This window comes from Athene noctua, chromosome 4, assembly GCF_965140245.1.
Source record: "Athene noctua chromosome 4, bAthNoc1.hap1.1, whole genome shotgun sequence".
Lineage (NCBI taxonomy): Eukaryota > Metazoa > Chordata > Aves > Strigiformes > Strigidae > Athene > Athene noctua.
In genome coordinates this window covers 67,941,298-68,229,655 of record NC_134040.1, presented here as the reverse complement: position 1 = coordinate 68,229,655, position 288,358 = coordinate 67,941,298, and the positions used below count along the sequence as shown (strand labels likewise).

Sequence of the window (288,358 nt, the reverse complement as noted above, 5' to 3'; positions counted from 1 at the left end):
CTCCTGTTAATACATGTGAAGAGATTTTAATTTTATGAAAGTATTTGTGGTTCTGACATGGAGTCACTACAAGAAAAAAGCAAACCATTATGTATTTCTGCAATGTACTGTGCTTCTGTCCTGCACCGCTGCCTGGAGAGATATGTTACTTTGTTAGATTACCACAAACAAGAGATGACAGGTAAAATTAAGCTTCTAATTTTCCTGATAGGAAGCCTTAGTCTGCTACTTCAGAACTTCATTTTCACCTCTCCACACCCTTCATCTCAATACATATTATTCCTAATAACAATGTGTGCATACTGATTTGTGCTGAGACTGATCAGTGTTAACATTAGTCAAAAAGAATACTCAAAGTCAAAATGAAGCAAACTCTATCCAGGCCAGGCCAAATCTATCCCAAATAATATACTAAAAATATATGACTATTGATTCTAATGTGTCTAGTACTTAAAAATAGCTATAGGAATACATTTGCCATTTTGCCTCCATAGTGCTTCCAATACTTGTACAACTAAAGTTCATGAAAGTTTGTCAGACACACTGGTATTATGGGGAAAAAAAAAAAAAAAAAAAAATCATAAGAGCTGTCTTTTTCTTCCATCATAAGATCCTAATAGAGTACAAAGAAAGAACATTCATTCTTTTAATCAGGATGTCATAAAGTATGTATTCTCTGTACCTCCCTCTTGATTTCTGGAAGCCCCATGGTTGTTAAAAGCCAAGCTGCTCTCAGATGTCCTGGTCAATGCACTTCCCATAAACAATCAGTGACAGGACAGGGTCTAAAGGTACATCAGTTAACTAAAGTGATTAAGACTTTCAAATCTGTAGACACAAACATTTTGTAAATATAAAGCTGATCTCATCCTGACACTTCCAATTAAAAACAATAACTCAACAAATAGAAAAAAAAACAGATTCAGCATCACCTCTTGCTCCCTGGTTTTCAAGTACCCAATTAGCTAGTATTTCATGGAGTTGCTACTTTTTTTAGGATTTACAGATGAGACTCACAGAATCAGCATCAAGATCTAGTTTACACTTGCATACCACACAGTCTTATAAAATTACAATAACCAAATCATTAAAATAGGGTGGATGTATTTGAAGTTGCTCACAAAACTACCACACGATCAAATTCACCTTCCCTAATGCCTTTGCACAAGTAGTCTTGAAGTTCTCTGAGGCTAAACCTCAGGGAACAGAGACTGGAAATTAATAGTTATAGTTGAGAAAAGAAGAAAAATGATACTTTTCATAAATGACCCCAGGGGAAAAGAAAGGAGACTGAATAGTAAGATGCTGAAGTTACCAAGAATATTAAGTTGAGTAGAACAGTGTGAAAAATTGCAGAAAAGCCTTACAGGATGAAGTGACTAGACAGCTAAACTCAATGCTGGTAAATGTATATTGGATACACTTTATGTAAAACTGTCCTAATCCCACATATAAAATAATGGGATCTAAATTGAACATTGCCCCTAAGGAAATTCAATATTAATGTTAAAATTGACTGTTCTCTGAAAATTTCAGCTTACTGTTCAATAGCAATCAAAAAAGCAAGCTGAAAATACAAATTATGGTTAGGAATAGAGAAATAAAATGTGACTACAATTATACAATTCATGGTTTGCACCAGTTTAAATAGGCTGCACACGTCTAGACTATATTATCTTAAAAAAACTGGAAAAGGACAATAATGTATAGAGCTGCTTTAACAACTAAAGAGGTTTAGATCAAAAACCACATGACTATAGTCATGATAGAATCATGAGTAACATGCAGAGAGTGGACTGGATCTGATTTTTCATTAACTCTCCAAATACAAAACTAAAACGCATCAAACAAAACCAGTTGGTGTAAGATACAGGGCTGACAAAAAAAAAAAAAAGTCGTTCATCACACAGTGCTTAGTTAAATGGAAGGCTAACTGGGAACAATTTTCTATGTTACATAATACAGATGTGAAGGAGCTACTAGCTTTAGGTAATTTCCATTAGTACTGGTTCATATGCCATGCACTTCTGTATCACATGATGTACCCTTCTATCCCTGTCTCCACTTTTCTCCCCAATTTAGATGGCATCCTCCCTCTACAATGCTAGTAAATGTCAGATCAAGCTTTTAAGACTGAACTTACACAAGCTTGCTATAGACTAGTTCTCTGTACTCTGGATACCAGTCACAAGCACTTTTCTGTGTATTGATCGTATCATATTCTCAGAGAACATTTCCATGGCACGTTGCCTATGAACGGTTTGGACCATTGATTTTTGCTTACAGGAACATCCATAGTCCAATGAATATGGATATGATGAAAATCATATTCCATCTGCTTTCTCATCAAAACAAAACATAACAAGGGGGAGGGGGAAGTGAGCACACAGCTTGTTGACCACCCTTTGCTGCCATCCGTGTGTTGAGAGGATGTACTAAGCCAGCTCTGCAGAATGAAGAAAAGGTATTTCTGAATAACACTGTGATCAGTTAGCTAAGTACCATATACTCGGAAAATCAAAACTCACTTCTAAAGTCTGTAGAGTAAGATCTTCTGACTGATATATATTATGGGAAGATTGGTTCCTTGGGAAAAATGTTTCCACTTACAAAAATGGGAATATAGGTAATTTTGTACTATATTATTGTGCAACTCTGTTTTTACAATTTTACTTCAAAGCTGTCAGGCAAGGAAAACAAGTGAAGCACTCATTACTTCTGCTTAGGAAGATAGGAAGAAAAAAAAAAAAAAAAAAATCTATTCCCTAATATCAGCCCAAACAATTGAACATTGTAGAAGCCTGTGGAGACAAAAAGCTGTCATCTCTTCCCTACTCCAATGGAGAGAAAAGTAGTGCAGCTTCTTCCATAAAATGTAAACACTTCTATAAAGATTTACTGGAATATGATGAGGATATCCCTGAAGAAGCAAAAATTTAGCCTGCCCTTGAACCTCTCCCCAGCCAAATTTCAGCACATTTCAAACAGAAAAAGTGCCCAGAGCCAGGCTACATGCAGTGGTTGTTCACAGCACTGAATAGCTTCTTCAAATGTCATTTCTACACAGTGGAACCTGAGTAAGGAGTTAAAAAATGAGTTTTTTTCTTTATCTGCCCATTAAAGCGTATCACCAATATAAGCAGTTAAAGATTGTTTCTTATCCAATGGGTTCCTTCCCTTTCTTTGCTTCCATGATTGGTTCTAAACATTTTTATGTTTTTGGCTAAGTAACCAAGGACTGTAAGAATTTTCATGCAACAAACAACAAATCTCACAATGCACATTCACACTTGATATGCCTCGCTGTCAGAGCCAAAAAAATGAGAAATGAGGGGGGGAAATGACACTGTGCTGTATGATCTATCCACTACACTTATTCCAGCAGCAGATTTTTCAAATCCACACCTTACAGACAGTTTCACTTCACAATTCTGAGCGGTCAAAGAGCAGAAAGAGCAAGAGCCTTTCTCGAGGACTAAAACAAACACAGATGGCATGTCTTGATAGTATTATAATCATGTTGAAGACGAAGTACACTAGAGGTACATAATGCTTCATTCACTTTCAGACAGTCTGAAAGTTCTGTGTAAATGTTGCTGAGTTGCTCCTTTTAAACACAGTTGTGAAAGAACTCAGTTCTACCATGCATTTACCACGAGTGTTTCAGCATCATGAATTGTCTCAAATACTAGCTTCCTAAAATTAAAGTGCAAGCAAACTGCTAAGGATTTGGGTCCTTTGGTTTTTAGATAATAAATCTAGGCTGCCTCAAGGTTTCTACCTTTTTTTTTTTTATTATTATTATTATTTTTTATTTTTTCAACGTATCATTTCAAGCAATTATCCAAAATCAGAGACTGTACCATCTGGAAGGCAGTTTGCCTAATTGGTGCTCTCTTGCCTGTGGCATTCATGTATCATGTGTTTTGTGATAAGTGTTCACAACTGGGTTTTATGAGCATAGTACCTAGGAGAATTGTTTTACACTTGTATTATTTAAGTTTGTAACGTCTATTGGAATGAAGGCCAGCCTAATGAATTATAAATTGCTTGCACAACAGTTTAGTCTTAATGTCCCAAATTCTGTAAAGAAATGCATGTTGGAAAGGTTTCTTCTTCTTCTAAATTTCCATGTTGAAATTTAATGGTCATTTTATAAAATATGCAGAATAGGTAGGTAGATTTACTATAGTTTTTAGTATTCTCACTTAGATCAAGGAAGTTCCCACAATGCTACAGATATAACTATACCTCTAACTATATCTAACAGATCTAAACAGGTACCTAGGCTTATATCTAGCATGTATACATTCATAAAACAGATAAACCTGTATCTATGGGCTCTAGTTATCGGTATTAGTTCACCCAAATATTTTAAGCCTCAGTATCTAGGGGGCTGGAATGAACTCATCCCAAGCAAGGTGGCACCACCTGAGGACAGTTATTTTGAAGAAAAAGAATACACTTCCTCCTATGCTTTAGTTTTATGCTTGACAAAATTTGCAGGAAAAACAAAACAGAACAAACCACAACAACAAAACTAAAGAAAATAAAATTACAGTGATCGTCTGCAGAGAGTTCAGACAATCAGCCTTGGCTCTAATGTATAAACTGTTGGTCATTTATCTTTCTCAAGCTCTTGTCACCAAAACAGTTATTAAGTAACACAACATTATTAGAAGTATAATTCTGGTATTTAGAGTCAGTTGAAAAATGTGGAGGTATGTTTTTGCTGGTGTTTTCCAGTCCAATATTTTAAGGAGACAGCTTGATCCTGGTGAGGTTCCTTGGAAAAAAGTCAGCAGAATCCTGCCTTGCTATTTTTAGCTTGCTTGCTTGCTGGGTTCCTCAGCAGCTGCATTCCTACAGTCTGCAGCTCCATGCCAAAGGCTGTCACAGCGTTGGGCTTCCAGCATTCAACGCTGCACAGGCAGCCTGCTAGACCACACTGGGGTTTCAGTCCCTCTTATGTTCCAACATATTTAGCTTTTATTACCAACACATGCCTCAGTGAACATTCAAGCTTAAGACACAATTGTGACTCTTTGAACGTTTTCAGAGTGGGTAAAAGAAAGTGTGATCTAGTCACATGGCTGTCCAGCACGCAGAAATATTCCATGATGACAAAAACTGAGAGTTTAAAAAACATTGACTGTTGTCCTACCTCATGATTTGGTCATAATTTCTTCCAGGCATAGGGAAACATTGTATGGAGTCCTCCTGGAGCAATGGAGAGCCATGTATCATACTGCTGCTTTCTGAGATGGTCAGACCCCAAATAAGCTCCAGAGACATCTCAGCTGTGCCCTAACCTTTAAATCTTGAGGGGGGGGGGAAACAACACAACAAAAAAACTGGGGTGGGAGGGAGGAAGAACCCAAACTACACTGACAAGAAAAACTAACAATACTTCAAATGGCCAACAATCCAAATTAAAACTTCAATTTCATATAACTCAGCCTCCCCTGTTAATCTTTTCTTTACTGCTATGTTGTCTGTTTCTCCTTTACATCCCTGATATTGCATTACCACATTTTCTTGCTTTCTTCTATGCCTTCCCTTGTGCACAGATCATTTCTCCAAGAACATCACAGTTGCTTCATAGTTGCTTCTTTGCTGTTCTTTTGCCCCAGTTCTGCAATCTGGCAAATCTCTTGTTCTCAACCCTCTAGTTACAGCTCTCAAACAAAGAGTAACTTTTCCTAGATGCTTAGTTAGAAACATTTCCAACACTTTGGTACTGTGCTGTTAAATGCTGGAAGGCACACAGGATCCACTAGGCAGCCTTTGCATGCTCACACAAGATTTCAGCACTAGCACAGAAAAGCTCCTTTATATGAAAATTTAGGATGCCTAAGCATGTTAAAACATTCTAGCACATTCTATTTAGGTCCCTGAAAATCACCACACTAAGGTGTTCTCTCTGTTTTCCTTTTTCTTAGACATCCAATCCCAACTGTTCAGAACATAAAAGTTGTCCCTTATAATCTCTAGGAAACTGCTACCAATGCTTTGCCAGTGATTCTTGCTCTTTCCTGCAAATGTGCATGAGCACATAACCCACAAATAATGCTTGAGTAACAATGGATTTTTCATGACTGGTACTTCTATCTTCTCCATTCCACATATTTATCTATTGATCTCACCCAAAGTCTCTTTAATAAAATAGTTTATCTGCTGATTTCTCTACCATGTATGCTTTACAATTTTGGGTACTGAAGTAATGAAATAAACGTACTTCATACTACAGAGCTTGGACTTCAGACTACTTGTAAACCTTTCTTCAATTTACCTACTTATAATGCAGCAAAAGTTAAATTAAAAATCAGTCGTAACCCTTGATTTTTCAGTATTTCTGTTCTGTTCCCATCAGTGCTTGATGTTCCCATAAAATGCATTAGTCCTTTAAGTACTGTACTCTACAATTAGACAACAACAAAACCAATGTACTTCACAGGTCTTTCTCATTATGTCTTTACTCAACATTCCCATCCTTTCATATAACTTTTTATAAACTTCAAGCATCTACGAAGGACCTAATAAAACTATTTCAACTTGAAAGAGCAAAGGTCAACACAGTTTCAAAAAGACATGGTGTTTAATCCTTTCAGTGTGATGAGTGGAGTTTGACTAGAAACTGGAACTTAAGCACTAAGGCTTTTTTGTGCCCTTTTGTGCAAGAACTCTTTTTTTTTTTTTTTTTTTTTTTAAACCTGTAATTCTCCCAGCTATGATGGCTTAATGACTTTTTCAATGTGTTTTTGTCTTTTTCTATTTAAGGAGACTCAGACTAACAGGTACCTGGACCTGCAATCCACTTTCATGAAATCAGGTAACCCTGGTCTTCAGACACAACTATGACTAGTTGATAACAGTACAATTCTTTTCCCTGTGCACAGCCTATCATTGTAATTCGTAGAACTGACAACATGGAAACTCAGATTTTTCAACTCCAGAAAAAAGAATTCACTATTCTGGTACAAGTGGATCAGTATTAACAATATGGGTCTCATGAAACCCAGAAAATTTGTCTCCAGCATAACATGTATTATTCATATCAACACCATCTAGTTCATTATTATTTTACAAAACTCTTAGAACACTTGAGTCCCAGACTCTACAGATAAGGAGTATCTTACTGTGATATGTTGAAATGTACCCACTGCTCAAAAAACAGTCTCTAACATGATAAAAATAGCACAGCTATATCTGTAAGGTCTGTCTTACTGTTTCCGCAATCTTAAAGGGCCATTCACTGCATTTTTCCTTCCTCCTACAGTAATTGCCATAACTCAGGCTACTAATCCAGTGCACTGAGAAAACACCTGGTCAACTGACTGTCTAGGCATATAGAAATAACAAATAAATCTGAAGAAGGAGGAATACGCCTTTGACTCATGCCTTTGGCTCAAGAAGGTATTCTATTGGAAAGTTATTAAAATGTTGCAGGCAATAGATGTATTAACATAATATACCAGATAACAAATATAAGCATTAACTATAATAAACTTGAGATTTTTTAACACCCTGAAGCTACAAGCAAGGGAGTATCAGTATACAGGAGACTATGTGGAAAATTACTAAAGTATATTAATGAAAAATACTTTATAGCCTGTGCCAACTTTGATATGCTATGAAAGGACAACGTGCTGTAATTTATTTGCTGTACTTATTGCTAAAAAAACAAAAAATAGGCTTAGGATGTTTTAGCAAGTGCAATTTAAAAAAGGTTTAGAATCTGAAAATTCAAGGAGGTAAAGTTAGGAAAAAAGACACAATGAAAGTGAGTTAGGGAGGTTATGGCTTGCACAATATGCTTTTTCTTCAGTTACTTTCTTTCAAAATAATTTTTAAAATGAAAAATATTTTAAATTATGCTATTACTCTTAAGCTTATATGCTCATGGCTTTTTAGATTTTGTTTGTTTCTTTTTTGCAAAACATTTTCACATACCTGTCAAAGTAAAGAGCTGGTCTTGTGCTTTTAAAGAGGTTTTGGTTTATTTTAAAGTCCTGAATTTTCATTTAAATGGGGAAGGTTTACAGCAATTGACCCAGAAATATTTCCACTTAAAAGCTAGAATCCTATGTATGGGATAGAAATAAGACAATAACCTTAAAATACTACAGTTTTAACCAAATGAAAACTAAAGAAAGGATCTTAAACTTCAGCAGGTTAAATTTCAAACTGTAGTTAGGAAGGGCAGAAAAAAAGTTTGAGGAGCAACTAGATACAGGGATCAAAACTAGTTCTAAACTCTTTTCAAACACCTCAAAGAGTCTGCTCAAGTTCTGTAAGGCCTATTGGTATTCATGGTACAGAGACAGTAGTGAGAAAGACCAAGATTATTGCAAAGTAGCTAAGTGAATTCTTTGAATTAGTTCTCTGAGGAAGAAACTGCAGAGGTCCTAACCTGGAAACCCTTCTTATAGAAGAGACTACACACAGACCTGCTAAAGGGTAGCACACCACCAGAGCCAGATAACACTCACTGGAGAGCTTTAACAGAGCTCAATGGTGAAATATCAAAACTATCTATGTACCATGTGCTACATACACATGTAAACCTATCAGTATAGAAAGGCAGACAAGAATAGTGATGGAGAGGTTGCTTTCCCCTCTAAGCTCATAATTGACCTCAATTTTGGATAAATGGAGTTCAGTGTCCTTCTCATTTTGGGGGAACCTCACTGGCAACCTTCTTTAGGCTCTTCACACAGCTGGAGTAGCATATCTCAGGTTTTCTTTCCAGCCAGCTCACATGGACTGCCCCAGTCTTGCCCCCTGTTTACTCAGCTCTGCACAACTTCAGTCTCCTGGAAAAGTAGCAGAATGGTGCCAGAGCTTCTGACTCCTTGTTCCCTGACTCTTACTCCTCATCACATTGCATACTCTAAACCACTAGCTGCATCCACACACACAAACATGGTACAAGGCTCTTCTGCACCAAACATTAATAATGCAGAAAACGGTAATCTCTTATCCTTTTTATTCCAGTCTTGATATTCTTCCAAAGCTCTGCTAAAAGGCATTTTGTTGTTAGAATTCCCTTATCTCTGTTTTCTTTCAGCTGTCCTCTGCATATACTATTTTCCTGCCAACATTTAAACAATTAACTAAGCACTAATTGCTGTATTTCTTCTTAAATGAGCAGCAGAACATAGCCCCACTAAAACTATAGGAATAACATATGAATTACGAGCACACTTCTCAGCATGGATGGTCATAGTTACTAGATTATATATTGGAAAAGAATATATGCATACATAGCACAAAATGTAGAAAGCATCAGTGCAAACCCATCTTTTTAATAATGTATGTGTTTTTTAGGAATAAATTTTCAGAAACCTTTCTGGTGTTTATAGGCTTCTAAGTGTTAAGCATTTTAAGAATTTTTTATTAAGAATAATATAATCCTAATAGTGAGTATTTTTCATTAGGAGCAAATAAAAACAGTTTTCTTGCTACTTCAGCAGTTACAAAAAATTACCCTCACACGGTAGAGGAAAGAAAAAAAAAAAACATATCCTGGAATATAAGTGGCCTTTCAAATAATTATAGCATCTACATAGTTGGTACTTTGAGATTTGACAGCAAGGAGATACTCAAGGACAGAACACACATACCAGCAAAGTTAAGGTCCTCAAATAGAACAAAGCATCCTGAAATTGCAGAATTATAAATATGAAAAAAAAAAATAAAACAAACAGGACAAGGTAAATGCAAATTTTGCACACACACAAATTATTAGCCTCTTCTGTCCCACACTGCAAATACTGCAGAACACTGTAATACATTATCCTTCAGATTCCAGCCTTAGTATTCTTCCAAAGGTCTGATAAAAATTTTGTTACTTCATAATTTCTTCAGTGTTCTTTGCTTTCAGTTATTCTCTGCTTAAGCTATATTGCCAGCCACCAGTTAAATCAATGACAATTTTCTTGCATGTCTCTTAGGTGAATTATAAAGTTTTAAAGAAAAAACAAAAAACCACAAAAATCCCGAACTATCTGCATTTCACTTCACGCTTATAGGTGCATGGAAGCACAGCTGATCAGTACACTTGTCTGGATGTGCCCTGCACCTCATCAGCTCAGTCTGTCTTGCCTCCTCATTAAACTCCATGACAATACCGAACTGAGTGGGGAAGTGGACACTTGAGAAGGGAGAGCCACCCTGCAGGATGACCTGGATAGGCTGGAAGAGTGGGCTAACAAGAACCTCAGTAAGTTCAACAAGGACAAGTGTAAGGTCTTGCACCTGGGAAAACATCATCCAGGAGAGCAGCACAGGCTGGGATCTACCTGGCTGGGGAGCAGCTCTGTGGAAAGGGACCTGGGGGTCCTGGTGGACAACAAGCTCAACATGAGTGACCAGTGAGCTGCAGCAAAGAAAGCCAACGGGATGCTGTGTTGCATCAACAAGGGCATCACCAGCAGAGATAAAGAAGTCATCATCCCACTCTACTCAGCGCTTGTCAGGTCACACAATGGAATACCGTGTTCAGTTTTGGTCCCCACTATACAAAAAAGATGTGGACAGGCTGGAGAGGGTCCAGAGGAGGGCCACAAAGGTGATCAAGGGACTGGGAAACCTGCCATGTGAGGAAAGACTGACAGAATTGGGTTTGTTCAGCCTTGAGAAGAGAAGGCTTAGGGGAGACCTTATCACCATGTTCCTGTGTTTAAAGGGTGGCTACAAAGAAGATGGAGACTCCATTTTTACAAGGAGTTACATGGAGAAGACAAGGGCTAATGGGTACAAGTTACTCCTGGGGAGATTCTGATTGTAAAAAATTTTCCTCTTGTGTCCAATGAGAACAATCGGCCACTGGAATAATCTCCAGAGGAAGTGCTGGATTCCCCAGCATTGAACACTTTTAAGGTTCAGGTGGACAGAGTGCTGGGCCATCTTGTCTAGACCGTGCTTTTGCCAAGAAAGGTTGGACCAGATGATCTTTGAGGTCCCTTCCAACCTGCTGTTCTATGATTCTAACTTTTCATGTGTGAGGGACTGTCTGTTCTGTGGGTTTGTGTGTATGTGGCATGTTTGTGTCTACGACTATCAGGAATACATGCACAGCTCTGCTGTTGGCACAACCTGGTGACACATTGCCACGGAAGCCTTGCCTCTGTCAAGCTATGAGGTTCTGCAACCCCTAAGAGAATCCTTTTTCAGGCCATGAAACTCCCATTAACGGTCCCACTATCTATACTTTTTAGTACAAAAAGGTTAATGTTTGTGTATCTATTTTTACTGACAGACAACAGTCACAGTTCTTGGAAAAGGCTATATTTCAGTCATTAATTGAATTTTTGCTATGTAATATGAAAAACTTTAAGGATCGTTCATTAAGAAGGCATCATACATCTTTAAATTGTGTAATATCTACTTTGAATTACGTATAGATGCTGAGGGAAGTGTTATACTGGAAGAAATATATGCAATTTCTGGTTGCAGTAGAATTTGGATTTAATTGGGGGCAGGGTGAGGAAAGTATTTCAACAAGGAGAAAGGACTTACACCATTCATTAAATATACCAAATACATGTATTGTTATACTTTGTTTTTTTTTTTCAAGTCAGGTCTGTATCAGAAGTACATTTTAAATAAAATTTAATTAATATCCTTTACTATTTTACACATGCACTACTCAGCTTAAAATGTTGCCTGCACTGATAGCTGTTTTGCAAGCAGCTGGAGTCCACACAGGAGTCCATGAAAAGCAGAAAACTATACTTCCTAATTTATTCTTTAGCTTCACTGAAAGATCGTAAGACAAATTAGATTTTCCAATTACCCTCAGGGAAAGTAGTGACATTTTCTGTTATCCTTTAAGCACCTAGAGTATATGAAGAACAGAGAAGTCAATAATCAGTAGTAGCTATGCCATCCAATATCTAATTACCAGTGCAGTGCTTAGAAGTACTATGCTACTCTCTTTTCTAAATTTTCCATGTAATGGCAGATTTTATAGGCTTTTATATTTTAAGGGGTTGCCATTAAGAAAAGAAGATCATTTCCTAAAATTAAATATAATTTTCTGTATTTTAAATTAATTTCTGAAACACAGTTCCAGAACACTGAATGTCGCTAAGAATTGGATGAGACCACCTGAACCAGCTACCTTCCTGTTTTCTACGGAGTTTTCTAATTCTTTTTAGAACATGGTAGAAAACTCTCCCCAAAAATTCTTTTTTGTCTTTCTCCTTGGAGTGAATTAAGGAAAAAAAAAAAAAAAAAAAAAAAAAAACCTCAAATGCAAACAACAAACATACAGAAAATCTAACCCTAACCACTGTTTGGAAACACTGGAAAAGAGGGACTGTGTGACATGCCCATTGGGACAACTCCTCAAGCAGTAGCAACATAGAATTACACAGGCTCAACAGTTTCATACAGAAGAGGGAACGTATGTTAATGTTACCCATCCCTTCCTCCTGTCCCAAAACGCCAGGTAAATGGAAGTTAAACTCGAAAACTCATGAGCAAAACCAGAATCACATATCAATTTAAATTTGTCTCTCTTGACTGCTTGCAATATCTTAAAATATAAACAAGTCTAGAAAGAAGCAATGGTCATATTTTCCTAATACTCTAAAAGTTTTTTGATTTTTGGCTAGGATATACTAAATAACTTGTTTAAATTTCAATTTATAGATTTAATGTGTTTTCTTTCTTAGACTTGAGACATTATTATTGGTAGTAATAGTATGAAAAGTATCTAGCAGAAGGTAAATCAGAGCACTTACAGTGGAAGAGGCTGAGACAAACATTACAAATGCTTCAGGATAATTTTGAAATGTACTGATATTACAGTGATATATTGGAGTTATAGTATAATATTCAGTACTGGAAGCATCAACTTGGCTGTGATTTCTCTGTAATTAGGAAGCTTATTAACTAGGGAAATAGTCACTCCAGTATTAAAAATTTTCCTAAACAATCATTTACTGGGCCACCAAGTGACAAAGTTGCAAAGCAAGATTTATTATTTACAGTATATTTTATATTTATATATAGTATCCACAACAATTTAATAAAAAATAAGTATAAGTCTTCCTGACTTCTCAGTAGATACCTGTAAAAGGAGAAACAATAAGCACCTTTAATTTTCAGATAGCACCTTGCAACACCTTACAAGCAGTGATTTATTATTCTTCTGAACACTGTAAAGAAATTTACATTCTCAGTAACAAGTGGAAATGTTTTTCACATTCTGAAGTGTAAATAGAACTGTCTCTGGGTTAGGATAAGTTTTGGCATTCATCTCAGAGTTGAGCATAGCTGTAAGAACTCAAAAATCACCTCTCTGATCAAATTGATAATCTTCCTCCCTTCCATGACAATGTGTTTTTTTCTTAGCTTGTACTCAATGTGGTGTTTGAAGTATGGAAACATGTTTAAATTAAAGCAGAATTTCCAGAGGGACCAAAAAAACCTATAGCATCTTGCATCAGCAAAGAATATCACATTCAACAGATAACAATCAGCTGGAATAAGTATTTTGACCTCTCAACAATAACAACCAATATTTAAGTGTGGTTTTAAGAAAGCAAATATATGATTACCACTTGTTAAATGCTTGTCACAGATAAACTCTATCAACTTATTCTACAGAAGGTGATGAAACTATTGGTCCCCACTAGACCACCTGCCTGACATCTTACCACAGTAGGAAACAATTGCTCAGAAGAATCTGCTGCAGGAAGGCAGGCTGCTCATAGCTATGGCAGAAAATCCAGAGGTCCAACATCTCCCATTTCCTTCCTTTCTCTTACTACACAGCTGTCTAAGGTAAGGAGGAATGTGCCCAAGGAAAAAAAGTTAATGAAATATTTCTGTTTCTAATCAGTTCAAGATCTAAAGGGACTATGAAATTCTTTTTCCAACCCTGGTGAAACCACAGACACATCCAGAAAATGAGCCCCTCATAGCCTCAGGGACTACCCATGGTCAAAAGTATTAATGTGAAGGAGCAATAATTCTTTCTGAGATCACATAGTACCATTTACAGTGATGTTTAATGAGAAATGTGCTTTAACCCAATTCAATTTGAATATTCATTAGGGGGTGTATTTACATTGTTCATACTTTGAATATTTTTTTCCATTTCTACTTTGCAATGATCATATCATAAACTCTGGTTAGATGCCTCACAAAGGGCATGACATAGCTGGCAAAGGCAAACCTGTTTTCATCTCTTTGCAGCACATATTAGAACACAGAAGGGGAGATCAATTTAGTTTAAGCAATCTGTATGCAGTGCACATCAGCAGCAAGATCATGGTGCCACAACCAGTTTGTTGGCTAAGGATTATCAGACTGTATATCCTGTATCAGGAAACATATCAAATAAATCCTCATGCTGATTAAAGAAATAGGCCATCAGACCCAGATTTCCTCTTTCTAGCTGCTGACTCTTCCACAGAGACAATCTTAAAGATCTATGTAACAGCTTTTTTAATCTGCCTAAGCTTGTTTGCATCTCAGAATGGTTAATTCATGTGAGCATGGAAAGCAGAGGGCCATTATTTGACAACTATCTTAGAGCATTTAGCTCTTCCTCTAAGTCACACTGCAAACTGCTTAGCCTAAATGCACAAAGAATTATAATAAAAGTATGAGAAAATAAAAAGAACAGTATTCCACAAATGGATGCTTTGTATTTTCACTCTTTAGTTGGTATTATTGTAGCTTTGTAAATAATTACCTATTCAAAAATATGCTGGGACTATGTGATTTTGGTATCTCTGCAGAAGTCATTAATTGAACCACGAGGATTAAAAAAAGAGATGCTTTATTGCATTCAATTAATGGCCTGCCACCTATAGGCTATCACACTCCCGGCATTCTCAAGCATGCTAGATCTGTTATCAAGTTCTACAGCAGCCTGAGTCCAAAGAGAGACCTGGACTGGATGAGATCTTGGTCCTTCTAGGCATTGGACAATACATATTTATAGCAGATGAGTAGTTTTTTGCTTAAAATGCAGAGGGTTGATCCAAATAAACTTCCCTAATACCAAGATAAATCATCATCATCATGGACCATGCCCTTACCCTTCATTGCCTGGGAAATCAATACCCATGTAGAATAATAGCTGCTTCTCATAAAAGAAATTTTTTTAAAATAGAATTTTGTTCCTATTCATGTGCAGAATCCAGATTTAAGAAATACAGTCTGACTGAGCCTGAGGTCTGACACTCTGAAAATGGGGTCATTAGAATCAAAAGCATGAGTTTCTTCATCTTTGTCAGCTGAAAGCTATACTGTTTCACTATGTGCCTTTAATTGGCACTTTGTTGTTGCTGCTGATGGTTATACTGCAGACTACGGTTCCAGAACAAAACCAAATATATTTATGTTCTATATTTTTAAATTTCCTCATCAGAATCAAGACATTCTGGCACAAAACATCTGACATTCAGTTACCACATGCCTACTGTTTACCCTGGACTTCGTCCAAAGAACATTGAAGGGGATGGGGGCACATGACAGGGGGGCAGTGTTCCTACACCTTTCGTTTTCTTGTTGTACAATTATTTTTCTACTCTCATGATCAAAAAACTTAACAATATAGGATGACATAGATTTCAGAGTCCTTTCCTTACCCTGCCTAAACAGCAATGCTTATAGGAATTTATTATTATTAGTTACTAATAACAGCAATAGCAATATCCATTACAGCACAGAGATAGAAACAGAATGCAACCGAAGGCACCTGTAAACTTTAAAGATTGCAAATTATATGAATAATTTACAAGTTGAAGTGAGCCGATGGAGCAGATATTAAGAGATTTAAGTTACCTTGTTCTAAAAATACTAAAAAAGAATGCTTTCCTGACAATACTATATGCAGGTTTCTATAACTAGGCACTTTACAACTTTCTTCATGTAATATATTTTATTTCTTTTATTGTGATTTCATATTAACCCCAAGTCATTAGCATCTCTTAAGTCCCTCAAACAAAAGACAAATCAAAACTTCAATTCCAAATAGTTATACATTTGAAAAGTGAGACACAAGAAAATGCATTAAAACCATTGGGGTCTTTGCCACTATATCAATTTTTCATGGAAGGTTTTCTGATACAGAGATGATCAGCAGCACTGTTTAAGGGCATAGGACAGACAAATGAGCGGGCAAAACTGAAGTCCTCCCTGTCATGGAGAAATGCTTGTCTCTAATGATGAAGAGACATTCAGAATGATAAAAGAACTCTCTCCTTATTGTATTGTATCATGTGTACTTGTGATGTGATATGATATATACACTCAAAACCTGTTTTATATCTTATTCTCATGTTCTGGGCTTTATAGGTATAAATGACCTTCTGTTTGAAGTTACAGAGCTCTGGTAAAAATATTCATCAGCTTTACATTTAATTAATTGCATTTTCTCTGAAAGTGGCCTGAAAGTCACCACCTTAAAGCATCTGAAAACATTTCTAAGTAATTATAGATTGTGTCAACAATAAAAGCAGCACCAATGAGATTTTGCTTAGTTCAGAAATTAAGTTCTATTCCTCACGAGAACAAGAAGCGAAAATGCAGTTGCTAGCCAAGTGGTTAAGGTAAGAGAAGAAACTGTCTCAATTAACAAGCTATATTCTCTGGTCGTTCAGAGAGAGAGACTGAATTTTCAATAATAACAAACTTAATTATATCATTTTAAGTTGCACAAAGTCAATCCCTTCCTTATCCATCAAATTTCACTCTGCTATGGAGCAGTACTGAAAAAGGAGTTTGGTATGATAATGAAAACAGCATTTTTTCCATAGCACTAACACTTTCTATTATAAAGTCTGTTAGAAAGACAAATAGCAAAAACTTCTCTGTCCCACTGGCCTCAGATTCAGGGTCCATGAGAGAACCTAATATAACTCTGATTCTCCAGGCTGGCTCCTTTCCTGATAAAACCTAGAACAGCTGCTTTGACGCCTTTGCATTGGCCTTTATATTCTTAGATGGCTATGAATCAGCTTAATTAAGGAGAACTACATTTACAGCACTACAGAAATATTACACATTTTTATGTGGTAATCCTTAACAAAAATACAGCTGTCATTCCTCTATCCCAACTACTTTCTAATACAGCACTCAACATTTACTTTTAAACTGATAAAAATTGCTAATTAACAAATGTTCATATTTGGCTAAGATGTTACTAGTTCTTAAAGATCTGACTTTTTATTTTTTATGCATTCCTATTTTCAGTTCTCTCAGCACATCCTCATCAGGTCCATCCAGAAACAACAATCCTACCAACACAAGAGACCTAAGATGGTATTAAATGTGGAGCAAGAAGTTTTCTCTTTCCACACCATGTTGTCAATATTCTATTTAGACAGCAAATTTTCTGTCTAGTGTATGACTTTTTTCTTTCTAGACATTTTTCACCTACTCAATACTACTTGATTTTCCATGACAAGTATATCTATCCATGGCAGCGATATCAGCCCTTTTAATATAATGATATGCTTTGAAATTAAAAGATGATGACACCTGATAAAGGCAAAAAAATGCATCCAACCTTCTGCTGGGGATCAACAAAATAGTAAACCAAGAATGAGTTTCAGGAAGGAAATTTAAAAAATAAAATTGACAAAGGTAGTAAAGGAAGTTTAATGGGGTCCATTTCTCTTCTCCCTGCACCCTACATAGATATGTTAGTGTCCTGGTTCAGCTAGGATAGGGTTAAGTTTCCCCAGCAGAGAGAGAGGGGGAAGGGATCTCCAGCTGGGTTATTCATACCATGCTGGCGTCAGGTCAGGGCGGGAAATTTTATCCTGGGTGGCTTTTGGTGGCAGGAGCACACGTCAGGGTCGGGTTTGTTCCGTGACCATTGCGGTATTTCTCTGTATATCTTTTGTCTTGTTCACTGTTATCACTGTTTATTGTTGTTATCATTACCACTGTTGTTGTTCAGATTGTTTATCACACTGTTATATTAAATTTCTTCTTATTTTACCCCGGGGTTTGTGCCTCACTTCCAGCCTGACCGGCTGAGGTGGGGGGAGAGGCAACGGCAACATCGTCTCTGGCAGGGCCTAAACCACCACAGTTAGATATGCTGGATATGTTAGAGACCTATATACAGCTACTACAAAAATGCATATTATGAAGAATCACATCAGTATAGGAGACTGGCTTTCTAGAGACAGACTGTAGAATAATCCTGGATATAAAAGGTAACAGATTTATTTATGAAATAGACATTGAGAGAGCAAGATAAGAGTTGAGAAAAGAGATATGAAAGTTATCCATAAGCACATTCAGAGCAGGAATAGTTATTATAGAGGACAACACTGGAGCAAGAAAGAGTGGATGCAAATTGCCTATTGTAAGATTTCCAACCATCAAAAAAATCAGGCTTTGGGACAGGCTTCCACACCCTGTATTAGGGGCTGGTGGGAAGGGAGGCAAACATCTACTATTTTAATTGAAAGCTGTTGTGAAAGGATGCAATTGTGGTCTGAAACCCGTGGTGTCCAGCAGCTGTAACATCACTTCTGTGTAGTCAGATAATATTGAATTGGACGACTGAAGTTTTCTACTCTTCTCTGAAACACTCGCTGACTTAGCAATCATTTAATAATAGAAACAAAACATTTTCCCCATTTTGTAGTTGCCCTCTATCCAAAAAAAATATTACTGCATTCCCAATTTAATCTTTTTATGTATCATTACCCACCTAATAGTATTCTAACAGGCTAACTTGATGAAACAGAAATGGTTAGAGCGGGCATTTTAATTTCTAAAAGCTATTGCTGGAAATCAAAACAGATAAAGGTTAGGCAGTGAATGGTATGAGGAATACAAGGAAATACAGTAGTGTCCTACTGATTTCTTTTTGTTCGTATACATTCTTCATTAGAATATCAGCATTAATATTTACTTCCTAGCACAATTTTTCTTTTCTTTCTACAGCACTCTTTTCTTTGTCTTTTGGTAAAAACAGTTAAGTTTCAAAAAGGAAGGAGTTTCAGTAATATAGTTGAAAAGATAAGATTTTGTCAGCAAAATTACTCACATGCTGTTTCCCTCATTTGAATATGATAGGTGTCTAACAGAAAACAAGTATTGTGCTTCCTTCATATTCCACTGTTACTGTGTGTCAACCAGACATGGGGAAACCAGCTGTAGTAAGAGAATACTATACTAATGTAAAAAGAAGAAAACCAGAATACTAAAACCAGACTTGGGAACATATTTTGACAAACATTTAAAGAATGCCTGCAAATAACTGTTCTTATTAATTTCTGTAGGAGAAACCTTTGCCACTAAGATCAAAATCTTTCCTATCCTTTGAATTGATGGAGTCACTGCTCAGTCTTCAATGGAAAACCAATATCATCTGCCTTACTAATACTTTCCCTTCACATTGATATAACATCTGTAGAACTGGAACAAAGTCACAAGCAATACCTGAAGGATCTGGAGGAATTCATTACACCTAGTTTCATATGTGTTTGGACCTGTGTACTCTTCAGCTCTCCCATTAAGATACTCTCAGTCACTTCCTTTGCTCTTTTCCACCAGTATTCCATAAGAGATACAGAGTGGGAAGCCCTGGTGTTAAACCAACAGTTGCGATCAAGCTAATGTCCTTGAATTCTAGGACATACCTATGCTACTGTGTCTTCAGGAAAGATGGCATGCCATTTTCAATGAGACCTGGCTGGTGTCCCCAGCCCAGAGTCTTGCCTCATTTGACATCAACTATATTATCAGGAGCATGCACAGACATGGTTAGCCACCCACACTATTTTAAACATAATTATGTTGAAAAAGATTCGACATACATGCATGAAGCTGTATGCTCTAGAAGAAGTGTTTCAGTAGCCTCAACACTAAATTTACGCACTCACTGCTGGTACTATATATGTGAACTCACAAAATAAAAACCCATTGAAAATACCATTTGAGAAGGCCCTGTCATGTTCAGAATTTCTGTGAATAACCACTGGTTCTATCTTGTTACCACATAGAACAGAATGGAGTATTTGTTTAAATAAAATAAAATACCAATACTATTAAATGGATTGATGGAAAGAGGTAATAATAGAGTGTTGGAAAGAGGTAATTATAGAGTGTTGTGATATTTTTTCCATATTAAAACCATTTTAGGCTTATCAGTAAGCCTATAGTTAAAGTGTAGGTATCTAGTTTAGATTAGTGAAGAATGATAAAGAACTTTCATGCATATACAACAGTACAGCTATTAAGTTTCCATGAAAGTCCTTAAGGCCTACAAAAATAATTCTCAATGCAATAGATTTGAGGGGAAAAGTAAGTGCATTCTTTTCCCCTTTTACCTATTTTTTTAAGACAGCATGCCATGGTAGAAACAGTGAGATTCCCTGGGCGTAAAATGCTTCTTTAGTTTCTTACATATCACAGAAGCAATTTCACAACAGAAACAACTGTGTGGCAACACAGTTGGTCTTGGTTTTAAGGGAAATGAAGAAATATATCTTAAGGGAACTTGGCCCTCTAATTTTTTTTTTTTCTTTGAAGCACACTTGACAGCATATGAATATAAAAGGAAACCTAAAGTTATCCATACTGAGCCATATTTCCTCTAAAGCAAAACAAGTATGAACATAAAAAAAAAAAAAAAGGCAAAAAAACTGAGACTGCTCTCTTTTTCCAAGTACTTGCTATGAGATATTATTTTATTCTTACTAAGAATAAAATGTGGAACAGGAATAGAATTTTCTTACATAAATCCTTCTTGTGCAATCTATATTTTCTCATTAAAATAGTCCATTTCACACTTCTGACAAATTTTAAATGCTATTGGAAAAGTTAAAAAAACCACCACACTTAAGCATCCCTTAGCAGTAGCAAGATCTTTCAGATCTGAACCTAACATACTCTATTTTATAGAGCTTTATAGTTTAAGAACAATACAAATTAGATGGGGCTTTGTGGGAATGACTTCATTTTAAATGTGAAATTAATCTTTAAGTATGAAATAACTTGTTTCAGTTAGAAATTTTAGTCCTTAATGTTATATAGCACAAATATAAATAGTGATTGCTTTTTTCTTCAAAAATTCCAGGATTAAATATTCTTAAATGAGTTTAGAGACTGCTATTTCAGCTACCAGTATTATAAAACAGATGCACATTTTCATATTCTAGAATTCTTAGTATTCTGTAATTTCCAGGAGTAAAATTACTGGCAAAACTTCTATATTGTGAAGCATCCTTGCAGTGCCCTAAAATACAGTGTGTATTTATCAATACGCTTGCAAATCAACACAAATGTCTCATTATGACCAGCTGCTGGATCCCCCTTTTACCCTCCCCCAGTTCATCTCACTTTAAAATAGTTTTAAGTATTTAGGATAAAAGAAAAAAAAAAACAAAAAACAAAAAACTGCTGTACAAACATAGAACTAGCTTAGAAAAGTAAAAGCTGACACTTGGTATGCAACCTACCAAAATAATTACAAAGTGGATTGACAAACACCTCTTTATCAGTCTGCTTATTCTCTCTGATCATCAGAGTAAAAATAAATGTTTTTTGAGATTTCAGTAGTGCAAATATTATTGGAAAGTTAAAAAGGGTGAGATATTTTAAATTAATGCACTAGAGTTAGCAGGTGTTCCTTTCCATCCTCCTTCAGTCACTTATTTGGATTTATTATTCTGTTATACAATTCGATATTACACTTATTCTCCTCATTGAAAGATAAACAGTAGTATTCAAGGGTTCTCTTGATCAGTTTTTCTGAGAAAACTGATTCTGGCACCAAGGCAGGAATTGTAAGACAATGTATCAGTTGTTTCAAAGACGGCTACATAGATATGAATCACAGCGAGAAGGAGGAAAAAACTATTTTTGCTTGATGATGCCAAGTGCAGAACCAACATCTCAAACTAAGTGTCAAAGTAATTTAAAGGGTATTCATTAAGGTGTTTTAGGCTTTTTAATTATGGGGGTTTTTTTCCCTCTTCCTCACTAGTCACTCTCTCCCAGAAGGGCAATTAAATGTCATGTGCTCACCTGTAACAGAGCAAACTACAAAAACTGTTATTTTCCAAGCTCTTTCCATTCTGAGACAAGATGATTGACAATTTAGATTTTGGACAACCTGCACAACACTTTGTTCACTCTCATCAGTATGGATTCAGGAGCAAAACTTAAAGTTCCCAACAAAAATTCTTTAGATCTGGCCCAAAGCCAAGAATCAAGACAAGCTCTCCCTAACCACAGCAAAAATCTCCTGTTGCACATAATGAGATAGTACCTAATTGTAACACTGATATTCTGAAAATTTTAAGAGCAAAAGGCTTTGTAGTACTCAGTGTAAATAATGCATCCTCCAGCAGCTACATGTCAGATTCTACTCTAATTGAGGTCAATGGGGACCTTCTTAAACTGAGAAAGATTGCATCCCAATAGTCAGATTTGATTCAGTAGCTGCTTTCAGAAACCCATTCTTCAGGTATTGTGTAGTATGAGAAGCAAAAGCTTTGAAGTTGAGCTTTTTCAGACTTTTCTTCAGAATCTCCCTTCTACACAGCACTTGAAGAGCAGTGGAATTGTTGCAGCCCCAAAGCCTGCCTGTGAACTCTGGGGGCTAAGGATCCATGGCCTGCCAAAATATTAGTAAGTTATATTTAATTAATTTCATTATTTAATAAATTAATTTGCACAGAGAGACAACAAAGAAGCATTTGCAAAGCAGCATTTATTCTGTTACATACTGTTATACAGCGGTATCTGAAAATACTGCTACTGTATTTTATTATTTTGTAACATGGGAATGAGAAGTAACTGCTAGTAGTTGTGGGTTTAGCCAAAAGACTAAGAGAAAATGTATTTTCTTTGAAGACATTTGCTATAATGATGACTGATTAAATACTATGTGCTAATGGAAGAAGTATTCTAACCTAAATTCAAGACAAAATGGAAACACTGAACCACTAGTAATGGAATTAGATACAGCTGAAAAGGTGTATCATTCTGCCCTATGGAAAATGGCAATTTTTCAAATATTAGAACAAAATATTAGATAAATATTAGAATAAAAACTGTTTCAGATAACATAGTCCCTTAACAAAAACTGTTTGGCTTTGTCATCCATGTTAAAATGCTGCAAAAAACCTCTGATATTATGGGATCTCTGCAGAGTATCATGGGAAACAACCTAAAATGAGAACTCAGCCTTTAGGGACAAGAGTGTGGGACATGAGGTACCTGAACTAATTCACATGACATACTTGGTGGTATATCTAAGTTTCCTTTCAGCTGCTGGGGGTGGGAGAAGGAAAGGGAGAGAAGCACCAGAAAAAAAAATTCCATAGCTGTTTTTTTCCCTGAGAAGTCAGAAATTTTCAAATGGGAAATAGTCACTTTAAAAAACTATTTAGTTCAGTTAAAAGACCAACTTTCTATTGCAAAGTATTCTAACAAAATAATAGCCAGCCATTTCTGAATGTGTTTGAAACTGCTTTCTATTTAGTACTTGATATTTACTTCATTATAGTAAATTGTTATATTAAACTGTAATCTTACATTACATTAAAATCACTACTCAAGTAGCTGATTTTATGATGTAATTCTGAAGATGCATAAATGAAAAAATAAAATAATGTCGTGGAAAAAGAACAAGGTACTATCAGGTTACTCTTGTACTCAAAGTGATAACCAGCTCTCCTGAAATAAACACAATTTTTATCTCTGGCACCAAGGGACAGTTGGACTATACCCAGAGCCATATATCAAATATATCATTTTGGTATAGCCAAAAGTATATTCAATATCTCACAGACACTACAGAAAAAAATAAAATAAAAATTAAAATAAAAATACAAAATATTAAACTTTTATTTCTCTCCGAGAGAAAGCGAGTACTGTTTTCAGACTCATGTTTACCAAGTCCAAAAGACACACATCAGGACTACCAGGTGCAGATGTCAAAAAAGTAGAAATTCTGTTTCCACTATGCCATTAGCACCACCTTCAAGAACCGGTCCTCACCTAGCAGACAAATAAAAGTTGACCAAAAGTATTTTCAGCAGTGTTCCTTTATCTGCATTTTGAAGCATCTATATTAAGGTTTCTGTATTCAATCACAAATACCTTTATGGTTTAAAAAATGTTATTAACAACAAAGCATTGATAGCTAATGACTTAGAAACTTTTTTTCCACTGTTTAGACCACTGTATGAAAGCTGACTCTGGCTGTAGTCTTTAAAAAATACACTAATCCAAAAAGAACTAGGAACGTATGTCTTCCCATCTGATGTAAATATATTTTGTGTTAAGTCTCCTAGAGCTTGCATGACAAATAGAATCAGGTAAAACAGCAAGTATGGGAGGGTCTGCTAAAAAGATTAAACCAAACCAGAAAAAAAAAAAAAATAAAAAAGGCCAATTGTGAAATACTTTGACATATTATCAAGATACACTGTTTACTTAACTAGACCAAACACAAATTGATATGAGCAAATTGGTAGAGATAAATAAGCAAACTGATGTGAGTTTCCTTCAGGTTTAGAAATTCAGTAAACTCTTCAGTAACAGTGCCAAACTGATGGCACTAAACCCCTGGGCTTCCCACAGAGCAGGGAGCAATAAGGGCAGCCCAGCCTCTCACTGTGCTGTGAGCACACCTCAGCTGTTTGAGAAGAGCTGCCAGTGAGATGAGGAGGACAGATTACTTTTTTGAAGTCCAACATTTCTTTACCTCCTCAATACAATTGCCAGCAAAAGGTGACAAATTACAGGACTGGATCACCAGTCTAACTAGAAGCCACACCAGACCACCCACAGTCCTGCAAGAGTCAACCCAGCAACTGTGTCCATGTCACAGGGCTGGATCACACCCACTGTGAGCAGGTGCCAGGCAGTAAACTGATTGAAACAAGGCAAATTTATTGAGAGGCTACAGCAGGGAACTGTCTTACTTTACAACACTTTGGCTAAGAGTAATCAGTGTCCAACTGGCATTTTATGGGCCACATTTTCAGTTTGGTTTTAATAGGACTCCCTGCTCCTTGTTTTTATTCCCAGGTATGTAATTGAAGTCTTGCAATTATGACAAAGTAGATGGGCAGTCACAGCCAGGTCCAAAGCAGCAGTGAAACACCTTGGAATTTCAAGGTCTTGCATGCATGTATAAGGACATGCATTGGAGACTGCTGAAATCTCTTTACTCATTTAAAAATCTACATTTGCATCAATACCTGGTACAATGCCTCTTTAGTGGATTTGGCAGCTACTCTTTTCTGCCCAAACCCATTTGGTAACCAGAAAGTTGGCAATCCTTACCTACACTTCCTGAAGGGCCTAATTTTCTAGCCATGGTCTGAGCTTACCTAGCATATAAAGTTCAAACCAAAGCATGCTGGAAAATTACATAGTGACCACCTTCTAATAAATTGGCCAAAAATTCTAGACTTCTGCAACATGTGAAGATAAATCAACTTTTCAAATAATCCCAAAGAATGACCCAACTATGAAACTATGGGTTGTTTCCTTCAGTTGAAACTGGTCAGCCACATATCCAGCAGTATCAAACTCAGGAGACCAGAAGGGCAGGTAAGAGGAATCCTCATACCACTGGCTGGTAGTCAGGAGAGAGAAGCCCACATTCCCAGGCTGGTTTGAATATTTTACATTGCACAGTAGATAGAAATAGAAGTGTATATATATAGATGGAAACAGAAACAATCTACAGAACATTAACTCAAGCCCACATGACTCTGCCTGTTTTGTCAAGCAGGGATCAAAGAAATATACCCTAGTTTGGAAAGCCGCAGACATGAGCTAGCTACATGGGCGAGAAAAAGTAATTCCAGGGAACAGTGATGAAAGGGACAGTAACTGCCTATGCAACTGGGCAGCAGGTGAGCAAAGTGGATTTAGCACCTTAAGCCAGGCTGTTAATTTTCTTCTGGCTTTAGCTTTTATTACTGTCTTTCCATGAAAAACAAAGACATGAACAGACTTTGAACATTTTTGTTCTTAATTCAGAATACAAATACGTCCGTAGCAGTATGAATGCCTAAAAATAGTTATTTTTACTGTTTTACTGAACCAAAACATTCACATTATTTTCTTTTCTTTTAATAAGAGAATAAAAAGATACATATAAATATTTTTTATGTACTAGAAATTTGCTATATGGTCTGCTGGAAAACAGTGGTCATGCTTAAGATTTAAGGACATAACTCATTAAACTCATCAAAAGCTCAGAACTGGCTATTTTGGTAAAAAAAATAATAAACACTATTTTTATTAAGTCCTGTCAAACTCAGAGCAAGATCTTAACAGTTTGAATTATGAAGTCCAGCTGCACAAACTAAGAGAGAAAATGCTTCCAGACAAGATCCAAAGTGCAGCACCACATCCCAAACCACCGATACTTCTTGACCTTTGACAGTGAAGCGTGGGATGCTTCAATTCCTTAGATTAAGGCATAAAATCCTAGATCTCCTATACTGCCAATTTATTACCAAATTCACAGTATATGAGGTCCTGGAAGCATCATTTTCAGGATACATTAATATTTACTAGTCCATTGACAATGTTACTTTGTAGCTAGATGCTTTAAGACCGCCTTTCCACAGCTACTGCTAACACGAGCGGCAACCCCCAGAAACATCAACCTTGGCAAGTAAGTTTGTTCTGAGAATATCATATTTGTTGTACTAGCAGATATAAAGACACTTTCCTTGTGATTCTTATTAGAACTTAAGCTTCAGGCAACAACTGTCAAAACTGATTTTGCCTATGCCCACCAGAAAAAAACAAACCAAAAGTCCCACATAAGAAATCCTAAAGTCACCCACCACGCTTTGACTTTGAGGAAAGTGTATGTCGTAGGACATCCCCCAGCCTTGGTCACCTAATTCCCAGGGAGTCAACCTGCCTAGGACATGTCAATTCCTCACATCCTTCATGTGGTATGAGGATTTGGAGGGGAGGCTGTAAGAGAGAGAATAATCCACATTTAAGACCCTCCCTTACATGGAAGAGAAATGCAATGTGGCATGCACCTGTGTCAGGGAAATGCTTCCAGGAACTGCTGTTGAGAGACAGCCAGAGTAGCCAGAAATGTAAGTAACTTCACCTTAAAGAAGATGGCAGTAATCAGGATCACCTTTGTAAATTCCTGCCACTGAAAGCTAGACTTAGAAGCTGAGCTACTCCTTAGTATATTTGCCTTGTAAATACACAATCTCCACAGTGTTAAACAAATTCAAAAAAAAAAATCCCAATCAAATGCAAGCTATTTCTTCTGAGAAGGACTAGGCCCATTACAGATGAGTCACATTTCTTCCTATAATATTTGAAGAGGTGATTGTATGAAATGTTTTTATTTTCCTCCCTCTCCCTTAAACCTTGATCTGCATGTTTCTGAGTAATCATTTAAAAGATGTATTTTTATATGCAGATTTTAAGTACCCACATAGAAAAGATTACTTTCCAAAAAGCCCCTATGAAAATAAAAAACATGAGTTCTTACAGTTTCCATTCAACTCTACCATCTCAGCAATGAAATCAAACTTATAAGTAGATAAAGCAAAACTATTTGAGTGCCATGAAAGGATGACTATAAGCTACATCTAGAATACATTTAATTATTACAGTTTAAGTTCTGACAGAGTTTCTAAACTGAAAAAGAAAAATCTCATCCTGTCATGATAATGATGGTTCCATTTCTGTATGCAGATTGGATGTTGAATATTTCCAACAAAAAATACAGATGACTTCTAAAGCTATTTCATCCACAGCATTTATATAAATTACAAGTTAAGTAATCCTCAATTCTTTTATTCCCGCTCTAAGTTTTTGCTATATAACAATTATTTTGAGTGATTACTACTGAAAATCCACAGTTCTGTTTTATCCCCACATAGGGCAGACATATCTTTCCCAGCAGAGTTTAAACTCTAATATCAAATACTACAAATGTGTATCCAAACCTCAAATCTTAATATATATTCAATTAATATTCTTTGCTTCCTCCTTCTACCACCACAGGAAAGTAACAGAAGTGCTGAAAGACAGAATTTGCAAATATGTATTACCTTAAATGCCCAGATAATTCCCAGTATTGGTGAAACACGTGTATTACTTCCCCTCCCTGCCTGAGCCAATCCCAACCAGCAACTTGGAAGCAAAGGTAGGAAAAAGGAAGTGTTATCTCAAAGGGTTTAATTCACTGAAGTACCAGATTCTTGTTCCTGAATATTGTACAAGATCTTCTAATCAACAGAGGCCAAGCAGATGATATGGAGAGCAGTGACTAGTAGTGTTCCTCAGGGGTCAGTGTTAGGACCAGCACTGTTTAACATGTTTGTCAGTGACAAACAGACAGTATCACTGAGTGCACCCTCAGCAAGTTTGCCAACGACACCAAGCTGCGTGGTGAGATCAACACTCTGGAGGGAAGGGATGTGCCATCCAGAAGGACCTGGACAGGCTGGAGATGTGGGGCCATGCAAACCTCATGAAGTTCAACAAGGCCAAGTGCAAGGTCCTGCACATGGGTCGGGGCAATCCCAAGCACAAGTACAGGCTGGGCGATGAGTCAATTGAGAGCAGCCCTGAGGAGAAGAACTTGGGGGTATCAGTGGATGGAAAACTGACTGTGAGCCAGCACTGTGCACTCACAGCCCAGAAAGCCAACTGCATCCTCGGCTGCATCCAGAGAAGTGTGGCCAGCAGGTCGAGGGAGGGGATTCTCCCCCTCTACTCCACTCTCCTGAGACCCCACCTGCAGTGCTGTGTCCAGCTCTGGGACACCCAACATAAGAAGGACACGGACCTGCTCGAGCGGGTCCAGAGGAGGCCACAAAGATGATCAGGGGGCTGGAGCACCTCCCCTGTGAGGACAGGCTGAGAGAGTTGGGGTTGTTCAGCCTGGAGAAGAGAAGGCTCCAGGGAGACCTTATAGCGGCCTTCCAGTACTTAAAGGGGGCTGCAGGAAAGGTGGAGAAGGACTTTTTACAAGGGCATGTAGTGATAGCACCAAGGGGTAATGGTTTTAAATCGAAAGAGGGTAGATTTACATTTAAGGAGAAAAAAATTCTTTACTGTGAGGGTGGTGAGACACTGGCACAGGTTGCCCAGAGCAGCTGTGGCTGCCCCCTCCCTGGCAGTGTTCAAGGCCAGGTTGGACGGGGCTTTGAGCAACCTGGGCTAGTGGAAGGGGTCCCTGCCCATGGCAGGGGGGTTGGGACTAGATGATCTTTATCGTCCCTTCCAACCCCAAACCGTTCTATGATTTAGAATTTAAGTTAAACTTTTACATGAGACAAAATGCAAATACAATGTTCTGAGGGTATGCGAGCAAAGTATCACACACAACTTTTAAAGAATATGCAGCCTTGCAGGAAATGCCTATTTAATTAACGATTCTGAAGAAAAAAAAAATTATACTTGAACTAAAGTGTGTGCTACACAGATTCAGAACAGTAGGAGTCTTAACCTTGGATCATTTCACTTTCTATCTACCCTTTTGTTTCATTGCCTTAGACATCAATCCACCAACTGATACTTCTGCCTTTGCGTTATATGAATTTTGCATCTCTGAATATAACAAAATCTAAAGAACATTAACAGAAAACCTCAAGATAATCTGTAACTCTACTATCACTTGTGTTTTCATGCCCTGTCTCTTCTATTTCCAGTGATATACGATCACATTCAATCAGATCTGAAGTGAAGAAACAGCAGATGATTTTTTTAGTGGCCTGAATGGTGAAAATTTAAGGTACATAAGAAAAGAATTTTAAAATAAAAACTATGTCGGACTGGATTCTGAATCTGGAAAAAAAAACCATCCTACTAAGATAAATATTAATTGGTAGTTAATTTTAATGTGAACTTTTATGTTATGGGTTCTGAATTTGTCTGTAGTAGAGAATTGCATAGAAAACTTGTATTTGCTGTTTCAAAAAGAAATAATTAATTCAAAGCAAAATTCATTTCATAGTAATTCAGAACAGCCTGAGCAAGTTGCTGGTTTTACTAGTGCCTTTCTTTTCCTCTGTTGATTTTCTTAAGACTAAGCTAAAACTGTATTTACAAGAGATGCCAGTGCAATGCAGCCCTGAGTTTGGATTAACCGGGTACAACCCCACCAACATCAGGAAAGCTTAGCGAGTATCCATGCATGACTATATAATTTATGATACTGGGAGTGACACTAATGTGACTATTGTAGAAAAATAATTATTAGACTGCTCCTGATAAAAAGTACAAAAAACCCCCCAACCACCTAATATAGATCACCATATCTAATAATATTACAGTGAAAAAGCTTCAGTTCAGAGTTTGAAATAATTGAATTCTGGGGGAAAAAAAAAGGCCACCATCATGTAATATAAGGTAGCAATTAAAAAGTTCATAAATTTTTGCTTGATGCATTTTTGTCTGGTTTGTGATTAAAAAAAAGTTACTTTGTTTCTGACAAGACTGGTAGTTTGCATCTGCACTTTACAGATTCTTAAATTTGTTCATTAATACTGTGTGCATCCTGTCCTAAAGTGAGTCATCAAAAATCGTTGCTCTCATACACTAGGATATTCTTTAGAGAAAAATTAAAATAGACTTAAAATACCGATTCCATCAAAATACATTTAAAGTGTTAAGCAAGACTCCAAAGGAAGGTCCTCTTCTGAGTGGAGATTTAGAATTAAACACAGCAAATATTTAAGCAATGTAGTCATTAAATGACTATGGACAGCTGTTCAACTGCTTTAGGCAAAGTGAGAAAGTAAGACAGTGAAATGACACAATCCAGAAAGAAATATTTCACTGTGTGAACAGCACAGACCTTAAGGTTGTTTTAAAAAAAATTAAACTTAGAATGCTAAGCACAGAACAGCTTTGTACAACAGGTTACAGCAAATTTGCAATGTCTTGAAAATCTTTAAAAAAAAATTACAAATCAATCAAAACCAAATGAAATTAGTAAAAATGGGAAAATCACCAAAAAGCACAGAGAAAAGCCTAAGTTTCATACATATAGATCAGTAATGTTAGGAAATCAATTGTGATCAATAGCAAAGAAGTCACTTATTCTAAATCATCTATTGTTCTATCTGAAGATGCATGGGCAAGTCTAAACAGAAATATTCTGGTTCTGAAAAACAACTATACAAATACACAAGTCCTTTTAAGTCATGATCCAAGATGTTTTGTAATTAGGTCCAACCTGACTAACAGAAATGTAAAAGAAAACAGATTAACCATTTAATCCTCTTGTGAATACTGTGCAAGAATATACTGACTTTTCAAACTATATTTTAATGAAAACGCTGAAGATTGGCATGAAATCATGAGGCTATTTGGTACAATCTGGTTATAATGTTAGCATTTTCTACTCTGCAAGTTAAACAAATACACAGACGTATGTAACTACACAACTACAGTTTAAGTTTTTCTGACATAAAATGGGAACCAAGAGGTGGTAGTTCGTGAGAAGAGTATGACACGTATTGGCATTATGCTAGAAACTGTTACAATTTTCTGTTTATGTCAGATTAGAAAAACACCATAAAGGAGTGCACTAAAAAGAAGATTCCACCACCCCACCCCTTATCATCCTCAGTGTATTGTAAAAGTAAGGTTACTTTTCTAGAAGCTGTCACTAAGAGGTCCAGAAAAAAAATAGGCTTATTGCTTTATCACAGAAACGATAGCATTTCTTAACACAAACCGAAAGCCATGACATGTTTCTTAATTCAAGGAGTTAAACTTCATAAACTAAATACAATTCCCTGCGTTTTATTATCAGAGGTTTATGTTGAGCTCCCATAAAAACTTTCAAACAAGAAAAAAAAAGGGACAGGAATTAATTTCAGAACCTGCAGTAATTTACAGAATTTACTCAATCTACCCTTAACAGAGTCCTCTCAGCATAAAGATAAATAGTCCTGAAATGTTATCCACTTTCACCTTAATATATTGTGTTATATCTCAAAAATTATTCATTATTAAGAGACTCAGACAAGTTCCATTAACGTTTTCAGATTCTGCAGGCTTTAATGTTATTCTCAGACAGGACATTCCAGAATAATGCTGTTCATAACTATTTTTTCAAGCACTGCACTCACAGAACTCTTGCTTTGACACTGTCCGTGGCAGCATACATGACTAAAACCATACAAGAAACACCTGGGCAAAAATGTTCTGATTTTCATACTCCCCTCCACACCACAACTGTATTTTGTTTATACACGAAATACAAATGTCTCTGAACCCCCACTAATGCATTTGTCAGCTAGCTCCCTTGTCTGCGGATCTATAAAAGCTCACTAAATCACAAAATGAAATAGGAGAAGTCAAAGGCAGTGGATACAGCCACCACGTCTAGGCCTCCCCTTCTGACTGTGCATTACCTTCAGTACTGCTGCTGGCTTCTTGCCAACTTCTCAGAAGGTTTACCTGTCAAACAAATTCCTCCTGGAAAATTGGGCTGCCAGCAGAGCTTTTTCTTTAAAGGTATTACTGCTGAATACATTAGTTCTGATACATAAAAAGCTGGGGGCAGTACTGTTTTTACAACCTGAGATTACACTATGACAAGAAAATGTGGGTTTTTAAAGGAAATCCAAAACTTTGGAATACAAAGGCTGTTGTCAAACCCCTTCAAATCCTAAATGATACTCCATTTCACCTGACTTCTCTTCTACTGCTAGTAAATCCAGTTCTACGTCTGTTTACGTCTTCCACAATGACTGTATTTAATGCCCTGGTCCATCACATAAGCCTTGTACAGCAAAACTTTTTGAATGGAAATACTTTAAAATCCAAAAGCCAGCAGCAACAAAACCCAAATAACAAACAAAAATCCCCCAAATACCACTCTAACAGCATTTAAGAAAAGTATCATCATTAGTTTATCCTCTGACAATATTTTTATGCCAACTGAAAAATACTTGGTTTTTTCATTGCAGAGATGGAATGACATTATGCAGTCTTGCCAAAACAAAAAGTTAATCCCACATCATAACATGTAATTAAAACCACATGGTTCCCATAGGAACAGATCAGGCAAACAAATAATTTGGTGATGGGCACAGCAAAAGAGCATGAACAGAACCAGGTAACTCAATGTTCAAGAAATGGTATCTTGGTTATAAGGGTAAGTTTCCAGAATTTATAAATAGTGTGAAGATATTGTGAGAGCAGACTGACTGATAGAAAAAAAACCCCACCTTATTTTAATCTTTTTTTTTCAGAATTTCCTTTAAAAAAACCCTCATGATATCTGTGATACACAAATAAGCAATTACAGATGTACTAAAACACTTTTATCAGATAATTCATTTTACATGGGCTTTTTTGCATAGATTCTCCTTCCTTCAGACCATATTGCAAAGACACTTATTCTGGAAAATCAGTTCACATAACAGTATTCAGTATAGGATCTCTTCTTCTATACAGGTGGTATCTGTTCAGCATGTGTTACATTAACTCTGTACCCACTGTATGGGCACAAAGTCCAGTAGTTTCAGACATTGTGATGACATTACAATTACATCATACTTTCTGCAAGCATCATACTTACTTCATCCAGCACAGATTCATCTAAACAAATACAATTGATATTTGTAGATTGTCACAAGATGCCGAATCCCAGGGAAATGTACCAAGTTCATTCTGTCTGAAAATTACTTGGAAGAGGCTGGGGATTGGGACCACAGAATTGAAAGAGAAGAAAGATAGGATAAATACAGGAAAACTTGGCTGCCATTTCTATTTTAATTCTCTTATAAAGTCAGTCTCTTAACATTATTAAATTATTCTCTTTGAGATTTCTTTAGACCACCATACAACAGTGCTGGAAACCAGTGCTGCTCTAATAAACTAAAGTGTGACACACAAAGATTAAAAAAAAATGGGGGTATGTTTTGAACATTCTATTCATTAGTTTATCTGTACTTATAAAATATCAGTAAAGGCTAAAAAATGCAAGCGAGTCTGCAGTTCATAAATTTTCGGGATTCTTTCCTGATGACATATCTCTGCCTGACAGAAGAGGAGCAGTATCTTTGTGAAAATGGGTTATCCACCTACATAGTTCTGGCAGAAAGACTGAACAGTACAGCAAGTCCTTCTCAGGAAATGTGAGCATTAGTATGCTTTTCAGATATTCAAACCCTGCTGGATTTATGAACTTACCCATATTAGCCTGTTAGAAGCTTATTCAGCTCATCTTCTTCCTTCTGCCATGTTTTCTGATCACTTCTGCTGAGAGGATAACAAAAGTTGCTTCTGACAACACCAGCCACTCCAATCTGAGCTGAGGATGCCAGCTGGAACAGGTGTAGTGTGGACTGAAACTGGCAGTTTGATTTTTAAATGCTGCTATCTGCAGTATTTATGAAAAGCTACGCAGAAAGACAGAAAGTACAGTTCTACAGCACAAACTGAAAAGAAAGATGAGACAGATATAGAGGTTTGTTTTGTACCCATTTTAGTTCTTCTGAATTCAAGCCCTGAAATTTAGAAGCTTTACTTACAATACAAAGAGGAAGCATCCATGCAGGCATCCTAAATGGTCCTGCAAAAAAGCTCCATGCTCCCCAGTCCTGACAATTGGCAAGTCTGTGTTCAGTCACTTCTTAGTCTGATAGCGAGCCCAAGTTCATTCTCATCAATTTAGGATATACTGACAAAAGAGCACTCTGAGTTTCAGCTAGCCTCCAATCAGTTTCAGGGAATTTTGCATACTGCTACAAGGAATCTTTCTCAGAACAGACCTGAACCATCGATAGCATGCAAGACCAGAACTGAAAGTACTCCTCAAAAACTGGACTCTGAGCACCTAAAAGTCATAGAAAACTCAGGGGTAGACAGGGCCACAGCTGCAGTACTGGCTGCACAGCCAAAGAATAGAAAACACCTGGGACTTCAATTAGCAGGAAATTTCAACATCTTTTTTCATCAAGGATATTAAACATGCCCCTAAATACTCTGAAAAACACTAGGTAAGACAACTAACACTCTAAGGTAAACAGACTAATTCCACAACCCAAAGTTTTAACTCCTCCTTTGAGAAAGCTCAATGGAAAAAAAAAAAAAAAGGAATAAGTAAAAAGCTCAAACTATCATAATTTTCAGTCCTTCCCATTCAGATTTCAGGCCCAGGCATGATTCTTGTTACATCAGTCTACAACCGTTTTTATTAAGCAATAACATAGGATTATGAAATTCACCTCGCCATTCAAGAAGCTGGACACCATGAACAAGTTTTACATCAAAGCCATAACAATAAGCATAAACTTTTCAGTACAAAGCAGTTTTAATTTAAGATTTTCTTCACCTTCTTTATAGATAAGCCTATAAAACTCTATCATGCAATCAAATTATTTCTTCTAAATGCTGAGAAAGCAGAAGTTAGAGATCATTTTCATGACATTTATAGTTTGGTTTTTGATAACTGAATACAAAACTCCCACTATTTATTTTCTTTATGAGGAAAAAAATCTTCTAAATAAGCTAAGTATTGAGTATGTTTAATGAGTACTGAGACAGCCTAGGAGCAATCTGGGAAGAAGGAGAAAGTTTCTATGAATAAACAGAATAATTTATTTTTTTTTTCCAAAAATTATGTCACGCCTTTCCAGGTTTTTCAAATAAAGTAAAACATAATATAGGCATAGGGAAAGATGAGTGGTTTCATCCACCTTGGACACACTTTCATTTCAGTTATTTTTAATATGAGAAATTAGACTTAGAATTAAAGTGCAATTATCATTTACATACCTGAGATATGAATCAATGCTCCTGGTGGTTTTGACCAATATATTCCAGTGGCTAAGAGTACCTACCTGAAGTGAATTTTCTCCTTGCCTGAGAATCAATACATATATTGGAAGCACCTCCTACAAGAAAGTTCTAAGTAACAGGTAAAAGAGTAAAATAATTTGGAAGCAATGGGATTATAGGGACCAGGCCTCTCTAGTCTATTTTTAAAATGTAATTAAAACGTCCATTGAACCCAAGACTTGCACTTCAAAAGCGAGTTTGTCTTCAGTTTTGTACATGATCTCTAAGTCCCCCTGCCTCCACTATAGCCCCAAATGATCAAAATGTTGTTTTCAAACACGGAAATGCTTCACCATTCAAGAATGTTTCCTTTTCTATTCTTGTGCCAGCGAAAGCTAATTTGACCCAATTTTACTAATACTGCTAGCAATTAGAAGCTGCATTTTTAGGTGAATAAATGTCTTGCCAAAACAGATGTCATCAATTCCCTATAGAATACTGGCTTAAAAATGTAAACCCTCTTCAATAGTACACAGGGCGCCAGTGTGCTACTAAGCACTCAGCCCATCACACAGTCCCCCAGCCTTCCTCCCAATTCAGATTTTACACACTGTTCAGGGCCTAATTTAATTTCTTTTCACTTCTGGTAAATGTCATCCCTAGCTGAAATTGAGACCACCTGGATTTTTATTTTTTCTTTTTTTACCCCAAATTAACTACAAACAGGTCATTTGTTACACCTGTTAAGAGGGAGGCTCGGTCAGATCCATCTCTCATACAGTTCGGAGCGAGTAGCTTTTGAAATGTGTGATACAGTTAACTCTTCAAGTGACCAGAAAAAAGGTAGTCTAAATCAAAGGGAAAAACCAAACAAATCCAGATACTATAGACCTTCACAGAATTTAAACTGAGAGGTGAAAGATGGCTAGAATAAGTAAGTACTTGTAGGTTTCCATAAATTTCCTTAAATTTGCCACATTTACTTCAAAGTATTCCTGTTTGACTACACAATAAACTGACTTTGTTCATCTATGAGATGCACGCATTTCTTCGTGCTGAAATGACCTCATGTCACCATTGTGTATTTAGTGATAAGAGGTCTCATTCCAGCAATAAAGCCATGTGGAACACATTATTCAAAGGCCAATTAAGTATAAGACATACAGCATTTACTTACCATATTGAGAAAACAGAGTCCTTAAAAGGTTATTTAGACTATAGCATGGAGACTAAAATATACCCAGCATTCCACTGATTTGACAGCCTGCCATAACTGTCTCATATACTCTTAATTAGAACACAATACACACACACACACATATGCTCTTCTGGGAAAACATTCCCAATTACAAAAAGCCACAACAAGAATAGCACTGCTTTTGACAGCCAGTATGCACATACTGTCATAATCCTGCTGGATACCTACTCTAAGCAAAAGGTATGCATCTTCCTGAATCTCTGAAAGGTAACGTCAGATTGAATAAAAATCAGTGCTGTAGGCCCATCCACCTGTCTGACACATTGCTGACTCCAGCTTTTGCTGAAGGGAAAGAAGATTTCTTGCCATTTTTCTTTACCAACATATCCCATGCATCTATTCAAATCAGAAACAGGATTTGGGGGAAGAAAAGAAAATGCTGTTCAGGTCTTCATCTCCATTGCAAATATAACAGCTCCACCTTGAGGCAGAACCCAGTGAATGTTAGTAGAAGGTGCAGTCAAGTTGATGTATTACAGCATACGGTCATCCACAACCATCTAAAGCATATATTGATATCTCCCAATGTCCCTTTCTGCTTATCTTCTTAGCATAAAAGAAGGCATGTGTGTACATGTGTGCATCTGTTTGGACAAATTTGCTGCCAAAAATTAAATATGTACCAAATAAACTCCAGTGTTAAAGAGCAGCTCCCAAGGATGATAAAAGTCAAGCATATCAAGGCCTGACAGAAGTCATCCTTCAGGAGAAGGAAGTATTCATCTTTCTCCCATAGTAGTGCACACAATCAAATTTCAGACCATTAATTTCTTAATTATTGTATTCTTCCTTAATAAGCAATAAAATGATGAATACATTTCAATGTTTCATTTGAATCAATACTAAAATATTTTGAGATAATCAACAATTTCAATATGTTGCTAAGCATTGCCAGTAAGTAATCTGCTCTTCAAGTTTAATGAAATTAATTATTTTAAAATGCGTTATTTAAAAAAGTGCAAAATATCCACCACTTGCATAATCTTCAGGCTACTCCAGGAGTTTTATTTTTAAAGGAAAATGTAACAGCATTTAGAACTTTTCTAATTAATCCAAGTTATATCAGTTATAGATCAGCAAATCAAGACAGAAATAACAAAATCTCTATCACACTTAAATGGATGGAGATTAGGGTATTGAGACAGATTTGTTAAGGCACTTGTAATAGATTTGAAGACTACATTAAGCGGAAACAGTAATTGCAGCAGGAAAGCAGAAGGAGCTATACCTGTAGAAGAAAATGATGATATAAACATTTTTTAAAAATAATCATCATAGTAGTTCACAGCTATAAACTAAAGGGGGCACATAGCAGTCAACTTGAGTAAAACAGAAAGAAAAATTACTGGGGACTGACAGGAGGAAAACTTAGAAAACACATTAAGGAAGTTACTCTGCAGGTAAGAAACAAAAGAGGTGAAAAGAGGCTGAAATTCTGTTTTACTTAATTCTCATTGTTCTACCATTAAGATTTCAAGAAATAATCTCACCCTTGGGGATACATAAATAACTCATCCTCTTTATTCTCAAGTGTACAGAAACTCTTGTCATGACTTTACCAGCATTGATAAGAGCTCTCTAAGACTGTAAGTATGCTAAAACAACTGACCCAATTTATAAATTAATAGCATTTAATAACCATTGAAGCCAATAAGGGAGCTTCATTAAAAAGCCATTTGGCTAGTTCCAAGGTGACAGGAATATGAAAGAAACTTTCAACTTGGATACATAGGAGATTGCTCACTGATGGTTTTTTAAGTGAAGATTAATATACAAAATGTATTCCAAATCTCATAATCATTGATAGCCCAAACTGTGACTCTTCACAAAAGCTACAGGGTAAGTCTATTAACTTGCTTTGCCGAATTACTTAATTTCTAACTTTATTAAGGAAAACACAACGTTATTATGATGTGAAAACACAGTTCAAAAATAAGCATTTAGTTCGATTTTAAAATTCAGTCAGTATCTATAATTTGCAGTGCAGTCCCTCTTATGGTTTATTAAAATAAGTGTTAGTGAAACATAATTTTAATTCTATACAGCTGAACAGCCTCATATAAATTTATGAGTGCAACAGATGTTTCTACTGGCTCATTTAGACTGCTTCTCCTTAAATTCCCCTCAGCTGATGAGGTGCCCTTCTATGTTACAAGGAATTCCTTTAACATCACAGTGGTACAGCTGGTTAAAAACACCATCTGCACTCATAAATGCCTGTATTGTATTTAGCCACACTATACAGAACTTTAAAATACCTACCAAAAGCTGGAGACGAAGTTTTACATTATACTAGATGGTATTTGCATGCATCCAATGCATGAATCCAATGCATGCAATTAAATCCCTAAATACTGTTTATGCTGTCAAAATAAGACAAAGTAGGATTTTACTAGCATTTGTTTTCAGGTGGCCATTTGGACCAACACACATTCAACATGTGATTTAACCATTTTTTTCCTAATCCATATAGCTTGCGTTTCCTAAAGGGTACATCACTGTCTTACTCAAACAAAAGCAAGAAGTCTACCCTCTTAAAATTCAAATTTTGAATATTTTTAAAAGTTACATTGATAAATCCCCTCAGTAAGAGTGTAGTAATTCAATATAAACTCTATAATGTTATTGCTATTGCCACAGTGCAGCAAAGTTCTAACCCACCCCCTGGGTTCCCACTGCCTGGCAAACAGAATTCACAATTCTGTTTCTAGAAATAGGTATTAGGAGATCCGATCCTCACAAGGCTCAATTAACTCTACTGTTAAACATGCAACTATTCCAGTAGCCAGTTAGCCAAAACATATTAAAGTCTATTTCAATTTACCTCTACACCCACAGTAGTCATTTCTATTAACTACTTTGGCTCCTCTAACTGAAACAGATCAAATGATACATTTCTACTCTTGACTGCATGAGTCCAAGCACTTGCTTTCTCATAACTGTTCAGCCTTTTTTTTTCTTTCCTCAAAACTAATTTACTTTGGCAAACATTATAGCAAATAAATTGATTCTGTATCATTTAAATTAGGAAAAACAGGTTTATAGAAGTAGTTGCACTATAAAAAATTATTCTTTTACATTTTGTAATTGATGTAATATTGATTTGTTATTGATCAAGAGACAGAAGTTGAATCTTTAAACTAATCTGTAGCTTGAAAGTTGCTTTACTTATATTTTAAGGAAGAACCAATTCATCTAAGAAAATCTGATATATATATATTTTTACCCTTACTTCTGCAAACAAGTTGTTTGAGCCTGTTCTCATGTGCCATTTTAGGTATCAAAAATCTGCCACAATAAAAGCAGATAAAGCGAGATGCTAAGAAGTTTGCTGCAGAACATACTGTTCTTTGACAACTAATAAAGATCATTCACGTCACAAAACATTACTATGTTTTGAAGCATTAGTATGTTGTTTACCTTTCTGTAAATATTGCATCTCTTTTGCAGCTTCTGCAGACAGAAAAAAGCTAAACCTTAAAAATCATAATAAAAAAAAAAATGGTTCTTCTATTCAAATGTAATACTGAATTATTTCAGAGATGTAATCTGGACTCACAGGTCTATATTTCACAGTTTTAATTCACTAGAGTTGTGAGTAAGTACCTTCCTTTACCTTTATAAACAAAAAAACATTTAAAAACATGACATATGGATGATGAGATGATTCCCCTTTGCAATAATAGTCAGTTTTAAAGGAAACATATGGCTGAAACTTATCTAGGAGCCCTATTACACCTTTGGTAGATAATATAATTATTTTAGAGAAATACAATTTTAGGAGGATCTATATACTCACCATTTTATTGGTTTGAGGTTTGGTTTTTTGATTGGTTGTTTTTTTAACAATTAAATGTATTGAAGTTAGAATATTCAAGGCTAGAGCACTGTTTCATACTGAAGTCAGTTTTACACTACTGAAATAACCAGGAATACTAGTTTGTCAGTTTAAAAGGACTGTTTTCCATCCTGCTCCACTAATAGGAGACTTAATTAATCAGAAGCATGATATGTAGAAGCAGAGGGAATAAATATATATCAATAGGAATTTTTCTTTCTATTGTTCAGAAATGACTAGCAGCTATAGTAACATACTTTTTGCTTGCCTTTGTTTAATAGCAGACTTTAATTTGGAAATCACAGAATCATTTAGGTTGGAAAAGACCTTGAAGATCATCCAGTCCAACCATCAACCCAACATTAACAGTTCCCAACTACACCATATCCCTAAGTGCTAAGTCAACTCTACTCTTAAACACCTCCAGGGATGGGGACTCCACCACTGCCCTGGGCAGCCCATTCCAAAACCTAACAACCCATTCTGTAAATAAATGCTTCCTAATATTCAGTCTAAACCTTCCCTGGCACAGCTTGAGGCCATTCCCTCTTGTCCTGTTGCTTGTTACTTGGTTAAAGAGACTCATCCCCAGCTCTCTGCACCCTCCTTTCAGGTAGCTGTAGAGGGTGATGAGGTCTCCCCTCAGCCTCCTCTTCTCCAGACTAAACACCCCCAGTTCCCTCAGCCGCTCCTCCCACGACCTGTGCTCCAGACCCTGCAACATCTTTGTTGCCCTTCTCTGGACACGCTCGAGTCATTCAATGTCCTTTTTGCAGTGAGGGGCCCAAAACTGAACATGGTAATGGAGGTGCAGCCTCACTAGTGGAGAAAAATTTATTGCAATAATTAAACATTAAAAAATATTTTTTTAAAAGCTTCTCCAGAAGTCTTGTAGAAGTTTATTTGTTACCAGCTGATGCACTTCATGAAAATTCTAAGTTGACCCAGAATCTTAGAGCTATGCTCCAATCACTGCTGGTTACTTGCTTGAGCTACATGATTTAGTGTCAAGTCATAAAGGGAGAAGAAAACAACTATGTTTTCTGTTGGGAGTTACACACCTGAAATGCTGGGGTTTCAACCCCAAGCCCCAAATTAAGGTTGACATACGGGTGATTCCCACAGCCCTTCACAAAGAGGGGGTGAGTTCACCTTTAGGCTTCCCTCCAGGGTGGTGCCGGCCCTGCAGACAGAGCCATTGGGTGAATGAGCCCCAGGTGTCCCACATTCAGTAACCCAAGGTCAGGTGTCCCACTGAGGGATAAAAGCTGGGACCACTTGCAGGCAGGGGCAGTGTCTGTCTGTGAGGTGGATGTACTTTACAGAGTTCCCTGTTGGGGAAGGACCTCCTGTCTCCCTGGGACTGGGCTCCAGTCAGGTCTGGCCTTTCTAAGTGTGGGCTGTGTAGAGATTCAGTATGTGGCTTCCTTGGTCTTACATATTTGGTTTGTTGACTCGGTTGTCTCTTGTCCCTTCTATGGGAGACAGCATTTCACCATTTATTCCACCCATTGTTGGTTGTGTGGTGTCATTGTTGGGGTCAGTGGGATTGGTGTTGATTATGTATAATCTGACTGACTTGTTTGTACCCCTAGTGCTCACCCATGTACTGACCCTTTTGGTATCAAATTTGATTATTGGTTCATCTTTATGCTAGGCCTCAGTCAAATGTGTCCTTGGACAGGGAATTACAGTAGTTTTGTTAATTTGAGGAGTCTGATCTACTTAAATAAGTACTATTGGTGAGTAAGTGTCTGACAAGGCTATCAAAACAAAGCAGAACTAACATTAACATTTACAGTAGTGTCAAGATGTTGAGTCTACCTGTCAGATGGTAGTCTTGGCTAAGATGGATACTTAAAACAAATCTACTCATTCCCCAACCCCTTTTTTGGGGATGAAATAATCTACTTCTGAGCCAAGAACAGCCTATCCCATACAACAGTGAAATAAAATGCAAGGTATGACAGTAACCGAGAGAAAGCAGACTATACTTTTGTTATAAAGCAGTTTCACTGTCAGCTTTGAAAGATTTGTTTCCAGCACAAATCCTCCTTTTCAGAAATCATACGTTCAGCAAAAACCTACAGAAAATAAATACAAGATGTCCAGCAAAGCTTTCAGGGTGTCATCATTGTCAGTACACAGAATAATTCCACTGAAAACATGGATTTGATTCTTGGGCGGAAGAGCTTTGACCCTGTCTTGTCCATCTCTTCATAAATATGACAGATGGTTTTATTTAGCAATGCTACTCAAGTACTGCCAAGCTTATTTGTTATGTTATTTTGGGAACACTGATATTATTCATAATAACAACAGAATTGGGAAGAAAGATTCCTTTTCCTTTAATAAATGCTATTACACCTATAGAACTAAATTAAGAGATTATGAGAGGAAGACTGCGCAATTCTGAGGTATTTTAACAGCTAGAATTCAGGCTACAGATATATCCTGTGCTTACAGGCTTGTGTGGTCTACTTCATACACAGGTGAGATGTTTAAAACATATTCAGACTGTCCCAAATTTAGGATTTTCTTCAATAAAACTAACAAAATTCACATTCTGATTATGTTTATGTAAAAAAATAACAAACTGGTCTAAATGATGCAACAGATTTTCTTCCTGGGTCTGAAAACCTAGATTGATTGAGTAAAGCTCTGAATCTTATTCCCACATTAAATCTCAAACCCAATTATGACACACTGAAGACTTAAATTCTAATCCCTGAAAATTTTACTCTAAATGTGTAAAATTAAAGTTGGCACAATACAGAAGAACACAGGATACAGAACAGGGTGGATCTCCTAAACTGGAGTATTTAATTATACAGGTGGAATTCAGAACAACAGCAACTTAAAAAAAACCCCTGTGGTCAAGAAAATTATTTTGTCACATTTCAGGAGAACCTTCCTACGCATCCTCAAAGTCCATAAAATCTAACACCTCTTTGCTAAGCGTATTTTAAAACGCACTAAGTGTAAAACATTAATGTTAATAAAACAGCACTACAGGAAGAATAATTACTGAAAAAATATTGCATAATATTTCAATAATTATCATGTACCTTAGGATTTTAGTTAAAGCCTCTGTAAGAGAAAGACAAGTCTGAAGAAGAAAACGTACATCCTTACTGAGTTACTGGAGCCCCAGCAAATTACCATGGATATCCAGGCAACCATTCACCTACTGCTATCAAACTAAAAAAGAACAGTTACCTTGGCAACTGCTGTATCGCATATTACACTGTGTTACTTCCAGGACAAAAACATGGTCTTAGGAGAGACTTGCAGAGGCCATGTGGATTTTACATTTTCATTGGCAGTGTCCTAAGGGACATCACAGCAGATTTATAAAGCTACCCTAATTCTCAACTAGATAGAAAATAAATGCATTTTCATTATATGAAATTAAATGACATCTAGATATAGTCTCTACCTTAGTTAACATATGGACCGTAAAATTTGTAGGGAGGTTTTTATTACCTCGTTATTAAAAATATACAACCAAACTATGTACTCTATAGCAATAACAATCCATAGAAAGAAGGGAAGGACTTCAGTGATTTTAGAACATGTGCCTTTACCACTCTGCAGCGTCCCAAGGACTGAAGATGTTCTTGGCACTACTTACATAGACCTTTTACATAGATAGAATATACCTGCTTCCTTGGCCTGCCCTGTAGATACAGAAATTTCCAACATGTTTTCCAGGTTGCAAACTGAACTTTAACCAGCTCTGCCCTTCCTGCAGCCAGCACCTTCCCGAAATGCTCCAGGGTGTCCACAGGGAACCCTGGCCAGCTTGACGACCTTCTACCCCCTGCTCCTTCCTCTGCCTGAATCCCACTTACCTACAGCAACCACCAAAATTTCCAAACACATTAGGCATGCTAGCCATTTTCACAACAAATGTTTGGCAACAGGGTAATATACCTCTTATCAAAGACGTTTGTAGGCACTACATGAAAAGTTCAACTTTCAACTATAGGCACTGTTTTTGAGACATCACTTCAGTGCATGCACTTAAAATACAGTATTGAAGTACTGGTGCTTCTAAAATGAGGAAATAAACCAGGCTGATCTGAACTCAGACTTCATGGCTTATTAATAACTTATTTTTTTGCTGATGTATTTACAGATCCTCCTCAATCACTACCCACATGCCTGAATGTGAACTGTGAAACATCATCCCAACTACAGTTAGCTCACATCGCCTAAGCTTCTTTTTCTCGATTACAGCAGAATAATGTCTCTCAAATTTAATTAACATAGGGAAAATCTGGAGATGGTGACATCACTGACTGCATCACACATGCACATCAAGTATGCACTAGGACTGCTGAGATTTTAAGTTTTACAAAACATTTTTTTATTACTAAATTACGCAGGACATTTCCCAAAGGAGAACAATACACTTTTATGTAGAGTCTGACATGAAATTAAGAAAGTATGAAGTTCATTTTTTAATGGCCTAAAAAGGTCACAGTTATTATTAAAAAACAGTAACATTTTTGGCATGGGAAGCCTCTATACTTCCATGTATACTATATATCACATTACAACCCTGGCATCTAGAAGCATAATTAAAATTTCCATTCCAATTTTGAAGGCAAGGATTTGACATTTTGACAGACTTTAAAAAACCGATTTAAATAACAGTTCCTAAAAGTTATGGAGAACAGTGGCTGCTTCTATTTCTACACAAATAAACGTGCTTATATATCAATCTTTTTCAAAACAAAAAGAAGGGAAAAAAACTACTTTAGCAGGTATAGGGTATTTAAAGCAGAATCATCAAGACAATGAGGATATGGTATATCAAGAATTAAACTACAGGATACAAAATCATCTAGTCAAATTCTTGGGTAACCATTCCTCCACTGAATGACCAACAAATTGCCATTTGTTTATGACACAGAAAAGAGTATTTGTACCTGGAACCTATCAATGCTGCCAACTGAGTCTTTATCAGATGGACGTGATTTGAAACACTTTCTGTTTAATGTCTGAAGATACACTTTGCATGTGAAATCATTTCAGTAATTGTGGCTGTGGATCTATTCACTTGACAGGTTACACTGGTGCTATTCAAGTTATTTCATCCTAATGTTTTCCTAGTTAATGAGAATCTCAGCCTGAAACTATTTATACTCATTTTAAGGAACAAACAAAAAATAAAAACCCCTCACCTCCCTCATTCCTTTCACCATATGAATGTAGCAAAAGCTAGATTCAATACATCAATCTGAATGTTTTTGTTTCATTTTAGATGTCATCTTGCATATATACACATTTTAGATAGAGACCGCTAGATCTAGAGACCTTAACTACTATTTTCCATTTATATAGTGTAACATAATAAACTAAGCCTCTCTGAAATCATATGTAATGTGATCTGAAGTGAGGCTTCTCTTCCTAATTGACCATTGCACATTCTCATTATCTGACTACCACACACAAAGTTAAAAAAAAGAGTCAGAAACAATTTTTTCCAGGAAAACTTTACAAGTCAGTGTATCATCATCTTTCAGGATCTTGCATAGACATCAGAAGTTCTGGGTTTTTGATTCCCACTGATTTGAAATAGGGATACACTGCTCCCACATCCCAAGTTACAGACCTACCTTTTGGATATTTGTAAGGAAACCTTTGTTCCTTCCATGTCTATACTTGTTCTACTTTATATAAATATCATAGTTCAAAATACTGTGCTTTTATTCAGAAAAAATATTCTTATTTTATTATGTTCGTTATGGGTAATTGTTAGTGTTGTTTCTCTGGTTTTCTTTTACTTTATGGATAAATTACCAAAGAAACTTATGATTCATGCAATTTCCTGAATAGGGAGGTCATTTCAGTGTTATTACATATTACTTCGTCTATTACTCTTACACTGGCTTTATTCTTCTGTTTATACTAGACAAGCCATTGAAAATAGCAGCTACTCTCTGTTTTACAGTACTGCCACCCAGTAATGTAGTTGAAGAGAGAAGAATGTCCCCTGCCCAAGCTGGTGAGACATGAAACAGAAAATCAAAGATTTTATAGCTTGTGAACAGAAATAATTTCCAGTTTCTCTTTACAGTATTATTTTTCTTCCTATAGCCTTGAGTTTTGCTGTGGTTAGAGTATTTACTATTTCTTTCACTGTCCTGTCAATCTTTGCTGGCAGCTACTGCAGGAGGTCAAGCCATTGTAAAATGAGGTCAAAAGCAGATGTTTCTGAACTGTTCTTTCCAACAAAGACTTATTGCATGCTAAAATTTTGAGTAGATATTATTCACGTGACAAACTAGGAGAATCAAGAAGTAACTGCAGAATTTGTAACAGCAGAGCTGCATTTGAGAGTATCATTAACAGATTAATTTCATATTACTATTACTTACTAGGAGCATATTAAAGCATAAAAGCATATGATTGTTTTTACTCAGAACTGGATATTATCAGTATTGCACTAATTTCTAGTTGTGCAAACCTCCTAACTCCATAAACACACTCCTAGTGTACAGACAGAACTTCAGCAAAAGGGAATCAGCTTCATAAAGGGCTAAAAATTAGGGACGTAAGTTAACATTTGTATATTTTGTCTTTCTCTACATTTAATGACAGAAATCTGTTTATTTCCATACTTAATTTAGCTTACTGATCTGACTCGTTTCATAAGTTTCTTCAAGTCCATTACCTTTTCTTTATGCTACATGCTTTGGCTTTCTTTGAAAGAACACACCTACTTCTTGGTTTTGAAATAATCAAGAACCTCATAAACATTAAAAACTGTGTATCAGTAATTTAGATTATTCAAAATACTGTAGCTGTCTAACAGTCAGACTGGGATTTCCCAAACTGAAGACTGAAGACAGATAATACAAGAACCATGCCTTTAATAGTAACTTTTCTCCTACAGTGGTCTAAAAGTCTAATGCATGCCCTTTACACCCATTAGCATAGTTATGCGTATTTTAAAGGCAGGCTAGCTACAGCACACAGGGATGAAGCACCTGTCTCAGCACTGCTCTGTCATTAGACTAAGAGTAAAGAGAACCTAAATACCCTATATTCCAATCTGATCTTTACTAAGTCACATTTACTCTGTAATATTATTAGATGCTCCGTTTCACACAACCATAGATGCCAGAGGATTCAAAATCAAATCTAAAGTCATTATATATGAATGATACCACAAAACTCATTTTTAACTTCGTTATAGCAAGAAAATAGCTCACAACTGGAGCTATCCAGTCTGATGTGTCTCGATCTCAGAAAATACAGGAAATAATCAGAAATCCAGCTTTAGGACTGCTGCTACAGTAACGTGGTCAATGAAGAATACAGCTATCTCTGGTACTGACAAGAGCTAAGTACACTGAAATGCAAGACTGCAGAACTATAAAGTAAACAATAGGTCACAAAATTAACTAAAATACAAGTGTTGAAGGCTGAAAGAACACGATTAAGAGTACATGGAATGACAAGCAGCATTTAATAGAGAAAAATGAAGTCCTTTGTTACCACAGCATAGAGCAAGGAAAGCAGCATATCACTAGTGCAATAAATTCCTGAATACTTTCAAGAAGTTCTGAAATAATTTTAGCAACCAATGAAACAAAGTACCTCTATACAGTAAGTTAAGACCAACTGATAAACTATAAACAGTTATTTTTCTTTTTTAACAAGAATCTAGTAACCACTAATTTTGGAAAATATGTTTTAGTTAATTGCAAGTCACTCAACTTTCTCTTAGTTATTTCATGCTGCATGTTTCCTGGTTTTCTCTGGTCTTGCTATTACACTAATATCAAGCTTGTATTTTTATCAATGTATATATTTTATAAAACTGATCAACCCCATTTCATAGTCTGCATATTCTTAAATATATGATCAACCTCTGCTGTGGCATGTATTTCTATTTCCATATTCTTTAACTTTGACCATTTGAAACTCCCACCTAAATGTCTCAAGTCAATGGCTTTAGAATGTGACTCACCAAAATACTGCTGCTTATTACACATAAAGTGCTCATTAAACACAAAGTTTTACCATATTCAGGTGTTCTTACCTTCCTTTCCCATGCCTTTCCCATGCCTTTCCCATGCCTGATCTCCTAAACTAACCATATTCCTTACAACTTCAGATAAACTACATTTGCTATTGGTCATCTCCAGTAAAAAGTCAAATGTATGCCCTTTCTTTGTGTATTTCCTTTGATAGCTTTTTTTGTGTGCTCTTTAAATAGCACTGGCCTATCAAGACAGTAGCCCAGCCTTGGTGGCAACAGCACTTCAAAATCATCAACAGAAAAAAGCTTTCTCTCCTTATAAAATAAAATAGTGGGTTTGGATAAACCTACTAATTAAAACAGCTTTGAACTTCAGTCATTATTACAGAATTCTCCAATTTCCCTTACATAGATATCTGTGTGACCACTCTCCAATGTCACAATTCAATTAAAAATATACTTCTAAACTGAAGAAAAGCATACCTTTAAACCTGAAGCAAGGTTATGAGTATTTTTGATTGGTTTAAAGTAAGTTCATTATCTTCAGGCTATTTGCAGCTTTAAAAAGACCCCAACTGATCAAACTCCGTATTAATCTAATTTATGCTGACACTTATGATATGTGATGCAGGATGTTTTCTTTTCAAACACTTTTCAATCCCCTGTCCCACAAGCTCTTCCAAGTATCTATACTTGCACAGTATATATTCTGCATAAAATCATGTGACACGCTTTAAGGGCATCTCTTCGCAAGAATGAAGGGCTTACTCTAACAGTTTTCAAAAACATGGAGAACGTTACTTTAGGGAGAAGATAGTTATTCTCCCTTGCTGAGATTGGTCAGAAAATGAGAACCTTTCCTGCTCAAGCGTTAACTAGTTTCTTCTCTTACTCAACACTTACAGTCTGTTTGGGACACTGTAATCATTTCCACAATAGCCAATTATGATATCACAAAGGTGTAGCTTTTCAGTGAGTAATAAAGTCATCTATTTGAGCTTCTGCAGTTCTGTGCTCATTCTAATATTTCTGGTAATTACAAAAGATAAATAGTCAGAAAGCCAGTTCCTACATCATAGGGCAGTTTCCAGGTTTCTGACAGAGACACTCTTAGTTGAGTTGGCACTTGGCCTCATTGCAGAGCAACTGAGAGTTATTTTACCTGTGATTACAAAACGCATGTTCAGCACAGTTCTGGGATACAGCGGAATGCTGGCAGGAGTTCTGATTCATGATGACTGTGCACTGGTCTGCTGGGATTCTCACTCAGGTTTAAAATAAAACAAAATCTTGATGCCACTGAGTAAAGAACAAAATATAATAGCCATAAATCTTGTTTAGTTAATATTTTAATTTTTAAGCAAGTCAAATATATATATACACACCACAAAAAATTCAAAGCTGACATATCTTGTTAAAAAATAAAACTTTCAACCAGCATCTAGCTCTTTTCCTTCAATATACAAGCCTTGTGCAGCGTAAGGGTCATTTGACCAATGTAAGAAATCTGAAGCGTTGCTTGGTTTCCATTACCACTTTCACTTATGCATCCAGGATGCTTATCAGATGGAGCACGATTCTCACAGGTGAATACTTATATGGAATTTTATCAAAATCTGACCAGATTTCATCCTAAATTGTGCTGGAATAGTCAATGTTCTAAATGAAAACAGCAGTAGTGTAATTACCTTGTAGCAATTATTTCGTCCAACACTAAACTTAAACTCAAGCTGTTCATTATTCCCTGGAAAAAATGTCTGAGCTATTACACCAGATTCTATAGGTCATTATCACAGCCCTGCATCTTGGAAATACTAACAGGAGTAGGAAAAAGATGGCAAGCAATATTAAAATCTGCCATTTTGAGAATAATGTTTCAAAATAGATTGTTGGGCTTGGATTATGCCCGATAGTTCTAACAGCTTCCAGTAACTGATTCATAGTGGCACCAACATTTTTACTGCACAGGAACTGAAATGGACAGGTTGTCCTGTTCTCCATTTTGGCTCATTGAGGAATTTTTTGCTAATTAGAAAATTGAACCCAGTTAATTTTTTTAATTGCTGTAACGCTAGTAAAAGAAGCACCCCTACTAAAATATTCCTCCTTGACTCATATATTTCAGCTGTGCACCTGTAACACTTGAATTCCAACCTGTTCCCTCATATCATAGTCTGGCTGAAGCAAAAATATGTAAATTATTTTCTGCATATTTTTCACAACACATGGGTTTTCAGGCCACAGTTGAAACAAAGGGGTCTCAAAAGCACAAAACACAGTGCTTTTTCTCCACTTAACTGTCTCCTTAAATCTTTCTGCATTGTCTTAAATTAAGGTGTGATATAGAAAGGATGCCAAGACATTGACATCTGGACAAGGCATACCATTGTGTACCCAGGCAGCACTTGGAAGAATATTGTATGAGTATACTGAACCCAAAGAATCCAGTGTCAGTGAATCACAAACTGTCAAAAAATCCAAGTGCCAATTACCACACTGCTTCTGTAATGTTTTGTGAGGACTTTCACTGTCTCTTTTTCACTACTCACATGTTTATGTGAAAAATTTAAGCCTATACTATAGTTAAGCCTTGGATCTGTAGCAGTAAGCTGTATACACCACATAACACAAAAGTTCCCCAGCATCATGAAGGAACAGCACAAACAGATTCTGAAACAAAACTTATTGCAACAACTTACTGAAAATCTTTTGAGCCCACACAGGCAAACCATTAATGCCAGTGTTGTTATGTATTACTTACTGCACAATAGAAGACTTTACTGAACCATTCAATTAAAACTGTCAGTCAAGCATGACCACTTCAGCTTATTAAGGTTGTTACCAGAGCTCACAGGTTTTGGGGAGAATTTTTCTTTCCCCCTTCAAAAAAAAAGAGTAAACCAGCTACACTGGCCTAGGTTTAAACCACCTAGTCTCTCAGTTTCCCTTTCCAATGACTACTTTTAACCAAAATCTATTTTTCATGTTAACAGAAGTGAAGTCTGCACAGAGCATGAAATTGTCACCGTTCCAAAGAAGAGCCAGAGGTATATCCATCACATGCAAAAATGAAGAGCCCAGCCCATCTGTGGATGCTGCGCTGGATGCCAAAACATCTATGCACCAAAAGAGCCAAACTCTATAAATGCTGTTTTTTTCTCTCACTTTAACTCTGTGTGAAGTTCAAGAGAGAATTCAGTGAAACTTAAGAACTTAAATATATCACGAATACACAAAAACCAGTGATGACAAATAAATGGAATCTAGTACATTTGATTTCAAACAAAGCAGAAAAAGTTTCACAAAGAAATACACAACTTTGAGAAGTGCCTTACTTTAGTACTCTATAAGCCTATTTTTATTATAATTGATTCTTCTTGAAAAGAATGCTCAGGGTTAAAAAGCATATTTGCAATCTTTTCTACAATATGGCTCTATTTGTTAAGTGCCATAGGTAGAATCCATCTGCAGGCTTAGTATTTAACTATAAGTAGATGATATTTATTCAGCTAGTACATTTTTTCTGACATTTATATTACCTCAAAGGACAACACTGCCTTTGGAAATTCTATTTCAGATTGAGCTAATTGAACTTTTGAAGGCTTGGTAATCTTGTCATGAATCAGCAGCACTGGTTATGACTTTGAAGGGGCAACGTATCATAGAAATTGATTTTTTTTTTTTCCCAGCCTCAGTGAAAAGGAATCAAGTTGCATAAGAAAATAAATTAACTTTAAGTGAATCAGACCCCTAGAGGTATAACCTCTAATGCCCCACTCCCACAACATGTGCACATACACACATTTTGAAGACGGCTTGTCTTTATGAATGAGACTAAACCTATTTTAAACTTTATTCTGAACTGAGAATAATAGAGAAAATAAACTTTATTATAAAGTTTACTGCTTTTATTGAATAACTCAGGCTAACAGTATTTGAAGAACTAGAACAATATAATACAATGTATACATTACATACTCAAGGTAAATCATTTAGTCTGGAGTAATCAGCTCTGGAGATTCTCTGGTGAAAAGAACTGTGGAATTTAAGCCTAATTACTTGTAATTGATAAAGTTTCTTATTTAGAGGTCATAATCTAAATGCAGGTCATGTGAAGTAGCAAACAAGCACTAAATACAGTTTTCCATCTGAAAAGAACTGGTATTTTCAGACAAGGAACCATGGAGATGCAACAAATCTGCTGCTTCTGTAAACAATACCATCCATCCCCCTAACCGCCTCTAAAAGATTCCACAGTACATAAAGAAAAGGAAGTTCTTATATGCTGTACAACATAATTCATGTGAATTTCCTAAAGAGGTCCACACACTCAGTTCATGTGAATTTTCTAAAGATGTCCACACACTAAAGTTGAAAATAATTGATCTAAAATAAAAACTGTCTATTGGATATTTTGTCAGGTAGGAAGAACATTAGTCACTTTAGCAGCCCAAAATCTTCCAACCATGTGGGAGGGAATGTGAGCAGGGGGAAGAGTTGCAGGAAGATGGTAAAGAAAATTTAAAAGGAAAAGGACTCCTGAAGATTTGTTTTATGCTTTCTATAAAACATCTGTCTATTCTAAATGGACTTTGTCTTGAAGTATGGGTCTTTGTCTTGAAGTCTGAGTTGAAGACTCAATGAGTTGAAGAACTGAAGGCCTCTTCAGAATTCACATATCCCTTTAGTTTTTCCTCACTTTTTCCTGCTCCAACAATTATTTGGTTTTTCATGGCAGAGTGGAACAGTTTCAGTAAAAGGATGGAAAATGCCTCTAAACAAATTAGGCAAAGCCTCCAGCTCTAACATTCACCTACAGAGAAAACGTAGGGGAAACGCCCTCACACTCAGAAAGACAGTAGATTTTAGACTACCATATCTTAACAAAATGGAGCTACATTACTGAACACAAAGCGTTCGAGCACACACCCATGCTATGTCAAAGAACAGCCTTATTGAATGTAGCTTCTCTCAGTAAACTGTTGGCAGACCCTTTATCCGAGGATCTGAAGTAGCACAAAAGAGCTGCTGACTCATTTAACTGTGATACAATGGAGGCAAACTTTCTGTATGTGCTTAGGTGCCTAGAAAACTTTAACTGAAGGCACGTTAGGCACCGCCATGTCAGGGAGTAATTACAGTTGGGCACTCTACCACATAACTGGGACCCAAGTCCTTTGAGGCTCTGGATCTCAGAAAGTATGCTAATTTCACTGTTTACTAACTTCATATAAAAAAATTAAGCTTTCCATGGCATGCAACAGCCATATATTAAATCATGTGTTCTACCTGTTCGACAGCAAAAGATTACTTAAAAGCTATTTGGGATCAAATACAAATGTCTACTGGGGCCAAGTAGAGATTCCTAGTATTTCAGGGAGAACTGGCCAAAGCCCAAATAATTCTAAATTTAAATTCCCATTTTATAGCTTAATCTGGTCTATGAATTTATTTTTACATTTGCTAAAAAGGTAAGTATTATTAGAAGTAAATGACATATTTTCATTCAAAGGTGGACATTTTGTGTAAAAAGAATCTCAAACATCATCAGGGACAACTGACTGGAAAATCAATGGACAATCTGAAAGCAGTGTCTATATAAACAATGAAAGAACCTTAAAAACATACCACAGTTTGAGATATAATATAAATTTGTCTTCTGTTTACTAGGATGGAAAGCAATGCTCTATTATTTCTAACAATTCACAATTAAATAACAAGTATGACCTTTTCTGAAAAAAAATATTTAAGCCTAAAAAAAAATGAAAAATCAATATGGTCTCACTACACAGGGTCCTCACTCAGCAATTAGCATGCTTCTAGAAGATATACTTTCAAATCTCAATACAGGCTATTTCCTTAAAAGTGTATTGAAGCATAAGCTGAGAAAATAATACTATCCAAGATCTCTGTCCACATGTCTTACCATCTAAATTAATCTCTCCCCACACTAATAGTTAACTCTCCTTATGAAAGTGAATATTACTGAAGGAAAAATATTGACAAATAGTTTAGGTACTTGGCTCAAAGCTTAATGAAATACACATTTTCTAAATGAATCACCAGTGTCAGCTTCTGTTACACTGACACCCCATCATACCTAAGCAAAATTCTGCTTGCTCTATCAGCAGGGCACAGCAATGGTGAATACAAGACAATTCTATGCACTTTGTATGATGGCAAGATGTCATCATCTACAGCTTGTTAACAGTTATTCCTAGAAACAAAGGTTACCTGAATGAAGCAAAACAATAACTGATGCCAAACAGAGATAAACAGTCAACCAAAAAACTATCAGCTTATGACGAGCACTTAATAGGAAGAGATATGTGAGATAATAATGACATTGGCCATTAAAGTGTTTCATGACAGCTCTGAGCAAAAGTGCCTGTAAGCTCTTAAGAACATAAAAAATAGTCGATTGTGTCATCCTATGCTCCATCCAGCAAAAGTCTGTCTCAGACTCTGGTACTCCACAACTTTCTGGAATAAGAAATTCCAGAATTTCTACCTGCTGCATCAAAAAATACTTTAAAAAATCTGTTTTAAACTGACTTCCTAGTGGTTTCAGGAACTGCCTCTTAGTTCCAAAACTGTGCGATCTGGTGAGTAACAGTTCTGCTTGTGATCACCTTCCTCCTAAGCTACCACCTTTATGATTTTGTAGTCCTTGATCATATACACTTTTAGCCGCCTTCTACCTGAAGTTACCCTCATAAGAGTTAGTATTCCATCTCTCCTGCAGATTTCCAGGTAAAATAGCCTGATCATACATTTTTTTTATCACCAAGACTTGAAAACATGAATTTCTGAAACACCACCATGTTACATTTTAAACAATAAAACTAAGAGATAGTTAAACTCTTGCACACTTTGATAATGTTGGGAGTTTTATCATTCCAGCCAGTAAAACAGACACACCATGTGAAATTATGTTCTGCATTTGCTAAATGAGCAAACACGCTCTCATAAAATATCATCAAGTCTTGTAATTAGTCTTCAGGTTAGGGTCTGGAAACAAAGAAAGCCTAAAGCTGCTACAGAAGGCTGAGAAGGGGCTGCCAAAGCAAGAGGTGGGCTGCAGAAAATTCTCCTTATAGCTCTTGGTCTTGGGTTAAGGCTCAGATGAGGGCCTAGAGTTAGGGTTAAGAAGAAAGGCAGCTAGATCCTAGAGCTGCAGCACAAATAGGGCTAAAAGGCCTACCAAACAAAGGGGAAGGCTGCCAAAAGAAATTCCCCCTGAAAACCTCTCTCTCTGGGTCATGGCTGTTGGTCTGATCCTCAGCTCTAACTAAGAATCAAGGGTTAGGATCCCCAAGAGGTTGGCAGAGAGATCCCAGAGCTACAGCATGTATAGGGCCAGAAAGGGATGGCAAAATAAGGGGAGGTGACCAAAGGAAATCTCCCCTGACAACTTCTCCCTACTGGCAATGCCTGTTGGTCTCAGGGTCAACTAATCCACAAATAATATTTATGCCACTACTTCAGTTCAAATTTTGTTGTCCATTTTCTAGGAAGCTGTACACTCATAGATGCTTCTGAGAAAGAGTGATCTTACCATCATAATGTGGTTCTATAAATTCTTGTACTAATCTCAATTCTGGCAGAATTCCCTGGATTTTTCTGTTGTGCCCTTGATTCTTCAGTGACATCTCTGTTTTGTTAAAAGACCCTTCCACATAAAAACAAACAAGCACATACACAATTACATACCTGAGGGAGGAGTAACCTTGGCCTATCTCCCCTTATATACTTGCACTGTTCCCAAAACCTGCAGATTTTTTTTTCCTAGACATTCTTACTTGGGTGTGACCTAAGATCAGAAGGAAAAAAAAGCCTCTGTAGACCAGGAATCATTCCCAGAGAATGTGGAACCCAAATCAGACTGAAAACAAAAGAAGGTATTATTATATCCACATCAAGGCTAAAATACAGAGAATAAATGAGATCAGGAAAGAAATGTCCTGCCAGCTGGCATTTTACCAAACCTGTACAGAGGGTAACAACCTCCTACTTGTTCATTCTTGTACCTTTTACAAGCAATTAGATTTCAAAAAAGGACACATAATTAGACTTCTAATCAACATAAATTTCTTCTACATGGATTTTGATGGATCAGAGCAGACCAATGAAGCCAGGTAAGTCTCTTTTTCTATTTTCTTTAACATCAGGGTTGTCAACACATGAAAAAGCTTAGGGAGTTCACAGTTCTCATTTTTCTAACAGACCTTCTGTTAATTATCAAAAACACCTCTAACATCTAGAAATGCTTAAGGAAATGCTGCTTCTGGTGGTGCAGAATATTATCCTAGATTTGACACTAAAGTAAATGGTATAAGGGAAGTCTAACGTAAGATCACTTATTAAAATATGCCTAGAAAACTTAAACAATTAAAAGTATTTTAAGATATATTAATGTATTTATATGAACTAGTCTCTATTCTCAACTACAGCTACATTGTCTTAGAATTGGTGTCATCACCTTGTGGCCAGCACGTGATATATATATATGTACACATATATATTAGAAACAGTGACCATATATATATATATAAAAAACATACAAAAAGATAACACCATTCAGGATAATAGGAAAGACATAAAAAGTTAAGTAAGAAAATTATATACAATGGGTATTTCCTCTTGGTAAGTTTCCAATTTCTAAAGAATTTCAGTATTTCCTGGCTTTTTTTAATTATTTATTTTTATTTCTTTACTTTCTGAAATGCAATGCTCTAAACATATTTATTACACATAAAAACTGAATTTTCAGCAATGTACATCATTATAGATTAAGCTAAAATTTCTAAATGTTTTAACACTACTAGACTGCCTCATTTTTTCTCAGTCAGCTGTAATTAGTTTATTTTCTTTAATAAAATTTATAACTTTTAGCTCTGAAAACACTGAAGCCATCTGCCATTTTAAACATTTTCTGACCTTCATACAGTCATTGTTTTACATTCAGTTTTCTAGCATGCATTCAGCATACTAAAATACTTCAAATTCTTGTGCAAGTTATAGAAGCTAGGAATATTGTGAAGATGAATCAGTAAAAGCAGCACAAAACATACATGTTAAAGTGCTGCTCCGACACTTATGCTGTACTTAACTGGGAGTCTGGACTTTTAAGGTAGGGTTCTTGAAATGTATGACTATCTGATAAGATCATTAATTCTCTTACACCTGACTGCTTGGATACACAGGCTTTAGCTTTAGAGCTTAATGTGGAGTTCTACAAGGCCAGATTTAGGATCCACACAAAACAGATGAGAACTGGGTTGTCCATCAACCTCTCCACACTAATTCTCAATAAATTATAATAACATTATAACAATAAATATCATGTTTAATCTATCCTAGTTTGAGAGTTTATCAGCCCTTTAAACATTTGCTATCAACAGACATTTCTACCTTCTCCTGGCAGAAGGCTTTTTCATTTTCATTAAAAGGTCTTTCAGCAGCTCAGGAAGGATAAAATAACCTGTATTCCTGTACTCAGGTTTAATGGCAACCGTCAAGATTCTGTGTTAGAGTGCTACTGAAAGATCACAGCAAATAATCTTTAAGAAAATAACTTTGTTCATGTTGTGATCTATTGTGTATTGTCCTTTCTTCTATGATAAAAATCACACCAAAAGATTCAACCGAATCATGACCCAGAGTAAGGTCACATTTTCACAATAAATTGGGGAGGGGGGGAGGAGCACACAACAAAATACCACCTCAAAAGACTTTTGATACAAAAGGAAAAATCCCTTTAAAAGAACAGCACCCACTGACTATCAGTGACAAAGCTGTTAAGAATAATATTTTTAAAAACTTTGATTCTTCCAAGTGAATGACAGCATCGTTTCAACTCCACAACAGGAAAAAAAAAAATCTGTATTCTTGATCTAGCTGAACTTTCTTACTAAACAGAATAAATTTTTATTATTGTATTTTTATTGTAATGACTCCTGCTTATATTTCTGCAGTCTGTCAGAGTTTCTATTATAAGTACTTATTCACAGGAGTTTAATTTTGTCTTTTAGCAAAAAACTGTCTGATTTTGCACAAAAGGCTTGGATTTGGAACGTTTTAACCATATCTGGATTAAATTGCTTCAATGCAGATATGTAATTGTACAGCATGTCTCATGTATTTCAAAGTCAGTTATTTTTAGGTTGACCAACTTATCCATTCTTCTTGACAGATAATCTTCCTTTTCACATTTATCCCTATTCCTATGACTCCCGCTGCTGAAGCCTGCCAGTTTTCTACCGTTGAAAAAGCTTTGCTATGGGCTCTGTAAAGTTGTTTCTATTGTAGGAAGGGACAGTTACTATTAAAAAAGTAGTGATCCTGCATACCTTGGGGCTGTACATCTCTACCAAAGATCTGCACTGACAGAATAGCTATTCAGCTGCACCAATAAAAGAACTTGTATACACTTTATGGTTGTCAAGGTAATAGGTACTCTAGACCCATCTTAACATCTCTCTCAAAGAAGAGCAGCAAAACCAAATCAGACGGTAGCCTTTTTAATTTCTTTCTCCCTATTTCCCTAGAAGAAGAGTCATAATGAGAGCAACAGTACCTTGAAAAAAGACAGTGGCAGCATATCAGAGGGAAAAGAACTAAGGAAGTGACAGTGGTAACATCAGTTAAGCATTGGGGAGTTTTTATTTGTTTTTAAAACATAGTGGTTTCTTCTTTCATAAGGAAAAATAAAAGTTGGTATATGTATTTGTAGTCTTCAAGACTGACTGTAAGTACAGTCTTGCTATGGATGATTTCTGTTCCCTAACCCAATGCACAAATAAGTAAGGAATTCCAGATTCCTGGTATCTTTTGCTAATAACTGACAGATAAGACATTTTCTCCTACTGTTAAAACAATATATTTGTAACCTTGGAAGTGGGTCACAATTTCACAAGAAACTGAATGCAGGAACAACAACAACAAAAAAATTCACTATTTCATGAACTGAATGAACTAGAACATTCATAATTAGGACTAGAGTCAACTAGCACTATTCTTTCTGGTTCATTTCAGGTACCTTTGAAACAGAAAAAGAGTAATATAATACACAAATCAGGTATTAAAAAGGCCAGAATAAAATTATTATATTGATCTGAGAACAATTTTATATAAGACTTGAATTAGGTTTCTATAATTTACTTTACAGTTTATTTTCATCACAATTTAAAATCAAACCCTGAAGGCTGCTCAAATGTTTATTAATAATGATGGATCATTAGACATAACCTTCCAAAGCAAGTTATAACTTAAATCCTAAAGAAGTTAAGGAGCTTCAAATACTACCTTGCATTGTAGCAACACTGTGATGAAGGATTATGCAAATCATAATTATTTTTTTCCTTGTTCACATTCATACAGAGGAAATTTCTTAAAGGCTCTCAATTTTTTCAACATCTACCTCCAATTGTGGTGATTTTACTCTAAAACAAAATAATTCCAAACACCATATAGTGCAAGTCACTCATGTTCTCATTCTGCAATTTTTTGCAGAGTGGACCAAATAAAAAAAAAAAAAAAAAAAAAGGATGGCATGATGAGCCTCTAACTAGACATGTCCATTACTATTAAATATTCCTCTATGTCCAAACCACCATTGTCTTTGTAATTTACCTAGCTTTGTTTCTGTTCACTAGCATCACCTTCATGCTCACTTTTTTTTCTGTATTAGCTGTAGAAGTTATTGCACTTCTGAAATGAAAATATGAAATTAAAAACCTACTACAGATTTTAAAGCTCAGATTAGGAAGACACACATAAGAAAGTGAAGTGCAATTTCAGTTGTGAAAATGTGTTCTAAGGAATAACCCCCACAGGCAGCAGTTCAGTGTCTTGTAAGGTATATTAGACACAGTAATAGCACTGTCACCAGCCTGTAACTCCTGTGTTCTTCAGTTATTTCATTTTACTGCACAATAAGCAACAGAGTAACTCACTAACCCAGAACGTGCCTGCAAGACTCTGCTAACTGCTCTGCCCAAAAAGAGAGGGAGCGAATCATTCTTTATCAAAATTTAAATGTTGCTCATTAAGCATCTACAACATATGGTTCATATGCTATATTTCATATAAAATATAAATTGTTTCTTAAACTAGTAATATTTTTATTGCTGTAATTAAACTTAGCTCTTTACTTCCATGTTAATGAATGAAGATTGACTCCAGAAACCTCTTGTTTATCACAGTTCAGGTACTGCACTAGTTTACATATCCTTAAAACTATTTATATTTCTTGGTTAGCTGCTTCTTAATGCATTCAACAAACATACTTGAGAGTTAGACTGAAAAAGAAACACTTAAAGAAAAGACTGCTATATGTAGAATTGATTTTAGTAGCTACAATTGGTCTACTACATTTAAATCCTCTATGCCACACTTTTTCTCAGATGTTATTTTGCTTAATTTACCATTTATAGAAAATTTATTTCAAATGGAAAAAAAACAAACATATCCAGGACCCTGTTCCTAATCCTTTCGCAATCTATATGCCTTCAAGTGATTGCCTCAACATTTCCCATGGACTACTCCTTTATCTTCTCATTTCTGTCTATAGCTAACAGAATCCAGTGCCAAACCGGTTTTAAAAGGTGATTGCATTAATTCTTTCCTCAGACATATTAAAAAAATATTAGATGTACCTATGGGCCATATATCACTGACAGCCAGTCTTTAAAGTCCATCTATATTCAACATTCCGGTTTCTGTCCCAGTTGAGACATGAGGCTTAAACATTCTGACTAGAAAACAGAATATGTCATTCCCTTGAAGCTTGAGTCTAGTCATGTCATATCGGTCTAAACCATAAAACTGAAAGGAATAGGAAGGAATGTGACATTAAAAATAAGACAGGGCAGGCATTGTGCTATTAAGCCATTCTAATATTTCTTCCAATAAAACCTCAGTGAAAGCTAGTTAAACTGAGATATTCTCATTGGAGACTAAATATACGTAGGCATTAAAAGAGAAATAATCATGCAGTTCTTGCAGTGCTTGCTCTAGGGATTTCATACAAGCAGGCCTCATGAAGCACTAGTATGATCTGAGTAAATTAATCCACCTCAGGATAATTAATATGTAATAATCCACTAGAGTGCAATTTTTTCCAGTTGAATTATTAGTACATAATTTCCCTCACTCACAATCCCTTCTGATAGTGTGTGGTTAATAATTTATATTATCACCTTGACTTCGGTTACATCATACTGCAAAATCCAGTTCAAGTACTAGCATTTAGAACACTGCCAAAAGGGTAGTGAAAAGGGATGTTTCACATACAAACACCATAGCAGAACACACAAGCTGATTAGTTAAATAAGTTAAACTTAACATGAAAGCTACAAAGATTTAAATTTTAGAAGTATTGCTGCTTTTATAGGCAACTGCTTCAGCAAAGATTCATTTCTTTAGATAGGCTTATTAGTTGCATGAACACGACTTTCCTAAAATAGCCATTATTTTTACTGCAGTGCCAAGTAAAAGATTCTCAGTGGCTCAGAGACATTTCCGAATGACAAGACACTGACAGAAATCTTTAATTTAACTACAAATATCAGTATTCAAGTTCTGAAGTAAAAAACATCTATAGCAAATTTCCCATTTTCCCTTGTGCCTAGGACCTTACACCAGGAACAGAAATTAAATGCAAAGACACGGAGAAACTATGAATCTGAGATAAAGGGTACCAGGTCAACAGTACCCTCCAGACCTTCAAAATGCTTGCATTCGTGTTTCCAACATACAGCACAGTTCCTCTGAAATTACTCACTAGTATAACATCTGGACAAAACTGTCACATTTCATCCACTTGAGAAGTTATTCAGCCTTCATACTGATTAATATGTGCCAAGCTTGGTGACTGAGAACAGTCAGCATCAATTTACCAACGGTAAATCATGCCTGACCAACCTGATTGCTTTTTATGATAAAATGACTGGATTTGTAGAAGTGGGGAGAGCAGTGGATGTTCTTTATTGCAACAAGGCTTTCAGCACTGTCTCCCTCAATGTTCTCTCCTGGGACCTGTCATGTTTACCATCTTCGTTAGTGGCCTGAAAAAGTCAGGGTCCTTGCTCATCCAAGTTTTCAGTTGACAAAAAATTGAGTGGGCACCCCCAGTTGACACACATGAGAGCAGCTGTCCTGCAAGGAGAAGCTGAGGGTACAGTACTTGTTCAACCAGGAGAAGGGATGACTTTGGGGATACCCAACAACAGCATCCCAGTGCCCATGGCAAGGTTACCAAGAAGATGTAGCTAAAACAGTCCATGGCAGGAGGGCAAAAGATAACAGGCAAACGGAAGACAATCCACCAGTTACAAGGAAAGATACCTTTTCACTATTAGGACAGTCAGCCAGTCAAAGAGGCTGTGCAGTCTCCAGCCTTGGAGGCTTTCAGGATCCAGCGGATCAAGCCCTGAGCAGCCAAGGCTGGCCTCAGGACTGACCCTTCTTTGAACAGCAGGTTGAACTAACCTCCCGAGATCCCTTCCAAATTGAATTATTCTATGACTCTATTAAATCAATATCCAGTGGATCACTTGTACACATCTTCCACTACAGGTGACAGCTTACAAAAAGCCCTACAGATGAATATGAATCAATTATAGAATGAATATGTCAGGTATCAATATACTACAAGGAATAATATAGACAAAACAGATCCCAGAGCATCTTAGATTCCTTAGAATCTATTAGAAAGAACGAGAGAAGCTAGAAAAGAGACTGCCAAAGGGGGAGATTTTTGAACTCCAATCTTTCTGTTCCCATTCATTTTTAATGAGTCACCATGAAAAATTAAAAAAGGTGCTTAAATTTTATATCCCATGTTCTACTTTCTACTGTTTAATGAAATGATTTTTCCCCTTTTTAAACAGAAAATAAAGTTTGATAGCTGCTATAAAAATTTAAGTTTTGTCATCTAACCATAACTATAATACACTAAATGCCTGCTGGGAAGTTAAAGACTTTCCAACAGAATGAAACAATTACAAGTCAGCTTTGCCCTCCCTCCCCTCCCCCTTCCCCACCAAATCATTCTCCATACATCACTGAAGAGTTCTCTAAGAGATTAATTACACTTTTTTTCTTAAATAAAGGGTATCAGGGGCAGTAGCAAGTCCTGGAAGGTCTCATGTTTTGGGTTTATTTGCAAAATGATTGACATAAGGGCTCAATGTCATACTTCAGATGTGGATGTCTTGCATTCCCTAGGAGCCTTCCTTTAGGAGAAGCCCATAAGTCCAGGCTGTTTGACAATCAGATGAATTTTTTTTTTTTTTTCAGAAATAGCAATATAGCCCAGTATATCCCACAACAGTAAAAAAAGATTCCTACAAATCTCATCATCATTATGACCATTTTTACTAAGTCGATATGTAACCAGATGCAAAATGTGGGTGTAACAACTGCATTCTACACTTCTATAACTATGTCATACATGGATTATGCTATATAACCAAGGTTTCTTCTCATATTACTAAAACGGATTGTTTGCATTTGAAAGCTCTTGCCATGATGGAAGTTCCAGATTCCAAATGTTGGTGAATATACTCTGTACAATGTGGATAAGGTAAGGAGTTAAGTTCCTACTGGTTAGTTCTTGTCCTACTGAACCACACCATTATGATAAAAATGCTTACAGAACACTTACGCGCTCTAATTGACAGGTCAGCATGGTTCTGTGCACAAAAAACCTGAAACATGGTTGTATTTCATAGAGCTTGAAGAGAAACTGCTTTTATGACCCATGATGTATTTTAAAATGTAAGCAATGACTACACTATTCCATTTGAGATTTTCATGCAGCAAACAAAATACAACAGCCAGACAGAAAGGACCCCTTAGTCAGTCTATCTGCTCATTTTAATCTCATTCATACCTAGCTAGACGGGCAACAGGGCAACTATTTTGACTTTCAGATACTTCTTACTGGTCATTTATGTGAGAAATCAGCCTTGAATAGGTCAACATATGATGGAATAGTGTTTTCAGATAAACTTTTACAGACTTTGGTACTTCCGTCCAAGTTCCTTGCATTTTCCAGTGGAAAAAAAAAACAATCACCAATGTCTAAAAAACCTCCTTAGCAGCTCAAATAAGTTATTATCACAAAAACACTATTTGATGCACAGAAAAGGCAAGTGGTGCTTAAAGAGTGAAAATCTAAGTCCCCTGCTTTATTTTCTGCAAGGATTGAGAATGCAATGGACTGCATTCTCTGAAAATGCAAAAGAAAAAGTAAAGGATGACTAAATGGAAATGGTCTTTGAATACTGACTTAGAAAACTGTATTTTATCCTTAATACAAAGTTCTTACATGATGCTTTACAAATCATTTAAATATCCTTTCTGTGCTGCACCACCATCTGTGAAGCACAATACCACACAAATCATAACAATTGTAAGTTTTACACTTTGCATACCACTCAACTACTTTTCTGAAATTTTAGAACAAAACAGTACAAAAATAACCAGTTTGAGTCAAAAGAGGATTGTATTACATATAGCAAATAATGAAATAAATCCTCTTCCAAGGAGGTATTTAAGAAAAATACTGAACAACATTTTAGTGAGCAAAATTCATCTCATCTGGACAATCATATGGAATTTCCCCTGTGGTCCATGTGCAATCTCTAACCTGGACAGAACATATACACAACAAAAGCAGCCATGTCCTCAGTAACTCACATAAGGCATTCCCAAATATCTGTGGATGCGCTTTTGCAAACCTGTGCAAAATTACGGTAATGAATGATACGTTCCCACATGTCAGCAGAAATGTCAAAATCACCAATATTTGAGTGCTGCATTTCCGTTAAGACTAATATAAAAAATCGACTGAAATTTTCCCATTAGTCTCAGTGGTATCGACTCAGACCTTAAACTTTTTATTTGTCTTTGCTCACTGGCACTGTGTGCTCATCATAAATTTGAATAAATTATTGCATGCTCAATATTCCACACCACATTTACAGGGTGAACTTCTACCAAGCACCAGTGATAGCAGGAATCCCTGCATAGTATTTTCTCCTGCAAGTAATTAGTCCATCAAAAATTTTCATTTTCAAAAATGAGAACAAAGCCAAAAAAATCTTATTAACTGATAGAATCAGGCTAACAGCAAGATTTTAAAAAAAAATTTATTAAAACATTAAATAGCTCACCCTTAGCAAAATGTTACCAAGTGAGATAAAGTTATTGATGTTGTTGACACTACTGGAACTAAAACAAGACTAAAAAGATGAATTAGTGAATCAGTCTCAGTGGAATCATGGAGCAAAACATGATATATGCCTATATGTTTTTGAAGATACTTACCACGACCAAAACAACCCCCACATCTAAGACAGCATTTAGTGCAAAAAAGTAAACCACTAGAAAACAGTACTACATTATAATTATATGATAACCTCAACAAATGTGGAAACAGAGAAGAAATCTGTGTGTCCAAGGAGGTTGTGGAGTCTCCCTCCTTGGTGATATGCAAAAGCCATCTGGACATGGCCCTGGGCAACCTGCTTTAGAGGTTGGGGATTGGACTGGATAACCTCCAGAGGTCCCTTCCAACCTTTGCCACTCTGTGATTCTGTATCAAGTCATTAGCACAGAACAATGACAAAAATAATCCTTATTTACATTTCTATGACAGCCACTTCACATTATTTGAATATTGTGAAGAATACATTTGTAAAATTCAGTGCTTTGCTTTTTCCTGTGCCTTCATTCCACTGAGAGAACAATGTAAAAGGTATTTCACTGGACATGAACAACAAGATGGTGTAGTCCAAAAACACAACTACATTTTATTTCTCAGAGGAGAATATTTCTTTTCCTCAGCTAACAAAACAAGAAAAATCTCTAGAAAAGGAAATGAATCAAAGATTTCATACAGACATATTCAGCAGCATTTACTTCAATAATAGTGTAGTCATCATTTTGACCACAAGTCAGCTCCCAGCTCTATTGACATTATATTAGTTAAAAATTATCATTATTCATATAAAGTTAGTAAAAACTATAGGGAGAACCTGTAGCTCTCCCTAGGAGAACATGACATACTTATCTGTTCCACTATACAGACATTTCTCTAAAAACATCAGAACACATATACATCTTTTAGAGAAATGTTAAAAAAAAAAGAAAAAAAAGAGAGGAAGAGTGTCATTATCCTGTAGAAATCCATCTTCTCCTATTGACATGCAAAGGAATCTATAATTAGTAAAGACAATTTTAAAAAAGAAAAAGAAAAAAAAAAAGTAACTTCTTTATACTTGATGCCACATGGCAACTAAAAGCTGCTAAAATGAGGCAGCACTCATGACCTGAAAACTGGGAATGGTAGTCTCAGAATGACATTAGAAATTAAGGCAATGAATGCTGCATAACTTAAACACCAGTATTCCAAGTGACATCATAATGAAATAAGTTTTAAAAAAAAAAAATCCAATCACAGAAGCCTTTATGGGAACAGACATGGAATTACTGTATTTCCTCAGCAAAGCCTGTTGAAATATCAATAGTTGTTGTCCTTTCAAAGCCTTTTTATCACTTCTTGTTGTGTAGTATCGCTTTAAAGTTATAACCAAAACCAGTTATCTTTTGTCACTAAATTAATTCACAGGATATTTAGGAGAGGCACTGTATCTTTAATAGTTAACAGCATCTCAATGCATGTTGCTTATGGTATTACTACTGAAACATTTTGTTTTAATAAAGGCTCTTGTGACTGGAACTAGATGCATATGTTCTCACTTACTTTATGTCTGGTGGAGCTATCAGCTCATTACCATTCACTACCTCCCTTAAATCATTCCCTTAGGTATAAAACCCATCCGACTTATTTCCATTCAAAATTACAGATAATATAAGGCAATGTTTTAGAAACCTGTGAGAGGGGAGGGGGAACTTGCCTTTAATCTGTAATTATCATGAGGAACATGAATATGGACTATGGAACACTTTGAGGGAATGCTCTTTTATAGATATCAATCCTTAATTTTGCTAGCTACAGAAAACAACAGTTTAACGTTGCAGCAAAGGAGTAGGAGAGGCACGGGGAGTTAAATATACAAGAGTTCCTCCTCTCTGGCTCTCTGGACAAGAATAGCATTTGTTGTTTATTTACAACAAGTAAGTTACATTACCTTCAATCCTTACATATACAAAATGGGACTTCATATTAAGGTAAAGTGAAGACATCACAAAACACACTTTAAAAATGTATCTCACATGAAGTCTGCCAGTGCTTAAACACTGTAATGAAACAGCTACCCTTATTGGCACAAATCAAGGAAAATACTTTGCTTTTTGACAGCTTTATCATTGATTGCTAGAAACATTAAAGGGTGCTCAATCCATTTAAGTATTCAGTCATTTACTTTAAGTATGTTTAAAGTCTAATTGAAAGTGCTCAAATTATTCATATGTAGGAAATTAATCACGTCTTCACTGTATAGAGCTTGGAAGTTCTTATGAAAAAAATATTTTATTTATGCTGGGAATCTAACTGTACTTGCTCATACAAGATAGTATGCCTCTCATATGTCCAAACAGCCCTGAACATTTTTCTAAGCAATCAGTAAATCATTCAGTCTACATACTCCTATTAAAAGGACTACAGACACAGGTCACGCTTAAAAGTCATCATTTGCTGTGGCCTTTGTCAGTGGAGTCAGAGCACTGGAAATCCGTCAAGTCCTGAGAACGCAAAGACACTACTAGGACTGACTGGAGTGGCAGGTAAGGTGAACATGGGAGATACATGTCGGTCTACACACATACTGCAAAGAAAAAACAGCACTAGTAACAGACATGAGATTTGTCAGGAGACTTAAGAGTCACATACTCATGACAGCATTTTAAAAGGCAAAGGTGGTATTTTATAACGATTTTACAGACTTATTCTAAGATTTGTACAGCCACTTTATACAATCTTTGCACTTGAAATGGGCACCAGCATCTCCACTAGATTTTCCAGCAAGATGAAAAAGATGAATGAGTAAAGAAAATGCATTACAGAAAGGCATTAGGCTAGCACGTTCTTGGGGAATCTGAGGATAGCTGAAGCTGCTGTAACCTCTGCTTTCATTTTTAAGGTAAGATACAAAAAACACATGTACTGTGTAAACAAGTCTTTATTTTGATCCGCATTAATACTTACCAGATGCTAGAAGATCAAGGAAACACTCTCTGAGGCTACTGTTGTGGCCAAGTCCAATCATCCAAGAGACTGCCTGAGAAATCAAATACTTATGTTCATAAAATAAATGAGCTTGTGTGAACCTGTTCCTAGTAGCTGCAGAATTTAACTGTTGTGCTACTCTTCACCACTTATACTACAAAAAACCTGAATACAGTTCCACTTTTAATTTTCACCCTTAAAATAATATCTAAATTTTGCTATGGCTATCCAAGTCAAAATAACACAGTTTAGCATATTTCTGATGCATTACCATATTTGTTATGGATAATAGAGTGAATAGTGTTTTCTGAATGCTTATTTCACCTATTTCAGAAGTCAAACAGGCTTCTTTTTGCAGTGAGCTAAAAAACCAAGAAAACAACAAAATCCCCACCATCCTCTAATATTCAACCCTCTACTAATTTCCACACCAGTTCCATAAACCAGCATTGACTCACAGACTTAGCCATTTACCACAGTCACATGCTCAAGCTTGGCACAGGGCGAACAAAGAATGAAGTGTCAGTATCTGCACTGAAACGTGCCCCATCCAAACATAAGATAAGAGATAACCAATGTTCTTGAGCCTCTGTAAATCTGAAACCATGGAAACAAGGAGATCAATGCATTAGCAGCCTGACACCTGTCATGTTATAACATGAACTAAAGGGAGCAGTTCTTCACCCTGCAATTCAATCCACATTTTAATTTATTTCTTAGCTACACTGCTGTGGTTGTCATATCCAAATACATTTGAACTGTTCTATTTCAGTGCAGAATTATTTTACACCTAATATTCTTCACTAGATAATAAAGTAGAATTCTTAACTTCCATCAAAAAGAGAAAATGATATATGGACAAATTAAGCAGCTCTGGAAAATACCTGTACTGGAACGTAAAGAACCATCTCTAGGTTAGCCCCCATTTATAGGGGACAATATAAAAGGACTCAGATAACCAATCACAGAAAAAGAAAAGCTCAAAGCTTGTGTGATCCTGAGGGCATGATCCCAACACAGAACATGGAAGACAGCAAAGTCTTGTACAACAGCAATCTTTGAGCAAATAATAGAACATTTTTATTTTAGCATTTTTACTTGATAATTGCTTAATGGCCCACTTTATTTTACTTTCTATGTAAAGAATGATATCTGAATAATAAGAGGCAACTTTAAAAATGGAATACTACATATTCATTTAATTGTTCCACAGGTTAAAACAGTTTTAATAAAAACTGAAAAGAGAAGTGCCCAGTTCTGGTTTCAAAAAATGGGCAGTGATCTGATCTTGAAATACATACAGAATAATACACTAGAAAATAAGTAGAAATTCACTAAATTCCTTCACCACATTTTTTTTTTCCACATAGGAGTAAGGATTTCAGAAATCTGACTTACTAGCATCAATGTATACAGCCATTATAGTTCTTTCTCAGCAGTGAGCCAATATTCAACTTAGCTTTAGCAGACACCCACCAGCTTGAGTGACAGCATTCAAGATACCTTCTCAACCAGAGCTTGTATGATAGTTTGCTTTACAGTACATTTCCTTTCCTCTCCCCACACACATACAAAACATACCATGGGGATAAATGGGGAACAGCAGCTATAAGGCAGTTGGAAATAAAACATTTGCAGGTTAAGTCTTACCTGAACTTCCCACTTTCATTCTACTTGTGCTCATTTTCAAATAAATGCTTTCTGAAAACAATTGTAATGGTTTCTGAAGTTAAAAACAACAGATAATTGAGTTGCTGTTTATTGTAAAACAGTTTCAGATCATCCATTGATTCACTGTGTTTTCAAGAGGAATGAAAGGATTTTCCTAATAAGGAAAACATAGTTTTGAATAAATATAGAGAATCACACACAAGATAAGTAATGCTTTAAAGTTGGTTTTATGAAATCAGATATCCTGAGTAGTCTTTCAATAAGAGTCCATTTGTTCTCAAGAAGTTCAGCATCTGTAGTCTTCAATCAATAATCAATTCCTCACTGACTTACTGTTATCATGAGCCTGCTCTGATCATTCCTCCATCAGTTCCACCTTCAATCCAGACATTGCTCCTACTGCAATATCAGCACTAATATATTAGTAGTGGGCATTTTCAGCTGGCATGTGGTTGTGTGATTATGCAACATAATTTCATGCAATCTGACTGACATCTTGCACTAGAATGATTATCCAAGACTCTCACTGAAAAAGACTAGCCACTGAATAGAAAACCAGCACTTTCCTACTGTAGCCCTCTGGCTTCTCAGCATGCCTGTTTATTATAGCAATTGGCAGCCAGAGTTTTTTTTCTCTGCAGGCTTGATGTAAGAAAATTCATTTTAGGTTTGTACCAGTAGATAAAATTCAGCAGGTGTGGATTTATGGGTGAAAATAGTAATAGCATAGCTAGATGTACAATTAACTGAGGAATTTTGTGCCCATTGCACACACAGAATATTTTCCTAGAGAGTACAGAATGATGATTAATAGATTATTTATATACTAACATCTTGAACAACCATTAAAAGGGAGAAAACAATGGCCTAAGTGTAAAAATAGACAGGACTCTCACTTTTCCTACACCATGTGGCTCTAGTAATGAATACACACACGTTTAGATCAAGGGAAATTTTTCACCTGAAAGAATAAATAACGAAAATTAATTGTTTAATTTTGAATTGCATGTTTTGCCATAAAAAAATATTTTTTCTTCTCACCATAACAGGAGAAGGATGAAAATATACTAATCCACAGACAGATCAGAATTAAATCATGCTGTACCATCGAAACAGAGATGTTTTCCACAACTTCAAAAATGTCAGAGACTAAGTTTCACAAAGAAAAGGTAAGCAAAGAAAAAACATTCACTCTGAAAGGTACAAACATTTCTGCATGGACAGCTAGGTAAGAGAGTTTTTAAAGGAACATAAATACAGAGATCCTAAACAGTCCCATAATCTCACAATTTCAGAGTAGATTTGGGAAATTCTGTAATAAATACAGATATGACCTTTAAATGATATGTTAAACCTACCCAATTTGCAGATTATATAAATGAATTAGGATGTTTGACCTATAATCCAAACACCATTACAAATGCAAATATCCCCTGCAATCACATCCACTGTCAAGAATACTGAAGGAAATCAGGCACCATGGATGATTTTTAGAATAATAGTCAGTATGGTAACATTAGTCTGTGTAAGACACTGCACAGCATATTAATGAACCATTCCTATTCTACAATATTTACTGCAAGAAGAAGGATGCATACACTAGAAGCAATTTAATAAGGTATGAAAGAGTATCATAAGTTAAACCTTTTTCTCTTTAACCTTGTTTCCCAAGAAATAGTAATATATCCCACATTTCAGCATAAATTTCTTAGACTTTCTAGTCAGAGGAGATATTTGGATTTATTTAGAAAAAGGTGCCAGGCAATCAACAACAAATATAGTTTTGATAGAACTGCAAAAGTATCTGAGACTGCAGCAAGACTGCCACAGCAGTCTTTATCAGAATGATACTCTCCCCACAGGTCCTTCAGAAGACCATCTCTTTCCTGTACAAATCAAACCTAGACATTGGAAACTTCGCAGGCATCTTATAGGGCATTTCTTGCTCTTATACCTATATTTTTAGAAAAGCAGTTGTTGCCTTCCATTCTTCAGTTCTGGCCTAGGAACTTATCTTCATGGATCAAAAAACATTGATCCAGCTTGCTAGCTTTTCATCCCACTGTTGATCCCTTCCTTACCTGTTATTCTGCAAAGAACTATTAACAGCAGTAGCTCTAAAACAATCCCCCACCGCTTCCTCCCCAAAGCAAAAATTTTATTTAGAGGTGCTGAGACGGTGGTGGCACCAAGTGCTCTAACGCTTCAGATGTCTCTCCAGAACCTTGATCCTGCAACACTACTTCTCATCCTTTATCCACCCTCTCCAACTTAGCTCAGATCAAAAACTGAGGACCTAAATACCTTATCACTTCTCCCAACATGTCTCCCTGTCCTACTCCAGGCTTCTTTTCTTTCTTCCCAAAGAACAAGCATGCCTACTAGTATCTGTTGCTTTCCTCCCTGATTTTATTACCCTTTTTCCTCCAAACACATTTATAGATTTGAGATACCCACTGCAACACTTTAAAAAGCTGCCACCGCTTCTGCCAACTTTGCTATCTTGCCTGAAACCCGAGACACAGCTATCATTTTTCTAAAGGTCACTCTTACAAGAAACACACAATGCATCATAATCATATCTAGCTTATGTAGGAAAGTACAAAAATATTGCTTATAACTATTTTACAGGAAAGTATAAAGATACTGTTACAGAAAGAATTGTTTCCACATCACAAAATAGCTGTAGGCAGAAATAATTCCCAGTGAGTGTATAGAAGTGACCACAGAAAAATAGCTCATATAAAAGAAGTACTTCTAGACCGTTTTTTTCCTGCAATTTTAAAATCCTGGCTGTAGAATTTTTTTTTTTTTCTTTTCAAACAGCTGAATTGTTTCAGCACAGCAATAACAAACCAATCATTTATAAAAAGTGAATTAGGCTGCACACTGCATCAGCATGAAGCTCTGAGCCAGAGTAAGGCAAGTTTAGGTGGTTTAGGATTTGGGAGGGATTAGAAGCAAGTTAGGTCTCTGGAACACAATCTCTGCACTCCATCAATGCTGCCATCTTTGACGATGTGCTGTAAACTGAAATCCAAGGCTAAGTTAATAGGGCAAGTTTCTGGCTGAAGAGCAAACACACTGCCGTGAGGGCACCAGTTGGGGCATTGGCAGTTGATAAACAATGCATTGCCACAAGTATGAATTCTGAGGAATTATCACTGTGTGCCCTGACACATCTAATTGTGAGCTTCCTCCCCCCCTAGTTAAGAGACTCTGTGGCCTCAGCACCCTTCCTTATGGTAGCCCTCTGCCATGACCAACCTGTTCCATTTCCCTTCTGTGCTTCCACAGGAGTTCTTAAATTCACAGATACATCACACAGCTTCCATCTCCAACAAAAGTATCCGAACAAGACTTTAGCACTTTAGCTTCTATTTCACTCTCCACACAAGATACTCAAGCAACAGCAAGGATCATTACCTGACATGAAAGCTTCACCTAATGGTGAAGAGTTTGAAAAAAATCTCACCTAACAAAAGGAATCCAATTCTAAGCTTTGACTGTAACACTATGCAATATCAACTAAAGCAGAATAACATAATAATAGGCAAAAACATTACTTAATCACCAAGTCCAGTCCTAATTATCAGTCTGTACACAAGCCAAAGCTTCAACTACAGCCAAGGTGTACAATTGCCCCAGTTGAGAGTATGGCTCCGACAAGGAGCCCAGAGCAACCACCACAACATCCCTAGGGCAGTTGAGCTGTAGCTCTCCTAGAGGTTTGCTGTCACTCTGAAAGTTATTTGAATAAATATTACCATCCAATTGTAGTAGTATCACCTTTATCACAAAACAGGTTAGTTTTAAAAAGTATTAAATTAGCTTAGAAAATGCTGACCATTTGACTTGAAACCATATTTTTACTACTTCTTGGATCTCATTAGGTGGGCACATAAAAACATGTAATTTAGCCTAGCATACACCTGCTGAATTAAAACAGACATGTGGAACATATGTCACTGCCAGATCTATCAGTGCAACTTAATAAAATTGAAACAACACATACTGGGGACAAGCAGAGAAAAAGAAAACAACCTACAGCTATAAATTCCTGCACAGAGTATCTGCGGTCACATTGTTAATTGGTCTCTGTATTCATAAAGGAGAGAAGATGGAGTGTCAACACCTGCAAGATCTTGACTTATAACACACCAGTGTTCATAGTTTTGCACAAAGAAGCTGTTTTCTCTTTCAGACAAATTTCTGTTCTATATCCTCCTTTGGTCTGTAGTGTTGGAGTGTCGCATTTTTTTTATCAGAAGCTTTTACAAAGTGATGTTAGCAACCCTGTCTGTAAACACCATTTAATTGCACAAGGGCTGTCTGTTTTAAATTTACACTGAATTGCAGCAACTTACTCCTGTCCATGTACAGCCCTTTTCTAACCTGACCTCGAGGTAAAATTTCAAAGCTGGAGAAGGAAAGGAGTAACAAAAAACCCTTTCACAATTTACATCTATGAAGTGTTAGTTTACATTTAGATTTTAAAATGTTGAGCTTAAGACTCTTGCACAAGAATTCCATTTAAGAGTTATGCTTCTGGAATACAATTAGAGTCTGAAAAGCTTCTACAAAGATTTTTTTTTTTTCTTTTTAGCTGATAACTGCTTAAGAGATAAAATATTTTATACTTCTGGGCTGCTCAGCTGTGGAAAAATAAGATATGTTTACAGTCATGTGAAAATCTTCTTACTTACCCAGGAGTGTCTTTGTGAGATTTCATATGGGAACTATTTGTTATAATTTGAGCCTTTAATTTTTAGGGAAAGAAGCCAATTTTTCTAAAAATCCATTGAAGCACAAGCTTCAGTTCTGAAGTGTGTCTGTGGAAGTGGGGATAGGGGAAGGGAGCTAACCTGGCAACTTCTGGTTTGTACCTGTCCTCAGAATTAAGAGGGTGATATTATTACACTTTTTATTTTATTCAAGCAAAGAGAAAAATAGGATTGTTTGCTAGCAAGTGAGAAAGAAAAAGAGCAAACACAAGAAGTCATATGCTTTCGCATATAAACAGAAACCCTGATCCTGAAAATGTAAAGAGTACCCTAGCATCAATTAAAGAAGGCCAAGAGAAGGACAGTGTAGAATTAGTGACCATCATAGCGCATTGCAGGATGCTCACATCAAGCTTCTGCGTGCTGTAGTTGTGACTCACTGCACTTCTTCCCCAATTTCCTACCTGCTTGAACTGGAATGACAAAAAGGATTTCAAAGAGCAGGGTATAAAAATGCATGCTGATACCAGTACCCCCGTCTATTTCTTAATCATCTAACAGACAATTTTCTGTAACTTTTTATTTCTAGATTTCATTTTCTACAGTGTCGCCACCACTTTTAAGTTTCATGTCTCTGAACTTCAAGCCTCCTACTCCACAACCTGTGGAAAAGCAGGTCCTTGCACTGCTGAGCTGTGCTGCCACGCAGCAGAAGGTTCACATGCAGCAGGTGCTTCCCCTCACCCGAAACACAACACGGAGTCTAAACTGTGGGCAGATTCAGTGCCCCCACAGGCGGGGCGGCGTACATGTGTCCTCACCCAGGCGGTGCATAATATGGTCACCACAGCAAAGCTAGTGGGGGCAGCAAAGGCCTTTGAAGAGCACCAGAGGCCTGGAGCTCTGAGCACCCACTGATGCCTCTGTTTGAAGACGCAGAAGTGAGTATTTTAAATTAATTTGACTAGTCCCATAGTACTTTAGTTTAATATTTTCTTTTTTGGTAACTGATCTATCCCAGAGCTTGAAAAGTTAGGTTCGATAATTAAAATGGAGCACAGACAGTAAAGAGCAAAGGATATACAAGATACCAGCAATATTATTTTTTTAATAACAAATATCTTTATCAACCTCTTTTATCATAGCCTCTCTCCTAGATAAAATTTAGACAAAGGAAAGCAAATCAAAGACTATTCTTAATCAGTGCTGTAACTACATGATTAATGACTTACTTAAAGTCTATTCTGATGAAAGAAAATCTCATTCTTTTGAAAAGCTGCTTTATTCTACTTGATTGCTCCGTTTAATGGGAAGGTAAATTAATTAATAGACCATATAAAATGCATTTATCTTACAATTTTTACATGAAAACCAATCGTGTTATAGGTTGCTGCTGAGTAAACTTCAAATAATGAAACTGCTACCCAGTAGTTTCAGCTAAAAATCATTAGCAGCATGTTTTGCAACATAAAGGATAACAAAAATATAGTTTGAATATCAAATGAGCCTTTACAGTACACAAGTATTGAAATGCTGGCCAGGATTACAAGGCCAGATTACAACCTCACTGGTTATGAGATATGCCAGTAGATTCACCCAATGCAGAGACCATTTCATTTTATCACTGCAGCATATCTAATGAATACCCTAACACAACAAGCAACGTCACTGTTTTCCCTTGAACAGCAGCTTTTCACATATACAAATATGCTTGTAGGAAGGCTTTTGCAATGTAGCTAATATTTCAGAGGGAAAGGAAATTGCATCCTTAATGATGTTACTATCTCAGAAATTTCAGTGAAGCACAAAGCAGGCTGGGGAGTCAATTGAAGGTCAAGCCAGTTAGAGGTCAAGTTTCTTGAAAGAACAGGGTTCTGAAGTTTAATTATTTTCAGGGGGAACTCTGCTGATAGGTCAATAGCGTGAATTTTATAGCTGACAACACCCATGGAAAGAAATCACTTACAAGGTTGAAGTGGCTATGGACTGCTGAACAAGATGGAAAAAAAGTAACTCCAGAAGTCAAGACATATCTTTAGGCTCACCCTTTAGAAACTTTTAAAAAAATGCTACTTGCATGAGTGATAAGTAGTCTAATGCATTTCAGTCTCAAAAGTTGTTGAAATACACAACAAAAATACAATGTTTTACAAGAGAATATTGAAATGTTTGAAGAAATACTGACAGTAATGGTAATCTAAAAGTTGAAGTTCCTTCCACTGGCAGAATGACTAGAGCTTCCTCTGCCCCTTCAAATCAGTATTGCAATGGGCTGAATGACATATCTAGATTATAATATACCCATTGATTCACGCTTTTCTCACACAAACTGCTGGTAGGCCTCATCTGCATTGTACCTAAATCCCCCTCCTTACTGTCTCCAAGGCCTGTAATCCTTTACAGTGTTCCAAAAAATGCCTATCTGGACTAAAGAAACATAGATTTTCCCCAAATAAAGAAATGTGTTACAGTGCATAAAAACATAGAGCTTGGCCTTTCTTCCACTGTAAAAGTTAACAGACTTCATATGGCTCTAAAGCTTGCTCTTGAGATCATATAAAAATTGTTTAGATGTTTTTATAGATATTCCTGACTGCAATTCAGGCCTCAAAGAATTTTAGTTCAAACATTTTAATCAGAAAAATAAACTGGACTCTCCAGTTCTGGCAAGCAAAGGAACTAAACCTGAAATCAAGGTGTCACTAATAATTTACATTACAAAGAATCAGTATATTTTCCAAGAATCTCATTATTTTGAACCTGTATACGTTACACAGTGGTACAGCTGATCTTCATACTCAAATCTGGAAATACAAAGAGCTTTTAGCATACCAAGTATTTAAAAGGTTGAACATGTATAACAATGTACAGCATAATGGAGTACTCTTTGGAAAAAGTGGCATGCTCTTCACTTGCAATTTAGCAGTTCTCCTATTAACACAGAACTAAAAATGAGAAAGACAGGAAAACAGCAACTGGAAACACAAGTTTTGTCTAAAGATGGAGTTCAGACTCATCCATATAAATTGTATTGTTTAACTGCTAACAAAACTTATGGAAGCAAGAATCAATTGCAGTGTTATAACCTCAGTGATCTTCTATGGAATACAGAAGATCATGTGGTCATCTTCACACAGAATGCACACAAACTTTTCCTTACCACAGGGAAGGTGAAAGATGAAAAAGGGAAAATGCACTTTGAAAGTACTCTGAGAGTACTGAAAGCACTTATTCCATTCACTTGCTCCTCAGTAAGTGATAAGACCTGTATCGCTCTTGTAGATAAAGTTTAGAAAGAAAATTGGGATACAGAGCTGGAGTCGGTCCACAGCAAATTTTTACTTTCTCACCAAAATATCTTCCACATATGAATAAATTAGCAAGTCCTTTCAAAGTACTAATGGAAAAAACCTCACTTCCTTCACTTACAAAATCACAGGATATATATTAATAATTTTTAATTCTAGAGTTCCCGATCTGCAGCTTCACAGCCCTTGCTTGCATTCACAAGGTACTATTTGTGTATTCAGATCAAAATCTGATTGCCATCTATCTGTATGCACTGTTTAGTTAGTGATCAAATAAGGTGCAAAATATATTCAAGTATGCAAATCAACTCTTTGCCCAAATACTGAAGGTTCAATTAAGCATGCCCACCTGAAATTTGTCCTTTATGTTCTACAATTTGGATGGCTTTGGCATTAGTTTTCACCATCTCAGGGAATCATCATTTAAGCTACTATTAGAAAGTTATTGCACTGATCTGGACAAACACTACACTACTTTTGATGCACAGTAACAAGGACTGTTATTAGCAAAATGAGACATTTTAGCTGGTTTAGGATTCTTGTATTCGGTGGTTTGCATGCAGCAATCTGGAGAGGGACAGAATGAATTAGTCTTGAATTACAACTTACTCACAGAGAGAGAAAACTGCAGCAGACAAATTCAGCAAATAAGAAAAACCAGGAAAGATACAAACACTGAATTCAATGATACTGGGCCACATGAACCCTTCACTTCTAGAACTCTTGTAAAGTTAAAGTTATAGATGAATAAAATAATTGGTTCCCTGTACATTCATGCCATAAACAGCAGGCAAAACTCATTGCTGAAACCACATGATGGTTTAGTGATGTGGGAAAGCGTGTTTGGGTGTTCTGAGAGGAGCTAAAAACAAGCTAAGAGTCTATTCTCTGCATTATGGCCTTTACATCACCAAGATGACAATTTGTTCCAACAATTTCTAAAAACACCTGACTTAGCCCTCTTTTTGGGAACACAAAAAAATCTGCAGGAATGCAGAGTGACTGCATTATCAACAGAAGTCAGGCATGGCAACCTCCTGCCAGGACTTAAGAACAGCTAGCAGAGAAAGCATCCAAAGTCAGAGCCATACACATCCTTGAACTTTCCTACTCCTTCAAACAAAGCAAAACTTCATTCTAACATAAACCAGATATTCAGGTAAAGACAAAACTTTATGCACAGAAGCACAGCATTTGATCCATTATTTTCTCCCTTTTCCTCCTTTGACACTACTACTAACATGAAGCCAAAAATTCCCCAGTGGGTTAGTTTTAGGAAAATATTTATTAATGAACGATTTTTTAAATTTTTTCTTAACCTTCATCTGTCATTTTGATAAATTCTAGACAAAGTGATACATTACACATAATCACAAACTAAATTAACAGAAAGCCAACACAACGTAAACTGCATGTTTACAAGCACGCTAATTAAACACTGACAACTAATATTGATCTTAATGTAAAAGAAGTAAACAGCAGCAAGGCTGGAAACAGTCTAAGTTCCTTAATAGTGGCACAGCCACAAAGCTCAAGACAATCCATCAATTTTTATTTTTAAAATAAATGAATACATGTTTCTACAGTTCCCTCCTTTTAGTCTAACACATTTTTAGCAATGAGGAAATATAGTTTTAAGCAGATGTCATATTTATAACCTACAGATCTTAATATTTTTTGTTGTTAATAGCTTTACTGCAGGGAGAAAGCAAACTATTCCTCTAAATGAATGCCGCCTAACCTGGTGTACTGAGACTAGCTGGGATGGAGTTAATCCTGTACAGCCTGTATGGTGCAGTATTTTGGACTTGTGATTAAACCAGTGTTGTTAACACGTGTTTCAGCTTGCACAGCATCATGGTTTCCTTTTTGCCACTCTGCCCACCTCAGTGAATAGGTACGTGCCAAAAGTTGGGAGGCAACATGGTTGGGACAGTAGACTCAACCTGACTAAAGGGACATTCCCTAACATATGACATTGTGCTCAGCAATAAAAGCTCAGGGAAAGGAGGAGGAACAGGTTTGTGGTTATGGCTTTCATCTTCCCAAGTAACCATTATGTGTGCTGAGGCCCTGTTTTCCAGAAAGCATCTGGACATCTGCCTGCTAATGACAGATAGTGAATAAATGCCTTATTTTGCTCTGCTTGCATCAGAGCTTTGCTGCTTCATCTGGAGCCAGTTCTCAGGTTTTGCTTTTCTGATTCTCTCCCCCATCCCACTGTGGTAGGAGTAAGCTAGTGGCTGGGTGGGTGCTTAGCTGCTGGCTAGGGTCAACCCATTACACCTGGGCACACTCAAATACACCGCTTTCACAATTACACTCCCTGTGTCACTTTTTCCATATGGGAATTTTGAATAAAGATGACAGATTGTGACATTTCTATTCCTTTTTATTTAACATACTCATTGCAGCTTAAAGGGCATGGATGAAGATACAATTTAGAATATGAAAAAAAAATTTCTCAAGAACCATGAAACATTCCTACCACCTACTCTCAGCTACTTAAGAAACAGTCAACACTGTGAAGTCATCATACCCAACAGCCAATTAAGATAGCTGATGAAAATTGTCTAATGCAGATAGTATGAATACTATATACACTATAAAACCTTCAGAATTTAACAGAATTATTAATAAACAACTCACAGCAAATAAAAGTAGATATGTTAAAAGTTATAAAACTAGGCCTAAGACTCTGAAGCTGTGATCTAAAGCTTCCCTCTTGTGTTTGATTAATATTGTATAAAATACTAAAAGTAATGACTAATATGTGATCTATACTTACAGAAAATTACTTAATTTCTTTATTCTCCTTTCACATGTTATTCTTTAAAACCAAATTTTTCTCTAGTATATATGTATTTGCCCAAATTGTAGCACAACGACATAAACTTGTTTCATACGATTCTAAAACATTATGAAATAAATATAGGCATACTTTGAACAATTTTACATTTTCAAATATATCAATATAGCCAGGGGCATAATCTGACAAAAAGGGCCCTTTTTTGATAATTTTCTTTGCAACAAGAGAGACATAAGGTCTGGGAGAAAATATTTTATAATATGCAAGTGAATGAAAATGTTACATATTTCACAGAATAACAGAATTGTCTAGGTTGGAAAAGACCTTGAAGATCATCCAGTTCAACTGTTAACCTATATCTCTCAGTGCTATGTCGACCCAACTCTTAAACACCTCCAGGGATGGGGACTCCACCACCGCCCTGGGCAGCCCATTCCAACGCCTAACAACCCCTTCTGTAAATAAATGCTTCCTAATATCCAGTCTAAACCTTCCCTGGTGCAACATGAGGCCATTCCCTCTTGTCCTATCACTTGTTACTTGGTTAAAGAGGCTCATCCCCAGCTCTCTGCAACCTCCTTTCAGGTAGCTGTAGAGGGCGATGAGGTCTCCCCTCAGCCTCCTCTTCTCCAGACTAAACCCCCCCAGTTCCCTCAGACGCTCCTCGTACGACCTGTGCTCCAGACCCTGCACCAGCTTCGTTGCCCTTCTCTGGACACGCTCGAGTCATTCAATGTCCTTTTTGTAGTGAGGGGCCCAAAACTGAACACAGGAATCGAGGTGCAGCCTCCCCAGTGCCGAGTACAGGGGTCAGATCCCTTCCCTGTCCCTGCTGGCCACGCTATTTCTGATGGTTTAGAAATAAGGACACTGAGAATTTTAAGAGTATTTCAGTCCAAGATACGAACTGTTTTCCTTCCCTTGTTAAAGCAGGAGTTATCAGTTAGCTACACAGATACATAATCAGGCACAGAGGCAGCAACCTGTACCATGTACAAAATAGGCTATTAGTGAAAACACGCAAGGAAGCAAATAGAACGGGGCAGGAGAAATCACCAGATGGACACACGCTTCATGTATAACAGTTCTACTGCTCTCTGAGCAGCTCAAGTTGAAAAGTTCCTCCTTAACTACAATGGCTTTTCTTTTCCTGTCAACGCAAACAAGAACAAAAGGAATATAGTACTAGTATTCATCCTGGTTACAAGACAAATTGTTCGTTACATCAGATGACACTGTGATAACCTGTTAACTTACACAGGTTTAATTACTTTGCTATGGTAAGTTAATGAATTTTGTCCCTTTTCTTATTTAGTTCTCCCCATCTTTATTAGATCTCCCATCACAAGTACAAATGATGTGGACATAACTGCCATCTCTATGATGAATACCACTATCTTTAACTCTCTTCAGAAAATTATGTGAGAAAATAAATAAGGGGGGGAGGGGGGGTGTTGGGGAAAGAAACAATTGTCTTTTAGCTATTCCCAGCCCTGATTTTAACTGTTATGAAAAACCAGTAACTGAACAGCTGTGCATATGAATGGTGAATAAACAATTCAAAGGATTTAACTTCTGTAGCTGTAAACAATTTTAATAATCCTGCTATTGTCAAAATGTACTATTATTATTCAGATGAGTATTAGAAGGTATTAAGTTGACTTTGTATGCAAGACATTTATCACTTCATAACATAGGAATCTATTAACTTTTTCCACTGAGACTGGAGTCTCCACCAAGAAAGGTACCAGCACAGTTCTCTTCTCCTGTGAGAAGAGACAAAGAACACAGGGGGAAAAGCTTCTGATGGGCTGAAGCACAGTAGCAAGTTACATGACAGTTCACCATCAGCCTACATATGTTATGTATTTCTCAATCCACTGTTGAATAAATTACAAGTGTCTTTTACTTAAGTCCCTACCAGTCTGAAAAGGATAAATAACCCATGTATTCTAATTCAAAGCTCACATTTTAAAGCACAAAATAGAGAAAGGTTTAAAGAAATCCATGAATTACCTAAGTATACCTTACTACCTAAAAAAACCCTGCTAACAGGACATTTTGTTTGACAGAAGTGACTATTGCAAATTTTAATGAAAAACATAGTAATAACCTCCGACTGGTCTGTTGTGCTACCAGAAAATAGGACTTGAACAGTACAAATACATGGTCCCAGTTTGGGGGCAAAAAAACTTTAGTTTCTTCTGCAGCTACATGTTATACAGTTCTGGGGAGTCACTGCTAGTGAGAACATGTTATCCAATTCATAGCCAGGGGCTGACAACAGAGAACAGATCTTCCCTTATTTCAAAGGGCAAGACTTCCAGTGTGCATGCTACACTAACATGAAAATCACATTTTTGTGTGTGCCAGAACACATAATGTTTTAATTGGAGGTCACATACATGAAATACAGGACTCATACCACATATGTGAAATGTCACTGCACACATAACCTGAATGCTATAAAAGTAGACAATAGAGAAACGCCTCAAAAATATAAGTGTACTCTTTCCAGTTCATCTGGAAACTGCATATATATTTGTCATCTCAAAGGCAGTATCAGAAGGTCAAGTGAACTCACTTTCTGGTGAAAGCTGAAGAAGTTTGAAGGGACGCACTGAGGTATGCAGCAGCCTTCCTGAATATAGCCAATGTTAGAAAGCAATTTTGACTCTTAGAGCTTTCTGGAGAGAAACTGAGCTGTTGGCTGGAACAACACTGACTGAACATTTTTTCATTCTAGCATGCTCTGGCAAATAAAGGCTACCTGCAACTGAGGTAGGAATAAGCTTCCGCAATGAGTACCTCAGGTCACTTTGAGATGTCCTTTCAAGACACACCTCTTGCAAAACAGCATCTGAGCGTCATGGTTTGAGCCCGGAGGGCAACTGAGCACCATGCAGCTGCTCACTCACCCCTTCCCCCTCAAGAATGGGAAGGAGAAAATAAAGAAAAAAGGGTCAGGAATCGAGATAAGGATAGGGAGGGATGACTAACCCATTATTGTCACGGGCAAAAGACAGACTTGTTAGGGGAAGAAAAAGCACATCAATTTAATTCAAACAGTAACAACAACACTACTTAACAGAGTAGGACAGTGAGAAGTATTATCGCAATTTAAAAACATCTTTCCCCCACCCCTGCCTTCTTCCCAGACTCAGCTTTGCTCCAGATCTCTCCACCTCTTCTCTTCCCAGAGCAGCATGGGGTGGGTAGGGGATGGGAGGGGTGCAGTCAGTCCCTCACACTCCAACGTTCCTTCCTCCTCAGGGAAAGGACTCCTCACATTCTTCCCCTGTGTAGGGTCCCTCTCATGGGAGACAGTCTTCCATGAACTTTCTCCATGAGTCCTTCCCATGGGCCACTGCGTGTCCCATGCTGCTCCAGCATGCGTCCCTTCTGTGTGTTGCAGTCCTCCCAGCAACAAACTACAACAGTGGGGACTTCTTCCCACAGAGTCCTGGCCTTCTTCAGGTGCAGCCACCTGCTCTGGCATGGGGTCATCCACAAGCTGCAGGGGATGCATCTGCTCCACCATGGACCTCCATGGGTGGTGGGGGGACAGCCTGTCATCTCTACATGGGCTGCAGGGGAGTCTCTGCTCTGGCACACCTCCCTCCCTTCCTTCTCATTTCTTCCACTAACCTTGGTGCTTGCCTCAGGATCTCCTTCACAACTTCTCACAAATCCCACTCCTCCTCCCAGATTCCCCTTCTTAAATATGTTATCACAGAGGTGTAGCCACCATCGCTAATTGGCTCAGCCTTGGTGCAGAGGCAGGTTTGACTTGGAGTCAGAGGAGCTTCAAGAAGACTCTTAAAGCGAGCCACCGCTGTAGCCCCCTCTCCCACTACCAAAAACCCTACCACACACACAAACCAAACACACTGAGTAAAATTTTCTACTACTTCTGGCAGACTACAAAATTAGAATCATAGATTAATACAGATTGAAAAGCTCTTAGATCATTGAGTTTAAGCCATGTATGATTAGCTGAGGTTCTCTGTTCAAGTTCTGAATATCTTCAAAGATGGAGATAACAGTCTCTCTGGGTAACCAGTTCTAATGTCTGACCACACTCAATGCAAAATAGTTTTCCTACCATTTAATTGGATTTACCTCATTGCAACTTCTCTCTGATGCCTCTTGTTCTATCACTGTCCACCTACCAGAAGAGTCTGGCTTCATCTTCTCTGTAAATACCCATCAGACAGTTTAGGACAGCAATATCATCTTCCCTTGGCCTTCTTCAGGCTATATAAATCCAGCTCTCAGCCTCTCTTTGTATATAATATATTCTAGCATCCTAATGGCCCTTCTCTGGAATCACCTGTACTGGGAAGCTCAAAACCAAACACAGTATTTCAGATGCAGTCTCACAAGTGCCAAACAGAGGGAATTAATCACTTCCCTCAACCTGCTCTCTATGTCCTTGCTATTACAGCCTAGTATATATGTGGCCTTCTTTACTGAGAGGCGACACCACTTTCACATGCCCAGCTTGTCTCTGGGGACACCCAGATCATTTTCTGTAAAGTTTCAGGTCTCCAGACTGCCCTGTTTATAGTTTGATTCTTGCAGATAAAAACATATGCAATGAAGATGAGTTTGTTAAGAGTATCTGGGCTACAACGATATCTCATACTTGAGCACTTCACATTGTCATACCTCTTCACAGCAAACTAGGCTAGTTCTGTTTATTGCTCTACTCTAGCGTAAAATGGAAGCACAAAAGGCCAACTGAACCTTTTAATTAGCCAAGGAAGAACCTGGATTTTCAGCCAAGGCCAAGAGTGCTGGCAGAAAGCAAGGTTACTGTGTAACACCCCTCATAAATCCTGGATTCTGGATTTTAGGAAGTTAGGAAGCTAGGAGAAGACTGCTATGTGTCAACTCCTAAATGCTGAAAGGTTACACCAACCTGAGAAACCTTGTACCACCACCTTACAGACATAAAATAAGCATTTGTGGCTTTTTTTGAACATAGTATCCTGTACCTCCTCTTTTCATTCTTCTGTCCCTTTGATACAAGATGTACGGAAAGTAATATTTCTTACTCCTCATTTGGCTCAGAAAAATAATTCATTTCATGCTATTAAGTGTCTGACCACTAAATTAAGTCACGTTGTTTTGTGCAGGGAAAGGTTAGAAGTAGTACTTCATTATGATCAGACACCAAATCTCTGTTTCATTTGCTTTGTACTGTTTACCTCAATATAAACATCATTGTATCTGTAGGCAGAAGTTGAAAGATATATAATATACCAGAAATTTTGTTTTAGAAAATAAATATAAGCTGCAAAGTATGTGATACTGTAATTTCCTGATGTAGCTAAACTGGAATAGAATGATCGTACCAGCTGGTATCAAAACTGAATGCCTCATTCTCTACTCCTTTGCAGCCTGTGTGTTCCCATATATCTGTAAACAACGGGAGTGAAACACTACCATTTTAGTAGCATATATTTCCTACTCTTAGCAAAGACAGAAATCTGCCAAATGTCCCAAGGAGAGTTTCCTGAGATCTTAATCTGTATTAATTGCAGACATTAGACTTGAAACTGATTTTTAGTGCTAAAAAACAACTTTCTGTGACCACAATTGAGCTTCCATGAAGATGTAGTAAAATGATCCTTAAGACAGCAATAGGGAATTATCACAAAAATAAGCTATGGGCACACCAGCTACTGAAAGACAGCAGAATGGTCACATGGTGCTGACTCCTACTTACCTGTTCTTCTACTAATGGATTTAAAAAGGAAAAACACATCACTGTTTCTTAATTGCCATTTTATATGTAAGTGTATAAGGTAATATAAATTCTGCATTAACTATGATATGTTACAGAATCACAGATAGGACAGCAGAAAACCCCTGCATTGAATACTCTGAAATGTATTACAGACTGCTGATATACACACAAGGATTTGAGAAGAGAGTTCCAGAAGAAAATTCAACAGTATGCACATACAGAATCATAGACTATCCTGAGTTAAAGGGACCCAACAAGGATCATCGAGTCCAACTCCTGAAACCACACAGGGCAACCCAAAAGTTAAACCATATATCTAAAAGCATTGTCCAAACTTCTCCAACACCAACAGGCCTGGGGATCTTGTTCCAGTGCTTGACCACCCTCTCAATGAGGAGCTTTTTCCTAAAAGCCAATGTGAACTTGCCCTGATCCAGCTTTAAGCCATTTTCTCACCTATCATTTGTATGAACTGATACGCTACATCTATTTTATGTATTATAAAGCATCTACTTAATGCCAGTTGTTTCTGTTTCAATATCTGCTTTAACTAACAGGGCTCTAGAGATAATCACACTTCATGGAAATTAAATACTAATAGTATCTATGGCTTTCTTGTTACTTTCACCTTCTGTTAACTTGCTTATCTATTTCAGAACACTGTAAATACATATTTCTATTCCAATGGCAAGAAAAGTTAATGAGATTACAGCAGTGGTTAAGGCACTCATTTCTATGGTGTTGATTTAATAAAAATAATCCATTTTAAGAACTGCACCACTGAAAAGATAATGCAAAACATTTATTTGTGCAGACACTACAGTACTGCCAGACTGACTCAGACAATTGCCCTTATGGAGAGAGGTATAGACTTAGGAACCCTATTCACAGCTTCACTAGAATAACAGCAGAACAAGACCAAGTCAAACAGAGGAATATAGAAAGTGATAACAGGGCAGCATCTGAGATGTGATACTCCAGACTGTTGAGTCAGGAGAGTCCTCTGAGTCCCTAACCCACACGGAATTCTGTGGGTCAGTCAGCAGGCGGCACGGGGAATAACAAAGGTAGAAATCACAGCTGACAGCTCTTGGGACATTGCACGTTGAGATAAATCTTAACACAGATAAATCTTTCCAGTAATCATACTTACCTGTAAGACTGAGGATGTGCAACTGGAAATAGCTCCTTCTGTCAGCTCTTAGTCTGTACATATTTGAAGGTGCATCAGTCTCTTTGAAACCTATTCCCACTTCACAAGGAGGAAACTGAAGATGAAAGTTTGAGGTGCCACTCTAAACTTAAAACTTTTCTTCTTGAAATAGTTACAATATAGATCTAGGATAGGAAAGAACAACTCTATTTTAGTTAAATCTGAAATTCAGATATTAAACTTGACACATTATAAGAAACACTATCACAAAACTTGCTGATCACAGAAACGGTAAAATCAACTTTTGTAGGATTTAAGGAGAGGAGAGGGAGAACCCCACAAGATCAGAATCAAAAATAAAAAGCCATGAAGCTTTAGTTTGGTTGTTGGGCTGTGGGTTGGTTTGTTTGGGGTTTTTTCCCTGGTTGATCAAGCAAGGCTTTTAAAACAGAGAAATTTGCAAAACCAGTAAATTTCTGCTCCATAGACATAGAGTGCTGAAAAGTAATCAAACCAAATTTGCTGTCAGTACAAGCATTTTTTAATCTTTTCTGTAGTACAAGCCGTATCAGCTGGAAAGGGTTAACAATTTGATTCTCAGTCCTGCTTAAACAGCCAGAGTACAAGTCCTCCACAAAAGAGGCGTCTTCACTATTCAGTTATTGCTAGCCTGAAAATGCATTCTAGTTTGAACATGAAGGTGGAGTTAAATGTGGAAAAAGTATTATGTAACACACAAGCACCCTGCCATTTTAGCTCTCCAGTTGGGTAACTGCTTTCAGGAAAGCTTCCACAACCACCTGTGGGAACCTCCCTCTAAATTTCTTCATTCTCACATGGTGCAACAGATTACAATTGAAGAAAAAGTACTGGAAAATAAGATTAAGATACCATTATTGCCTGATATTGTTATATTCGAATGCAATTGATTCACTGGCAGAACAGTTACACAGAAATCTATTTAATGAGAACCTCTATCCTACATACGGTATTCTGCAACACTAGAATACCACTTTTATTCCTGCCACTACATGAGTGGGGCATATGCATCATACTAGAGTTTAAGAATGTAATATGGTATAAAATTAAGGTTTAAATTAACCCTTGAAAATTTGAGGACAAATACATTGCACTGTTGTGCAGTGTATTCGGCTCAATGCCTTCTACTGATGTATTTTGTGTCCGATCTCCTGTTGTATACAAAGAGCCTGCTTGGCTCTTGCTGTGAGATATACTTAAATAAAGTTTCCAGACAAGCAGATCTTAAAAGTTCAGATCACCTCTACACCCATTAATTTTCGTGAAGTTAACTGTAATTCCATATTCTGCTACAGATTTTTACAGTAAAAATTTTGCTTACATTTAGCATATTGCTCGACTGTGCTGCACTGAGAGATTTCTAAGCATTTACTATCCTCACCACAGACCTACAGGGTTTGACATGTTAAAATATGATGCAGGAAAGAGCCACACACCCTCATAAATACTTTTACACTGAGTGGTTCTTCTGGTATTAAAATAGTGCGTACTGAGGAAAGACGCAGTATATGCCCCTTTATCTTGGTAACTGCAACCTGGAAAATGGAGGTATCCTGGGCTGCACAACCGCACCCTGGGCTGCATCCAGAGAAGTGTGGCCAGCAAGAAGAGGGAGGGGATTCTCCTCTTCTACTCTGCTCTGGTGAGACCCCACCTGCAGTGCTGTGTCCAGCTCTGGAGCCCCCAACATAAGAAGGACATGGACCTGCTCGAGCGGGTCCAGAGGAGGCCACAAAGATGATCAGGGGGCTGGAGCACCTCCCCTGTGAGGACAGGCTGAGAGAGTTGGGGTTGTTCAGCCTGGAGAAGAGAAGGCTCCGGGGAGACCTTATAGCGGCCTTCCAGTACTTAAAGGGGGCCTGCAGGAAAGATGGGGAGGGACTCTCTATCAGGAAGTGTAGGGATAGGATGAGGGGTTAACAGTTCTAAACTGAAAGTGGGTAGATTTAGATTAGATATAAGGAAGAAATCCGTCACTGTGAGGATGGTGAGACACTGGCACAGGTTGCCCAGAGCAGCTGTGGCTGCCCCCTCCCTGGCAGAGTTCAAGGCCAGGTTGGACGGGGCTTTGAGCAACCTGGGCTAGTGGAAGGTGTCCCTGCCCATGGCAGGGGGGTTAGAGCTAGATGATCTTTAAGGTCCCTTCCTACCCAAACCATTCCATGATTCTATGATTCTCCCTAATCACAACCACCCAAAATCTCTTAGGAAAAAAATTAAACCTGTCAAAATGTACTCTGAGTAAATTTTAACTGAAATATTTTCTCTCACAAATAACTGGGAAGCAATTTGTAAAATATTGCTTAAAAACATTTTAATTGCTGCATTTCAATCCTATAAAATGCCTTTTTATAATTAATATGCATTTCAGATTATGTTACTGTAATTCAAGCTTAGAACTTTAGGCAATTACAGTAATGTATATTAAGTAGGTATATATTCTATAACCAAAAATTATCATTTGTGTTTAAGGCTGTACCGTGTTAATTACATACACATATGCCACTCCTGTATCTTCAAGCTTTTTTCACTCAAAACATGCACTTCTTCTACGACTATAAAATAGTAAAATAATTAATAAAATAGCAAGTCCTCTATCATTAGTTTATTTTTTAGATTGGTAAAGGAATGTCATGGGGTCAGTATGAGCTGGCATGGATCTGACAGAAGACTATCCCTGAGGAATGACAGCACCTCTGCACTGCCCTCTCCTGTGCTGCCAGTTTTCCTGGAGGACTCCTCTTCTTGCTCACAGCAGGAATACACCTGAATATCTCCATAACACCCAAGATACTATGCTATTAGCTGGGACACCTCAGTCCTCCTTTAGCTACTGATTAATGAGAATTAGCTGACAGCTCATGAAATTATATACTGTTCAAGTCCTCTTGTAAGAACCTTACTTTTGATCTTTCTTGGTTGATAGTTCTATTAATCTACAGTAAATTAATTCCATAGTAAAACATTTGTGTTTAGAAAAGATGAAAAAGTCCTCAGGACTAGAAATTGGTGATAAGAGAGAGAGGTTTTCCACAGGCTTTAAATCATGTTTTCCAAAAGTGCCAGCCAAACAGCTACATATAGACTCTTTAAGGTCAAATTTTGTTATTCAGTCCCTGCTCTAATGTCCTACTCAAACGATCCTCCATGAACAAGATTTTGTGTATTTCTCCTGTAAATTAACTCTTCAACACAATGCAGCTATTATAATACTTTATATCCTTCCATGGGATTTCAGCACACCATATGACTAATGCTATTCCTAACCACTTAAAACTGCTCACACTACTTTCAAAGGTTGTAACTGAAATATTATAAATAGTTCATTAAAGAGCTTTTAATCAGATTAAAACTATTCAAAAGAATGTCTTTTGTCCATAACTCACTGACTCATATATATTAATTGTTCTCCTTCCTAAAATAATATCAGGTAAAAGTTGTACTTAATTCTTGGACAAAACCCTGAAAGAGTGAGGTGAAGATAAATCACTTAGAAACATCATTAATAAAACCACTCCCAGTGAGGCTTCTTTGTTTATTGAAGGGTTGTTAGAAAATGTATTACTAACTTTAATTTGATAGACTGTACTTACCCCAAATAAATCTAAGCCATTTCTGGACCACCACAATTCATCAAGTTAAATTACTACATGGGAAGAACTTCTTAATTGCCACCACAGTAATTTATTTAACATGAAAGTGTAAAGAAATCACAAATTCATCATCTTCTTTAATTATTTCTTTTCCAACTTAGTCAAACTGCTTATCTTCAAGGTTTTGTTCCTACTAGTACATCATAAGACTGCTCAGTGAAGTCCACTAAGCATCCAATTTAGTCCCACGTTTTGGTTAGTGATACAGCTGCTGCCCTGACATTTTCCGTCTTCAGAATGTTTACAAGAATCAAATTGAACTGGCAAGGACTAAGTTGTGAAGTCAGAATTTGAGTCATCTCTGATGACTAATCAGTATTCAAGTGCTAAGCTTGTATTCAAACCACTTTATCTTTCTTCTTTGCAATTACTGATAACTACTTCAACAATCTGTAGTTTGATGCTTCAGTGAACCAAATGCATTTGTAGGGATATTTCACTTGGCAAGCAATGGAGACATTTTTAGATTTTTATCATCTTGTTAAACTCTCTTCCTAGTCCACAGAGGTGGTAATTCAATAACAGCAGGATTAATCCAGAAAAAAAAGCAGTCAGAGGCTAGGACCCACTTGAGAGCTTTTTAATGAATTTAACAAGGGCTAACCAGGCAAGCCAGAGGGGTGTGCAACTTATCAATGACTTATCAAGTTTTCATGGTGCAGTAGTTCTTTTTATTCTAGTTAGGCACTATATCCACACTGTAGGAAAGAGCTACTCTTGGATTTATAGCAAACAGACCAGATGCTGGTCTTTGTCTTCATATTTTGATATGCAACAGAAGTTGGAAAAAACCTAACCTACCCTTTTCAAGATGATTAGAAAGAAAGGTGATCAAGACGCTATAGACTGATGGGATATTCTTCAAATTAGTAAGGAAAACAGTGTGCTGCATACTTGGCTTTCAAGTGAGATGGCACTAAGCTTAAGCAAAATTAACACAAGTCTATACAGATTCAAAATCAAGGATCCTTGAATAAAGTTCTCCCACAGCTATAAGACCAACCTTGAAGAAACGTGCACTCCCAGCCTTTGCTTTACTGAAAAGCATACTATTTCTGCTTCACAGCCTGCCTACCACATGGCAAAGAGGAGTTCAAAGGTTGTAGCTAGGGCACTGTGGTTGCAGGCTCCAACCTAATATACCCCTCTTTATAAAGGAAAAGTCCTCTGGTAATTCAAGCTCAGCACTGAACCGTACCCCACACTCTTTAAGGCAGACTGCCTGTGTAATTAGGAAGGGCGAAGTGTAATGTGGCAGGCCTGCTGGGGAAAATGAGTTCCTGAATGCTCTTGAAGCTGAGCTTAGGTAAGCACCTCTTGCCACAGCAGTTAGTTTCCCATTTTAATTGCACATATTTCACCATAACATTGCTTCCAAATTACAATAAATTGTTAAGGCAAGTAACATTCCAGCTATTTAATTGCTAGGGCCAGCCAGTCTGTGCTTTAAATATGGACCACGTTTCAGGTAATGCTTATTCTTCCCAATACTGGACCACAAAGGTACATAACAAACTCCTAAGCACTCATTACTGCTCATTTCCTTCTGCAGTCTACAAACATGAAATCTAATTCAGTAGCATTTTATACTCTCTTTGCATTCTTTTTGGCTGGGAATAAATGGTAGTGTTAACTGAAAAAATCCTCTCATCATCAAAATGAAGTACATCGGCTTAAGAAACACACTCCAAACACATCCGCAGTTCTCATCAGCTGAAATTATACATCATTTAATTTCACTAAGTTTTCAGTCATCTCAAAATACTTAAGCATGAATAACTCAATGAGACAAACTGTGTTCTGAGCACAGAAAATATTAAAAGTGTTGTTGTATGTTCATGGTGAACCAAAAGAAGCAGCATGTCTGGTGTTGGCTCTAGCCTGGTAGTAAGGTTACTACAACTTCTTTAACCACCCCAAAGAGAGGTTCTGTTCAAGTTAAAAGGAAAGATAAACATCTCAATCTCAAAATCAAAATGCTATATATCTGCACATAATAACCTGTCAATAAACAGCAGTGCTCTACTCCAGAGCAAATGGCAGCACAGCATCAACAACTAGCAGAACTAGATGCTTCTCTTAGTCAGAGAAGCCAGAGCATGTACCAATCTCAGCCACACATTCACCTCTGTCCATGAATATCATGCATATATTCCCCAGAAATAACCACAGAAAGACAAAAAACGTAAAGATGATACATTTCACCAGCAGTATTATAACCCAATGACACACTGGTAACTTAACACGGGCATCTAGATGAGGCTGAGAGGCTCAAAGTATAAAAAGCTATGATATAGCTTTCACACAGTTTTAGCTTGAACATCTCAACATAGATATTTTTTTCCTTCAGACAATATTTAACAAAAAATTGTTTAAAAAATATTACAGTAATGTTAATTTTAACTGAGACTTAACTGTAGATGTTAAATTAGTTGTTAAATCCTTTACATCTAATATTAAGTAAGGATTACTTTCCCTCAAATTCTACTACATTGTTTTCACACTCTTTGGATACCCAGCTGTGGCAACAAATGCACTATAGATGCTGTGTACATGGCTAGCCTGGTAATTAAAATGCATTAAAAAAAAAAAAAAAAAAAAGAGAAAAATTAAAATGTCAAATGCTTTTTGAACAAGCAGAATGTACTTCTTGAATGCTTTTTAAAGCATGACCTTTTCAGTCATCTCTAAGATGAAAGGCTTCAAATTGAATAAACTCTTAACCTCCAAGAAAAAGCTGAGATACAACCAAGTTCTCCTCTTTAGAAGGTAACACGTAACACTTGCCATGATCAGGATTTTCGAAAGAAATTGCCTCTCCAGTTCTCCTTTGTGCTCAGATACATATGAGAATCTACGAGGTATAGAATGAGGAATGCTAAGCACATCATTAAGAAACTGCTTTATAAAAATATGACCTATATAAAGTTTCTACTTCCTGGGAAAATTAGAAAAGCAGTACAGCATCCTCATGAACCAAAACAAGCCAGACTTTAAGTCCCAAAAACTTCACAGTATCCTTTTAAAACTAGGATTAAGTTTTGCTAACAGAGAAGGGGGGTGAAGTAAGCTGTCGTTATATTTAAAATTGCCAATACAATAAATATTTGAGTAATTTATGGAACTTTGGGTTTTTGTGCAGCAGTTCCTGACATCATCTAAATTTTTCAAAACAATGTAATTTAATCATCTGGGAAACTCTACTTGCACTGCCATGTACAGTCTTACATAGGAGGTTGACAGTACTGGTTTGTAAGAAAACTGAAGTCTGTAATAGGATTTCTTCCTTCCCCCTGACAAGCCGTAGACACAAGTTCAAGGTCCATAACTAAGATAAATATACAAGGCTCAGCTGTGCTCACCATGGCATTAATTTTGCAACAGTATAATTCGACATTCACTTAAACAGAGTTCCTCCTGGTTTACACCATCGAAAACCACCACTAGGACCACAGAATAATAGCAGAACTATACTTTTGTTTACAGTCTTAAAAAAAAAAAAATCAGCTTAATCACAGTCAACATTTGAAATTATGTTAAAATAACATACCAAATCCAAAAATCACATGAAGTATAAACAACTATAAGCTTAGCATTGACTTGGTTGATGCTTGATTTACATATGCATAATTTATTTTCCTGTGACCCTTTAACTTCCAAACATGTTCAGATTCTGATTCATAAAATGATTACATTATTTTCAGTGAAAGGAAACCTATACGAACCCTGAAGCATTTTGCCTTTCTGCATAATAAAAGCATTTTTGCCTTTTCCTTGGCTCCAGATTTTTAATCAGCATAATATCTGTATATGATGAATTCCTATTCCACATTTTTCTTTCAAAGTAGCAAAATCAGTTCTTACAACTGACCAGCAAATACCCCAGAATAAGGAAGAGATCCCAGTGGAAAAACAACCATTGAGTCACAGAAATAAAAGCGGAAGGTCCTTATCCATCATCCAGTTAATTTCCTTGCCCTTCAGCAAATGAATTTTTTCCAACATATCATTTATAAATATCTAGTGGGTATCTTCTTTGTTAGCAGCCCCATGCTTTTAAGTGCATTCTATTTTAACTTAAAATATTTGTAAGGTCTTCAATATTGAATAATATTTACTGTCTGATCTGAACATGTTCATATATACAAATACACATACTAACCGAAGCCGTAGAAGGCTTCATAATCAAGAAAAAAGCCAACAAGCAAAAAGATATTAGAATACACAGTAAAGGTTAAAATGAACAAAAGTAAAATGGATCAAAAAAGTAATAACTCAAGCATTGCTCTTCTAGTTAAACACCGCATACATAGGCAAACTGGAATGCAGACAAAGATGGAAATTCCCTAGAAGGAAACCAAGGGCACAATCCTATTTCGCACTTTTTCTCTAAATCTGTTTTCCTGCCTACTAATCCTCCCATTCACAACAGACAGCTGGGTCCTACCCTCCTAGTTTTTAAGAGCTGCAAGACTTCAGAAAAGCTCCACACCTTTAACAGCACGCATGGAAATGGTGACAAGGCGGGGGTGAATTTCACACAAGTAGCAGTAAGGAAGACAGGACCATCACTCCTCTTACATAAAAGCCTGTTGTTAGAACAAAGCCTAAAGCAACAAAAAGTTAACTTTCCACCACAACTTTAAACAATAAAAATAGTATGTCTTCTTGCAAGACTTTTACTTTATGCCAGGCCTTAACAGTATGTGGCATATAAACAACAAAACTTGAGCAAGATTAAAGTCAGCCACTGATGCAAAACAGACGCCCTGCTTCTGTGCACATGTTAGTCATGGTCACAGACCTCATGCTTGAGGTGCAAATTTGACATTGGTTTTGACATTGCTGACCTTCCCACAGAGAGCACTGGAAATCTATGCATATAAAGCACTATAGGGACAAGGTATAATTTCAACAGTATTATAATCATAGCAGTAATAGTCAGAACTGATTCACATCAATGTGACTGGAAAATCAGTCCTTTTAAGATCCACACTAAAACAAAAGTGGAAGGCATCATATAGGGAATAGAAAGAATATGGGGTTTTGATGATTCAACAACATTTTTGAGTTATAATCAGCAATGAAGAAACTCAGCAACCAGATCCTCCAACAATGAGGGCAAAAATCTGTGTAAAATAGAAATATCTGGATGCCTGAATGGTATTTTTTCCTTTAATTTTGTTTCTCCTTTTATTTGAATTTGGCAGGTCCTCCCACTCTCTTGCTAGATTCCTCTACCAGCAAAGTCACTCATGAATCCATGAAGGATGTAAAAACAAATTAACTGGAGGATTTACAGAAATTTGCAAAGTAGATTCTGCAAAACAGCATTACTTCTACTTACAAGCACTTTCTCCACTTTCCATTATCAAACAGTTTGCTGGACGAAATAAGAACAATTGAAGTGAAATGTTTATCGATGCTTGTGCCCTTAAACCAGGCTGCACGCAATATAGCCCAAATTTCTTATTGAAAAGCTGACCACTTACCTGCTTTCTGGGATTAATTAAATATTAAAAAGAAAAAAAAAAAGCCAACAGGAAAATAAGATTTAAAAGACCTGGATCTGAGATGTTTTCTCAGCTGAGAATAGTTACTGTCAAGCTATTATACACACTGGCAATAGCAAGGGAGAAAAATCAGAAATGGCACAGTCACCATCTTAAAAGGCAATTCTCTGCTCTCTAACACTGTCAAGATTTCTTACTTCAGTCTCACTCAGAATAGGTGTTGATCCTAACCACATCTTTCTGCATTTTCAAATTTTGATTCACCATTTGATTTGAATTATTAGCTCTGCTGCCAGCCTTCATTCATAATTCACACCCTACTGACAAGACTGAAAAAAAAATTAAAAAGAGCTAGAGACTTACTGGTGTTTAGGATATTCAGCTGAGATACAGAAGAGTCAGGTTTGAGAAGCAGGTTCTACAGTTACTACATTATTTGCAAAGGAAGATAGCTCTACCAGGAGAGACTTTATGGTCAACACAGATATTTATCACAATCTAGCTAAGGCAACTCCTTGCACAGCTTGGTTTTTCCTGCAAACGCAACAACTACCATGTGTAATTTTCTCTGCTTCTCACAAACTTCAAAGTCTACCTTGGGGCTTAGGAAAGAAAACTTCTGAATGTTAGCTACAGCAAAGCTGCTTATTTGCCCTTGCATTGGCTTAAACGGGACCAGATTTCACCCCAAGATTGCAATTCTCACTTGCTTTGCTTCCATTTAGTAATTGTTAGCAGTGCAACTATATTAACAAACAACACCTCTGCAAGGTTTTAAAATAAACAGATCCGTAGACTTATCCTGAAAGAATTTTTCCCAACAAGTCTTTTTAAGAGAAGGCACTCAGCTCCATCTGCTGCTGGATTTAGATTATTTCTCTCTGAGCCTGAGGACTGCACAATACAAAGGGATTTATTTTCCATTTGTTAAACATCTTATATGCATGCAAAAGGCAAAAGTCCAAACTGCTGCTATGTAAATACCTGTCAAAGTGAAAGGCATCCCTCCTCCCCACAGGTCCATTAACACATTTCATTACTGCCCTTAGCAGCAGCAGTACCCGTCCTTGGAAGACCTGTCTTCAACTCAGAAGTAATTTATTGTATTTTGCCCTTGTTTGCTATGATAATTATAAACATAGAGGCCAAAGGGCACTGAAGCTAGGCTATCTAACAAGATTAAATTAACTATTTCAAACAGCTATGCAAAAATCACTGGGGGGAAAAAAAAAAAAAAAAAAAAAAGCCAGTCTACTAAATATTAACATGCTCCCTTACTCTGACCCAATAATATGATGGAAATCCACCCACTAATTACACTCTTATGAGTTACGAATAATTTTAGAAAGTAGTGAAATCCTCTTAATAAAGGAATACCTTCTTTTAAAGATAACATCTTTCAATGAATTTAGAAGTTCCTAAATATATATATATGCATTGTTTGGGCTCATGAAATACTTCTAATGAATAGCCAGAACAGTAAAGGCATATGCAAAATGCCATTAAAATAGATTTTTAAATAAGTATTTACAATTATAAAATTCTAAATCAGAGTTTCTGAAAAAAAATCTTGCAACATAAACAGCACCCATACTTGCATAAAGAGATTTTAATCACCTGTCTGGGGTGATTAATATCTGTGTAGCTAATAGCTTACCTCTGTCAATGAAGCAATAAGAATTGGTATCAATAAAAGAAAAAAAAAAAAAACAAAACAAACAAAACCCACCACACCACAAACTTTATACCCAGTTACTTTTTACAGGCCTAATTCTGATATTATTTTTACAAGTGTACTTTCTTTTATCTTAATGAAACAAAGCTAGATTTATACTGGAGTAATTCTAAACAGAGCAGGGAATGCCTGCCTATAGACAGAGCTCTATGTACTTTAGTGGGGTTTGTTCATCTAAGCACAAGTACAAAATGCTTTAGTAGCATGGTAGTTTAGTGGAAAATTAAAAGCATTCTGAAACACTTTGGCTATCAGAGGCCTACTTCTGTTCTCCCTGAGCCAGTCATCAGAGGAGACACTGACTTTTCTAACACTCTCTCCTCCTGAACAAGATAAATTGACACATCTAAGTACACAGAACAAATACAGGAGGAACACACTTTTTCCTCTTGCTGTGCTGTACAAAATTTTTAACGTGAATCAATCTGAGATGTATCTATTTTCCCAAAATAGGAGGCGATTTTGTTTGTTTGTTTGTTTGTTTGGGGGTTGTTTATGTATTTAATTAAAATAAAAATTTAAACTGCATGGTTTGCATCTACCTTTCCAAAAGTCCTTTGCTGCCCTCATGTGTTTCACAGGAAAAGTAACTCTTGAAGTCTACATAAATAGCTTCTCCAAGACAACAGCTTCTCCTGCAATGAAAAAGACATAGCCCATGGAAATAATAACTGAAAGTTTATCTCTTTCTTCTGATAAAGCTGACTGGTTTAAAATTTAATGATTATATATTTTAAAAAAATAAAATTTATTCGGTTTGAGATAATCATAATTTCTAAGCAATAGATTTCAAAGCTAGCAAGCCAGTTTACTGAAAGTTGATGATGTTAGCCTGGTGGAAAATCTGAAATGTTTTATTTCAAAACTTACTTTTCATTAAAACTGATTTCAGCATCCTTCTGCTGCTTATGCTGACAGAGCAACTTCTTTCCTGTTTCATTATAGTACACAGGTACAAAATTAAATCATGCAACTGTTGCATTAAGGCTTCTATTACTCTTGTGATCAGTACGTCCAAAGCTACTGTTCCCCTATCGAGCCTGCCTTTGACACTCCCATCAGCCACTGCCCTGTGGTCCTCCTGAGGGTCTTGCAGAAACTGTTAGCAGATACCTGGGGTCACAGTTGTATGGATTTTGCACTCAGAATTTGGCTGCTGGGGGTCAGACTGTCCTTAAAAAGATTTCACCGTTCACTTCTGGTGTTACTGTCTTCATCCTGCCAGTCTCTATGCTGATCCCAGACTCCATCACGTCAATATGATTTTGCAATAAGTTGTAATAACATCTCTTATGCCAATCCTAGGTTTACAATAATAAAACAAATGAAAATATCCAATAAAATCTATTCTGCTAACATGCTCTTTCGTACTCTAGCTACAAGCCACAAATGGCTCTCCTGTACCAAAACTTGTGACAGTTCATCCAATCCCCCAACAGCCCTTCTAGAGGAGGGGGAAGACAAAGGCAGAGCTGGAACATGATCCCCACAGGTTTGTTCAACCCTGGACATGAGCTATTTGGTGGGATCAGATCATAAACTTTTATTTATACTAGCAGACTGTTCCTGAACTGTCATGATTGTTTTATCATTAATCTAGCTGCCACCATGACTGCCTTTACACTGACTTAACTTCTCAGTAATGACAGCATATTAACGTCTCTCTTCACTACAGAACTATGTCAAACTCATGCATTAAAGCAGAATAATGACTTTTTCTTACCACCATTAAGAAAAGCTACCTGCATAAGTGTTCTGCAAATAAACACAAATGCTTCTTTATCAGTGGGGTGGACAGGAGGGAACTGTTGTCATCTCACTTTTGGTCTTTCTTCCCCTGACAGATAACAACTCTAGTATTGTAGTCTCACTCTAGGAAAGCTTGATTTTTGCCACTGTTTAGTTGCTCATATAAAAAAAAATAAAAAAAAAAAAATCAAATGTTGCATAAGTACTGCCAACATCAAAATACTTTTACCACGCCAGTCACAGAAAAGAGCAGAATGCCATTTAATGGGGGGGGGGGGGGGCGTGTGTAAAGTTTAAATGCGTATGTAATGCAGAGGACTCTCTAGTGCTGTGGATAAAAGTTATTTAAATCCTTCTCCAGTCACCAGACATCAACCAAGCACACAAATTGCTGTTTACCTGCCCCCCCCCCCCCCCCATCAGTTAGCATCCCAGAGAGGAATGCTACAAAAAAGCCAGTTCTCAGTAGTCAGCAAGCCAGGCATTTGAACCAGAGTGACAGGACAGAGAGAGGCACAGCCTCATCAAGTCAAAGCCCACCAGCGTAGCCACCTCAGCTGTTAGTTTAATCCTTTGTCTTTTACTTGCCAGCTCTATACACACACCTACTTATCTAGAAATACATGTATCTGTGTTTCATACAGTATAATTTATCTTTCAAACTCATATTAGCAGGTAAAATGCTGCACATCACCAAAAAAAAAAAAAAAAAAAAAAAAGCCATGTACTGGGACAATTTTGTACCTCATCCTTTTGGAAGTGCACACACTGACACAACGTTTGCTGTTAGTTTTGCTCAGTGGTGGCAGCAAAGTTTCACGCCCTGTAACTTAAAAATTCCGGCTTGAGGAAAGCCTCATGTTTCCCAAACAGAGCACTGCAAGGTTTCCTACTGGTGCCACAAGACAGGCCAACTGTGTTTTCACATCGTGGTAACAAGCTAGCGGGCCAAAAGCAACAGAGGCAACTGAAACAACAGTAGGTTTTGACACACAAATATTCTGTTTACAGACACTGGGTGTGTGAAAACCTGACTATGGCTATTAATGAAAAAGACTATTAACTCACACCTGCATAATGGAACGTTTTAGTTGCCAAACACTAACCTGCTTGCTTGAGTACCAGCACTACTAGTATCTAAGGAAACAGACGAGCTATGATAAGCACATGAAGGTTTCTTTCAAATATTTTCTTCCAGCATAACTTAACCGCACAGGACACCAGAGGCTGCAGACAGTGGCCCTGCTCTTCCCTCCCCACCAATGCTTTCCCGTGCTAAACCCCATAAACTGTATTTCTGCTGCCCCAAGGAAGCAACTGCGCCTTCTCTTTCCTACTCACAGCCCCGCCTTGCGGGTACCAACTTAACTTTCCAGTCTCGCAGTTAACCGAACGCTCCGCGCCTCTTCTCCCCTCGTCTGCGGCCCTGCGCGCCGCGCAGCGCATCTCCCACACCGAAAAACACCGCTGAAGCACGGGCTGCTGCTTCCAGGTGCTGCCGGGTACCGCAAACCACAGCAAAAGCGGCGGGGGACAGCCCGAGGGGACAGCAGCAGCACGCCGCTGAGGCGGCCACCCTTTCATGCCCCGCCCGGGCCGGTGGGGGCAGCCCCGCGGGGTGCCGGCCCCCGGCCCCCAGCCCCGCGGCAGCAGAAGCGGGGGGCTGCCGCCGGGCAGAGGCTGCAGACAAAGGGGGTCCGAGCCCCCTCTCCCCCAGGAAGGCAGCCGGGGCCGCCAGCTCCGCGGCGTGCGGGTGTCCCCCCAGGCCCCACCCCGCCGTGACATAGCGGCCCGGGGAGGGGCGGCGGCCGGGGACCCGGCAGAGGGCGGGCCCGGCTGCCCGGGGCGGCATGGCGCGGCCGCTCGCTCGGCGCGGGCGGTCGGTGGGAGCGCTGGCGCTTCTCTGCGGGCTGCTGCGGGCGGGCAGCGCCGCCCTGCTGGTTCCTGCGGGCACCCGGCTTGGGGAGGGGGGCGGCGGCAGCGGCCCGGGCCGCCCTCCGTGGGACGGAAGCGGCCGGGAGAAAGAAGCGGCGTTGGCCCTGCGGGTGGGTGTCCCTGCCCGCACTTACACTCGCGGCCCTGCTGCTGCCGCGGGAGGAGGGGTGGCGGCGCGCCGCTCGGCCGCGGTTCACCGGCTGGCCGGTGGGTGAGAGGTGGGGAAAGGTGGCACGGCAGAGCTCTTCGGCCCGCGGTGCCCAAACCCCCGCCGGCATCCTTTGCTGTTCTCTCTTCCTCGGCCTTGCCTGCTCGGCTTCCCCTCAAACTGCTGGGGTCGGGGGGCCGCTGCTTTTCTGCCCTTCCCCCTTTCTGACGCCAGGTGTCAGCCTCGGGCCGAGGCGGCGGCGGGAGGGGGGTTCCCCCGTTCCCCCGCCTCACGTCGACGGCTGCACGGGGTTGCTGCCGGAGCCCACTCCGGGGAAACGGGGCGACCGGGAGAAGTCGGGCAAGGAGTGCCCGAGGGGGCCGGGCGGGTGTCGGTGTCCCGGGGCTGAGGGCCGGCGCCGGGAGTGCGGTGCCAGCGGGGGTCGCTGCTGTCCCGGCGGCGTCGGTGGCCGCGTGTGGCCGTGAGACCGCCGGTGGGGGTGCCCAGCAGCCGTCTTCTGCTGAGGGGGTGCCCTGAAGTCTTCATAGAAGACGCAAAAGTTGGCGTTAAGTTTTTTATATTTCATGTTGAACTTTGTCGGCAGAAGAAGTTGGGGAGGGGGGTGCCAGATTGTCTTGCTTTTGTAGGTCAAAAACATGGTTTTCAGAGATCTAGGATTCCTGATAATTTAAAGTTAGGGTTTTTAACGTCTTTAGACCATTATACTGTTCTTTTGCTGTATAAGGACATAAAGCAAGATAAGATTAACTCTTATCTGAAGACATTTTTATGTATCGTTGAACCACAAGGTTTGCTGTGCTCTCAAAGAAGGGCATCAGATGAGTTTGACACAATGTGTTCTCAGCTTGCCTGTTTTGCCTGTCTCATATCATTTTTTTACCCTCAGTGCATTTAACAAATGCTTTTTTGGTCTCTTTCTTAGAGCTGAAATTAGTCTAATGAGTTTCATACTGGTTTGCTGGGGATCCACAATGAATCTGAGATGAACTGCTGTCTTGTTATCTTAAGTTCATGCTTACTGTTGCTAACCTTTTCTGCTCTTACAGTTTTGTCACTACTGCTACCTTAATAATATACACAAATTATTTATTTATTTTCCCTTCAGCGAAGTGCTGAAAGAATTAGATTACTGAATTCACCATCAAAAGATAATACAACTGCTTTCTATGGAATAAATCAGTTCTCTCACCTGTTTCCTGAAGAGTTCAAAGGTACACTTTCTGGCTGCTGCTAATACCTTTTCTGTTATTTTTCTTAATTCTTTCCCAGAACCTTGTGTCTTTCACATTTACAGATTCTTCCAGTTCTGATAGTCAGCTAGTTTACAATGTCTGGTACCAAACCGTAAGTGCTTCTGAAGGATAGAAAATCCTCTTCATGTTTCTCTAGTCTTGCAAGGTTGAATTGCCCAGAGCCTGAATATGATTTAGTATATATATTTCCTCCATTGTTCCCTTCCTCCTTTCTTCTCACTGGGCCTTAAAGCTTCTTCAGTTGCAACAGTTTTAAAATTGGAAGATAGACAAGGTTCTTGAGTACTCTTTAAGTTCCTGTTCCCTACCCCAAGACAAAATTGACTGCAATCCAAACAGTGCTTGGAGGTCTGTGTCTGTATTATGATAGCTATGCCTTTCAGGAGCAATATGACATGCTTAACTTTTTTTCCCTAAGAAAATTTGTCTGATACCTAACCTAATTTTCCCTTCTTGCTTTTAAAGTCTGCTGTTATATGTTCTATTCATTGGGGGATTTCACACCCTTTTTATTTTTAAATAATTAAGCAGGTTTTTTTAGTAAAAAACGAGTAATTTGCATGTGTTTCAGAATCTTCATGTTATTCTCCTGTTACCTGACTAAAAATATTTTTCCAGTAAGTAAAATGTTGTGAAAATTTTCAAACAAAGTTTGTTTTATGGAATGGCTATTGATCAGCTTTAGTAAATCTTCATGCTTTTTACCCCCATTCCCTACATGGAATATTTCTGGGTTTTTTTTCTAGAATGGTAGGAATATTTACATTCATTCTGGAGTATAATGATTATTTTAAAATATATTAATTTCCTATGGATTTGAGAGTCAGATGTAATCTCATCATTGTAACTACAGATCAAAGCTACCTCTATGGCTTCTAGTGAAACAGTTGCTTCTGAGGTTTTTTTAGTTAGTAGATTTATAGATATTTGTATTCTGTGTTTAGCTATTTACTTAAGAAGCATACCTCACAAACTTCCCAGATACAAAAAAGTGCCAAAGGGAAGGGAAAAACCTTTGCCAAAGAAGTTTGACTGGAGGGACAAGAAAGTCATTGCAGAAGTGAGAAATCAGCAAACAGTAAGTCCTGGTGTTTTCCTTTCCTGGTTCTCAAGCACTGCTCATAGACAGTTCTAGCAGGTCTGTCGTAGAGCACAGTGAAGGTTTTGGAAGGGCACAGCACTGCCTCAAGACTCCTTGGAGCACTGGCACAAGTATGGCTGGCTGAACATATGCAAAGTCACGTAGCATTTTATGCAAAATGGATTAGATTTAAAAGCATGAGATGTATATCTGTTCATTTAGAAACTGTGCAGTTATAAACTGCGTGTAATACATTTTTTGATCTAGTTAACTAAATCTGCAAATATTTTGCACCAGGTGTTTTTTGTATTTTTCTGAAGAGACAGGTAAGTTCAGTGCCTGATCTACCCTATTTCACCTGGATGGGTATAGAGCCTTTGATGTGGTTTTCCCTCATGATTGAATGCCCTTGGCTGGCCAACATCCATATCTTTACCACTGAACATCTCAGAGGATGCATTTGTGATAGGAAGATAACCAGACCCCACATGATTACAGTTTATCCCAAAGCAGTTATGGTCACTGGTAAGAAACAAACAAGCTGTTAAATCCTCAATGTCTTTCCTTTCTGTACTTCACATAGTGTAACCTGGATCATGCCTAGGAATAAATTCTGCTTCCTATTTTAAATGCTACAGTTTAAAGAGCCTAGATCTGCAGTATAGATTCTGTTACTGTGTAAGAATGTTTTTGTTAAGTTTACTTTCAGTTTACAGTTTCTTAAACGGTAATTTATTTCTATAAAATTGTTCAGACTGTAGAAAGTGGTAGACTCTCTCCTAAAGTGTGTCCTTTTCAAAAACTTACTAACTAATGTAGTTAAAAAATAATTTCATCCTGAGCCTCAATACTTGTTTAAGAAAATAGATACCTCACAGTAAAAAGCATCCTCAGACCTATCTTAAAAGGCAAAAATGAATCAGGAAGGAATCCTTAAAATAAGACAACCACAATGCAGGAATCCTTAAAATAAGACACCCATAATGCATTTCTGGCTTTCAGAGACCAGTACAGAGGAAAAAAACAGTTCAGTATTTTAAATGACTGCTTACATTTCTGTATTATTGCCTTAAAAATGAGGTTCAAGAGTGATGTAGTAAAGGAAGAGCATTAGAAGACCATTTTGACTTTTTTTTAGTTTTTATATCAGGCTTCTAAAACAAAGCTGACTGTCTTTCTCCCATGTTTCCCTTCTCTTTGTACCAGTGTGGAGGCTGCTGGGCTTTCAGTGTTGTGGGTGGTATAGAGTCTGCCTATGCAATTAAAGGAAATAACCTGGAAGAACTCAGTGTACAGCAGGTTATTGACTGTTCGTACAATAATTACGGCTGCAGCGGAGGATCCACTGTTAGTGCTTTGAGCTGGCTGAACCAGGTTTGAAACTTTTCATGAATCTCAAACCCTTCCTTAGCTTTCATATTAACATTGTATTTTACTGGGAAAAAGTGGTGGGGAAGGTGGAGTGTACAGCTCATCTGACTTTTTTTATTTTTAATGTATGTGTATACGTGTGTGTATATATGTACGCATATTTATTTAGTTTGGAATCAAGAGAGAGTTTGTTCAAGCAGAATTGAAATTCGATTGGAACTTTATGGTCTATATATGTTCTTGTGAATGTAACAAATCAACCCACAGGGGCTGAAAATAACGTTCCTTGAAAGCTACACTATTTCCACTAAATTCAATTGGAACTGCAGACATACAGTACCGGTGTAGGAGGAGCCATTTATCCATGTGTCATTTTGTGGATTTGAGTGTCCAGTTTAGGCACCAGCATCTGGGCATAAGGAAGAACATTGAGGTTTTCTGCTTTCAAATTTCTATGGTTTCAGTTGCAAACACTGTAAAATCATGCATGAGTGTGGAGAACTTTGAAATAAAATTGACTGGGTTTATGTTTGTTTCACTTGCAACCCAAAACAATGAAAATGCAGATACTTAAGTGTAGCTAACATTTCATTCATGAAAAATGCAGAATGTGTGTTAATAATGTATGTAAGCAGAAACATTTTAATATCTTTGAAATAAAAAGTACTCCCTAGGACGACAGTTTGAGTTACAAGAAAATAAGAAGAATCCCTTTTTTTTTTAAGTTTAAACAGCCACCCACCCCCACCCCCGATTGTCCTTTTTAATAAAGTCTGTAATTCTACCCCTGAAGATTCATATAATCCCAGCTCATAACAGTCCAGATAACATGTTTGTTTGCATTTCAAGAAAAAGGGTATTCATCTGGACTCCTCTGAAGCAAAATTTTCTCTTGCTCAGCAACAGAGGGACTACAAATAAATTGGGCTGGAGAAGACACAGTCATAAACATACTGTACTGCAGAAGATAAGAAAAGTATAAAAGGTTGATGCAGTAGATTTGTAACTGGACTTTGTACTGTGGCAGCCATTATAATACATTGTATACTAGCATGAGGATTTGATGGTAATAGCAGAATTGGACTTAATTTTAGTATTTTATATAATTGTTCCTGGGATATTTGTGGTTCTTCAACTGTCCCAATGAGAGGATAATTTTGTGTGCGGATGTCATTTGAAGAGAATAAATAGTCATTCATTAAGTGAATGCATAGTATGTGTGTCTTGAAATTGATGAGGTTGCTCATAAGGCTAATTTAAACCAGAGATGTCTTTAAAATTTCGTTCATTATTTAAAGACTTCTGAATGCCTTCTGAAGCTTTCTCCACAAACAAGGAAACTAGAGATAGTAAATATCTTATTCCCAACATGACATTCTTATTTCTAAATCTCACTAAGAGCACTGAATTTTGAGTGAGTTCTGTGGTCATTTTCAGTGTGTTTTGAGCTGCATAGTGTTAAAGTCGAATGCATTAAACTTTCTTTCATTTATCTTCTTGCAGACTAAAGTAAAACTTGTGAGAGATTCAGATTATGCTTTTAAAGGTCAGACAGGACTGTGCCATTATTTTGGTCACTCAGATTTTGGAGTTTCAATAACAGGATTTGCTGCATATGACTTCAGGTAGCTACTATTGATTCTTTTTATTTGCTGTACTTTTCCTTCTGTGTCAGTAACTGTGGAGTAAGCTAGAGCCAATCGTGCATTGACCAGCCAAAGGTTATAAGGTTGATTGCATCAGTTCTGTAGCTTTGTACTGGATAAGAATTAATACAGAACATTTTTGAGAGTTTAGGCTTGCCACAATGAATCCATTCAACCCTGCCATCATGAAGCCTGTTCATATTAGAAAGCTTAAGTTTGTGTCTTGAAATCAGGTCTGTTAAATTTGTTAAATATGTTTAAACTGGAACATTGAGACAGTTACAATTTTCAATATATGCTAAGTGAACATTGCACTGCTTAAGTATCAGAAATGGTAAATCCTACCAATAGGAACTGGAATTTGCTGAAAAATTAGGAAGTATTCAGTTACTTCAGTATTCATCCATTTTCATACCCACCCGTATCCTCCTCCAGTCCATGACTTTACAAACAGTGCTGTGAACTGAATTTTGTAAAGACAGTTGGTAGCTTTTCAGGTTTCTGTACCAAGAAAGTTTCTTTCTAATTTTTATCAGTATAATACAGCTGCATACTGAAGTTAAAATACAAGAACTATAATCTTGATTTAGGGATTGAATTACTGCCAGATATAAGTAACTAAAATCAGTTATAGCTTTGCTAGTTTGTATTTGCCAAATTTAGTTATTGTACATATCATGCAGTGATAAAGATTTCCTGTTCCAGTATATTACATAAGTAAAACTGTATGAGGATTCTAATGGTAAATGTCTGATAGCGGAAATGTCCTGTGTTTCGTTATGTTTGAGATACATATGTTAGTATATTGTTGTGTGTGTTATAAGAGGTACTTCTGTATGTTAGAAAAACTAATGGGAAATAATAATATAGACTAATGATTTGTCCAAAGCTGGTTTTAATTGATGAGTGGTGTATAAATGGTACATAGTGCTCCACGTTGCCCCATGACTCGACCCAGAAACCTGCTTCTTTTTAACAGCATCATATCTTTGGATCTGTACATTTCCCATAGTCTGTGTGCCCTATATTTGTATTACTGTGTTGTAGCATATGAAATATATAATCATTGATGTATGTTATGTGGTGTGTAGAACTCAGAGGAAATGGTTTAATTATTTGATTGTTTTAAATCGTACTAAACAAGTAGATTACCACCTCAGATTGCTTTAGTGTCCTAACTTGTCACTTGGCCTTATTACTCCTTTCACAGCGGTCAAGAAGAAGAAATGATGAAGATGCTCGTTAAGTGGGGCCCTTTGGCAGTAACAGTAGATGCGGTTAGCTGGCAGGATTATCTTGGTGGGATCATACAATATCACTGCTCCAGTGGAAGAGCAAATCATGCTGTTCTTATCACTGGTTTTGACAGAACAGGTGCGTTTTCATCAACTGAGCTTCAACCCAGTAGGTTTTGTCTTTCTTCTCTTATATGACGCTTGCCTCCTGTGGGACAAGTGATTAAAATCCAGGACTGGGTCGTTTTTTGAGAGCTGTTTTGTTTGGTGTCTCACGAGTTCTGGGAGTGCAGCCTGATCCCAGGAGAAGAACTCTTCTTCTCTGTGCTCCTTCAGTTCTGTGGGACTTCTCCTTGTAAAGTCAAGAACATGGCTATATGTGTCTTTATGCTAGCAGAGGATATATCCAGTCTGTTCAACACTGGAATCTTAGCTCTGTCCTCTATGTGAACAGCAGTAGGTTTCACTATACCGTATCACCAAACTATCAGAAGCTATGAGATATTAAAATGGTAATGAACTCTGTAGAGTGTTCAAAGGGGTTTTTTTATGCTTCCCAAATCCCATGTTGTCATTTATGAAAATGTCTTTTCCAGGTAGTATCCCGTACTGGATTGTACAGAACTCTTGGGGGCCTACTTGGGGAATAGACGGCTATGTTCGTGTTAAGATAGGTGGCAACGTCTGTGGTAAGTCTCACAAAAAATAACTAAAGTGGTAAAGGCCACGTGCTGGGATATGTTTCCGCATGTAAGTAAAGCGATATAATAGGATCCTCAGCAAGGAAATACAAATCATTGCTATGTTTTAAAAGAGGTTAGATGAGTCTAGGTGGAAAAATAAATAAAGCAGTTGCTAGTTCAACCAAGCCATATAGTTGAATGATTGAAAACACCATGCAAAGGTAAAGCTGTATAAGGCATAACAAATAAAAGTACTATTGTACCTTACCATGTAGAGGTAATGGTATTGTAAAGTACACAGTCATGTGTCATGGTTTTAGGTTAGTGCCATCGCTATACTTAGTGTAGGTAAAACAGCTGCTGTCCTTGTCTGGTGGATGCAATTATCTCTGGGCTGTTCAGCAAACAAATACAGAAAGCAGGTCTGCCTGTGCTTGGGAACTGTGTAACCTGGTTGTAAGATAGAGGCATATACTTTTAGTACTAGTTCCATCTCCCACCTTTTTACTGTTTGCATGAGATTTTTCTTAGTGTTTGAGGGAGTTCTGTAGGTTAAATATCCAGTTTCTTAGTTGCTGGATGTGGAGGTAAGGCAGGTGAAGCTCCTGTTTACCAACAAAGATTGCTGAGCCAAATTGCTGGGATTCGACTACTAGACAGTAAATGTTGTGTGTCCATTGAATTTCAGTCTGTTAGATTAGCACTGGAGGTCTTCTGTTGGCTTTCCCTTCAGTGTATGTTTCACAGTAGCTCTCGGTCATTGTAAAAGGTGTTTGATAATGTAAATCATCTGCAAATAAGAATAGATAATATTCAGTTTGCCTGCACTCAGTAGAGATCAGGACAATGTGTCCAGTCATAGGTTTTCCATGTTGCTGAAACTTTTGTTCTTGTTGTATAAAAAAATTATTTGGAAAGAGAAATTTAGAAGTAGTGATAATTAAAGCAAGTCAATTGTAGAGATGATCAGGAAGAACAGATGTGTTATTTTTGAAATCTTTTCTCAAAAAGCAGGCTTTTTTGCATTTTCTGTAGTGTGCTACACAAGAACAATCCAGTAAAGGGCAGTAGTTGCTCTCTTCCCCCCAACAGTTATTGTCTTCTGATTTAGAGGGGCTCTGGTACCACTTTTGAGGGTGTAAGAGTCTGTTTACAGGCTGTAGTCAAACTTTGCTTTTAGCGCTGGAAGGAGTACAACAATACAAAATAGAGCATAACTAAAAGCCTAGTTTGTTCTGTGTTTGTATGTGTACGAGTGTTCAAAAATGTGTCTTGAAATGGAATTTGTGCTCTCTAGTCTCTTGGTGAGCTTTCAGAGCTGCATAGTTTTCTATTGTCTGTACACTTCTAATGCATATTACTAAAAGGGAAGAGGATATCAAGATTTAGATTGCTTTTCAGCACCCACATGGGACCAATGCTGAATCCTGATAGGTTGTAAAGTTTTGAACATGAAAGCAGAGGAAGGAGGAGACTAGATCTCAACTGTAAACAGTGTCAGGCAAGGAAGACATAAAAGGTTGCAGCGGATTCCCTGCCTCCTCCCTGCCCCCCAGCAGTTCATCTGCTGTCATGGCATGGAGGGGAGAGGGCAATATATGAATATGAGTGCTGGGAACTTATTTCTGGCAAGTCTCCACTTTCAGTATTTATTAAAAAAAATTTTGTTTCATTTGTAGGTATAGCAGATACAGTTTCATCAGTATTTGTTTGACACTTACTGGCCAAAGACCACAAGTATCATTTGGACACACACTATATATGAAGATTTACTTCAAACAAACATCTTCTAAAATAAGAAATCGCTGCAAGGGCAATTCCTCCTTTTAGACAGTACAGGAATGTGTTGGCTGGAGTTTCTAAAAATGTTTTTTTGGAATGTGTGTTGCGCATCAAATTTCTCACGCAATAAGAAGACTTGGAATCTCTTACAGAATGAGAAGACTTAGAATCAACTGCAGAACCCAAAAAGAATACAAAGATGTATTGAAACTGCAAAGTGTGAAGTCTGTCCAGGTATTGAATACTGCTCTGTAAAAAGATCTTACAAGGAAAGAAGTGATGACAAATGACAAGGAATTTAGATCAAATAATCAATAGTATGACAGAGTAAAATTGAAACACTTTGAAGAACAATCATGATTAGGTCTGCTTTTATTGGGTAGGGAAGAAGGGCATTTGGAAGAAAATATTCTGTTTCTCTTTGACGCTTGTCTTTGCTTTTCTAGTACCTCTGACAGACACACACATTTTGTCTTCCTCCTCTTTGTGAAATCCTACTTTTTCTCTAAAGTTAGAAGAATAAAGGAGAGAAATGGATAATCAAAGTTGTTTCCTGAGCACCCCCTGTCTCTGAAGTGCTGCAGTCCTTCAATTTCAGTCTTCAGACCTTTATTGGGTAAATATAACTTCAAAGCTCTTCAGAGCAGGGACCATGTTTTGGAAAGTGCCTGGAATATCACAGTCTTCTGCCTTCATTTGTTAGGTCGATAGAAAAGTAAGAAATAACTGTATTTAGACAAACAGAGGCAGCTCTGGAGGTTTAACATCCTGTGTCCTGGCAGGATGTATGTGTTTGCAAATCAGACTTTCTGTGCTTTGAGAACTGTATCAGTTCCATACCTTCTCTCTTCTCGACTTCATGACTAACAGTGAAGCCAGTTTCAAATTAAAACCTTATTTATTATAGAAAAAGTTGTGAGGGTGGCTTTTGATAATACATATTTGCCAGCTTCAGAAAATCAGCAATCACAGAATATTCCAAGTAGAGTGGGTGTTAAATTTCCCTACGTTAATTGAATTCATAGGTGGGACTTGCCGGGAATCAAAAAAAGGGCTCCGGCTTTGCTGACCTGTAAAACTGCAGTTGCAGGCAAACGTAACTAGAATTCACAACCAAACTTGTAATTCTAAAATGCTCTACCTGTGTCTTTTATGGAGCACTACTATGAAGAAATTATGCAGTTTTCACAATTACTGTACGATGTTAATAGATCAGTGTGTTATAACCTTTTTATGACAAATGCAATGAGTGTTCATAATTGTCTATTGCAAGTATTGCCATTTTAGTCCTTCTACTTAAGCTTTAATATTTTAAATGAAAGGAAGACTGAGTGTGATGTTTGCTACTTCCTGAATTTACTGGCTGAAAACTTTCGATCACCAAAAGGGGAAGCATTCTATAGCCTTATAGTCTTCTGCGGCATGATCTTTCCTTAGCAGTTTACAAACCACAAATAGCACTCTTCCGTAACTGGAAAACAATAGCCAAATTTCCTAACTGGCCTGTTGTTGTAGAAGTATCAAACACAGATGTTCCACCAGTGTTTTTGAGGTGGTACTACCAGGCATGAGTACCCAAAGTGCCAAGATACAGAGCAACTCACCAGAAATTAAGGCCAACAGCGTATGTGTGTTTCCAAGGGAAGTGTTTAAAATGACAAGGAGAGTCCATCTAATGAGAAGATGACACAGCTTTATCAATATTCTATGGCCAAGTCTGCCTTGCTTTTATTACATATCAATTTATACTTATTTCAATAATATTTCAAATAAAAAAGAATTTAAATGCATGTCATACATACATGTTTGAACTTTATGCTTGCTTTAGAGGACTTAACAAAAGATAAGCTTTAATACTGCTTTATTGAAAGTGCAAAGTAAGTACTTGTTGTATCTGCTATTTAACAGTATGTTAAGGGATTTACATTCACATGTAACACATAGATAGCAACATGATTCTTGACATATGTAGAAGTTCAAGACAGTTGGGTTTCTATAGATTGAGGACTTAGTTTTTTAATTCTATCTTAACCCAAAATTTCTTTGAAATTCCACTAGAGCTCAGAAACTAATATTCTTCTGAAGGTGATGAGACCAATGATGTCCTCAACTTAGAAGTAAATTAATAATGAACATCAGGCAAACAAATACAAAAATATGTACAAATAAGACATGATCGTGATAATTCTGTATAAATTGCTCCCTCTCTCTAGGTGTAGGTTTTAAGAAGCCAGCTAACAGTTAAATTGGTCATTGAGTTGAACTGGGGTATCATTTTAGTCTTAGTATAGGCTAACTCAATATAGATTATTTTTTCTACAAACAATTAAGTTTCTTCCACAAGGTGATCATACTATTCACACAGCTGTCATATATATATATATATATATATATAAATACGTATTTACACACCCACACGCTGAGAATAGCTGTTACATCGTAGGGATAGCACCACTTGAGGTGAAAGTCCTGCAGTGCTTTACAGCAACCAGTCTAGAAAGGCAGGCTAGTCAGAGTCATCACTGCTAAAATAGGAGCTGTCGCAGTATTCCGCTGTGTAAAGGAATTTATGAATGGTTGGGTTCATCTTTGGTATCCAGTGTCTTGGCACTAGAAAGGTCGAAAGATTGAACAGATCCACAAACACTTTGTACCTGTCACTGAAAAAGACAATCAGAACAGTTAATACTGTGGTATTGGTATAGAAGGCCATAATTTCAAAATCCTCAGGAATTGTTTCGTTTCTCTTATTTATTTAATAAGGTTTCTGCACTAACCCTCCTCCTGAATATTCCAGAGTAAAAATCCAATCCTAACTGTTTCTAGGGCATAGCAGATTAGACTCAAAATGGAAATATGGTTGCTATAGTCACATCTATCTCCTGAAAATGCAGAACATGTGGGCTATAATCTCCAGACCTCCACTCTTGTAGATAGCAAGTAGAATTTATCTAGGAAGAATGTTAACCTGAAATTAAGGAAGTGTGAGAAGGCTTGCTGAAAAAGACAGTGAACCTTTAATCTTTGAATTCAATCTGTGGCTTTTTGTTCCCCCCTCTGTTACAATGGTTGTGATGGGAACTGTTGCCCACAGCCACACATGGCATTCACCAGCCACATATGGTTTCTCTTTGAAAACAAACCTCAAAGCAGGTCCTCTTAGAGGAAGATGTTCTAAATATCCTTGTGCTTTTTGACATAATGTTGTTCAGGACTGTCAGGACACAGTTACAGCTAGAAGGCGTGAATTGTCTAACTAGCTGAATCCTCAGATTTTGTGTAAAAAAAGTTCTACCCATTCAGAGAGTGCTCAGGCCCCAAACATCCCTTTTAAGAATTCTGCTTCATCCAGCAGAAAGAAACATGTTTCTGATTGCTGCCTGTGCAGCTTGAGAGTATTAGTTACTATCAGCTTTAAGAATATATTCAATCCTGAATTGAAGTAGCTTAGGTTGTACAGTTAGAGGTCATGTTAAGGAATAAAGAAACTGTCATCAGCTGCACAGTAGCTGGGAGTCACTTCCAGCATGTATCACCTCATTAACTTGGGCTAGCTTGCACACAAACTAAACAATGCAGGATTAACATTATTGCTAGATCCTTTGACAATTTTATGTGGCACTTTGCATGACAGGTCAAAAGGAGTTCTTTTTGCCCCAAAAGGCTTGGAATTTATATACGTCAACCCAATTGTTAAGTGAATGTACAACAGCCAGGAGGAAATGACAGAATCCCAAGAGAGAAACAACAGCCCTCTGGCTTCTGATGAGCTGTCTGAAATCCGTCTCCTGGCATTAATCTATGAACTGCATTATTGCAGGTAGTGGGGTCAACGCATTATTCTTGCCTCACTGTTGAGCGCAAATACTGGTAGCCTGATGAGCCTCCGGTGCCAGCCTTGCTGCCAATCATTCTGTGCACCATGCAGACGTGGTTATCTAAGGAATACAAAAGGACAGGGCATATGTTCAGTGTTAAGACATAACCAAAGGGTCACATCAAGGTGCATTGCTGAAACATTAAAGATCACACAGAGATCCCTGCAGAGATGCAGAGCTACTAGATCTTCAGCAATGCAGGAGTTAATTATGCTACTCTTCAGTCAACTAATATAAAATTATTGTTAATACAGTACGAACACACTAATTATACATTATTATGCTCTGTCAATTCAGAATTAACTCCTAATAGAGCAGAAGGAATGTTTGCATAAGAAGACATCGTGATGGCATTTTGGGAGACATTGGAAAATATATACCTGTCCCTTAAATAAAATTGTTCACCTAACTTAAAGCATGTCATAGAAGTGATAGCTATACCTACATATCTAATGATCACAGAAGAAGCTGTTCATCTTGGCCAAACTACAAATTAAAAAAAGGCATTCCTAAAGGATGAACTCAGAAGCTCAGTTCTAAAACTCTGGGTATAACTTATCTAAAAGAGGGTGAAACAACAATTTACTTGCATCTCAAACAGGGAGTGTAACGGTCAAAAAGTGAAACTTACACCTCCATTTGGTCATGAGGACATCAATATCCATAAGGGAGGTGAGAAGCTGGAAGGGAACCTGAAAACGAGGCTCCTCCCTTGGAAAATGAAAGAGAAGACAATGAGACCTCTTATGATATTTTGTCTTTTTCAAAGCAGTGCTTCAACAATGTTAATAGTGACTTAGCATATATTTTTCCTAAATTACTACTGAAATGTCAGTAGATATTATGACAAATGCTTCTGCCATGTAAGTCTCGACCTGTGCCTTTTCACTCATACTTGGAAAAATACTCTAAATCTGTCTAGGACACTTCGTTGAACAATTCAAACAAGGCATTTGCTAGTTTCAATCTGATGAGCAACATCTGGTCAGACACGAACCAGCTGTCTAGATAGGCCATGTAATCTCCATCCTTGAAAATGTTCAAAACTCAACTGGACATAGCCCTGAGCAGCCCAATCTGACCTTCAGTTGGATCTAAGTAATCTGGGGTTTTGTGGAGGATTGGACTACATTACATTCCAAGGCATATGCTAGCCTAAATAAACTGTGCTGATGTCCCTAACCTTCACCTTTCCTTTTGCCAGTAATCATTGAAGGTATATGTTCTAACATTACCTGTAGAAGTAGATCATTAAGGCACCCTTCAGTGCTTTGTAAGACAGCCGTCTTTCTCCTGCAAAATGCAAGTGTCCTTAGTTTGTTACTGATTCTTCTGCAAATTTAATGCTATTATGTGATTATATATGTCATGTATGAAAAATTAAAAGTGCATATTGACATACATAAATACAACGTACCTTTACTAAGCAGGTGTTCGTGGCGTTTTTCATCAAATAATGAAAGTAATACATCTTTCTGTTTTTGGAATTCAGATAATAAGTCATCTTTTTCTTCTGATTCTGGTTTGGCCTGTGATATTTAAAACAAAAGCTGGTTTAGAATTCAGTAGGGAAAATGAAGCACTTGAATGACCAACGATGTAACTCCTATTTTCATCATAAATACTCTGTAAGTTTACTTCTTAAATATAAGAACTGTTTTTTCATACAAGATAGATGAGTCACTGTCCTTTAAAAAAACACAATTACCACAAAATGTACAATTAGATAGCTGTCAACACAATCCAGATGAATGAATGTTCAAACAAACTGGCAGCTTATCACTTTTCTTTTGGTCTAGAGGCCTTGAAACCACTTAGACTTTGTTTGAAGTCTGATTATTTTATTATTTCTTTTCAAGGAAAAAAGAAGACATCCTTGCACAGCTATGGGTAAGAAAAATTATAAATAAAAAGGTTTAGATAAGTTAGAAAGTTGTAAACAGATATCTCAGGAAATTGATTCATTCTTATGGTGTTTTTTCCATTAAAAATGTGCTTAAAGCTACAGTTCTTACAATATTCAGGGATTTGCTTGTATTTATTTCCCAGTGCAATTCAAATGATCACATAGCAGCAAATTACCACATACCGTTAAATCGAAATGGGCTCTTTGTAGTGACACTCCATATTCCACAGCTCAGGGGCCTAAACACTGTGTTTACTCTGAACTGTAGATGCACGTACTAACTAAAAGGGAAGTTGCAGTTTCAATAAAATCAGTTTCAACCGTTCCACTGATACTATCCTTTCACAATCAAAATCATCCATGTATCACATGCTTTAAACCATCTTAGATGTCAAATTACAAAGTTATCCAGGTTTCCTGAAAAATTTTCAGGTTTTTTCTGCTTCTTGCAGACAGAGGCTGCTGAAGATTAAGTGAAGTGAGAGAGAAACTGAGTGGACTAAAAGTCAAATTCCTGTCAGGATGTCATTTTTCCAGCTGTCTTTGCTTATAGCTAGATCACTGTGTACCTGCACCAAGGCGAATTCCTCTTCTAGACCTTTTAAAACATTCACTTCAAATTGTCCCCAGAAATCAAATCCTTCTGCGTCAAGTCCCGGAGTTCTTTCCAGCCATGCCTTTAATAATAATGATAATGTGTTCAAACATTAACAATGCAAGTGCATTACTCTAGAATTACAGGTTATAGCAACATAAATTATACTGCTACCAGTTGTTCTGGTTTAATATTCTGTAGAGGTGCTTATTGCTGGAGTGAGCATGTCCATGTAGATGATTTATACCTGCATAATGATGCTGTGCAAACACACTCACAGGTTCCATGTTAAATGACCAGTGTTGGAAGACAAAATCTTTCTCATTCTAAGAGTATCTTTAAAACCAGCTCCCTTGCAGATACAGGAAAGAAATCTTATTCCATATATATAGGATAATTGTAAAGATAAATCCCAGAAGATACAGGACCAGTTTTTGTCATGTCAGACAAGCTGAATACTGATCAACCAGTCTGTCATTAACTTACACCACAATATGTGATGATACAAGACAGAAATTTCCTTGGCAGTTAGCAAAGCTTTCTCCCTGATTTCCTTGTAATAATGGAAATGAAATTAGGAGGGAAAAAAAAATACTAATCTTTATGGTCAACCTCCCTTCAGAGATCACTTAATTTATCTCCTCATCTGAAAGATACAAGAGCTTTAAGTCTTAAATGAAGAAAAGCTAGAGAAAATTCTTTAACACTGTATCAGGTGTCATTAGACAAATGGATAGGGCTAATCAGAATGGATGCTTTTATTGAGGTTTATACGGCATTATTCTTTAGAAAGTTATGTTAATTTTGTGTATGAAAACAACAAGGGAGTTAAAGAAATTACCATGAGTCATTCATAACTCTGAGACAGAGTCATTATATCAAGGAAAGTGATAATGAAACCTTTGTTAAACATCTTTTCTCCTTTCCATTTTGAGTTGTCATTTTTCCTTTTCTTTTTTTAACCTCTCTAATAGCCATCACTAACAGTGGAAATATTTTTTTTTCTTCTAAAAAGGGTTTATAATCATGAAAAACAATGTGAATGAAACAGTACATTTATATTCTAGACTCATACTTCCACAATGCAATTTACTAGTTTAACAGTCAGACTTTTCAGACAAGGCAATGCTGTGAAAAAATCAGTTGATTTACTAATGACTAACTCTCTCTCATATGAAATTTGGTAAGAATCCAAAACACAACTGACTGGAAAATTGTCAGCATGCTTGTTTCTCTCAAAGAAGAAGAGTTTGTCACTATGGGGGAGAGTGAAGCATTATTACCTCCACGAGTTGCAGTAGCGTTGGTTCTTGCTCTGATTTAAGCAGTAGTTCATAATCCTGTCCCTTGAAGTTATCACGATAATGCCTTCTGTTATAGGGGACTCTCAGACTTTGGGGAACACCAATTTTGTTCTCTAGCAAGCGAAACTGAAGGCTTTGAAAACCTGAGGCTGGGCTTAGGTAATATCTTTGGGAAGACAAGAAAAGAAGATATAAAAATTCAGGATATTATTTTACAGCGATTGGGTTCTCAATAAAATAGAAAAAATTCATATTTTCACAGTTGAATATCAAATAGGTATCAGCATTTTTACATGATTGCAATTAAGAAAAACAAGCTATTTTAATGCAACTACTGTGTATCTAGTATGTAATGTATGTATCATTTAATTTTCCAGCTATATATTGTTTGTATGTACACAGATACAGACACACACTTATGTTTGTACTGTGTTTTAAAATTGCAGCTTTGTCTGTGTGATGTACAGGAGGAAACGTCAGTGAATATCCTTTCTTTTCCAGACAGAATAAGCAGCTTCACCCCAAATAGCTATTACAAAAATTTCCACATTATTAAACTGCCAATTAATGTGTTTTAAAGAGGCTTGTTATACAGAATAATTGCTATGTATACAATAGAATAATATTCAGAAAACCATTCAGTGAGTTTCATTTGAGAGATTCAATAATGGGATTCTTTCAGAGTTAAAAAACGTGACCATGCTGAAAAAAAAAAAAATTAATAAAAGTAATCTGAAATCCAAGATTGCTAGATAATTCTAATGCACTTTGAATTGCAAATATAAGATTTGGCAGAAACAGACCATTGATTTGATCTTATTTTTGCTTATCAAATGACAGTATATTATTAAAAAGCAGAATCAAAAATGCGTCAAAACAGATGGGTTTCCTCTGCTTTAGTATAACGCTAGATGATACAGATGTTTCAGACTTCCAAGAGAAGCAAACCTGTAGTTTCATGTGCTTTTTAATTAGGGAACATTAAAGGATAGAAAAGAAAGGCTGCTAAAACAATGCACAAGTGGATGCTAGACAGCACTGAGGTCACAAGCCAGACAGGTCATGACACAACCAGAACAAGAACAGGAAGGCAGACAGTGGATAAAGCTTTCACACGTGGTAGTGTAGTGGAAGGGCCTACCTGAAGGGAGGGAAGAAACAGAAATGCCATGGGAGAAGTGAGGCAAGCCAAGGGATCCCAAAGAAAGCCTGGGCAGAAGGCAGAAGAGCTACCAACCACCCAGCCCAGCAATACATTGGGCAGCTAGTGGAGAACAAAAGTTATTGGGGAAAAGGAAGAGACAGTAATGCTTCCTTCAGCCACTTGAAGCCCCCAGCGCTACAGACCCACTGAAAACACAAAGCAAGGAAACACTAGGCAAACCAAGACAGCTGAAATATCGGTAGAATAATCTACAGAAAGTGCATTTCTCTCACCCAAGCACTTCTCTCATTTGCCACAGAATGCAGCTACAACTGTGCAGTGGTAAGTTTCAAGTAAATTGTTAACGGAACCGTGAGCTATTTCTATTGTTTTACCTTTTTACTCTGAAACCATCCAGCAGCACCACACATAAACATCAGCAATTAACTTGTACTTCTTTGCAGAACATGCCGGACTCATGCTCAACTTCGTAACTGACCCTTGCACTCTAATATCAGGGTTGCCTCTCTAAGGTATGCTCTCACCTTGCTGAATGATGCACGTACTACCAGCTGCCAGGGCACATGCAAAATTCACAATCAGTTCTAAGGATGGGAATTACCAGCTCATGGATTACTGTGCAGGAACAGTAAGTATTTACCTGAAATCAAAGAAGTCCAAGGCAGTCATAGTTTCCAAAACTGAGAACTGTTCAACAAGTAATTTCAGAATCATTGAAATTCTGTTCATTCGAGTGATAACCTTCAGCATGTTCCTCTCATCTCTTACCTGTAGGAAAAATACATATCATAAACAGAGAGAATGGTGTTCTCTTTATATCCTACCTATTTTTTTCAGGTCTTTTCACTGTTGAACATCACTATGGTTCCCAAGTCCTCTCCATGTGAAATCCATAGCAGCAGAATCTCATACTGAATAGAGAGCCCATTTTTAACTGAAACTATAATTCTCAAAGATTAAAATCCGTTTTTCTCTGACTGATGATACAACTAGGGCAAATATATATGGGTAGGTTTTTTTCTATATCTTTGACTGAAATAAAAGTCACCACCAGAAATTAAATTCCAGACCAAAATCATTTATATCACGATCATTTCCAATGATTACAACTATAACTTTAATGATATATTATATAATATGATAATTATATTATTATATCTATTATAATCACTTCTATAATCATTTCTATTATTATGAAGGAACAAGGCAGATGTGGAAAGTACTTAAAAGTTGAGAAGCAGAATAATTTGAGAGATCAGCAAAAGAGCACATCTAAAAAGTTGTTCATCAGAGATGTGCATTAGCAAGCAGAGGAAAACAGAGAAGACTGCATCTGATGGGAAACAGAAAATATTAAATGGAAAACACAGAAGCTCTCTTCTGGCTAAGTTGAACACTTTGTCTGCAGAGGAGTCTGCTAAAATTCCCGTTAGTTTCAATGAGATTAAATGTCTCTCTAAGACCTGGGCATGCAACCAGGAAACAATCAAACTACCAAAATGAAAGATGATAACCATTTCCTTAATCACTGGCTGTGTATGTAACCATAACATTGACATTTCAAATTCTGATTATACGCAATGTTTCATTTTTCACAAAAATAAATAATGAAAAATCATTCTGCTTAAGAAGTGATTTTGATCAGTTATAATTTGATATAATGTTCAATGAAAAAGCCAACAAAATTATGAATGTGGAGGACAACAGAGAACACTTTCATTGGACATTATGATAAAAAGGTTCCTTCTTTCAGTCTGGTCTAGTTTCAAATTATCTTTGTATATACAAGTTTATTATATTATTCAAGGTATTTCAAATTACATGCATTCAGCCTTTTTCTGTGGATGTAGTATCAGGTCAGGAGTTTTCTTTTGTTATCGATTATTACGAAGTGTGTTTAGCTTTGGGCAAATGTTTAGAGATGTTGAAAATATTACTGTTATATATGTAATTTTCAGAAGTTCTCATACAATTGTACACTGTGATTTTGATTGTTGCTTTTCTGTTGGATTTAATAATAACTACTGAAAAGAGTTTTCCTTTCATATAGCAGATATTGGATGGAAGGATATAGTATGTAGACTTCAAAAAATTGAACAAAGGCAAAAGTGACTTTTCAACATAAAAGAACCTGTGAGGCCTCTGGTTTCCAGTTTTGCCTCTGAGCATGCTTTTTCTGCGGTAGAATATTCCCAAGTTTCTGTTGTTATTCAGTACTAGTAGGAGAGTATGAGAATATTTTTGTCAATCAAACTGGGCTTGGAGAATGATCTACGCAAAAGGCGTTTTCAGGAGGAAATATGATTTTGCTGACCAAATGTTTGTACTATCAAGATATAAGAGCCACTCAGACAAATTTCAATGGTTTTTTTTGGATGCTGTTATTAAAAAAAAAAGAGCACATGCTGCTTTAGTAAACCCAAACATATCAGGCTGGAAGGCAGGAGGCAAAAGAAAGTGCTGCATTTTCCCAAAATTAATATTTGCTTTAAACTTACGTGGCCATTTTGAAAGATCACCCGCACAGAGTCCATTTCCCACAGAATCTGCTTAAACCAAAGTTCATAAGCTGCAACAAGAAAGGCATCATTAGAATTAACTTCAACATTACTTTGTTTTTTCTTCATAGCATTGAAGAAGTAAAATTCTTACCTTTTGATTTGAAACGAATAGCCTACTTTTACACTGCTGGGGTGCAAAAACATGCTGATACACAAATGTATTATCTGTTACAATATGCTGTTCGTTACCTAAACTATTACACTAAATAAACTAGTGTCAAGAAAGGTGACAGAATTTTTTTAAGCATGGTTTACACATCAGATATTTGATGTACAGAACATTCATTACAAAAGGAGGAAAGAGAAAATCTAGGTCTGATACTCCAATAAAAGCTAACTCCAGAGCTGCTTACAGTCTTTATGTCATCTACATTTTTCCTGTCAATAACAGGAAAATATCATTAGGCCACTGCCTGCAAAACATATAGATACTGCCAGTTAGGAAGAACATAACCAGAATGCTGGCTTCTAGTCAGCCTCTGGATGGTTAAAACTGAACTGAAGTTTCAGAGAAGGCACAAGCCAACATACAAAATTTGCCTACAATAAACTGCATAGCAGCCTATTACTCAGACAGGGAAATAATTTAACCACCTTAATTTCTCCAGAAACAGATCCATCCAAATCTTGGATTACCAAATCCAAAGGTTATACTTATGGCTTCATAAGGATAGAGTTGATTACAGCCTTACAAATGATATAGGGATATATACAAATATAAATGCAGATAAAAGACAGAGCAATTGTAGTGATTGTGTCTAAAATGAAAACAAATTGTGTATTGACTGTTTCAGCACTGAGTAACTCCTTGTCGCAAAAATACCAGTCAAACACCACTGAACTCCTCCCAAACACTTACCTTGATGTGTCACAATAAAAAGATGTTCATCATGGATTTTCTTTCCTTTCTTCTCACTCTGAAGTTCTTGAGCATTCAATATTTTGTTCAGCTTAAAAATAAAGATGAGACTGTTCTGTAAAGCTCTCAATTCTGCTGTTAGAAATGGTAATCCTACTGTGTATAACTAATATTTAAGGATAATATTTTTTTTTAAAATACATATATAAAGGCCTCATATTCCAGGTGGCATCAAAAGTTAGACTAAATGGTCTCAGCTATCACTTTTACTTTTTAATTTTGAAAAAATCTTGTCTAAAATGAACCATTTAGATACCCCAAGTAATAAAGTTTGGAAAATAATTTTAAAGATCTTTTTAATTCTAAAAAAAGAGAAAACAAAATATCCAGCATGTTTTCCAAATTTTACAACTATACTGTTTTGCTCCATGAAAACAGAATTCCTATAGTAGAATTCTGTGTAATCATGCAACAACATTTGCACAGAGGCTCTGATTTGAGGCTGTACTAGTTATTTCAGTTCTGACATTACTAATTTTTTTACTGAGTCAAATTTACAATCTAATCGTAGCTGTTTTAAAAGAAATCTTTGCCAGATTCTATATAGTATATCAACAAATCAGTCTTCTGTTCACAAGCACAGAGTAATTCCGCTCACTTCAGTTCATGCTGTCACCAAAAAAAAAGTCAGGATTCTTATATTACTTATGGCAATTTATTTTTACTTATTTCTTAACTACTTCTAGTTGTTGCAGTTTTTTGTTTCGGGGGTTTTTGTGTTCCCCTTAGTCATCAGCCCCCCTTTAGGTTTCTGCAATATATTTTTCCAGCCAAATATTCTGCGCTTTCATGCAATAACTCGGGGAAGTTGCACATGGCCTGCTGACATGGAAAAATTGCCAAGTGGTGATTGTCAGACCAAAGAAAGCCTTTTGTGGTGCACCACTTCAGAGTTTAGGTTTACCAATATAAGTAATTCCCCACCAAAACCCCCCAAATATCCAGCTTCCGAGCAGTTTAAGAAGCCATCCCACACTCCACCTGCACCACCCCAGCTGAGACCATGACTACACTGGAAAGCTCAGGTAGATGACGGGCACTTGGAGACCTGTCTTAGTGACTGGCTGACTGCTGTGAGAATCATCTATCACAGGTCCTGGCTCAAGCCTTCAGAATGACCAGGGCAGTAAATATGAAATCCTTAAACTTACTTGTAGGTAGTCTCCATAGACAAGTCCACCTTTGCTGGCTTTATTTATCCCTTCTTGTGATTTGTCATCTTTTTCGTCTTCCAAAGATAGCTTGTTAAAATTAAATCTAGGAAGAATATATAAACTATTTAATTGAAGAACTATGAATGTACCTGTCTTTTTTTCTAACAGATGCATCTACAATTCAAACAATGCTTTGTTTTGAGAAACTGAACACTAAAGCAGGCTTTTGAGAAAAACAATACACCTGAAATAACCTCCTGTCACAGTAACAGCTGGTAGCATTGCATCTAGTCCATCAAATAACAAATGCTCAGACAAGTTCTTATACAGTCTCTTTTCCTTTAGTGATAGCTACAGTTGTCTATTTGTGGATAATCATTAATTCCTCTCTGAGCTTTCATGTTTTACATTAACATTATATCATTTGAACTGACATTATGAAGCAAAACCCAAGGATGAGGGACTCACAGGTAATTGTTCCCTGCGAAGGGGCACCCGCTCATGCTTCCAGGATCCAAACTCGCTGAGCTGCACACCAGGGAATATACTCCGTTAGTGTTCTCAAATCTGCTGCAGCTGCCTTATATGTGACCTTACCTCACGGCTGAGGCCAACCCCCAAATTCTCCTCCTTAGCCCTCAGCCCATCCCCGCTATTCAATAAGTACAGAAATTATCGTGGCACAAAGGTCAATAAGTTCATGTGTTATTGGCTCTCCAGGTTGTGGGGTTTTTTTAGTCAGTCAAAACAGGAATGGCTGTCACACTTGCATTGTCCTGTGGCACACACTTTTTGTGCTTTTTAATGCAAGGTTTCTGCCAGTTGCTTCTTTGGAGATCAAGGCTGGTGTACGGGGTAAGTCAATGAGAGTTCTCTGTGTGAGAAAAAGTCAATATTTAGTTCAGGAATTGTTAAAGTAGGTTTTTAACTTGCAGTCCCTTGTATCAAGATATCAAAATACTTTCAAGTTCAAAAAAATGAAACATGGAAAGGGAAGGGGAAGGGAGGGAGAACATATTTCTATGTCAGCCTGAATGCTTTTAAGAGATATTAAGTAATACACATACTTTCAAAAAAGGCACACAGATTAAGAAAATTAACTAAAAAGAATCATGTACATCTCATGCTATTTTTCCAGTGATTTAATTCATAACAATTTTGTAATTTTATTTCCTCACACAAAAGTTTCACTCTCATTTATTGACAAACGTTACTCAATTCTGTTTAATCATCAGCTTAACACACAATGAAGTAACGTGTAACTAGTGTGCACTTTTTTCCTGCCTGCCAGCCTCTTCTGAAAAAAAAGTTAATGCTCAGTTTTACTGCAAACAAAGTTACAAGGCCCCTGTGACCCTAGACCATTTGCTCTCTGCAAGATTTACTCCACTTAGTGGTGTCTGAGTTGTAGCTTCAGTTGTTCTAGTCACTTAAGAGTAGGTGGCTCACAAAAAAAGTCATACACAGTACGTGGATGATGGGATGTACACGCTGCTCAGCCAGGTGCCATATGTCAATGTATACAAATATTAACTTAAAACTAAGCTGAGCCACAAGAAAAGTAGGACTCCACTGAAGGAACCCATCAAGCAAGGTCAGGGTGCTCTTCATGATGCAAAACCTGACAGAGGAAAATAATCCTCTCACCACACACATCTATACCTCTGCTCAGGGTGCAGGCAAGTAGAGATGAAAGTGAAAACTCTGCATGGGCACATATATCAGAAATTAAATGTTGAAAACTCTGCCTTTCACCATCCCATTTGCACTCAAACAGCTTGGTTACAAATGTATTAATCTCTCACATCCACAGATCTCAAAGTCATGGACAAGGAAGGTTTATCTTGTCATTTCTATAAATTTTCACCTGAAACATCCAGACTGAGCCTCCACAGTGAAATCAAACTTTCTATTACCTTTTCTCATAGCACAAGCAAAGAAAGAGTGTGAACCTCATAAAAATAAGGACAGTTGAAAAATATTGAACTCAACCTCAACAAAAAAATTGCTATCGCTTTTCTTGTGCAGTTTTAGTTTCTTCTGTGGGACAGAGAATTATAAACTTCTAGAGCAATGGTCTCCAATTCGCAACCTTTACATTGCCTGCCCAGTAGGCAAAGGACTTTGAAGTATCAGAGCCCTTTCAAACTGTGCTTAAAAAAACATTAACTCCCTGTTTGGGAAGTAATACTACCCTTAATCAGTCCAGGGTTACCAAACTCACTCAAAATCTAGCTGAGGATACTATCTGAACCAAGCACTATACCAACTCCTCTTCTGATTCAGCAACAGAGAAGCTTCAGTCAATCAAATAAATCAGCCAGACTACAACGATTTAGAAAGTTATTTCCAGTATTCCCAGCATGTTTGAACTCTCTGTTTAGGGACTTGATAGCTGATTGGTCTCAAAGAACCTCCACCTAAAACCCATCAGCCTAGTAGGACTTCTGAAACCTGCCAATCCAAATGAAACGTACGCGCTACTCATCGCTCTTGCTTGATGAGCGTGTTCACTTTCTCCTGTTAAACCCTCTTGCACTAGTGCATTTTGAAAGCTTGGCTATCCCCAGGACCCTCCTGCTGAAAGAACATTCCCAAGTGTCCCTGAGTCCTTCATCACCAATATCTGCCTTTCCATCAGTTCCTCTTGTATTTCACTAGCAACCAAGAATCTTATGATATACATGAGAGGATTCAAAAATATGATTGTCAAAATCATCAGAAATGCAAAGACATTGGAAAAAGGAAGCACAAGCAGTTTGTTTCAAGCCCACACTTGGGCAACAAACACATTCCTCTAACCATGTCTGTACAACATCATGCTTTAATTTAAAATAAGAAACAAAAATATTTTTTGCAGTGCAGTCAATACATGAAACACTGTTATCAAAATATTCACTCAGATCCTAGAAAATCCCCAACAATTTAACAATTCCTTTCCAGGACAGAGATAATGAAAAGTAAGCTGTTACTTTCATACACAATGCAGAAGGAAGATAGTAAGCTCAAGTTCTGTATTATTATGAGAAGCAAAACCCAAATATGTTTAAGGAAAAAAGACTACCTAGTGAGTTTGTTTAAAAATGGTTTTAGTATCTAAAATATATACTCTATACTTTGTATGTACTCTATATATACTTTGTAGAGTGAGGATGTATCCTTGCAAATCCATGTTTACCAGGCAAAGTCTATGAACTCTCTGATTTTACACACAAACCAGAAATAATTTGGTCTCTCTATCTCTCATAGGTAACCCCAAGTGAAATAAACATTCAATCTAAAATATGCGTAAATTCAATCAGTCTGATCTGATGCTGCAGTAATTTAACAGTCCATGTTTCACTTTGAAAATTAGGAATGTTGGAAGTGGCTTCATGTTAACCTCTTGAGCAAAAGCCTTACCTCTCTCCTGCCCTGCCTCAAAAGCAAGCAAACAAAAATGAAACCACTGTGTTCATGGTTTATAGAGAGGAGCAAAAACAAGTATGGAACTTAAAGTTGGTATTTCTGACCTGCATTGCATATATAGCCAGGGCAAGCTCTGCAGACTGACCATTTCCTGAAGACCTGGGTAATATTATGGATAATATTATTGCAACTATTCATTTAAGGACATTTAATCTTATATTAGCTGAATTCTGTGCTTTAATCATTCTGTCAGACATAAAACTATCCAAGATCAGTGGAAAAAGAGGTCTTAATGGGGACTTGAAAACCCCTGAAATAAAACCATAGACAATGCAGAGCTATCATTCATGCATCTTACTAGCTGTCTTCATCTGATCTCAGTAAGGCTTCACAAGTGTGTAATGAACTTGGTACTAAAAAAAATTTTTTAAAGTTATTTGTGCTACCTGATTATGAAATTGTCTGTTATCAGCGTTGATCATAGCACAGATTAAAAGAGACCTCAGGTTTGGATCAACTCGGAGCCTTAAACTCTGGTGTTGCTGCAGAAACCCTTAGGAATAAATGTACTTCTGTGATGCTGCTCAAATCTGGGACTTGCTGTAGGGATCTGATTTTACGTTTGAATGGTTTGAGCAGCCTTTATGTCCTGACACAGATTTTACAGCTGCTTTGACATCTCTTTATATTAGTATAATCACAAATGAGTCTTGACTGAAAAAAGCTCTTACCTATGTGAATATATCTGAAAGCAAAATATAACCTTAATTTTAACTGACAGTAGTACTTTTTCCACAGAAAGCACCATCATTTTCCTTTTTCATGCTGAACACCCAGAACCACATAGAAGCAGATGTAACCACACACAAAACTTGCTATTCATGCTGTGGATGGCTAAGCAAGGCTGTGAAAACCAAGAGTGTCTGTGTGTCCTTGATCTTTTATTTAATTACTTCTAAAGCGTGGAAGTCAGACAGAAAGACTTCTGTTCATCCCAGAAAGATATCAAAGAACTCTAACCTTCAGCAGTTGGTGAGAATATTCTGTTTTGTGACTGGGCTAAATACAAGACAAACAGTTAAACACAGCAGAAAAAAACCCACACATCTTCCCAGAACTGTACTTTGTGGCCTTCAAATGAACTATCATGACCTTTATGACCAAGCATGGGAATTGTTGAGCACTCTTTTTAATCGACCCTCGTCCCCTTTCTGTTTACCTCCCCTTCCTCAAGTAGACATGGCGTGGCTGGGCTAGCTTTTCTTATCTCAGCAGCAACAGGGTTGCAGAGCAGAGACAAACTGAACTTACTCAGACTGAGAGAAGTGATTCATATGAACAAAAAGGGAACCGCTCTCTAGCCTGGCGAAGAGGAGATTTGATGTAAGGCAGAGGTGGCCTGTAGTGTATTTTCTAGATACAGCTGGAGCCAAGAGACTCTATGTTCTTACTGTGTGGGGCTCTATGTCTAAAACATTAGTCTGATAAGGACAGGAAAGGAAGAATTACCTCCTATGTATTGTCATGAATCCAAGAAGACTCTTCTCTCCTACAAAATTAGAAGCAAACTGTTCACCTAAGCCAAATCTCATGTTATCCTACATGAAACCACTTATGGAGAAGAAAAAATGCACACACAAATTGTTTGGGCAGTGCCACCCATTCCTCTGCTCAAACTCTCATTCTGATTACAAAATCATCACAAATCAATTTGTTTTTCCAATGTTCATTAACTTGAACAAAGAGCTTGGAAGCCTGCTACAAACAAGTGACGTATGAAGCTTCCCAACACTGTTGTCCCGGAATTACCTGGGACTTGTCTACCTGAACCTGTGCAAAGCATTTGACACTGTCCGCAAAACATCCTTGTCTCCAATTTAGAGACATGGATTTGATGGATGGACTACTTGGTGGATAAGGAATTGGCTGGATGGTTGCACTCAAATTGTTGCAGTCAACAGTTCAATGTTGGAGTGGAGAGCAGTGACAAGTGATGTTCCTCAGGGGTGGGTATTGGGACTGGTGCTGTTTAACATCTTTGTTGGTGACATAGACAGTGGGATTCAGTGCACCATCAGCAAGTCTGCCAACGACACCAAGCTGTGTGGTGCGGTCGATACACTGGAGGGAGGGATATGCCATCCAGAGGGACCCAGACAGGCTTGAGAGGTGGGAACATGCAAACCTCGTGAAGTTCAACAAGGCCAAGTGCAAGGTCCTGCACATGGGTCAGGGCAATCCCAAGCACAAATACAGGCTGGGAGATGAGTGGATTGAGAGCAGCCCTGCAGAGAAGAATGTGGGGATATTACTGAATGGAAAACTGACTATGAGCCAGCAATGTGCACTCACAGCCCAGAAAGACAACTATATCCTGGGCTGCATCCAGTGAAGTGTGACCAGCAGGTCGAGGGAGGGGATTCTCCCCCTCTACTCCACTCTCCTGAGACCCCACCTGCAGTGCTGTGTCCAGCTCTGGGGACACCAACATAAGAAGGACATGGACCTGCTCGAGCCAGTCCAGAGGAGGCCACAAAGATGATCAGGGGGCTGGAGCACCTCCCCTGTGAGGACAGGCTGAGAGAGTTGGGGTTGTTCAGCCTGGAGAAGAGAAGGCTCCGGGGAGACCTTATAGCGGCCTTCCAGTACTTAAAGGGGGCCTGCAGGAAAGATGGGGAGTCTATCAGGGAGTGCAGAGATGGGACAAGAGGTAAATTTTAAACTGAAAGAGGATAGATTTAGCTTAGATATAAGGAAGAAATTCTTCACTGTGAGGATGGTGAGACACTGGCACCGGTTGCCCAGAGCAGCTGTGGCTGCCCCCTCCCTGGCAGTGTTCAAGGCCAGGTTGGACGGGGCTTTGAGCAACCTGGGCTAGTGGAAGGTGTCCCTGCCCATGGCAGGGGGTTGGAACTAGATGATCTTTAAAGTCCCTGCCAACACAAACTGTTCTATGATTCTATGAATTAGAGTAGGAATTATCCAGCAGAGATGGCTTTTATCTACTTAACAGTGGCTGGAGTTGGATAAAAGATCCAAGTAGGTCACACCATGCTGAAGAGTTTCTAGTAGAAAGTAGCAGATGTCTTGGGAAGAGCTATTAGAACAAAACATTCATTAAAAAAAAAAAAAAAAAAAAGACAATTACAGTGAGATAATTTCCCTAGTATATTCATATAACTTTCCAATGTTGATAGTCCAGAACTTCCTAGGACACCTGTGTCCTTCCTTGCACTTCATAACCCTTCTGTGAATCCACAGCCTGCAGCAATGAGTTCTGTAACTGAAGTGCATATCACATGAAAGAATATTTCCCTGTGCTAGTTTCAAACTTCCTGCCAAATAATCAAGTAATTTTAATTTCTGTTTTGTACTGTCATGACTTATGAGCTTGTGAGAAATAACTATACTGTACCTTTATAGTCCCCGTCACCCTTTTCTGCACTTGTGCAGATTCTGTTGTGACCTTTTTGAGATGAAGCATTCAAAAGGAAAATATATTTTTCATGTATAGATGTGAGCATTGTTAGTTCCATAAAATTATAATGATTAAAGAACTTGTCTCTTGGACATCAAACCAACAACAATAATAGTGAAATGCAGTACAGCAGCTACTGGTAGGTTTTTGTTGTCAAGGTGCAACTCAGATTGCACAGGTGAAGCACCCAGTAGCCTAAGTCAGTACCTCACTGTGCTGGTTGTTAAACAAGCACTGAACAGAAAAATAACTTTCCTAGCCAGTTTAGTAATATAACAAGAGACAGACAGGTGGGTGAAGACACATAAAAGGAAGGTGAAGAGGAGAAGATTTGGCACCAAAACATGAGTGTGTTGTGATTTTTCAAAACTGGATTTGCTATTTAGTTAGCATTTGAAATTAACAGCTTTAAGAAAAATAAAATTAAGTGACTCAAGACTAAAACAAACAAGTTTAAAGTTGATGCAATATTAATAATCCAATCAGACATTTGTACTTGGGGGAGGAACAGAGCTCAAGGTCTTGCAAACTACAAACAAAGAGAAGAGATAGTGCTGCAAGGATTTTTTTTGTTGTTAAATATCGTATTTGTTCTACTTCTTAAACACCAAGAACTGTGTCGTCACTTCCCCACATACCTTTAACTTCCATTTATGTTTCACATGTCCCAGCACAATCCCCCCACTCCTGTCTACCATTTGTGGCTCAGCAGAATACAGCAGAATCTCTTTCACATCGCACAGTGTCTGACCCTCTTAATGATGGTACCAAATCTTCTGCTTCAAGCTGTGCTTAAAAAGGAACTCTTCTTAGTTTACCACCAGTTTCTCCTACACGTGTATTTTCTAAATATACAGCATTCATGCTGACTGTGCTTTCATGGGTTGTCTGCAAGCTGTACGCCAGCAGTAAAGCAGCCTGCTCTCTAAAACGTCCCAGAGGAACAATTTATTTTCCTCATGTTCTGACTGATAATTATTTCCCAACTATGGAGAAAACGTTTCCTCACGGCTATTGCCAAAACTACTTTTTTACATTGATGAAATGTATCAACATCAGCCAATCTATAAACTTAGGAAAAACAACATCTCTTGAATACATGCCACGGTGTTGCCCCAAGGCAAACCTACTCTCTTTTAATGCCTTGCAGCCACACATTGCAAGGTGCAATTCTTTACAAGGCAGCTGTTGTTTCTTCCCTCCCAAACACCTGAATCCTGGTTACCAGTCAGGTACAATGAAGTCAAAATCTGGAGCCATAATCTACCCCCGTGCCTCCACGTGGTTCAATTCATGCTGCTGTTTACTCCATGGTACAGCTAGCTATAGCAAGTGCAAAGGGCTGGTTCAGGACAAACGCTGATATCAATTTGCTAATCTGATGCTATTCAGTGTTATCATTAATGGCTTGGATGATGGAATACACTTCTTTAATTGACAAAGTCTGGAAGGTATAATGGCATGCTGACAGATGGGGGCTAGAATTCAAAATTGTCTTAATGCACTGAAATAAATAATGTGCAGCTTCTGTAATGTAGAGAGCAGTACTTCTGAACTTCAGTTGTGATAACCAAACTAGCAAAAAAAGAATTATTTAGAAATTATCTGTATGTTTCAGTTAAAACAAACAAACAAACAAAACAAAAAAATAACATGTTAAGGAACGAAAGGCAAAACTGTGAAAAGTGCAAATTTTATACTGAATTTTTTTAATGGAAACTTTCTATATGACATGGAAACCCTCCTTTCCATTCAGTATCAGAAAGAATTTGTCTGTTGTGTTTTATCCTGGGCACCACTCTTCAAGAAAAATGAAGACCACTTGGAAAGCACTCGGAAGAGAATGGCAAAGACAATGAATGTTTGATGTAGAAAATATGGCCCATTAAGAGAGATGGAAAGAATTATACTTGACCTGGATAACTAGAAGATTGTGGGGGAAAAGTGATAAAAACCTTTCCTTCAAAGGAAGGAGTAATAAATAATTTTCTAGATACAAGGGGACGGGAAAAGGAGTAACCAGTTTAAATTATGGCAAGATAACACCGACATCAGAAAACAAAAAATAAATTTCTATTATCTGTAGAGCACTAGAAAACATTGATGAGAGCTTATGATTTCTCCATTCAGTTGATTCTGCCTCGATGCAGAGACAGATCCAATGAGTCATCAAACTCTCTTTGAGCACCTTCTCCTGTAGCCCGCCCCCCCCCTCCCCATTGCTGAATCCACTGATGTATCTGCTTTGAAGGAAGTAGCAACACAGATGCTTGCATACACAATTAGTTACCATTTTCCACTTATCCCAACACTTGCCACGAAATGGCAATGACAATACATTGTAACAGTCCAGATGATGGTCACTTATTTTTCCTGCTCTGTTTTTCTTTTTTTGCTATTTTTGTATGGATTTAGTATAAGTATGTGCAGTCTGCTGTGTTAGCAAATGCACTACTTGCTCTGTCTTAAGATGAGATAATATTTGAGAAGCTTTTATTTAAAAAGAGCTAAACAAAATGTTATAAGAAGCATTAATGTCGAGAAAGCACTTACAGAGTTTTATGCACTGAAGAAGGAAACACTTTGACATTTTCTGGAAAAAAGACATCGTGTAATGAAAGTTAAATATGCACTGAATAGATATTTGTGTGTGTGTGTATGTATGCGTTTTTACTCAGCAGCCCATAAGAATTCCTACAAGACATTTTACTGCAACTAGGCTATAAAGCAACAACTTTATCAGAAACACATTATGTATTTGTCTTAGCAAATAGCTATGTAGTTATGCTGGGGTACAGCATTTTTATTTTTTTTTTTTTTGTTAGCACCATAAAAGAAGAACTGAGCAGCAATGAGGACTGACTTCAAATAACATTGAGCACAAAATTTGCAATACATATGAATACAAAGAATCATGACCACTTCTGTCATTGGTCAGTTTTCCTGCCCTTTACTGCATTAAGTAGTAGGGAATGGGCTGTTTAGATAACCACATACACACTACAAGGAGTGAGCGGACAAACCAAGCTCCCTATGACCTATTTATAATCTGAAAGCTATTTGTGCAAGTCATTTGGGAAAGATGAACAATTACAAGATGGTTGGTCTTCGCCCCCTAGTGTTTGCTTAAGAATTAATGTAAAACAACCATAAAAGAAAGTTTTAAAAATTCATTTATTTTGGATAAAACAATCAGAAAACACAAGTCATGTTCATCTGAAGTATTATATAAGCATAAAGACTCTTTGTGAGACATCAAGTCACAGATTTTTTTTAAAAAAAGGTAAGATGAATTGTATTGTCGTGTAGAGAGCAACCTACAGTTTGTACTTAATAGCGTGCGCACGGTATAAAAGACCGACATAATTTGCTTTAAGAACTCAAGCAACTCAAGCAAGAGGCGTTGTCGGGGTTCTGTGAATTAGAGTGGTTTGCATTAATAGGACGCAACGGATCTGCAAACAACTGCTCAGCAGCGCATTAGATGTGGTTGAGTTACATACAGATGTTGAAAACCAGTTTACTGTTAAGCACTTTGCTGCTTGAATGAACACAAGTGCTGTGCAAAGCTTGCTCCAGCAGAGAGCCTCATCAGTGAGGCAAAAGTGACAAACAGAGCTGGGATTGAAGCTGAGTGAGAAATCTGCTTGTCACACAGGGATGACTAAATGGAGTCCAGTGCTTTACCTTGCAGCTTATAGCTTAAACAACACGGCCAGAAAACAGTCAGCAAACAAACAGTGAGGCACTGAGGGGCCAGGCTAATACACCTGATAACCCAAGGACATTGTGAGCAATCAACTGGACCATTACTAAGAGAGTAAATGAAAGAAGCAGCAGCCATTCCCATCCCCTGCAGATCAGAGAGGGGATGTGAAGAGTTTATTTTATCCTTACCTAAGGCATTAATCAAGCACATCCTGGGTCTGAATTTTCTACTATTTTTTTATTGCTTTTTATTAGATGCTCAGTCCCTTCCCTGAAACAAATTTCAAACAAGGTCATACCACACATCTAACACAAAAGCAGTCTCTGTCCTTTTTCATAAGGAGTTACTGGAATGATTGATTCTGCATGCATTTTCATCCTTACCCACAGGGTTAGTTCACAGTAATAACGGCTCATTTTTGCTAAAGCCCATCAGAACATGAAATCTGGAGCTGGTTATAAAGACAGCTGTTCAAAGTGTGGCTCCACTGCATTCTGATGCTGGTGGGAGCCTAGTGGCAGACATTTATTGCCCTCCAGAGCAGGAATGGCACCATATCTACTTAAAGAGAATCTATTCAGTTCTGAACAGCACAGTATTTTAGTAAAGATAATTGGTCTTTCTGAAAGAAAAGGAAAAAATACAAAATAAATTTGCAAGGTGATACAACATATAAGACAAGCCTGCATTTGCACTATTACTAACATGTACTTGAAATGTATATAAATACATACATCTGATCCTGTCATAAAAATAATCTTCTATGTTGCAGACCACATTATTTAAAGGCAAAACATAGCAACCCAGGCAGGTAAATTGCCCAGTGTTATGTGTCATCAAGTATCACCTCCCATTTAGTTTTCTATAAAAGCCATTACCTAGCAATGATCACAGTGATAAGCAGCTTATTATCCATTCCTTCCTTACTGAAATAAGCACAGCTTCATGGAGCAGCTTGGGAGATTCATTCAATCGGATGCTAAAGGTATGTGACTAGACATATTAGAGTGCTGTACCAAGAGGTTTTTTTTTTTAATTTTGGTAGGTTTTTTTCTGGACTGACAACCAAAATGAGAAAATCTGTCTCATTTCTCTTGCAACCTTGTCCAAAACCAGCAGTAGTGGGCATTTTCAAGATATAAAGAAGGGAGAGATGTTTGTCAAAAAACCCCTGTACCCTTACATAAGAAGTGAAGAAAAGTCTCTAACTATTGGTCCTTTATGCATTTAGAATAAAGATAACACAGTTTTAACCAGGCAATTATTTCTCTGAATGATACCATATTGTAATGATTTTTAGATTAAGGCAAAGAGGAAACCACAAATCTAGCTAAATTAACTAACCCTTGCAGAGAGGCCACATACAAACCTCCTGAAATAATTCCTTCCAGGTAAGAGCTTTGGCTGAAGATGAGCCATCTTTTAAAAAGCCAATCTTTTTTAATATGTTCATTAATAAAAATTCAATCACAATTAAACACTGGGAATACAAAAATAGAACTGTTGTACCTTATTTCTGCTATGCAAGATCTTAGCTTCCAGTCCTTCCAATGGGTCCTGTACATATTTTTTCCCACTAGATCTAAGAGCCTATTACTATTATCTATTAGTTCCCTATAATAATAGTTACAGATTGTGATCAGTTACCTCCTTACTGAAGTTTAAAACCCCTTTATATTCAATTCAGTGTTAACATTAAAGGTACTGTGAATTTCTGAGGTTTTTATATAAGTTTCCACAGTATATCCCTGGCCACGTATCCCTGGTTATACATGCAGGGAAGTAATTTCTTCTTTAACAATCTGGACTGGAAAATCAGGTTTATCTGACTAACCATGATGGTTCTTGGGGCTTCTCCAGTACTCAGTGTTTCCTGAGGCAAGGCATCTGCAGCCCATCCTGAACTTATGAGCTACCTTACTAGTTCTTTACACGCATGTTTTATATTTGACTCCAAACAAGTGGTTTGCTCCTGAACCTGGATTCCTCTCATTTAGTTACCTCCTTGCCTTTTTACTTATGCATCCTTTGCTATTTGTTTCTTCTATAAATATTGGGTTTATTCACATCTTTCACAAAAATATTATTTATTGTAGTGCCTACATTAAATGTACTTTGTATTGCTACTAAAAGAACATAGCACTCTCAAGATGCTATTCTCTAATACATCTAAGGTCTTGCAAGAACTTACTGTCTATCTAGCAGCAGCTTGGATAATCTAACAGCTAGTTCAGCTGTGTTGATTACATAACCTTAGTCCAGGTACACACAGCCTAAATTTTGCACATCATAGGATGAAGGGTTAATCATTTATAATCTCATAGCCATCTATTATTGTGGTGTATTATTTTACTATTCATTAACTGAAACCTGGAATAAACACTCTATGTTTAATTATGCATCACTGGAATGCACCTATTCCACATAAAAAGATCAAACCCCAAAATAAATATCTAGTCCCAATTTACACGTTTCATACTATTTTCCAATCCAGCACGTGAGAAATTTCATACTAGAAATTTGTCATTTGACCCTATGTAGTTAACAACCTTTTTTCTTTTTCTTTTTTTTTTAATTATAGCATTTTCTAATGAAATCTGAAAGATTCTTAAAGACACTCACCTAGAAGTGCTAATTACACCAGTGACTAATGAAAGCAGCAGTGTGATGTTAGATAATCTTATGCATTAACAGCAAAACTTTTGCAATCAGATAAAGCATCAAGTATACTTACTGTAGTAGCTACGCACAAGAGCTGAAATACTATTTAGTTACATATTTACATAGATTCTAACTTGCATTTCTGCTGATTAAGCTAACTAGTGGGTTTTGATGGCAATGGACTTTTATGTAGGCATATGCTATCATTCCCTTACCTAGCACAGTGTTTAGGAGGAATAAACACACACACAACTTCCCCTAAACAAAAGGGTCTGATCTGCTTCTAGACTCCAGTTGGAGTCTATGGGCAGCAGATGCAGACACATGCTAGGAATTTACTTTGTTCTGCTGTTAATTCAGGGAGCATGCAAAGTGCTTGTCCCACCACATGTGTGCTGGTGAGAGAGAAACCTACAGCAAAACCAGAAATCCACTCCATTTTGGTGTGGTGTACAAGAACATACATGGCTGAACAGCTTTGCAATGGGATCAAATAGTCACTAGAGCTAGAGAGAAAATTTTGAATAGTTTTCCAGAAGAAAACTGTGTGATGATAAAAAGGACTCACAGTAAATTATACCAGTATAGATCAAAGTTCTTACATAGATCTTTAAAGAACAACATAAAGAAAATTCTTTCCCTTCAGAAACATTTTGAAATCCAGCACCATGTGGGATTCCATTATCACAGTCCAGAGACTAAAGCAACATCCCAGAGTGCTGGTGTAGTCACAATAGCTTTCACAGATGACTCTTTCATCCCTTTCTTCCTCTGCCCAACTGTAATAGTCTCAAGTAAACCAGTCTTATAAAGGGTATATTCTCTTTCTACCACGTATGCCACACTATTATTTTTTTTGTTGTTGTTTTGTTAAAAAACAGAAGTAGAGAAGCATTTAATTGCTGTTAAACACTGATCTAAATAATACATTTTTAGATCCTAAATATTTGTCTCACAAACTTTCTTTGATTCACTGTTTTTATGGACTTTATTAATGATGGAATAAAAGAGCAGATAATCTGTAAATGAAGCACTTTGAAAAGAGACTAGTCCAATTATGACTAGATACAGGAAAGGTCTTACTAAGTTTCCCTCACTTGAATGTTTTGAGAGAGAACATCCTGTTCAAATCCATGCTCAAAAGATCATTCAGCAATAAGCATAAGAAAACCATTACATTTTCAGATATCAATTATATTAACTATTGTTACAGATCTTAAACTTAGATTTTAAAATGTTTTGATTTGTTTTTTTTAAAATATCAAGTTGTAGAAAACATGGGGTAAATGAAAACTAAAAACATTCATGTTTCAAAGTTATGGAACCGGACAAGTACAAACCTAAAATAAGAATAGATTTCCTTTTGAACTTGTAACCTTTCAAGTTTTATCCAGAAACTTTTAATAGTGAAAGAGTGAAATCCCCTTTCATATCATTCCATATCATTCCCTTTTTACCTTATTTCTCAGGGCAAGTAGGAAGGACCAGGCCTTTAATGGGATGTTTCTGTAAAAATCAGATGCTTAGCTTTTCACAGTAGGTTCACAGCAACCCGTGGTTTCAGATCACTGAGGTATGTCAAAATCCAATCTTTTCCACAGAAGTGGAACTACTCTTTTATACTGATGTACTTTAAAGTTTTTGTACTTAAAATATTGCAAAATAAAGTCTGCTCTCAGGCAGCACTCAGCTCATCTCTTAGCACACAATTCTTCCATCCTCAGAAGAAAGTTCACTACTTAAAGAAAGAATTTACAAATAAAGAGAACTTTTACAACTGTTCTGATATCAAAATTACGTGATTTCCTTTCTTAAGTGCCATTTAAATGCTAATTTAAGAAAATATTTTCACTTTGTTCCATATTAAGGAATACTGGAAAAGATACGATTGTACTTAACAAAGAAGCTGCTGCCACATTTGGAAAACAGAAGGAAGTATCATCAGGAGTTTGCTTCATCTACTTCATTTCATGGAGTACATAATATTGTTCAAACACAGAGCAAGACTCGCAGAGTGCTGTGGCTGTCAGTAATCGCAGGCTGTCTTGCCGTTGTTGTCTGGCAAATCTACAGTCGCTTCATTTACTACTTCAGCTGGCCAACCACAACCACAGTGGTAGTTCAGTATGTGGAAAACGTCAAATTCCCTGCTGTGACTTTTTGCAACTTGAACAGGTAAAAGTTATGTTTGTTGTTTGCTCTTGAGAGGCAACACCTCTTTATCTGAAAGCAGTCAGGTTCTACAGCTTCCTTGAACAAATCAGATAAAACAAGGAAAAATATGGCTCTGAGGGTCACGCCTTCCACACCACCACATAAGATTTAAAAGCAGAGGAAATCAAGGCAGGGAAGTTGTTTTTCTAATCTCCCCCCTCCTTCAGATTAACAATTGCACTACAGATTTTTAGGTTTTGAACCATAAATTGGAGTAGAAAAACACTTCTCTGGTATTGCTCTGTGTATGAGTGTTGCTTCTACAGCGTAACTAAGGACAGCCATCAGTCACATCCAAGTCAAAAAAAAAAGACAAGATTTGCAAATAGAGAGATTCAAATAGAAACCCCATAGAAATGTAGAAATCTTAGGCAAAGTAGATACTTTTTTTTCCTCAGAGGTGCTCAGCCTTTATGGTTTGAGCTGGTATCAGTAGGATACACAGGAAGAAAGCATTTGGTTTGTTTGGAAGTCATGTATCTAAACAGAAACTTCGAATGTAGAAATCTGTAGTGAAGATAGAGGCAAAGATTCAGATGCAGCCACTCTGAAAATAATGTAATATAATATGTAAATGTGAATTTAGGAACAGTTTTAGAAATAGAGAAAGTTTACCCACATCATTTCCTCAGGAACTGTGTTTTCGTATCTGCTACGTTTTACTGGTAGAATCAGCCAGAAGTCCAAGTCTCAAGTACCTGGAGCCATCCTGCCTCACTACGGCTCCTTCCCATCGCCCTGCATCAAGCCATCCTGGGCTATACTGTACAACATACACTGCAGATAGAAGTCCCTCTTGATTACAGAGGGCTGTCTATTATAAAAATGCCTCAGTTCTCGTAACTACAGCAGCAGCCTGTTGTAAATAAATAGCTACTGAGCATGGTCGTTGTCCGCCTAAGAGACAGTTTGCTGCCACATCTATACGTTGTTCATGCTGTGCTTATCCTTCCCTCCCCTTTTTAGTAACCAGGCTTTTTTGTTGGTAGGACAAAGAGGCACAGATCTACCTTTGTGTTTAGTTTTTGACTCAAATTCAGTTGTGAAGAGTTGTTCTTACTAATCTTCCTCAAGCTGGGGCATTAGGATTACACATACACTGATATATTTCTAAAAATAGGATTGTATAAAATAACAGTTTTAAAGAACATTCATTTGTGTTGTTAAAGAGTATTCATTTGTGTTTGTTCTCTTTTCAAACTTATAACTGTTCTGTAAACCTTTAATTTACTTCAATAAAGGACTTAAATGCTGTACATCAGGAAAGTACCTCTAATGCCTTATCATGTTTTTGAGATTTTTCAAGTGGATTCTAGAAGTAAGGATCACCTTGGTTTATACTACTGTGTCAGCAGCCACAGAGCTCTTGGGGAAGCAGACTGTCTCTACACTGGGGTGTAGTGCCTTAGTAAAGCAGGTATATGAGATTACTGCAAATGCACTTCAAAATCAATTTTCTAAATGATAGAAGACAGCATCTTTTTAAAGGAACGGCTCTTCCAGCTGGTTTCCCACATGCAAATGCAATTCAAACCTAGTTGCTGGCTTATGCAGACAGTTCATCTACTTGGGATTTTTGATTGGGTTTGGTTTTTCTAATAAACAACCACACACAACAGAAATGTTTCCAAGATGACTGACCAAAATAGCCATGAGGTGTCCATTTTCTGTGTTCAAATATGGAAAATACCTCCCTAGAAATAGACACTTGTTTATTCATGTCATAGAGAACCACGTGCAGCGTGGTGGGCAAGAATCACTTACAGTTTGCAAGCAGACAACAAAACATGTCAGATTTGGCAAGAGCAGCCTTGAGATCAGTCCCATAACTCTGCAGAAATCTTTCTCCTTCCCACTGACAGGTTTCAAGCTCATGCAGTAAGCAACCTCAAAATAATTTTTTTCATTTGGAACATCGTTTCTGGAGTTCTCCAGAAACTTGCGGTGGAAGATAAATATTCTCAAGAGCTAAATGATTTCCTTCTCGGGAACCAGAACTTCAGCATCAAAGACTTTACAAGGAAAAATGGGTTTTATCTGAACAGCAGCACATTACTTGAATGTGAATTTTTTGGAAAGCCATGTTACCCGCAGGTAAATATGCTTATTTTACTAAAAGAGTATCATGGAGGGGAAGGGGATATATTCTCACCACTCAACTTGAGATGGCTAGCTTTGCCAGCTACTCCCCCTGCTTTCCCTTTACAGTCAGACAATGGAGGAAAAAAGTCCTGCTCTAAATCACACTGAGGACCCTGATTCTCCCACTGAATGCAGATACAGCCTGCTGAACTGAGCTGTAAAATGGGATTTCAGTCTAAACTGGTCTCTGCCTTGTGCCACTTCAGCACAGATAGCAGCCTTTGAAAGCTGTCATACCTCCAGGCTGTATCTAACAACCTTTTCCATAAATAGCCTGTAATGAAGGTCAGTTTGAATGGAATTTTTTTGCCTTACATGATTACGTAGTTTTGTTCTTGAGGTCAAGAACATGGACAGCCAGGGTAACTATATGCAGAGTCCAGAGGAATTCTAAATAATGAGGTGAAAATAGCCCATCTTTGGGAATTCTGGATAACAGCCAAAGAATGTGATCATCCCATTTAATGTCGATTCTTCCATAAAGCAATTTCCAATTTAAATAGAAAATGTGAACATGAAAGGCATATTCTTTCAGAATAATCTATAGATATGTGGTAGCTTCTAAAATTAGGCATTGGAGAGTTCTCTTAACTGAAAGACACTAGTGCTAATAAATAAAACTAAAGCAATGAGATGCAGTCATATTAAATGCTGAGGCGGCTTTGGAAAAAAATGCAAATATTGTACTTCCATATGTAACACGACATTTAGTTTTGAAACAGTCTTCACTAAACATCTACTGGAAGAATTAAAAAAGTTGGTTTTGAATGTATAATTTCAATATAATGTAATGAGTATAGAAAAACAACAGGACCTCATTAAATTACTCTGAGCAACTCAGGTATTAATAAACAATGTGAAATTTGTCCTTTAAAGTTAATTTTCTATCGAAATGGAATAAATACTTTTGAATACATTCATCAGTTACCACTTTTCTGATTGTAATATTTAGCACTGCCTTTTGGGGAAAAAAAAGCCAAAGCAACCCCAGTAATCCATCTCTTGAATTGTAATTCACTAAGGAAGCTTCAAGTGTTCTTTCTTTCATTTTAGTCTTCCCTGTTTTCCTTTATTGAAGGATTTTGAACATGTTTTCACTGAATATGGAAACTGCTTTACTTTTAATCACAATGATCTTCCAGCAAGAAGAGTGAGTTTGTCTGGAAGAGGCTTACATTTGCTTTTTGATGTCCAACAGGTACAGGTATCTTAAAGATTATAAACAACAAATTGTGTAATAACTTGTAGACAGACAAGCAGAGGTGTTTTGTTTTGGGTTTAGTTTTGTGTTTGGTTGGTTTTACACAGCCCTTCAGAATTTCATGCACAAAATTCTATATCAAGACTATTTCTGAGTGAGAGGGTAACTTTAAAGGAAAGATCTAATGCAGACTGAAAAAGTCAGAATTATTATTGACTCTGTCCCCAGCGAAATGGTTCTGAAAGTTGTGAGTGAGCATATTTATATACATACACAGTTCACTTACAACTGAAACATGTCATTTGTGCAGGCACTTCAGGGTAACATAATTTCATTTTAATAAAAAGCCCAGTAGGAAACATCATATGGTGCCAATTCTTCGTAGTACTGAATTTTAGTAGTAGCAGCAGCAGCAGAAGCTGTAAGTGCTCAATGACAGCTAAGATCTGGTCCCTGCACTGTAAATAGTCTCTGACATTAGAATTGTCTTCGACCAACAAAAAATCAGAAAACTGAGGGAATAACACCTTGTGAGATCAGGGAAGAAAGCTAAAATATTGAGTGGTAAGTGATGTAAACATTCACTTTTTTTCCTCTAGGAATTATGAGACAGGAGTGGCAGGTTCTGGAGAGAGTAATGGAAAGTTTGCTGAAAAGGGATAGGTAGTTGCAAGCAGAGGAATAAATATCCAACTTATGAGTAAATGTTCATCTATGCCTACTTGCTTTTGAAATTGGGAGATAACAGAAGGAATAAAAGACCTGAAAGTTTATAATGCCTGGAAGAAAAAGCAGAGATAATCAACAAAGGAAATCCAAGTCAGTTTGCTTCTATACTTTTCTGTAAATTGTCAAAAATGTGACTACAGATACAAGACCAAATAAAAAAGCATAGTACCATTTAAATACAGCTAAAGCATCAGATGGCAAGCAAAGCCAAAACTATTTTAAATAATTCTTTTTGTATTAGGAACAATTCACTGATGAACCTGCTCTTGGTCATACTGATGCTGGTATAACCTTTGTTATCCATTCACCCAAAGAGCTTCCACGCTTTGATGGTTTAGGTTTATTAACACCAGTCGGCATGCACGCGCAGGTTGCAATCCGCCAGTTGAAGGTAAGGACTTTGTCCATTAAGGGGAAATACTGGTGTTTACTGTCTCTAATTATCTTCTGAAGTGTGACAATGAATTAGATATTTTAAGTTAAAATATTCATCATGCCAAAGTGACTTCTAAAAAGAACATTTCCTCCAGACATGAAGAAAGTTGCTGCTATTTTTGGAAGGAGTGTCACTGGTCTTCATAACCTGTATCTTTTAGTCAGTCTTTCTTTCCTAACATCTTACAGTCTTGCTGGCATATAACGATACAAGGACACCACAGCATTTCCCCATGAACACATTCTGTTATGATTAAGGTTGTCTTGAATTCCTGGTAGAATCCAAGTGGAGGGGACTACACTTCTGCACAAGGATCTCTGATCAAGCCCTAATTTTGCTGTGAGAGAGGAGATGATTTTATAATCCCAAAAGCACAAACTGTAATTGCCTCTATTTAAATCACAATGTTACTGCTTCTGTCCTCAACAGGCTTCCTTCAGCACTTGAAAATGTGAGAAAATATCTAAATTTAAAACAGAGACAAAAAAAATATATATATAATCTTCTGTTATTATTACCCTACAGTCAATTATCCAAGAATACCCCTGGGGAGAGTGCAAGCCTGATATAAAGCTTCAGTACCACAAGATTTATAGTACTAATGGATGTTTGCAGGAATGCAAAGCCCGGTACATACAGGACTGGTGTGGCTGTTTGCCATTCGTTCTTCCAGGTATTTCTCAGGAATAACATCATATCATACACTGATCATCTTGCTAGGACACCTCACCTGTTATTGAACAGCAAAGGAGATGGGGCACATGCTTGAGGGATATCTACAGCTGGGTCTAATTAAAATTATATAAATTTATCTTTTTTTTAATTCAGAGAAAACAAGCAAGATATTTATTTGGTCAGTTCTAGACCTATCATCTGGGTCACTGGCTATTCTTAAGATACAGACCAAAAAAAATTGAAAGAAAAGATTATGCCTCAGGGTTGTCAGCCAAGTCTGTAGGCTTCAACCTGACTTCCTAAAGAGCTGGTACTAAATCCATAAATTTTCATAGATTTTCACATGTACCACAGAAAACCTACTTTACAAGTGTTTAGCAGCCACAGCAGAACTGATTGCTTGAAGACAAAAACTGAGGTCCCCCACATGGACCATGGAAAGGGTCTGGCACCAGAAGAGTTCTCTGCAAAAACCAAAAAGCTGCATGGAACCATCTAATCAGCCTGAAATGCAGAGTACAGGTGTATGCTATAATATTCCCCTCAAGAATCCAGACATCTCAATCACTCTAGAAATGTAAAGCAGTAACACTGAGCCCTGATCACTCTCCTCCCTCCCACCTTTTCAGCATTAAAAGTAATTATAATTATAATATTGTCACCTCGCTCTGAAGCAAGAGCTGGAACCCAAATCTCTGCTCTCACAGCTCTTTTTTCACAATTAGTGGGCAAGAAAGCCACTGTCACACCTATCCTTTCTGCATCAATATATTTAAGTATCCCCAAGCAAGGTAGAATGTTTTCACTAAGGGAGTAATCTCTAGCCTTTGTTTGACCTTTTGGAAAGGAGTTTGGCAACATCCTGGAAACTCTCATGGAAAGGGGTTTGAGAAGGAAATTAAGTCTAGATCTCCCATCCTCCAGGCAAGAGCTTTATACTTTGACAGCTAGAGGGAAACACCTTCTCTAACTGTGTGCTAAACTGCTGAGTAATATTTCCATGCAAGGGAAGAATTAGGGTGAAACGGAGACATCTGAAATCTGGAAGTTTTGCTGTTAGCTCAGGGTGCTATCACATACACCTTAGGTCACCAAACACCTCTTGCATGAAGTTCAAAACTTTTGCTGAAACACATGGGGTGTAATTATATATCTTTTCTACCCTACTTTGTTTTTTCATTTCCACTAGGAAAAAGAGAAATTCATGGCTTTAGCAGGCTAACACAGAGTGAGCCACAACCTTAAAGGCAGTTCTAGCTAGCACACATAATAAAGATGTTTGCTCCAACAGCAAGCCTCCTGGTTTGATCTGTTGTCCCTTTTCACTATGTACCCCTTTTGCTGTTGGTAACCACACTGTGCCCAACTGAATTGATTTCTCCAATGTATAATGACAAACTTGAAGGGGTGAGCAGGCTTTGATGACGTTACATTTCAGTTTAGTACAAATAGAGCTAAGGGTTAGATCATTAATTGAAGTTCCTAAAGTGTGTTGTTTATTTTTAAGGAAATGGAATAGAATGTGATTTGCTGAAGTTTTACAACTGTGTTTATCCAGCAGTCTGTAAGTAATAACTTCATATTCATATTTTCCAAGCCAATTCCAAATAGTAGACAATATCTATCAATTAAAATACTAAAAGTAGTGCTGAAACAGAGTATACCCCAGTTCATTAATATTCTGAAAATAGAGTCCAGACAGAGCATTTAATGCCAATTTAAAAAAAAAAAAAAAAAAATCATTTTAGTAATCAGAAATGGTTTAAAATGGAAAAACATTCAATTAATCTGTTTTCATATATCAAGCCTCTGGCTTGCTTTTTTGTCTCTTCATGGTATCTATCATCTTTCAAGCTACAATGTATTTTTTTTGTTTGAGTCAGAGAAGTGAACAACACAGTAATAACAGGTTTGTTAACTGATAGAAAGTATAATTCTAAATCATTGGACTTCAAGTTTTTTATCTTTTCAAAAGTAAAATGAATTATATATTTTCAAAGTGCTCCAAATGCAATTCATTTCCATAAGCAAATTATTTGCACACTGTAGATATGAAATTTGTAAGTCACTACAACTGACTTTCTGGAAAATACTGTAAATGGTAATCTGAGAAGTATAGTTTTTAATTGTATTGGATTCTGTTACGTAACATGAGTCAATCATCCATTCTGTTAGGAAGTAAGGTACCAAGTAGATTAAGAAGTTGGGGGGGGGGGGGGGGGGGGGGCTGTGTGGGGATTTATTTCTGTTTTGATTAGGTGTGTAGATCTTGTCTTGATGTTATACTACTATGAAATAATGACTATTTCTTTTTTCTGGGGCTCTTGAAATAGATTCTACACTCTTATATAATCATGATCTTTGATAGCCTGTCATGGTGTAAATACATATTTTATTTAATGGATATTCTGTGACCAGGTTTCAAAGAAACCACTGAGCAATAAACAAAAATGACCCCCAATTCCTATCAAGGATGGATAGGATTCAGAGCTGGACCCCAGAAAAAACTGGCATCGTAAACCTGGCTTGTAGGCGTCTGGTCCCCAGGACCCCAAGTTAGGTGCTAAGGCTAAGTCTTCACAGGAGAGGTTAGACATCTGGTAACAAAACCTCAAATGACAGCACACTCCTCCAGTATCTGTGGGACCTACTATTGGTGACAGCATTTATTTTGGGAACTCTAAAGGCCAGCTATCCAGACTGAAATCCACAACCGCAGCATCCCTGGAGAGTACCTCAAATCCTCAGCTAACAGAGAGATCTCTTTCCCTGCGGTTTGCAAAAGTGAGAAGCCCACACGCAGAGGGAACAGACACAATGACCACCACCCACCAGGACAAACAGAGCATCAGAAGCAGGAAGTTATGGTATTCATCTCAGAGTAGCAGATGGCTTCAGGTGATGGCTTATACTTCAGGAAATATTTATGCCTTACCATTTTTCTTCCACATGAATTTTCTCCAGTTTTCCAGATTTCTATGGCTATTTCTTTCTGTTAGAACTTCATCAGAGGAATGGCTCCCTACTTTCATGAGCAGCGACACCTGCAGAATTTTATGACTTCTCTTTGGTATTTGAAGAAATAAAGCTGTCCCAAAACCCTTTTAGCTGTCAAAAGCCCAACCACCAAATGGCAGGCAGGGGTTAAGGTAAACCAAATTTAGCTTACCAGGATTATTACGTAGTTATCAGATGATAGCAAGCTACAACTGGCATTGCTCTGGAAGCTGTTTCTATGCACTGAAATCAGCTAGGCAGACATCAAGGCATCAAGACCAAGGATTATATACCTAAATATGTAATCAGAAAGCTAGCAAAGAACACGGAAAAATCTTCTGTTACCCTACTGTTTAACTGTGGATGAGAAATAAGCATATAAAGTCCTAATGAAGGCAGAAAGACTTACAGAGGCAGTATTTCTTTGGAAAAAGTGACCAAAAAAACCCTCAACTCCTACTACTGTGCACCAGTTTGCCAAGTAACAGTTACAAATACATATTTGTTCCTTCAAACCTAGTAAGTATCTGCTTTTCTTGGGATAACAAACATTTATCAAAGTCAGTTTAAAGTAATTTCATAAGTTTCTAAAAAAGTTTTTAAACAGTGTGCTTTTTAAGGAATATTATGTAAATTCCCTCTCCTGAAATTTCAGATGATATAGAGATAAAAGGATTATGTACAGTAGGAACCCACAATTCCACGTGCCCTGCCCCATGTGAAGAAACAGATTACCCTACCACTGTCACCTATTCAAGTTTTGGAGGACAAAAAGCCATAAAATACTTATCTGCAAAATTGAAGAAAAGCCCAGAATACATCAGGTAATCCTGCTTAACACCTTGTCCAATAAAGAAATTATTGGTTACTTTAATTGATAAGACTAAAGAACATATGATGTAAATACGATCTTTTAAAAATATTCTTATGCATGGTATTAATAATGTTGTCTGTGAGATAAAATAATCTCTTAGACAAAATTGGTTAACATTTATACATATGCATATATATTAAAAATATACTTAGATACATCTGAGACTTGTGGATAAGATAAAATAGATACTGCAATTAAAAAGTAACATTTTCAATTACCTTCTGTGTCATTGATCTTTGATAATGAAGGGGGTTTTTATCACTTTTGCCATTAAGAATAAAGAAAGGGCAGGGTTATCCACAATCCACATAGTCAATCCATCCAATAGGGAAGACAAATGTTCACCCTTCCACAGCTGAAGTCAATGAACAATTTAAATAGAAGCTACATAAAGTTGTTCTATTCTCTCAACGCCTTCCCAAAGGAAGCTTCATAAGCACTAAAGAGCTAGGTTTTATTGCAGCAGTAAAGTCACAAGTTTAATAGTCTTTCTATTGTTAGTATAATTCACTAATACCATTTATATTATAAAAGTTATTTAGAAAATATTTGGTAGAATATTAATTCTCATGAGGCAGCAGAAGAGTGAAATAACATGGTCCTATCTGTGTGACTGAAAATGCTAGACAGCAAAAGAAAGTAAGCCTATAACCAAAAGACGAGACCTTCTAGCATGAAAACATGTCTCAACAGTATTGTCTACACCTTTTATCCAGGAAGTGGTGGTAGAACTTATGCATAGAGCTGTGTTGCTCGGTAGTAGCACTGAGCTGACATCTGCATACTTTTAAATTCATAGAAGAGATATCATGTATGCTTATGCTTTAATAGAGCATATGTGCCTTACTGTTACAATAAATTGATGCCAGATTTCATTGCAAACACAAGCATTATACATTCAAAAATAGAATGATTTCCAGATTTTTTGCCAGAAAGATATAATCTAGTTATCAAAGAGCATTTTAAACAGTTTTATAGACTGAATTGCCTCTTACTCACAGACGTAGATGTCAGCAGTACAAGTAAGTATTGACAGGTGCTGCATGAACTTAAGGTATTCACAACAAAATATGTTTATAAAGAACTGGAGAAAATTTGGCTAATTAAATGTTTCAGTGACTTCAGTTTCCTCACTCTTGAAGCCATCAGTCTGCAATGTTTGCATATGGTTATTTGTGAAAAGAAACTATGTGAATCATAGAATAGTTTGGATTGGAAGGGACCTTTAAAGGTTTTCTAGTCCAGCCCCCCCTGCAATGAGCAGGAACATCTTTAACTAGATTATGTTGCTCAAAGCCCCATACAGCCTGACCTTGAATGTTTCCAGGGGTAGGGCATCTACCACCTCTCTGGGCAACCTGTTCCAGCGTTTCACCACCCCCATCATAAAAAATTTTCTCCTTATATCTAAGTCTGAATCAACCCTCTTTTAGTTTAAAAGCCATTACCCCTTGTTCTATCACTACGTTAAAAAGTCTGTCCCCAATGAAGATTATGAAAATTAAACCTGTTGTTATATGCTAAAGATATTAATCCTTTGAGGACATTTTATCTTTGTCGATTATTTTATTGTCTGTAAACATCATGCACAACCCAGTAATTATTCAATTAAGCAAGTGAAAATACAGAACGTTCCCCTGTTACCAAGCCTTAACCAATAGGAATCCTACCCACATATTAACGGGTGCATACTCTGAACTATACAACGTAGAGATCTATTGATTGCTGAAGATGTAAGAAGGGAAAAGTTAAACATTTATTGGATAGTTCTGCTAGCAACTCCATGACAATGGTAGAAAGTCTTATTAATAAGATTATTTTTATTACTCAGTGCTACCTGAAATTTAGAATTATCACCTAAAGAGATAGAAGTGATTATTTTGTACAGCAAACACTGTTTTCATGAATATTGTTAATGAGCTCATTATTACTGTCAACCCAAAAATCTGCAGTTTTTCACATTCCTGAAGAATAATAGCTACTTTTGTTCTTAAAAGGTCAAAACATTATGTGTGCAATCAGTTTTTGTGTCTGTTTTATCCCACATCCATTATGTTAATATTCTATTTAGGAGTTAAGCAGAATCTCTCTGTAGACATGATAACATAAAGATGAGGTCTTTACTCACACTGAATCATTCTGCAGGTCTTGCTCCAACTGAAATTTACCTACCCTTCTGCTTTTACAGCAGGCAAGAACATAATTAGGTAAGCAAGACTATTAGCAGAGGGTAGAACCACACATCTGAGTATAGGGCAAGGGCTCTTCTGCACAAACATGCTAATTGAAATAAGCGTATTTAACTAAATTTGCAGTTGCATATAACCAAGAGTGGTAAACTACGCTTCCAAGCACTGTATCCACTGTAGGTCAGGATGTCTGACACTTCCACCCAAGCTTATCTGTGACCCTTAGAAAGCATGAGTCTCTCTCACAGTACAGATCTAGAGTTACTTTTTAAACATAGCCTGAAGATCCACTCCTCTGATAAGCTCCTGTTATAACCATGGTTATTAGGACACCTTTTTTTTCCTTCAGTCATCTAATTAATTTTGCTAACATTCATCTAATTGTTCTTTAAAAGACACCATCACTCTCTCTGAACTTGGTCCATGCTGATAAATGATGGTAAAAATGAACAGCACTCCTGATGGTCTCAAGTAATATTGTATGTATTTGTCATTAGGCAGAACCTTGTGCGTATTGACATTAAATATCATGATCTGAGCTACAAAATAACACAGCAGCAGAAGGCCTTGACTATATCCGAGTTGCTTGGTAAGTGAATGTTTAATATTTATTTATTGCTGATTAATAATTAATCTAAAAATAAAAAACACACACACAAACCAACCCAGTTTTTTATTCTCTCCCCTCCCAAGTCATAGCCTATGTGGGCTTCTAAACAAAAAGCAGTATCTTTTATATTATAATGATAATAATCATGTCTGCCTCATGGTCATCTTTGATACTGTTTCCTGTCATTCCATTGAAGAACCTGAAGTTTGGACAGCAGCTGAGAGTAACAGTTAAGTTTGGCACTAATTCATTTCTGTATCACACACAGGACTGTAAGAATAGTGAAGCTAACGGGATTTGGAGGGGAGAAGGAGAACATGGGGAGGAGAAGCAAGAAAACAGTTAAAAAGGCATACAAGCAGAAAGTATTTTAAATTTCTCCTTCACAGTAGGATGTGTTGTGTTGTACTTGCTTTATTTAGAATTTTAAGAAACACATTAGTCTTCTCCAATAAACATTCTTAAGAATATTAATTCTGTTTTCTTAAAGTGATGGATTACATATATTGAATTTATTTAACACTTAAACCCAGCAGGGTTTTGTCTGCTTGCTAGACTAAACCAAGTGCTTAGGATGACATATGTTTATTTCCTTCTATTACAGCTGATGTAGGTGGCCAGCTTGGATTGTTTTGTGGTGCCAGTATGATTACAATCATAGAACTGCTCGAGTATATTTTTACTAACTTTTGCTGGATGTGCATCTTTCTTCTATTGAAAGCTCCTGAAATGCCTCAGTGGAACAATCCATCCCAGAACCAACCAACACACAAAGAAAAAAAGAAGGGGATACAAGAGTGTTAGTGGATTGTAGAAGCACAAAACTAATTGTTTCCTTCCCTTTAAGTTGCAAAGGAGACAGTAGTATTTTGCATTACTCCCTTCCCTGCATTCTTTATTCTTCCTGCTTCTTTTATTGCCTAGAACTATTTAACTGTGCTAAGTAACTTAAAGAAAATGAACTTCAGAATGTCTCCTTTCTCATGTAAAGAAAAATGTAATCTTCACCTAAAATTTTAAATTACCACCTTTTTTTTTTTTTAAATAGCATAGTAAGTGGTACTGACATACAATGTAATGTAGCATTTCTGATCCAGCTTTTATCTTCTGTATTTTGAGTGAGAAGTAATACGCATGTCAAATTAACACACAGGTTTAACCACCATAAAGACAGAGCATTGCTGAAAAAGCAGATTCCTTATTAACAACAAAGCCTTTGCTAGTAGGTTACCACTGTTACATGTTCCAATGAAGAATATCATAGCTTTGCCTATCAGAATTAGGATAACATCAACTTCTACAGTGTATTATCTGAAATGCATCAAAAAAAATAAATCTCATTAATCTACCAATTACTATAGAGAACTATAGTTCCACACTGAGTGGATGGTAAGTGGGTACACATAGGCTAAATGCAGCATCTAATGTCATGAGATGATAATAAAGACTAAAGGCTTCATCTATGTCTTACTAAGAATCAGTAAGAACTTTTTCAGCTTTGGTGCTAAATCAGGCTTCCTGAATGTTTATTTCTTTAAAAGTGTTCAGAAAAAATTCTGCACTTTCCTACATCTGAGTGGGCCTATGAAGCAATAGTGGTTTAGAGTCTTATGTTTTTACAGATGACTTTCGTGATTAAATAAACTTCCAAAGAGGTGTAGCAGTGTAGTGTAAATAGACACCTCTCACACACACGAGCTCATAGAACAAGAGGCGTGCACCGAAGAGGGGGTGCTGTGTTCTTTTTAAGTACAACATCTCGGTAAACAGCATAATCATTTTAAGATGTTCGAGTTAATAGGATAGGATCATTTCTCTTTATACAATGAAATTATACAGCGTATCTTTAATACAATTCTTTCTCTGGAATAGGTCTCTGACTACAGTTCTAAACAAATCCATGCTTACCCAAGTCTCCTGACAGAGTCTATCAATTAGAGCTTTTGATGCATTTGGAGGTGCCAAACAGAGCCTGGATGGAGATCCTTTAGGAGAGGCAGACAAAAAACAGTGTTGTAAAAGTTGCACCCAAGACTAATTTTAAGACTACATGATAAAGGATTATTCTGATTTGAAGCACTGGCTTCTATTCAGTTAATGATACATAATAGTAATAGATAACTGTTCATTTGAAAACTTACAGACCGTTGTCCAGACTTCAGACTAGCACTGCATAGACTTTGCTAATCCAAACATTTTTACATTAGAAAGCTTACAAAGGCTACATTATACCAGTCTGTGCCCTAGGCTCTGCAACCCTCAGGCTGCCCAGGAGCAAGGTTCTGTGATCTTAAGTAATGTCAATGCTGTACCTGAAACTCCAGGTGAGAGATCAGCCGTAGTCATGCTCTATAATTGACACTGTTCTTCCCTACCAGTCGCTTAAATTCAGTAACTAATAATAAATTAGTTTCTACAAAAAAAGTAGTAAGTGTACTTAATAAGCATCCAAGTCCTTAAGGTTAGATGTAAATAAATGAAAATGCTACCCCTTTGGCCATCATTTGCAACAGCTTCCCTTTAACATAAGCCCTAGGGTAAGCAATTCTGGGAATACATTAAATGTTTCTGCTTTCTAGAAAGAGATGCCTTGATTTTACTCCTCAGTAACTGCAGGCTTGAGAGACCTTAAGGTTAACTTACAGATTTTTGCTCTGTTCTTTTTTATTGGTCATTTCTGCCGGGACTTCCCTCCCCTCACTATTACCAAGCACATGCACACTTGGAACAGCAGCCGTACAAAAAGGTCTATCTAACCCCACTGCCTGAGGTGTGTATTTGCCAATGCAGAGGAAGAATGGAACACTGCAATATTTCTTTAAAGATTTCTCTCCGCCTCAAACAGTTTGTAGCTGTGGAATTCTTGATTCAGGAGAAATTATGGTTTTGGAAGTAGGAATCAGGTATTATCTGGCTTCTGGATAAAAAGAAAAGCCGGGGAAAGATTAAACATAGCGATCTAGCACACTCTGCATGTCAGAGATCAAAGTGTTTGTAGCTATCAATTACAGTGATTTATTTTTGTTTGCTTCTACTAATAAGGGCTAAATAAAATTAGTATTATAAGGAATAAACAACAGAAAATTAGCATTGTTTCTGCTGTGCTGAAAGTTCAAGGGAAATTAAGTCCAAAACATGCTAAAGAATCAGCAAAAAAAAAGCCAGTTCTCAGAAAGGGACAGTGCTTGCATCTTCACTTAGTTTAACAAGACTTTCAAAATTACTTTTGCTTACTCCACTGACTTTGGACAAGGGCAGCTGAAATCACTGCTTGGTTACAGATTCTTCTAACATACATGGCAGAAGGAGCTCTGAAGAAAACACAAAGACCAGTGTTTTGCCCGAGGTCAAAAGTCACAGATTCGGATGGGTTTTTTTCAGCAATGGCTTGTGATGAGGTTATAAAAAGCAATTGATTCCCCAGCACAGCTAAATATAGCAAATGTGCTATGCAGCAAAGAAGGAGGTGCTTTTGATGTATGACTACTGTTCTATTAGGACAGCAGAATTTTAAAAAGATTTAAGAAAATATTAGGCTTGACTGGATAGGTAAAGATGATGTATCTATAAGGTCAGCAGAAGCAAGGTATTTTAAGAGTTTGATCAGATCTTCCCACAATTTAGCATTACTTTGCTGCTTATTTGTACGTTTTTCCTTTTCACAAGTGCTAATCCATGCTTCAAGTACAGCTATCAGCAAGTTTTTCCATGCTAATTGTTTGATTCTAAAACGTTAACCCTAACAATTAAATTAGTGACATGATTGGCAAACACCCTGGGCTCCTTCCAAATCCTTGTCTGATGTGCACAAAGAGATGCAACACAGAATTTTGTAGCTAGAAACACATCAGCTTGAAGATGACACCCTGCAACTGGCCCAAAGTACTAAGTGTTGCACAACAAATACAATAAAAATGGGACATATTTTAAAATGCATTCTGCAGGAATCATCAAGCTTTGTTTAACTTTGTTTATTCTCTGCAGAGAATATCATGCTGTTGCATACAACAACAATTTTCTGAAGACCAGAGGATAGCAATTGGGTTGTGTGGATAATGACCTGCATTTGGTTGCTCTGGATTTTGTGTCCATAGAGTACTTTTGCATTCTCTTATGCATTGTATTCATTTTCACACCCTTGAGCAGTGGATCAGAGTATCAAAGTAGCTCCTGGTACAAGGAAGACAGCTTTATAATCTATCAGACAGAGAACATGCTATGATAGACTGGGGGGGGTTGGGGGGGGGGGGGGAAGGTTGGAGATTGTTAAAGACTTCTGATCTTTTGACAAGTTTCTTTAGCTCATTTCCTTCTTCTAACTAAAGTAATTCACAAGACTACTATTGCAATGTATGGTGCAGACATCTCTAATTAGTGCCAGAAAGTAAGGGTTTACTCGAGAAGAAATTCCAATTTTAGCCTAACAGCTCAAGAAACAGGCCTGGCACTTGCTTATTTGGCAAAGCAAAATGAACACAGAATGGCCTGTACAGAGAAGGATCTGGATCAGGGTTTTGTGCAATACATTAATTCACTGCAGCGTCTCACCAGTAGATGCCCCACTCAGCTTGTGTACAGAAGCCTAAGGTTTCTCATGTGTGTGGAACTGATTTCTTGGTATCTATTATGGAATTACTCAGTATAATTTAAATCAGATTATTTCCCTCTGATTAATGATGTATGAGCTGGGAAAATATTTCAAAGAAGTTGCTGGCAAACTTGATGTTACTTAGTCTGAACTAAGTGACAGTGTCTTTGCTGCACAATATTTAGAATAATTACTGAGGTAAACAAACAAAAATATACAGCCATCCCCATTCTGCATCAAAATAAGATGATCAAAGTATCTGTTTCTTAAGGAGTTTATAGAAGCTAGATGATCTACTGTTGCTTAAGGTAAAATAAGAATCTCCTTAATCCTCACCAGCTATTTAAACTGAAAATATACAGGAAAAAATAAGTAATTTCCCTATACAATTACTCAAGTTTGAAGCTAGTTCGTTGTGTCTACCCTCTATCCCCCAATACAAACGTTTGCAGTGTGTATGAAGATGGTGCTGGCAAAACTTCAGGAAAGCAGCCTTCCTCACCTGAGTACCCCATGGCAGCATTATGCAGCCCCTTGGTTTCTTACAGCTCCTTTCTACTTTAGCACTGCTCTGGGGTTGCTCTGTATTTTGGAAATCCAAGAATCATCATGCAATTCTTAAAAATCCTAGACCAAGATAAACCATAAAGGTTCACTCATACTGCCTGTCAAAGCACACGGCATTTTAGAAGCATATATCCCTTATCACACTATGAACATTAGTACATCGTCACCATATATCCCAAGTTAAATGCTTTCTCTCCAAGCTTATACTATAGTAATTACTGCAATGTTGAAACACAACTAGGTTATTAATTATAAACTCTGTATGAATGGGGCACTGCTGTAGATACAGGGCTAGCATCACTTCTTGTTAATGCTGCTTATGATCATCCCAGTTCTGTTAACATCTTGCACTGTAAGTCTCTTTATCTGCCAGAAGCTCACTCTGCTAACTGCTCACTAGAAGTGAAGTCACCACAGGAAGGGAATCTTCTTTAGAAGAGAAAAAATCCCAAATGGCCCTTCCTACTACACACACACAACTGATGTCCAAACAGGGGTTCCCTGCCCAAGTCCTAGCACAGAGGCGCTCAAGGTGATTTTTTAAAAAAGGTTTTAAAAACCTCTTTGGGGATCAGAAGTGCTTTTACAAAACTGTAGATGAGAGAGATCCACACATGTAGCTGTTTATTCCAGACTGAAATACTAAAACCCCCTCTACCTCTAGAAGAGTGTGTTATTTTGCAACATGAAGCCCGGTTAAGCGCCTATCTAGTTTTGCCTTGCTAATTGTGGGGTTTGCTTTCAGAGAAATGACCCTGAGCCTTGGAAAATTTAGTAATACTTCCAGTACACTTTAGGGTCCTTGATGAAAAGAAGGTTTGTAGTCCACATTATAATCATTAGTATTTCTGCTTACTTTGTGACACTTTCAAAGCCACTCTCAACCTAGCCAGTTTTGAGTTAAAAGGATGAACACCTAGATTAACACAGGGCTCAAACTAAGCACAGCATTGTGTTCCCTTATCTACTTCTACCCATTTAAGACTTGACAAATAGGCATTCAAGGCAGGATTGATGATTATATGTTTGACCATTGCTGATGTATCCATCACATACTTAAAGGCTTCATTTTACACAGCAGATCAACTGAAAATAAGGAACAGGAACAGTTACAAGAAGGAAAACTTCTGTACACAAGCTGTGAAAAATGTGGGCTGCTCAGGGCTGCACATGTGCCATTGAAAATTCAAAAACTGCTTATTAAAAATCAAAATTTGTTTCTGGTGTTGTTCAACTCAACCCATATGCCTCCCACAACAATGACTCAATTCTTAATGCAGTTTCCATAACTGATATTCCCAATAACTTTAGCGAAAAATTTTAGTATAATCTCTTTTCCTGGGGTAATCAATAGGTCTATGTGCAGAAGCTGCCAAAGAAAACATATTTAAAGCCTGCTATGACTTCTGGCTAATAGGACTAGCCCTGGTGCCCTGGAATATTTTCCTGTTGATCACTTGGCCTGCCACGTTTGTAACCCTGAATGAATCCTTAATTTTTCTAGCCACCATCTGTAGGTCTAATATTATTTGTTACAGACTTGATCTAGAGTTCAGTGGAAATTTTCCAACATAAAAATGCCAAACACCTTCAGACCATGCCCATGTAAACTTACAGTTCACTCATAGATTGTGCATGCTCTATGCTGGAAGTGTTACATCACATTTTGATCTTTTCCTGCAGGCTGAACAAATGGAATTTTGGGGGGTTGTTTTAGTTCAAGCTTCTGAGCAATGTATGAATAAAAATGGCAAACAATGTCCCATGTGAAACAAACCAGATATGAGAAAAAACCCCAAACTATTTAACTGGAGAACCATCACAAAATGTCTGGTTTAAGACTAATTGTAAGAAGCTGTTCATTGTTGAAACATGAAAACCCGCAGAGTAACAAGTAGCGGGGCAGGGGGAAAGGCAAAACTGTTACTAAGAGGCCTAAAAGGAACAGTCACGTCATGCAGTACAGCACCATATTTCAGATACTTCATTTTTCCCCAAAGAGTAAGTTGCTAGTTGCTTTGTTTTTTCCAGTATCCCAGTTTAGATGAGGACTCTACTGTGTAAAACTTTGTACTTCACAAAATGTGGACCCTGTTCCAAAGGTCCTTCAGCTTTAGAAAACTGTAAAGCATCTCTCTCATCGCCCAATTCAAAGCACCAAATTCAAAATGACAAAGTATTTTGGGATGCCATTATTAAATGGTCAGATAGGAAAGTGGGGTAGGTAGACAATGGCTATTACCTGATCCCTCATACCTGATCCCTCATACCTACCCCTCTCAAAGAAAGCTTAGATGTCTTACCACAAAAGAAATGGCCTAAATAGCGAAGAGACAACAGCAACAGCACTGGCACAGCAACAAGAACAGCTCTCCTCAAGGCTCCCTTGTGAAGGGAGACATGTTACGCACCTGGTCTGTGAAGGAGCAGGGGGCACTGGTGGTTTTGAATAGTGCTGACCAGCCCAGCTTCCTGCCTCCCAGTCATTTTGACACCTTTGAGTTCGCTCCAGCAAATACTCACCCACATAAACTCTGCTGGGGACACTAACAAATACTGGATTATGAGGTTTATATCTAAATTTGCAGACTATCCATTCATTCTTTATTGCTGATACGTGACTGAATTCTCTCTAGTTGGCATTGCCAGTTTCTGCATATCCCATGAGAAGTTTTTAGTACAATAAGCCAATAAGAAATTTTTGGCAGAAAATTACGTCTGGAAATCAGGAATATAAGCAAGTTAATAACTGTATTCAGTCCCAAAGATACATCCCATAGGGAAAATAATCTCTTTGGGGAAGAGAAAGGGGTAGTTTCCAACAGAAGAACATATTTCTTGTGACATTCCTGATGACAGGTATGGTTCATATCTTTGATGAAAATCAGAAGGGCTGAGGATCCAGACAGTTTCACTACTAAAGAAAACCCTAGATATTTGCCTTCTTAAACTCCGTGTCTTTCATAACACCAAACAGGAAACATACCTCCTAAATGCAGAGCCTGCTACTGAGTTTGCACTCAGCAATGGAGTTAGACTCTGTTAATTAACCTAGCTAAAATAGGACTGGGTTTTGGATTTCTGCTGGAAACAGTGTTGATAATACAGAGATGGTTTAGTTGTTGCTGAGCAGTGCTTACACAGAGTCAAGGCCTTTTCTACTCCTCTCACCACCCACCAGCAGATAGGCTGGGGATGCACAAGAGGTTGGGAGGGGACACAGCTGGGACAGTTGACTCCAGCTGGCCAAGGGAATATTCCACACCATATGACATCATGCTCAGCAATATAAAGCTGGAGAAAGAGGAAGGGTGGTACATTTGGTTTGATGGAATTTGTCTTCCCAAGTCATCCTTACGCATGATGGAGCCCTGCTTTCCTGGAGGTGGGTGAGCACCTGCCTGCTGATGGGAAGGGGTGAATGAATTCCTTGTTCCACTTTGCTTGTGTGCCTTTTACTTTACCTATTAAACTGTTTTTATCTCAACCCACAAGTCTTCTTCACTTTCACGCTTCTGATTCTTTACCCCATCCCACTAGAAGAGAGTGAGTGAGTGGCTGTATGGAGTTTAGTTACCACTGGGGTTAAACCCTGACATAACCCTAACAGGAGCTTTCATCAGCAAATATATTTCAGACTTCAACTGCGTAATTCTGACACTGTTCTCTCAATAAAGCAAAAACCAGAAAACATCCACAAACAGATCAGTCATTTACATGATTTCAAGACCAGCCCTAGGGTGTCCTGAAAGGAAAACATGCAACAGTCACCTATCAATATGGATTTCATTAACAACAAAATCCTCTGCAACAGTGGTTAAAGCTAGCCAGATTCTGCGGGGTTACATCCAAGATAAAATTTGACTTTTTTTTTTTTTTTTTTTTAGTCTCCCTGTCTGGATTTAGAAACACTAACATACCTAAAGGAGCTCTACTTTCAAATAATCAGCTGAAAGAGATGGAGTGTTAGTTTTTGAAATTGTTCAGCAATCAGCCATCAGGACAGAAGAACTGTCCTGCTGAGAAAGCTACAGAAGACATGGATTTATATCACATATACTTGTCTGCATGCATTTAGCTATGTATTACTCACAACAGATTAATGAAATAAAGCACATACAGAACTTGTTAATTAAAATTAATGCATAGTTCAAATGCATCAACAAGTTATTATTTGCCCTAAGGAGTGTGAAGGACAGCAGAACAGACAACAGATGCTAGGCAGCTCTCAGACTCATAAAACAAAACAACAGCTCTTTTGGCCATACTTACAGAATCAGTTAGCGTCCAACTTCTTGTCCCTCCTTTGCTTGCTAGAAGTGAGAAAGCAGCAACATCACTTTGTACTGTTTCTTTAGGTGCTGACTGGGTGAAAATCCCCATCAGGGACCAGAGCCTCCAGCACCTTGCATGTCAGCATCCCTCACCAAGGCTCCCTACACACCCAGAGCCAGGCTCCCTTGGCCACAGCACAAGACACGTGCATTCCACATATTGCTGCTCATTCAAATGCCCAGACAATAAGAGGGGCCTAAATGAGGCCTAATGCTCTGAAAGCATCAAGTCTCCTTTGTCCTGCAGCCTGCTGATTATCTGTTCCACCTGTCCCTGTTAAAATGGAAACAGCCAGTGAAAAAGTCATAGCAGTGCTGAAAGCTATTCCCTGACTGAGCTGTGTGCTGGTGGGTGGGCTGTTCCTTTCATCATCTAATTTCCTACTCAGGTCCCTATTCCCTGATTGCTACTAAATTTTTTTGCACCAAGCCATGCACTGATAAAATTCACTCACCTGCATATCAGTTTGAAGAAAGCTGCTTTTTATTTTTCTATGGGTAGGGAATTTTCCAGCATGTGTTTATTGTTTAGGAGCAGGAGACATTCCAACCTGACCCAGCTACTGTGGTTGGTAATGCTAATGACTTATGGATGTTTTCAAGTACAGTGAGCACGTAAAACAGTTCTCATAAATGCAACCCAAAGTTCATATCTGCATTACTGAGATACATAAAAGGGAAAGGGAATTATTACATAAACAGGTGACAGAAAGAAGCAAAGATTCTTTAACATCAGTTTATCCACATCCTCAAAGATTGTGCAGTAGTTTGAAGATGATAGAACTGTAAAACAAAAGCATTAGATTCAGAGGCTTTTGACATACTCCAGGTATAAGCAACAGTCTGGAAATAATATGATAATAATTTTTCTTTTTTTGTGAGTATTTTCAAACCTGTCCCCAATTTAGAGACACCTTCAGTAACGCTTGTCTTAATACAACCTTTTCTGTTTATTCACCAGAGGGCTGTGGTAAAAATGAACATAAAACACAGAAATAGATGTGTAAAATGGACTACTCTCCATTGGGAGAGATACTGTTGGTCAGTAGAAACTGGAAACTCCTAGCAGAGAAGTGAGCGCTCCACAACAGAAGCCACTCCTGAAGTGCTAGACAAATTCATCATGGTAATGCTCTAATATAACACTGTCTTGCAGCAATGTTGCAGCTGCCACAAGTCTCCAAGTTGATGTGGGCAATAAAATTGGCCCCTCTGCAACTGAAATGACACGAAATTTTTTCCATGAGAAACTATCCATGGAATATGAAATGAAATGTTTAGAAAGATGTGGTAGTATAGTATCTTTGGCTTGTAAGTCTTAAGCAATTAAACCAAGCAATTATATCTTAAAATAGGATCTGCTTTGTAACACGTTTTGCTTGCTTCTAGGACTCTTTTCTCCCAAGAGCTTCCTCTAAAGTAGTTATGGGAATACTGTGTGCTGCCTGGGAAAAGTTTAACTCATTTATCTTGAATTAAGTTTTTTATATAACACTGTTGTTAAACAATCCTTACCAAAAAAAGTTACTAAAGATCAATGGCATTTTAACCATTTCTTAGGCAGATACTGGAATATTTTATCTTCATTCAAAATGGTAGGTGATGTTACATCCTTTTACATGACAGCTGTTACAATGCAAAGTATCAACACATCCACCAGAGGCAAAAACATCTGGTTTGTGTATTCCTGAACTAAAATGTAATGAACCACATGATGTATGTTTTTAAAATAACATTAATACCGTCAATTAGATGAACCAGCCACAAACATTAAACTGACTTCTGAAGTCTGAAGCAGAGTTAAAAGAAGTGAAGAAAGGAAAGGATTGTGATTTTCTTCGGGGTGGTGAGGGCAGGCAGGGGTAAGATGAGAACTGAGCACTCAGTAAAAGCAAAGCCAATGAACCAAAAGGATGGACAGTGTCCCTTGACAGGTATGCAGCATGGCTGGGGGACCATTTGCCCAGGAATTAAGGTTCAAGTGAAAGCAATTGCTTTCAAAAATAAGTATTCTCCTCTGTAACAAAACTGAACTTTCTTTTCTTCCAGTGACCAAAGCAAAGCAGCAGTTACTTCCATGGTCCTCCTTGGGAGGAGAATTTAGTACTTCAGGAAAGTAAGTTCCTCCAGCAGCTACTGACTTTAGATTTTGCAGTCTGTATGCCGTATGCCGCTCTTGCTACTCTATGCTACTGTACTCGGTGTACAGTACTCAAATGAGTGCCCAGTCAAAGGTGCCTGTTCTGTCAGTAATTAATTCCTTATCTTTTAAACAGGAGTACTGCAGGCATGGCAGAGCACCAACTGCCTGCTTGTCAGGAGAAAGCCACCAACTAGCAAGGTGCTGTGCTTCTTCCCTAACAAGCATCTGCAAGATCCTGCTACCTCCAACCAAAAGCAAGCTTCCAGCACCCAAGGCAAGACCTTCGCTCCAGGCTGATGGCCAGCTGCTTCTTCTCTGTGCCCTTTTGCCAGTATGGCAACAGCAAAGAGAGGTTGACAAGACTCTGGAGGTGCAGTCCTGCAGCCACAGTGATGCCTTTGCCCCTTCCCTGGCTGGCAGCAGACTCTCTGCCCCTTGATTTCTGATCAGATTTCTGGGTGTCTGTTCTGGGTGTCTATGCAGTGCTGGGACAGAAACACCAGAATCAGGTCACCTCCCGAGGGCCTTACTCACCACCTGCTCACAAATCCACACCTCCTGAGGCACGGTCCTTGTTCAAAAGGGAAGAGATGTAGTATGCTATCTGTGCATGTCACCGACCCAGCGGGGCTGTACATATTGAAGTTGCACAGTTGGTAGGTAGGTACGATCTCCTGCACCTCCCTTCTCCTTTTCCAAGTGTGGGTTTATCAAGATTAGGCCATTTCGAGAGTTGAGGAGGAAGGATAATTGAGCATTTGCAGTCAGAGCTACACTGTGTGCAGGTTCTCCTCAATTAATTTTGCCTTTTCTTTCTTCTCATTCCTGCAAAACATCTGCAGTCTTGTGAATTATCTGCAACCATGATCTATCTGTGAAAATGAATTATCCCTACAGTCTGTGTGTTTGTTTAATCCAGAATTTACTGGCTGCCCTCAGTGAGAGTTTTTCCTGGGTATTAGTTGCAAATGCTTACATCCTGTAACACAGCTAACAGGACTGCAGTCTCTGCTCTCTGTAGGGGTGACAGCCTAAGACAATGGCAAGCAGCCAGAAGGATGCAGAAAGACAACACCCACCAGAGAGGAACACTGTGTATTGTGTTTGTGTCACAGCCTAACAAACATACAGTAACTCAGCACCGAACACACAGCCCATCAATTAGCTCCTCTTTTCCAGGAAGAGCCTTATCTTATGATCATGTATAAACAGATAATAAATATTAAAATACAATAGGGTAAAACTATGCAGTTCACAGTACCTGCTTCAATTTTTTAAAAAAGCCAAGCAAAACCGACACATTTCTTCAGGCTTCTCCTGCTCCACCCTTGGATGACCTGTTTGAGACTGTTAATGGTCCTTTCTGCTGGGGTCAGTGCAAAGCAAAGCCCTACTGTTACTTTTTCCCTATGTTTTATAGCATGTGTTACTTTCCCTTTAACCAGTTTTGAGTTGCTGCCCAAGAAAAACTACTCTTCCCGCTAAAAATTAACAAACAACAAAAGAGAAGCCTGGAGTAGTTGAGCAAATGTCTTATCAAAATGTTTCTGACAATGTTGCGGCACTTCAGCAGATGGCATCCACTGCCAGGCTGAGCACAGATCCAGCAGAGTCAGCACAGGTCTGGAGCAGCTGCAGGTCCTGGATTTGGGAACAAAAGCCTCGCACCTTTTGCAAGACAAACACAAGCTCAGCAATGCATCTCATTGCCTGCTTTATTTCAACTGAGAAAAGGTAAGGTTTCCTTTTCTAAATTGTGTTCCTCCATCCTGTTTTGTTACGGTTTTACAAAGTGAATTGAAATTATTTTTCAGATGGAGAGTATATTACCCAGTGGGACATGCAGGTACCTCTCCTCTGGTTTTGTTTTTTCCAGGTCACTGTCTTTTTATATGTAGAAAAAGTATTCCTATTAATTATGGAAGACGGAGAAGTAAGTCTTGGCTCTCATGCTGGAGAACACAAACAAGGGGAATCTGAACTCACGCACTGCAATGCTCTAACAGAGCACCTCTGCCAACTTCACTGCCATCACCTCAGGATGGCACTCAAAAGTCAGGTCTGAGTCTGACAGCTGTAGGCACGACTATATGCAAAGCAACCGCTGTGGCTTTATTCTGTCAGCCTTGCAGAGCTTATAAAACCTGACGCAACAGTCTAATGTGATACCCTTTTTTTTTTTCTTCAAGACTGTTCTACACAGATTGCCTGGTATTATTGTAGCAACAGGGGGAGAAGATATTAACACCCTGCAGCATTTAATTAGAAAACATGACATCATCTGACACAGAACAGACTATTTCATTAGACAAGAAGGAACATAAAAACCAGGGACTGGCAGCTGTGCCAGTGAAAAGCTACCATTAGATTTATTGGTTGGCTACTGTGTGATCTCCCATGTCGCAGCAGCTCTTCATTTTGCAGGTTCTTTCTGAATCTGAACAATCTGTTGGAGAACTTTTTAGCCTGTTGAGGCCAGAAATTAAGAATGTGTAATGAGAAAAGGAATCAGTGGCTTTTGAAAGTGTTAGGTTCACTTTGGCTCTTTTTGATAGGCTATGGCACTTAGTCCAAGAGTAATGTTTTCTACTTTTGCAGTGCCATGGTGCCAGAAAAAATGTAGTCCAAAGATAAGGAAGTATCAAAGTTAAAATGTGACATACCTGGGAATGCAAGAGACAATGGAGACTGTCTCTAGCTGTAGTGCTGTGTTTTCCAACTAAAAAGTGAAGTTAAGATTTACCCACAGATACCACAGCAGGAAAATTAATCATGCCCAATAATGAGAATAAGCAAAACTAGGACAAGTATTTCATAAGCAAATGTTGACTTTTTCTTGTTATCTCCATGATAAAACCCCAATTAATTATAGCTTAATGACATCTCTACTTTAACAGTGTATGTAAACCAAACCTTACATTTACACAGTATCAACTGTAGATGAGAAAACAATGTTTGTTTGCAATCTGAGACACTTTTTGATCATTCTATTTGGAGCTCAGGTGTTCCCCTCCTGTCCCTAGCTGTACCCTTCCCTGCCAATAATTGTGCTCCGGATTGCTCATACGTTTTATGTTAAACAGAAAAGAAGGACTGCAGGGACAAGGACTAGACAGTGAATACCCAGACCCCACACAAGTGCCTTAATCAGGATTACTGCATTATTGTTGTACTTGTTGTATAGGCCTCATGAGTATCGTCTTTTTCCGTGGACACAGGCTCCAGCAAGGAAAGAAGAATGATGGCTTACACAGAAGTTAGTGTGAGAGATATATATATATATATATATATGTATTTAAAACCTGATGGGTAGGATGATGTGGGAAAGGAAGGCTTTGTGAAAAGGCATGTAATCCTCACTTTGTAGGCAAGTTTCTTATCCTCTAGATCATTACACAATTGCCCACAAACATACCCACAATGTGACAGAAGGCAAGGCTTTGGTTTCTTCTACAGGCTGTTAAATCTATGCCCTCAGTGGAAAAAGGATACTTACTCTTCAACCTCCTTAAAAAGGTTATTTGAAAATCAGATTGTTTCTTAACACTCTGCAGACAAAAACTGCCATTTATTAAGTTGACTTGCACAAAACATCTGAAAATAACCTGCTTTCTTTTTTTTCCAGGAACCTTATACACAGTGTTTAGGTCTTGTGAGAAATAGATGTGCATTTCTTCACACTTAGTACATTGCATATTCAGTAAGATTTATGAAGGTGGTTTGATTTTTCACACAGTTCATTACAACACTATGCTCATACTGATGTTAAGGGCTCAAGCCAGCAATACTGAAACCTAAACAGTGTTTTATTTCTTGTCTGAAAACTATGGCCATGTAGTTTTTGTGGGGGATTTTTGTTTGGTTTTTATTTTTAAACAAAGGCTCAAGGACTATTGACTGAATTGGTCTCCAGTTCAGAATTATCATTAACACCAGCTAGGAACTATGAAAACTTTCAGTCTTTTGTCTGCACTCAGCCAAGTTCTGTCATTTTAATCACAAGTCATTTGTTTGAGCACTAGACAGGATACCACACTTATCAAAATCCATTTTGGAAGGCTAGAACTACCCTGAGAACCTGCGGTATAAAAAACTACACAGGCTTCATGCCAGAGGTGTCCAACACATGAACAGATAAAAACAAGTATGTGCTAGCATTGGCTGACTGCTGAGATTTCACAGACTCATCACGCAAAATTGCTTCCCTTGAAAATACAATTGTACTGTAGCATAAAATTTGTACTAGGCACTTTATATATATTGAAATACCCATAATCGTTTTAGAAAAAAAAAACCAAACCCAAAGGCAATGTCAGTCTGACTGCTGGATATGTGGAATATCTGGAACAAAACCTTTATAACAGAGAACACACATCTTCCTCCCAGAATAATAATCACAAAATTGTTCTTACATTCCCTGGTTGTTGTTATCTCCAAAACAGTCACATTGGCAGAAAGACCCATTGACCATTATGATGAAAATGAACATTAGCCTTTTCCTGCTAATAACAAACAATGAATTGGTGGAGACAGCACTCCATTGTTGCAGTTTTTCCACAACTGTCACCCAAAGCCAGCCAGAAGTCTGAAGAACAATAGGGAAAAAAAACCAGTGCCTTGTCTGTGCATCTATAGATTGGGGAATGGAAGCAATTTTTTTTGTCTTTACAGTTAGATTAGCACCAGCTGTGTTTACTGGCTTATTACTTGCTCCCTCTCTCGTTGGCAGGTAGGTGCATGAAATGACAACAGACTCTCCCCCAGGAATCAAAGTACCTTGTTAATTAAAAAATAATAACACAAACCCTCTGTGTGTCCCTGGCACTCAAAACAGGACTATAAATCCAGTAACATCCCTTTACTTAGAGATGATAAGCCAACACAGTGACTGACAGAATTCATTTACAATAGCCCTTTGTACCACTATGCTGACTGCCTGATAACTGAAGAACATAAGCACAAACTCTCTTCAAGTTCTCATACTGCTAGAACATGATGACCTAACATACTCATTTTAATTTTTTTTTTAATTATACGATGGCTCTGAAGATGCACTGAATAATGACTTTACAGTTTGTGACAATATATGTATAGTGTTGAGCTGTCTACGTGGTGAATGAAAAACACGTTAGGATACAGATACCTGAGGACCTGCTCTGGCTCCGTGGAGATAGGTGTTGACAAGGCTATCAAAGTTTCAGAGTACAAGAGCTTATATTGCAGTGCACAGCTTGGCTGCAGCACACTCAGATGTTTATAAGCTATAGATTTTACTAGAATTCTGTTCAAATAAAAGGTTCTGGGGCCTCAAGCTCCACCCAGCTCTTATTCATATCAGATGCTAGCATATTCCTTCCCATTTCCTTCTTGTGCAGATGCTTGTCTTTCAAATGTGAGCTTGTAACTCGTCGGATGTGTTCTGTACTACCACCTACATTAAACACCATAACCAAGTCATGAAAAAAATCTCACATAACCTAATTGGGTTTTGCACTTTTATCCTGGAGGATGTCCTTTATATGTGTGTATACATATATATTGAAAAAACATATATATATATATGTATATATATGTATATAAGAGCTAAATTACCTTTTCTGGGTGCTGATGAACCATTGCTGACAGTGATCCCTTTGTGAAGTAAGAATAAAAGCATGCAGTTCCTATAGAAACAAACTATAGACCAACAGCATCAGGGTGACTTAGTCTTCTGGGCAATACTTTTCATCACTGTAGCCAGGACTAAGACACACATTGCTGTTTTCTGTTCCTACAAACCTGTAGTGAAGGTGAACAAAAAGTCCCCATATCCTATAAAGTTTAAGTGTGCATTTAGCTGGACTTAGTGGATGGTCCCAAAAGAAATAACAGCAATAAGGACAAAGGCCACTACTTTCATGAATAATGCATCACTCTCTTACATCATCAAATCTGGGGGCAAGGGAGAGATGCTATACTTTGAAGATCATTACAACTAAGAGCTGTGCAATAGCTTGTGATAGCAATCAGACATCAGAGCTGGAGTCCTGACATTCAGTCTTCTGCTCTAGCTGCTGACTTGTTTGTGCTTTCCAGCTACATCTCACTTATGACATCTGTGGATGTGTTTGCCAGAATGGCAAAGTCTGGAAGCCCACAATCTCCTGAAAGAAAATGGAGCTCTGCTTGTGTAGCTTATTGTTTGGTCTGTCCCCATGTGTAACTTTTCAGAAACATACACAGAGTTAAAAACAGCAGTATTCCACCCATGCCCTTCCCATTTACTGAAGTTTCAAGATACTTTTCAAGCTATTCTTATTTATAAAGCCTTTCTAGTTCCCTAATCACAGCAGTACAACATTTTAAGTTTTTCTAAGTAAAAAATAAAATAACTGTTATAATAATCCTGTAAATAGATGTCCAAATGAGTGTCTCATTGTTTTTTCCCAAAAAATTATCAAACATAAAATTATGTGCCCAGCGTTTGTTCCACTGAGGACTGGATTTAGTTTTCACCCTATGGCATATAAACATAAATAACAACTGACTGCATAAGGCTCACAACTTGTAACATCCCAACAGAGCCTGGGAAACCTGTATTGGTGATTAAAAAGTAAATATAGTAATCGTACATCCCTCTTACTATGCTAGAAATTATAATATTTTTGCTAAAAAAGTAAACACACATATTTGCCTACTCATATAAATTTTTTAAAAATCAAGTTTTGATAGAATTCCACATGGGGAAGGTCAATTAAAAGATCAGCATCTATAAATATGGGTCATATTATCACATGGCCTCGTAGGTTGTGGAAGTCTTTATAATGTAACTTCTTAAGACTGATAGTATGTGCTTAATAAGCTTGCCTCAAAATTTATTGAAGCCAGTGAGAGTCCTTCTGCTGTTTTTCAAGCCCTGTATTAGGAAAAAAAGAGAGTATATTATCCAAGAAACACTAGCAACCGTCAGACTACCCAGTCTTGCTGTACGGAAGCCAACTGCAGTGTCGACTTTTAAGATTTGCTGTAGAGTGTCAGAGTTCCCTGCATGGCCACAGCCTTAGTTAACAGAACCCCAAATTCTTTTGCATATCTGAATTCAAAGGAAAGCATAGGATCCATAAGATTACATACAGGTCAGCATTCCATAATCCACAGTCTCATTGCTGCGTTCCCCTTCTCCTTGTTTCAACTTTTTTACAAAAAATACTAAAATAAAAGATGCTTGTAAATGCCTTTTGAAGCAGACTTTGGTAATTAGTCTGCCTCATGTTTCATCTAGAGCTTCTATTGAAACAGGAAACTAGTACAGTTAAATAAAACAGGCAACAGAGACCACATAAAAGAACTAAGTACCTGCAGAAGTTTATAACTGTTATCTGAGAGTAATATTTTAGTATTATTTTAGTAACTGAATACAGCATTTAAGTAAAGACCAATTTTAGTAATAAAAGTGGTTGTGTCTAAATCATACTGGTTACCTTGAGATAAAGGAACACAATATATGAGCTATTATTCTAGTGCTTTAAGAAATTGGTTATGTTACAGACTAGCATAAAAGGAGCTTTAATACTCTGAAATGATTCAGAAGGTAAAATATAAACTCATACCATTATCTGAGTTTTCTGGCATGCCATCTTCCATCAGCTTGAAGTGTAATACAGAAACTTCAGTTACTTCACATCCATTTGTGTGAATTATGTCAATGCACAACCACAGCTGTCACAAATCCTGTCTTTAGGAGTCACCATAAAATTTTGGTTAAGTTTGATCAACTTCAAGTGCAAATTGCTGTTATGTATTTAAGAAAGCAAGGGCAATCTCTCACGGGGTGCAGGGATGCGTTGCTGTCCAACAGTGAGACGATGGAAAGGAATGTCTGTGGCTTCCTCCCTTTCATTTCCCATTCCTAAAGCTTTGGTTGGTAAAGTACATCCTGCACAAAGTGGGCAGCTAATAATTTTAATTGTTAAATATTGTCTAAGAGTTTCAAAGGAATGTATGCATTTTTGTGACCTCATCTACTATTTTTGTAGCATTAACCTACACATTTTGAACACTACTTTAATCCGAGGATGTGATCCATTAACCTGAATGTGGGAGACTCTTTGACATTTGCAAACACTGGAACAATGACTCAATAGTTTATTTAGAATTGGACTTCAAATTATGGAATGAAGAACATACTTGTTTTGTATCAAAGAATGAAATACAGCTTTCACCAAAAAGAAAATCCCAACATTTCTGTATCAGTGGAAAAAATAATTTATTGCCATTTCTTTTGCACATTAACATGAAACATTTATACATATATATTCTGTGCTGATAAGGTATACTGGATATACACAATTTCTATACACAAATAATTGCACTATCCTATTTTATAATGCAAATATTCAGAAATTATCAGTCAGATAAGAATGGGTATTATTCACATAAAAATGCACTGTATGTTGAAGTTATGAAAGATCTATGCATCTGAAACCTCATCCACTTTTACTAACTGTATCAGCTGATGAAAGACACTATGTCCCCTTAACATCCCTTAATTATGCCATGATGCCTAGAATATTATCAGTGCCTCCCAAGAAATAAAATAAGATCATTTCTGAAAATCAGAGAGACCAAATCAGAAGGCAACCATGACAACCATGTCCCGGCAGTATGACTTTCAATTCTGGGGGCTCCATCAGAAAAGAATCAAAGCACTACAGGTAGTCTAAAATTGTCCAGCAATCTATTATTAACATGACAACTGAATTTAGTTAATATAAACCAATGGAAAATACACTGCAAGTGAACAGCATTTCAGTAGAAGTACATTGGCACATGCTTCAAATGGCAGTTTCAGACAAACAACTGCCCCTGTTCAATATAGAAAATGTTTACATAGTGTCTACAAAGGGACAATGCAAGATTATACAAAAGAGGAAACTTTTTCTAACCAGGAATTTACAGTGCATGAAGTGTATTCACAAAATGAATGGAAACATGGTCATGGCAGAATTAAATCTGACAAACATTTATACAAGAATTTTCATAATGCTGCTTTAGGTATTATTTTTAAAAATAGTTCTTTAGGTTCATCGTCCTGCCCAACAACTGAAATACTTATCTTTCCAGAGATGTCACTGATTCACGTAACCACTATACTTCAGAGATGAAGATGAAGATGTGAGGCATCAGATTGAAGTGGTTAGTTGTGGCGTGCATACTACAAAATATTATCCAATCTTATACAGTGGTAGGAAGGGCCACATGACTGACGTGCAAAAATGTGTATCAAAAAAAGGAAAGTTTGAAATACATGCTCATAGCAGAGATAACAATACTAAACATTAAGGAAAAAAAAATAGCAGGCGAGCCTGGAGAAAAATGGTGAGTATGATTTCAGAAGTAGGGCAAAAGACAATGGTACTGCACATGACAATGGGAGATATGATGTGAAAAAAACATCCATAACTCAACCTTACTTCCTGGCACCCTGTTTGGAGACAGTATTGTACCCTATCCAGCGTCCTCTTCCTCTTCCCTCAGCTCAGAAAGCATCTTGCTTTGTTTCCTTGAGTGCATGCAAGTAGAATTTGAGAAGTAAGGGATTTTCTTTGAAGGAACAACATGGTGGGTCAATGCAGTGACAAAATACATTTTACAACTTGCAACCAGTATCAGTAAACAATAAAAAAAATAAAACACAGCATAGATAATGCATGTATTTCTTTCTTATGTGTTGTATGTAGGAACCTAACTCCTACATTCCCTAATGAACTACCAGCTCTGACAGATATTTTTAATTTGTTCCCATCAGTAATGTGGGGACATGGCAGAAGAGAAAGGTATTTGAAAGTGGGCAATGATGGAAATTGCAGTCAGACATCTGAGGCTTTCTGCAAACTTTATTTTTTACAATAAAATCTGTTTCTCGAAAGAGAAGCTGCAACTGAATCTCTGTTAAAATAATAGTAATAATAATGATTAATCTTATAACATGCAAACAAATGGATGCAAAATGAGTAATTGGTCACAGTTGCTTTTGTTCTATGTATATTTCTGATGCAGTTCTCATTTTTGTTGTAATGGTATCATGAAAGAGATATCTTAAGTGGAAAAAAGTAAAGGAGCAGTTCCTTCAAACCACACTGATTCTTGTAAATCTGGTCCTTCTCAGAAGTAACTACTGCTCACGGTGACTAGCATCAGAGATGCCAACTTAGGAAGCAAGTTTGAGGTATGCTGAGCTGTTCCAACCCTATCATTTTCTACAGGCCTAGCAGAAAGAGCATATTTTAAGCCTTGGTTTCCCATCTCTATACCAGCTGTAAGTATTCTGTCCTCTTTCCTCACCACATATTAATTACTGGGCTTCAGGGTAAAATATTATGCTGATAAATTTGAAAATGCTAAACTGAAAATCACTCTCTGAGAGATATAATGACAAGAAAAATATATCACTAATGTGAATCTATCCTAGATTTAAAGATATTGGAAGTAGAAAAAATAATGATAAAAGAATAATCAGCAAAAATATCTTCAGGATGATTTAAGAAATATTTTCATGTTTACTTCTATAAACCACTTCTACAATAGTCTGGAGTGACCTCTCAGGAAATTTACCATGTAGTTTCTGAATATATGTTAACATGCCGTATTTATTGTTACGAACAGTCCCCCTGAAATTAACAGCACTGCACATGATAATACATTACTATGTGTACATGTTTGAAAGGTCAGAGAGAATAAGATTCTGACAAGAAAACCAAGACTACACTCTTGCCTAAAGCAATTACTCTAAGGTAATCAAACACAAAAAGTTGGTTATCTGATTTCTGCTTCTGGACCTCAACTACTATGTATGGCCTATAATGTGCCAGAAGTAGACAACATGAAGACTTGTCACGAGACAAAGAGAAACTGCAAACAGTTCAGAAAATCTTAAAGGAGTAAAACTCAGTGCATCTTTTTGTGTATGGACAGATGAAATTGTGCAGGGAGTGAAAAAGAATTAAGACATTAGAGGATTATATTCTTTCACTTTTCAAAATCACCTCTGACAAAATGATTATGTTTCAATCACCACATGAATGTATCATTCTAGTCTCCCATTCCTCCAAATTTACTACAATTTAGAAGAGATACCTATGATGGGAGAAGTCCTTCTACCTGTAAGAATTTCATGCGTATCTGTTCAGAATTAACAAAAACTAACAAAAATTAGAGAGGCTTTTTGACTGTGATTAAACTGAGTCTTAAGTGCTGCTGAAAATCAGGTTGACAGTATTTTTCTGTCAGGTTTATTCCTGCCCCCATATCCCCCTATACAAAGCTCAATTACTAGATAATAGTATCATCAAGTACCTCTCAGGACTGCTGTGAGGATTAACAAAATCAACTGTTGTACAAGATCTCTAAAGGGAGACTGCAGTATTTAAAATTCTGAATTATCTGAACACGTGTGAGGCTGAAACAAGGAAAATACCCACCTGACTCAGTACCCTTCTGAAATTTACATTTAAAATTACAATGTGCCCTGCTACAAATGATAGGACATAATTTATAATGCAGAAAACCATGAAAGGTGTTTAATTAAAACATATTTTAAATACAACTATAGATTTGAAAGAATGGTAGCCATGTGAAATTATAGCTAATCTTGATATAGAATAAAAATACAAAAGTATTATCAAAAGTGGCACCCAGAATATTATTGTAAGTAATATATACTGAAATACAGATTTCAGCAGAGTTAAAGTACAGGCTCTCCCTTGAAGTTTAACCCTGGGGCTAATGCTGGGAGTTACCATTATAAACTCAATATTCATATACACGAGTACCAGTGCTAATAATCTGCACTACGTTTCCTAAAGAGCCAAAACAGTTTAACAGCCTAAATTTCATTTTCAGAAGCACATGAGTATTCAGATGTGTCATTCATTTCCTGTGACTTACAAGAATTATTTCAGCCAGGGTAATGGATGACTTTCGTTATTTTAGTCAGGTGTATTTTTAAGATTAAATACATTAGCTTAAAACTCAATTTCTTTTTGTATTACTTTCAGACAAAATTCAAGTTATGTAAATTACTTTTACCCTTTTTTTCCTCCCTGTTGGCAATGGATGGACTATATGAACCTGCTCAGCTAAGGCAAACCAGCTGGCATACTGTAACCTGATTAAGTGTTTGAGTTTGAAGCACACTTAGGAGTCTAGATTTCATTGGCTTTTAGTAAGATTTTGATTAATACATGCTCAGACTTCTGAAATTGAGGCACAAGCTTAAAGACCACTCCGTGCTTGAAGAGCTTTACCCTACATCATTTCAGAAGAGGATTTAGGCCCATATGTAATTTAGAAGAAATAATTTTCACCCTATATTTTTCTAAAGCGAGACCTCTATCATGAACAAGCAGGTCCATCTGGGGTTAACAGACCACCATACACATCAGGTGTGAACCTGCCTGCAAGTAGTTGCTGGACTGTTGCCTAAATATTTGAAGGCACATTTCTTCACTCAGTGTAAGCAAATGGTGAATTTTGAAGTGCTGATAACCAAACATGTCAACTAAACAGAAACAGACATTATATTGCAAAATCTAGTACAGTGGAGAAATCTGTAAGAAGAGGGAGATATAAATATTTAAACACTTAGCATTCCCTCAAGGACTTTTTAAAATACAAAAGGGACTGCACAAACTGAAAAGATAAATAATCAAGGACTTTAACATGCTGTCAAGATAGTAAATGCATTAATGAAATAGTGTTGTACAAAACTTAGTTTTTGCTAGGGAACGTTTAGTTTTGCAAATGCAAATGGATCTCAGTGGCTTAGATTAAATTTGTCATGCTTATGCCTTGTTTAAAAAAAAAAATTACACTTTAGTTAGTCATACCTCTGTCTCTGTACTCTTTCTGGACAAAAACCAAACCTGCATTGGTTCTTTTTTACCCTTCATAGAAACTGGACCCCTGTACTCCAGGTGGAACTGAGGATCTGAATTTTCTGGTGTCATAAGACACCTGAAATTGAAAGAGAAAACATGTAAATGTATGTACTACGCATGCACACCACTCACTACATAAAATATTAAACATGCTACAGATTTGTGAGGAAATTAACAAGAGTCAAATCCATCTTCAGATCATTATTATATGTCCTGGTTTAATTAGGATAGGGTTAAGTTTCCCCAGCAGAGAGAGAGGGGGAAGGGATCTCCAGCCGGGTTATTCATACCATGCTGGCGTCAGGTCCAGGGGCGGAACCTTTTTACTTTTTCTTTGGCTTTTTGGTGGTGGTATCCATGGTCGGGTTTGTTCCATGACCATTTAGCAGTATTTCTCTGTATATCTTTTGTCTTGTTCACTGTTATTGCTGTTTATTGTTGTTATCATTGCCACTGTTGTTGTTCAGATTGTTTATCACACTGTTGTATTAAATTTCTTCTTATTTTACCCTGGGGTTTGTGCCTCACTGCCAGCCCAACCGGCTGTGGGTGGGGAGGGGCAACAGCAATGTGCTCTCCGGTCCTGGCAGGGCTTAAACCATTATATGATATTTGCCTACCAATAACGGTATATTATAATGCACTCTGCCATACAGTTTCATGAGAACTCATGTATTTAAGTAATGTGTTGCAGGAGTCCTATCACTTTCAACTCCAAACACACTTTGATGTTATCCTGGCAAAGTGATTTCTTTTAAGATGTCAACACCAATAAAAATACTGCATCACTCACCTGTAAGTATATTCAGAGACATTGATCTTTCCCTTTTCTCCAGTAGTTTCTGTTCTGCTTGTTAGGTTGACAGTATTTCCAAAGAGACAGTAACGTGGCATCCTTTGGCCTATGACACCTGTGACTACCTCACCAGTATGGATCCCTATTGTTATCTTTAGAGAGAGAGAAAAAAGTTTGAATAATCAAAATCAATGTAACTAATCTGATATTTCTGACTGAATACAGGTATTATGCCATTTATGTCTACTGGAGTTTATTTCTTCAGTGTGACACCCCTGCTTCTTCAAAGCCTTGCGTTTTGTGTTTTCTGTCACTTGTTTTTGTTGTAGTGTGGTGTCATGGCTCTGCCTCCCACATGAAAGAACAAAGTCCATATTTTTCCAGCATGCACTATGCCATGCTGCTATTATGTACTGTGAAATTAAAAGAAATGGGAAAAGAGGCATACTCTGCCAGTCTGTGTTTAATGGGAACTCAGAATATGCAGAAATGGATGGTGTAGGTCAAGAAAAAGATGTTTCTCAGAGGAAACATCATGGTATATTGCATTTAAAAGCTCAAGAGACAGGACAGGGGTTTGGAGAAGCTCATTCTTGTAACACATTACAGCTATTGTAAAGCTCCAAATCAAACCTTCTCACTTCTTTGCCCAGTGACAGAAGTACAAAGATCTGAGCTAGGTGTTAGACCAGTAACATTCATGTAAATAGAAACATGCATCACACTCAGTACTTATTTTGCTCTCACAGCCTTCTGATGAGGACAGGTCAATGAAGCCTCCCCAGATGTGTATTAATGTCACAATATTTTCATAAAATCCCACAATGAATGAACTTCCACTAATATACTGTGTTGCCAGTAATCATTGCCATAAGTGCCTATGGAACTGTACTTTTTAACGCAATATTTTCTCATGATGATGTGAGCATCTGAAGCATGATCAAAAGTATCAGTGAGGGAATATTATTGTTCTGTTCATTGAGATGAAGAAGACTCAATAAATTGTACTTGATGGCAATGGGAATTTGTTGATTAGATTGGAAAATAGACATAAGTGATGTGGACCTAATACAGTTCTTTAAAAGGTTAATCACAAAAATTAGATTTTGAAGTCTGGGAACTGCACATATCACATCTACATGTGATTCTTCATATTACCTGCACATATCTCAGTCTCAAAATCTAACAGCAACAAAGCTCGCATGGACTGGGATGAGCATTATTGTATTTTAAAGCATTATCATCATAGCAAGGAATGGGTTCTTCATTCAAGCCCACACATTTACTAACCTGTACAGGCTCACCATCTACTTGAACTTGGCCTGCTATTTCCATCATATCCAATGCCAGGTGACAGATAGATCGTGCATGATGAATGCAAGGCTCTGGTAGACCACTCACTGTCATATACTTGTCCCCAACTGTTTCCACCTATCAGGATATATATTTTTCAGTTATTTATTATCATGGGCTTTCGAGTACTGGAATGGATGAAGTGCTTTCTTTAAGACTGCTTGTCCTTTCAAATAGTTTCCCTTCACTTTCATTCAGATCACCCTAATTCCTGTCATCTCTGCTTGTTATTGGAGAGAATTTTTTGAATGCCCACAATGTAACAAATTAAAATGACACTGTGATTGTGTGAACTTGAGCCAAGTTTCTTTTGTGGTCTTCTAATTTCTGTTGAAACTGAGTGCTATGCTTATTTTGATTCACACCCTTGATTCACTTGGTACAGCACATAAAAACTGATTTCTAGTAAAAGCTAGGAATGAATCTTATACATATAAACACACAAGCATACACATGTACATATATATGTGTCTCTGCCTATTCACCTGCTACCAGCTGATCTGAAACTACACCTCATTCCTATAAACGAATGAAATTCACATTGAATAACTGCACAGTAAGTTATAATTTACAACAAGGAGACCCAGGTAAATGACTGAAAAACTTAAAGCACAGGGCCAGCAGAACCACAAACTACTTGTATAAATGTTCACATCTGCTAAATATGGAAGTAGATTTATATATCCACCTAAGGGGTGACGGTGCAGAAATCCTGGTAAGCCTTTTATGTTCCTTCACACATTTAGAGATAAACAGCATACTCTTCTTTAGCTATGTAATATCAGATAACAGAGTTCAAAGACTGAGAATATAACTATTTTTTAAAAAAGCCTAAAAGGCAAAGGATGGAAAAGAGTGACATGATAGTAAATTATTGAGAAGTCACAGATTAAATACTTCTGCTTACCTTATAAACAAATGGATTCCTCCGTGAATCAGTCAGAATATCGAATCTTGTGTAAAGATCATTTAGAAGATTAACAATCTTCATGGCTCCCTCTCCAGAGGCATGTTTACTACAGAAGGCATTGAATCCAACAATGCCACTGAAAAGAATGGTCACATTGTCATACCGCTTAGCTGGAACAGGACGCTTGTGTCTCAGCTCATTTGCCACTGATGGTGGTAGAACAGAGTACAGTAATCTAAACATGTAAGGAAAGAAAAACACAAGCAAAACAGAAAGAATGTGGGGAAAGGTCTTTACATCAGCACTCTGCAAATATAAACCCAATGGGAGGTACTAAGTTAATAACACACTCGCATCATCAAAGAGCAGTTTACTGAAAAGTATCTTACTTGGGAAACGGGAGCTGATCTGTATCAGCATATCTAAAGCCACAATATTTCAAACATACATTAAATTACACACATCTAAATTACCAACAGAATGAGGCATACATTACTACCTCTTCTCACATGATCTCTTAATAGTGTCTTGGACCATATTTGCTTATTGCTTAAGTATTTCTGCCTTATCGTCAGCTCAAATAGTCTGTTTTTTCTCACAGAACCACAAAAACTGTAAAAAACTACAAAAAGGCCATAAAGAGATCAAACAGTTTTCCACTTCTGATCAATTCATGCTAAATGCCTCCTCTTATGTTGTGAATGCTGCTTTTAGGGTTTTTTGCATTTTTTAAAAAAATTAATAGTCTATATGACATATTAAAACTTGTTCATATTACAAATTATGCAAATAAAATCCAAATCACATACACAGCTTCACCCTACTCTCATGTGTATTCCTTCAACTTTCTAACTGACATCTTAAGGTGTGTTTCCCTCTTTACACAGCTAAGTGGGCAAGCTGAAGATGTCTTGACTGTTTCACAGATCTTGAGCATCACTTTGTATACAGCCTTCTGCACATACCCTATTAGTTGCATTTTTGGCAAGTTCACTACTGCATGAGTTATAATTAGTGAATACTTTTGGCACATGATATAGCAACTGACACTGTCTGTTCCAGCAGCTGCCAAGAAGGCTAGAATTCCTGAAGATAAAATGACTTTATAAAGCAAGTCAACAGAAATGAATATACAAAATATTTTTTAGGCTTCCTTTTTCTTTGACTCTTCTGCCCATCCTTTTCTTTTTACAATAATTTCCATTATCCTACTACAGAAAAAAAAATCCACAAGGTATTCTTTCATTACAGAGATGAGAACTATGTTTTATAAACTAGAGTCAACCATCAACCCCACACTGCTTGTCACACAAACTTTTGTTTAATTTACCTGCCAGTAGTCCTTGAGCTGAGCTGCCACTGACTGTGCTATGAATTTGATTTTATAGTTACCTGTGGAAATGTATTTGGGGCCCAGTGCATATACTTTAGTAGTATTATCTAGATAGCCTCAAATCCATTTCTACAGTTAACTAAAATCAAATTCATAGCATTAGTCTACTGCAAGACTTCACCTTCACATAGACTATTTTCAAAGCTTGTGAGATATGTTTTTCTGTTCTATTAACCTGTGAGCATGGCAATCTGGAAAGACAAAGTGGTCTACAGCTGGTTACAGAACTCTGCCAAATAGTAGCATTCGGGCATTCATCCAATTTATCTTGGTCACAAGAGACTGCATGTTAAGAAAGTCTGGAAAACTACCGTTTTAGGTAATTCACAAAGCAAAAAGGACTGTCAGTTCAATTCTCATAACTCTCCTTTTCAGTGAAGGAGACAGCAAAACACCTGTGCATGTAGCAGCCCAGACTGCAGATGACATTTGACAATCTAAATAAAGAAATACCCTATGAGGCGTTAAAGTAAAATGTTATTTCTTGACTCCAAAATTATCAGCCCTGAATATCTCTTGTATTTCTTCCAAGATTCTGTTACTTTTTGAAGAAGGTAGCTATAAATAATATATTGCTGTGACTGTTTCAGCTCAAAATCAGGATTTGGTTCTTACGTGTCTGTCTTTTTCTTTTCATCTTCCAGTGCACGCAGTGTGTGCTGCAGTCTGTCAGTGAGAATCTCAAGCTCTTGAGTCAGTTTATATTCCTCTCTGAACTGCTCTCCCAAAAGAACCAGATCACGGGTAGCATCATGTAATGGAATGTCACTCAGATATAAACCTCTTCTGGTTAAATCATCCAAATTCATCACACTGCAATGCGAAGAAACATATAATAATATGGGTACAATTAAAATCACCAAAGGAGCATTTAAAACTCAAATGAACAGCAGAGGCTGCTGAATAACAGAAGAAAGATTATGCTTCTGAACTTGTGATGAGCTGTACAACATCCCTTCTACGAAATATCTATATTCATTCATGTTAACACACAGCTCTTGATTTCTGCATTTACATACAGAATTCTCACTGATGAGTGCCATGAACATATCAAATGTACATACTCCAGTACACAAATAAAAGTGAGATTACGTTAAGGTAGTCTTTTCCCTTTCAGTCTTCATCCACTCTCTCCCGTTTACACAGGAGATTAATGTATCGTAATTGTGTAATCTGATGTGTTAGCTCAACATGCTCTTAGCTAAAGAAGCCATCCATTTAATCCCCCATTCCAACTACTTCTTTATAATCATCACTGCTCTATTACATTAAAACTACTGCAAGAATATATGAATCCATATAGGAAGCCAAATCATTGTGACATTTCTTAGCACACTCAGAGTAAGAAACAAAGGGCAACAGTTGCCAAAAATCATGGAACCATGAGGAATTCCCATTTGTACAAACTGGGCCAGATCATCCCAATGTTTATATTCAATTATTTAATAATCAGTCAAGTTCTGATGCTTAAACGCTCCTCTCTCTTTTAATATATACACATAAAAATCAATGAAATCAATTGAACCAATTAATGTCTGTAGTACTATTCTCATAAGCATTGTTAAAATTAGTAACTATAAAATGAAAATCAATATTATAGAATGCTTAAGGTTTAAAGCACCTCGGTGAACAAAGAAAAAGAATACTGTCTGCTTCAGGCAAGTAGATCATTTGCCCTTTCAGGCGTAAGCAGCTGATTTCTGTTCCAGTCAGTTCATCTTCACACTCCAGCTTTTCCACATCCAGCAGCCCCTCCTGGTGACGAAAAGTCACAATTATATAAGGGCAATGGTAGATGTATTACACTCCCGGCCACATATGTAAATGCCTTCACTATGAAGGCAGTCAGAATGTTTGAAATAGTTACAGCCTACATTAAAACCCAATTAATTTCTCATTTGAACACTACACACTACCCATATTTTAATATTGTGATTTGCTACTTCAAAGATATAAAGCATGGTATCTTTCTTTACATTCATGTTCATAACTTCTTGTTTTCTTCTGCGTCATTTTTTAACAGTAGTTTGCCAAAAGTATTGCCTATTCTATGAAGTTCAATCTATGCCTGGGAGCATCTCTAAGACATCTTGTTGGTTTCTCTCAGGTACAGTTTTCTATAAATAAACAGGCTCCTTGACATAGTAGGTGCTACTCTACATGCTGCATTCATTCATATCACAGGCCTTCTCTCCTGCCCTCTCTAGAGAAAAGGACACAGAACTATGTATGAACATATGGGCCCAAGCAAGAACACATTTCATATTTGTCTCCCATACTGTTACGAAGCAAAAGTAAATGTAATTGCCTTGCTACATTTGGTACAATGCTGTGTAATGGGTTGGCTCATTGCAAAGAAAGCATCAGACATGTAGTATATGTCCTTTACCATTCCTATAAAGCATTCAACAGCTACACATGAACTCATACCTGTGACTTTTTCTTGGCTCAAGACTCAAAAGGGACTGAGCATACTACTGGGCAAAGAATTTTCTCTGAAGACTTCTGAGCTTTCAGCACTTCTTATCTCTCCAGAGCATATTTACTTAAAGAAAAGCCAGGTGAATATTCTTTAGTTACCTTGGTCCTCAGTACAAAGACTGTATTAATATGTGAGAGGATCCCATGGAAACTAATATCAATATGAGGCCGGACCAAGGAGAAAACTGACAACAGACTGCAATTTCCTGGCTGTAGCTAGAATTGAAAAAAAAAAAAAAAAAGTTATGCTTTATAAAAAAGACATACATGGAGTAATTATATTCCATTTGCTTAGATGACAACACTGAATGGAAGAGAATATATACTATAAGCATTTCTCCATTAAAACACAAGGTTTTTAAATTAAGGATTTTACATCAGAATTCTATTGACTTCAAAGTGCAATTCTAGTCTGCAAGATGAATCTGTAAAATGGTGTTAGACTACCACATTCATTATCTGTCAAACTGTTCCCAGTCTACAGCAAAAAAAGGTTTCCAGTGTTTTCCTCCTAAGTGACCTCCTTCAAACTTCTTTTTCAATACGCTATGCTCTCTAAAGCATCAACTCTGATAATAAGTATTCTGACAGACATTCTCAGTAGACTGAATAGTTAGTTATAGCTGTTCTGCAAATGCCCTTGGGAAAAATCTGGCAGAGCTACTTACAGAGCTCTTCTTTCAAATCTCTCCACAAAATTCGATAGAAATCACCAAAAACAAATTGCAGGAAAAAGCAAGTAACACAAAATTGCATTTTAAAAGTATGTCAATGATTCAGAAACAACATGATATGTGCAACATTAGCCTACATAACTGTCAAGATCATTTGGTGTTTTCATCATCTTTTGCTTCTCTCATATTACTGTTTTTACCTGTTGCTTATTTTTAGAAACACTGTCAGCTCTTTCAGTCAAGAACTGAGGTATTCTATTCATATGCAGTATAGATAACTTTAAAAGGACCTCTGAGTACTCTTTTACTGTAAATAACCAGAGGAAATTGCAGCAGCTACATTCAGTTCAGAACACATATCTATATATCAGAAACATAGTTTGGCTCATCTTAGTTAATACTGATGCTTTTGATGCACAAGCCAAGGAAGTACACTACAACTTCTGTTATTCTGCTCTTCAGTTACTGTGCATCTGACAGCTTAAGTATCTGAAAACATTACTGTCAAGTAATATACACAGACTATGTACCCACTGCTACACTATACAGTAGTATGGGAAAGACCATTTCCTGAACCACAGGCTAAGTTGCACTGTCTCATACCCACTTTAAAAGAGCTATCTCCCACTTTCATAGCAGATATGTCTTCGAGTGAGCTATAAGAAAGAATCAGGTATCAAGCTAACACCTGAACCATGAGGGTGATCATTATTTTCCCTGCTCAAGCTTATTCTCTTACGGCACATGGACATGACTATAAGAAACAGCTGTTGTACAATTAGGGCTATTTTCACAGACCTTTTTCAAACAAAAGGAGCACAATGTAGTAAAAAGTATACAGTTACACAGGAATGCTGCTTAGACAGAGAATCTTAAATCTATTTTACTCATCTTTAAAATAAACCTGTGAAAGATCTAGCATTAGGAATCTCTATGATTATTCAGCACGAGAATAATCTAACCTGTGGAAGGACTCTGTATATAGCATTGCCACACTGCGTGACCACCAGATCTCTGTCAAATATTATGTGGAAAGGAAAGGCCTTGCAGAAAGTGTAGGGGCTGATGCGAGACTCTTGGGTACCGTTTTCTTCAAATCTGTCAAGGTCTTCATAGTAGTCCTCTTCTTTAGACTCTTTCTCTTCAATTAAAAACTGAATGTGGTCACATTCCTCATTTCTCTGTTGAATAACCTAGAAAAATGAAGGAAAAAAATGAGAAAGTGAAAACTCTGCTACTCATTAATAACTGGAATGAAGACAGTAATACATTTAGAGCAGAAGGATGAATTCAAGAATGATATTTGCATCTTGAAAAATATATTCTAATAAGTATTTCTGATTTTAGAGGATCTTTATAATTCCAGGTGAATAATTATGCCTTTGGTTAGCCACAGTCGCTCTCTGCACGAACAACACACTGATAAGGACTCAAATACAATTTATAAAGCCTGAGTGAAATGTACAGCTGAAATCAGGGGTCAAGGCTCAGGTTATGCTTGCGTTTACTGGCAGGTGCCAGAAAGCAAGACCCTCCGCTTGAATGAACATGTGGCAAGTCTTGAATTACACAGACCACTTGAACCCTTATTTTGATGAAAGCTGTTTGCAAGGTCTGTAACACAACAGCAAACAGCGCTGACCAGAGGATGGGCATATCACAGCCAGCCAGAAGAAAGGTGGATGGAGCAGATGTTTGAATATACAGTCCTTACGCATTCAAGCAGTGATGACTGCAAGATGAGGACCAACAGATAAAACTAAAAGCAATTACAATCTTTTCCAAGCTGCACTCCATAATAAAATCACACCAAAACCAGAGTCATCTACATCAGTCTACTCTCAAATAAGTGTCTTGAACATGGCATTTCACACTTTAGTAATTTTACTCAAAGTTAGTAAAAAATATGAAATTAATAGGGATTATTTTGTTTGCAGTGAGAGTCATGTATTGCAGCATAATTAAAGCTAATAACCAAGAGAATAACATAATTTACCTTGAGAGGCCAAATTCGCCTCTTCTCAAGCCTAATTTGATTTAATGACTGGAACAGAACAATTCTATTTACACAGTATTGTTTCGCAGCAACTTTCTGGAACATGTTGCACCTGATTCTACTTTCATGTAGAGTCTGATCCCAAAGCCACTGAAGCAAAAAAAGACTTCTTAAAATCTCTAATGCACCCTGACTCTGTGCTTTAAACATAGTCTAACCACAGAGATTAACAGTTACATTATGAAAACAGAACAGATATGTACAAACATATGCACTTGGCCCCTAAGATGTTCAGTTTATCAAATATTTCTCCTCCACAACCATCAGCCATGCTAACTGATCAGATCGGGAGTGCTGATTCCTTTATTTGTTCCTACACAAACAGAGGAGTGTAAAACAACAAAACCATGTTTTATTACTAAATGATGCTTAATTTAAGAAGACAGTGTTCCTTGATCACGTATTTGACTATTCATTTAAAGGAAAGAGAGGCTTTTCTGGAGGAGAGTTCAGAGCAGGAGCCTGATTTAGGTGCTCTATACCATGTGCTGCTTCTCTTTCTATCGCATACGTAACTTAAGTGAAAGATCAGCCTGCTAAATTTACCAGCTAATGTAGGTACCTAAAGCTGGATGTATGAACAAGTTCAAACGTTAATGACGATAAAACCTAACCTCCTCAGGAAGCTATGTTGGTAAACCATATGGCAGTGTCTGGCAAAAAGAAGTAGGAAATTATGAGTTAATAAGAGGTAAACCTTGGAAAGAGTATGTGGTGGTCATCAGAGGAAAACAAATTATGTAGGTATGTCTAGGAAAATGAAACATAGTAGATAGAGAACTAGTTATCCTCTGAATTCAGGGTTTAAAGGTTCTCCATGTCCTCCTCTTCTTTTAAATCATTATCCCTGAAATTGTGAGAGACTGTGGCCACACTGAGGATTCACAGAATGCAGTTACTGTCTTCGTTCTTACTTTCTATCACTCATACACACTCCCACAGGTTTTGTTTTACTATTACTGTGTCCAGGGATACCTGAAATTAAACACAGTAACCTTTTTCAAATTGTGTAGAATTATCACTAGAATTGATCTATACTTCCAGATCATATACAGTCTTGGATCTTACTTCAAAGAGTTGCTCTTGCCACAAATGCAAAAAAATGCATCCTTTGGATGAAAAGCTTCTTCATTTGGAAAAGCAGTCCTGAAATTATTTTTAAAGATATAATTGTTAAGGAAATGTTCATATTAACAGCACATCACCTTCCAGAGATATTATCATGGAATGACCATCTTAGTCACTGCATACTTGTATTCTGTACAACCTGTACTTAAAGGTTTTTTCCTCATAACATGCAGTACCTAACGGATTTTTCATAACTTCCCATTTTCTTCCATTTATTATAAATGAATGATGCACCAATAAACAAAACTCAAGTATTAGTTAAAAAAACCCACCTATAAAAATAGAACTGCTACATGCTTCAAGACATCTAGCTAAGTTTGAGACATGACCCTCCACAGATCCTACAAGCTTACACAGTGATGAAGTCAGTCATCACACATGATGTGCTATTTTCCTAATTTTTATAGATCAGAGCTGTGTCAGTAACAGTGCAAAGCTGCAAATTTCCCTGGCATCTTCAAGGTTATTTGCAACACTATTTTTGACCAGACTCCAGGGCATCCAGAAATGCTTGCTGTATTAGTGCATCACACTAGTGAGTAAACGAACAACAGGCCAAACACATGGAAATGTGTTGGAGCTACAAGATAGGCACAGAGCCAGCTGCAGACTCCTGGTAAACCTGATATGCTCTGGACATGGCTGGTTTACTGAATTTGATTCTAGTTATCCATGCACAGACCCTTATCAACAGAAGCTACAATCACAGCCCTCTCCAGGCTAAGAAAGCTACTTCCTGTTGGATATGTAATTTCATGAGGTTTTTTCTGATTACATCCTTTATGCACTATCTAATCTTGCTAACTCGTGATTTCATCCACCCTGTCAGCAAATTTAAAATGAGCGCTTCTGGCCATTAACATAATACATTGAATTTTGTCCCTTCACCCTTGTACTTGCAGATCCAACCTAACTGGACAGACACTTATCTGGGATAAAGACCTGCCCTAGATGCTCTGGAGTAAGCTTAACTAGAATAGAATTTATCTATTGTTTCATTCTGCAAGTGAAGTTTGCAAGCCACAGAATTTCAGTATCATTTAAATATTCTTGAAGAAGTCTCTGTTAAATGGTTGACAAATGGAAGTTCAGTGACAGAAGCAACAAAGCCAGGAATCTAATTCTTCCTCCCCCGGAGGTCTTAGCAGGTGTAGTGACATCCGTTCACCACGTCTAAGAGCTCAATCACCATAGTAACTGCAGTTAAAAACTGAAGGAAAAAAATCACTCTCCTGGTTCAAAGAGAATATATAACCTCTAACTGCTAACCTGCCTGTGCTTTCCAGAAGATGTATCTTCAGAGTTTGTCTTTGCTTAGCTGAGTGAAAAGTCACACAAATGTTTCAGGGAAGGACAATTCAGTTATTTTACAATGACTTCATGGTTTAATATATTTGGTGAGCTTCACACAAGGTATTAAATCAAGCAGTATCACTGCCATACACAATGTATAACACATGCTATCTGTTAAACTTTCACTGATGTATCTACAAGACAAGACTCAGCTCTACAGATATGAGCATGTCCCCAAGATACACTCATCTCTCAGTGTAAGTGCAGGGACATCTTTGGACAGGGATCTTTTTCCACCAGATTGTGAAGATTAATACAAAGCCTGATTTTTGCCATTTAAAGGTCAATACAGGATGAATTTCTTGATCTCTTCTGATCAAAACCGACCATGCAACACCACTTAACAAATTTCACTGCAGCTGTTTCAGGGTGATCCTGAGGCAAAGCAGTTCACTGTGGAAATGGTACCACTCGTAGCTTTGCACATCTTAAGTTAAAACTGCAGGAATGTTTCCACCTGGCAGCTGGTTTCAAGGCAGAGACTCTCATTGCACCAAACCTCTGTGCCTGGAGCTAGTGAAGGTTCCTGCTGCCCTTGTACCAGAATTAGAGGCTGATTATGCTCCACAATTCACTTACCTTCATACACAGATAGCATTTAAACGTATGGCTTGTCCTCCATGACAAGTACCTAAGTAGATTTTAGGTCAGCTCTCCGACTGGTTAAATCTGGCTTTTTTTTTTTTTTTTTTTTATATTGCCATTCGTCAGAAATTACCATCTTGTCAAGGATTTCCCTTGCCTTTTCTCACTTAATATTGTAAACCATCTTCCCTGTCTAAAAGAAAGACTATGATAAGTCAGCTATCAGATAGTAACAGAACTGCAGAAGTCTTTTTTTTCCCAACACATTTTTGGGCTTTGTAGGATTGTACAACATTCTTCATTGACCCATACCATTTGCAGCCTTGAGGGAATCTCTGTCCTGACTTTACCTTCACAGGTCACCCCCACTTAAATATTCTTAGCATGTTCTCAAAGTCAGATTTTTGGGACAATACCTGCTGCAAAAAATATATAGTCTTAGCTGTATTTAGCTAAAAATAGATTACCATATCAGGGAAGATAAGAAAAATTGGATTTGAACTAATTAATCAATTTTTGTACTGATTAATCAATTATTGTCAACCTAGACTTTCCTGAACTATTCAGCTGGATTTGTGAATCCAAATTCAAAACAAATTGCCTTTCTTTCAGTGCTAAAAGAGTTTAACAGAGACAAAGTGAGACTTTTTTTGCCTTTTCCTTGCCTTCAGCCCACACATGCCTTAGGTATTGAAAGAAAATGCACGTTTCCTGAAGGACACCATTCTGGAAAAAGAAAGCCCTACTGTGTTTCAGAAGAACACGTAAATATATATATGTATGTATATATAGCATAATTCTGTGTGAAACTGCAGAAATGTGATAAAATTAAGCAATTTTTTTTTTCTGTTTAGCTATTTCTCCACCTAAAGACACAATTTGGAACAAAACAAGAACAATGTGCTTTTCTCAGTATTTATTTTTCCTCTTGTGATCATGACATGCCTCGGGTTTTCTCTGCAGGTTGGGGGAGATGATCCTTCCCCTCTATTCAGCACTGGAGAGGCCACCTGGAGTGCTGTGTCCAGCTGTGGGCTCCTCAGTACAAGAGATGTAAGGAGCTACTGGAGAGAGTCCAGTGAAGGGCCACTAAGATGATGAAGGCAGTGGAGCATCTCTTGTAAGAGGAAAGGCTGAGATAGCTGGGACTGTTCAGTATGAAGAAGAGAAGGCTCAGGGGGATCTTATCCATGTATACAAACACATGAAGTGAAGGTGAAGAGGACAGAGTCTTCCTCTTTTCAGTGGTGTCCAGTGCCAGGACAAGAGGCAATGGGCACAAACTGAAATACAAGAGGTTCTGTCTGAACATGAGGAAACACTTTTCTGCTCTGAGGGGGACTAAACGCTGGCACCAGTTGTCCAAAGAGTTTGCAGAGTCTTCATCTCTAGAGATAGTTGAAAGCTATCAGAACATGGTCTGGAGGAACTGGCTCTCGATGGCCCTGCTTGAGCAGCAGGAGTTGGACAAAATGATCTCCTGAGGTCTCGTCCAACCTCTGCCATTCTGTGATTCTGTATAACCCATGAAACAAAATCTAACCACTTAATGAAATAAAACCAGTATTATTGTGAACAGTTAAGATCTGCTACCACCTTCACAGAAACTTTTAATATGTAAGACAAATACAAGCAAAATTTAATAAAAATACAGACTTAGAAGCATGCATTCTCTCAAGGAGATTTATGGAAGCATTTGTTTTAAGCAGCCAAAGGAGAAAAGTGGATAATAAAGTACTAAGCATCAAATTGCAAATACCAACTTTATAGTAAAGACATGTCTAGGCCTTACTAAACCACTCCTGTGATGGATTGTTACCTAAATGCTTTGGATAAAGAGATTTGGAAAGACAACTTGGGAATCTCAGCTCTGTTCTTGCAAGTCAGAAGGCAACTCCCATAACATCAGGCACTTAAGGCTAGGCACTGGGGCTCTTGTCAGTTCCAAATAAAAATTCTTCCTTCAGCAAAATTCTAACTGAAGTTCAAACCAAGAATTTTACAGAAGAGGTATTGATTGGTCCACAAACACTGGGGGGATGAAAAGCAACTCCATTGTTTTTCCATTCTGTGCTATTTCAAACGATGCATTATTAACAGTTTGAAACATGAAAGCATTAATTTACTAAATGGCAAGGGACTGAGATGAAAGAAGTCAGTCCATTTTTTTTCTCCTGTTCTCATTTTTTTGAATGGTGTAAAACTAGCCAGGTACCACAACAGCAGACTTACTCTGCTTTAAAACCCTCACTCTGTACCATTAATGATTAATAGTTGACCTACAAAGTAATAGAGGGAAACTTTCATTGTCTGTGTGGATAAGCTGCAAATTTTGGCACTCTCACCTTATAGAAACAAGTAGCTGATTATTCCCTGCTTATCAACCACTGAATTTTGTGAGTACCTGTGGAGCAAAGCACTACTGAATGTCATTGAAGGTGTCAAAAGCTAGACTTTATTAACCAGCAGAGACAAGAAAAAGTTCAGGGTTGAGGGCACATGAATTTCTAACAGGGACAAGGGAAAAAACAGGGTAACAGACAAAATAAAATACAGGCAGTATGCACTTTCTTCAGTTTAGAGGTAATACTAATTTTTAGGCACCTAAGTGCTTTTGGCTCAGATGGTCTGGAAGAATAATTTGGATTTAAATTAAACTTTGTGCTCACTTAAAAATAGGTTTGACCAACACTATTCAATTTCTATTTAATTACAGTATAACAATTAAATTTCCAGAAATGCCTAACAAAGTCAAATGAAAATACGAAATAAATTTAGAATCAATATTTAAACCTCTTTGGAACATGTATTATTTGTGGAATGTCCTAGATGGATACCAGTACCATCCAATACAATCTCTCAACAAAGTAACATTCAGACTGATTACACAGTTTGTCAGAAGTTTGTTCTGGTAGTTGCTTTGTGCAACCCAGATTTCTCCTCTGCCCCACTGATCACTTTTGACTCTGCGTGACCCCTCGACCATGCTGGCAGAACTCTCTCTGATAGACAGAACACCAAACCACATAAAGGAACAGATGTCAGTAAAAATAACTCATTAAAAAAACCCTGTTATTTTGAACCCAGTTCATTTCCTCAGTCTAGTTTATTTTACAGCTTCACAACAGCTGGAGAGACACAGCTGAAGAAGCTGTTGTAGGACAAGCTTGAGCAGCAAGAGAAGGGGGACTGCGTAAGCTGTCTGTGCTACCAAAATAAATGCTGCCAAGCAACAGCTTCAGCACTCTTGCAGCCAACTTTCCAACATGGTCCTCCTTGACTGTGAATAAACAGGGACCTAAGGAAAGGACTGTTTTGATTCTGTTGCATCCTTCCGTATCTGATTACTAACACCTGCTGTAAAAGTTTGAACTATGGATTTCTACAAAATAGAACCTAAATGAAGACATCAAGTATATCACCATCACTATACAGAACTAGCCATTCAGTATAAACCTGAGCTAGCTTAGAGCAAGAAACCTAGAAGGCAAATACTCCAACAAAGCAATACAAATACCTTTGCCATTGGGTTCCATGTACATCTCTTATCTGAGCAAAATCATGTTTTGTGATACGCTCATGAAACTGGAACATTTTCTGAACAAGTATACAATGAAACTGTGCTAGAAATGTAATATGACTAGGGAATTATTAAAAAAAAATGCTTGCTGTACCTGCTTAGATTCTTTTCTACTTGATGAAAAGTATTTTCTATCAGCTGCAGTATTTCTAGCATCAGAAAGCTTTTATTTGCTGTTTTCCCCCAGATATATCTGCGTCTTGGATCAAGCTCTGATGTTATACCATTACACATGCAAGGCGTATCAATTAAATCTTTCTGTTGCTCTGTATGGACACAAAGCAGAAACCTCTTTCCCATTTCACAAGTGACTCAGCACACATGACATTATGCAAACTCTGTGACTGAGGAACATTTTTCCACTTCTGGGGCTGTAGGTGTATGTCTAGTCACACTCCCACACAGTGGTAGTATGAGACCCACAAACACATCCTGGTTCTGCGACGGACCTGGCATGCAGGCTGGGAGGAAAACACTCCACTCGCCAGCCAGGCCTCATCAACATACATCACTCTCGCAGTCTGCACATAGATGAAGAATCTAGGACACAGAGACAAAATGTCCACATTCTGAAAGAACACAGCAGACAGTAAGAAATATATGCCAAATATAAAATAAACTGGAAAAAAGCACCCCAAATAATCCAGTACCTAATCTCTGTGCATGTCATCTTCTTCTCTGAATAAGGGGATATTTTTCTGAGCTGTTCCCAATTGGGTCTGTTTGCAAATCAGTCCTGGCCATCTCAGCACATGGCTGATATAAAGCAACACAATGATGATGGCTCTTCCTGAGTCAGTACTGATGCCATTGCTTCAAAGAGGACAGCAACAATGAAAATGATTGCTTGCCATCACTTAACTTTTGATTTTCTTAATTTTGTCCTTAATGACATAAACTTCCAGTGTGTACATCCCTTCAGACATTACCTTCATATCTATTTCTGTACCATGGATCTGTTGAGCTACTGTTTTGATGATTCCAATGACAATATCCTGGAGACCTTCTCTTTCCGAATAGTAATGAAGAATGAGTCCCTTCCCCTTCTCTGCATCAGTGCATCTAAAGGAAGGGGCTCGCATACCCGGGTAAATAGTAGCAAGGTGGTCATGCAAAGCATCCAGGTTCTGGAAGAAGAAATCAGAAACATGATTATAAAGCATTCACTTATTAGTTCTGAAGAAAGTAAGTACATATTCTGTCTAATCTGCACATCGCCTTTCTCCTACTGCTCACACTCCCCTGTGCATTTGCCTTATTATCTACAGAACTGTTATCATAGCAGGCTTTTCAGGTAGCTTGTGATTGTACTTTCCATCTTCTCTGGCAATATTTGGATGATGAATGGCATCAGAATTAGCACTATTAAAAATTACTCCAGATAGTAAGAATTCATGCTTGACTATGCTGCATTCTGAAACACTCCGATGATTAAAGACCTTGTCTGTTTTTCTCGCTCCTGTACCTCACCCATTTTCATCCCTTCCAAATTCTAGTCCCTACAGTCACCTCTTCAGGTGTGAATTTAGATGTCAGATACAAATACACGTCTGAATAAACATGAATCTTTTTCCTTATTTTCAATGAAACAGGATAGTTCTGACATCATAATAGTCTACCCAAGTTTACAGGACCTGGCAAAGTCTCACATTTAAAGTGAAGATTTTAATGATTGAAAGACCAATCTCAAATACATACTTTATTTGTGAATAACTGAAGAAATACTAGAATACATAGAACATATCACAGCTGCTGTAATAATGTTTCAGAACAGGTTATTCAAGAAAGGGAAAAGGTCTCCTATTTTTCCAGCTGATGTCCCGGACATCTTATGTATTTAACTTTAAATTTTGACCAGACAATTTGCTATCTGGGGAGGAAAGAAAAATGATAAATTGATAGGCATATCGAATACAGACATTAAAGAGAACAATGAGATCAAAATCACACTAAAACACAACTCTAGCTCCAACTTTGATTATGAAGCAATTATCAAGGCTTCAGTTTACTAACTATTGTATATTTAAACAGAAAGAGCAACCTAGAGCAACCCTGCTGGGTAGCACTGCAACCCACATAATGATTTACCTATGCTGTAAAATTCATACAAGTCCTTTATATCTTAAGTCCAGAACATTACTGCATATTTTAAATGTTGTTCTCCCACACCCCCCCCCCCCCCAGGTAACTGCTAGCATAATGTTTTGCAAATTGTCTTCTCCCAATACAAGGAAAAGTAAGCTGGATATATATTTAATGTGCTGTCTGGGCCATTCTCCACCTTTCATGAGCATCGAATTTGTGGAAGCATACTCAACATGGTACCATGTGAGCTGTGAAGTGCTGGAACAGCTGCCTCTTCTCCTGGGAGGCCTCCAGAGGAAATGAGACTCAGAAATTAATTCCGTAGGATGTACTCAGCCTGGAACTTCCTCCTTCAGTTTTTTAGTGTGTTTCAAATTCATGTTTTTGTTGCTACATCAACACTTCCAAATTAAAATTTGAAGAAGTGACAATCTGGGAGTCAATTCATTCCAGCTGTCAGTGAGCATTCAATTTCAGAAAGTATAATGCTTGAAGGCAAATTCTGTAAGATCTTTGCAGGGTTCAAGACAATAAATTGGAAGAGATAGCTTTGAAAGAGTGTGGATGAGAAAAGAGCGAGAGAACTGACTGGCTCCAGGGGATTGCCCCCCTGTCTCCTTAATTGGGTGCAGAACTGCTCTTTCAGTACGCATGCCTCAGAAACAGCTGGGATATATTGACCTTTTGGAAAAAAACTCTTAATGAGATACATGGGAAAAGATTATAATCTTCCAGCTACACAGTCAGCAACATATGAAGAATTTCAAAAAGGAGTTTGTTATGGGAGGATAATGTCAAGGACAGAATTTTTATAAGATGGTTGTCTAATTATTCACATTTAAGTCCAGCACAAGTGTTGTTAACAAATTACAGTAACCCCATTCTGCAAGACCACTTTGCCACCCTACTACCCCATTGCTGACTTTGTCCAAGCAGTGTCACAGGCGAGCCCATGTGATATGCCCTTCAGACTTTACTCTCTAACCAGCCAGAGCGGAGGACTTGTCCAGAATGTATTGCAGCTGCTTTCCAGTCCCCTATGTGTCTTTTCTTCCTATGCTTACTGATTATGGGGTGAGCTAAGCACTCACTGTATTCAGAACTCTGCTACAACACACAGTGAAGCAGTACAGATGTGCTTCCAGACAAAGGAGCTGAAATCACTCCCAGATCCTGTCACTTAGACATTGTTATCGTCACTCCCACTCCTATTTTTTGTTGTGTTTGATCCATTGTAAAGTGACATTGCAGCTTCTGGAAGAATAAATGTGTCTTTTTTTCCTAGCTTGTTCACCTGCTGTGGGCCAGAGATGCAGTCAGGAACAGAAAATAATAGGTTAAGCTCTCCCCCTGAATAGTTGGATCCTGGACTGCTCAGATGTATGCCAGAGCTTCTGCTGGGACCAGAGACACTAATTCTAGAGCACTGGAAAGCAGTGATCAGCTCCATGGTGAAACACAAAGGGATCTCCAAGAAAGAACAAGCAGTGATACTAAATCAGGCAGGTCCTGGCCTGTCTAAAAGCAAGAAGGTTGTGATTGGCACCTGAAATACAAAGATATGCTGTTCAGCTCCAAGGGGTACAGAGCATCTGGAAACTTTTCTAGAAGAGGAATTAGTTCCCTGAAATTTATTGCCCTGCAATTATGGACAACTAAATAGCCATGTAAATGATTCCCTAAATGAACTAACCACTACTCCAGTGTTTGATTTTCATTCAGTAGAAAGCTACTGAACATAACACAAGAGCACACTTTGGGTTTCTTAGGAAGTATCTCCTTTCACACCGCTTCTCTTTGGCACAGTGACTTTCAATATGATTTGCAATTTTTCCAGGCCTGTATTTTTCATAGAAAGTATAAATATTAGATTTAGTTGTGGTATCTTTTTCCTCTTTCATGAAGATTGAAGTACCTGTGTTTCATCTATGAATAAACTAAATTTTCCCTGAGATGTCAAGGGAAACAGAACATAAATATGAGATTTATTTTCACAAGCTTTAAAAAGCTGCAGCCCTCAATTATTTCGCATAACCTGGACTCAGTACGGATTTCAAAAAGCACATTTTGGAACTCAATTATGTATTTTAAGAATTTGACAAAAGTTCAGCACATTAAAACCAATCTGCACCTTTTTTGTAATAGGTTTTATAAATTAAGTTTCCTCACCTAATCTGACTGCTGGAAGATGCAAAAGTAATAAATCACAGATAACACTGATTTTCCATCATAATAAAAAGCTAAAAAGTACAGTTCTGGCACATCTACCAATACATTAGTCCTATTAAAATTTACAGAAGTGTATAGTAACTAACATCATCTGTTAACACTGAAATTCAAACAAAGCAGCTTAAAATAGTCATTACAAGAATATAATTGTAAGCTGTTCACACTTTTACAGAGGTTTGGTGTGCACTACAAATGTGTCCGGTCTTTTATCATCATACACGGTAAGTAATGGAAAAATAAGTATACTTTATGGGAAAGAGGATGAGGGAAAGCAATAGGGAAGGACTCGTGTATGCATGTGTACCCAAACTGATGGAGTAACAGGTCAGCTACACTTTTTTTTTTCCTCCTCCCCTATTCTTACTCAACACTAACCACAACTTCAGTACATAAGTCATCTTTAAAAATTACACATTTATCTGAAGACTTCCTTTGAAGGCAGCCTGTGAATGAAGCTATGAAATATAATGGATGTCACATCCCATAGACAGACAATGGTATACAAATCACACACAGTATGCACATGCTGGAGCATACACAAACCCTGTCTGTCTGCCCAGCAATTACACTCCATGTGTTTATTCAAGAAATCTGGGTTGATTACATCTAGGATGCTCTGGAACAATCCATATTTTGGGGCAGGTCATGAGACACAGAAGTAAATATTCTAATAATCCAAAGAACTATGCACTATGTTCTTTCCACTTATTATTGCTGGACAGATTTTAAGGGAACAGATGACAAGAGTCTGATAAATTTCCTGTGAAAAACAATAGAGATTTGACATTCAGGTTTTGGGCAAACTCCTATGAAATCTTAATCAATTCAGTGTTTTTAAAGTCACTGCAGCACACAGTTCTCTCCCAGAGTGATATCACAAATTTTAAATCTAAAGTGGTTTTTTGAAGTGAACCATTTTCAGGTGACAAAAAAAGGAAGTGCATTCTACACTTAGAAATCATAGTTTAGAAAAGTCACTACATTTCTCCCATGCTACTGAAAAAATAATAATTTTGTTTTGTTTTACAGTGCAGTATCACACTGTTCTGCAGCTAGGAAAGCACAAAAATTGACTTAAACACTGCTCTTCTATCCCACCCTCATGGATAATTATGTCTTAGAGATAAGCTGTTTATGAGCCCTAGCTCTGTACATAATGTATCTATAATTAGTCAAAGAGAACTTAGGACAAGAAATATACTACAAATCTGAAGACCACATTTTCTGTTAATATAAACAAGGTAAGTCTTTTTGAATTGGTGGGGTTTTTTCATGTTTCTTGTACTCCATACTTTTGCTACATATGAAAACTTCTGTTCAAACATTTCCTTTGGAATTTCAAGTGAAATTTTACATTTATGAATGCCTCTGCAACCCCATCTTACTGCCTTTTCACTCCTTTTCAAATGAGACTGAACAGTCAAAGGTGCTATGGGAAAATTATTATTCTATCAGGTAATTGAATAATATATTAACTAAGAGGGAAAGAGAACAATGCCAAAACTGCTAAGCAGTGGAAAGCTCTATAGAAAAACAAGGAAGAAAGTTTTCAGACACCTCTCCACAAATAACTAGAAGATTATACAGCACAACCTGTATCTCCAAATCTCAGTCTAATCTGTTGACTAGACCACACTTCTGTTCTGGTATCTGAAATAACTTGGCATAAAATTCTTACCTGCAAAAACTCTCTGACGTTTGAGCCCAATACACGCAGAATTGTATCATAACCAGATTCTTGACAAAACACAAAAAACATCTTCCCAAACATTTGAAGAATCTCCCCAGCATTTAGATCTAGTTAAAACAGGAAAATATGACTCAGTCCAAACACTGCATTTTATGCACTTTGCTTACTACTTTAGTCTCATATTCATAAATAAGAAAAACAGTACCTAAACTTTACCCAGATACAGGAGATCAAGAATATGAGAAAAATGAGATTCAGGGTCCCCACGGTAAATAATGAGGATCCAATACAGGAATTTCATTAGGATTTACCAATTACCATTACGACTTTGCCACACTGCACATTTCACACATGTATACATTTTAGATTTTGATATAGGTAAGACATGACTACTTGAAAATAAAGGAACTCAGTACTGCTAACGTCAGGGAAGTTACTTCTGGTTTACAATAGCATGAAAACACATCAGCTGCTCCAACACAACTACTACAGTCATCATAGTCTTATGGGTTCTTGGCTAATTACTGATTCAGAATAAATTCATACATGCTTGGGTCTGCAAATAAAATAATGCTCACGGGCATAATTCTATCTTTTAAATTCCAGACCAGTGCAGCAATGATTGAAAATGAATGAGACCCAAATCAATGGCAAATGAGATGTGCCCATGTCACAGATATTTCTGTAACTCAGCAGGCTTGTTCAGCAGAGAGATCAAGGAATCATTCATGGGCTGCTCTTGCAGCCGTGGTTGAAACCTAGGTGTATTGGCAAGGTAGTTACAGCCATATATTGTTACTTCACAACTCCTTGTAACAGACCATGCTCTGTGGATGAGTTATATTACTGCAGTTTAAGGTGTACCTGTGACTTGGAATACTTTGGAAGTAATAAGTATCACTTCAAGGAATAAAAGGAATAACAATATCTTGTATAAATTTTTTAAAAATCCTTATTTCTGAGATGTAAAAAATCTCTTTGACCAATATCCTATTTTCACTTCCTCTGTGCTAAATCCTGCCTCTCTGCTACATGGATTTTTGTGGAGGGGTTTATCTTTTATGTGATAAATGGGCAAAGAATATATCCATATTACTTACTAAGGACCTTGCTTGCAGCTGCCACCAGATCATAGGTTTTGGAATCATCATAAATTATTCTGACAAGAAACTGCCCTTCTTCATCCAGCTGTGCCTCCTTCCTGAAAAGAAAATAGAACAAAATATTTTTGGCTAAGGAAGAAGCACCATATTGGTAAGTCAATTATATATTGTTTGGTATTAGTCTTTTAAATAAAATAAGTTTGTAGGTTCTATCTTTAAGAAGCTACTTAAAATAGAAAATTAGAAATAAATCTGTTCCATATTGCAGAGCCATTAAGGTACAATACAAGTATTGCAGTCCATGTGTGTTCTGAAAATAATAATTAGCTGTGATAAAATAAAAACAAATTTTTAGTACATAGCCTCACAAGGAAGTTCCTGAACTAATAAATACAGGATCTGAATTTTAAAACAGGGGAATATCCAATAATCCAGCCCAAGATGGGCTCTTTAAACACTTTTTAAGCAAGTGCTTTCATTCCTTCCAATTTTGATTATACTTTATTTACAAAAGGCATGGGATGTTTTTAACAACCATTTGCACATATCTTCAAAGAGGAATCTAAAATCCAGATGTTGGTACCTAATCAAATACCTTTTTTCTCAGAATTCTACATATACCCAGTAGATAGGAAGAAAAAAAAAAAAAAGATGCTGGGATTTTGTAAGGCCTCGTTCTAGCATTGCACATCAGTTGTTCATGAGTAAAGTGTCACCACCTAGCCAAAGCACAATAAAAATATACATTTCTTCACTAAAGGAAACAATTCTCAACCCCAGGTTGAAGACAAGACTCATTTATATGTCACATGCACACTTACTAAGGTGCTAAGTAAAAAACCAAAACAACTCTGATGTTTTTCAGCATCATTTATTATTCTTTCCAGGTTGAACACTGAGTCAGCAGCTCATCCAAAAGCAAAACAACTCTGTAGGCTATTTTTTTTTCCCTAAGGAAAATAAGTGGATATCCCTAGGCAATGAACTGTTGTACCTTACAAGGCTTGCATTTGACACAAGTGAGTTACTGGGGAAGGCCCACAAGTGTCTTCCTCCTTGATTTACCCCATGTGCTTAACACAGGAGCCAGGCTACTGGTGCTGCTGGGCAAGCAGACCCCAGGACCCTGAAGGGCCATCTGTCCCATGTGGCTCGTCCTGCCGTGCACAGAACATGCCAATGGACATGGCCCCGACTCTGCCCTGTTACAAGTGCAAGACATATTCTGTGTTTGCTTATTTTCATCCCCTGGCACATTCTCCTTCAGCAGAGAGAGTGAGACGTGCAAGGGGCACACTGCGGCCTCTGATGAAGCCATGTTCCGTTTGTTGAAGTCCTCATCTGGCAAAGAAGCACAGCCTCCCTTTTCAGTGTGTATTTTTTTATATCATGTTCTGTGGTCCTGTCTACAATGACCCTCTACAGAGACAATGTGCTTTGCAGAAATAGTGACAAAAGAGGAGACATTTGAAGGTACTAATTGTCTAATTTATGTGCTTAGAATGTATTTTAGCTCAGCACACCTAATATGATCATGGCATGGATAGTATCTTCGCAGGTGGAGGGTCACAGCTACCTCATTAAAAAGAAAATATACCCTTTCATCTAAATGCAGCTTTATGCTGCATGACACTTCAGAAAGACAAAAGAAAGACGAAGAGGTAGGAAAGCTTAGAATAGAATGACTGAATCACTCCATCTTATGTCACTCCAAAAAAAAATTAGTACAGGGAGCTGGTTCTTCAGAAAAAGCCTTAGAATTAGATAAAATATCAAAAAGGCAGACAATGAGGTAGTTTTTTATTAAAAAATAAGCACATCATGCAAATCAAGACATTCATCAACTCAGGACTGGAATAATTCTTTTTCTAACATACAATGAAAGAGAATCATCAATAAAAAGTTATTTACTAGTACCATGGTAATGAAGGGCTTTTACCAGAGTAGGACACAAATGTTCCTTGAGATAAGGCTCAAATAAACACATTAAGAGCCAGTATTTCTAACTGCTCTAAATTTCTAATGGTCATCAGAGGAATTATAATCCTATAAAAAGTAGATTCTAAATCTACTATGTAAAATCCTATATCCCCTTTTACATCAGAATCTTTGTCCCCATCATCACAACATGATCAACCATTAATCCAAAGTCTTTGACTGAAACCTAGATTCTAATTTTTAGAGCAGCATAATATGTTTTAAGAATGAAGTAATACAAAACAATAATGACTGCACAACAATTCAAGCATTTACAAGTTGTAGTGGAATTATCCAGCCATACAAACAGACCATTTCCTGTGTTACTCAAAGGGGAGAGAGGTCTGAGAATTAAGTACTCTTGTTCATCTTAAAACTGCTAGAAGGCAGATGGTACTGCTGACAAGGTCTGATTCCAATCTCATATGTAGTATTCTACTGAACTAAATGAAATTATTTGTCATTTAACCCTCCAATTAATAATCATCACTCTTTAATAATTTGTTCAGCATCAATGAAGTCTGGAACCCATTATCTTCTTTTTCCTCTTCATATTCCTTTAATCTTGCTCATCACATTCTTCCTGCTGACCAGAAATTATACTATATTGCTTTTATATTTCAAAAATATATCTACTTTCAAAAATTAATTAATGAAGTGTTGTAACTGCTACCTGAAATATACATTTCTATACTCACTCTACGAATGGGTGTAATGAGCTAAAAACAAGCTAAGCAATCTTCCTAAAGTGATATGGCAAGGCTATAGGGAAGATGAGACTAAACATCCTACATAATTCTGCATAAAAGGAACATCATTCCCTATCGAAAGGCATGAAAAATATTAATAAACTTAATGGGGGTGTTTATTTTCAAACTCCAAAATATTTTCCTACTCCAAAATAGTACTTCTGGTCCTCTCCCCCCGACATTCTCTGAAAACTTCAGATCAGCCTGCAGGATATTGTCTCACTGATTCCTGAAAACAGCTCCCATGCCACATATTCCTTCTTTTCCTAAGTAGGAGGAGAGCTGGAGTTTAGTGCGAAATATTGTCTTGAAGCATACGAGGTCAGTCAGGGACAAGAAGGTAAAGTTTACATTTCCTAAGAACTAAACGGAAATTATTATTAGAAAAGAAAACCATCTTGATTCTTTGATTCTCATACCATGATATGTAACTGTTATGTAACTAAGTCAGATACAGTTTGGACGAAAGTTTGTGAAGGCGAACAGATTTTCCCACATCTCTGATACACACTGTGCTTTCTTTTAGTCTCTCTGATCTCAGCCAAACCACAAAGGATAACACACACATCTGGAAAAGCAATGAACATCCTCAAAAATACTGCATGCTTGCACCATCCAGTCGACAACAGTTTTTGAGTGTGAGAATTTTCTCCATTAAGAATTGAATCTGATGATGCTGGTGTCTCTTTCAAAACTTCTTACATTTCCTTCCAATTGCATTGACTGGAAATTTTCCTGTTTCCTTCTTTGTACCAAGACACACTTCCCTTTGTCTTATTTTGTCTTTAGTTTACTTTGCCAAACTTTTTCCTCAATGCCTGCAGTTTCTCTGATGCACCACTTTTTAAAAGCATCACTGGTTATTTCAATGCCTATTCCATTTAGATTATTTTAGCTATTTTGTTTTTCTCCAGTTTTCTCTAGATCCTTTGGATCACTTACCAGCCATCTTTCCCATTAAAATAACTTTATCAATAAAGCTAAACAAAAAAATAGTTCAATTAGCAATCACATCTGCATTCCTTGGGTATACTTTTCTGGGGTGAAACTCACTGCTCTAAGGCTTCACTCTCCCTCAGTATTACGTCTTGTCAGGCATTCCAGCAGCACAGGAAAAGGACCCTGTGCTTGTACTACAGGCAAATACTCCAAAACAAAACAAAACAAAGTCCTGGCTTTTAGTTATTTTTATTTTAAAAGACAGAGAAAAATATATTTTAACAAATGTAATTCAACAAAAGCTAATCACATTTTGCGAATTTCTAGAAAACTTGTCAAATTAGATATTTACTCCTGCAGGGGATTACACTCCTCACTCAGAACCCTGTGGGCAAAAATCTCTTTGCTTGCTTGTCCTACAAATACGGCAATCTCATGACAATGTCAGATCTAAACCTCTGTCAAAAGATAAACTGCCTTTTTTAAAGCCTGTGCTTGAAAATTATTACATTCCAGAACTTTTTTTTTCCTTTTCAGGACAATTCCTTCTCCATACCTCTAAGACCAGTTGTGCTGGTACATTCCAATTATTTAGATAGATGCTGAGCTGAAATACAATTCAGTTAGATATCTGTTTTTCTGGGTTATTCTTCTGCTGGATGGACTTCCCTGTCTGCTTCATCACCTGGTCACAGAAGTTGCTGTGCGTACAGAACAACGTGTAGCCAGAGTGGCTGAGGACAGGATAGGAAGTTCAGTGAAGCCAGCTGAAGCATTTCCCCTGCCTCCAGTGAGCTGGGTCTGCAGCTTCGAAAGCCTTTCCACCTCCCTCAGTGATCTGATAGCATCAGATAGCATGAGAATTTCCCAAAGTCCTTCTCTCTGAAATATTTGATTAGCCTTAAGACTGCATGTGATGGTGAAATGCTACTGTAAGCTTATCCAAATGCAATGGGAAAACACTCCTATTTTTACAGGAATACTTCTCCTTCAGTAAGTCTACAAAATTGAAGGTCCTCTAATGAACTTGTTTCAGAAAGCATAGCATCACAGCTGTCAGCACCAGAGAGGCTGACCATGATGCAACCAGCAGCAGTCTAGGAAACTGAACAGTCACTGAAATATTCATTCAGGTGAATGGGCAATCCCTAAATTGTTTCCTCATGGCTGCAAATTCTCTCAACTAATTACCTGACCCCTATCTGATCTATCAAAGCTGCCTGCATTTACACTAAGGAGCTGGTTCTACAACAAGGGTGATATGAAGAAATACAGGATCCTGTTGTGAAAACTGTTATAATAAATACTAAAATGCAGCTGCTTTGTCAGCTTTGTGGAGCCACTGAGGTTGACTGTCCATCAACAGTAATTCCTCCAGGGTGACACAGCTGTATTTACCTCCATAATCTATGAGTGCCATGTATGAAAATAAACCTGTCTGTGTGGAAGAACAAGGTATGGCTACAAACCTAAGTATGTGAACTTTGAAAGACCAGAAGGCCACAACTGTTCTCATCTGAACAGATTCCCTCTCCTGGCTGACAGATGGTTCATGAGCTGGGGTTAAAACTGCAGTATAACATGGCATCTTTAGATGCAAAGAATTTACATTTGGCTCACCACATTTCATAGAAAACTTCATAATCCATAGCTTTATGAAAAACTGTGGAATTTCCCTTCAAATGTTTTGCTTCAACCTTTATTCCCAGTTTTTGACCAGATAAAATTATGGGAGTAAATTAGCATAACTAATGTTTTCTGCAAACCGTGGCATTTGATCACAAAGGCACTAACAGTAATAACATGTTGGTGGCTTTCTTAAGGGCTTGACTGGAAAGGAGCCAAAAGCAACAAGCTCTGGCAAATTCCCAAGCGCTGGTTAATTCTTCAGTGAAGGAGCAGGACTACAGTAGCAAACTTTTAACTTTTATATGGCCTTTCTTTCAAAATAACTTCTAAGTCAAATAGAACAAAATTTACAATTAAATGTCTCATTTACATTTCTACAGAAAAAAAAAAAAAAAAAAGGTTGAGTTTTGCTCCTCAATAGTTTACGTTCAAAACTTTTTTAAAAATCCAAGACTTTAATGCTGTTGTCCAAACTGACTCCTGTTGTCAGCACATGGGATGTGATATTTCATGGTTCAAAACTTACATCCTATGTTATGCCTGTCCTAACCGCCACAGTTTGGCAGCCCTTTTTATTTACTCTAGACTAATTTTGAATGATTACACAGCGCTATTCAAGTTGTGGGAAACAGATTCCAGCCCAGACTTTTCTAAAATGCTGTTTTCCTCCAGAATGTTTATACTATCCAGGTTAATGTGAGGAAGTTTACTTGAGAAAGAACTTTAACCATTGCACCATGGAAAATAACACAGCTATATTGAGGCCATTTTTCACATACAGGTTTGACCCTGAAACCAATGGAAAAATTCCTATTGAGTAGATCAAAGCAGGATCAACTCTTAAAGCAGCCTTTCCTCCATCAGTCATGATAACGCCCCCCAAACTGCTGTCGGTCTAGCAGCACAGAACAGTGATACTATGTGTGTACAATGGGCACTTTGAAAATCTTTCCCATTGTGAAACTAGTTTAGTACTTGAAAACACACTACTTATGTTCAAAGGTAATGTTAATAATTCACAGAGATGGATGAAATGTTAAGTGTGGACAAACATTCCAACAAAAACCATTCTTAAAATAGATCTTGCAGTGCAGATTTTTAAACCACAGATTGCACACGCTTTTATTTCACACAGAGGAAATATTTTCTCTATTTTGATGTAGTAAGGATTTTTTTTGCCATCTTTAGAGACTTTACAGACAACACAGTTGGACAAGATGCCACATCAGGTTGGTCTTACTTATATAGCCCGTTACGCACAAAGTAGATTTTAATGTAGTTTTGCAGTCAGACTGTAGCATTTAAAGGGAATTTGAATAAATCATAATCAAGAAGAAGGTTGCTGTGGTCAGAACTTTCTTATTCCTGTGAAGTAGCACTTGCTATCCTGCCTCTGTAGTCAGTCATTAAGCTGGAATTAAGAAAAAAAATTCTTACAGAAAAAGAACCCTTCCCATTACAGAACTTTGCACGCAGTAAATACTGAGAAAATGTAATGGATACAAACAGGAAAAAAAGATGGTACAAGGCTGCATGGAACAATTATTTTCTATTCTGAAGATGCACAGGCTTCTTTGTGATACAACAACATTATTATTTAGAAGCTGCTGGTGTCACTTTAACAGATCATCTCGTGTCCCAAAAGCACAACTGGATCTCTTCCTATCAAAACTCCAGTCTGAAGTGCATGCCCTGGGTGTGTCACCTTGAACACACCACAACAACAGCCAAGACCACCTCTAGGACTTCTTCCATGATAGGTATTGTTTCTGTTGGGACTTTTGCCACCATTGTGCTTAACTATTCTTCATGTACCAAGGATGGAAAAAGTGCTCATTAAATTGAAGAGACGTCAAAACAATCTTAATGACAAAATAACACTACTGCACTTAGAAAACCCAGCACGGTTCTGATCTCACCGATAGGAGCACATCAAGTTTAATTCCCTTCCAAGAGTAACACTATTAAAGAGAATTACATGTGTCAGAACTAAAGATGCTATCAGTGAACCAGAACCATCACTTTGCAGATCTTTTACACTAAAATGGCAAGCTCACTGCTCATTATATTACTTCACAGATGGTCTGTGTTTTCAAAATGCTTCTCATCTTTGTTTCATGGTTCAGAAAGTTGCTTTGTTAAAAATTATTTAAAATATTGAACCGCTCTTCTCACTCCTCCCAAAATGAAAAAAACAGACTTGTACATGTTGTGGATGGTCCAGAGATATTTTAAAACACCCAGCTGGGAAAAACATAAATTATATTAAGTTACAAGATTAAACAAAAATGGGAATCTGTCCAGGAAAATGACGTTCTGGGTAAAATAAATAGGTGTATTTATAGACTTCAGCGTTCTGAGCTATTTCCCAGTTTTACAGGTTGGATATGAGAGTGTTTAATGTAAGTTTTCAAAACAAGATAATCCTAGAAGATACAGTTAACAAAAATACAAGTTCTTTGCTACTATTCCAAATACTAAAAATATTATTAAAAATATAAAGCTAGTATTATTTTGCTTCCTTTTACATAAATGGACTAAAAGGATTGGTATTTTCAAAATATTCTTCCAAGCATTTCATTTATAAGACTGAGTGATACAACACCTGGTATCCTGACAGGTCTAAAAGCACTTCCCAATCCTGGGAAAACTGCAAAGTACCTGAGAGATATTACAAGAATAGTCTCATCATGTTCCACGACATGCCACTATTTCCTTCTAGCCAAGTCTTTCCCAGACGAATGAAAGAATTTGGCATCCACACAGTTTAAACTCCTGACCTCCAAGCAGGTCCTTCCGCTGTGAGGAACTTAAGGAGCAGGAAGTGTAGTGTCCTGACCCTATAAATCTTGTGAATATTAACCTCCAGACCCATGAAGAACCATTTATTCAGCATCAGTTTTAAGAAAACTTGAAAAATACTGCTTAGAATTTTGGAATCATATGAAATAAGGACTTAGAAACATAAACAACAACGAACGTTCCTACTTAATGTCACTTTCTGGATAAACACTCATTAATGTTGAGGTGTACGGATTAATAAAATTAATCTATTGTCCTTTCACCACTAATGGCTTTCCAAAGTCTCTTTCTGACATCTATTTATAAGTAGTCTGTATTTTTTTCAAAATTGTTTTGAGATTGATTGAACAGAACACTCCATCTTCAGCACTGGGTAAACGCATGTGGTGCTAAGGAAAAAAATCAATTTTCATTGTTTTTTCACAACCACTGCAATTAATTATAACTGAGTCCTACATGATGCAAAGTAAGTATGGATTTTCAAACTAAAACTCTAGTAAATAGCCTATTTTTTCATAAGTGTTCATGGTAAAAAGACAATTAAGATAATTAACACAGTATGCCTGCAACATTTTGGGGCATGAAAGAATCAGTAACTTCAGGTAAACTGTAAAGCAAGCATTCTTTATAATAAACTAGTTGTGGGTCGCGAAAGGGACATACCGAGCAAGCTCACAAGCAGTTCAGCAAAGAAGGATTCACATGGGACTGATTAACACCACTGCAATATACAGCTATACATGGCTATGTGGCAAGATTCATAATCCCCCCTCTGTTAGCCAACGGGTCTTTTCTGACAGTTCTGGGAAGAGAAGTACATAAGAAAGGAATAGGAAAGCCAGCAATTTGATGGGAGAAAACCCAAAGGCATTAAGAGGATCATTAAAAAATTGAAGTCCTAGGCACATCCAAACCTACATTTAGATGTTTAAAAGGAGTTTGGCACCAAGGTTCTCTTGCAAATCAGCCCTTGCTGAGAAACATCACAAATAACTAGAAGGCTTTTCACTCCCTTCAACTACCCATGATAACTAAAAGAAATGCCACACCTCACATTCTGTACAGATCTTTGACCCTTATCTCCTGTTTAGTTTTGCATTTTTATTGCCCAGGACACATTGTGGTTATGTATACATAATATGCACACACACACATACACATATACATACACATAAATATTTATATGCATATGTATCTACAAATATAGTTTCTTCAAAAACTTTACATTCTAAGCTGATGATTATCCATCTTCTCTCCTAGCAGAAGTGACGCTGTTAACACTGTAGACATATTGGTATAGACTATGGTACCGCTTTATATGCTTTTTAAAGGGTTGCCCTATATATAGAAACTACGGTCAGCTGCAAACAGAAAACATGACATTTTCCAGAATATTATGAAGAGATAAAATGAGTGTCTCATAAAGAGCCATAAGCATTTGATGAGCTTTTTTTTTTGTACGGGAAAGATGGATTTGGATACCACTTATACTAACATTAGTGAAGTCTGCTCCAAGCCACTTCTGCTGCCTCTCCCTGAGCCTGCATGAGACAACCTACCAGTCACACCCCTGAGTCCACACAACCTGTTCCTTTTCCTCCAGGCTACCAGTTCTTTCAGTACTGAGGCCAGATCCTACTCAGTTAATGCACAACTACTCCGTATTTTATTTTTATCCCATTCATCAATACATAACTTCAGGCTTGATTTACAGCGTAGTTTTCAAATCCAGCTCTGAAAACAGAACTTTACATGCCACCAGCATTAGACCTAGGAGTTACCTGAATTCCAACACCTCTTAAGAGTTTACTGTTCCAACTTGTAAACAACAGTCTCTCATTACAGCTTTTGTGCGTATTTTTCTAGGTTTTGAAAAGGCAAACTACGCTACAGTATGAATTATTATTCCATCTAAACATTGTGCTAAACAACAGTAATAGGCCCAAAACTTGATTTTCACAGGATTTGTCAACAAATATAAATTGAGTTTGCCCTATTAGTAAGCAGAAAAAAACCTCTTTGAGAGGTGAGATTCTGAACTCAGTATATGGACACAGTAATTCAAGCTAGTGCCTTTATTCTGCAGCTACAAAAGGTTTTTTTTATTATCTGCTTTGCTTAAGATGCATAAAAATGGGCAGGTTCTGCTATGCAAGAAATTCCCAGGAAACAAAGCGAGTTTAAAAAAAATCCAATACTGTCACCGGTAAAAAACCTGTAATATATATTCTTAAAGGCAGAGTTGAGTAGATTTTCTATTATATTTGGTTTTATATTATTTACTATTTTGGAATGTAACTGCAAATAAAATTTATCAGAACATCACATCCTGTCAATGAGTTTGTAAGTATCTAAATTCTAGTGGAAGTCAGTGGAAGACATTTTTAAATGCATAAATGAATAAAAGCATCTACCTCTCCTGGCTTAACTAGCCAACCTGCAACAACACTGATGTACCTAACTGCTAGGAATGCCTCAAAAAATTTACTCAATAACATGTATCACCCACATTTTACTGCAAAAGTCACTGAAGTCTGACCTGTTAACCTTCACTGATACGATGCAGAAGTTTCTCTGTCTGCTTAGTTTTCTAAAGGCAAATGATAGCCCTGCAGCTTATTTCACTCCTTCAAATTTTACAGAATTTCCTACCACTTTAGTTGAACACAATTTGAAACTGAGGAGACAAGCTTTCCACTTACATTGTGCCAGGATAATTTCTTAACCCTCAGTTTTAACCACAGCAGGACAGTTACAGAAAACAAATTCTAAAGAGTCAACTAACCTGAAGCCTTGGTAGGTGATAATGTGTGAAGTCTAGGGGAGAACAACAGAAACTTCCTTCCTCATAGGAGAAGTGATTGACTTTTGCTCTTCCTTTGTGTGCACTTGCAGATCCTTGGGTCCATGTAGTCTGTGCTGCTCAGCAGGGTCCCTAGAGCTGGAATCTTGGCATGTAAGAGCATGTGTGGACAGCACATGCCAGCCTCACCCACAGAAGGAGGACAAAAATGGCAACAGCAGGATGATGCCTTCATTCTACATTAAGCATTGAGCACCAGGAAAATAAGACTATTACTTGCTTTCTGCATCCCACACTATGATACAGCCAGCAAATGATACATGACTCTTGGGGCACAAAATGCTTGTTTTGCTACTGTGCAAGTTTCAGCACAGATATTATTTTCTAGAATCAATTAAAAGTAGTTGAACCTCTATGTAGTTACTTTTTGCAAACACACAAATTTTCAACTTCTCTTCTAGTTCTTCCATGCTCATCAGGCTACCCATGTTTTTGTGGGGACTTCTACATAGAAACAGAAGGAAGATGAAGACTGCTGTTGACTGGCTGTGCCATTTCATTTCCCAAACCCAGATCTTTCACGTATCTCTATAGAAAAAATATAATTTATTCTACAGTGTTGTGATGAAGCATTTTAATGCACTTCTTAATAAGATATTTGAGTTTTCATTCCCTTTCTTGGCAACATATGCAAAAGCGTCATGGTTTGAGCAACTAACCTGACATAAATTCAGATTTAGGAGCCTGGGGGAAAACCCTATGTTTGTTTAATCAAATTATACTGTTGGGAAACACAGCAATAAATGACTGTGTACATACTCCCTGCTGACAACATTGCTCTAGGTCCCACAGATTGTTCTGGAGCTGTTTCAAGAAGACATCCCTGTTAATGCTTGTTAGACAACTAGCCTTTAGAGCTGCTGAATGGAGTCCTCAGAACTTCCCATATACTGGCTGTTCAGCTCAGCAAGATGTGACACCTGTTGCAGAAGAGCTCAGATTTTGCCATGATAGAAGCCCCTTTCAAATATATGTAACCACAAACCTGTTTAAATATGTCCACCACAAAATATACCAGAGAAAACAGTACTTCATAAGCCGTGGATTTTGTTTTTTTTAATGCAGGTAATCTCTCTGTTTTGTTTTGGACAGGCACATAGACAGTAAATCCACACACACTACTTACTATCACATTCACACACTACCATATCACTCAGCTGTACAAATTTGGCCTTGATCAGACATGAGCACACAACTGCATGCATGTGAGAACGGTCAGGCTGGACAATTTTTAGTTTATGTTGGCTAGGGCTTAGGTTGGCTGCAGAGGAATTGGATATCTAATGCCAAAGGAATCCTGGGAACCATCTTTTCAAGCCATTACAAGTGTGGCCACAAAACCTGAACTAACTCTCTGGATGTAACGAGGGATTTGAGAGACGTTTTCTCTTAAGCAGGGAAAGCACAAATCAAAAGGGTCTTCTCAGCAAAAATGTGGTTAACAGCTCTAAGTAACAGTTTATTTACTAATAACTCTTTGCAGAGCTAGTGGAAAGCTGATCAAAGAGTCATGTCTTCATGTATTCCAGGTCCTAAGACTCCCAAGGACTGAAAGACTGAACAATGAGAAGTGTACATACAGTTTACAACTGCCAGTAAGCAAAAGAAATTATTATGCTGAATCATCTTCACCTTCCACTAAGAAAAATCTGCTACTGCAGAATTCAACAGCTGCAGAAGGACTCTCCCAAGTGGCTCTCACTCCCCCTCTCTCATCCAATTTCAGTAAATCCCACTAATGTTTCTAGGGCTTCTTAACAAAAAAAATGTCCACAAGCCCAAATTCTCAATTCTATGAGTGGTAGCCAGAGAAAAACTAAGGAGATACAAATTTTTGAGACTTTGTGGTTGAGAAAATGAACACAGGCTTCATAAATCAAGATTACCTTTTATCGCTCATATGCCATCTTTCTTCCTCTTACTTTGAATTCAACATATTTGGGATCAACAATGTTGGTTCAGAAATAGACGGCTTCGAATTGTTCTGGGTTTTAAGCATTTTAATTCTAGTTCTTTAGCAAAACCAAGCCATATTTCTATTGAGCCAGCAAAACTGATATTCAATAACATTTCAGAGTATATATTGTAAATTTTCCATGAGCTTATTGCCTCATTGTAAAGGTTGCCTGATGTGTGTAAAAAAAAAAAAAAAGGTCTATTGTTTAGTTATGATCTGTTTTAAAAGTGAATAAAAACCCATGGAGTCTAACTTTGCCAATGATTCAACTCTGGGACATTTAACAACAAAATCAGTATGTATCTTTTTCAGATAGATCATGGTTTCACAAGAATGCTGAAAAATGAATGAAATAGCAGAAATGAGACTTGAAAACACCATTCTGACTCAGTGAACAGTAACTGATGGCAACAAAAACACCACTCTCATAACAGCATTAAATTCAACTACTTGGTCTCCCAATTTCTATATTTAAGAACTTCATTCAATGTCACTTATCACTGAAAAAGCTACAGAAGGCAAAAGTGTTCATGCTTCGCACAGAGCATACCCTTTTAGTTCAGTATTTAACCTTTCTGAATGCGTTTTTTGGAAGCACGACCCGTTTTCTTCAGTTTATTCAGTTCTATGCTTTGTTTTCACTTCTATCAATATTAAGTGCAAATTCACCCACTGGCATTTCAAAATCACTCAGCAATCATAATCCACCACTCTGCAGTGCTGATTCATAGCTTCTGCAGTGACTTCAAGGAGAACGAAATAGCAGTATGTGATCAGCTCAACATAAAAAAAAAAAAAAAAAAGCTAGATGCCCAATTTTTTACAGAACTACCCAGAGGCCTTTCTGCTTCACAGAAAAGCTTAAGTTGTTGCAAATCCAACCACACTAACAGTGTAAACTTCCTCTCATTTTTTTAAAACAGCCAAAGCCTGTTGACTTCAACAATTACTCCTCCAATGCAATCATCAGTAATTCAACTCATTCAACCCAGCATGCCACAACACTGGTCTGTATCTTCCCATTATTCCCTAAATGACTAACAGTTCTAACAAAGCCTCTGAAAGAAGTCTGGATTTGCTTACAAGGTAAAACCTCTAACCTCTTCCACAACATCTCTCCAAGTGCACCACAGGAACTTAAGTGTACCTAAAACAAGTATTTAGTGGCTATGAGCCGAGCCTGGACCATCCCCTAAACCAGCACCACTATAATCTGTTCCCGTGAGCTACCTAGGGGTTTGTTTGCTGGTTTTTAAACTCTAGGATGCACTACTTTTTGAGATAAATCCTGCTGAATAAATATCCTGTTGCAAACACCTTTTGCATTAGGAGCTATGGCAGCTGTTGCATATACGTTGGCTCTTTCTCACAGATCATGTCCCATGCTTCAGTTTGGGTGGTGGTCTGGTACAGTTTCCTTCCAGAAAGCCATCTTCTCTGTGAGTTAATAGCAGAGCCTAGCTGTTGGGCTGCTACAAAACAGAAACATTTCTCAGCTGAAAACCAGAAATGGGATGTGGCAGCTTTGTGAATTTTCTCAGCCAGCCTTAGCAAAATATTTCATATCTTTCTATTAAATTTCTTCAAAATGTTAAATGACTAATACTCCCCACAGGCTTTAGTTATCTTCAGTATTCTATGAAGCATGTGCAAAACCTTAGAGATAGGATGCATCAGGAATTATGACAGGGTTCTGACAGGCTGCAGCATGATCCTGTACTAGAAGATGAAACTTTGTATCATCTCAGAGGGATTAATTTTAAATACAAATTCTGTTCAGTGGATAATCTGGACAAAAGTGAGCATAATACTCAAAGACACCTTGCTAAGGTTGGCATGCCAGGAATGTGTGAACATTCTTCATTATATTTTATACATATTTATTATAATTTTCATGGGAAATGATATATGTATCAGTATTATTTTTTATTGTCTCTTAACTTACATGTGTCATATAAAACCAGTATCAAACCATAAGAATTCAAAATAGATCAGTGTGTTTAGTATGTAAGAAAAATAAACATATAGCTCATTTAACTTACAGTAAAAAACTGTGTGGCATTCACTGAAGACTCATCTATGCAATCCATAGAACTGCATTTGCAAAGACTAATTTACAGACTAACTGTCAGGGATCGCTGGAAGAGTGAGAATCTGCTAAACCAGAACTGTGGACTCTCCATCTCTGGTGATTCTAAAGACTCAGCTAGTCAAAAGTCATAGCTGGGCCCTGATCTAGTGCCACTAACAGTCCTGGTTGAAACAGAGACTGGACTACATGACCTCCAGAGGTCCCTTCCAACCAACACTTCTGATTCTCTGATTTCATGGTATTGTGAAATATTACCACATTCTTAATGAATGGATTAAGGAAAAAATGTGTCATGGTCACAAAAACTTCACAGTCAAGACCAGTCCTTTATCTCCAAAAAATGTATTAGGACAACGGCAAGACAGCTACATTGACATATTAAAATTGGCCCAAAATAAATGGGAGAGAGGAGTATAGAAGAAGGTATCCAGTTGAAAGAAGGCCATTTTCTCTAAGTTGGATAATCTACTTCTCCCTTAAAACTCAAGAGATCATATTAAGCCCTTTCTTCTAACTACATAGTTACCTGATGCCTTACAAAGTTTACAACTCAGTAAGCATTTATGTCTTCTGAAGAATTTTCTTGTAGTACTGCCCAAGTATCAACACCACCATATTTATGGTAAACAGAATTTTACTTGCACTACTCATCTCAAACTTTTTGTGAAATCTCACAAGTCATCAAAAGTTTAAAGTGAAGACAGTAATCCCCTTGGAAAAATGCCATACTGCCAGACAAGCAAGGGCTGGACACAAGAAATCAGGTTCAAGACAATAAAGCCAAAAACATTCTTATACATACATTCTTGTATGTATTTCTCTATAGCAGTGCTTCTTTTTTTAATTTCAAGCTAAGCATATTATCAAAATCTCACACTAGTTTTAGCTTGAGTTTACTAGCTAAAAACTGTATTCCAGTTCTTTCAGGAATGCAACGAGACATTAGCTGTTGCACGACTCAGCCGGTAGTCTGACTCAAGGAAGGGCCTCCATGGTTTCTGGGGCGTTTTGCCTGCACGTTATTTTTGCCATATACTTCGTATAATCGACGCACCGGAGGGATCAATGCCATCTCCGCTGCGGCTCCTGGAGATCAGTACGGATGGAACGAAGAGGGTCTCTGCGGCGTTGAGAAAGGCCCCGAGCGGGCCGAAACGCGGCAAGAACCGTGCTGGTCTTGTCACGGCTGAGAGCGACCTCCTGGGGACCGCTGCCAGCCCGCGGACGTTTACACAGACCTGCCGGTACCGGAGAGCCGCCGAGCCGCGGCCGCCCTGCCAAGGTACCCCCGCAGGCGGGAGGCTCCGGCCCAGCCCGCCGCCGTGCCGGGGCGGAGGGACACCCACACGCACACGCACTTACTTGATGTCCTCCCAGACGGCGGGTCCGTAGTTGCGGATGACGAGCAGCTCCAGGGCGTGATTGACGAAGCCGTACTGCGGGGCAGGGCGAGGCGGCGGCACGGTCAGGCACCGGGCGGGGGAGCCCCTTCAACCGCACCGCAGCATCCTACCCCACCCCTCCCACCCCACCCCGGTGCCGATCTCCCCGCGGGAAGCAACCTCTCCGAAACACCCCCCACACCCCCATCTTCCCCAAAAACAAAGGGCTGGGGCCCGGCTCCCCCTCACGGGTCCCTCTTCCCTAGCGGATTCAGCCTCCTCCCTCCCACCATGGGCCCGGGCCCGGGCCCGGGCCCGGGCCGGCCGGCCCGAACCAGCCCGCACCAGACGTCCTCCGGCAGCCCCAGTCTCCCGGGCAGGGACGGTGGCCCGGCGGAGCTCACCATGGTGCCGCCACCGCCACCCCGCCGCCGCCGCCGCGGAGCAGAAAATCGGTCCCAATCGCCTCACCACCTCCCCCGGCCGCCACCGCCCTGAGTGGCATCCGCCGACAGCCAACGGCGAGCGCGGCCGCCGCCCTGGGATCCAATAGCGGCCGCGGCCGCCGTGCTCTCCTCCAATCAGAGCTGGAGGCGGGACTGCGGGAGGCTGTGGGATGCGGGGGGTGGGCGCGTGGGAGTGGGAGCCGGGGCCGCAAGGGCCGCAAGGACCGCGGGCAGCCGCCGCCGCCGCCCCGGAGCGGAGCCGCCTGAGGCGCCGCTGCCCGTGCCCAGCGGGGAGGTGGCGGCCGCGGGCTGAGCCGGCTGCCCCGGGAGTTTGGTGTGATCCCCGTGCGCGCCGGCAGGTCCGCGGCTCGCCCTGCTGCTCCTCAGGTGCGGAGGCGGCGGGGCCGGCGGGATAACGGTGTTTGCTGCCGCGTCAGGCCGGCGCGCGTGGGGGAGGGAGGAGGGACGGGCCCAGGGAGTACAGTCATCCCTCTCGGGTTTATTTTCCCCCATGCTCTCCTCAGCAGCGAACCTTTCGAACCTCTTACAGTTTCCTACGCATCAAACAGAATTTTCCAAAGACTTTCTCCCGCTGGGGTTGCTGCGTCTTGCCTGGCACGGGGTCAGACGATCAGGCGAAGTGCCGGGCAGGTTCCCAGCGGTTGGGCAGGTACGAGCAGAGCAACGTGGGCTCCGCTGTCAGTGCCCTTTGCAGTAGTTGCCCTCGCCGGAACAGAATTGCTTCTTCAGTTGTTTCATACCCCAATGCAGCCGCTTAGTTTTTAGGATGAGAAATGCCCCCTAAAAAGTGAAGAATGTGAGGGGCAAAATGATCGCAGACGTTTCTGTTTCTGTGCATTTGTTTTTCAAAGGCTAGTGACATTAAAAGCATAACGAATGCTTTCAGTAATGGTTTTTGTGTGTTGCTGAGTCCTTGCCAATGTGAATAAACACTGCTGCATACGGATTCTCAAAGGGTTCTCCAAGTAAGGTGTGACCCTTACAACAGGAGTTTTTGAGCAGAGGATTATTGACAGTATACCAAGGGCATATAAATAACATGCTGTCATCATATGTTACCGTATACATGGAACAAAAAAGATAGTGCAGCACTTGAAAAAGCCATTTAGTTTACAGTCCTTTATACCATCTAAAGACCTGGCCTTAGAGTATGAAATAAAAATCCTGATGAGACTGCTAAATTTTTTTGCTTGCTTAAAAAGAATCAAAATATATTCAAGGGATAATTAGATTATCTAGGAGGATTATAGGATGAGTACTCGATGGACTACTACTGTAGTAGCTCTTGGGTAGAGACCTTGCTACATGAAGTCAGTAGAGCCATAGATGCTAATCAATCCAGATAGATTCTAGATGTAAATAAAATTGCAAAAGTTCAGTCCTTAGTAAGATAGTGCAAAATAAGTTTAAAATTTGAACTGTTCATGTATTTCACAGTTCACAAAAAAACAGAGATGAAATATGTGTACTGGAACTTCCATGTAAGTTTACGAGTGACATAATTTTAAATCTTTTTAAATTTCATCTCTTGCTTGGTGAACTTTTCAATCTGTGTTAAGATCTGTTAAAATTGCTAGTAAGTGAGAAAACAAATTACGGGTGGATAGCCATTAGAAATTCGGCAGACATGATCTCAGTAGGCATTCCAAGAACAGTAGATGGAAACTCTTCTTTTAGGTCACATGGGTGTAATAATCAATTCTTCTTAGTTTAACACATTCCAAATCTACTGGGAAAACCAATTCTAGATTTTTTAAAGAATAACCAAAACCAAAAGTTTCAATATAACCAGTTAAAACCATACAAATAATATGCTAATTCTGAAAGGAGGAAAGAAAATTTTTAGATTAAATAACCAAACTATTCGTTGAAGATATCTGTGTAGAGAACAAACAAAAGCTGAAGAGATGCAGAACTCTGAGAATCTCTTCAATATCCAGGAAACTGGCAACTGAGATGATGTAATAAATCATGCTGTTGTAATTGGACAAAAGGCTGTATTTCCCTGTAGCTGAGGAGAGTCACTAATTAACCAGGTTTTGAGTACATCAGGTCACCATCTACTTGTCCTATTTGGTAGGAAGGAAGTTTTGGGAAAATGGGAAGACATATCCTACAATACAAATGTAGTTACATGCCCTGTGTAATCTAGTGTGTGCCTATTGGTGGTAGTGAATCTACACTACTGGACGATCTAAACACCTGGGAGTTTTGCTCTCTGATGTTCTGTAGTCTCCCTCTTCACACACCTATAAAATGGTTTTGAGGCTACAAAATATCAAGGAAGTCCTGACAGCACATTCCAGGCAGGAAACAGGAAGACTGGATTGAGAATCTGTGTTAACAACATCCCCAGTCTTCATAAATTTCAAGGGACTCCGCTTGCTCACTCTGTATATGGGGCAAACTCTCGTGCTCACAGAATTATATGAGAAAAGTTTTGGAAAGTACCTTATCCTGGCTGTTTTATGTACCTGAGTGACGCTTTTTCAAAAGTGCTGATATCTGCAAGGGTCAAAATTATTTTAGACAATTGCAAAATTGCCTTTCTTCTGATTTGGTTCAGGCTTGGTGGGTTGCATTTGCGGGCTGTTCTTGTGATTAAGCCATTGTAATACAAATGGAAGTTCTGGCATCCAAGGTGAGATTTGTAAAATGTGAACCGAAAACAGCATGGGCAAAGTTAAAGTAGACAACAATTGATTTAGTTTTCTAAAACAGGGATCCCCTTTTAAAAGTTTGGAAGATGCCAAATTAAAGAATTCAGCCAAGCGATTTGCTGAGAGGGACCAGCCTCCATTCCATGTGCTTGCTGAATCAAGACTCTCTGGTAAGTCTTAAGTAAGATTTAGTTTCAGCTGAAGGAGAATCTCCAGGTCAACATGGTAAAGTACATGTCAGATGAAGCTGTTAATAGTAGGCTGTGTTTTTCAAGACCCAGCGTTACTAGTATCAGGACTAACGGTCCCATGGATTATGCACATCACACAACCATTTGGACTGTATCTGATGCACTTCCATAAAGCCTGCAGCTTATTCACTTTCCCATTTGGGGACCCTCACGCTCATGACCTGCTGCCCAGCTGCTTTTTGGTATTCAGGAGTGGGAGGATAGCTGTGACCACAACTGGGACATGAATGGGATGAACTGCTGGCATGAAAGGAGCCTTTTAGAAAGTGTTTTCTGTAACTGAAATCCTACAGCTTGTCCACTTTGTGTTCCCCTGAACATGTTTCTCAGGAGGAGTTTCCTGTGCTGGCCATCAGAAAGCCAAAGAGTTGCAGCCAGTGTTTAGAGGAGAAAAACAACTGCTGTAGTTTTCAAGTGGTGGTATATATGTTTTTTCCTGATTTGAGATTCTGACTTCATCTGGAAATTCTTGTTGAGATCCATCAAAGCAAAAAGAAGGGCAGTTGCTGAGATGGTAACTTTGGGAAAACCACTAACTGACCAAGAAAATCTACATTCAGTTCAGTATGGTTTGTGTTAATACACAAACATTATAAAACAAAGAAAGAATTTTAATAAGTTGCATTTTTTACTTTGGAATTTGCTCTTACACTTTATATTGTTACTATAATCCTGAATAGAAATGCTGCCTTATATGGTGTTGCTGGATTTCATTTACTGAAGACAGAGTTGTTTTACTGACATCTAACTGAATTATGGGTATTTTCTAGTTATCTGTTTCAACTCATAATGGTCTGAGACTTGGCATTTGGGATTGTCCTAATAACACTTCTCATGTGCAGAAATATGCCTTTTTTTTAAGATCACTTCAGCAAGATTCATTATTTCTACTGTACCACTGTACACTATTTCACTATACCATTACATTCATTTTCCAGTAACAGTATTGACAAGCTGTGTCTGAAACAGCACTCAATATGTCAATGCTGTTGTGTACTACAATAAACTGTGTAGATCTGAGAAACTGTGGGCTCTCTTGCATCCTCCTGTAAGAGAAATGTAATCTTAGCAATGCAGAGCAAACTAATCATATGTTCAAATCTTCCCTAACGCCTTCTGCAACCAACCAGTAGAAAGACCTGCTGATTTTCATAGGCTTGTGCTCCAAAGTTCCTGTGAATGTTATTGTCCCTGATAATTCTTCGTCAGGTTTTATATGGGCTGAAAAAAATCAGAGGAGTGAAAGTGTATCTATGACTTAATCTGCCCCTTTTCACATCCTTGGAATGATACTGCATGTATTCCTCTAGGTTATTTCCTATTACATGCTGTGTGTGCAGGATACTCATATAAACATGACTTTTGTTGGTGTGGTGACACAAGAATTAGTAACTTTGTACTGCTCAGAAGATGGGAAACAATTTCGGCACAGGTCTTTGGAGGAGGCCTTGTAATGGGGCTGCAAAGCAGTATGCCCATTTCCATTTATATTAGGAAACCACTGGCTCGACATGACTTTACTGTCAGCATCAAAAATCTGCTGAAGCAGATGAGACGCACAACTTTATAAGGTTGTTTACTTTGGTTTAGAGTCTTTCACAGTTTATTATTTCTTTGACTGGCTTTCCAGCTTCATGTTCCAACCTAACTGCATATTTAACATTCAGATCCTACTATTTGTGCTCAGGAGAGTACGTATCTTTAAACTGTCGCATCTGGATGTAGCAGACGTTCCAGAACCATTGATTGTCTTCTGTATTTTATTTGTGCTCCTGTGTCAAAGCAATGCTGAGTAACATGACAGTGAGTTTTTACTCTCTCCCTTTGCTCTGCTGAAAAGAACTGCTAGTGAATTCATGCAAATTGCTTGGGAAATTTTAAAAAAATAATAATAAAAAGCAGCTTGTATCTGATTATTTCCTTCCTATGGAGTTGTGAGCAGCTATACCATCAGATACGGTTTTAGAGGTCTCTGAAGACTGTTGTGGCACACATCTTGCAGACTTTAGATGTAGAAAAGAAAATCCTAGCTTTCCTTTCAGAAACAGCCTCAAAGTTAAATTTGGTTCCTGCCAAGCTGACTTCTGACAAACTCAAGCATGGCTTTGAAAGCAACACAGTCCCTCGTATGCTATATGGCAAATAGCCACAAAAATTATTGCTGTGCAGGAAACAAAAACTCCCCTTCCACTGCTTTTGCAGAACAATGAGTGTGCATAAATAACGGTAGCAGCTAGAGTGGCCTGCTAGGTTATAGGATGGGTGGGGTTTGAAAAAGCGTCCCTTTGCCAAGATTCATGAAAAATTCCTCTTAATTCTGATGGCTTTCAGCTGGAAATACTTATTTTGCCTCCTGTACTATCTGCTGCAGCTGTTTCTGCACAGAATGCAAAAGAAAATGATGGAAGAAATAAACTGGGTTTGGGGGAGTTCTGAATTCTTCCTTTGTAGGATTTCACTGGAATAGGTAGAGGTGTACTGGGGCTCGATTATCTGTGCACTTCACTGTTTTGTCAGTTTCTGTGAGTTGGTTTGCTTTGTTTTTACACAGTAGTTCAGCAAGAAAACATCATCTTTATGCTAATTGCACTTCCTCTGACACCAGCAATTTTTTTCCATCATCTCCCTGAAATCTTATCAGGTCTTGCCTGAATGAAATAAAATTAGTTGAATTCTTTTGCTATAGCTTTTACTTTATCTGTCTTACTGTTAAGATTCAAAAGACCCACTTTTTATTTATTTCAAGAGACATTTACACCTCTTTGTTAAAGAAATTTCAGTGTGATAAAAATTTATCTTCCATCACATAGTGTATATGTGAACAGGAATCAGCCCCACAGACTCTTCATGAACTAATAAAATAAAAATTTGCATAATACCAAAACCATTTCTGGACATAATACTAACGTATTTTTATATTTATGTAAATAGTACTGCATAGTCTCTGAAGACTTTCACAATACCATAGAAGATACACACTATACAAGACATCAGCTTAAAAACCCGTTTTATTTCCTTGCAAAATTTCCCAGTGTTATATCAGTTAAATTGCTTTCCTTTTGTTTATCTCAACTTGTTTATCAGCTTTCTGATTCCATTTTTGCCATTGGCTTTAATTTAAGTGAAGATTAGTTAAAAAGTGAAAGCACTATTTAAGTGAAAGGATTACCTAAAAATAATTGTCCCTTATTAAATACCTATTTCATTCAGCAAAAAACTTAAACTGAGGAACAGCTTCAATGAGACCTAAATTCTTAAATTATGCTCAAAGCTAAACACAGACTTGTGGATTTTTTTGCAGCACAGGTCTGAATGCAAGTACATTTTAAAGCACTTTCTTGAATCATTGTCTCAAATACGTGCTTAAATCTTATTTACTTCACTGAGATTCAAGCATATTGCTTTATGTGTACACTTAAGCACTTTATCAGGATTATTCTCAGAACTAAGGCTGAAGGAGACGTGGGAATGTTTTGAAATTTTCAGGAAAAAAGTGAAATAAAAAGGAATTCTACAGCAATTCTATTCTAGCTGGTAAAGTAACCTAGGGTGTATTAAAAATAGAGAATTATAAAAAGTAATGTTGGAAGACGCATTTGATCTGTAATAAAAACCTTGGCCTAGGGCACATTTTATTTTACAGAGATGCACTTAAGAAGGTGCCAGGAACTGCCATGATGAACATCCTACTGCATGACAGTTTTGTATGACATGGGGCTTTGAGAATAGCCCCCATCCAGTCCAGCAACAGTTCTTTCCTAGGGACAAAAGGAAATTCACTCCTAAGAGTCCCTTCTATTCGGTAGATATGGAGAAAGAAATCTCTTTTATTTAAAAGCCTATTTGGTTTTTAACATTCAACAGATGACAGGAATGGATAGATTCCTAGTGGCTTCAGTCATTATTGGCTTAATATAATGAGCCTCCTGAAGAGTCAGTAGTCAAATACTGCCACATTTTTAAATCCAGGAGCACCCCTATGAGACTTACTATCCTCTGGGTATTTATGTGAATAGAACAGAATTTTCCAATGAAAATAATATTGCAAAGATCAGTCACCAGGATTTGCATAGTTCCTGGTTCCTTGAAACACTGCTGTTAAAAATGTTACAAATATGTATGCCTGTATATGTGCATGTATACACATGGCATGTGCAAGAGAGAGATATGTATATGAATGTAATACACAGACTTTCAGGTTCCATTTTTGTGTCACAGAATTATTTCTAAGCATCTTGGATGGATATAGGAGACCTCATGCAATAGCAGGATTCAATGTGTCAAGTATTGTTCAAAGGCTGCTTACAGGAAATCTGAATTAAAGTATACTTTTAAAATGTTCTTAGTGCTTAGGATTTTTCTCAAGGCTCTGATGGTACATCTTTTGTATGAGTTTCTACTGCAAAACAGTAGGATAAAACAGTAGATTAAGCTTCAGAATGAACTAGTCAAGTTCAGAAAATGAACAGAATGGCACCTTAGTCTAATATAATTGCTCCCTGTAATTATTCAGAGTGCAAAATCTTATTCAGAGGCAAGTAGCTTGAAGAAAGACTTTTATGGCTTGATATGCCAAAATCCCAAGAGTTTAAAAGGTTAGAATAATAACATTTGATACTACTGGAATTATTTGTATGTGTGTCAGCAGCCTGCAGTTCTCCAGCCTGCAGCTGAGATCAAACTGTGCGGCACAGGGAAATATCTATGCAGATAGATCTGCTAGCTGGAGAGGCAGAATCCTAAACTCAGGACTTGTAAGTAACTCTATTCTGCCAGTTCTAGAGGCAGACCCTTGGGAGTTCTCCACTTGTGTTCCACAATAGAAGAGCTTGTACTGTAGTAATATGAATACTTCGTATATGTGTTATACATTTTAAAGAATTTCTGTTCACTGTAGGTTCCCCTGGCAACTTCAAAGCAAGTATACCATAGGCATTTCAATAACATGTCATACCAACACTGCTGTCCTTGAATAAGGGTCTATAGCTTTAAACTGGTGTGCTTCTGTTCCATTTAACACGGTCTGACTGGAATTACCTTTCTAAACAAACACTTCGAAGCATGTTTTATTACACTTCTTTTACAACATTTCAAATTTAAATGACAACAAAAAGAAAACATTTATTGCTCTAATACATAATAGCAAGTAGATATTATTTTTTGTAAAGTATTTTAAAAACCCCGAGAACTAAAATATCGTTTGATGATTACAGAGACTTTAGTATGTGATTATACAGTGTTTCAATCTATATTTATTTTTTACACAAAATAAAGTTCATGAAACAGTAAGCAGCAAACTCTGCTATGTATATGTGCATTAGCTACAATTAGCAGCCTGATCCGGAAGATGCTGAGCACCCTCAACACACTGACTCCAGTCAGTGTTAGAAGATGGTCAGCAGTTTCTAGGATGGGGCCCAAATGATGCACTGGAAGGAGTATGTGATAGCAATGACAATATTTTAATCGATATTTTCTTATGGAATCACTAAGAAAATATATTTTAATAGCCATTGATAAGCACCAGCTCACAACACTGCATGTGGCTGCATCACTTGCACATTACATTTCCTGACACACTGCATGTACAATACATCTAGAATTCTCAGCACAGAGAGAACTGAGAGAATTGTTACATAGCACTTACAAATTACCACAGGGAAAATGTAGGTTTTAGTAGCATTTTCAACAGTGAAATTGCAACATTATTTTAGTGACTATGTTCCTTATGCAAAGGAAAAATAAAAAGTAGTCAGTGACATACTTCCTGAAATTGTAATACTGGCTTTCAGGTGTTAACAATCTAAAGTGCTTTCATGTTTCATAAATTTTTAAAAATTTTCAATTTATACAAAAAAATCAAAATATTTATAAATTTATTTTATACACTTGTGAATGTACAATTTAGTCTATTCCTGTTTCCTCACCCAAAAAATTGGCATTGCCATCTCCCAAATCTCTCTTTTGAAACCAAGTCTGTGAGTTTGTTCCTTGAATATAAGCATCCAGAAAATAGCAAATTCCAGGGATATCACTGGGAAAATTTGGTGGAAGCTCTTCTCTTGAGCGAGGTGTGAACACAAAACCTGGATATTCCTTTAACAACCTAGAACAAAAATGAATCATCTTGATTACAAATTCATCAGTCACTAATTGTTACTACAAGTGCAAACATTAAATAATTATTCATGTACAGCAGGGCAGAATATAATTTAATATTTATATGTTATTTACTGAAAATATAAAAAAATACTGTTTATCTGGTAACCTTGATAACCTATTAACTTGTGCACCAGCGCAAACAGGAATATTGCCTCTCTTTTTGTCTTGTCAATGATCTGCATGTAGGTGCTATGTTTGTTGTAAATATTTTTGAAAATTATCTAGTACTGAAAGCTAACACAGATTTTCACATGAAATTGGCACCATAATTAATGTTTCAACTAATGAAATACTGAAAAGCTTATTAACTAAGGTCCTCTTACCAATTCTAATAATTTTGCTTTTTCACACACATCCACTAAACCCAGTGGTCTTCTATACCTGAAGCACAGATTGCTAATCTGTAGGGATAAATACTGATAACTGGTATCTAAGATTCCAAACAATTATGCAATATACAGGAGTTGTGCAAGGTGCCATAATGTTATCAATATGTGTTTAGAATTGGTGTATGAATCAAAAAGAAAAAAACACTAAACAAAAAGGAGGTTAAAACATCATTCATGCAGGGAAAAAACCAAACATATCACAATAATAATAGTTTACCCTTTAACCAATTTGCCTATTTTCTAGGCACTCAGATAATTAATTCTCTTTTTTTTTTCAACAGTATACTCATTTCAGATTTTTTCTTGAGGTAAATACACAGCCATGCAGAAACCTACTTATGCTACAAGTTATAGGCAAGTCTTGTGTGGATGAAATGTCTACTGGTTTTAAGAAAAGACTGTAGTCACTATAATTCAAAATTATTTTCCATATGGATATGGAAAAAAAAAAAATCACTGTTGGCCAAATCTTCAGTTAGATTGTTATGTTCAAGGGCACCTGCGGCTGGTTTAGCATCCAATTCACACTGAAAGCCACATAGCTCAAAGAGGATCCAACTACATGAGAGAAGTAAAAAAAAAAGCAAGAGGTATACAGCTGCAGAGTAAGAAGAAAACTGGCCCAGATAGCCCATTTATTTTAAATGAAACATCTGAAGAATAAATATCAGCTGTTCTGTTTCACCCTTTTTCTTGCTACTGCTGGTTGAATTCTGACTAAAAATAACCATAGTGCATTCATGAGCAGTCAGAAAAAAAGCAAACAGCAGTACTTCAGAGGGAAAAAGAAGAGGAAAATAATGAACTATCACAGTAACTACTTCAGGTGGACATTTTACAGATATGAAGCACTGTACCTGTAAGTTGTTGGGCTGACATTTATTTTTCTAGGTATACTGCAAGATTCAAACTTATTGGCAAGAGTCACATTATTTCCAAAAAGGCAGTAACGAGGCATTTTAACCCCAACAACTCCAGCAAAGACAGATCCAGAATGAAGGCCAATACGCATCTTTAAATAAAAGACAGAAACCAGCATTATTAAGTAAAATAAAATGGTTAAAGTCAGTTTTATAAATTCGTCCTCTATTAAAAAAAAAAAAAAATCATGAGCTACTAAAATAGAGTTAATAGTGTCTCCTTAAACTGTCTGTATTCTGGTCATCACTGCTCGTGGAGAGGAAACTAGATGAAGTTTACCTTGCTTTGCATTTATAGTAAGTAATCCTTCATCTGATATGAATGTGATAGCACTGGTCTCTGTGGCAGTAAATTGATCTAGAAATATCAGCAGGAGTTACTATGACTTTCCTGGGAGGAATTATATGACACAATGTTGTTAGACTGGTGACAGCTAATAAATAGTACTTGCTTTGCTGTTAAGGTCAGGAGACAAGTCTTAGAGGATAACAAATACAATAAGGATATGCTGTAGTTCCAGCTGAACTCTATTCTCAAGGTCACAGATAGACTAAATCCCAATCCCAAAGTACAGAATTTCGATAATTAATCAAATTATACAGCAGTTGAAACATTTTGATACCTCTTCTTTTTAACTCAGATTTTTGAGTTTTGCTTAGCTGGTGCTGTGTACTATGTTCCTTTTTTTTTTTTTTTTTTTTTTTTTTTGAGATGTGTAGACATGTTTTCTTCAGAATAGCACTCTGAATGGCATGATGTTGTCAAGCTTGCATATCTCCTCTGTGTGATACTCTTTACATATCAAGATAATATCCTATCATTATGACAAAGTCACAATTTCTAATTTTGAGTGGAAAAGCAGAAAGGCCTGCAACAAAAGCAAAATCCATCTACACAGCAAGGATGCACATTGATATACAAGTCTGATTTAAAGTAAGCAGTTTTCAGTTATGCCTTTTTCTTTGACAATTGATACATAAAATGACAGTAGACTTATGTATTTGTTGTTCTGCAAAACAACCAATGCTTTCATGAAGCATTTCATTAAAACAGATGCATGTTTTCATTAAAAATAGATTCAGTTTTCTTCTAAGAAACTTCTAGTAGGTACTTACACAATAAAATTTTCTACTTATTTTAACATGTAATAGCATTCCTCATTCAAAATTACAGAGGTAGCATTTATGTGGAAATTATAAACACATTATAATATTGTCAGAATGTTTCCAGATTTTTTTAAGCATAATTTAATTTGATATTGTGAAATACAAAAAGAACAACTGCTGTTCTCTGTGATAAATGTGGAGCATGTATGCCTAATAACCATTTTCTTTCTCTTGGAATACAAATATTCCTTAATCTAAAATCAAAGAAGCCTGAAATTTTCTAAAGGAACAAATGAACATATATATGTTAAAAATGAGCAAATGAAAGACATAATGAACTAAGACACCTGTATTAAAAATAATAGGACCCCATTCCCAGACATTTGAACTCAGTAAAAGGTCCACATTGTTTGTCATGCACACAGGCCTTTTTCTTTTTTTCTCAGTGAGAGGTAAACCTACATGAAAAGTTCAGTACATGTGTAAGTCCTCACTGAAAGGAAGCCATAAGCATAACTACCACTGAATCTAACAGTTGTTTTGACAGCATTAACACCATTATATTATAGCAGTGGTTCAGTATCTGACTATAAAAGAACAGCAACAGAATCCTTTAAAGTTGTGTGGATTAGTACAATCAGAAGATGTCTTTGATAATTCGTATTTATACCTGTTACTCTGAAATGCCCCTCACTGTGTCTAATTTTGAGAGAGGATTATTCTCATTAGAAAACAGTATCAGAATATTCCATGCCACTGACAAATATATTGCTACTGAGACAAAAACTACAACATGTCAGTGTGCATCTATTGATTTCACTGCATTTAAGTCTTTTGGGTTGATTTTCAGATCTCTGTTTCATCTTTACCTCTCCACAGAACTCTCATTCACAACGTCAGCTTCTCCAGCCACACACACTCGATTCCCAAATTGTCTGAGTTAATGCAATGATGTGAAATTTCCTTGAGACAAAAACCCCAAAAGCAACTAAACAAACAAAAATGCCCACTTTAGCCATATAAAATATAACAAAATATATAACCTTGATAGGCTCTCCATGGGGAGACACCACCTCATCTGACAGCTCCATCATCTTCAGGGCCATCAATGCTATTTGAACAGCATGTGTTTCACTTTCTTTGTGTAAACCTCCAGCGACACAGTAGGCATCTCCAATAGTCTCAACCTAAAACAGGCATATTTGTTCCTTACTGTTAGACTGTTTGACACATAAAAGAATAGTCTGTGGCTTCAGTAAGAATTGTGCCTACATATTGACTGAGTCTCATTTGTCCTGTTAAATTATTTAAGTCCTGGGAAAATCCTGCAATATCATTCAAAAGGCAAAATTGCACAACTTGTATTTATTGCTGAGCATGATGCTAGAATACTTTTCCTTGCCCACCTGCTGTAAGGCACCCATGGCTACATTAAACATCTGTTTACTCCAAATTCACAGCACTGTCATTGAAATTTTTTAAATTAACTCAAGTTTTGATGGGTTTCTCTCCTGTCTGCATGAACAGCTGATTCGGTTGACTGTTTTTTTATATAGTTTGTTTTGTGATTTATCTTAGAATGAAGACTTAGGGCAAAATAGTTTTTGGACTTCTATTATCCTCTGTCCCATTTAGTCATCATTTCCTTTCCTTCCCCAGAAACCCACAGAATAAATTGTGTACCTTGTAGACATCTAGCTCTCCACACTGGTAATCAAAGCGAGTATAAAGCTCATTAAGCATGGTGATAACCTGCATAGGTGAGCATTGGGAACAGATAGCAGTGAATCCAACAATGTCAGAGAAAAGCATTGTGACATTATTAAATTTCTTGGCTTGAACAACTTGTCCCTGCCACAGCTGCTGAGCAACCTCTCCAGGAAAAATTGAAAACAGAAGATCTACGGTCTTTTTCTTTTCTTCTTCAAGTGCTTGATGGGCCTGCTCAAGGGTTGCTTTTAGCTTTCCTAACCTCTTCTTCAGTCCATCCTGAGCTCTGGCCTGCTCTCCTATCAGAACAACATCTCTCAATGCATTGTGAATGGGAATATCTGAGAGGTACAATCCACGTCCTGTAAAATCTTCTAGTCTATCCACACAAGGAGATCCCAAGAATAAGATGGCGCTGGATTCAAAAATATAGATCATTTGGCCTTTAAGATCCATTACCTGAAACAGTAAAAGAAACAAGAATTCATGTAAAACATGTGAGGCAATGGTTTAGAAGCAAGAAGTTTTAGAGGAAATATATTTTGCTTAAATGTAGGAAAATCAGACTCATCTACAGTCCTTACATTTTCATTTAGTTGCTTAAGAGAAAACACGGGGTGCTAAAGCCATCAAATAAGTTTAATTTGCTTGAGCCTTCTGGTACAAGAGTTAGACCACAATTTAAGGATAAACACCTAATATGTCTGAGTATCAGTATCGGTTTTAAATTAGGAAGAAAACCCCCCCCCCAAATAATGTGAAATTCCATCTACTGATGTTACTTACTATAGTGGCCTATGAATTTCTGCTAATAACTCAAGCGTGTAGTTCATACCCCACTTTCTTTGTAAGATAAAGTGAGAAAATCTGCTTCAATTTTATCACAGGATGTTCAGTACTCACTGCAATTTAAAATTAAAAGGTGTAAATGGCAGAAATATCCCATTTTAATGATCTAAAGAAGCAAAATATTTTGTGTGAAGTGGTTTTATTCCCTTTTGTATTGAGTTGTGTAATGTGCAAGGTGCTGCAGAGCATCACTTAACATCGCTTTGAAAGACTGTTTTTTGAAGAAAACCTGTTACTTGCTCACAGACATTTGCATATGTAAGTACATGCAAAAGCAAAGCAGAGTCTACTACCCCTTGTAATCATTAAACTGTTGCCTAGTGCAGAAAAGGATCTGAGATGAAGTAGCTAATCAGTGCTACATTTCTTCCCACTTTGTTAATAACTGGGTGAAACCTGTATTAGCATTCTTCATTTAAATTCTTGAAGTATTGAGTCTGAACTGGTAATTCATCCTGGAGTGCCTCAGATGTATATAAGCTGGAATTCAGCTGGGGCCAGTGATGAATAAAAGCAGTCATTGAATAGTCAATGTTTTCTACCATCCCAGGTCATTTGTCACAGACCCAGCTTTGGCAAAAATAGTAAGTAATCCCATTCAGCCAAAACTATGTGGGACCTTTGGCAATTGCACCCAGTGAAAACACCAGAATATCAAAGATACCAAAGGCTGAATGAGCACAGGAAATGTGTACTTCCTTCCCCAAATCCTAGAGCTGTTGTTTCCATTTCCAGAAGACTGAGGAGCACTTTAATAAAGCTTTCCCTGCTGCTGTCTTTGTGTTGGAGATGCTCTTATTCTCAGCAGCCTGGCATATCATTGGCTTTATCTCAATTTACTGATTTTATCTCAATACTGAAAATTATTTTTAAAATAAAATCAATTTAACAAACAGATTTTCCTGTGTAAAAGTTCTAAAACAGAGTTTTGACTGAATATTGGCTTCAGAATCTGAATTAAAATAAGAGTGTCCTCAATAAATCATTATTATTCAGTTGTATTAGATGCTGAGAGGTAGACAATGCAAAGTGCACTGTGTATTGTGGCTGTTTTAACTCTACCTGAAGAAAACAAATTCCTCACAGAAGTAACGCTTATTAAAAGTTTCTTACCATGGATGATTTCATATCAGTATTATCCCATCTTCTGACTCGTACAGTAAACTGCATATTTAGCATTGTCATTATTCCACTAAAAGTGCAGCTTACTTTGGGGGTAAGAATTTCAAAATACTCTTCAAAATTGGGCTTAGCTTGAAACTCTCTCCTGGTCAAAAGTCTTCTTATCCCATTTCCAATTTGAAGAACTGACATATCTTTGTCAAACATAAAATGAAATGGGAAAGTCTTACAGAACACAGAGGCAGGAATCACAAGTGAAGACTGTGGTTTACATGGCGATAAGGAAGGTTTTGCGCTTTTGACTTGTATCGAATACAGCAAATAAGGCTGATTAGCAAACTCAGTGCAGTCATTATGGAAACAAGGAGGCATGAGCATCACTTCCACCTCAGTTTCATACAAAATATGAGCTGCTGCTTTAATAATACCAGATAGAATAAGACTTGTGATTTTGTTAGGAAAGAAATAATACACATTTAAGAAGTCCTGATCTTTTTCCAAGCATAATATGGAGGCATCTTCAAGTCGGTCCTTTTTTCCTGCTTCTTGGCTGTGGCCACTCTGCTTCAGTAGAGTAGTGAAACTGTTCAAGAAGTCCTTAAGGGTTCCTCCAATAACCCCTAAAATGTGTTCATCCTCTTCATAGCATATTTTGAATAGCTCTTCACCGAGAGATTCCCGTAGAGACTCCACAGGAACACCTGTATGGAACCACATTTTAGTCAGAACTGCACTCATCACACTGAATCTCAGGCTAACCTGCACTTTTTTTTTGTGTTAGACCAAATGAAATTAGCAATATCCTTTCCTGAACCAGCACTGACACCTGAGGGCCCTCTCATTTAGGAGTCCTACTGTAACCAAAGACATAGACATGTTGCCTGGAAAACAGGGAGACAACAGGTTGTAGTTTGGAAAGATCAAAGACTCAGTGTTCTTTGTAGAGATGTAGACAGAATGAATGCACGTTTTGGCACAGGATTGAATCCAATTCCCTTAGCTTGATATAAAGAAATAAGAATTTGAAAACTTAAGAATAAAAAGTAAGAATAAAATAGGATCTGTGCACACATGCAGATATAAGTACTATGCCTGATCCAGTAAATTAAATGACCCTAGGAATGTTCGAGGGCACTGATGCCAATTGGCACTGAACAGCTCACATCTTTGCTAGTAAATTTGTTTTAACAGGATAGCTCCATGCAGACTGACTGCTGGGAATGTTCCAACTCCCTGACTGTTACTGGGAATCATTTGGAAAAGTGTTATCTGTCACAGGCCACCTGTGTGCCAGGATGAGCTTAACAGTTTAACTGTGCAGAAGACCATTTTTCCATTCCTGGAAATGTTAATTTACTATTACAGATGTAGCCAGAGAGTTCATATTGCAAATTACAGCAGTTCTCTTCCAACAGACCATGGTCCTTCAGAGAATGAAAAGGATCAAGTAGTTTTTAATGAGTATAAAACTGTAACTTATTACTGAATGTATGTTGAAGTCCCTCTAGATGTTGGATCTTAGGGTTGGATGATTCTATGATACCTCAGACTTAAGAAACTCATCTCTTTAGCTCAAATTTTGACACTAAACTGTTAGTTGCAGAGGTCACAGTTTAGGATCTGTGTTGTCAGCATCACTGCAGCCCTTACCTGGAGGAAATTCTTTCTTAGTAACAAGAATAATTTATATTTCCATTTATTATTTTATATATAAAGTTATATGTAATCTATATGTTTGTATATATATATTACTAAACAAGTTTACATTACCTGCTGTATTAGCATGATCACTGATTATTTTTTCAAAATCTTCTCTATCCCCAGTTTTTCTGTAAAGATCGTAAAAATATAAATAAACCCCCTGAAAAATCACAATTAAAATGGTAAAAATAGTAAGTAAACCCTCTCTTTAATGTGTACAGACCAAGTTTTGCTGATCAAATAGGCAGCTTTTCATTAATTGAAAATAGGGTCTTGGTAGGATCTTAGATTATCCTGTGAATTTGTGATAAATTAGTTTTAGTGGTCTGAGCTGATTATGGATCAAGGCCAGATACTATAGACTGTCATGGATTAAAAACTCTTAGTTTGCAACAGTCCTGGTTTTTGTTTGGTTTGGGTTTTTTGCTTGAAACTGTAACTATATTTCATAATGTATGTAAAATATGATTGGAATTTATATTCAAGCATTTATTGGAACTACATTGCATTAAATTCAAAAGGTGAGAAAGTATCTCTGTTTTGAGAAGAAATACCAATAGCAACTATTAACTTTAGAATTACTTGTTCATTGGTAGTAATCCAGATTCCGTGACACAAAAATGCAGCCCTCTGAGTTCTCTGAGGTCAGTAAAAATCAGACTGAATGTCAGACCCGAAATGATGAGGACATGTAATTTAGATTAACCTCCATATAAGCAATAAGCTTTTGATACATACTTTCTGAATTTCTTCACTCAAAATCTTAGATATATTTATATGCAAAAGCAATACAGACATTTAGATCAGTTTTACATTTGCATTATTACATCATTCAGAATAGTGTAATAATTTTTTGTTTCAAACTAATACTCCAGGAAGCAACATATAATTAAAAACAGGGAAAATATTTGTATCAATAAGCCAGTCTGCAATTGCAATGCACATCTGACCAACTGTCTTCAGTTCAGCCAATGCATGTAAAGTGCTTTGAAAATATCAAATATAATTAGATACATTGCAATTATCTATTCTTGTCCAACTTCATTATTTTTCTCCACTTTTTTCTCCATTCCACTTTCTCCACTTTTTTAAACTGAGGGGCTTATTTTTTCAGATGCATTCAATAAATTGAGTCCTCAATGTATAATGAGATGCTAAAAAATTCTCATTCCCCACAAGTTTCAAATAATTAATACTGGATTAGTACTAAGGAGTGCTGAAAGTCAAGCTGAGTTCCTCAGAAACAGAAACCAGAACCCAAGTGAGCCCAGTAAAAAGATGTATGTAGTGTATGACTGTTCACTGTATCAGTAGTCACATTTTTTTGTATAATACTAATCATTTGCATCTAAAATTATTTTCCTGGGATCTCAGAAACACTGGGCTAGATCCATATACAACCATATCTACCTTTCCATCTATGCCTGAGTAGTCTCTGAGTCCCTCCAAAACACTTGCTCATTTTAAACAAAGTCCTTGCCTGTTTCCCTGCACAAATGGCTAACTTTTCCCACTAAATCAACTCTGTGACTGATATAAATATTTGTGACTATTTTAAAATAAACTAAATCATTATTAATTTACCTTACATGAAATGTTACACACCCATTTGACAAGATAACTGAAAACAGACTCCAGAAGTCCTGACTATCAGTCACCACCCCAGTCCTTATGAACTGTCTGCAAAACATTTTTGCTGTGAAGTTAGCTGTAAACCCATTACACATACATACCTGGTTTCTTTTATTCTGTGTTTTGCAAGTGTTCTCTGAAGGGCAAGATTTAGCCTTTCAAACTGGGAAAGAAAAAATGGTATGTTGATTAAAATGTCATTGCTGAAAATTTAATTGTAAGAATAACATTTTTATACAGAGAATAATTACTTTGCTGTCTATAGGACTATCATCTTTTTTTCAGGATAGTATAGTTGTTAGAAACAGCATCTCATTTCTGTGTTTGAGGTTTAGTTTATGTTGGGTGTCTTCATCTCCAGTACCACAATAATTAAGCCCCTTAGCTGATATGCACCAGTGGTTGTGCATTTTTAATATAGTGATGTGCTTCACCTCCAACTTGTCAGATGGCAATGAAGACAGTGCTGCTAAAAAATAACTAATCCAATTTTCTATTATTACACATCTCCCCCCCAAAAACACCCTACAGTGGATGCAAAATGTAGAGAGAAATTTTTGCAGTTTAAAATATATTCTCCTGACAGAAAAAGCCACTTATATCTGCATTATGTCCATTTATTGTTAGAACCATTTATTTTATATATGTAGAAAAAGAATAATTTTGGCTATGTATGCTGCAAATCCAAATATCCCTCCAAATGAAAACTGAGTCACTGTAGATAACCTTTGTAAAAGAATTCCATAATAAAAGACCCTTTAGAGTATTGTGAAGATTTACCTTAATTTACCTTGATCCCATTGTTCCATATGCTTTCTGTAGTTCCTAATTGGATCAGATAGAACACTTTCCAAACATGCATATTTCACATTGTTGAGGCCAGTAAAACTGTTTTATGTATGTAGTCTCTGATCATTTGAAACTCAAACTTCCCATAAAGACAGGGTCATAGGATAAGTACCATACTGCCATGATAGCATCTGGCTGTGAGGCTTGCTGTGGTCTGGCTTTGCTTTGGTTCTCATTCCCTGAAGAAATTAGCATTTGCTATTGCATCTTCTACTTTTTGTATTTTCAAAAGGAAGGTTTTCAAACATAAAGAAAATAACATGTGAAAGAAAGGCAATATATTCTGGAGACTTTTTCCAAGCAAAAATCCAGATTGAACACCTGTTCTCCCACGTGTATGAACACAATATAAATTACATCTGTGTATAAACTGGTACAGTAAATGGAACGCCATCCAATTCATTACTTATCTCCAAGTAATATTCTCTATATTTCTGGAAACACACAAAGAAGCAAATAAAACAATCACACACACTACATTACATCTCAGATTTAATCAACAGTTGTTCTGAATTCACTATGCTCTGGACTTCCACGCACAACTCACTGATTTCATGAGGAGTTCATTAATCAATCGGGGTACGATGCAGCCCTCTGTTTTAGAGTTTCCAATTGGAAAGAAGATGATGTTAGTCACTGACGGTTAAGTAAGGCACTATAAAGTATCTAAGCAGTGAAAAATACGTTTTTAAACAAGGAAAGACCCTCTATGGAGAACCAGGACTGGGAAGATGCTTCGGTCTTGACTGCAAATTAACATGAGAACAGACTACCTGGACAAAGTTCCGCTGAATATGACTTGAATAACTGTAAATAGCAGTGGCAATAACCTTGAACTTCAGTAGCTCCTGGGGCACATGGTCATAATATGCTTGACTTTAGCAAGCTTTTGTCCCAGCTGTTGAACTAGCCTACCATGATTATATAATAGGCAGCTGCATACGTTTATATCACTCTTTAAAGAAAAAAAACAACAATTTCATTAGAGGTCCCACCAACAACTATATGCTACAAAAGCAATACAGCAATCATGACACTATAGAAAGGGTGCATTGTCAGTTCATTCTTGAGTTAAATGTCCTTTACTTTACACATTTAAAGATCAGTTTGAAGGGATTAATTTCTTCTGTGCAAGTGCAGCAGGGGTAAAAGAGTCCATCAAAAATTACAATGTACAGTTTTAACAAAAGGGTAATAGATGAAGAGTTGCAAAAACAGATCAGCAAATAGATTTAACAAAACTCCAGCACATTTAGTAAGGTACACTGAATGTCAAAAGTCATAGAGTTGTAATCAAATGAGTATACAGAGTTGGCCATTTTCCATTTGTAGTCCCAATATATACCAGTCAGTTCCTCCACACTTTCCACAGAATTTGAGGCAAGCCCAAGGGTTGAATGTTATGGAGCTGCATTTTTCATTTTCTTTTTACAAAGACAAACCATGGCGTTCATCTCAACTCAAGCAAACCAGTGTGCATACACTGTACCTGTTTTCAGTTGCGTTGAGCAGAGACCTAAGAGTACTTTTGTGGTAAACAGAGACAGTAATGTTTTTAAAAATAGTATGGCAGGAGGTTAGCATCATAACAGGTGAAACAGCTATTTTACTTTTTTTTTGGTGACTAATGTATGTAGCAGTATGAATTCAGTTAGGTGAATTGATGAAGTGACCACATAATTTACATAATTAGTAACAAAGCAGAGTTTAACTATCTGTAAAAAAATTGCTATAAAAACACGTGGATTTCAAAGGAACAATTAAAATGATCAGTTGAAGGTTGCAAATACAAGGCAAAAATATAGGGAAATACAGTGGATGGGATGGTGTGAAAGTGTACAAAACTGATTGTGGCAAAACTGTATTCAGAAGGAATGGAAGATGATGAAACAAGGATTTAAACTGTGCAGAACTACATAGAACACAAACTTTGAAGTCAAAACAACTTTCTAAAGGCTTACATGTAAAGGCTTGCATAAAATACTTAAAAAATATATTTAAATGGTATTAAATTTTATTATTATGCAGTAGCTATTTACCTCAGGAAAGATTAGTTTGCAGATGCTTTCAGTTAATGTGTGCAGGTACACTCTACTTCTGCTTGTTTTCCTTTGTGGAAGGTTTCCTTGAGCATCTTTTTCATGGATTTCTTTGCAGATGGGCAAAGCGGCTCTAGAGCTGTTTTCTGCACAGTCCTTGTCATGTTCCTCAGTAATGTGACTGGGAGTCAGCAAGGAGAAAGGACATTCCCCTGTGATCTTCAAGTCTTTCAGTTTTGTACAGAACATACTGTACGAAGTCTCTCTCTTGAGATTACGAGTACTTGGCTTTGTGTTTGGTCTCTTCTGTTTACTAACAAGAGCAGAAGATGCCAGAATAGTACATAAGGCAGCCACTGTGGGAGATTATTGGTAGCTCTAAATCACCACAGGAACAAATGTGTGCCCCTACAAAGCAAGAAAAAACAAAAACATTTATTTTCTCTTTTAAACTCCTGTGATGTGACAGTTTTATCATATGCGCATTAAAATAATGGCTTTTCTAGGACCTTGCTCAGGAAAGCACTTAAGCTCATGTGCCATTTTAAGCATGCAATCCCTACTGACTTCAGTGCTTCAGGTAATTAAAAGTTGTGTGCATGGTTAAATTCTTCCCTGAATCAGGGCTCTAGTGATTCGGGCAGAAGACTTGTTTTATCTGATAGATCTTTGGTCACACTGATGGATGAGGTTTCTGAAATAGAGTGCAGAATGAGAAAACATTTTTATTTTTTCATAAGTAGCTATTAAAAACTACCTGATACAGCACAATGAAACTGATCTGTTATGATACTTAAAACTCCATTTACTTGATGCCCAAGATACCCTTCTTGTAATAGAGACATGAATGACTGAAGTCAGTACTTGCACTTCAGGAACAGCAAACCATCCAAGATAAAAGGTTAGCACCACCTGTAAAAGCCGCTGACTGGTGACAACTAGCATGGGAATTTGACCATATAGCTGATGTAGATGCTTGAAATCACCAAGGGATTTTTATGCTTTCAAAGGTGATATCTTTCAAATAATGCATTTTAAAAAAGGGCTGAACTTTTCATTTTAATAATTGTTCTGTTTGTAACTTTTTTTCAATAAAACAATCTGAAAAAGGCTCTTCCCTTAAGGGCTTCATTTTCTATTGACTGTATCTCATTGAGTCAGATCCTCTCATCATCATAATACTCTAACAAGGTAATCCTTGAGAGCTCTTGGCAACTCTGGAAGCAGCTGAAGACATTTTTCTCTCTGGAGATGTAGTACAGTAACTATTTCTTTCAGAGGCACTATGGTTTTAATCAGCCTATGCACCACACTGCTTATTTGAGCCCCTGAGACACCCAAAGGGCTTTTAGGGTCACACAGCAACTGTACCAGGGTTAAAAATAACTAATTCCCTGATAGAGTTTATCAGCTGCTTCTTTTGAAACAGCTGCAATGAATGGCACAGCAGAGGAGTGCTGCAGACCCAGCACAAGTGTCACAGGTAAGAGGAGAAACAGGCAGAAGCTATTCTTGCTGGACCTGCTGCTGAAAAAAATACTTGGCAGAAAAGGCCCTTTGAAAGTATTTTATAATACTGATGGTGTCAGGCCAGCTTCTCAGGGACATCTATCAAAATTATTAAATATTAAGAATCAATAAACACAATGTTAAGAAAAAGAGGCTGAAGAATGTTTACATAACAGTCTGTATTTCTGATTTCAGTTTGTACATAGAAACTCATTTATTTCTAGCAGTAATGCTTTATTTTTATTGCTGAACACTGTTGTGTAGAAAATGAGGCAGTGAAAAATTTCAAGCAAGAACCAAACTCTCAATACATAAATATTCATAATACTTTTCTTTAGAATGTAAGCATCATAAAAGTATCTTTATTCAGGAGCCATTATATAACATTGTATTACTTTACTGAAAAAAAAAAAGCAGAAAAGAACCACCTTTTTGTAGTTAGACTGATCTGTGTACTGAAATAACTGTTAAGAAAAATAGTAACAAATATACAGGTGCACCGTTGTCAAGGTACAAAAATATTTATGGCTTTAATGGATCTTACATATATACTCGTGTGCTTTGCTGAATTTGGGCCTTAAATTTCAAGATAAATCTTGACTTTATAAAATAACACTACTAAAACTTTTTGAATCAAGTATATCAGTTTTTCAGAAGAAAAATTCTGAAGTATATTTTTATGAAAAAATATATAATAAACCATGTAAAACATATCCCAGTGAATGTAACATTTTAATTCTAAAACGCATTTATATGTGCTGCTATTTAAAAAAATTAAAGTTTTTCTCTCTGTGAAGAATGTAAGACTGAATTCATGGTTAAATTAGATTCCATTGAATATTTACTGCATTTACACTAAGAAAAAAGGAAGTGAATGACCTTCAGGAATTACCCATAGTTTTGATGGTGGGGTTTTTTTTACCTGTTGGTGAACCTACTTCTCTGTTTCTAGAATACAGTAATCTGGAATTTTTGGGGAGTTCATTTCCATGCTAGCATATTGTATTTTAATTAAATTACCTTTGATGTGGTAGGAAAAATAACCAGGCAGGTAGAATCAGCTCTGTGAAGAAAGTGATACCATTATTTTACACCTGGAAAACCTGAAAAACTTCTCCAGAAGCTGCCGAGTAGGAAGAAGAGGTCCCAGAAGATGGTCATGGGCCAAGACTTATTCAGGGGCAAAAAGGGCACTGATGTGAAAGTCCCTGAGTTGACAAAGCTGCTGGACATGCAGCTGCTGTGTCTGAAGCTTTTTTTTTTTTTTGTGATACAGCCTGTCAGCCTTTGTGCTGCAGGACACCCACATTCAGCTTCTTCCTGTCTTGGTGAGGACTGGAATCTGTGCTCTTCCTCTGAACATGACCTTGGGCTCCTGCCAAATACTATTTATGACAAAATTATAATTTATTTGCAAGAAAGTGGAGAACCATGACGTTTCTAGTAATAATACTGTTGTACAAACCCAGTATCACTAATGTACAAATCTTTAAATTCCAAATAACGATTACACAGTTCCGAAAGAAAGCTGCCTGCAGAACTATTTTCTAAGTATCCTGAAGTTCTTGTTTTCCCAGAAACAAATGGGCTGGCCCTTTGATAACATATCTCCTGGATCAAAACTAGTATCAAGTTAATAGACATAACAACTTTCAAGCAATTGAAAAGTCTTCCTGGCCTCTGCAATGACAAGGCCCTCTAAATAACATCTTTAAGGAAACAAAGTGAAAAACCTGAATCCGTAACACTTCAGAGGATCCAAATACTGAACATTTAATAGGTCTTCCTTTAATCAAGTTTGCAAGTGGTATCCTAAGTGCACCTTGCACTTAATGTAACTACAATTCAGAAAAAAATTCCATTGTGTTATAGGGAAACCTATCTCACTCAAACAGTAATTAAGACAGTGGTTTTAAAGTTCTGACAGGAGAAAGATAATGAATTGCCAATGTAGAGTTTACAGCAGGAATTTCAGCAGTATAATGGACCTTGAAAATTTACGAGAAAGATGATGGCGCACATCACAGATTTAAGTCAAACATTTGCTGATGTCTTTCAAGAATGAGGAACGCCAGCCCTCCTGTTGTTCACAATGTTTAAAGACATTTTCTGACCTTAACAAAAAAACAAGAAACATGAGGAAACATGGGAAAAGTTTCTCAGTTTAATTCCTCTCTAAACTTGCTTAAGAGAGCTCATCCCAGAGGAGCGGCAGTGTTTAATGTGAATTCTCCATCTCTGCCATATTAATTGCTGTCATATTTACCTTGGGAAGCAAATTGAAAATTAAAATTAAATAATCTGCTGTGAGATCAAACTACAAGCAAGCAATTCATTCAGTGTCTGGCTGAATGCAACATGGCACTCCGCCACTCAGAAATGATGTCTTTACATAGTATAGTCATAGCAGCAGAGTAACTTAACAATGCTCAAAATGCTCTGTGCAAACATTTCATTGTATATTTACATCTATACTTGTCTTCCAGCCAAAATGCCTTCCTGTATGCTTATTTGTACTAGTTGCTTCTGAGTATTTTGCGCTGCTAAACACTTCCTTGACGGTGCCATGAAATACAGTGCAATAAATCAATCGTACAGTAAAAGCCCCTAATATTAAAATGGCCATTTATAAGAATTAAGCAATACTACTTGTTAATGGTAGCTAGAAGTGGTTTATAATCTTAGCTTATGGACATGGCACAAAAAATAGAAGCAACATGGAATACTTTTTTCTTATTACAGGCAGAGTCCTTTGCTCAGAGTAGGACAGAATATGGTATTATAATGTGACTTTTTTGTTTTTAATCATACTTATCACTTTGTTAGGTGAACTAATGCACGTTGAGCAAGAATTTTAAAAAAATAAATTCGTTTGTTTTGCAGCAGTCAGAAGATACCACTGACTGGATCTAGCTTTCTCCAGCACGAGAATAATTGAAGCACTTGCAGGAGCTCTGTGTGGTCTGGGAGCCATTGCCTCAACAGAAGCAGCTGTTAACTTCTGTCTTGCCTTTATGTAAGATGGAGCTTGCAATTCCCACTCAGCCCTAATCTTTGTGGGACTCAGGAATCACTGCCTTTTACCCCTTGCCAAGTCAGTAGGCCCCTGCGCAGAGCAAGGCAGGAACTGTTATTTGACGCACAGGCAAAACACAATCAGCTTCTAGCAAGACAGGTTAGTAATCATCACCCTATCAGTAGCAGCTCATTGTAGATTCAGTTGTTGTGCCTGTCAGCAGACAAACACAGGGAAAATAACTAAATCCTATCATTTTGTCTTATTAATCTGAAGTGCAGTATCGGCACTTGATTTTTTCTACTTCAAGTACTGTGTGTAGCAACAGAATCAAAGCCCTGGTGATTTGTCTGTTTCCAAGGATTTTAAGAAGGCTTCTAAAATAGAGAAAATTGCTCAAGACCACATCAGTATGTAAGTTAATCTTTTACAAAGTCAAAGTAAGTATTTATTAGTCTTATTAAATCCAGTACAAATAAGTAAGCTTTCTTTGGCTGCTTCATTGTTAACTTAAACATGTTCAGAGTGCATGCACCTTCAAAGCATTAATTTGTGTGAGTATTGCTGCTTTGGAAAGCACAAGATGTAAGTATCTGGAGGAGACAGACAAATCTGTTTACAAATTTCTAAGCGGTAGTGAGTGATGCCTAATCGAGAACTGCCAATTGTTGACTTAGGTAGAGGACATCTTGGAAAAGATGCGTCCTTCTGAAGAGTGAGAGGTTTTCCTGCACCTCCCCCATCAGAGACTAACCCATCAACTGGAATTTGAGGATGCCTTATTTACCCCTTTCCAGTAATTTGGTCCTGTCGTTAACACAGTAAATACATTTGCTAACCTACCTGGGGATAGCTGTGTCATTACACAAGCATAATTTAAAACCTGTATCGTATATAACTTGCATACTAGGTAAAGCGCACTGTAGGGATAGGATTTCTAAATCTTCAGCAGCAACACAAACATAATTAAAACATTAATCAGACCAAATTCCATAAAAAATATAACTCTATACAAGGAAAATTGCAAAGCCAAGGAGTTGAGATCTAGGAAACACCAAACATAGGTGATCATTCAATCCTAAATCATTATCACCCTTGTGTAGATAATGTAGATAAGCTTTACTTACACTACAAAGTAGAACTTTTTTTTTCTAGCAAGATTCTAGGCTCTTTCACAGAACAGATTTTTTTCTACTTCAGCAAAAGCAGTAACTGATGAAAAGCTTGTTATCCTCTCTGTAGATCAGGATGAGACATATTGGACAGTGAATTTCACAGTAATTTACTATTATTACACAAGAAGTTTCTAGATTCAGCAATCTCAAATTCCACTCTAGCTCTCAGAAGGAATATGCTTTGTCAGGCTTTAACTTTTCTGCTTGTTCCCCCAAACTTCCACCCTTCCTTCTGACAAGTCATCCCTAGTTCTGAGCTGTCTGTACCCCAGAGTCCTTTAGAGTAGTCTTACTGTTTTTTATCCAAAGCACTAATCACCGTTGTGTGCTGTGCATGCCAAGTTCCAGTGTCAGGAACCCCACTGACAGACGTAGCTGTTTGGGGCTATTTCTGAGAGAAGTATACTCAAAACTTTTCTGTAAATTCCAGAATACTCTTGATAGTAAGGAGGTGCCACAGCACACCACAGCATTACTGACCTATCCAGTGGAATCGCAGTGATTATCAAGCTAAGTACAAGGTAGTATAGTGCCTATGATAAAATAACACAAGTCATAGCAATCAATTATTAACAGTCTGACCATTTTAGAAAATCCAAATTTAGTGTTGTAACTCATCCCAGTAACTGTCCTATATATGACTGCTTAGAGAAAACTAAAAATCTAGACCTTGCTTACAAGAACGACTTTGTCCCCACATAATGTGGAATTTCCTCATCTTTCTACTTTTTCTTTATGAAGTGTTTTAAGAAATGGAGAAACACAATCAGGTGTTTCCTCTGTGCTCCAAGCTGAATGAATTGGGATCTGTGTTACTGCAACATTAGACAGCTACCAAGCCAGGAGATGAAGAACATAAATACCTTTGTTTTTTGAGAAGAAAATAAGTTACTTACTTTTGCATATTGTCCCTATTGTAATCAGCAGAAAATGAGTTTCATGGAATACGTCAGTAAACTTCAAAACTGCTAATATGTCTCATTTTAAGGTCATCATGAGACAGACATATCTGCTGTTTTAAAATACTAAAATATTAGCATTTGTGTAATAACACCAGGCTCTATACATAGAAACCAGTGTTCTTAAAGACCAGGAAAAAACCATAAACATCACTGAATTTCTTATAATGGTTGAGTGACTTATTTCCTTCTGAGGGCCTGAAGTAAATCCCTGGATCCAAACACAGTCCTGGGAGAAGCCCAGACTCCAGATGTGAAAGTTATATTGCAGCCACATCTCTGGTTTCAATTAAAGGCACAGGGGGAACCCTAATTATCGCACCGATGTTTTGGCATGTAGCTAAAGGAAGGACAGATTCCCAAATGTTGCTTATAAAATATATATTTGTCATTTTAAGTATCACATGTACTTTCATAGGGTAAATATTTTTCCTATGCTAGAACCAAATAACAGGGAGGCATGCTGAGAAGATAGCGTGGGAAAAATATTCTCTTCCTGTGAGTCAAAGCCTATCTGTGAAAACACTCCCTAGCAAGCCCAGCAGGCAGCCTCATAGCAGGCGATTCTCTGCTTCCCCCCTCGCACGCTCAGGTGGAAACAGCAGCCCTTGGTTGGGGAGCTAAAGACACCTCACAAACACTAGAAACATACCTGGTGTATGCAACCACAACATTATTTGCTTTGGGTTTTTATTGAACTGACATGTGTTGATACCTCAAGTGATCCGGGTACCCAGATGAGGACACAGTTGAAACAGAGGAGGTGCTGCAGTGAGGACAAGCAAAACTAAAACCAATCCAAAGTGTCTGGGAACTATTCTCACACTTTAAAGGAATATATTTTAAATATAGCATTTAGTCTGCATTTGCAGTCCGTAAAAGTACAATACTTTCCTGAAAATCATAAGAGGAAAGCTAGTAAATAAATGCATGTCTTCAAAACTCTTTATTTTCAAGAATTAAAACTTGTCCTGAGGACATACAGTCTTCATGACAGTTAGCAGGAGTTAAAATGTAGTTTTGCCCATAGCCAGTGGAATATAAATTAGAATCCACAAAAGGAGAAGGGCTATGGTTCTAGAATATGAAGTATTTGTCAATTGTTGTGCTTACTGATTCTTTCCAAATGCCTACTTACAGGTGAATCTCTCAAATTCACCACTGCATGTAACTTTATTCATTTAACTGGACCTTTAACTTCAAATGTCTGTGAAATCTGATCTTTATTTAGTTCATAGATCAAAAAAATTTTTAGGAGCAAAGAAAGTAAAAAATAATTGCAACCATTTGTAACAAGACTGAAATCTGGTAACTTTTAATCTCATACTATTTTCTACTGAAATCTTTAACAAGTATTCATGATTTAGCCAGGATTGCTGCATCTTCTATAATAAATGAAACAATACACTATTTAAAAATTCCAAATTTCTACTACATGAAGTAACTTCCTATTTGAGAACCATGGTCTGGATTAACTGTGAAGCATCTTCAGAGATTCTAAAATTATTCTCCTACTTCTTCAAAGACGCTTGTCTTGCGGAGACTTGTACGTGCATCTAATTGAAGTTGAATGTAGGTAACTGTTTATGCAACTGACACATTGGTTTGTATAAATACCATTATTGTTATTTTCCTAAAGATACTGGAGCACTGTAGGGTAATATAAAACATTGATTGTAGCGTCTTATAACAGTGCATATGGCTAAATATTCCCTTTGTGTTCACAGCTTTAAATTATAATGAAGAGCAAATTTTATAAATAAAAGTACTAAAAGCTTCCCTGAACTCTACAGATCTTTGAAAACTGTTTGAAAACTAGGTCTGTAGAAAGCAAAATGTTTCATTAGTAGACTTCAACTGCAGTTTTCTAACTATTTGCCACCTGCCACTTCTGTTTACCATGTCTACAAAATCATTTTCACACTGAAAATCACTGACAACTACCTTTCATATTTATTCACATTTAAGCACTTCATGCCAACTCCCATTGAAGTCAATAGTGGGTTTCTGCATATAGCAGGAATAGGATTAAACCTAACAAGTCTGTGACTGTTGTCACAGAAATACTGATTTGCATGTTTTCTTATCTTTGAAGCAAAATACAGCCTTGACTTTTTTCATTTTGGGTTTTTGCAGGTGGGTTTGCAGAGGTGATGGTAAACAGAACTGAGGTCATTTGAGATTCTGGAAAAGTTAAAAACTACGCACGGGAAGATAGTAACAGGAACTTCTAAGCAGTCAAAATGGTTTATCCTGCAGCAGCAAGGTAATGTCCTTGTAATTTTTCTGATAGGGAAAAAAAATATTGATTGAAGATGTGTATGCAAACAGAATAGATGGCTGAAGAGGTATTTTCACAGTCATCATGCAGCTTCTGATTCTGCTTTAGCTAGAGCTCATGGCAAAGAAACCAGCTCTGAAGAAGAGGAGAAATGAGCTACTTTCCCAATTGTTCTCTTCCACGGCATCTGCAGGGCAGGGCCAGAAGGCACCTTCATTTTCAATTAAATGCTTACAGAGTTTCTGCCACAAGATATGTTTAAAATAATTGAGACTGGTGATTTTGCCATGTGCACAGTACATTAGTATCTTCATTTTTTATTTTGCTTGGCTTGTCATTTTTCACACAATGTATGGGCATCTATAGTTATTCACAGCCCATCCATTTCAAAATCTGGTCTTTTAAAAAAGATGTGAGTATGCAAAAGCAGTGGATCTTACCTTTGAAAAGCACGGTTTCAAAGGCTATCAGCACATCTTGTGAGACTGAAAGCTCTAAGAATACAATACCAGTTTCCTTGAGTATATCACTTAGTTGCTTTCTAATACTCTTCTGGAAGATACAGCAGATATGCATTTAAAGCAGAGAAAGCTGGGTAAATATGGTAAATATGTGAATTTATATTGTCTTTAAAAACACAGGCTTCTTTTTTCACCAAAATGATTAAGCAAGGTAAAGATGAGAGGTTTTGTGAAATACTGAGTTTGCACATGTGGTATTAAGAGAAATTAATGTTGTTAATTAATCACAGTAAATATGCACTTGATGACTAACACTAGACTGCTGTTAGTGTACACCACCTCTGTAACAAAACTAAAAATTAAATAAATCAAGAGGCGGACTTTTGACTTCCTGTAGAATGTTCAATCTGTGATGCTTATTGTCTCCAGTGCAATTGCTGGAGTTATCACAGCTACTGATCTTTCAAATCCTTCCGTTCTATTTATTCTACTTTTCTTTTAAGCATGTGAAAGAAATCAAATTGCACAGAGTGTTTCCCAGATTACTTTTGCACAGGAAAAGTCAGCACATGCAAATGACAGCAGCAGGGAGAAGGCAGCATGCAAAACTAACTCAGAGATAACTGCTGTATTCACCACATACTCTATATGTGGAACTTCTCCTGGGCCTTGGTGGCAGTTTGATGTAAAGACTGATGTGAAAATGTGGCTCTGCAGAAGAATAAACTGAAAATATTTATGGGGTTTTCAACTTTGACACATCTATTTAAAAATGAAAAAAAAAAAATAATCTGTGGGACAGACTATAGCAGAAATCTAGGTTATTCATATCCAGAAATGTGAGACCCTTTGTAAAGAAATTTATCAAGTCACTATTAAAATGTAGCTTGTTTTATTAATATTTTCAGTGCAAATCAAAGGTTCATTGTGATCATGATGCCAAGGAAGATACAGGACACATATGCTACTTTTCCAAACCTTCAGTAGTGCTAAACAATAGTGAATAGATCCATTCCTATAGCTAAAAAATATTATCAAATAGAAGCATCAGTCAGCACTGATCCCCCAGTTATAACAGATGCATTTAGAAAGATTTAGCATGTTTCAAACCATGCATTATACTGACTCGAGTGAATTAACTGTTGAATTGCAATTTCTTGTAACAGTATCAAAGTTGAATATTAAATCCCACAAAAATTAAAAAAAAAAAAAAAGAAAATGTCATCCAGCTTTTTTGAAACTCTAGTGTCTACTTCAGTTCTGGATATTTTAATGCCAGAGTGCTAGGCACAGACTGGCACAGAAACATATGCTCAACTCTAAATGCTTGTAAATTCCAATGAAATTCACTGATTTCTGTGGCAGGCATTTCAGATTAACGGAGATTAAACAGATTAAGAGATTTGGAGGAATGGAAATCCAAGAAGGGTTAACAAAGAACACGGCAGAATCTCTGACTAGATGTACCAATCATTGGCTCTAATTTGAGGTACAAATACAGGGTTTAAATATGGATTTAAATTAAATGTATTTTAACCATAAGGATTCTCCTGCTACTTTTCTCACAAACTTTTGTGACTCTTCAGGCAAAGCCCTCAGGTCTTTCTCTTATTGAGAAAAATGCAGATAATTTTTCCATAAAACGAGGGAGATGATTTTGCCAAAGACTTGGATTTTCTAAAAGACTAGAATCATACAAAAAACTCTTACCAAAAAAATGTTTGTCATCCAAACAAATATGCTTCTGTGATACAGAACCCGAATTTTGTGCATTGTATAAATCATGGGGTAATCCTCCTGGTGTTATTCTAGGTAGGGTACTTAGAACTGTCCACGATTCTTCATCTCGCAACCTGTGTAACTGCATTGACTGCAACAATGTTAACATCACAGTATTCTTACCAAAGTCTGGAAGATCAAAACTTTGCTCCATTTCTCAGCGTAGTTTTTCTCACTTACTGTAGCATTATTTTGCAATATCTGCTGTTCTTTCTTATGTGAGAGATAAAAAGGAGAGAAGGGAGATACAGACCGTATAAAGGAGAAAGGAATTAAAACCAGAAGAAAGTAGAGAAGGAAGCCTATAGAAGGACATGAGGATTAAAAATTCATAAGAAGGAAAACATGGGCAACAGAACAAAACAATTTGCAAAGGCACAGACAGTTCTCTTAATGATGCATTGCTCTACTACAAAACCACTGAAGTATGGCAGCTACTTATGCGAATAACTTCTCTGTAATCTGTCAGTATAGCCTACAGAAAATGTTGAAATTATAATTTCAAGGAGTTTTTCAGTTACAGGATTTTAGATTTTAGGGATTTTTGTGTGTGTGTGTGTGTGGTAGTTACAGCTTCTGTTTCAATCAACTCTGTTGCACAATTAAGGAAGGATACATGTTTATCAGCCTGATTTGGCTGCCAAGATCCAATTTCCAGTTTCAGTGTTTTGCCTCACTAGAATCAAATGGGAGGCAGGGAGTGACATCCCTTGTTTTGTTGCATTGTTTAATGAGGTTACCCTATGTTAATAAAGAAGTAAAAACTTTCTAGACTTGGACATTTCATATGTTATTTTCCAGTATTTTGTTTTAAATGGCACTAATTTGTAAGTTAAATGCCAGACACATTGTTACTGATTTAAAATTTTGTAGTTTTACATTTTATTTTTTAAAGATATTTCACTTCTCTTTACAGCATGTCTGTAAGGAACCTCTTTTCTCTCTCCATCAGGCCTTCTGAAATACCGGTTAGTGCTGCACAGGCATCTGAGATCCCAGAATGGAAGCACTACTTACCTGGCTTCCACGAAGGTCCTGACCTGCATTCCAGTGAGGCAGCATGACAGTGCACCAGTAACCGCAAGCCAGACCTTCCTCCCGTTGTGCCACCCCGGAAGGTAAGAAACTGTCAGGGCACTCAGTTCTTAGCTCAAGGTATGACAATTTACGCTTCAGTGCTGGGAGTCTTTGGATTTCAGTCCTCGGGCAAAATGAGCATGGACGCAGCTTGAGAGTTTTGCTCTAGAGGCTGGGGCTCCAGATGAGAGCATCAGATACAAAGAAGTAGCAGCAGATAGGCATGTGAAAATCATGGCTGACCAATAGACATTAAGCGCCAGTCACCCATGAAGGCTGAAATCTGAACCCTGAAGTGACAGGCAATGACTGCAGAGGATCTTGGCTGCATTGTCTTTACTGAGGTTAATGGGGTAATCTCAGTTTTACTTCACTGAGAACCAAAACTAGTATCAACTGTAATTGATAAACATCTTTGTCTCAACACTTCAGCTTGTGCAATGACAGATAAACTACCCAGATACTGTAACACCCACTTTTAGTGTAGGAGCTGTCCCACACCAAAGGCTGTTCAAGTACTATTTCCCACAAAAATGTTAAAGAACAACCACTTTGTATGTGCTGTTTTCTAAACCTGTAAAATGGGCACCCACCACTGAACACCTGTTTTTTTCATTATATTAAGAAACCATGTTCATTTCAAAAATGGGGCCAGATAAAAGGACGTCTACAACTTGCTATTTTGTATACTGGTGCTGTGAATAGTAGCTCCAAGCCAACACAGAAAACAGTTTAGCTATTTCAGAGATGAAAGGCCAGAGAGACTGGACAGTCTCTGTGGGAGAAAACCTAAAAATGAACCAAAATCAAATTGTGGACCTAGCAAGTCCATATGTACGCAGAGCAGTACTTCCAATAGGTTTTGAATGTCATTTCAATATTATCCTGAAAAGAAATGCTCCTCTGACTGCAAAGATAAATTTGTTAACTGGGTTCTCGGTAAAAGAAATCCCATAACAAATAATAGGTTCCAGATCTGTGTTTTGTGTATGTGCACAGAAAGAGGATGCTACATAGGAAGTTCTCCCTTTTTCTAGAAATGTAGAAATTCCATGATGAAGAGGCCGAGAGACAATGTGTATAGTTGGGGTACAGGGAGAGAATGAGAGGCATGAGTTCTAGAGGATATAAACAGAGACCTAAGTCTAAGGATAAAGAAAGGTAGTATCGCTTTCATGAAGAATTTCCTGCCAAGATGAACACAATGGTTTTTTAAGCATTTTGATATTCTGGAGCATCCAGAAGCACCATGAGTCTTGCGGCGTGTACACTCTCGGCAGGTAAAAAAACAACCCAGGGAAGATAGAAATTTTGCTGCACTGTGTATAATCTTCCTTTACCTGGGGTCAGAACTTTGATATTTCTGCTTACAGTTTAGGCTATGTTGAAATTTCAAAACATTTGTTTCAAATATTTGTACCTGGCAAGTTTGAATGAGACAAAAGCGCTAACTTTACAAGTATCCTGTGACAACGGAGAAATGAAGTTCTCACAGCATCACAAGTGTCTTTGCAGAATATTCATGTTGTAAACCTTTGCTCTGGGTTTTCAACTTTGTTTATAACAGGAACCTAATTCCCACACTGCCCACAATATATTATACTGACAATGGGATTGGATTCCTAAGTAATGCAGCTTCTTGGCTGAAAGACAGAGTACCAAATCTAAGTTTAGCATTAAAGATCTGAATGCATTTATTAATATTTTACTAAAGATTGTGTTTTCCATGGTTGTAGAGTAACAGTTGGGAAAGAAAACAGCAAGGATATATTATATAAATACCTGCTTCAACTGCCTTTTTTTGCATGTTTATTACAGCATTAGACAGACCAGGCATTTACAACACGGTACATTACAGCAACTGCAATAAAACCTATCTACTTTTTAAAAATACAGCAACCCCATTAGATGCTTTTCTGCCACTACTGCTCTCATTTCAGTTTCTTACCTTATTTTTTCCCTATTTCAATTTTTTACTAACAAAAATCTGCCCATAACATGGGCAGGGATGGATGATCTTTTTTAGCTCTTGCTACATATAAGTCATAATCCTGTATTCCATCAGTATTCCTTGCTCTTCACTGCTTCAAAGCCGATTTGAGAAGATACTTTTACCTTTTAACTCCCTCTATCATTTAAACCTATTTTTTGCTTAGAAAGTATTTGCTTAGAAGTGCAAATTATCTTCAAGATACACTGGAAGATACCATGAAACCACATTTCATGTATTATTTTAACCAACAGTTAAAAACATTTCTTACTGGTATTTGCTAGTTCCAGTTCTAATCTTCTAAGAGAACAACTACTCTGTCATGATGCCCACCACCATCTCATGCATGGTATAGTTGCACACTTTAAACTTTGACTAAGAAACAACTCTGTTAGTTCTAAAATTTACCATTGCTACAGTCAATTACTTTTTCTACATATAGTTGATTATCATGCTGCATCTTCCACAGATCTGGAACATACGACATGCAGTAAGTGCAGAGCTGATCTAAACTGATACTCATTTTCAGATCAGCTGTAGATTTTCAGTGTCATACTACAAATGTCTCTGCCTCCGTCTACCAAAATGTTTTGCAAACCATGCCTAACTCATGACTGAAAGCCTGGTCTCCTCTATACTATTTCATTGCAACCACACAACCAAATGTTTTTGTCTGGGAAGGGCACAATTTCACCACCTTTTAGCATTCATGTAGGCCACCATTCTGTCAGTGAGACAGATTGATACTTGGTCAATGTGAAAATTCTTAGGAAGCCTTTGCTTAAACTCAGATACTGGTATTTACTTCTGTCTGGTGAGTTCATCCTTGGGCAGGTTGCTCAGCAGAGAAATTGTGTCAATGTTACTTTGCATTCTGCTTTTTCTCTATTGCTAGATGTTTATTTTTGTTTATTTTAACCTCCCAGAAGGTCCAAATTAAGATCAGAGCCATACATAAATATGCAGTAAAAGATTATGTTTGACCTGAGGGGTTTGTCCTCTGAATAGCTAACACAGAAAAATGGAATATGAAAGCAAGCGTTATGATGCTTCTTTTAGAAGTGGGGAAATAAGGCATGCTGAGGATCACGAACAAAAGACTGCAGCTGAGCTAAGTGAATCCAGATCTCTTGAACAGAGTTGCATACACTTTTTCTGGCCAAGAGTTTAGTAGATCTGAGTGATTTACAAAAATCAGGTCAAACCTTATAAAAATTTGCATCCATATTTTAAAAATAAATACGGAGATTGAAACCCTTGCACATTTCTACAAGTGAAATTAAAATAGATTTTTCAGGTAGGATTCATAAAAGTGTGTAGGTGCCATATATAAAAGCAGAACAAAGGAGGGTGTCCTCACCCTACAGCTTCATGCCTAACACACACAAGGTTTAACTTCATTCTCTCCTTTCTGAAGGCTCTGTAATTGCTTCTAGGAAAGGCATTTCCTCTTAGCTAGTTTTATTAATATCATGCAACCTGTTTGGGAACCTTTAACTTTAACTGCATCAAAGCAAGCACTTAATTTGATCTAAAGTTAATTGTATTTATTCCTGTCATGATTTCATGAAGTTCTTTAGAAAAAAAAAAAAAAGATCAGTTCCACACTGATCAAAAGCCTTCATAAATTTCTTAAACTACAAGACTATCCTTCCATTCATACCATTCTTTCCATGTGGAAATTCTAAAATCCTACCTTGAATATGCTCTGTGAATTCTATGGACTAATGACTACGTTTTCATCAAAATCTGAATAGTTGGATCAATCCACCAAATATTTTTCCCAACATGAGGCAAATGATTTTGCATTCTAAACTTGCCAGTGCAAACAGACAACTATGAAGACAGTTTCAGAAAACAAAAAAAAAAAAAAAAAAAGGAAAATTAAAGTTAAATTGATGCATGCTTTCTCCAAAGACATGGAAATTTTGCCGGTTTTAGCAGTGCTATTTAAAACAGGAACTGCAATGAGTATTTAAGGCTCCAGGGTGCCTGCAGTCAGGACTAGGGAGCCACACAGCTATTAATATAAGCAGACACTTCTTCCTATTAACCAGAAGACAGCAACTGGATATATTGTTTTGTGCTTTCAAATCACAGAAATAATTATGAGCAAATGCAAAATCCAGATTTTTCCAAGCAACAAACTAGAAATCTTGCTGAGGTGTTCTTCAATTGTAGTCAGCCTTTTACTCATGCTCTTTCGTGTGTGAAGGGTTTCTGTATTTGCTGAGGAGGGAAATCAGCTTTCCCTGAAGAACTTTTATCAGTCTCCATCTGTACCAAGTGTCAAGTGTAACACAAGGTTAAAAGGAAATTAAACACAGGTTTACCTTGGTCAGCATTAGAAAGGCACTCATCATACTCCTGCCTAATATACCATAGAGAAACCTGTTTCTGGGATCTCAGAAAACAACTGTGCTATTATTCATTAAGACTGGAGAGTTTAGAAGCATCTACTCTCTGTGGCACCACAGAAACCACCAAGTTTTACTGCCCCCTCTGGAATTGATGACTTTCTAGAATTACACCAGGAGGATTGCTACAAAATGTATTTTCCCCAAAGGAATGATACATTTTTGTCCTAATACCTTAGAACGGGGCTGAGGAAGAGATTTACTTCATTTTTTTCAATTTCCATTTGTGGAGGAGAAAATAATCGAAGGATTTTATTTAGCACATTGCCTTATAGTAAGAAATTTTTACTCACACTGAAGCAACTGGATGACTTGCATGCGATATTCTCCACAACGCTCTAATACAAATAGCCATCTAAGAACTAGATTCCTCAATGCTTGATAAAATCTTTGGAACTGGTTCCAGCCTCCTCCATGATGATGCACACACACTGCTTTCTAGATTGCAACCCACACAGTTAAAGCTCTCTTCCTGAGCCACTGCATGGCTGACCTATTTTCTATATGGATTTGGCTGAAACAATCAATGGGCATAGCCATGCATAAAGTACAAGGCATAGCCAAACAGTCCCAAGAGAGAGTTTCAGACAGCTCTGTGCCCCACAGCCCCAGCTGGGATGGAAGTCTTCAGGCATTTTTCCCCTGGCCCTAGGGCAGAGAAAACGTGGCCTTGGCACTCAAGCAGTGACAGCAGAGCATTCCATTTACATTCAGGCAGATCATATGCACAGAGGCTCCAGACAGGGGGTCTTGTGAAAAAATTACTCTCTCAGAAATAATACGTAAGGTCACAACTTGGTTACCATCTAGGCTTAGTGTGCTGCCTGTAAGAAATCAGCCTACTGTGCTCGCTTGCATGAGGAGATGGCTTGTTTGAACACTTTACTAGCAGGGCACCATTCTCTTGGAACAGCTATTTCTAGTATGAATATGAAATAAGAAAATCAATTCAAAAGTTAGCTTTAAGTAACACAAAGGAACTAATTTAAAGAGTCAGAGCAGTAAAATCAAGAATAATAGCTACCACAAGTTCAAGCCAAGTTCAAGGAGCGGGGAGGGTGTACCTAAAAGTAGCAATAAGGGTCTGAACCACTGAGGGGGGCATTTCAGTCAAATGAGAATGTTAGTTAAAATACTCCACAGTTAAATATGAAAGCAGTCATACTCTTAGAAAGGGCATTGATTCCACTGAACAAAGCTATCATACAATAGGAAATATGAATGAAAAATAAGTGCAAATGAATGTCACAAGACTGTGCTCACTGTGGGTGAAATTCTCCCAAAGGCTTGTGGAAACCCTAAAGCTCAAATTTACTTGGGAGTCTGAAGCAATGAAGAGGACTTGGTGAAGTCTCTCTATGGTGGAGTTAATCCCTAGAGAATCCATTTTGCTCTGACAGGTTATGAAGCAGCAGTGAAACCTGCACTCCTGGTAACAGCATGTTACCAAATGAGTAGCAATCAATAACCTGTGTTACAAGTAAAAGGCTTCGCTAAAGATATTAACATGGTCTTTTAAACTGCTTCATAGCAGGTGGATCTATAAGCAAAAAAGCTTATACAAAACCTGCTGTCGCTAGCAAATTTTTCTGCCTTTATTACAGGAAAAAAACTAGTTGTTTATGCCCTAGCCAGAAGCCCTAGCCCGTTTATGCACGTGCTTAAATCCTACTGGAATTTTAAAATTAAATAGATACTAATACTATGTCCTGAAGACTGTTGCTTTCTTGAACAAATACTTATGCCCTGAACACTGACTTAGAAATAGATCATCTGTTCAATGACAAACCTGTATCTCTACTCCTAGTCATACAAGACTTGCTGAATATGTATCTCATATATTACAGCCATATCTCAGATGCTCAAAACATGCTGCAAAGAATATTCAAAGTGATGTCAAATGTGAGATTATTTAAATTTCAAGGGCTAAATACCTTAATTGCAATGCCAAGCTTCTAAATAAATGCTGTGAGTGTTAATAAACATATAGACAACAAAGATCTTTATAAACAAAATAGTACAAAACGTGCAAGGAATTCCAGCAAAGAAACTCTAATGGCAGCTCTACACAGCTCAGTTTTCATTTGCTAATAAAACGTGCAAGCCGAGGTGTAATGATTTCTAAATATCATTACACCAAAATTCCTTAAAATCGCATCGCAAATTGTACGCATCCTGTAGTTTCCAGTAACTATTCTGAAACACTTCTTTTTACCTATACTGAACTTTTCTTAAATAAGTAAGTCTGTATCTAGAAACTTGCTGCTTGTCTACTGAGTGAATAAAAAATACGGCCAGTACCTTCCAATACATATTTCCCTGTTGATAATTTAGAATGTTGTGTCTGTTTCCTTAGATTACTGAGGGGCTTGTTTTGGTTTGGGTTTTTTTTTAAAGTTAAGATATAATTTACAACATCTTTCAGTTTAACAACTCATTTCAGTTATAAGGAAAATAGCTGTATGTGCTATAAACTCTACCTTGACTTCTTGGATTGCTTGTTTTGAGTTTCTGTATTTTTTTAGAATTTCAAACAGAGGGATGGCATTTATCTTCATAATGGCTGTGATATTTTACCTTCTATTACCTGACATAACCAGGTTTTGACTGCTACTGATGTTTTGAGTATTTTGTTTTGTAATAAACTCTTATGTTTTGATTTCACTGTGGATCTGTTTTGAAACAGACTGTCATAGAATGGTTAAAGACAGATTTTTTTAAAGAAAACATTAATCAGGATAAGATAAATATACAAGACTTTAGTACTTACTTTTATGGACACAACATTAAAGACTAACCTTGAATTCCCATTTCTAATTGTTCATCAAAAACTTAATTGAATAATTTAAGTGAATACTCAGCAAGTGAACAAGTGGGAGGGAGGATGGTGAGCCATTTTATTGATAGTCAAAAAAGGGTAAAAAGCCCCCTGTAGAATTAAATTCCTTACTTTCTCCTCCAATGTTTGCCTCATGATCTTGCAGGGTCATGACTCATAATAGCTGCAAGCTACATAATTCCATGGAAAAAAATGCAATCAAGAGATCTCAAGATGTGATTTCCTTCTTTCTCCTTCCTTACTTTTCCTGCCTGCTTTAGACCAGCATGATTTCAGTAACTGCTCTTCTCTTCTGAGAACGTGGAGCATGGAATCTTTTATATCAGCATTACGGCATTCCTCATGCTTCCTTACAATCATCTAGTTCATTTAAGGTTCTTGCTATTGGCAAAGCAAAGAGAACAGTCATCAGAGCTGCAGAATGTATGGCCATATGTAGTGCCCCAGAGCGACACAATCCAAGCAAGAAACTTCTCTACAATCAAGAGAACTTCCCATGCTTGCATTTGTAACACATTTGCACACATTCTATGGTTGCTTAAATTGCTTAACTTCACTGAATAATTATGTAAAATAGGCTGTTACTGGAATCTTTTTCCAGCTGGGTTGTCACCACCTTTTGTTCCTAACCCTAGAAAAGCAGCAGACCCATTTATGTGATTTAAGGCGTACGCTTCCTTGCACCTACTTTCTGTAGTTTGGAAACGAATCATCTTAATCATAACTACAAGAAAAGGCATTGACTCCATTGGGAGTTTTGTCTTAGGGAAAACTATAAGGTTAGACCATTTCCAAATAAGTAAAACATTTGTTCTATTCATGGAAAGATAATTAAACTCCTAGACTTGTTATGAAAAATTGGTCCGTTACATTCTTCTGTAACTCTGTATTCTGAGACTTCACAATGGAAAATCTGAGTGAATAAAAATTTATTATTTCCTGCTAGGATTTCAACTATCAGAAGTCTTACCATTTCTCTTTAGACCGACCCATATGCAGCACAGTGTAACCTGTAGTCCAGTGAAAGTGCATAGCCCAAATACAGCATTACAGACAGTTTGTTTCACTGTAATACTCAATTTTGGTAACACTGCCTCCTTGCTTAGGAATTTTTTTCCTGTTATTCACCGTTTGGACTTAGAAAGCCATCTCACTACATACACGGAACAAGCGACCAGATCTAAAAATAGAGCCATTTTAGGAGCAGCATTAGATCAAGGTTGAGAGAGTACACAAAATGTGTAGAAGTACTCCTTTACATATGAGGGAAAAACTTTTCAAGTCTCTCATGTTTATACACTGAGATGATTTTGTAAAGGGACTAGTAGGCCTAGGCTAGTAATGGACACTGAACTTTAGCCACAGAAACGACTCTATCCACTCAGAAAAGGAATTACAAGCCTAAAGTCTTGGAAAAATAGAAGAGTGGGGCTGAGAAATTCGACTGGAAAAGCGAACTGCCAATCATAATAAATACAACGCAGGCTGGGATTTCATTTATTCTTCTAGAAAAAAAAAAAAAAAAAAAAAGAATTGGAATAACAAATGCAAAAATGAAGTTATTGTTAGAGCATCAAGCATGTATCGGGTTTGTGTCTAATTCATCCAGTGCAATGGTGTGAATTACTCTGAAAACCCTGTAAGAAACCTTACCTAAGTCTAATGCAGTGAAACTAGTCTGCGTGGGTTTCCCTGGCGTGACGGGCAGTGGCAGTTACCGAATTCTTAGAAAGCCTCACAATGCACAAAGGCGGCCGGAGTCCCCTCGCGGCTGAGGACCTCAGCGAGCTCCCAGATCGCCTCCCGGCCCCCGATCGCGACATACATCGCTCCAGACCACGTTCGTCCGGCGGCAGGCGCAAGCGGGGCTGGGGGTGCTGCGGGGAGGGGGCTTCCCGCGCCGACCCCCCGCCCCGACCCCGGGGCCCAGCCCCACAGCGCCGGGCGAGCTCCAGCTCCAGCTCCAGCCCCGGCCTCGGCGCCGAGCGCCCCGCGGGCACGGCCGGGCGCCCCGGCCCAGCGCTGTCCAGGGTCCCCGCCGCTCCCCTCCGCGCCGCTCCCCTCCGCGCCGCTCCGCGCCCCGCTCCGCGCCCCGCTCCGCGCCCCGCGCGTCGCTCACTCACCATGGCGCGAGGGCTGCCCGCGGCCGCGCGGCCCCGCGGAGGGGCTCTGGGCTGAGGGCGCCGCTGCCGCTCCCCGGCGCCGCAAAGGTGTATTTGGGGAGCGGGCGCGGCGCGGCGGCGGGGCCGCCCGGGCGGGCGGGGGCCCGGCGGGAGGGGCCTCCCCGCGGGCCCAATCAGGGACGGGGCGGGCGGCCCCGGGCCGCGGCGGGGGCGGGGGCGGCGGCCCGCGGGGGGCGCGGTGCCCCCGGCAGCCCCCAGCCGGTCCCACCGCCGCCGGCAGCCGCGCCCCGCCGAGCGCCGCCGGCCCGGCCCGGCCCTGCCCGGCGGTGGCGGTGGCGGTGGCGGTGGCGGTGGCGCGGAGCTGCAGCTGGGCGTCGGGCAGGGCGCGCGTTGCGCCGCTGGCGCCCCGGCGGTGCGTACCGCCCCGTCCCGGTGCCGCTCCGCGGGAGCCCGGATTTCCAGAAATGTCCGTTTGCGCAGGGTCGGGAGCTTCTGTGTGCAGCAGCTTCCGCAGGAGTCGCGGCCGGTGTCCTCGGGGGTGGCAGGGCGTTGTGGTTACTGATGATGTCTTTTCCACACCGCCATCCTTCAGTTTGAAAATCGTGTGCTACGATACTCGCTTTGTTTGCACTTTTTCTATCGTGGCTTTGATTTACTTGTTGCTAGTGATACTGTGTGCAATCTGTAACACGTACGTTTTGACTGTAGCTTTGGAGTGCGGCTGTTAAACTAACAGCTACGCACTGACAGAAGGGACACCACACCTTTCCAGAAAGCACGGAAAACAACCATTCAAACAGCTTCGGAACATCGGAGAGCCAAGTTCAATTGAGAACGCACATTCGTAAAACACTTTTTGGAGTTGCCCAGGTCTGAAAACATATCTTAGTTCTTGCCCGTCACCATCGAAACACAACAACTCCGCAGTTTTTAAATATTCACAAATACCATTGCGCACTCATAGTATTTTCACTGTGAAAACATTGGGTGGTTTTTTGGAAGCCCAGGGTCAGAAACAGTTGTTTTACTGGACTTGGGCAATTAACAGTGAGTGACTTTATAGTAGGATTAGTTGCCTTATCAAGTTAGATGGAGGCAAACAGAAGATTTCACCAAGAAAAACAGCTGTTGTAAGCTGAAGGATGAGTTTGGAGGACCACCACACCTACAGGGCAAGAGAAGAAAGGGCATCATTTCTTGGAGCTCACTGTTGTAGCTTAACGAGGTAGTGAGGAAGAGAGGGTTGTGAAACCAACCAAAACAAAAGCAGCACATCTCCAGGTGGTTTTGAACAGATCAGCTTTACACAAAAGAGGGTATTAGAGCTCAAGGTGTGAATGTTTTGTTGCTTCCTTGACTGTCAGAACTGAGAAACGGTTAAATAAATATATCTGCTTCACAGCATGCTTCCCTCCCTGCAGTGTTAGAAGAGAAACCTGTCAACTAAAGAACTGATGAATTCCCTCAAACACCGGTTAGTCAGCTGAAAATAATCTGCCAAAGCCCATTTTGTTGCCATTTCTGAAGTTATTGACAGGCAATGCGAAGCCTAATTGAGTGCTAAATAGTCTAGGACATTGTGTACCTCTTAAAATTACTTTATTAATAGATCATGTAATGATGCAGTCCTTTGCCTCTAGAAACACACATCAGTCTCAAGGCAAGGCACCGTTTTGCTAATGTTTGCCCTCACCTGCAAATTACCCTAACTCTTGCTGTTCAGTCTCACTTTTCTTGCCTCAGGGAACCAGCTTCTGGGGGAAAAAAAAAAAAAAGTAGAACCAGCTTCTAAGCAACTGATATAAATGAATTCCATTATCAAGTTTCTGTATCAAAAAGGAGCCAGAGCTTCTGCTGCACAGAGAATGCCTATTCCAGGATGTGCTGTGCAAATTTAGACATGATGATCCCTGCAGTGTAAACCTGCTGTGCCCAGTGTGACAAATTAATGCTAGGCAACAAAGGTGAATTTGAGCACTTGGTGAGTAACTGGATCAACAGCACCCACAGGTCTTCCAGAGATCTTGAAAAGCCACCGTTCATCCCTGTCACGTCAGTTGCTATGTGCGTACTAGTACTGATGTGCAAACTTGCACCAAACAAAAAAACAAATTAAAAATGCCAAATAAAATGCTTATGAGTAAGATCTTTTTAGTGAGTATTTGGAAGAATAAAATAATATTTCAAATTATATTAATTGAATATCAATATAAGGCAGCATCCATTTTACTTTAGCTATTGAAAAGATAGTTCTCTGAACAAAATTAGATTAGATCAATTTCTTTCATATGATCTTACAAATACCAAAAAGATACCATGTTTCCATCAAGAAACACTTATGTCATGCTTAAAAATGGCTACATTTTCTTCAGTTTATTCTTTAAATTAAAGGTCTCTTTTTGACCAATAAAATATAAAGATTATGTTATATGTAATGATGCTAAGATGTATGTATAATCAAATATAAGGGCATCATAATTCAGAGCATAATTAGCACTCCTAAACTGCCATTTACTGGCATCTGCTGTCTTTAAATCAAGTTCTCAAAATCAGATGTCTTTAAAGAAGCACCTCTCAAATTTATCATCTCCCCCATGGCAACTGAATTTCTGAAAATATAGAAAGCTACAGCCCAGAGATGTAGTGCAGAGCAACTGATGGCTCATCTTTGATGGCTTCAGGCACCAGCACCATGGGACTGGGGATGTTGGCAGATCACAGAACTGCAGAAAGACTGAGGTTGGAAGGCACGTCTGGACTTCAGCTAGTCCAATCCCATGGCTCAAAGAAGGGTCAGCTACCGCACATTGTTCAGGGCAGTGTCCTGTCAGGTTTTTAGTATCTCCAGGGATGAGGACTCCACAACCTCTGAAGGCAACGTGCTGCACCGTTTGACAACCCTCACAACAAAAAAGGTTTTTCCTGTGTTTAAATGGAATTTCCTGGATTTCGGTTTTGTGCCCACAGCCTCCTGTCTTTTTATAGGATGCCAGCTATAGAGCCCAGCTCCCCGTTCTTTTCCCTCCCATCAGATATTTATACATATGTATAAGATCTCCCTGAGTCTCCTCTTCTCTAGGCTGAACAGTCACAGCTGTCTCAGCCTCTTCTTATATGTCAGGTGCTGCAGTCCCTTAGTCATTTTAGCAGTCCTTTGCTGGACTTGCTGCAGTAAATCCATATCTTCCTGTCCTACACCCAACACTCCCGATATGTTTCACCAGTGCTGAGTAGAAGGGGAGTATTACTTCCCTCCAGCTGCTGCCTCTGCTCTTCCTAATGCAGACCATCTAACATTTATCGAAGCCCAAATTGTATTATTTGCATTTATCACTGACACTAGAAGTAGCATTGTTGAAACTGTGCAGTGCTCCACCTCAGTTAGCAGTTTGGCTGTTTAGCATTTGGCTGTAGTACTCATTTAGGTTTTCAGCTTTTGAATTCAATCTGGTCAACCAGAGTCCTCATGGACTCCCTGGCTCAGTTAACCTCTAGCTGGTGAATTATTGAACCCAGGAGTGATGTGGCTGTGCTGTGCATCTTATTTCAAGGCATGGGCAAAGTTAATTCTTGCCTTAACTATAATGCTTGGCTTTGTAGCTTCGATGTTTTTTTTCCCCCATCATGTTTCTTGTTTGTAATTGTGATTTCTACTCCACTCCTTAATGATACATTTTCAGTTTTGCCATTCAGTGACATTTACTGGAGACTCACATGAGGAACACATTAGCTTTTTATTCCAGTGCAGAGGAGTGACATGACACAGAAAGGTGGCAGTCACCTGATCCATGTCACTAGTAATCAAATTAGGTTTTACAGAGCAAGAAATGACAATTATTCCTGAAGGCGGATGAGAATTTGAAAACCTAAAAAAAATTGTACCATACACTGTATCTTTTTAAGAGCCTTCTGAGATCAATCTAAGTGCCAAATGGTGTGCTGCCAACTGAAGAGTTAATTTAATTTTGCACTATCTAAAATACATCTGAACTGAGATTAACTGTGGGTTTTGGATACCTCTGCCACCTGGTTAGTATTCTTTTATTGCTTCACTTGTTCTTGCTATAGGGAGTTGAAAACACTGTGAAAAACATACTACCACTGATGTGCTTGAAGGTGTCTGCTGGACTCCTTACTTAAAATTATATCAAATTCATAGGAGGTTTCAGTGGCTTATGCACATCTAGCTCAATTTTCCCCTTTCTGGACAATGATAAATCATCTCAGAAATTATTTATTCTTAAGGCTCATATATACCTTCCCCAGGAACATGTGTCTTGCTGTTTGGAAATATACCACATTTCAAAGGGATACCAATATTAAAATGTTTTCCCTTCGCCCTTTTCCACAGAAAGACTTCTCTTCAAAAGGTACATGTCATATTCTTACTGTTACTCAGCTTTGGTCAGTCAGATCTAAGTAATTATCAGGAGTAATGGCTACATTTTCACCAAATAAATTTTTGTGCAGGGTTTCAAGTCTGCCTTGAAGAAGGGTTTTGTTTCAATGAATGCATAAAATCACAGGTTCCCTATTCTTTCATAGACTTCACACACATGCATGCAAGTTGTCCTGAACACAAGATTTCTGAGGATCGGAAGGATTTTTGTTGCTGTTGCAAATATTCTTGGTAAACCACTGTTTCCTGAAGGGCAGGCTAGATTTCTGTGTGTTCTCTAAAAATATGTCTGTATCTTGTATAGAAAGACAATTTTGTGAAGTTCTTATGGTGATTTACCATGGAGAGTCACAGAAATATTACAATGGTTCTAACAGCAGTGACAGATAAATAGAATTTTTCACTGGAAACTACAGGTAGCCAGACTTCCTGTGGAAACGTATCCTTGCCAGTTGAATTTCCTTTCTTGACCAACATTCTCATTTTCAGTGGGAAGATGGGTGTAATACTTCTTTGTACAGATCAAGTATTGATACCACTTTTTGGACAAGGAAGCAGTGATATCTGGCCAGGGGATAGATTTATTTCATTTCTGGAGTCATATTTAGGAAGCTCTCAACTTTAAATACAAGTTCCAGCTTGGGTAATTGCTAACTCTTTGCATCCTCCTCTACCTTAAACTGTTACAGCATCCTTCCTGTCCCGAGTAAATTGTTATGAAATCCTTGTCATGCGTTCTACTAAACATTGGCTATGGCTATGCTGCGTGATCCGGAATCCTTTTTCAACTCCCTGCTCCAGGTGCGTGCCCCAGTGACACTCTGACTTTGTCTTGGATGAGCTCTGCAAATGTGTTCTTTTTCCATTGTGCCTTGATTTCCATTCAGAGCAAGCCTAGGCAGGCAGGCAGGCGGCAGGAAAGCAGCTGTGGAGTATGGAGCTCTGGGAATTAGGAGTGCAGGGAGCAAACACCATAAAGTGAATTTATGCTGCAATAAATTTTAGACTTTTTCACATTTTACCTTCAGATTAGTGAATTGATTATTGTAGGTACAGGAATTCAAATCTAGCAAAAGTTTGGTTATTTCTTGATATACAGAGATTAGATTATTCATTTTACAGCTAGGAAAGACACAACTATATTAGACAATGGTGGAAAACTTGTGCCGAGGCAATGCAGCCAATCCAAACTGATTTCCCTGCTATTTAACAGCCTTTCACTGATACTGTAAGTCAGTTATTATGCAGAAAATATATTTATTTCTAAACTGCTCAGTTTTAAGAAACTTTTGTTTTATGTACGTTGGTCCACTGCTGTAATGCCACCCTTTCTCCACAGTCTGTGAATATCAGATGAATTCAGCTGTTAAAATGATGTAAGAAGAAAAAAACCCCTGTGTACAAGTTGGCAACCACGTCTAAGGCACTCGTTTTATCTGCTGTCTTAGCATTATTGAAAATAATATCAAGTATGATTCTTGTGAGTAACAGTAGTTCTCATTCAATATTTCAGTCTCTAATCTTCTAAATTAGATAAAGTTCCATAATTACATCATTACAGAAATTACTCATTTGCTTTTTCTTAAGGAGATTCTGTTTGCGTTCTGTCAAGTACAATGGGTTCCAGTAATTTTTTACATGTTTGGATGCTATGAGAGTACAAATATATGCTAAGATCCAATTTCCTATACACATAATCTCTTGATTTTCTAGATACAATCATATGAACAGTTGTTGAGCAAATTCTTGAAGCTTTTCTTTTGGCTACTGTTTTGCAAACATCTGAATCCCCTCTTGATTTTGTGGGAAACTATCATGAGTAGTTTAAATGGACTTTATTACAGAAATCCTTTTTGTCAAAAGAAAATGGAACACAGTACTGAATCATCATCAGTGAGAAAGAGCATTGTTTGCAAATAAAATTAGGTTGACCTGAGTTTTGCAAACGCTGGTTTGTATAGATAAAGGTTTCTCTTTTATTCTAATTACCTACCATGACAAAACTTACTGATCATACTGTAAACAAGGCAGGGTTTCTTGTCTTCAGTGTTTGTTCCTGGGTCTTTTTAGTTTGAAACATCTTAGCTTGGTTCACATGGAGTTAAAATGAATGGGCTGCTTACAGAGCAAAGGTATTACCGTCAACAGAATCTAGCTGTCAGCACTTCTTACTAAATTCTGGAAATTTTGAATAGGCTCATCATACTGCAAAGAACTGAGTGAAGATTGCTTTCTAATTCATCTTCAAACCCTTCCCCCCTACTGCCCTGTTAAACTGTTGTTTAATTTTAGTAAATCCAAATAAATACTGAGCTACAGTGACCTCATTAACCTCAGTTCATCTTGTTAGAGAAATCATGGCTAGATAATGAAAACCTAGCTCAAAATTCATATGGAGGGAAAAAAAAATCATCAGTCTTTTTCAGGTCATTCTTTTTAAGAAAAATAGAAGAATGCCAAAGAAGGAACCTCTTTGTCACAAGACTTCTCATGTGGACTATGCACATGTAGGCAGTCCAGTTTTCTTCTCTGGGAGCAGTCAAGCAAATGGGAACTCCACTCTCGAGTTTCCTGTCATTTTCCTCCTCCCTGTCAGATCTTTCTTTTTTTCCCTTTTACTTCCCTGCTCCCTGCCCCCTTCCAATTCATCCATCCCTTTTCCCTCTTTTACTTCCCAGCAATAGTGGAGGCTACTGTCAGGTAACTTTTCTTTCATTGCTTCTTTTCATTTTCTGGTAAGGAATAACACGTTTATTATAGGAAGCTAGAAATGGAGTGGCTTACAAAGAACTGTAGAAGGAACTCTTCCTGCCTCCTACCTCTTCTGTGGCAGCAGCAGAGGACTTTCTATGAAATAACACCAGGAAAAATTTATTCCAATAATCTTTGTGAAGCACTGATGGTGTAAGAGCAACCACATATGAATTAGTTCACAAGTGACTACAGATGAAAGTATATTATCACCTGAATTTGACACATTAACCACAGTAATCTTTGATTTTCTACAAAATAAAATGTTGATTTCTCCCCACACCCCAAATATATGTGCATCTTTCCCTAGTTCTAAAACTTCCTAATTTTTAGTATGTCCCACATCTCAGCAGAAATCTTTTTTATGTTTTATGTTAGGCATGAGCATTTGTCATTTTCCCTTCGCTTCACACATCTATTTATCACAAAGGATTAGTTCTTTGCCGTGCACATTGTCCTATAATGAGCCTGACACTCCTTTTATTCCACAGATCTTTCCTTGGAATAAGTCTATGAGTAGATTCTTTGTATAAAATCAGTACAAAGTAACATGCTCTCAGTTTTGAATAACTAAATATGATAATAAGACAACAAAAGAAGGAGGTCTGAAATTGACTTAATATAATGACTAGAACCAGAATAAGGAAAAGAGAAAATAAGGCAAGTTCTGAAAAGGGAGAAGATCTACCTGGCAAAAGATAAAAACCTAGATTAGAATCATAAAAAAACAAAGTGAATAGTAATATGAGAGCAGCATCACTTGAGTGATTTTATTCTTTCACCTCTGAACTTCAAATTCATACACATTAGCTGTTCTATGAAGATTTCCACTGCTAGGTTACACCAAATGCCACTGTATTTGCTGCAAGGTAGTCAACAGTAAAAATATGTCCTTGCACTGTCTAGGCTTGAACTGTCCAAAATGCTGCTCGCAAAGTTAATAGGGAGAAATTAAAAAGCTTCAAATGTGTGTCTTGATATTGTCAGTCCTATAATAATGAGTTTGATATTAAAACAGTCCTGAAAGTTAGAGCTCTATGTTAAAGGAGTTTTGCACAGCTGGATCATCCTTAAAACTGCAATAAAAAAATCCTTCAGCCGGCAGACTAAAGGGTGTTCTTCCTCAAACAGTAAAGATCATATGCACCTGTTGTTAGACTCATCACTTCCCCTAGTACTTATTTAGTATCACTAGGTTTAACGGGATTTTCTTGAGGTAGCTTCTTAGGTGAAAAGTATTAAGAAAGTGAGGTGAAAAGTTCATTTTATTATGTTTGTAGTATTTTCAAATTATGTACTCTACACTAGCAACCAGGGAAATACAAAGCACATGCATGGTTTTACAGACATATGCACCACTGTTCACTTTCCTCCTGCACACCCAGATTCTGCCGCCAGGATCACTCTGTGACTTTTCTTGTAACAGAACCAGCTTCTCAATCTCAAAACTAAATTTAAAAAGTCTTCACTTTAAAACCTGTTTTTAAAGTGAAAACGTGGATGATGGAAAGACCTTCTGTTGGGTATTCTGTGAGGATCTGTTCTTTTTACAGTAGGTTTAGGTGTCTGGGTAGGTAAACAAGGCTGAGAAGTTGGCTGATCTTCCCCCTAAGGAAATGAACCCACTGTATAGCCATCATAGGCAGCATCACCATGGACTCAGTTATTTACAAAGCTATGTATTTTTCAGTTAGCAAGGCACTATATAAATATCATTGTAGCTTAATTAGTATCATTTGTAGGTGGTATGTGAAAGCTTGTCTCTTTATAAATGCTTTTCTAACCTTAGAAGTGTATTTAGTTATCTTTCCTGATCAGGAAAAACAATCACACACCACAAAACAAACAACAAAAAGCCAGGCAAAAAAGGTGTTGATGAAGTTAAAGATAGTTTCATGATCCTGGTCTGTGCTGATCTCCTTTGGTTTGATTTTTTAGTCAAAAGACTTATTAATAGACCTTTCCAGCACATATCCAAATAAGGAAAAATGTTTCAGGACCAGGGAGAAAAGATTCAAAAAAGATTGTTTACCTGCCATCTCTTCTAAGAAAAATGCTTGATTTAGTAAGCTTTAGAAGGAAGAATCACTTCAGAGGTTCTGGTGGTGGTGGTTCATCTATTCGAATAGCTGCAGATAAGAATGGCAATGTGACTGTGGCAGTGATTTAATTTTTAATTTTTCAGTTTTAAATATGTAATTTAACTTCAAATATAATTAAACCATAAAACTTTTAATTTATTCATATCTACAAGTGCATATGTCTTGAGTGCCATTTGCCTGAAAGAGAAAATTCTGCCCTTTCTAAAAAAGTTATAATTCTGATAAAGAGTGTGCTGCTGAAAGCATATGAGAAGAGATACGGGCTGGCAGCATACAATGAACTGGATGTAACCTTTCCAAATGGGAAGCTGCCAGCTTTCCAAATCCACTATTTTTCACTCCTCCTGGTATCTCCTCAGCCACAAGCTTGATGAGTTCACGGAGCAATAGCAATTTACAAAGTACAAAGCACTGCAACTTCCTGAAAGTCCGTATAGAGCCTAAAGACTACTTTAAATTATACTCAATATTAACCACCCTATTACAAAATTTCAGGAATCAGGGATCAGTGGAAGTGTCACAACTGCCATGTTGGAATTATTTTTTACAGTTGGTCTATACTAACTTTGAGCACAAAATTTGCTTGTGTTGGTATACAGGACAACCACACCTTACACTCAGATCTGAACTGATTGGAGCTGATGCTGTTGGAAAAGAGATTTTTTTGTGTTGATGTGTTTTGATTGTATACTAAAATAACTAAAACCAAAAATGTTCTAGAATAGGCTTAGAATTTTCATCCACTTTTTTTTTTTTTCCCCAGCTATTCTATGCTTAATTTATACAATTTTTGAGTTCTTTGTATCTAGTATGTGAGTTTTCCTAGTTAACATAAGATTGAACTAGGCAATCTTACAAGCCAGCCTCCTTGCATGTCTAGAATCAGATTATAATTTAAATAGTATGTTCCAGATCCTTTCCTACACTCAGGAAAAAGCCTAACAAAATCTGCTCTTCTTGTTCATAATGTATACACTTCCAGTAACCAGTTTTTTGTTCGTTTACTCACCTGCACAGATAGTCAATCCAGTTTCTGACCAAGGTCATAATGAACAAATTTTTTATAACTGCTTATAAAAGTTCATGAGTAAAAACATATCTGCTTGCTCCTTTCAGGAATGAGCTGAAAATTTGAAAATTTACTGTAAAAATTTACTGTAAAAATTTTTTTCCTAGCAGCCACAGTTTTAGAATTATCAAACCCGAGCTGTTATTGCATCACTTCCTTTCTTTTAATCTTAATGTTATCACAGAACTCACAATAACAGATCTCAGGATGAGACAATTCATATGCATAAGACATTCTAAGCAGGGGTCAAGTTTCCTCCATCTGCTTTAATTCAGTTTCAGTTATATGTATCACCTCAGTGCATAAACTGCTGCTGTCCTGCAGGTGGTTTTGTCATTTTTGATGCAAACCAGTCTCCTTTTAATATTTCTCTCACAGTGCTAGAATAACAGGTGATGCTGTCCTGTTGTAGAAAACTGTATGAGGGGAAACTCTTGAAATAGATTACTAGACTAGACTATGGTGTGCAGTTCTGTATCTACCTCTCTGTGAGGGTTTGGGTCTGTAAAGCAGCAGCTGAAATGACTAATTGACTTCAGCAGGAATCTCAAAGCATCCTAATGGACTTCCCGCCTTGGGTCCAAGCATTCATGCCAGAGTAATAGCAGGTGGTATTCACATATGAGCATATTTGAAATAAAACATTAACAGCTGGGTGAATTTGTGATAAGGGTGCAAAATATGTTTGATAACTGGAAAAAATAATGGAAAAAAATATGCAGCTAGCTACATTCTAGTTTTAGATCTTAATGTGTATGGGGAGAAAGAAAAAAACCCACAACCATGTTCTTACTCATCCTGTGACTTCCGGTCTTAATTATTCTATGACTCGGGAAGGAGTGAGCACTTGAGACAGTTCAGTGAAAAGGTTGATATCCCTTGGTAATGAACCAAGCTGGATGGCACAATATTGTCTTACAATCAAAATATAAAAGATCTATTTTTTATCTAAATAGCATTATTCTGGAAAAGGCTGATTGGAAGAAAAAAATTATATCTTCAATCTCCTATGTTTCCATTAAACTGTCAGTTGTATGTTTAACTTGCAAGTTACTTTATTATTCAGGGCATTTTGTCAACATTGAAAGTGCTATCTCAGTGTAGGATCCCATATTCAGAATAAGGACACAGCAGAAGCATACTGGGAGATGCTTGTTCATCATCACTATGGACCATCTATGGCTACAGAGAGTAGGATATGTGTGTCAAAGGATTACTGTTAATAACTTCTGTTATAATACTACTGTTAATATAACTACTGTTAATAAGGACCTCTTGTTATACCTGTGGAATATCAGTTAGATTAGGACACTGAGTAACAGGTTTATTTTATGGAATTCCTTACTACTTGCTTGATTACTTGTTATAATAAATTCAGGATGATGAATTTTAAGGTAAACAAAACCCCATAAAAATCCTAGTCCAAAGAACACTTTAAATTTTATCCCTAGTCTTCTCATTCCTAATTTTGGAAGATATCAGGAGAGCCCCTGAACAAGGGGAAGAGGGTGGATATTTGTTTGAGAAATGTTTTAAAATAATCAACCTGTATTATAGGGGAGACTTCACAAACAAATGACAAATGAGGAAACCAACTAGTTCTCAAAAGTAAACAGTAAAAAACTGTTCACCTCTGTGCAGAGTTATTCCATAGCTACTATAGTTTTCTATGTTATTGTGTGCTATTTTAAATATTAAATAAGTTTATCATCACAGGTTTTGAAGTGATCGCTACCAGATGTGTCAGAAACTGATATTCAGCATAAATGGTTGGACTTAATGATCTTAAGAGTCTTTTCCAACATAAATGTTTCTATGATTCTATAAATGTCATATCTATATCTATGCTCTTTTTTTTTTTTTTTTTTTGTTAAATGTGCATTTAAAATCAACTAGTCTGTTTTATCCATGCCCTGCATCAAACCCAGCAGAAACTTGAAAGGATACTATTTTTCTGTCTTAATACTTTGATAGGAGCAAGATAAGTGCAGAACTTGAACTTGCTCACTGTAGCCAGTGGATGAAGAACTAAAATAAATACAAATAAACCTATCAAAAATATAGACTTGAAATATATGAAATGTGGCATATATTATTATATGAATGGTATACTTTCAACAGGTTTTCAAGCAGAAAGGGGACATGAAATGAAATGAAATTTTCAAGGGGAAATAGCATCTTTTACTAGGAGTGTATCATTTTCTGTAGATCAATGGGAAACTACACAAAAATGTCTTTTAGGCCAGAAGGCAGATGCGGTCAACACCCACAAACCTTGCAGGCTTATTCTGTTGACATGCAGCTTCCATGCCTCTTGTCCAAAAATTTCTCACTGAGATGTGAAATGATGAACTAGTTTATTAACTTTGGGTTTGGTTCTGTGAATATATTTTCTCATGCTCTGTTGGAATAGATTATATGATTGAGATTGGAATTATTTTTCCTAGTTAAAAGAAAATAAATCTAGCAGAAAAGTACATTTTAAAATGTAATTATCCTCTTCTATGGGAAATATATTAATTTGTGAGATAGACAATTTAATATACTAATTGAATTGAAGCATTGATGGGGCCTATTTGAAAGCTTATTATGCAATTTCAAAGGACTCTATTGAAAGAGAGATAAAGGCTTTTAGTCATGAGCAAAAAAATTTTTTTTTTATTCAGCATCTAGGATGGCAGTACTCTTCTGTACCTGTCATATTCACATCTGTGTTTAGGAGAGCATTGCTCAAAATATTCAGCCTAGCAAGCTCTTTTATGAATATTAACAAAAGACAGATCGAGATGAATACAGCACACACCTGGGAAGGGCCCTCTGTAACTTTTTAAAGATAACTCTTGAGCGTCAAGCTACTTTGTGACATTTGGTCCCAAATATCTGACCACTGACATTGCTAGCTCTATTCACAAACATGGAGTTTAATGTAGTATTTGAAGAGTTTTGCAGTGAAGGAGATCAACACAAATCTCTTTCACCTAACAAGACTACTGTAAATTTCAAATTTTAGCTCTTCATTGAATCTCCTAGAGAATTAAAAGCACTAATTGTTATAACCATCAAATATATTATCTCTTACTATCCCATGCATTAATAGAAGAACTTTGAGTTTCATATAACTATTATTAGATTAACAAGAAACATATTTTAAATATGTTAAATTTTCTTAAATTATTCATATTGCCTTCTGGTTTTCAATTAAAAAGTGACATTTAAATGTAACCTTTGACTTCAGGATGGCAACCTAAAAGAAAAACAAATAAAATAACAAAACACTGTGAAAGTTTAACAATGAATGTTATTTAGAGGGCGTGTGCCTGCTAGTCTCTGAAATTTAAGAAACTTTGTGTGTTTTACCTATAAGAGAATACTAGGTTTTATGGAGATTACTGATTACCTAATACGTGAGTCATGGCTTATGTTTCTGTAAATAACAGAAGTTTTTGACACGTAGAATCTTTATTATCAATGGTATACCAGAAAAAAAAAAAAAAGTATCAATGTCAGAGCTTTGGTTGAATTTAAAATGACACAAATTTACTAGAAGCAGAAAAAGTAGAAAATAAACAGAACTGACAGAAAATAGGAAGTGTGAAAGGGAGGAAGGAGAAATAATTCTGAATAATTTTAGTTCTGCTCTTTGATCTCCTCTACAGACTCTGTAAAATATCACCAGCAGAAAAATCATGTATAAAATTTCACAGAAAGAAGAAAGAAAACATAGGTTAAATATAGTTACAATGTGTAGAGGAGATTAATCATATTTTTTACTTGCTGATGTGGTTAAACACATAGATAGAAACCTTTCAAAATATTTTTGAAAAATGTCTGCATAATACAGTTTTATGGCCACTGAATTTCTTGTTCATTAGAAAAGCTCCATCTCTAACGTCCAGAGGGAACAGCACACAGGCATACTACTTTTTAAACATGATTAGGGAAATAGACTCAATAGTGTCATAGAAGTTTAGAGAATGAAGTTGTGTATCTGTGGCAAATCCTATCTTTTCACAGAGCAGCAGATTGGTTTGATTGCCTGACTGCAACTGCCTTATTCCTGTCTGGTCTCTTCCCCTCCTGCCCTTCCTTGTCTTCGACCTCTCAAGGCTTCTACCCATCGGAGGAAAAGTCACTGATGTACGTCTTTACTGGCCTTCCGCATGGATGAGTTGTTTAAACCAGACCTTGCTTGGTAAATCGCATGTGCTGCTCCTCTGACCTACATCTATACAGATATCTTTCTTCTCATCTGCAGCTGCTTCAGGTTCTTGTGACAACGACAGCAGTTGTTCCCATAGCAGATGAGCTTTAGGAAACCATTCTTTGTATTTCCAGACATTTTGTAATGCAACTCAGCCACTAGAAAATAGGAGTGGGCAACACCATTAACTTAGCTGAATTTCTGCAAGCCACCAGCAAGCACTGTGCAAAGCCTACGTGGTTCCTAGACTGTAGTTTGTGAAATTCTGGTCTGTGAAAAACCTTCTGGTCTGCCTACATGTTTTGGCAATATTTGATTGCATTCAGTGGGAAGCTTACCTGTGCTTTGGAAGAAGATATTCCTTACTGTGATGATTAGAGGAATACTTGCTGAAGATTGTGCAAAAAGTAAACTGTAAGTGTAGGAGACACTGACTAGTCCTGCCAAGCCTTTTCTTGCTATGATCACTTCATTGTTTCATTTGGGTTTGCTCTTCTCTGTTGTTTCCTTTCAAGAAGTAGGATACAACATGAGACCCCTATTGTATTGCACCACCATAGAGCATATTATATCTCAGGTTCCAAGTAAAACAATTATTTCCACGTGATTTCTGTGTTCCAAAAGGTGATTCACTGTGTCCCACTCTCATATGTATAGACTTGGAGCGATGTTTACATGTGCCTTATGGATGAGAATGAATATGCACATTGTAATGTTCATTATGAATTAGCTTTTTTCTATGTAAAGGAATGTTTCACAGGATTGAATATAGCTTGCTTTATGCAATGGGTTGCAAAGCACTGACTAAAGCTATTTAACTTTCCTGTCTCTGGATGATATCAGAACAATGAATTTATTTGTTATTGTAAAGGAAATATTTTTTACTTCTGCAGTCCTTGATGTAGATAAATCCTTGAGTTTATCATATGAAGTGGTAAATTACTTGAACCATATTTGCAGTACTTATGCTCATACTGCTCAGTTTCTGTTAAATGGACTGTATACATGAAGTGCTTTGATACTCCTGATGTGATGTGTAGGTGTGGGTATTTACAGCTATAGCACAGGCTGAGTCATGTCGCAACTAAATGCTAAACTTGGCTGATCAGTCTTAGATCATGGAAGACTATAAAGCTCCAGTTCATAAATGTTCACCTGCTTTCCTACCACTTACTTCTCTTAACAGGGAGCACATCTGAGCACTATTCATCAGTCAGCGTAAACTGTATTGTTATAGTTATCTCATAAGACCTCATCTGTAGTCACTGCATCATACTCTGAGAGCCAGACACTCTTGAGAAAGACAGACACTTAATTAGTTTGTCTTGTGATACACCACCTTGTCTGGATTAAACATTTTCCCAATGTTTTTCTCATGGATTTTTGTTAAGAAAAAGACACAACACAGCAAAAGCAGTTGTTCCTTTTCTGCAGTTTCAGGTCTTTACTTATGAACTTTACAGCCATTTTTCTGGCCTCAGCTCAGGTAATTACATTACATACTTAAAGCAACAAATACTGTGTGACACCATTCATCTGTGTTGTCTTCTCTCAGCCAGCTGTTCTGGTCATTATAGGCACACATAATACAGTATATATAACATATCACTTGTAATTCCATCTGAATTTTTGGAAAAAATTAAATTTGTGGTAGAGAAAAGGGGCTACTGCTTATGGACTAGTTCTGGGCTCACCTACCATTACATTATATCCAACTGCAAAGCTCTCTTCCTAGTATTGCAATGCTAGCTTCAAGGCCAGTCAGGACATATACAGATAAGGCAAAGATATAAGGCAACATGTAAATTCAGTATCTGCTCTCACTATTTATTTCTACTGAAGGCCATTCTTCATTGACTTCAATAGTACTACTCCTGGGGTAGATGGATAGCACATGAGAAAGATTCATTAATTATTTCTCTGTTTTAGAAATTTTAACTACTGACATGAGAAGCAGAGACTGTCAGAGACCCATGATCTCTGTGCCTTGGAATACCCTGTCAGGCATGCAGCCATTTCTGCAGAGATGAGGCTTATAGGCTGTCCGCTTTTCCTGAAAGGGAAGGAATGCCTCTGAAGCTGCAGTTTGTGAACCTCTATACCTCATTGTAGATAGGAGCTGAAGGCAAGTATTTCTGAGATTTATCCTTCCTCTTTCTGCAAGTCTTTACCTGTTCTTCCCTGTCTCAGTGCTGGAACTCATAAAATCCACTTTTCATGCTGTCCCACCACAAAACATGACTTGACATTGAAGAGGAATCCCCACTGTGTTGCCTGATGCAGAGCTGCAAGAGGCATATTTGTAACACACAATGTGATTCTGGCTATACAGCTTTTCAGCCAAAGAAGGGCACTTCTGTCAGGCATTCATAACTTACAGAAACCAAATGATTTCCATGGCAGCTAAAATACATAGTGCATATCTTCTTGCCCATCAGCAAGACAGATTTAATTCAATTTTAGGATAAAATTTTATATAGAAAATCTATGGGGAAATACAGTCTTTATACCATCTCTGTAAATACAAGATGTGGTATTATGCATATTTTCTGATGCCAAGAGCCTTCATGGAGTATGTCCAGCCTACTAGCTCTTTCCTCCTATGAGAAGCTGTGTAGTCTCTACCCACATTTTAGATGCAGGCAGGGTCTCAGACAGATGCTTTTCCTACCCATTTCTTTATGTGGCCACACTAGACCAGGTATAACTTTTTTCCTCACAAAAAGTTTGGTCTTCTGTGTTTCAGTTTTCAAGAGGCCTCTAGATCTTCCGTATAAGCATCATCCCATATAAACAAGGACTAAGTAATTATATTAAGGCTTGCATTAAAAAAAACACAAACAACCAAAAAAAAAACAAACAAACAAACAAACAAAAAAACCCACACCATCAAAAAGGTATTTAAAAATGTCAGAGAAGTATAGATATAGAAAACTGCATTCTGTGATGCAGCTGCTGGAGAAAAACCCTCAGGATCTAATGCTTGACTTCTTGACCTGTTTTGTAAAAAGGAGTAGACACCCTGCCAGCACCAGGTGCTAATATATCTCCATAAGTGTGAATGACTGTTGGACTCACTTGATGACACCATTTGAAACTGCTGGTTTCAGTTCTGTACAAAGTTGGGATCAGCTGGAGCTTACTCGTTTGCCATGTTTGACTGGGTTCAAGGTTGTAACCCCAGCCCTGCTGAAACTGATGTTAGTGAGACCAGGATCAAACCACTGTATACTAGCTAGACTTAGACAACACAGGTAAAAGATGGAGAAAAAGCAAAGAAGAAACTCAAGAAGCAGAGATAACATCAGATATTGGGCATTCAGGAATATGCATTTTCCCTTTATTTGCTAGATCAGTCAAATCTGATAAGTTTAATGATTGTTTAGTGTAATCTCACCAATTTTAATGAGCTGATTTGGCTTTTCCACAGTTGCCACGTGTTTCCAAGATCTATCAATTATAATTGCCCTTACATAGTGGACCTGACATAAACTGTTCCCAGCTTCAAATCAGACTTGGCAGCTGTGACACACACACCAGATTTCTATCCCTTCTGGGGGGCAAGAGGAGCTATGAACTCCTAATCGCTGCTCTGAGCGATATCCCAGCCTTGCCAACAGGGAAAGCCAAAAACATGCTTCAGCCAAAAGCTTGTCATTGTCAGCTGGCTGTCTTCACATAGCTTATCTTCATATATTGTTGTGCTAGCTAAAAAAAGTAACAATAAGTTACATAAGCTTCCACTTTACTTAAACTGTGAAACCTGAAGATAAAAGTTCTGATCATCAGTTTCAAGATCCCTGTCTAGAAGGTGATAAATTCCCCTTGTTTCCAAAACAGGCTTTTAAAGCTGCCCAAAAATGGCAGAACCCAGTGTACAGCAAACAGAAGGAGATTGTCAGTCTGAACAGTTGGGTCCTAAGGACTATGCTGGGTTGGCAGGCTGTATTACCCTCTGCTTCCTCATTACACTTGTGCTTCTCTTCCTTTCCGCAGTAGAGGAAATAAATTAGGGGGAGGAATGAATGTTTTCTGTGGGAACAAAACGCAAAATAAGAAAAGAGCATCACATAAAAATTCCGAAGACTAAGTTGCCACTGGTGTTATATTCTCCTCCTCTTTTAAGCATGGGATAGTACTAGATGGAGAACATTTATAAAAGGTACGACAATTATTTCTAAGGAAGCAGACAAAGGACAAAAGATATTAAATACTATATTAGTGTCTATGTCTGTTATGCATTCTGTAAGGCTTCAAGGAGGTTGCGTTAAAAATGGAGGCTTTTATTTCGTTCCATCAAAACAATGGAAACATCTTTTGCTGTTATGGTAAACCTGGATGAGATAAAAGCAGAAAATAAAGAAAAGATTTCCACTTCCTTGAGTACTTGGGTCCATTTGGAGATTCTAGTTTTTATTATATAAAAGAGGAAAAAATATGTATATGTTACATAATAGAACTATTTCAGTTCACACTGTTCCTTTTTTTTTTCTTCTTTTCTGTAAATAACACATATGTTGCAAGGCACAAAAGAGTGAAAGGCAATAGTTTAGATTTCCTTATATGATCCAGTGATATACTGAAATAAACCTTACAGTTTATTCTTCTTACATCCTCCTCAAACAAATCTTTATTAATTCTCTGTTTAAAATAGAACACATTGTGTGTCCTCATAATGGGCCATATCCTGCTATCAATATTTTAAAAGATCCCCCATGGACTGTAATGTGGAGTCTGCTAAAAAATTGATGGCACCATTATGTTCAACTGCAAGTATATTTATAATTAAATTATTTTTCTTTGCATTCATTCAAATTTCTCTTCATGAGAAACAAAAGTGCCCTGGTTAAAATTAATTGTGAACACATTGTGTTTTGTTTATTTTGATAATGTTTGCTCGTCTGAAAACCTGTCAAGAATGTTCATGCTTGCCTGCTATGGATTAATACATGAATGTTCAGCAGCTCAGTACAGATTCAGAAGATGTTGCAAAACCCTTTTGCCATAATTATAGGAAGCAATTGTTGTATCGAAGTATAATAGATGTACAAGTAGAGCCTTGTTGAGTAAAGCTGCATAATATGCATAGTAGAGAGGAAGGAGGGATAGAACAGTACACCTGCAGAACAGTAAACCTATCATAAAAACTGAAATAGAAGAACTCAAAAATCCTAATTTTGGCCTTCTTACTTTCATTATGGTTCACAGATCTAGGGAAAAGTGCCCATGAAATTTCAGCAAATTACTGTGGAATCTCCACTCAAGAGCTTTCTGCTTCAGAGAAAATTCTTCATGTCATTTAAAATTAAACACACAGATTTATTGTGAAAAATAAATTTAACAATTTATTTAATGAGGAAGAGTTTCCAGTGTAAGAGAGAGATTATGGTAAATTTATGGATTGTATTATATTGGAATGAGCCTTTTAGCTACTGTTTTCCTTTATTGACAACCTTAAATTCTTATTCCTGATTATTTCCTACCACTCGCAGATGGAATTAATATATTGCTAGCTGGATTTGAGCCTGTTCTCTGTTTCTCTTATTTTCTCTGTTTCACTTGATAACTTTTTGAGATTTTCTTTCCTTCCTTCTCTTTAGTGCTTTACAGTTTCTTTTACCATGCTTGAGCACTTCAAAATCTTTTAATGTACTAATTTTCAGAAACCATCTGGAAGATAAGGTATGACTGAGAAACTATCAATGCATAAGATGATCAAAACTTTTGTGAATATGATCTTTGGAATTTTTTTTGCATGATATATGCTAAATATAATTAAGGTTTCTAGCCCTTCACACTCCAGAAATACATATGTAAGTCTGTCTCCAAATGTTTTTTTCCTCAACTGTTCAGAAACAGTATATCATTATAGTAGGTGTATATACCTATATATAGGCTTTATTTATACATTTTTATAAAGCACCTAATTTTGAATGGCTAGATTATTATGTGTCTCAGAGAGTTTTTTTCAGTACATAATAGAAAGCAGGATAAGCTAACTGAACAAAATTAAAGAACAGAAAGAACATACTGCTTCACCCTTCTGCAGCATTTTAGAGAATATGGGAAGCATTGGGCTAGGCTTTCTGAAATGCTAAATACCTCTCACACAAACATTCGAGAGAGTGGAGGATTCTGGGCATTTTGATTTTAAACAAAAAATCTCTTATTTCTGGCAAAGTTTCTGACAGGAATGGAAAATGGCAGGTTTTGAATGACAATTATTGTAATGAGATTGGAAAGTAGCTCCATCACAGATTCCTGTCTTCACCACATTAAAGTTGGGCTTTTGTATCCCTTCTTGGATGCAGCAGGAGGACACATACAGTATTCCTTTTTATGCTGCAGTGCATTCAGATCACTATTCAGTAAATATCACTGGAAGGATCTGTTGCAGTGACAACATGGAGTTTCAGTGTTGATCTTCTATAGTGTGACTCAGTCTATGGAAAACAGTTCCATTTGGCAAGTGTTTTGCAGAGGTAATTACTCCCAAAATCAGACCTTAGCTTTGTATGGCAACTAATTAATTTATGAGAGAACAGGAGACAAGAAAAATGTTCTCATCTTTACTTCTCAGTAGTAAATCTAAATAAACATGCAAGTTTAGAAACTGTTTCCCTTGCTTTGTCCAGTGCTACAGGATCAATATAGTCAAAGCCAGTTTCTTCATGAATTCTTTGGTCTTGCAAACCAGAGAATTATTTATTTATGTATACAAGTAAATTTATAAATGTGTGTATATGTGTACAGAAAATCATCTAATCCAGTTATCCCAGGTTATAAATGAACCCCGTTTCAGCAAATTAAAGAATCCAGTATCCCATAGTAGAGGAAAGCTCCTGCTCTTCACTACTGCACAAAAAAGACGTCAGTTGCTCAAATGGGCAGAATGAAGAAAGGATAATTGTTCTATGTTTAACACCCTGGTTCATGAGAAGTGCTACAGCGTGGGTGGTGTACTCTTGCCATGTATTTTTGGGCCACCAGTATGAGACATGCATCTCAGAAGGTTACAAAAATATTTGCAGCAAGGTCTTTTTCTGGCATCTCTATCTTTACATAGTTCTTTCAGTCTGCTAGTTGGTGTAAACCTGCAATATGAGAAAATATCTTGAAAACTCTAAAAAAAATTATATACAAAACTAAATTTATACAACACATTGCAAGTGGACGTGCCCAATCTGATTTGCTTATAGCTGCTTTCAGCAGATCTGCTTAAAAGTGCTGAATGCTGATATGTCTTACTGATCAGAATATGTAGGATTTCTTATGATTGTCAGAGGCTTGAATTTAGGACCATCCTGTTTGTACTTACAATATAAAGATGAACTTGGAGTTTATGCTGTGATATAATATTAGGTAAACATATCAAAAAGCTTAATTGCAGTTTCAAGCCAGATGCACCCGTGTCTGTTTTTGTTGAGATGCAGAGTTTGTACATGTGCAAGTTTTGCACTAAAATATGGAATAGATGGAGGATGATCTTTAATACTATTCAGGAACATTATACATTTCACATAAGCTATTAGATTTCCTAACTTTAATAAAAACACTATCTGTAATAAAGCTGATCCTACTAGCTACATGATGGTAAGCCTTACTTCAGTATCATTTAAGTGAACCATAATTATAGTTAAAGCTGAATCCCAACACCTATCTTATCTGATTACAATAGAAAATCGACAAATAAGCATGACTTCAAAGGAATAAAATTAAACCTCTATCACCTGCCAAACCCCTGTGACTACTCCAGCAAAGCAGCGGGAAAAGCATTATGAAATAACTTAGTGAGATATGTTACAAGACAGACAATACAATATTCCTTTTGTATTACATGGTAGAGCACAGAAGCTTTAAAGCTCGTAACTGATAGTTCAGTTGGTGTTGAATTGCCCTTGGTAATTGCCCTTGGAGTAAAGCCAAGGGAACAATTTCTGCATCTTCCTTGGTCCTCTATCCTAAAAAAGTACAGGTGGCCATATCCTACACTTTTCTGATACCACCATGTAGAGGGCATGCAGAGTTAGAAGAGGGCACAAATAAAGCTTCCAAGTTTCAGAGATTGATTTTTGTCAGTTTTGAAACAAAATTATATGCTCCAGATATGGATAAAGTAAAAAATTCTGATAACCAGTCTCGCAATGGTTATAAGAGACCTAACACTAGTGTTATCTAGGAAATAATATTAACTTATCAATAGCACTATGTACTTATCCTTTTAATGTACTGCTCTAGGAAATACTGTGGATTTTAACAGGATGGGCCTTTTTTTTTTTTTTGGTAAGAATCTGATGCAGATTTTATATATCAATCATGTCTTAAAAATGGATCCACCTAATCAAAGGCTTACAGTCACCTTGTCATCTCTTACTCTAAACTTAGCATTCAAGCAACGCAGCAAAACCACCTTTGTTCTGAACTCAGTGGGATGTGAAATGCCAGTATAGCAAGAAAACACCATTTCTCCATGTAGAAACAGACCATCAAAGATGTCAGGAGTAATTATAAAGTGGGCTGTCAGAAGTACTATCTGCACAGATTTCAAAATGGAAGTAAAAAGCATTTTTTTTTAATGCATTAAAGACTAGCTATGAGTTCATTCCTTTGTCATGAGCCAAAACTATGCCATCTGGTAGCAGAAGGAAGCTCTTCAGGTTCTAGTCACAGTGAATACAGTTCACTCAGCTGAAGACTATGTTTATACTGCACATTGCAGTACAATGTAGAATTGCCAGAGTTATGTATAAATGGAGGAGTTTGAATACTAGGAGTAATAAAACCAAATTAGTGAAGATTTCTGCTTGGATTAATATACAGTGCTTTTCATCATAGGATTTGTGCATTAAAACGCTGATTGCATTAGCTTCAATGGAAATGTTGCTATATTGCTTCTAGTATCCAGTCTAGTGCCAGCACAACTCTATGTAAAACAGCTGGCATATCCTGAACCAGATTTTGTAGGCACAATTAATATAGATCATTATCTTGGATATGTGCTATTCCAGTTATATATGAGTCCATTTACCCCAGCACTAGTAATCTCAAGAAGTCTGTTGCTTGTCACAGGCCCAAACTGAGGATGTTGTAGAGGAATTGCCAAGACAATATCTCATGGGAACCTCAGCAGCCTTTGCTGCTGACAAAAAAGTGTGGAAAGCACGCTCAGGAAGATAAGAAATGGCATTAAGCTTGGGGAGCAATTTTTATGCTGTAATGTACCTGTCCACTTTTGTGCTTCCACAGACATTGACAAACTGGAGTGAGTCCAGTGGAAAACCACCAGAATGTTTGTCAGTCTGGAGCACATAGAAAGACCTAGATTTGTTCAGTCTAGAGAAGAGGTTCAGGAGGGTCGCACTGGTGTCTATTTCATGGAAGGCTAAAGAGAAGATGGAGCCAGAATCTTTGCAGTGTACACAGCAGAAGGAGGCGAGGTAACAGACACAAAGTGCATCAAGGAAAATTGTGACTAATAAAAGGAAAAAAATCGGCACGGTAAGGGTGGTCAAACGCTGCAGCAGGTGGTCCAGAGATGTTGCAGAGTCTCTACCTTTAGAGGTACTGAAAATTCAAGTAAACAGGGCTTAAGCAATGATCTATCTGAAGTTAGCCCTACAGTGAGTAGGGGGCTGGACCAGGTAACCACCAAGGGTCCCTTCAAACCGAAATTATACTCTGTTTCTGTGATTTTTAATGGAATATGGAGTTTTCTCTGGCCCTGAGACAATACATACTTATGTCCATGCATCTAAACCCTCAGAAAGTGATCACATGCAGACTGATCACTGGGAATAGACCCTGGCCCATGCTGTCAACGGAACTGTTTGGGAAAAGGTTAGATAGAGCAGATTCAAATCACACCAGGGAGTTTGGTAATATTTAAAACTATGGAAGTTGATCTGCCATTGGTCAACCTTGTGGTCTGATTGCCCTTTTTAGTTATTAGCCTGTGTATAATCATACCAATGAGAGTAAATAATGTAGTTTGTAATCAGATGTGATCATCTGAGTTCATCCCATCTGTATACGTTTTATATATTTAACATTTAAACAGTCACTATAGTGTCTCGATCCCATTAATAGGCTTTCTGCTATCAGAATGTGAAGCTGAATTAGTAAAGTGCCCTGTAAATAAAATTAATTCCTATCAAGCTAAAAATAGTTCTGTAGGTCATTATATTTAGAATTCTTCTCATTAAAAAAAAAAAAAAAAGGTACTTTAATACAAAATGTGATTTCATGGTTTTCCTAAGGCTGAATTGATTTGAAAAGATATTGTCTAAACAGAAAGTGTGGTGATTCATTTTGGTTAAAATACAAAGGCCTTTGGTACAAAGTATTTATCCACCAACTGGTCTGAAAGGCTTCTTTCTGTTTTCAAGTTGTCGTAGAGCCAAGTTCTGCTTTCAGACAGAAGCATGTGTCTGCCCTGCAGTGAGCAGTTATGAAGTAGTTGGAAGCTGTATGTAAACTTGTAATGGTACAATGTAGCTCAAACGTTTTAGTACTTCTGCCTAGTATTTTTCAACAAATTATTAAATAATTTCGATGCAAAGCTTTATTCTAATTGCTTTTTGATATATTTTGTGCAGCTGACTGATACTGAGCATGTAACAGTAATGAGTGGCTGACCTTGCAGTCTGATCAGTAATCATTATTTTTTGAGATGAAAGGCCCTTTGGGCTCAGCCTTGCAAAGTGCATAGTATTATGGTTTCAGTTCTGCCAGCTTGGTGAACATATACTTGATATTAAACATCTGAGTCAGCTCACAGAAATAATGAGGTTGTTCTTGTATTCAAAGATAAACACACACTAAAATGCTTCTCTGTGTACAGCACATATCTTCCCACAGGACTGGCTTTCTATCTTATGTGCTTATGCATAAGCATCAACTTGGCTGCTACTCTAGTAAACTACAGCGTTACTCTTATCAGAATGGCTCCAGCAGCTTGGGAAATATGGATTATAGTACCTGTCAAGGATTTATATTACTGTTTGCTAAATAAATTAAAAGGTCATAACCACAACTGATACTGATGTACAGGCATAATCAATTGTCTGCATTGTAGATTGATACAACAATGATCAAGTCAGAAGGCATTTTCTGTAGGTTAATAGCCAGCTGATAGTCCAAGCCCATTTACAGTTATAACAAGAAAGATAAAGCAAGTTTCATTTTAATAGTGGTGTAGCTACAGGGCTAGAAGTACGTGATATCCAGAGCAACGCTAGACAATACAAACTGTGTGGTTGAATTCTCTCACAGTTGATAAGGGAAGACTGCTGTTCAGTGAAGATGAAGGCAGATCCTTCTTTCCTGGGATATGTATATATAAGCCATGATTTTTGGAGCTTTCTCAGAGCTGCAAGTTGTCTTTCCTCCGTTTCACCTTTTATTTAGGAGATGAACAACTTCACGTCAGACCCAGACTACTTAGGCTAAAGTAACATGAGGTCTTTCACTCTGTTTTATTACTTGCTGCTCTTATTGCAAGATTTGACCATGAACCGCATCATTATGTTTCATCAGAGTAGTTTATTTTATAAACCAACCACAGCTTCACATACAATGACATTCAAATAACCATGCAAAGCCTGCTTATTTGTTAGGTGTTTCCAACTGGCAGTGAGAAGATTAAGAACATTTTACTGATTTGTTTTGAAATCCATGTAGCTGATGATAAGTAGATTTTGTGGGTTGCTGCAGTACAGGGTACCTCTCTGTCCTTTTCTGCAGGGGCTGGCTGGAGGTCCTACAGTAAAGGTTAGGCTGTTGTGCTTACTCCTTTAATGCATGGCTATCAGATTGGCCAAGGCACACTTCCTGAGGGTACATTATAAATGCATTTTCAAATTTGAAGAGCATAATGATGAATTAGCATATTCACTAATGAAGGCGTTACTGACTGAAAATTAGCAAGTCACAGATCTTTACTGCTAACTCTGTCATCCATTAAGAAAACGCTTGATCTCTCTCTCTCTTTCTCTCTGTGTCATTTCAGAGTACACTGTGGGAAAGAGAAGTTCCAATTGAAATTCAAGCCAAGTAAAACAGAGGAGAAAAATGTTGTTTTCTGTGAACTGAAAAACTGGGTTGCAAGTTTGTGTAGATGGAAGGGGCTCCAAAGGGTCAAACTTTTGAAATCCTTCATACTGTTTGACAAATATCTAAAAATACCAATGAACTTAAGACTTTTTTTTTTTTTTTTTTTTTTTTTGGTAACTTCAGCAGCTTTGCTACAGTTTAGAGTATTCGCCACTGATCACAATGAAGATCACACACTAAGGGGTCTGAGACAAGCTCCATGCTTAATAGATCTGTAGAAAATTTGACAGAGATTACTAAATCTGTGAGAGAAACACTATAGCACAGTAGTGGTAATGTGACATATTGAATTATGTACACTCAGAACATCTTCCCTGTGGTTTTCAGCCTGTAATTACATTGACTAATTGCATAGGAGGTTTCAGGGACAGAAAAATTAAAAAAAAAATATTGGCAGATCCTCTGGTAATATTGCTAATGGGCAACATGCGTAAGCATTAAGAAATAGGATTTCTATGATTAATGTTATTTGCTTATATATGAAGAGTAAACAAGAAAATATGGCTGGGCACAGAATTCAGAATCTTCTAGTATCCATTTATGGTTGCGAGGGTAAAGGCAGTACTTGGGGCTTATTCTTAATTTGCCAAGAAAGGTTGGACCAGATGATCCTTGAGGTCATTCCAACATGGTATTCTATAATTCTATGATACAATTTTCTGTCAGTGTATCGCTTGTGTCAGAAGACCCCTGACCTAGTAGTTCACTGATCTTTATATTTACACTGACAGCTATGGCTGACCTTACGATCTTTCTCAAATCTCAGTA

At 37.5% G+C, this 288,358-nt stretch overlaps 5 protein-coding genes across 6 annotated transcripts; 2 read left to right on the top strand and 3 right to left on the bottom strand.

Moving 5' to 3' along the window:
- Positions 1-102,998: 102,998 nt before the first annotated feature.
- On the top strand, positions 102,999-114,755 carry CTSO (cathepsin O). The gene is made up of 8 exons (XM_074905666.1): positions 102,999-103,203; positions 104,368-104,473; positions 105,460-105,593; positions 106,803-106,970; positions 108,471-108,592; positions 109,824-109,987; positions 110,445-110,537; positions 112,211-114,755. Exons 1-8 carry the CDS (start codon positions 103,009-103,011, stop codon positions 112,243-112,245), a joined length of 1,017 nt encoding a protein of 338 aa, XP_074761767.1. The 5' UTR covers positions 102,999-103,008; the 3' UTR covers positions 112,246-114,755.
- Positions 114,756-114,819: 64 nt separating this feature from the next.
- Positions 114,820-126,317, bottom strand: TDO2 (tryptophan 2,3-dioxygenase). The gene is made up of 12 exons (XM_074905665.1): positions 126,264-126,317; positions 125,793-125,898; positions 124,582-124,672; positions 123,660-123,730; positions 121,802-121,929; positions 119,976-120,162; positions 118,667-118,774; positions 117,609-117,720; positions 117,427-117,484; positions 116,823-116,902; positions 116,161-116,251; positions 114,820-114,973 (listed from the first exon to the last, which is right to left on the bottom strand). Exons 1-12 carry the CDS (start codon positions 126,296-126,298, stop codon positions 114,820-114,822), a joined length of 1,221 nt encoding a protein of 406 aa, XP_074761766.1. The 5' UTR covers positions 126,299-126,317.
- An 11,018-nt stretch (positions 126,318-137,335) lies between these two features.
- Positions 137,336-153,922, top strand: ASIC5 (acid sensing ion channel subunit family member 5). The gene is made up of 10 exons (XM_074904052.1): positions 137,336-137,375; positions 140,920-141,226; positions 143,128-143,359; positions 144,486-144,605; positions 145,579-145,728; positions 146,299-146,446; positions 147,956-148,012; positions 150,101-150,269; positions 153,006-153,097; positions 153,723-153,922. The coding sequence occupies exons 1-10, from the start codon at positions 137,336-137,338 to the stop codon at positions 153,920-153,922; spliced, it is 1,515 nt and encodes a 504-aa protein (XP_074760153.1).
- An 18,846-nt stretch (positions 153,923-172,768) lies between these two features.
- On the bottom strand, positions 172,769-217,973 carry GUCY1B1 (guanylate cyclase 1 soluble subunit beta 1). Its single transcript, XM_074905664.1, has 14 exons — positions 217,878-217,973; positions 217,454-217,527; positions 201,081-201,181; positions 199,969-200,087; positions 194,906-195,103; positions 186,237-186,467; positions 184,700-184,816; positions 183,741-183,874; positions 182,735-182,932; positions 180,724-180,961; positions 179,754-179,894; positions 178,461-178,615; positions 177,617-177,743; positions 172,769-174,291 (listed from the first exon to the last, which is right to left on the bottom strand). The coding sequence occupies exons 1-14, from the start codon at positions 217,878-217,880 to the stop codon at positions 174,268-174,270; spliced, it is 1,860 nt and encodes a 619-aa protein (XP_074761765.1). The 5' UTR covers positions 217,881-217,973; the 3' UTR covers positions 172,769-174,267.
- A 7,979-nt stretch (positions 217,974-225,952) lies between these two features.
- Positions 225,953-261,104, bottom strand: GUCY1A1 (guanylate cyclase 1 soluble subunit alpha 1). 2 transcript variants are annotated; one of them, XM_074905663.1, is made up of 10 exons: positions 260,958-261,104; positions 241,861-241,903; positions 239,332-239,739; positions 236,545-236,606; positions 234,881-234,939; positions 233,102-233,811; positions 231,113-231,598; positions 230,473-230,616; positions 228,260-228,414; positions 225,953-226,957 (listed from the first exon to the last, which is right to left on the bottom strand). In XM_074905663.1, exons 3-10 carry the CDS (start codon positions 239,578-239,580, stop codon positions 226,756-226,758), a joined length of 2,067 nt encoding a protein of 688 aa, XP_074761764.1. In that variant the 5' UTR covers positions 239,581-239,739; positions 241,861-241,903; positions 260,958-261,104; the 3' UTR covers positions 225,953-226,755. The 2 variants fall into 2 exon arrangements, with proteins under 2 accessions (XP_074761764.1, XP_074761763.1); XM_074905662.1 differs by lacking the exon at positions 241,861-241,903.
- Positions 261,105-288,358: the final 27,254 nt, after the last annotated feature.

Bases quoted from the DNA above. Each gene is read 5' to 3' on its own strand.
- ASIC5 (XM_074904052.1), top strand. From the start codon at position 137,336: ATGGAGCAGCTTGGGAGATTCATTCAATCGGATGCTAAAG. The intron at 144,606-145,578 runs GTACAGGTATCT...TTTTTGTATTAG, and splicing joins TGCTTTTTGATGTCCAACAG to GAACAATTCACTGATGAACC. The intron at 150,270-153,005 runs GTAATCCTGCTT...ATTTGTCATTAG, and splicing joins AAAAGCCCAGAATACATCAG to GCAGAACCTTGTGCGTATTG.
- GUCY1A1 (XM_074905663.1), bottom strand. From the start codon at position 239,580: ATGTTCTGTACAAAACTGAAAGACTTGAAGATCACAGGGGAATGTCCT. The intron at 236,607-239,331 runs GTAAATAGCTAC...TTTCTTTCCCAG, and splicing joins GCAAACTAATCTTTCCTGAG to TTTGAAAGGCTAAATCTTGC. The intron at 230,617-231,112 runs GTACACAATTTA...TGCCTGTTTTAG, and splicing joins GAGAGCTAGATGTCTACAAG to GTTGAGACTATTGGAGATGC.
- CTSO (XM_074905666.1), top strand. From the start codon at position 103,009: ATGGCGCGGCCGCTCGCTCGGCGCGGGCGGTCGGTGGGAGCGCTGGCG. The intron at 104,474-105,459 runs GTACACTTTCTG...TTCTGTGTTTAG, and splicing joins GTTTCCTGAAGAGTTCAAAG to CTATTTACTTAAGAAGCATA. The intron at 105,594-106,802 runs GTAAGTCCTGGT...TCTTTGTACCAG, and splicing joins AAGTGAGAAATCAGCAAACA to TGTGGAGGCTGCTGGGCTTT.
- TDO2 (XM_074905665.1), bottom strand. From the start codon at position 126,298: ATGAGCGGGTGCCCCTTCGCAGGGAACAATTACCT. The intron at 117,721-118,666 runs GTACACAGTGAT...TAAATATCACAG, and splicing joins AGGAATTCGCCTTGGTGCAG to GCCAAACCAGAATCAGAAGA. The intron at 116,252-116,822 runs GTAAGTTTCACT...TGTATTCCTTAG, and splicing joins CCTCATGACCAAATGGAGGT to ATAACCACGTCTGCATGGTG.
- GUCY1B1 (XM_074905664.1), bottom strand. The intron at 200,088-201,080 runs GTAAGTAATATG...TGTTTTAACTAG, and splicing joins AGCTGCAAGCAAGGTCCTTA to ATCTAAATGCTGGGGAGATT. The intron at 184,817-186,236 runs GTTAGATTATTC...TTTCAATTCTAG, and splicing joins TATACAGAGTCCTTCCACAG to CTACAGCCAGGAAATTGCAG.